Below are 226,437 nucleotides of genomic sequence, written 5' to 3'. Positions count from 1 at the left end.
CAGGGGATGATTAGATTGAGTGGACAGCGTATACAGGAGCTGGCGGTGGGAAGCGCAGTGGAGCCAGCATGTGACCGCAGGTTTGGACAGTTAATTAATACGGATCGCAGTGGCTCTCTGGAGAATGACCTGCTGCGATCGGCCCCTGGACTCTAACTCCCATTATGGGCAGTTTGTCCATGATGGGAGTAGTAGTCCTAACTGTCCAAAAAGTGGTCCCGCACATGTGCAAGTGCCATCCCTCCGCGGTGCGGTACTACTCCCATCTGTCCCATGATGGGAATAGTAGTCCAAGGGCAGAGGGACAGATCGCAAAGGGTGTCTCACGCCTGAGACCCCCTGCAACCTTTACGGCCCCGCCCCCTATTGATGACGTCATTAGAGGGCGGAGCTACACAGTCCAGGCCTGACTCTGTTCACATTATGAGTTTTGCATAATGGGAACAGAGCATTTCTGGCAGTTTGTTCCCAAACAGGGAGACTCCAGCTGTTGCTTAACTACAGCCCCCCATGATTTGAATTGTAGCTTAGCAACTATTGGAGGCTCCCTGTTTAGGAACACGCTGCATTATGTGCGCCCTCTCCAGCGGAGAGCGCATAAAATGTACTAACCTCTATTTCTTGCTTTCCATTTCAGATACGTGAATGCGGAGGACTGCGACCCGCGTTTTTTTTTTTATTTATTTTTTTATTTCAATAAAATGGTTAACGAGGGCTGTGGGGTAGTGTTTTAAAAAAAAATAATAATAATAATTTCTTACAATGTGTCGTGTTTTTAATAACTGAATTTTTAGGCTTAGTAGTGGAAGCAGTCTTGTAGATAGAATCCATTACTCAGTGTTAGCCCCAAAATTAGCTAGCGCTAACATCCAATTATTACCCTGCTACCCACCGCCACAGGGATACTGGGAAGAACCGGTAACAGGCCCAGAGTGTCAAAAAAAATATGGCGCTCCAGGGCCAGTAACAATAGTCCTCGCCCACCCTGGTAACATCTGTAGTTGCTTGGTAGGTATCCGGCTGATACTGAAAGTATGGGGAACCGTATGCGGATTATTATTTTTTTTTATGAAAAAAGTTTGTGATTTTCCCCTTAATTTCAGTATCAGGCAGATACCAACCAAGCAGCAACAGATGTTACCGGGGTGGGCGAGGACCATTGTTACTGGTCCTCCCCAGCCTAAATAACGCCAACCTGTTACCACCTAGGTCCAGGAGCACCATTTTTTTTTTTTGATGCTCTGGGCCTGTTGGTATCTGTTCTTCCCAGCACCCCCTGTGGCGGTGGGTACTGTGGTAATAATTGGGGGTTAGCACTAAGCCCCGGCTTAGTAATGGATTCTGTTTACCTGACGGCTGCCACTAATAAGCCTGAAAACTCAATTATAAAAAGCACGCACATTGAAAAAAAAATACTCCCCCACAGCCCTTGTTAGCCCCCTTTTATTGACATTTAAAAAAAAAAAAGCGCTGTTCATGGTCGCAATCCACTGAATCTGAAATGATAGCAAAAGTTTTCTGCCACAGCTCAAACTTCAAGCAGGAAACTCGCTGAGAACCTGACCGTGTGACCGTACTATAAAAACACTTCCCCCCCCCCCTTTCCCCCAAATAAAAATGTCTTGTATGGCACCGTTTCCAAAACATATTAACATAGTTCATAAGGTTGAAAAAAAGACCAGAGTCCATCAAGTTCAACCTATAACCCTAATGAGTCCCTACTGAGCTTCTCTTTGCCCGTAATCAAGACTAGAACCTTGAGATGGAGACTATGGATACAAGAAGTCTAAACAATGGGCTTTGTGGAAGGATGGAGAAATCTTAAGCTAGAGGGCTTGCAACATAAATGACCTATGCTACGTCATGCTCAAATGACCAATCGGCATACAGAACGATGCATAGTTTTACCCTTCCCATTTTTGTCAGATTGTAAAAACGAATGTGATTTCCGGATAATAAACAGAGCTCCCTGGAGTCAAGACTGAGGAGGGAATTTATACCAACTTGGTCCTGTGTGAATTTGCTTATGTCAACACTCGGCAAAATAATACAGCGCTAGTCACTCACAGTTTAAGGCCGCACATTAACCCATCCTAAACAGAGGCAAGCGCATCCGGGTCCACCCTTATGAAAATTAATGTATGCCTTAAATGCGCATGACGCTCTCTCACTCTGGAGCCCTGACGTATTTCGAGGCAACAGTTTAGGGCCACATATGGGGTATTTCCGTACTCGGGAGAAAATGTGTTACAAATTTTGGGGGGCTTTTTCTCCTTTTACCCCTTATGGAAAGGTAAAGTTGGGGGTCTACTCCAGCATGTTTGTAACACAATTTCTTCTGAGTACAGAACTACCCCATATGTGGACGTATAGTGCTCTGTGGGTGCACAACAAAGCGTACTATGTACATTTGAGGCCTAAACTGGTGATTTGCACAGGGGTGGCTGATCGTTATAGCAGTTCTGTCATAATGGGAAAAAAAACACCCACATGTGACCCCATTTTAAAAACCACACCCCACAGGTGTTTGACAAATATTTGTTAAAGTTGGACATGAAAATGAAAAATTAGATTTATTTCAGTAAAATGCTGGTGTTACCCCAAAGTTTTAATTTTTTACAAGGGGTAATAGGAAAAAGCCCTCCAAAATGTGTAGAAATATCCCATATGTGGATTTAAAGTGCTCTGCTTGGGAGCTACAATGCTCAGAAGAGAAGGAGCGCCATTGGGCTTTTGGAGAGAGAATGTGTCTGGAATTGAAGGCCACGTGTGTTTACAAAGCCCCCATGGTGCCAGATCAGTGGACCCCCCCCACACACATACACAAGTAACCCCATTTTGGAAACTACACCCCTCACGGAATGTTACAAGGGGTAAAGTGTGTATTTACACCCCACAGGTGTCTGACAGGTTTTTGGAACAGTGGACCATGAAAATGAAAAATGTCCTTTTGGGGTTTACAGGTACTGTACTACAACACCAGAGATTAAAAGTTAAAGGGGTTCTCCACCATAAGGTGATTTTAGCACTACCTGGCAGACAGTAATGGACATGCTTAGGAAGGATCTGCGCTTGTCTTGGGGCTAAATGGCTATGTTGTGAGATTACCATAACACTGTGGCTAGCTTTCTGTGAATTGGTATTTCCTGTTTTCAGTTTTCTTGTTTGCTTACAAATCCCATGATTCCATTTTCCTCCCTCCCACACATCAGCCACTCCACCCAATGAAACATAAATGAGCTGCATCCATTCAAAAGACCTGTGGTTTTCAATCAGGATGCCTACAGCTGTTGCATTAGTTGAAGATTGATCCCTCCACCCATTGAAGCAGACAGGCTCCCTGTCATCAAGTGACTATTGAGTCAGGTCTCGGTCGCATTGCAAGCTGGGAAAAATCCGAGACAACAGTCATTTTGTATGCTGTTAAAAATAAATATTGGGGTGAAAATCACAGAAGAATTGTGAGAAAACCGTCACACACAGGTACAGACACTATATTATGTACTACACTAACTTTACAGCACCCGTAGCATAGTCAAATAAAAAAAATTCCTTGAATATCCCTTTAACATCTAGGGATCAGTGAATCAACTTTGGATGCTTCATCGGAGGTGGATTTGTATAAAACTTTGTTGTAATACTGTAAAGAGCAGGAGCATAAGCTATTTCCTAGTCATCAGATGGACCAGGTCCTTTATCCTATAGTATCAGCCTTTTTATGTATTATAAGCTATTTCCTAATCATCAGATGGACCAGGTCCTTTATCTTATAGTATCAGCCTTTTTATGTATTATAAGCTATTTCCTAGTCATCAGATGGACCAGGTCCATTATCCTACAGTATCAGCCTTTTTATGTAGCATTATCTATTTCCTAATCATCAGATGGACCAGGTCCTTTATCCTATAGTATCCAGCCTTTTTATATAGCATAAGCTATTTCCTATGCAGCAGAGGGACCAGGTCCTTTGTCCTATAGTATCAGCCTTTTTATGTAGCATAAGCTATTTCATATTCATCAGATGGACCAGGTCCTTTATCCTATAGTATCAGCCTTTTTATGTAGCATAAGCTATTTCATATTCATCAGATGGACCGGGTCCTTTATTCTATAGTATCCAGCCTTTTTATGAAGTATAAGCTATTTCCTAATCATTAGATGGACCAGCTCCTTTATCTTATAGTATCAGCCTTTTTATGTAGCATAAGCTAATTTCCCAGTCATCAGATGGACCAGGTCCCTTTGCTGGCTAGGATTTAGCAATCTCACATAGAACAGGCTATTTCCTAGTCATCAGATGGACCAGGTCCCTTTGCTGGCTAGGATTTAGCAATCTCACATAGAACAGGCTATTTCTTAGTCATCAGGTGGACCGGGTCCTTTACCTGGCTAGGATTTGGCAATCTCGCATAGAAGCGTTAATTTTTAACGTAAATTTGTTTTCCCTTAGTCCTAACAGCAGCACAAGTGGGGTGTTCTGCCCCTGTGAAGCTGGCAGGACGGTGGAATTTTTAATTCCGCCCAAGCAATTTAAATTAATTAGCCCCCCCATAAAAGGCCTCCTCCCCTAGGCCATCTCGCTTAATAACAAGTAACAAAAAAGTTTAGGGCGGGAAATTTGTGTGCTGCTGTTAGGACTAAGGGAAAAGAAATTTACGTTAAAAATTAACGCTTCCCTTACGTCCTAACCAGCAGCACAAGTGGGGACTTAGCGAGTAACAACACAAATAGGGAGGGACTACGGCAGAGTGGCACTTAGGATTGACTGCCCAAAGGCCAACTCTTCCGATCGTTTGGCATTAACCCTGTAATGGCTCAAAAAAGTATTGTGGGTGCTCCAAGAAGCAGCAGCACAAATCTGTTCCAGAGGAACAGACCTTTTCTCAGCAAAGGAAGTAGAGACTGCCCTAGTGGAATGGGCAGTGACAAAGGCAGGAGGAGTTAGCTCCTGGACTATGAAGGTCTCTCGGATTGCCTCCTTAATCCACCTACTTAGGGTAGGTTTAGAGGCTTTCAAGCCCTTGTTCTTTCCAGAAAAAGAGACAAGGAGGTGTTCCGACTTCCTGAATTCTCCAGTTCTTGAGATATAGACTCTGAGAGCTCTAGAGATGTCCAGAGTGTGGTCAACCGCTTCTTCAGGAGAGGATGGATTAGGCAGTAGAACTGGAAGAGAAATGACCTGGTTGGTATTGGAGAAAGTCGGAACCTTAGGAAGGAAGGTAGGTAAAAACCTCAACAGGACTCTGTCCTGTAGAAAAACAGTGTAAGGCTCGAAAGCCGAAAGGGCCTGAAGCTCACCCACTCTCTTGGCTGAGGTTATGGCCAATAAAAAAGTGACTTTAAGGGATAAATACCTAAAGTCTACTTCTTCCAGAGGTTCAAAGGGGGGAGCGCATAACCCCCTGAGAACAGTGGTTAAATCCCAACTGGGAATAGGTCTGAGAACTGTAGGTTTAAGTCTTTCAGCCCCTTTGAGGAATCTTCTAACCAGGGATTCTTGTGATAGAGACCTGCCTAGGAAGGCAGAGAGTGCTGCGACCTGAACCTTTAAGGTGGATGGGCTAAGACCCTTGTCAAGGCCATCCTGGAGAAAACGCAGTATTGCAGAAAGAGGAGGATCTGAGGTAACTACCTCTTTCGTTGCACACCATTGAAGGAAAATCTTCTTTATCCTGGAGTAAACCTTGTTTGTAGACTCTGCTCTCGAGTGTGCAATAGTTCTCAAGACCTCCGCAGGAAGCCCACTCCTTAGTAGGGTCCTGTCAATCTCCAGGCTGTCAGATTGAGTCTCCTCAGATCTAGGCAGGAGCCTGTGTTGTGAGACACAAGGTTCTGCACGTGGGGAAGCCTCCAATAACACCCCTGACTCATCCTCATGAGTTGGGTGAACCAAGACCTCTTCGGCCAGAATGGGATGATGGCAATCACTGAGGTCTGGTCTTGCCTGACTTTCATCAATACCCTGGGTATCATGGAAAGTGGAGGGAATATGTAGGCCAGCCTGAACCTCCATGCGATGGACAGAGCGTCTATCGCCACCGGATTGTCCTCCTTGTAAAGGGAACAAAACTTGCTCACTTTGGCATTCAGCCGGGTTGCCATGAGGTCTATTTCTGGTGTACCCCACTTCAGGGTTATCCTCCTGAAGATCTTCTCGTTGAGAGACCATTCTCCCTGGACTGCAAGCCCGCGACTTAGACGATCTGCCACTACGTTGAGATCCCCCTTGATGTGGACTGCAACAAGGTGGGATAGGTTGAGCTCTGCCCACGATAGAATAAGTCCGGTCTCCCTGAGGAGCACTTGGGACTTTGTGCCACCCTGTCTGTTGATATAAGCCACTACAGTGGTGTTGTCTGACCGGACTCTTATTGCTTTCCCTAAGATATGGGGAGCAAAGTGGAGGAGCGCAAGACGAACTGCTCTCAGTTCTCTCATGTTGGATGAGAGTAACCTTTCCTGAGGGGTCCAGGTACCCTGAACCGGATGGTCGTCCAGATGGGCTCCCCACCCTAGAAGGGAGGCGTCCGTGGTCAGAGTGATCCACAGAGGTTGAATCAAGGACTTCCCATCTGTCAGGTTCGTCCACCACCTGAGAGAGGCACGGACTTCGGACGACAGGGTGCATTTTTTGTCCAACCCACTGGGGTTGCGATTCCAGGCAGTCAAGACCTGATCTTGGAGAGGTCGGAGGTGCCACAGGGCCCAGGGGACTGCTTCTGCAGACGCTGACATGTGGCCCAACATCTTCATTAGAGTTCTGATGGGCACTCTGCGGGGTACCGACAAAAACTCTGCGGCTCTTATGACGCGCTCTCTCCTTTCTGGGGTGAGAGATAGCGTCATCCGAGAGGAGTCTAGGACAAACCCCAGGAACCTTCTTGAGGTAGATGGAATGATCTCGGATTTTTCCCAATTTATGAGCCACCCTAGGTGTTGAAGAAAATCCAGGGTCAGTTGAAGATGAGCTTGAAGAATGTCTAGAGTCGCGGCTTTTAAAAGCCAGTCGTCTAGATAAGGAACAATCTCTAGGCCTTTTAGTCTTAGAGCAGAGACAACTGGAGCCACCACCTTTGTGAAGGTGTGGGGAGCGGAGGTAATGCCGAACGGTAGAACAGCAAATTGGAAATGCCTTACCATACCTTTTATGGTGACGGCGATTCTTAAGAACTTCCTGTGGGCAGGAAATATAGGGACATGAAGGTATGCATCCTTCAAGTCTATAGTGACCATGAGATCTTGTGGGTTCAGGATACTGACCACCGAGCGAATGGTTTCCATTCTGAACCGCCTTTTCCTTATAAATCGGTTTAGGTAGCGCAGGTCTATTATCAGGCGCCAGTCGCCATTTGGTTTGGGAACCAAAAATATCGGGGAGTAGACGCCAGATCCTCTTTGATCTGGGGGAACTTCTTCCAAAGCTTGCTTTTCCAAGTATTGGAGAACTGAGGTTTCTATGACAGCCTGTTTTGACTGAGGAAGTAACTTTGTTAAGACAAACTTCCTTGGGGGAGGGGAGGTAAATTCTATCCTGTACCCCGACTGAATAACCTTCAGAACCCAGGGATCCTGGATTTCTTGCATCCAGGTTGTAAGGAATAAACTTAAACGTCCTCCTACTGGAGGAGGATGGGCAGATAGATTCTCTGCAACAAACACTTGAGGGGAAGGGAGAGGGAAAACGTTGGTGGATGTCAGTGGAGAGTCATAGCTCGGCCTTCCGGTCTTTACCGCGGCCGCGACCTCCACCACGTTTTTGAAAGGACTGACGTCTCTGGGATCTAGGAGGGCCCTGGGACTTCCCCCCTCTTGCTCTACCTTTACCCCGAAAGGCCTGAACAGGAAGGCACCTGCCTTTTTTGTCAGCATAACCTTCCATTATGCGATCCAGCTCAGAACCAAATAGCCAAGTAGGCTCGAAAGGCATCCCACACAAGTTAAACTTGGAGGTGTTGTCCGCTACCCAAGGGCGTAACCACAAGGGACGTCTGCTAGCAGAAGCGAGTGCCATGGACTTGGCAGCTAGCTTAAGGTGTTGCTGGGAGGCCTCGCAGAGGAAGTCTATACCAAGGAGGAGTGTCTTGAAGCTGTCCAAGATGTCTTCCCTGGGGACATTGTTGTCAATCTCAGTCTGTATGCGCTCCACATGCTCCTTCACGAAGTCAGACACTTCTCCCGAGGCAATAGCCACAGAGGCAGACGCTGATGCTGCCGAATATGTGCGTCTGAGAAGGGAATCCACCTTCCTATCAAGCGGGTCCTGGAGGTTGCTTCCATCATCCGCGGGAACCAAGACTCTCTTGGACAGTTTATTTACTGCCATATCAACCTTAGGAGGTGGCATCCAGGGATCAGATTCCGCGTCCGAGAGAGGGTACATCAATTTGAAGGTACGAGTGACAAGCGCAGGTTTATCTGGGTGCTTCCACTCAGCCTTCATCATCTTTTTGCATGCATCATTCACCTTGAAAACCCAAGGTTCTCTAGAGGTGGATGCAGAGGCTTCCCCTTGGTCAACATCCTGGTCCCTTGACCGGATGGACCTAAGTAATCTCTGCGTCTTTTCCGCAGGGAAAAGAGGCGGAAACATCTTCACCTCAACAGGCTGTTCAGACTGTACAGATGACCTCTGGTCCAATACATCGACCGACATAACGGATTCTTCCGCCACAGAAGGAGGAGTGGATTCAGTTCTAGCTCTTTTGGGAACAAGAGCACTCTTAATTTCAGATATGGAATTTCCCATAAACTCCTTCATCCAGATGAACATGTCCTGGACAGTAGGTTCAGCTGGATTAGAGGGTGGACGGCAACCGGGACACCTGTTATATTCGTAAGCGTCCGGAAGCGGAGTGCCGCAATTGGCGCAAGTTAGATGGCGTTTTTTGGCGCTAGCCTTACGACCACCAGAGTGTGGGTCACTAGAGGAAGGAGTAGACATGACTCTGGAAAGAAAGAAAATAAGTTAGGGATAATAAATAAAATTATTATCGCCCTAACGCCAAATAGAGAGGGAGAGATACCTATAATGCAGATAGGAGCTCTAACCACTAATGCTAGGCTTGTAAATAGGACTAGCTATGATGGCAGCAGAGACTGAATGAAGGTCTCAGCTGTCTTCATATGGGAAGGGGCCCGGAAGCCCCGCCCCCTTCAGAGAAAGACCAGCCTGCAATAGGCTGAAACACCCGGAAGGGAATTTTAATAAAAATTATCCACTGAGCCCTTCCCTAACTAGGAAAGGGCTCACGCCTGACTTTTCACCTAAATATAAAACTTAAAAGGCAGCGCAAAGCGCTGAAGAAAGTGAGGCCGGGACCGGAAGTCGTCAGATGACGTACTTCCGGTCCACGGCTCGCACAGTGTAATGGAGACGAGCGTGCGCCGGGACACGTGGGAAGCCAGGCGGGTAAGAAAAAACCCGCAGCGGCATCCCTAATGCTATGAGGGATCACCGGATCCCTATAGCAACATAAAATAGTCAAAACAAATAGTTTTAAGATAAACCAGGCCGGAGGCCCAGATAATATAAAAAGAAAAAAACAGGGGGCAGTTGAAAAAGGTACTGCGCCCCAAAAATATCTCCCCAATACAGGGGAGACATCCAGGCAGGCTCCAAAGGAGCCTGCACCGTCCTGCTGTCCTTACACAGGACAGAAAAAAAGCGAGATGGCCTAGGGGAGGAGGCCTTTTATGGGGGGGCTAATTAATTTAAATTGCTTGGGCGGAATTAAAAATTCCACCGTCCTGCCAGCTTCACAGGGGCAGAACACCCCACTTGTGCTGCTGGTTAGGACGTAAGGGAAGAGGCTATTTCCTAGTCATCAGATGGACCAGGTCCTTTATTTAGTCATCAAATGGACCAGGTCCTTTAGCTGGCTAGGATTTAGCCATAATAAACTATCTAAATGATTCTGCGAGATGCCTAAAAACCTACTAGGAAAATCAAAAACACGGAACAGTTAAAAATCATATTACAGGTGGATACATTTAGAAGAAGGAAGCAAAGCTTAATTGTTCATTTAAACCTCGTGGTGCCAGCGTTCCGAGTGTCACTATCCATCGACACTCTTTCCTAGCTAATAAATTCCCCACATCACCACCTCTGATGCCAGTGTGTACTCTCTCAATCCCTCTAATTTTCAGTCCCTGTGGATCTCCATTGTGCGCAAGCTTAAAATGCTTGGGAATCATTTTAAGGGTATTAATGCCATCTACTTCCATTGCCGCTATAATATCCCTTACATGTTCACGTGTTCTCACTCTTAGTTCTCTGGAAGTGAGACCAACATATATCTTGCCGCACGTCACGTAATAGATCACATTGCAGCTGCTGCAAGATACATATTGTCGAATTTTAAATGTACGTTTTCCATCAGCCGACACAAAATCCACTGCCCTCACGATGTTGGCACATGATTTACAACTCCCGCAAGGAAAACATCCTGTCCTGGGCCCTCTGGAGCTAAACGGGCTTAATTGCTGATGTGTAGTGACTCCTCACTAACATATCTTTGATGTTTTTTCCTTTTTTGGCCATCATCATAACCCTATCTGTTATGTAGGGAGCAATTTGGGGGTCCGTCTTAACCCCTTAAGGACCAGGCCAATTTTCACTGTAGGACCAGAGCGTTTTTTGCACATCTGACCACTTTCACTTTAAGCATTAATAACCCTGGATGCTTTTACCTATCATTCTGATTCCGAGACAGTTTTTTCGTGACATAATCTACTTTATGTTATTGGTAAAATTTTGTCGATACTTGCACCATTTCTTAGTGAAAAATTCCAAAATTTGATGAAAAAATTAAAAATGTTGCACTTTTCTAACTTTGAAGCTCTCTGCTTGTAAGGAAAATAGACATTCTAAATAAATTATATTTTGATTCACAAATACAATATGTCTACTTTATGTTTGCATCATAATGTTGACATGTTTTTACTTTTGGACGACATCAGACGGCTTAAAAGTTCAGCAGCAATTTCTCACCAAATTTTCAAAATCTGAATTTTTCATGGACCAGTTCAGGTTTGAAGTGGATTTGAAGGGCCTTCATATTAGAAATACCCCAGAAATTACCCCATTATAAAAACTGCACCCCTCAAAGTATTCAAAATGACATTCAGTAAGTGTGTTAACCCTTTAGGTGTTTCACAGGAATAGCAGCAAAGTGAAGGAGAAAATTCAAAATCTTCACTTTTTACACTCGCATGTTCTTGTAGACCCAGTTTTTGAATTTTTACAAGAGGTAAAAGGAAAACACAGGGGGCTTTGTAAACACACATGGCCTTCAATTCCAGACAAATTTTCTCTTCAAAATCCTAATGGTGCTCCTTCTCTTCTGAGCATTGTAGTTCGCTCGCAGGGCACTTTACATCCACATATGGGGTATGTTCTTACTCAGAAGAAATGGGGCTACAAATTTTGGGGGGCTTTTTTTCCTATTTTCCCTTGTGAAAATTAAAAATTTAGGGTAACACCAGCATTTTAGTGAAAAAAAATTTTTTTTTTCATTTTCCCATCCAACTTTAATGAAAATTCTTCAAACACCTGTGGGGTGTTAAGGCTCACTATACCCCTTATTACATTCTGTGAGGGGTCTAGTTTCCAAAATGGGGTCACATGTGGGTATTTATGTTTTTGCGTTTATATCAGAACTGCTGTAAAATCAGCCACCCCTGTGCAAGTCACCAATTTAGGTCTCAAATGTACATGGTGGCCTCACACTTCTGAGCCTTGTTGTGCCCCCGCAGATCATTTTACGCCCACATATGGGGTATTTCCGTACTCAGGAGAAATTGCGTTACAAATTTTGGGGGTCTTTTTTTCCTTTTTCCTCTTGTGAAAATAAAAAGTAAAGGACAACACCAGCATGTTAGTGTAAAAATATTTTTTTTTTTACACTAACAGGCTGGTTTAGCCCCCAAATTTTCTTTTTCATAAGGGGTAAAAGGAGAAAAAGCCCCCAAAATTTGTAGTGCAATTTCTCCCGAGTACGGAATACACCATATGTGGCTCCGAAGTGAGAGAGCGCCATGCGCATTTGAGGAATAAATTAGGGATAGCATAGGGGTGGACATAGAGGTATTCTACGCCAGTTATTCCCAAACAGGGTGCCTCCAGCTGTTGCTAAACTCCCAGCATGCCTGGACAGTCAGTGGCTGTCCGGAAATGCTGTGAGTTGTTGTTTTGCAACAGCTGGAGGCTCCGTTTTGGAAACACTCCCGTACAATATGTTTTTCATTTTTATTTGGGGGGACAGTGTAAGGGGGTGTAAATGTAGTGTTTTACCCTTTATTATGTGTTAATGTAGTGTACTGTAGTGTTTTTAGGGTACATTCACACTAGCGGCGGTTTACAGTGAGCTTACCGCTAGGAGTATGCGCTGCCGTGAAAAATTTGCCGCAGCTCATACTTTAAGCAGGAAGCTTACTGTAAACCTGCCCGTGTGAATGTACCCTGTACATTCACATGGGGGGGGGGGGGGGGGACAAACCTCCAGCTGTTTCAAGGCTACAACTCCCAGCATGCACTGACAGACAGTGCATGCTGGGAGTTGTACTTTTGCAACAGCTGGAGGCACACTGGCTGGAAAACCTTCAGTTAGGTTCTGTTACCTAACTCAGTATTTACCAACCTGTGTGCCTCCAGCTGTTGCAAAACTACAACTCCCAGCATGTACTGATCGCCGAAGGGCATGCTGGGAGATGTAGTTATGCAACAGCTGGAGGTACACAACTACAACTCCCAGCATGCCGAGACAGCTGTTTGCTGTTTTGGCATGCTGGGATTTTCAGTTTTGCAACATCTGGAGGGGTACAATTTAGAGATCTCCAAACTGTGGACCTCCAGCTGTTACAAAACTACAAATCCCTGCATGCCCCAACAGCTGTCTGGGCATGCTGGGAGTTGAAGTTTTGCAACATCTGGAGGGTTACAGTTTAGAGACCACTGTATAGTGGTCTCAAACTGTACCCTCCAGATGTTGCTAGGCAACTTACCGGCTTCCGTCGGATCCAGGGAGCCAGCCGCACGACATCGCCGGACTCCGATCTCCTCCACCGATCGTCGTCCGCAGCCTCGCCCGTGGGGTAAGTGGACGTCGGCGCCGGTCCTCTGTCATTTCCCCGTTCTGCCCCACCTATTGTGGGTGGGCAGAACGGGGAAACCGAAAGTAAAGCCCCCCTGCCCCCGATCTGCTATTGGTGGTCGCGTCTAGACCACCAATAGCAGGGATAGGAGGGGTGGCACTCCTGCCACCTCACTCCTATCCCTTTAGGGGGATCGTGGGTGTCTTTGACAACCGCGATCCCCCTTATATTCCGGGTCACCATAGACCCGTATGACCCGGAATAGCCGCAAATCGCAAGTGTCAATTCATTTGTGAATTCACTTGCTATTTGCGGCAACATGGGGGGGGGGGGGGGGTCTGATGACCCCCCTGGGCTTTTGCACGGGGTGCCTGCTGATAGATATCCTTAAGTACCAGGGAGCAAAGGCATACCTGTACGCCCTTGGTCCTTAAGGGGTTAAGGATCCCCCAATGTTTTTGCATAATGTCTCTCATTCTTGACCATTGACAGTTACAGGCTGATATAAGTCGTGTTCTATTGTCAGGTTTTCTTTTTCTGGGTTGGTTTTTTAGGAGATCTGTTCTTGAGGTGTCTTTTCCTCTCCTGTATACCTGTTTGATATTCCTTCTGCTATATCCCTTCCTCAAAAAACGATCCTCCAAGTCATGACACTGGGCCTCGAACTTTGAGTCCGAGGAACAAATCCTTCGGACCCTCAAAAATTGCCCTGTGGGGACCGCTTTAATCGTCGTTCCCGGATGGGCTGAGGTGGCATACAGGAAAGCATTGGTGGAAGTCTCCTTTCTGAAAACATCGGTCGACAGGTATCCATCCGGTCCTATGTCAATCTTTATGTCCAGAAAATCAATAGTTTGTGGACTCCACTTATATGTGAGTCTTATATTAATCTTGTTCTTATTAAGATCTCCCATAAATGAGTCTAGCTTGGACAGGGACCCCTGCCAGATGAACAGCACATCATCAATATAACGATGATGAACCTGGGAGACCCCCCACTGAATGAAGAACCTGCCACAAAAAGCTGTGTGTGAAACCTTCCTGTCTCTCCTAACCAAAGGTTATGATCCTTAAGGGGTTAAATCTAACATTCTTGTAAAATGAAAACAGAAAACCTATAGATGGCGCTGTTCACCAGAATGTTACAAAGTCCAGCCAGCAAGTTAACTCTTTCCACTTTAGAGTACAAAACAAATGTGTCCCATACAGTCAAGAAAATACTTCTACTACTACAATACTACTAATAAAAAGAATCCAAAGGTCTCAATAAAAGGTGCACAGATTTAAGGTTAAGGTTCACTTGTTTTGGGACAATACATGCTTTAATTGTGCTAAAGTAGTAAAAAAAAAAAATATTATACGTAGACATGCACACACGTAGTATTGTAAACTGTAGAAGTTATTTACAAAAAAAACACCATAAGAGGACTACAAACAATGAATTACAGTCTTTTGTTTGGGGTTTGTTTTTTAAATCCCACAAACAAAATATCGAAGTAAATACTTCCACAGAAAATGATCTCTAACTGCTTTATCCTGAAAGGGTTAATGAATAGGCCACAGCACAACCTATGTGAGTCCTCCCCTCCCCCTGCTGCTCTCTCTGTGGTGGGGGAGGGTATGCATACAGGACAGTACAAGCAGCAATGAGCAATCTAAAGGTTAACTATATCCTCACCTCTAACACGCTAACAAGTCCTCTGTAGTCAGAAGCTTGTTTTGCGTTCTCATAGTCTAAGGTCAGGGCCCCACTACAATAGCTCATACATGGCTGTTGCACTAACCGGATCACGTCAGACATAAAATGACACATATGACATTGTGGTTGTAGACCCCCCACTACTGATCTGGGTTCATAATGTGTTTAAGTTATGGTGTTAATGCTAGGTCAACTTGCTATGTCATACCCAATGTATTCCTATAGGGTACGAATAACAATCTCCACTCTATAACTGCAGGTCCAATTTCTTACCCATTATAGTCTATGGAAGCTGCCCCTCTAAAAGTAGACCACCCTCTTTTCCCACCAAACAGAAGTAAGAAAGAGACTAAAGAGAAAAAGGAAATGTGCAGCGATATGCGTGCGGTGAAAACAGAAACTTCTTTATTGGATCACATGGAATACATCAAACAGGAATGAACGCCGACACATTTCAGATCAGAATAGATCCTAAGTCATGGCATGTCATGCATCAATTAACCCCTTTTCCGTTTTTGCACTTTTTGTAACTTTTGGGGGCTTGTTTCTACGCTGTAAATTTTTTTGTAAAAATGACACATTCTCTTTATTCTGTAGATCCATATGAATAAAATGATACCCTAATTATATAGGTTGGATGCAGAAAAATGTATATGTTTAAAATTGTCATCTTCTGACCCCTATAACTTTTTTATTTTTCCGCATATGGGGCGGTATGAGGGCTCATTTTTTGCGCCGTGATCCTCAGTAGGCAAATTTTGTATGAGAAATGGTACAAAATGGTTCTCATACAAAATTTGCCTACTGAGGAAGGGGTCTAGTTGCAGTACCCTGAAACGCGTCAAGGCTTAAGACTTTGTCTGAACAGAGCACTACAAAGACGCACTGCCCATTCAGAAGCCGACTTGACCTAAACCAGCCGCTTACAGACCCGCTGCTCCAGCCAGAATTTCTATCCATCTGACGCATTCACCTGCTTCTGATTCTACCTTACATGCCTGACATGCTGCCACCACCGCGAGCATTTCCACCGGAGTAAGCCAGCGAGGGTCCGATATTACAACAGCCACACGCCGCAGCTACGGACCTCCGGCGTGGGAGCCATCTGCTATATCACCGCTCCCAAACCAAGCCGAAATCAACACTCTGCTTGTGAAGTAGAACTGCTACTCCCATCATTTTCGGCCCGTCGCAGTACGGGACCAGCGGACACGGTGAGCATTATTCATCTCCATAGAGACTACAGGCCTTTTTAGTCCAATCCACACAAAGGACTTTACAACCAGATATACAAATTGCCGGTTTTAGGGTACATTCCCACACGGCGTATTTGCTGCATATTTTATTTTCTCTGTTGAAGTCAATGGGTAGGAAAATACGCAGCACCAAATACGCAGCAAATACGCAGCAAAATACGCCGTGTGGGAACGTACCCTAACAGTACAATCCGGACAGTCGGCCATTATTTACAACTGCTGTGCCTCATATATTACTATGAATATATACTATTAGGGCCCTATGGTAATCCAATATATTCAATATGGCTCTGTTCAAATGTTTTTTAATTGAAAAATTTTAATTGTATTTTAATAAATATTTTCTGCATTGTTCAAACAAACTGTCTTCAAACCATTTTTTCACTGTGTGCCCAGTAGGGTGGTATCCTTGAGGGGTGGTTGAAATTTTGTTTTAAAATTTGTTTTGCTCAGTTGGTGGGGACCGATTTGTCAACCACAATTTAACCTCGGATACAAGGGTGTGAGCTGCACACATATTTCCATTTATCTCAGATTTGTAAATTACTTCTATTAAAAAATCTTAATCCTTCCAGTTGTTACGCCGAGCGCTCCGGGTCCCCGCTCCTCCCCGGAGCGCTCGCAGCGTTCTCTCATTCGCAGCGCCCCGGTCAGACCTGCTGACCGGGTGCGCTGCGATATTACTCCCAGCCGGGATGCGATTCGCGATGCGGGACGCGCCCGCTCTCGATGCGCATCTCGGCTCCCGTACCTGACCCGTTCCCCGTCTGTGTTGTCCCGGCGCGCGCCGGGTCTCTGCCATTTAAAGGGCCGCTGCGCCACTGATTGGCGCAGCAGGCCTAATCAGTATTCTCACCTGTGCACTCCCTATTTATACCTCACTTCCCCTGCACTTTCTCGCCGGATCTTGTTGCCATTGTGCCAGTGAAAGCGTTTCCTTGTGTGTTCCTAGCCTGTGTTCCAGACCTCCTGCCGTTGCCCCTGACTACGATCCTTGCTGCCTGCCCTGACCTTCTGCTACGTCCGACCTTGCTCTTGTCTACTCCCTTGTTCCGCGCCTATCTTCAGCAGTCAGAGAGGTTGAGCCGTTGCTGGTGGATACGACCTGGTTGCTACCGCCGCTGCAAGACCATCCCGCTTTGCGGCGGGCTCTGGTGAATACCAGTAGCAACTTAGAACCGGTCCACCAGCACGGTCCACGCCAATCCCTCTCAGGCACAGAGGATCCACCTCCAGCCAGCCGAATCGTGACACCAGTACTTATTAGCTACTGAATTCTACAGAGGAAATGCTTTTAATTTTGGAACACAGAGCTCTCTGCTGACATCATGACCACAGGGCTCTCTGCTGACATCTCTGTCCATTTTAGGAACTGTCCAGATTAGGAGAAAATCACCATAGAAAACATATGCTGCTCTGGACAGTTCCTAAAATGGACAGAGATGTCAGCAGAGAGCACTGTGGTCATGATGTCAGCAGAGAGCTCTGTGTTCCAAAAAGAAAATAATTTCCTCTGTAGTATTCAGCAGCTAGTAAGTACTGGAAGGATTAAGTTGTTTTTTTTAATAGAAGTAATTTACAAATCTGTTTAACTTTCTGGCACCAGTTGATTTAAAAAAATTTTTTTCCACCAGAGTACCCCTTTGAAAACAGAATTTATACACAGGTAAAAGAGACTTGTAAGGGACATTCAGGCCCCATTCCCACTGCTCAGAAATTCTGTTGCAGCATCATTGGAAATACCTGCTGCAGAAATTCAAACAACAGACTGTACAGAAAGAATGAACACGTCAATTCTCTCTGTGGAATCCACTCATAAATGCATTGCCATCTATGGAGACGGTGCATATCCGAATGCTCTAGCGACTCTAGTTTCCAGAAAATCCACTATGTGAATAGGGCCTTAAAGGGGTACTCCCGTGGAAAACTTTTTTTTTTTTTTTATCAACTGGTTCCAGAAAGTTAAACAGATTTGTAAATTAGAAAAAGAACTCCGTCCGGCACCAAGGTATTTATTAAAAGGCTTGTCTTTATTAGTGTTGCTCGCGAATATTCGCAATTCGAATATTATTCGCGAATATCGCATATTCGCGAATTCGCGAATTTCGCGAATATAGCGCTATATATTCGTAATTACGAATATTCGTTTTTTTTTTTTTTTTTTCTTCACAGTACACATCACAGTGATCATCCCTCTCTGCTTCCAGCTTGTGTGGTGTAAAGAAGGCTCTTATACTACTGTGTGAGACTGGCGTGCGAAAATTCGCATATGCGAATTTTCGTATATGCGAATTTTACCTTATGCTAATTTTGTATATGCTAATTTTCACATCTGTAAATGTTCGCATACGCGAATTTTCGCATATGCGAAAATAAAACGAGGATATAACGAATATGCGAATATTCGCGAATATATGACGAATATTCGTCCATATATTCGCGAATATTCGCGAATTCGAATATGGCCTATGCCGCTCAACACTAGTCTTTATTAAATCCACAGCAGGTCACATACAGAAAAGATGGTCTGACGCGTTTCGCCCTTTACAGGGCTTAATCGTAGACTAACACATCTTACAACAAACATGGTTAAAATACTATGTGGTCCGGTCACATGACCATTCGCATCATCACATTTAAAATACATGGAAAAGCTGGATAGCACATGGATCGGATTCCACTCACATATTTGTTTCAGTGACGATCCTCTAAGTGATCGTTCACACATTCATTTGCGGTTTTCTGCAACAAAGATTTCTACTAAGACGCAATTCACACTGCAGACTTCCTTTGTTGGTCAAATACCTGAAACCATCTTTTTATTCCTATACTGTGGTGGGTATTCCTTCCATATGTACTATTATATAACTTTAGAGAAAAGCGGTATATTAAAGTTAAACATTTTATATTACACAGTATGGACGGTAATGGAAAATATAATGGGAGAGATAAATGAACTGATGTTATTGTATAGATGAAATTCCTGTATTATTACATTGTTAGTACTATTATATAAATTATTATTTTTGTTTTTATTTATATTTTATATTTTATTTTTTTTATTTTTTATTTTTATAATAATTATAATGAATTTACATTTTTATATATATTATATTTGTATTATTATTATTATTGCTTATAATATTGATGATTCTCTTTATTTTATATTATATTGTCAACAATATTATATTTGCTAAGGTTACATGGAATATAATCATTCATATTAATTACAATTAATAATAATTATTATAAAACAAAAAAATTAAAAAACAAAAATATAAAATATAAAAAAAAACAAAAATAATAATTTATATAATAGTACTAATAATGTAATAATAATACAGGAATTTCATCTATACAATAACATCAGTTCATTTATCCCTCCCATTATATTTTCCATTACCGTCCATACTGTGTAATATAAAATGTTTAACTTTGATATACCGCTTTTCTCTAAAGTTATATAATAGTACATATGGAAGGAATACCCACCACAGTATAGGAATAAATAGATGGTTTCAGGCATTTGACCAACAAAGGAAGTCTGCAGTGTGAATTGCGTCTTAGTAGAAATCTTTGTTGCAGAAAACTGCAAATGAATGTGTGAACGATCACTTAGAGGATCGTCACTGAGACAAATATGTGAGTGGAATCCGATCCATGTGCTATCCAGCTTTTCCATGTATTTTAAATGTGATGATGCGAATGGTCATGTGACCGGACCACACAGTATTTTAACCATGTTTGATGTAAGATGTGTTAGTCTACGATTAAGCACTGTAAAGGGCGAAACGCGTCAGACCATCTTTTCTGTATGTGACCTGCTGTGGATTTAATAAAGACAAGCCTTTTAACCCATACCTTGGTGCCGGACGGAATTCTTTTTCCAGTACAAGGATTTGCCGCGAGCGGTGTCGGCAGTCCGCTGCACAGGTGTGAGTGATTTCCAGTGCTGGTGTGAGCGGTATCCAGATTCTCTTTGCCTTGAGATTTGTAAATTACTTCTATTAAAAAATCTTAATCCTTCCAGTACTTTTTAGGGGCTATATACTACAGAGGAAATGCTTAGCTTTTTAGATTTCTCTGATGTCATGACCACAGGGCTCTCTGCTGACCTCTGCTGTCCATTTTAGGAACTGTCCAGAGCAGCATATGTTTGCTATGGGGTTTTTCTCCTGCTCTGGACAGTTCCTAAAATGGACAGCAGAGGTCAGTAGAGAGCACTGTGGTCATGACATTGGAGAAATCTAAAAAGTAAAGCATTTCCTCTGTAGTATATAGCCCCTAAAAAGTACTGGAAGGATTAAGATTTTTTAATAAAAGTCATTTACAAATCTGTTTTATTTTTTGGCACCAGTTTATTTAAAAAAAAGTTTTCCATGGGAGTACCCCTTTAAAGGGGTACTCCGCTACTAGACATCTTATCCCCTATCCAAAGGGGATAAGATGTCTGATCGCGGGGATCCTGCTGCTGGGAACCCCCGAGATTTCTCTTTCAAACCCCACGAGTCATCAGCTATATGGAACTAAGTTTGCTCCGTGGCTAATGACTCACGATACAGGGGCCGGAGTATCATGACATCTCAAACCCTTTGTTTATTGCGTCTGAAGTATGGTTGGGTACAGTTTTTCTTTCTGTATCTAGGTTTAAAGTTGTAGCATGGTTGCACTAGTTATATGCTGATTTAACATGTTTATAATCCTTTGAGGTACTATATCAGGATCCAGTGTGCCACCTTATGGTCTTTTTCTCTCCCCCACTCCATTTCTCCTTTAACCTGTTCAGGACTGCATCCCGAGTCCTTAAGGGCTGAGGGCGTATGGATATGCCCGTGGGAATTCCGGTCCCCGCCGCTAGCCGGTTGGGGACCGGATCGGGATGCCTGCTGAAATCATTCAGCAGGCATCCCGGCACATCGCCCAGGGGGGTCCTGAGACCCCCCATGTAGGCAATCGGAGAAAATCGCATTTCAATTCAGACATGCGATTTTCTCCAATTCCGGGCTGATCGGGTCTCTGGTGACCCGATCACCCGGAAAATAGGGCTGATCGGAGTTGTCAGCGACAGCCCCGATCAGCCTAAGGGATAGGAGTGAGGTCGCAGAGCTGCAAACTCCTCCTATCCCCTGCCATTAGCAGAACGGAGTTCTGACCAATGGCAGCGCAGGACAGACTGCCGCTCCTGGATGTCGAGGGGAATCGTGGGAAGAAGATGGAGGCCGTACCTGCAGGAAAAGATGCCTGGGGACCCAGGATCTTCGCTGGAGACTGCTGGATCCTGGCTCAGGTAGGGAATCATCGGTGGGGGAGGGGGGGGATTGAAAGTGAAAGTAAAACGATCTTTACTGTGGCAACCACTAGGAAGGCCAAACTGCAACTCTCAGCATGCCCAGACAGCCAAAGGCTGTCTGGGCATGCTGGGAGTTGTAGTTTTGCAACATCTGGAGGGTCACAGTTTGGAGACCACTGTTACAGTGGTGCCCAAACGGTAGCCCTCCAGATGTTGCCAAACTACAACTCTCAGCATGCCTGGATTGCCCAGGCATGCTGGGAGTTGTAGTTCTGTAACATCTGTCCCTTCAGATTTAGCAATTTTCATGACATTTTGAAAATTGCTGCTCCACTTTGAAGCCCACTAATTTTTTCAAAAAGCAAAAATATGTCCATTTTATGATGCCAACATAAAGTGGACATATTGTATTTGTGAAGAAAAATTAAATTTTTAAGTAGAGCGCTTCAAAGTTAGAAAAATGCAACATTTTCAAAATTTCATGAAATTTGGGGATTTTTCACCAAAAAAGGATGCATATAACGCTGGAAATTTGCCACCAAAATAAAGTAGAATATGTCACGAAAAAGCTATCTCAGAATCAGAATATTTGGTAAAAGCGTTTTCGCGTTATTAACCCCTTCCCGCAGAATGTCATATATAAACGCCGGGTTGTGCAGTGCGTTCGCGCATCCCGGCGTTTATAAATGACATTCAGTTAACCCGGCGATGCGCAGCATCGCACGGGTTAACTGGCAGAAGTCCCGCTGTTTCCAGCAGGGGACAACTTCTGCTTCACCCCCAGGACCATCAATTGATGGTCCTGGTCAGCGATCACTGTGATTGGTCCCTGTGGACCAATCACAGTGATCTGGGGTGAAAGTTCAGATCCCCCGCACTGCCCGCCCCTGGAAGTCGGGCAGAACGGGGGACGAAGGCTGCGGGGGCTCGCGGGGACCTGCGGCACACGGGGGGGGAACAGGAGGGGACCGGCAGACTTACCTGATCCAGCGGCGGGACCGAGGAGCAGCGCGGGACCGGCCACGTGGACGAGCAGCGACGGGTAAGTATGTAGTCCTCAGAGGCAGCAGTGAAGATCTTCACTGCTGCTTCTAGGAGTCTGAAAACTACAACTCCCAGCATGCCTAGACAGCCTTTGGCTGTCTGGGCATGCTGGGAGTTGTAGTTTTGCAACATCTGGAGGGCCTCAGTTTGGAGACCATTGTATAATGGTCTCCAATCTGTGCTCTTCCAGCTGTTGCAAAACTACAACTCCCAGCATGCACTGACTGTCCAGGCATGCTGGGAGTTTTAGTTCAGCAACATCTGGCCCTTCAGATGTTGCCGAACTACAACTCCCAGCATGCCCTTCAGCTGTCTGGGCATGCTGGGAGTTGTAGTTTTGCAACAGCTGGAGACACACTGGTTGGGAAACATTGTTTCTAACTCAGTGTTTCCTAACCTGTGTGCCTCCAGCTGTTGCAAAACTATAACTCCCAGCATGCACTAAAAGACCATGCATGCTGGGAGTTGTAGTTTTGCAACATCTGGAGGGCCCCAGTTTGGAGACCATTGTATAATGGTCTCCAATCTGTGCTCTTCCAGCTGTTGCAAAACTACAACTCCCAGTATGCACTGACTGTCCAGGCATGCTGGGAGTTTTAGTTCAGCAACATCTGGCCCTTCAGATGTTGCCGAACTACAACTCCCAGCATGCCCTTCAGCTGTCTGGGCATGCTGGGAGTTGTAGTTTTGCAACAACTGGAGACACACTGGTTGGGAAACATTGTCTGTTTCTAACTCAGTGTTCCCTAACCTGTGTGCCTCCAGCTGTTGCAAAACTATGACTCCCAGCATGCACTAACAGACCATGCATGCTGGGAGTTGTGGTTTTGCAACAGCTGATGCACCCCCCCCTGTGAATGTACAGGGTACATTCACATGGGCGAGGCTTTTACAGTGGGTTTCTCGCATCTTGAGATGCAGCAAATTTTGCGCTGGGAAACTCGCTGTAATCCCCCGCCCATGTGACTGTACCCTAAAAACACTACACTACACTAACACAAAATAAAATAAAAAGTTAAAAACACTACATATACAAATACCCTTACACAGCCCCCCTCCCCCAATAAGAACGTCCGGTACACCACTGTTTCCAAAGCAGAGCCTCCAGCTGTTGAAAAACAACAACTCCCAGTATTGTCGGGACAGCCGTTGACTGTCCAGGCATGCTGGGAGTTTTGCAACAGCTGGAGGCACCCTGTTTGGGAATCACTGGCGTAGAATACCCCTATGTCCACCCCTATGCAAATCCCTAATTTAGGCCTCAAATGCACATGGCGCTCTCACTTTGGAGCCCTGTCGTATTTCAAGGCAACAGTTTAGGGCGACATATGGGGTATCGCCGTACTCGGGAGAAATTGCGTTACAAGGTTTGGGGGGCTTTTTCTTCTTTAACCCTTCATGAAAAGGAAATGTTGGGGTCTACACCAGAATGTTAGTGTAAACATTTTTTATTTTTTACACTAACATGCTGATGTTGCCCTATACTTTACATTTTCACAAGAGGTAAAAGGGAAAAAAGCCCCCCAAAATTTGTAACGTAATTTCTCCCGACTACAGAGATACCCCATATGTGAGCGCAAAGTGCTCTGGGGGCGCACAACAAGGCCCAGAAGGGAGAGCGCACCATGTACATTTGAGGTGATTTGCACAGGGGTGGCTGATTGTTACAGCGGTTTTGACAAACGCAAAAAAAACAAAACCCCACATGTGACCCCATTTCGGAAACGACACCCCTCACGGAATGTAATGAGGGGTGCAGTGTGAATTTACCCCCCACAGGTGTCTGACGGATCTTTGGAACAGTGGTCCATGAAAATGAAAACTTGTACAGCCCACTGTTCCAAAGATCTGTCAGACACCAGTGGGGGGCAAATGCTCACTGTACCCCTTGTTACGTTCCTCAAGGGGTCTCGTTTCCAAAATGGTATGCCATGTGGTTTTTTTTTTTGCTGTTCTGGCACCTTAGGGTCTTCCTAAATGCGACATGCCCCCCGAGCAAAATTTGCTCTCAAAAAGCCAAATATGACTCCTTCTCTTCTGAGCATTGTAGTTCGCCCGTAGTGCACTTCAGGTCAACTTATGGGGTACCTCTATACTCAGAAGAGATGGGGTTACAAATTTTGGGGGGTATTTTCTGCTATTAACCCTTGCAAAAAGGTGAAATTAGGGGAGAAACACACATTTTAGTGGAAATTTTTTTTTTTTTTTTACATATGCAAAAGTCATGAAACACCTGTGGGGTAATAAGGCTCACTTTATTCCTTATTACATTCCTCAAGGGGTCTAGTTTCCAAAATGGTATGCCATGTGGGTATTTTTTGCTGTTCTGGCACCATAGGGGCTTCCTAAATGCGACATGCCCCCCGAGCAAAATTTGCTCTCAAAAAGCCAAATATGACTCCTTCTCTTCTGAGCATTGTAGTTCACCCATAGTGCACTTCAGGTCAACTTATGGGGTACCTCCATACTCAGAAGAGAAGGGGTTACAAATATTGGGGGGTATTTCCTGCTATTGACCCTTGGAAAAATGTGAAATTTGGGGGGAAACACACATTTTAGTGAAAAAAAAAAATTTTTTTTTTACATATGCAAAAGTCGTGAAACACCTGTGGGGTATTAAGGCTCACTTTATTCCTTGTTACGTACCTCAAGGGGTCTAGTTTCCAAAATGGTATGCCATGTGAGGGTTTTTTGCTGTTCTGGCACCATAAGGGCTTCCTAAATGCAACATGCCCCCAAAAACCATTTCAGAAAAACGTACTCTCCAAAATCCCCTTATCGCTCTTTCCCTTCTGAGCCCTCTACTGCGCCCGCCGAACACTTTACATAGACATATGAGGTATGTGCTTACTCGAGAGAAATTGGGCTACAAATATAAGTATACATTTTCTCCTTTTACCCCTTGTAAAAATTTAAAAATTGGGTCTACAAGAACATGCGAGTGTAAAAAATGAAGTTTGTGAATTTTCTCCTTCACTTTGCTTCTATTCCTGTGAAACACCTAAAGGGTTAAAATGATGACTGAATGTCATTTTGAATACTTTGGGGGGTGCAGTTTTTATAATGGGGTCTTTTGTGGGGTATTTCTAATAAGAAGACCCTTCAAATCCACTTCAAACCTGAACTGGTCCCTGAAAAATAGTGAGTTTGAAAATTTTGTGAAAAATTGGAAAATTGCTGCTGAACTTTGAAGCCCTCTGGTGTCTTCCAAAAGTAAAAACTCGTCAATTTTATGATGCAGACATAAAGTAGACATATTGTATATGTGAATAAAAATTTTTTTTATTTGTTATATACATTTTCCTTACAAACAGAGAGCTTCAAAGTTAGAAAAATGCAAAATTTTCAAATTTTTCATCAAATTTTAGGATTTTTCACAAGGAAAGGATGCAAGTTACCACAAAAATTTACCACCATGTTAAAGTAGAATATGTCACGAAAAAACAATCTCAGAATCAGAATGATAACTAAAAGCATTCCAGAGTTATTAATGTTTAAAGTGACAGTGGTCAGATGTGCAAAAAACGCTCTGGTCCTTAAGGCCAAAATGGGCTTGGTCCTGAAGGGGTTAATTCATAAAGCGACAGTGGTCAGAATTGCGAAAAAGGGCTCAGTCCATAAGGTGAAAAAGGGCTGCGTCCTTAAGGGGTTAATAGTAATTTATGAAGCGAGTGCAGAAGTTGGGCTTGCTCCATAGACCTGGCTGTTCTCAGCGATCCTGCTGATGCTGAAAAGTAATAAATGTTTTTAGCATATGAATAAAAATGTAATCACCCTCTTTTCCCGTTTAACAAATAGAAAAATGTAAAACAAATTGAAATTAAAAACAAACATATATATATATATATATATATATATATATATATATATTTTTTTTTTTTTTTAAATTAATTTTCTTTATTGAAAAAGTTTATCACTTACATTTTAATAAATAACATGTTATACATTAAATTGAAAGATTTTGTCACCCCCCCCCCTACCCTCACCTTTCCCCTCTTTTACATAACTTCCCATACTGGGTAGGAGGCAGAGGGACACTGGCCTCTCCGTTCTTTTACTCTTTCTGTTGTACTATATTAATTTATTTTCTTATTTTCATTTCTCAAATCCTTAATTAGGATATACTCCCATTTAAATCTTCCCGCCTTTGGTCTTGTGTCCCCCTGGTTCCCATCCCCATCACATAAAACAGTAAATATTTTTCGTGCTGAAAACGCCCCCTCGGCTTATACTCGAGTGAATTCTCTGCCTGTCAATCCCTTCTCAGTGGTCTTCAACCTGCGGACCTCCAGATGTTGCAAAACTACAACTCCCAGCATGCCCAGACAGCCATCGGCTATCCGGGCATGCTGGGAGTTGTAGTTTTGAAACCTCTGGAGGTCCGCAGGTTGAAGACCACTATGGCCTTCGTCATCATCCAGCCCCCCCCCCTTTAGTTTTCTACTCACCTCCCCTCGGTGGGAAGGAAAGGTGAGCTGGTCCGGGCCATCTATGCTGCAGGGACCGTCCGGTGGGGAGGGTTAGTTGTCTCGGGCTGTCCATTTTCACCTGGAGGCCCTCTTCTCCGCGCTTCGGGCCTGGCCCCAGACTAGTGACGTTGACTTGACGACGATGCACAGGGACGTTCCTTCGCAGCCTGTCTAAGTGCTCCCTGATGATACGTGTCTCGGGAAACGCCCAGTTTAGAAGAGGTTTGCTATGGGGATTTGCTTCTAAGCTGGGCGGTTCCCGACACAGGTGTCATCAGAGAGCACTTAGACAGAAAAGAACAACCTTAACTTCAGAAGCTCATAAGTACTGAAAGGATTAAGATTTTTTAATAGAAGTAATTTACAAATCTGTTTAACTTTCTGGAGCCAGTTGATATATATAAAAAGTTTTATATATAAAAAGTTTTTTTCCTGGAATACCCCTTTAACTCTCCTTTTCTCCACACATCTCTCAAGATTTTGCATCCATTACTTTGCAGGTTGTTAGTTTCCAGTTTGAGTATTTACACATTTTCCCAAGTTTTACAAATCCCTGCTATTAGAACTTTTTTCTTCTAACTCCCTTCTTTTAGTTGTCCTGACTCAAGAACCTGGTAGATATTTTCATATTTCCCTTTTGTTGCTTCCAGGATGTTTTTAAAAATTCCAAATCTCCTCCACTCCACCACATTGTACATCTGACTTGCTAAGAAATATCCCTGTATATCAGGGAGTTTCAGTCCTCCCTTCTCTCTTTCTTTACTTAGGCACTCTATTTTTATTCCTCGTTCTTTTCCTTCCCTATATTAGGGCATTTAACATAGCAATTATCCTTCCAAAAATTCCTTTCTCGTACCAGATAGGGGCTGCTCCAAAGATATATATTAATATTGGTAAAATTACCGTTTTAACTAAAACTATCCTCTCTGCTCTCGTAAGATTCAATTTGTTCCACGTTCTTACCTTGTTTTCTAGTTTTTTTTTATTAATGGGTATGTATTTATTTTATGGTAATCTCCTATTCTCCCAGATATTTGTACGCCTCAATAAGATAAACTATCTCCTTTCAACCAGGATTTTAAACTCCTTAACTGTTCCCATTTCTCCGTTACCTAATGGGTGTAACATTGATTTTTCCCAATTTATGACTAAACCTGCATAGTTTCCATATTCCCCAATCACATCCATAACTTTCTCTATGTAGTTTGCGTATAGGGATATTTTGTCCCCTCCCCTCCCCCCTCTATTTCTATTTTATTTGTTAAACAAACTAACAATATGCATAGTAATATATATATACATTATAATTCAGCCCATTGAGTCTGTAGAATTAACTCATACTTTAAGTCCTTACTACTCAGTATATATGAGTCTTCACTAATTTTTCTATGTTTTCGCGCATCTCCCCCGGCGCATATGAAGGATTTCTAAGTTTTCGCGCAGGTTGAGATGCGCAACCGGAAGTTTACCATAGCCGTCGGAGAACGGAGCATGCGCAGATGAGTCGGATTCCGGCTCCTCCGTTCTATCACCTCGCGCATGTGAACTTAGCGCAGCACGCCATCGGCAACTGACCCTACAGGGATTCGCCGATGGACTTGCCAGTCAAGGTTCCCGAACTGCGATTGGGCATAGGGAACCAAAACAGGAGATTGGCTGATCAAACGCAGAGACGTGGATTGGTCGATTTAAGTGTCACTCCTCAATGCAGGAGAGGCATAGGTGGAGATTTGATGATGTGTGAATCCTGTTATCCTGTGACATCATGAAGGGAGGTATTAAAACCCCCTGCACGGCGTTTTTTAACTCAGTGCCCATCTACCTCTTGATAACGCTGCTGAGGCAGTGAAACATGTCGAGGGGGGCCATGTTAAGTTTTTAGCTTTAAGCTCCATTGTCCTACAATAGCGCTGAATGTAGGTGGTCTGCAGGCACCTCGTCTCCGCTTCAGTGTGCATTCAATTCATAGACCGGTTGGTCTATTTATATATATATATACAACCAAACAAGTAGGACGATATGGTGCTTTATATTTTAAAACACCATTAAGTGCGAACCGAATACAATAAAGATTGCACTTTTAATCTCACTCTTTTGATATATGGGAAATAAAGGGGTTTTTTTGGGGCTACCTTTTCTTGGTAGTCTATGAGTTAGTGCTCCCCTCCCCCCTCCACTCCAAATCCTTTTATTTCCTGATCTTCTCTAATTTTCACCGCAAGTGGTTCAACCACTAACGCAAAAAGTAGGGGGGAGAGGGGGCATCCCTGCCTTGTACCACGGGTCAGTATAAAACTCTCTGATCTTTTTCCTTCTATATTTATTCTAGCTTCTGCTCCATTGTATAGCATCTTGATCATATCTATATAATCTCTTTGGAACCCATATTTTTCCAGTACTCCCCACAGGAACTCCCACTCCACCCTGTCAAACGCTTTACTTGCGTCAAGTGACCGGATGGAGGTGGGTTCCCTCACTTCTCTCCACAGATTGTACTTCGGCAAGGGCCCTGTAGATGCTATGCTTGGTCATCCTGCCTGGGATAAATCCACATTGATCTTTATGCACCAGCTCCCCTATTTTTTTTCCAAGCACAGCGCCAGAGACCTCGCCAGAATCTTTACGTCCGTATTTAATAATGATATTGGACGGTATGATTCCATTTCTTTCTTATCTTTATTAGGCTTCAACAGTAACATTGTTTCTGCTTCTTTCATTGATTTGGGTAGGATTCCTATTTATGGTTCTAAGCAGAGCTGTGATTAGGATTCTCCTAAATTTCCTCTATATTTCGAATGGGAACCCATCTCCGCCAGGACTCATGTTCCCTTTGAAGCTTCTTCTAGCTCCCTAAGGGCCAATGGGCCCCCCGTTTCTCTCTTTTGTTGGATTGATAATCTGGGCATCTTTATATCCTCCAAATATTTAGCGATTATCTCTCTAGGGTGTTTTATCTCAGAGGTATATATTTTTTTGTAGTATTTTACAAATTCTTCTCAAATTTCCTCTAAAAACAAACATATTTGGTATTGCTGCATGAAATGTCAGAAATGTCTGAACTATTAAATTGTCCAGAAATGTCTGAACTATTAAAATATAATGTTAATTATTCTGTATCGTGAATGTCGTAAATGTAAAAAACTCCAAAGTCCAAAAATTCAGATTTTTGGTCACATCATCCTCCCAGATAAAATGGAATAAAAAGTGATCAAAAAGATACATATGCACAATAGTTGTACCATTCAAAATGGCCGCCATCTTGAAAAGTTTCCCCCCTCACATATACTAATGTGCCACAAACAGGAAGTTAATATCACCAACCATTCCCATTTTATTAAGGTGTATCCATATAAATGGCCCACCCTGTACATTAACTTTACCGCCCCTGAAGCATAGTCAAACACAAAAATCCTGTAATACACCTAAAACTTGATTAAAACTTGTCTTCTTACCTACTGTGAACTGTCTATTGGTTTAGTGTTTGTCAGAAGGGTTATTTTGGCCTATATAAAACATGGTCTAGGTTCCTTTTAATTTGATGTTTTACCCTTACAAAACTAGCACCAGTAAATTTACTGAAAAATAGTGACGACAGAAGTGTAGTGTGTGACTCCGAGGAGGAAAGGGTTACTTGTTGAATTCACTTAGTAAAATTTAATGCACAAGTGTCATCTATTGGTTTTCCGAATGTGTTCTGACATTCTCAGAGTGTGCATTTTTAACCTAATGACCAACAGGAGTGTCCTTAGAGGGCTACTCCAGTGGAAAACTTAAAAAAAAATTGAAATTAATTGGTGCCAGAAAGTCAAACAGATTTGTAAATTACTTCTTTTAACCACATAGGGACCCAGGGAGCATAGGTACACCTTTGCTCCCTGGTACTTAAGGACCAGCAGGCACCCCGCACAAATGCCCGGGGGGGGGGGGGGGTCATCAGACCCCTCCCTGTCAAAGATCGTCGCAGATCGCCAGTGAATTCACACTGGCGATTTTCACCGATTCCGGGTCATTACGGGTCTATGGTGACCCAGTGACCTGGAATACAAGGGGGATCATGGTTGTCCAAGACACCCAGGATCCCCCTGAAGGGACGGGAGTGAGGTGGCAGGGGTGCCACCCCTCCTATCCCTGCTATTGGTCGTCAAGGAGCGGCGACCAATAGCAGATCGGGGGCAGGGGGTTAACTTTTCGGTTTCCCCGTTCTGCCCACCCACAATAGGCAAGGCAGAACAGGGAAAATGACAGGGACCTGCGCCGAAGTCCAATTACCCATCAGCGGCAGCAGCAGGCAGTGATCGGTGGCGGGGATCGATGGAAGAAGAGGACGGCGATGCAGCTCCCTGGATCCTACGGAAGCCGGTGAGTTGCCTAAGAGGTCTACAGTTTGAGACCACTATACAGTGGTCTCTAAACTGTAGCCCTCCAGATGTTGCAAAGCTACAACTCCCAGCATGCCCAGACAGCTGTTTGCTGTTTGGGCATGCTGGGATTTGTAGTTTTGCAACAGCTGGAGGGCTGAAGTTTGGAGATCACTTTGCAGTGATCTCTACACTGTGGCCCTCTAGATCTTGCAAAACTACAACTCCCAGCATGCCCACACAGCAGTTTGCTGTCTGGGCATGCTGGGATTTGTAGTTTAGCAACATCTGGAGGGCCACAGTTTGGAGATCACTGTGCAGTGGTCTCTAAACTGTAGCCCTCCAGATGTTGGAAAACTGCAAATCCCAGCATGCCCACACAGAAAACAGCTGTCACGACATGCTGGGAGTTGTAGTTGCGTACTTCCAGCTGTTGCATAACTACATCTCCCAGCATGCCCTTCGGCGATCAGTACATACTGGGAGTTGTAGTTTTGCAACAGCTGGAGGCAAAAGTGTGCCTCCAGCTGTTGCAAAAGTACAACTCCCAGCATGCACAGTCTGTCAGTACATGCTGGTAGTTGTAGTTTTGAAACATCTGGAGGTTTGACCCCCATGTTAATGTACAGGATACATTCACACAGGCAAGTTTACAGTGAGTTTTATACTTCAAGTTTGGGCTGCGGCAAATTTTTCGCTGCAGCGCAAACTCCTAGCGGGAAACTCACCGTAACCCACCAGTGCGAATGTACCCTAAAAACACTACACTACACTACACTAACACATAATAAAGGGTAAAACACTACATATACACCCCCTTACACTGTCCCCGGCAGTGTTTCCAAACAGCAGTGTTTCCAAAACGGAGCCTCCAGCTGTTGCAAAGCAACAACTCCCAGCATTTATGGACAGCCACTGACTGTACAGGCATGCTGGGAGTTTAGCAACAGCTGGAGGCCCCCTGTTTGGGAATCACTGGCATAGAATACCCCTATGTCCACCCCTATGCAATCCCTAATGTAGTCCTCAAATGCGCATGGCGCTCTCTCACTTCGGAGCCCTGTCGTATTTCAAGGAAACAGTTTAGGACCACATATGGGGTATTTCCGTACTCGGGAGAAATTGCACTACAGATATTGTGGGGCTTTTTCTCTTTTTACCCCTTATGAAAAGGAAAAGTATGGGGCTACACCAGCCTGTTAGTGTAATTTTTTTTTACATTTTTACACTAACATGCTGGTTTGCCCCATATTTTTTTATTTTCACAAGAGGTAAAAGCAAAAACAAAAAGCTAAATTGGTAACGCAATTTCTCCTGAGTACGGAAATACCCCACATGTGGGCGTAAAATGCTCTGCGGACGCACAACAAGGCTCAGGAGTGAGAGCGCACCATGTACATTTGAGGACTAAATTGATGATTTGCACAGGGATGGCTGATTTTGCAGAGGTTCTGAATTAAACGCCAAAAAATGAATACCCACATGTGACACCATTTTGAAAACTACACCTCTCACAGAACATAACAAGGGGTATAGTGAGCCACAGGTGTTTGAAGAATTTTCATTAAAGTTAGATGAGAAAATGAAAAAAAAAAATTTCACTAAAATGCTGGTGTTACCCTAAAGTTTTCATTTTCACAAGGGAAAGTAGGAAAGAAGCCCCCCAAAATTTGTAACCCTATTTCTTCTAAGAAAATACCCCATATGTGGATGTAAAATGCTCTGAAGAGAGGGAGCGCCAATGGGATTTTGAAGAGAAAATTTGTCCGGAATTCAAGGCCACGTGTACAAAGCCCCCCATAGTGCCAAAACAATGGACACATGTGACCCAAGTGAGCATTTACACCCCACAGGTGTCTGACAGATTTTTGGAATAGTGGTCCGTGAAAATGAAAAAGTACATTTTTAAATTGCACAGCCCACTGTTTCAAAGATCTGTCAAAAGCCAGTGGGGTGTAAATACTCACTGCACCCCTTATTAAATTCTGTGAGGGATGTAGTTTCCAAAGTGGGGTCACATGTGGGGGGGGGGGTCCACTGTTCTGGCACCACGGGGGGCTTTGTAAACGCACATGGCCCCTGACTTCGATTCTAAGCATTCTCTTTCCAAAAGCTCAATGGCGCTCCTCCTCTTTTGAGCATTGTAGTTCGCCAGCAGAGCACTTGTCGTCCACACATGGGGTATTTCCATACTCAGAAGAAATAGGATTACAAATTTTGGGGGTCAGTTACTCCTATTACCCCTTGTAAAAATGTAAAATTTGGGGAAAAAAATGCATTTTAGTGAAAAACATTTTTTTTTTCATTTATACATCCGAATTTAACAAAAAGTCGTCAAACACCTGTGGGGTATTAAGGCTCACTGTACCCCCTGTTACATTCCTTAAGGGGTGTCGTTTCCAAAATAGTATGCCATGTGTTTTTTTTTGCTGTTCTGGCACCACAAGGGCTTCCTAAATGTGACATGCCCCCCAAAAACATTTCAGCAAAATTTACTTTCCAAAAGCCAAATTTAACTCCTTCTCTTCTGAGCATTGTAGTTCGCCCCCAGAGCATTTTACGTCCTTACATGGGGTATTCACATACTCAGAAGAGATGGGGTTACAAATTTGGGGGGCACTTTCTCTCATAACCCCTTGTAAAAATGGAAAATTTGGGAAATAAACTGTGGTCGTGACAGAAAAGAAATCCAAAAAAGAAAAAAATTTCCTCTGTAGTATACAGCCGCTAATAAGTAGTGGAAGGATTAAGATTTATTAATAGAAGTAATATACAAATCTGTTTAACTTTCCGGCATCATTTGATTTTCTTTTTTTCTTTTTTAATTTTTCCACCGGAGATGGCACTTGTGCACTGAACTTCACAAAAGGGTAGAAAGAAAAAATGAAAAGGAACCTACACTATGTCTTATATTGGCCAAAATAACTCTTCTGACAAACACTAAACTAATAGACAGTTCACAATAGGTAAGAAGACAAGTTTTAGTCAATCCAATAGATGTTGCTGCAACCAACAAGTAGCAGTTTGCAGGTTAACAGTCTCTTCATTGCTCACCAGCGTGTTTGACTGTAATCATGTCTTTTGTAGACTTTTTTCATTGAAAAAAAACAATCAATTGTCAATCACATATACAAAAAATAATACATTCACTTTACATAGCACGACAGCACAATATACAGCACAGGTTCCCTACGATACATCATACTACATGCTACACATTGCACTTAGATGACTAAGCAGGGGTGATCTTCCAATAGAGGGCGTTGTACACTGCAGCGTAACAATGAAAACAAGAGGAGAGGACCCCATGAATTTCAATGGCAGAATGGAGTCACCTAGTGATTCCCTTTGAGTCGTATGCACTGTTTTAATGGGACTTTAAAAGCCCAGCAGTCTGCACTTTTGAGTCCGCATAAAATAGTGCATACGTCCTTGTCACTCCAATCAGCCATTTAAATCAATTGAGTCTGCTGTTCCTATTAAAAATATACATTGGCACTCTTTTTCCGGTGGGATATTAACAAATGCAACTCATGGGAGCACCAACAAAGAGTGAACTTAACCATACTTGACACATGTCTGTGTACAGTTCAATAGAGGGTACTCTGCACCATTTTAGCTCTTCAGTGCACAACCTTCAAAGTGGTATTCACATCTCTACTAACATAGTTAAAGGGGTACTCCGGTGAAAACCTTTTTTCTTTTAAATCAACTGGTGCCAGAAAGTTAAACAGATTTGTAAATTACTTCTATTAAAAAATCTTAATCCTTCCTGTACTTATTAGCTGCTGAATACTACAGAGGAAATTATTTTCTTTTTGGAATTCTCTCTGATGACATCACGAGCACAGTACTCTTTGCTGACGTCATTATAATAATAATAACTCTTTATTTATTGTTGTCCTTAGTGGGATTTGAACCCAAGGCCCCAGCACTGCACGGCAGCAGTGATAACCACTGAGCCACCATGCTGCCCTTAGCATACATCTGCTATGCACGGTTGCTAAAATGGACAGAGATGTCAGCAGAGAGCACTGTGCTCGTGATGTCATCAGTGTTCCAAAAAGAAAGGAATTTCCTCTGTAGCATTCAGCAGCTAATAAGTACTGGAGGAATTAAGATTTTTTAATAGAAGTAATTTACTAATATGTTTAACTTTCTGGCACCAGTTGATTTAAAAGAAAAAAGGTTTTCGCCGGAGTACCCCTTTAACCCCTTAAGGACGCAGGACGTAAATGTACGTCCTGGTGCGGTGGTACTTAACGCACCAGGACGTACATTTACGTCCTAAGCATAACCGCGGGCATCGGAGCGATGCCCGTGTCATGCGCGGCTGATCCCGGCTGCTGATCGCAGCCAGGGAACCGCCGGCAATGACCGACGCCCGCGATCTCGCGGGCGTCCGCCATTAACCCCTCAGGTGCCGGGATCAATACAGATCCCGGCATCTGCGGCAGTGCGCGATTTGAATGAATGATCGGATCGCCCGCAGCGCTGCTGCGGGGATCCGATCATTCATAACGCCGCACAGAGGTCCCCTCTCCTTCCTCCGTGCGGCTCCCGGCGTCTCCTGCTCTGGTCTGTGATCGAACAGACCAGAGCAGGAGATGACCGATAACACTGATCTGTTCTATGTCCTATACATAGAACAGATCAGTATTAGCAATCATGGTATTGCTATGAATAGTCCCCTATGGGGACTATTCAAGTGTAAAAAAAAAGTAAAAAAATGTAAAAGTAAAAGTAAAAAAAAAGTGAAAAATCCCCTCCCCCCAATAAAAAAGTAAAACGTCAGTTTTTTCCTATTTTACCCCCAAAAAGCGTAAAAATTTTTTTTTATAGACATATTTGGTATCAACGCGTGCGTAAATGTCCGAACTATTAAAATAAAATGTTAATGATCCCGTACGGTTAACGGCGTGAACGGAAAAAAAAAAGTCCAAAATTCCTACTTTTTTAATACATTTTATTAAAAAAAAAATTATAAAAAATGTATTAAAAGTTTCTTATATGCAAATGTGGTATCAAAAAAAAGTACAGATCATGGCTCAAAAAATGAGCCCCCATACCGCCGCTTATACGGAAAAATAAAAAAGTTATAGGTCATCAAAATAAAGGGATTATAAACGTACTAATTTGGTTAAAAAGTTTGTGATTTTTTTTAAGCGCAACAGTAATAGAAAAGTATGTAATAATGGGTATCATTTTAATCGTATTGACCCTCAGAATAAAGAACATATGTCATTTTTACCATAAATTGTACGTCGTGAAAACGAAACCTTCCAAAATTAGCAAAATTGCGTTTTTCGTTTTAATTTCCCCACAAAAATAGTGTTTTTTGGTTGCGCAATACATTTTATGATATAATGAGTGATGTCATTACAAAGGACAACTGGTCGCGCAAAAAACAAGCCCTCATACTAGTCTGTGGATGAAAATATAAAAGAGTTATGATTTTTAGAAGGCGAGGAGGAAAAAATGAAAACGTAAAAATTACATTGTCTGAGTCCTTAAGGCCAAAATGGGCTGAGTCCTTGCAGGGAATGTGTGTGTATATATATATATAGCAAATGAGGAGATGAACAGCACACTGGATGCTGAAAATGATGTTGCTTGTGCACACAGAGTTTGGAGCTGTGGTCAAGGGATCACCATAGATACAATCAAAAAAAGGATAATTCCACAGCACACATAGTAAAGTGCAAAAAAAGGGGTGATTTATTCCATATTAAAAGGTGTTTTCACAGCAAGCGACGTTTCGACCAGGCTCACCCAGACTGCTTGAAAAAGACTGGGTGAGCCTGGTCGAAACGTTGCTTGCTGTGAAAACACCTTTTAATATGGAATAAATCACCCCTTTTTTTGCACTTTACTATGTGTGCTGCAGAATTATCCTTTTTTTGATTATATATATATATATATATATATATATATATATATATATATATAATAATCCAAAGAGAAACAGCACTCCCAAAGCTCAATATAAATGGGTGCACGCAGAACCGGACCCTGGTCAGGGATCCAAAACTTCACAGCAAATCCAAAAAATCTGCAGCACACTAGTCCATTAGGTGAAAAAAAGGAAAATGTATTCCATCATGTGAATGTCATACAGCGACATTTCTGCTGGCTCTCCCAGCCTTTCTCAAGCTTGAGAAAGGCTGGGAGAGCCAGCAGAAACGTTGCTGTATGACATTCACATGATGGAATACATTTTCCTTTTTTTCACCTAATGGACTAGTGTGCTGCAAAATTGGATTTGCTGTATATATATATATATATATATATATATATATATATATATTGCCTAACCTAGCATTGTCTAAATGGAAATGAGAATAAACTTGATATATTGATGTTTAAATATCTGCCGTCACTTTACAGCAAATAAGAGCAAATGTGTGTAAATAAGATGTAATACAAGGAATACAAAGTCGCCTCTGCCGCCCTGTAAATAGTCCCCTTGGCGGGGAGCTATACTTACCAGGTCCCATCCTTCTGGCCATAGTAACGCCCTCTCGGCGTGATTGACGGTCCACATCATCGCTCTGCTGCCTAAGCAGATGGAGCAGAGCGATGACACAGGCTATAAATAAAGTTGAGTTGGTGTCACTATGGCCTGAGCGACTCAGCCTGATAAGTATAGCTACCCACCAAGGGACTAACTACGGGGTGGCGGGGTGACTTTATAGCTTCATATCCTCATGATCCCTGTGGGCAAAAGTGTCCCCCAGGGATGGTGAGGATAAAGATTTTACCATATATAACACGTTGCCAAGTGTTTTGAATGGTAAAATTAACTGCTTGGTTTCCTTTAAGGGGTTTAATCAGGCCCAGTCTAAAAATTCCTATAACGGAACATAGCAAACCTATAGATGCCGCTGTTCATCAGAACTATACAAAATACAGCCAGCAAGTTAACACTTTCTTTCTTGAAGCACAAAGCAAATATGTCCTATCCAGCAAAAAAAAAATAAAAAATAAAAAATAAAAAAAATTAGACAAACAATAAAGAAGAATTTTAATGAAGCCATCATACCTGCCATGGATTCTATAAAAATGTAAGCTGTGATGGCAGTGTGAGCAGATTAAGGCCAGGTTCACACTTGAGAAGCTCCGGAAGGAAAACTTACGTCTGGAGCTACAGAGCGCGGACAGCACTGATAGAATTAGTCAGCGTTAGGACCATGTAGACCTGTCTGTGTAGAGTTCAATGTCTTGGCAGAATTTTTCAGGTGGATTTTCCGAGCAGAAAGGCCGCATCCAAAACTCTGCAATCTGCATTGTGCAGCAGAATCCCATTGCCAGCAATGGGATTCTGCTGTACTGGGATTTACGAGTGGATTTTTAAAACGTAATTCCACTCAGAAATTCCATAGTGTGAACCAGAGTGGAAAACTATAATATTTTCTAATCAACTGGTGTCAGAAAGGTAAACAGATTTGATTTTCCGAAAAGTTAAACAGAATTGTAAATCACTTCTATTTAAAAATATTACTCTTTCCAGTACTTATCAGCTGCTGTATGCTCTAAAGGAAGTTGTATAGTTTTCCAGTCCGTGTCAGGAACAGCCCAGAGTAGAAGCAGATCTCCATGGCAAACCTCTCCTACTCTGGACAGTTTCTGACACGGACAGAGGTGTCAGCAGAGAGCACTGTGGTCAGACTAAAAAGAGCAATTCAACTTTCTCTGTATCATACAGCAGCTGATAAGTACTGGAAAGAGTAAGATTTTTAAATAGTAGTAATTTACAAATCTGTTAAACTTTTTGGAGCCAGTTGATATGAAAAAAAAAAAAATAGTTTCAGGCCTGAGATATCCCCTTCCCATTTCCTATTGCCACAATAGCATCCCGTTTTCCCAAGCCCCTTCCCCTATTGCGGCCCACTTTGTTTTGTTGTTTAATATTGTACATACTTTTGTTTTTTTAAATGTACGCAGTAGTGTTAGTGTAGCATGTAGTATAATGAATAGTGAAGGGAACATGTGCGTGGTGAATGTACAGTGATCCCTCAACTTACAATGGCCTCAACATACAATAGTTGCAACATACAATGGTCTTTTCTGGACCATTGTAAGTTGAAACCAGACTCAACATACAATGCTATGGACAGTCCAGATCTGTGAAACGTGTCAATGAACTGACCAATCAGAATGGGCATTTACTGGTAAAACTCCTGTATTACTGAAGCGTATGCACTGACTGGTGTCTGGTAGCGCCCCCTACAGTACATGTTCTGTACTCTTACCTGTACCAGGATTAACTGCTCTTTTGGACACCAGGTGAGGGCAGCTCCATGTAACTTTTTTAGGACACTGTGTGTACTGTATAGGACCCCGAAGAAGCTCCTGTCCTCTACATAGACCAGTGCTTCCCAAGCAGGGTTCCCCCAGCTGTTGCAAAACTACAACTTCCAGCATGCCCGGACAGCCTTTGGCTGTCCTGGCATGCTGGGAGTTGTAGTTTTGCAACAGCTGGAGGCTCCCTGCTTGGGAAACACTGACATAGACCATGATTTACAGCTCCCAGCAGATCTTTATTACTTTTATATGTGAGGACTTGCTTTATCTATATTAGTTATCTACTTATTTTTATTTAATTCTCACTTTTTCCTATTTTTGGATGACATTTTGGTGCCTTTAGAACCAATTACCAGGTTTCCATAGAGTTCTGGTCTCAACATACAATGGTCGTCCTAGAACCAATTAATATTGTAACTTGAGGGACCACTGTATTATTTATTGCATAAGTGATTAACAATCGATTGCTAATAAAATTATTTTCAATTCAATTTTTTTAAATTTGTGCACATTATCCTGGTCTGTCCATGGCTCTATGACTCCACCAATCTCTGCTGACCAAACGTAATGGTCATTAAGGGGTTAAACCTGGCCCAGCTTAAAATTTCCTCTGAAAGGAAAACAGAAAACCTATAGATGGCGCTGTTTACCAGAACTATGCAAAGTACAGCAAGCAATTTAACTCTTTCCTCATTAGAACAGTAGTTTGAAGTAGCTGAATTAGTCCAGTGGTGCAGATGCAAAATCATAAAATGTTGCAGAATCATATAAACCCTCTTTTATTGGACTAACAGGATTTTGTAAAGACAAGCTTTCCGGAGTCCTCCCTTTATCAAGTCATAAGCATTTCTGAGCACATAAGTAGAAAAGACACATGTTACATCTAAAAAATATGCAGGGGTTAAAGGGGTACTCCCCTGGAAATTTTTTTTTTTAAATTAACCCCTTAAGGACCCGGGGTTTTCCGTTTTTTCATTTTCAATTTTTCCTCCTTAACTTAAAAAAATCATAACTCTTTAAAATTTTCACCTAAAATTCTATATGATGGCTTATTTTTTGCGTCACTAATTCTAATTTGTAATGACATTAGTCATTTTAACAAAAAATCTACGGTGAAACGGGGAAAAAAAATCATTGTGCTACAAAATTGATGAAAAAACACTATTTTGCAAGTTTTGGGGACTTCCGTTTTTACGCAGTACATTTTTCGGCAAAAATGATACCTTATCTTTATTCTCTACATCCATACGGTTAAAATGATACCCTACTTGTATAGGTTTGATTTTGTGTCACTTCAGAAAAAAATCATAACTACATGCAGGAAAATGTATGCGTTTAAAATGGTCATCTTCTGACCCCTATAACTTTTTTATTTTTCTGTGTTCAGGGCACTATGAGGGCTCATTTTTTGCACCGTGATCTGAAGTTTTTAGCGGTGCCATTTTTGTTCTGATCAGACTTTTTGATCACTTTTTATTCACTTTTTAGTGGTATAAAAATTGATCAAAAATGTGCTATTTTGGACTTTAGAATTTTTTTGCGCGTACGCCATTGAATATGCGGTTTAAAAAGTGCTATATTTTTATAATTCGGACATTTCCGCATGCGGCGATACCACATATGTTTATTTTTATTTACACTGTGTTTTTTTTATTCTTGGAAATGCCGGGTGATTCAAACTTTTATTAGGGGAAGGGATAATTGAAAGGGTTAAAGGGTACCTCTTATCAAATAAATTTTAGCATGTTAATGAAAAATATGCTTCTTTCTATTGTATTTTTCCCGATCAGTCCTGTCAGCAAGCATTTCTGACTCATGCTGGAGTCCTAAACACTCAGAGCTGCCAGCCTGCTTTGTTCACAGCCAAACAGGCTGTGAACAAAGCAGGCTGGCAGCTCTGAGTGTTCTCCTTTGTCAACAAAGCAGACTGGCAGCTCGTAGTGTTTAGGACTCCAGCATGAGTCTGAAATGCTTGCTGCCAGGACTGGTAGGGAGACCCCTAGTGGTCATTTCTTCAAAGTGGAACATTAAATAGAAAGAAGCATATTTTTTAATAACATGCAATTGTAAAGTTATTCTGCATACATTAATCTATAATATATCAAAAGTTTTTTTGATGAGCGGTACCCTTTAATGATTTTTTTTACACTTTTCTTATGCAATATTATAGCTCTTATAGGGGGCTATAACATTGCATGTACTGATCTTTTACACTGATTGATCCATCTCTATAGGAATGGATCAATCAGTGTTTTCGGTGATTGAATGCTCAAGCCTGGATCTCAGGCTTGAAGCATTCATTCGGCGATCGGACAGCGCAGGAGAAGGTAAGAAGACCTCCTCCTGTGCTACAGTTGTTCGGGATGCCGCGATTATACCGCGGCGATCCCGAACAGCTCCCTGAGCTAGCTGGGCACTTTTACATTCATTTTTAGCCACGCGCTATTAGAGGCGGGTCCCGGCTTCACTTTGACGCTGGGCCCGCCGAGATATGATGCAGGGTCACCGTGTGACCCCGCGTTACATCGCATGACCGGGACCCAGGACGTACCCATACGTCCTGGGTCCTTAAGAGGTTATCTGGTGCCTGAAAGTTAAACAGATTTGTAAATTACTTCTATTTAAAAATCTTAACCCTTACAGTACTTATCAGCTGCTGTACTTTTCAGAGGAAGTTCTTTTCTTTTTGAATTTCCTTTCCACAGTGCTCTCTGCTGACCACAGTGCTCTCTGCTGACACCTGTGTCCATTTTAGGAACTGTCTGGAGCAGGATAGATTTCCTATGGGGACAGTTCCTAAAATGGACAGAGGTGTCAGCTGAGAGCTCTGTGGTCAGACAGAAGAGAAATTCAAAAAGAAAAGAACTTCCTCTGGAAATTACAGCAGCTGATAAGTACTGGAAGGATTAAGATTTTTGAATACAAGTAATTTATAAATCTGTATAAATTTCTGGTGCCAGTTGATTGAAAAACTAATTAAATATATATTCCAGTGGAGTAGCCCTTTAAAACAACAGATGTGGAGAATTCATACTAAGTTGGGCTATTGATATGGTAATTTTTATATATTTGAAATATCGTATAAATTATTCAGGGTTAAACATTATTTCACTTTATGTTCTAAATATACCATGGTCTTTTTGTAATACCACTTTCCCCCTAGAAAGAGATAAAGAGCTGACACATTGTTTTTCCACTCTAAATCCAGGACAAGTCCTTATGTCCATTGGTTAGCCGCACAGAAGCCATGTTGGCCCAAACAGTTTCTGCCGTGGCCGCAGGGAGCACCGGAACGAGCTCCAACAAGTCTTTAGTTCGGATAAGCTCATAGATGGTCTTTGGCTATCACAGGCCGGGCTTCAGTCCCTCCAGCTGGTGCTCCCTCACAAAACTGACAACATCCCCATAGGACCAGGGAGTGTTCCAATTGTAAGGGATGGAGCTGTCCGACTTGTCCCAGCCGAGCCCCCGCCAGAGGGACAAAAGAAACAAGGGTTACATGGACCTGCCTGCTGAGCCAGTCTTTTCCACCAGAGTTGTGGATGGTCATCAAGGGAGGACTGTTTCTTAGGCTGTTCATGTATGCCTGCAACCTGTGCAAAACCTGGTACTGCCCCTATGTGGAGGAAACATCTTTGCATGTCTTTTGGCAGTGTTCCTTTGCACAGGGTCTGTTGGATGCCCTGGAACATAAACTCAGAGACTCTGTACCCAAGAACTACCTATTGTACCATTCAGTGCTTTACGGTCTCTTCCCTGGGGTACACAACATGGAGGGAATGCAGGAAACCTGGCGCTGTATGAACTGTTCTGGTCGCTGTGTGGCTGGCAAGGAACCCCCTCATCATCATCAGGGAGAACATGTCCGTCCGGGGCTGCGGCACATCTGTCATACACACCTAAATTATGTACACACATCTATCATGCATACACACGTATCCATCATTCATACATATACACACCACCTAAACCCACAAATATATACACACCACCCAAACCCATAACTGCACCCCCCCCCCACCTTGCACCACATCGACGGATATATGTATGGTATATGTATGATGGATATGTATATGTATGATAAATGGGTTTATGATATATGTCTATATGTATGATAGATGTGTGATAAAGCATACACCCATCTATCATCCATCCATCATACATATACACATATATCCCACATATGCACATCTGTCATCATACACACAACTATCATACATAGATCTATCATAAATAGATCTATCATGCATACATCTATCATACATACACACCTCCAACATACATACACATATATATATACACACACACACATCCCTCATACACACATATATCATATATACATATGTGGTGAGCAACGGGGTGTGATATGAGGTGTAAGGGGCAGATGTTATTGCCCAAGGGGTAGATGATATTAACCCCTTCTTGTCGTGACGTCAGGGCATGTTTTTCCTATACAACCACCCAACGGTAGTCCCGCTAATTCTAGGTTAGGCAGGGGCAATAAAGAGTCCAAGGCCAGGTTAAGGGTAACAGTAACTTTTACTGAGGTTAGACAGATGGTACAGTCTATGCAGTTCAGCCAGTATCCCAGAGAGGTGGCCAGTGACACAGGGGGACCTCGCAGACTTTGTGGGACTTGCAGTGACTTGACAGACTATATTGCAGACCACGCTGGACCATATCCTCTACTGGGACACTACACATACACATATCTACCATAAATACACACACCTATCATACATACACGCATCTATCATACATACACGCATCTATCAGACACACATCTATGATACATATGTCTATCATATATATTTCTATCATACATACGTCTATCATTCACACATCTATCATACATACACCAGTCACATCTGTCATACATACGTACAGATAGTTTGCATCAGTGCGAATTGGTGGGGGGACAGGGGGCGATTGGGTATGGCCAAGGGCAGGACAAAACTAAAAATCACCACTAATGGGTTGGGAATATTGGTTTAGTTTGGTGTTCTCCAAACTGCTGCTGTCCAGCTGTTGCACAACTACAACTCCTATCATGTTCTGACAGCCTTCTGGAACAGAACTTTGGGTCTGGAAGACAGGGATGGAGAAGCCTGGATGGGATTTGGGGGTAGAGGAGCCTGTTGGAGGACTTAGTGGTCTGAGGGAGTCTGAAGAGGACTTAGGGGTCTGGGGAGGGGGGGGGGGGGTAGAGGAGCCTGGAGATGACTTAGGAGTCGGGGGGGGGGGGGGCAATATTATATTCAGAGGGTACAATGTGTGGCAGTATTATATTCAGGTGGCACAGTGTCTGGCAGGGTTATATTGATTTTTGTCTTCATACTGATGAGGATCTACTGACAAATTAGGAAACCCATGATGTTCGGGCATCAGACTCTGCAGAAGAAGATGTAGCTGGAAGAAGACATGTCATCTGGACCAGATGAGGAATAAAGGAAAGACAACAGAGAAGACGTCTCTCAGGTCACTGATATCATTGTGTATTCTGCTGACTGCTCCATTCCTGCTGTAGTCACATGTAAGTTCTGCAGCGGTGATGGGTTAAAGTGTACCCGTGCTTGGCTCTCTAGCTGTTACAAAACTACAATTCCCATAATGCCTAAGACTCCAGCCATAAAGGAGTTGTACCTATAAACAGCTGGAAAGCTACTTAAACCAAAGTGATCAGTGGAATTCTTTTTTTTTTTATAAACTGATGCCAAAACGTTAAACAGATTTTTAAATTACTTCTACTTAAAAATATTAATCCTTCCAGTACTTATCAGCTACTGTATACTACACAGGAAGTTATATAGTTCTTTTCTGTCTGACCACAGTGCTCTCTGCTGACACCTGTCCATGTCGGGAACTGTCCAGAGTAGGAACAAATCTCCAAAGCAAACCTATCCTGCTCTGGACAGTTCCCGACATGGACCGAGGTGTCATCAGAGAGAACTATGGTCAGACAGAAATGAACTATACAACTTCCTGTGTAGTATACAGCAGCTGATAAGTACTGAAAGGGTTAAAGGGTACCTCTCATCAAATAAACTTTTGATATATTTTAGATTAATGAATGTTGAATAACTTTCCAATAGCATGTTAATGAAAAATATGCTTCTTTCTATTGTATTTTTCCCGATCAGTCCTGTCAGCAAGCATTTCTGACTCATGCTGGAGTCCTAAACACTCAGAGCTGCCAGCCTGCTTTGTTCACAGCCAAACAGGCTGTGAACAAAGCAGGCTGGCAGCTCTGAGTGTTCTCCTTTGTAAACAAAGCAGACTGGCAGCTCGTAGTGTTTAGGACTCCAGCATGAGTCTGAAATGCTTGCTGCCAGGACTGGTAGGGAGACCCCTAGTGGTCATTTCTTCAAAGTGGAAAATTAAATAGAAAGATGCATATTTTTTAATAACATGCAATTGTAAAGTTATTCTGCATACATTAATCTATAATATATCAAAAGTTTTTTTGATGAGAGGTACCCTTTAAGATTTTTACATAGAAGTCATTTACAAATCTGTTTAACTTTTTGCCACCAGTTGATTAGAAAAAAAAAACTTGTTTTCCACCAGAGGAATAAAGGGAGGACTTAATAAAGGGAGGACTCCCGAAAGCTTGTCTTTACAAAATACTGGATGGGGAACCACACAGTGGGGCAGGTGTACAAGGGATGGCTGTAGAGAGCAGCAGCTGTTCCTGAAGCGACCTGTTCCTGCTGGATCTGGCCCTAAGGTCCGGGTAGAGTAAGAGCTGAGATGCCGAAGTGCCCTTGGAGTGGTGACCGCAGGATGCTGGAATTAACGTGGGAGTTCACCCCACACTTGAAAGATGGCACGTAGCACACACTTTTCCCCTCACTCTTCTGAGCACTTGCCTCTAGTGTTCCGGCCTTCAGGCTGCTGATCTGCAGAGGAATTTTTTTTATAGATTCTTCCGGATGTCTGGGAAGTTCTACACTGCTTACATTCACTTATTTGTTATTTATGTTTTTGTCACTGTTTCCATGTTTGTGTTCTTTTTTATGTCCACTAGGATTGCTCAAGGTGTGGTAGCCCTTCTGGGTGTCCCTCCTGCCGGTCTAGGACCGGTGTGGCCATTAGGTTCCACTCCTCTCTGCCATACCTCAAGTATCCCTGATCAGGATGGCAGACCCCATAATTAGACATCTCTTATCCCCTATCCTTTCAATACGGGAAAAGATGGAACCGGAGTACCCTTTTAAGGTCCACTTATTTTGGGTCATTAGGACAATACCTGCAATCCAGTGCAGACTGTGTGTAAGAAAAGGAATGTCACATGTAGAGTTCCCAGTTCTGCTTCTGCTCATCTCAGAGGAAACAATTTACAATTAGCTTTAAGCTGAACTATATTCATTTCACAAGGTGAATAGAGTTAGAAAATGTAATTTACCTCCTGTAAAAAAAATAAATAAAAATAAAAACCAAACAAATAGCCCAAAGGTGGAAACGTTGAAATATAGAACTAGCTGCAAACAACAAGCTCTCATAAAACTATCAATATAAAACATTAAAGATTGCAAATGGGAATCAAAAGAGGAATTACTGATTTTTTTTTTAAATACCACAAACATAATATAGAAGTTAATATTTCCTCAAAAAATTATAACTCTAACTGCTGCAACCTGAAGGGGTTAAAGAACAATGGCTATAATGAAACCTGTGTGAATACTCCAGTCCCCCTGCTGGAAGGGTCATGTCTTCTTGGTGCTATGCATGCAGTACATGCAGCAAATAGCAAACTGAAAGTTAACTGTTTCCTCGCCTCTAAGGCTAGGTTCACACTACGAAATTTCCAGCCAGAAATTCCAAGAGCTAGGACTACATGGATATTGCTGTCCCCATAGACGGCAATGTTTTCAGTGCAGATTACGCTAAAGGACATGTTAAGATGGCGTAATTTTTACAACTCTGCAAAGCTTGCTGAACAACCTTTTCTGTTGCCTCGGAATTGCGCCAGAATTCCCATTGATTTTGCCACAGAATTCCACAAAATTAAAGACTGGTCTTTAGATTTGGCAGAATGTGGAATTCCCGTTGCAGAATGTCCGCCCGGGACTGCCGCATGTTCATCCGCAACCAGCTGAGAGTCTATACCATCTTGGACAGCCCAGGCGTCGATGAAGAAGAGGGGTAAAGACCCCTCTGCTTTCACATGTGCCCCTGAAGATATTGCCCAGTAGTTTGGCCTTGTGATCCATCCCCTCCCTACCCCCATAGCCTTTACCCCATAGCCCCATGCCTCTCCCCCGATGACAGATTGTATTGTTTGGTTATTAAAATTTTGGTGTTTTTCCTCTTTCGGGATTGAGTGGAGTGTTAGAGTAGCATGTGGTACGGTGTATAGCTTAGGGAACCTGTGCTGTATATTGTACTGTCATGCTTTGTGTGATTGTAATTTATTGTATGACTTGTAAGGACTGAATGATCAATTTAGTCTTTTCAATAAAAATTAGCTGTTCTGGTTGATCTGGAAGCATATGTGCACTGCACTGCTTTTTTTTTTTTTTTTTTTACAGGACATTGGGGGAAAGATGCTGCCAGCAACATGCTGCATCACTGGAGCTGAAAAAGCAGGTGGAGTAGCATTTCAATCTCCAGTGAGGCAGGAGGAGGGAAGATATCAGAGATATGGAGGGTGCAAACTGCTATGGGAAGAGAAGCCAGTTCTGGGAATTAAGAATGAGGAAGAGAGTCAGGCTGGGGATGAGAAAAAGGAGAAATGGAAAAGGAAATATGCTGTGGGCCGAGGATGAGAGGAGTTCCATGCCTGCCATGCCATGCTTGATATGGGGATTCGCCCCTACTGTGGACAGTTCCTGAGACAGGTGTCACCAGAGAGCAGTTAGACAGAAAAGAACTACTCAACTTTAGCAGCTGATAAGTACTGGAAGGATTAAGATTTTTTTTATAGAAGTAGTTTAGAAATCTGTTTAACTTTCTGGAGCCAGTTATATATAGATGCAAATCATAAAATGTTGCAATATCTTTTAATACCTTTTTTATTGGACTAACAGCATTTTGTAGAGACAAACTTTCGGGATTCCTCCCTTTATCAAGTCCAAAGCAAATCTAAGCTCACAAGTAGAAGACACAGGTTACATCTCACAAATATGCAGGGGTTAAGACAATAGATGCGGAGAATTCACACTAAGATGGGCCATAAATTGTCCTGCTATAGGAACATAGACTAAATAGATAAGGATGAGAAAAAGGGGGAGGGAGGGGGGAGCAGGGGAGAGACTGGGAATTAAGCAGGACAATTCCCTGTTCTGCTTAATTCCCAGTCTCTCCCCTGCTCCCCCCTCCCTCCCCCTTTTTCTCATCCTTATCTATTTAGTCTATGTTCCTATAGCAGGATAATTTATGGCTCATCTTAGTGTGAATTCTTCACATCTATTGTCTTAACCCCTGCATATTTGTGAGATGTAACCTGTGTCTTCTACTTGTGAGCTTAGATTTGCTTTGGACTTGATAAAGGGAGGAATCCGGAAAGCTTCTCTACAAAATGCTGTTAGTCCAATAAAAAAGGTATTACAAGATACTGCGGCATTTTATGATTTGCATCTGCATCACTGGACTAATACGGCTACTCAAATTTACTATATATATATTTATAAAAGTTTTTTCCTGGAATACCCCTTTAAAGGGGTACTCCGCCCCTAGACAGCTTATGCCCTATAGGATAGGGCATAAGATCTCTGATCCCGTTGGGGTCCGGCCGCTGGGACCCCCCACGATCATTGCCCCGCCACCCCAGCGTTCTGATATGCTGTGGGATAAGATATGCTGTTGGCCAAGGATGAGAGGAGTTCCATGCTGGGGGCTAGGAATGAAACAGGGAGCTATGCTGGTGACCAATAATAATAATATTTATTTATACAGCGCCAGCACATTCTACAGTACTTCACAATTCTTAGGGGAGAGCTTACAGTCTGGGGGAGAAGGGGTTGAGTCAAAGGACAGAAAGTGCTTAAAGGGGGACCCCCCCTTGGACATCTTATGCCCTATAGGATAGGGGATAAGATGTCTGATCCCTAGGGGTCTGGCTGCTGGGACCCCCCCCCCCCCCATGATCTCTGCCCCCAGCACCCCAGCGTTCTGAACATTTATAACAACACACCCCCTCTATTCATGTCTATGGGAAGGGGGCATGACGCCTGTGGTCGAGCCACAATTTTACTCCCCATTGTCTTGTGACTCATTAGTGTTACAAGGCCATAGGTGTAAATGGAGTGCAGGTGTCCCAAATTTGGTGTTATCGCTCTCACATTCTCTAATATTAGTCATGGTCTGAGGCTTATAATTTAAAGTACATGTTGGCATTCATGGTTCCCTCAATGAACTATAGCTCCCCAGAGCCGGCAGCTCTCATTAAAGGGGTACTCTGCCCCTAGACATCTTATCCCCTATCCAAAGGATAGGGGATAAGATATCAGATCGCCACGGTCCCACTGCTGGGGACCCCCGGGATCGCCGCTGCGGCACCACGCTATCATTACTGCACAGAGAAAGTTTGCTCTGTGCATAATGCCGGGCGATACAGGGGACGGAGCAGAGTGACGTCATGGCTCTGCCCCTCGTGTCATCACGGCCCGCCCCTTAATGTAAGTCTATGGCAGGGGGCGTGGCGGTCGTCACGCCCCCTGCCATAGACTTGCCTTAAGGGCGGGCCGTGATGTCAAGAGGGGCGAAGCCATGACGTAACGATGCTCCGGCCCCTGTATTTCCTGTCATTACGCACAGAGCAAACTTGCTCTGTGCAGTAATGATAGCGCGGTGCCGCAGTGGCGATCCCGGGGGTCCCCAGCAGCGGCGATCTGACATCTTATGCCCTATCCTTTGGATAGGGGATAAGATGTCTATGGGCAGAGTACCCCTTTAATGAGAGCTGCCGGCTCTGGGGAGCTATAGTTCATTGAGGGAACCATGAATGCCAACATGTACTGTGACACTGAACCAGAGCATGATCCCCTTCCTTTGGAGACTGAGTGTCAGGGCAGTATTCCAACATGATTATGGCCCCAAACACCTCCAAGACCACCACTGCCTTAAGCTAGGTTTCCACACAGATTTTTTTTATAGCTTTTTTTTTTCTTCTTTTTTTAAAAGCCACTGCAGTTTTTGAGCCAAAGCCAGAAGTGCATTCAAAAGTAATGGGAAATATAAAGGAAGAACTTATAATGAATCCACTTCTGCCTTTAGTCAAAAACTGCAGTGGCAGTTTTTTGAAGTAGCCAAAATATACCACGTTCACGCATGCATATTTTCCAAAACCAATAGATGGCGCTGTGCATTGAACTTTACTAAGTGCATTCAACAAGTAACCCTTTCCTGTTCTTAGTCACACACTACACTCCTGTGATCACTTTTTTTTTTAGTAAATTTACTGGTGCTATTTTTGTAATGGTAAAAAGATGAGGTTAAAATGAACCCAGGCCATGTCTTATGTAGGCCAAAATAACTCTTCTAACAAACACTAACCCAATAGACAAGTCACAAGCATGAAGACAGGTTTTAGTTTATCCAATAGATGTCGCTGCAAACAACAAGCAGCTGCAGGTTAAAGGACAACTGCAGCGGTATTACACTTATCTCCTATCCACAGGATAGGGGATAAGTGTTTGATCGCGGGGGGTCCAACCGCTGGGACCCCCCCTCGATCTCCCTAACAGGGCGCCGGCATCAGCGCCCATGGTGACGTAGCGTCGACCTGGAGGTTGACGGTGATGCCCCGTCTCCTCCCCGTCCCCTCCCCGTCCCCATACAGTTCTATGGGGGATGCGGGGAGGCACGAATGCTGCCTCCCCGCCTCTCCCATAGAGATATATAGAGGAGGAGTGCCGGACGCAACGTCATGCTGTGGCTGGCACACCCCCTCCACGGGACAACCGCGGGCCCGTACAGGAGATCGCCGGGGGCCCCAGCGTTCGGACCCCCCTGCGATCAAACACCTATCCCCAATCTTGAGGATAGGGGATAAGTGTTTGTACCGCTGCAGATGTCCTTTAATCATCAAATGTATTTTTCTGCAGTCATATCTGTGTATGTAAGACGTTCCAATAGAGGGCGCTGTACCCTGCAGCTGCACAAAGTACATTAGCTGAACACTGGGGACATATATCAAAAGAGAAAAGTGGGGCAGTTGCCCATAGAAACCAATCAGATTGCTTTTCCATTTTTTAAAGAGGCCTGTGTAAAAAGCAATCTGATTGGTTGCTATGGGCAACTGCACTGCTCTTCCTCTACACGGGTTTAATAAATCTCCCCCTATAAGTGTAGAAATACAGTGACCCCCTGACCTACGATGGCCCTGACATACGATCATTTCAACATACGATGGTCGCATGTTGAAGACAGCATCAACATACGATGCTTTTGTATGTTGGGGCCATTGCATAAATGGCTATCCGGCAGCGCTGACTGCTTTAGCTGCCCGTGTGGTCCGCTGACGATCACTTACCTGTCCTCGGGGCTCTGGTACGTCCTCTCCGGGATCCCCTGCATTGTCGTCGCTCTCCATCGTCGTCATCACGTCGCTGTGCACGCCGTCCCATCATCCAATAGGAGCGGCGTGCGTAGCGCCGTGATGGCGGCGACGGAGAGCGAAGATGCCGGGGAAGCAGTTTACTGGCAGTTTCTGGAATACTGCCACTGCAGTTTTTAAGCCAAAGTCAGAAGAGGATCCATAAGGGAGGAGAAGTGTAAGTCCTTCTTTATATGTCCTATTCCTTTTGAATACACTTCTGGCTTTGGCTCAAAAACTGCAGCAGCAGATATCCCAAAACTGCCAGAAAAAAACCAAATGGAAACTTAGCCTAAGACCTATATGAGGCTTGTTTTTTTTTTTGCGCCACCATTTTTTCTTTGGAATGACATCAATCATTTCACCACAAAATCCATAGAGGAAAAAAAATATTTGTGGGGAAAAATTGGAAAAAAACTAACATTTTGTAACTTTTGGGGGCTTACGCTTCTAGGCAGTGCACTTTTCGGGAAAAATGACACAATTTCTTTTTTCTGTAGGTCCATAAAATTTGTGTTACCCAAACTATATAGATTTTATTTTATGTGACTTCTTTAAAAAAAAAAAAAAAAAAAAAAAAAAAAAATATATATATATATATATATATATAATTAAAAAGAATTAGCAAGTTTAGCATTCATCAGTGTTATCTCCCCTTCATTGCTCAAGCCTGCAATGGCTAACTGGAGCACAGGAGCACCAATTAGATGGTGAGGAGGCAGGTAAAGGCCCTCCCGCCATCCTCTCATGTGATTGGGACTCTGTGTTTTCCCGAGTTCCGATAAGCTCTGCTAAGCAGGCAGGATTGTTCTCTTTTTTTTTTTTTTACATTTTGGATGCCGCAATCAACTTTGAGCACGGCATCTAAGGGGTTAATGCCAGGCATCACAGCATGTCAAGTGGTCTGATGAGACCACAGCCGTGGGAACAATCCGGCTATGACACACGCTCAGCTCCTGAGTATAATAGGTATGGTCCTACGTAGCGCTTACGCAGCTGTTTTCAAGGACTCCATTTTGTTGACCAAGTGTGCTGCTGCCATTTTCTTTTTTACATGTCTGGTACTTGCCACAGCAGCTTGCGCCCGTGCATTGGGTTAAGGTGCTGGCTACATTTTTGTTTTATTTTGCAGTTTGCTGAAGTAGCCAAAATATACCACGTTCACGCATGCATATTTTCCAAAACCAATAGATGGCGCTGTGCATTGAACTTTACCAAGTAACCCTTTCCTGTTCTTAGTCACACACTACACTCCTGTGATCACTTTTTTTTTTATTTAATTTTTTTATTTATTTACTGGTGCTATTTTTATAATGGTAAAAAGATAAGGTTAAAATGAACACAGACCATGTCTTATGTAGGCCAAAATAACTCTTCTAACAAACACTAACCCAATAGACAAATCACAAGCATGAAGACAAGTTTTAGTTTATCCAATAGATGTCGCTGCAAACAACAAGCAGCTGCAGGTTAATCATTTAATGTATTTTTCTGCAGTCATATCTGTGTATGTGAGACGTTCCAATAGAGGGCGCTCTACCCTGCAGCTGCACAAAGTACATTAGCTGAACACTGGGGACATATATCAAAAGAGAAAAGTGGTGCAGTTTCCCATAGAAACCAATCAGATTGCTTTTCCATTTTTAAAGAGGCCTGTGTAAAAAGCAATCTGATTGGTTGCTATGGGCAACTGCACTGCTCTTCCTCTACACAGGTTTAATAAATCTCCCCCTATAAGTGTAGAAATACCTAAGTGCTCGTTAAATTGCACATTATGTCTGTTCAGTTCTAAACTGATCAAAAGAGGGCACTCTACACCATGTAAGCTTTTACAGCATTGAACTATCTACAACAGGGGTCCTCAAACTTTTTAAACTGGGGGCCAGTTCACGGTCCCTCAGACCGTTGGAGGGCTGGACTATAGATAACAAAACATGAACAAATTCCTATGCACACTTATATATCTTATTAGTTTTCTATTTTAAAGCCGAGGAACATGCTCTCGATTCACCCAAAGTGAATCTTATATAAACTTATATATCTTATTAGTGGACTGCCACTTTAAGTACGCAGCACAGTTCCCCCCACATTAGGTTATCAGTATAGATCCCCCACATTAGGTTGTAGTTCCCACACATTAGGGTTGGCAGTACAGTTCCCCCACATTAGGTGCAGTACAATTCCCCCCACATTAGGTGCAGTACAATTCCCCCCACATTAGGTGCAGTACAGTTTCCCCACATTAGGTGCAGTATAATGTTCCCCCACATTAGGTGCAGTATAATGTTCCCCCACATTAGGTGCAGTATAATGTTCCCCCACATTAGGTGCAGTATAATGTTCCCCCACATTAGGTGCAGTATAATGTTCCCCCACATTAGGTGCAGTATAATGTTCCCCCACATTAGGTGCAGTATAGTGTTCCCCCACATTAGGTGCAGTATAGCTCCCCACATTAGGTGCAGCATGTTTCCCCACATTAGGTGCAGTATAGATCCCCCAAATTAGGTGCAGTATAGCTCCCCACATTAGGTGCAGCATGTTCCCCCACATTAGGTGCAGTATAGATCCCCCAAATGAGGTGCAGTATAGATCCCCCAAATGAGGTGCAGTAAAGCTCCCCACATTAGGTGCAGCATGTTCCCCCACATTAGGTGCAGTATAGATCCCCCAAATTAGGTGCAGTATAGCTCCCCACATTGGGTGCAGCATGTTCCCCCACATTAAGTGCAGTATAGATCCCCCAAGTTAGGTGCAGCATAGCTCCCCACATTAGGTGCAGTATAATGTTCCCCCACATTAGGTGCAGCACAGTTCCCCCACATTAGGTGCAGTATGTTCCCCCACAGACATACAGCCTCCAGCCATATAGTGTATGGCTGGAGGCTGTATGCCTGTGTTCTGCCCCACTTCAGTGCTCCGACGACTGCTCCTCCGGTCCGGACATAGCAGTAAGTCCCAGGACCGAAGGAGCGGTGGTCGGAGCACCGAAGCTGACGTGCCGCTTGTAACACTTACCTAGCTGGCCAGCGCACGTCCTCATCGTTGCCCCGCTCCTCTGCGCTCCATTGCTATTGGCGCACGCACGGCGTCAGTGACGTCCCTGCTTGCACCACCTTCCCGGCGGCCCCTGCAATTTTAAAGTAAACGCGGGGCCTCAGAGAGCTCATCTATGTGTCCCGAAAACATCTTTCGGGAAACAGGGATGTCCCATGCAGCGGCGGGCCCGATAAATGTCCTCGGCGGGCCGCATGTGGCCCGCGGGCCATAGTTTGAGGACCCCTGATCTACAACCTTAACCCCTTAAGGACTCAAGGTTTTTTCATATTCGCACTTTCCTTTTTCCTCCTCACCTTCATAAGGCTTTCAGTTTTCCACCTATAAGAGGCTTGTTTTTTTGCGCCACCATTTTTTCTTTGGAATGACATCAATCATTTCACCACAAAATCCATAGAGAAAAAATCCAAATATTTGTGGGGAAAAAGTTTTGCAACTTTTGGGGGCTTACGCTTCTAGGCAGTGCACTTTTCGGGAAAAATGACACAATTTCTTTTTTCTGTAGGTCCATAAAATTTAAGTGTTACCCAAACTATATAGATTTTATTTTATTTGACTTCTTTTTTAAAAAAATAATTAAAAATAATTAGCAAGTATAGCATTCATCAGTGTTATCTCCCCTTCATTGCTCAAGCCTGCAATGGATAACTGGAGCACAGGAGCACCAATTAGATGGTGAGGAGGCAGGTAAAGGCCCTCCCACCATCCCCTTATGTGATTGGGACTCTGTGTTTTCCAGAGTTCCGATAAGCTCTGCTAAGCAGGCAGGATTGTTCTTTTTTTTTTACATTTTGGATGCCACAATCAACTTTGAGCACGGCATCTAAGGGGTTAATGCCAGGTATCACAGCATGTCATGTGGTCTGATGAGACCACAGCCATGGGAACAATCCGGCTATGACACACGCTCAGCTCCTGAGTGTAATAGGCATGGTCCTACGTAGTGCTTACGCAGCTGTTTTCAAGGCCTACCCAGTGGAAGCCCTGTGTGTTTAGTAAGGTTTGGCAACCGTATGCGCACCTGATTATATCCCATGCAGCCATCTACTCCAAAGCGCAGCCAGACGGCGTCTTGGATCCCCAGTAGCAGCAGCGGGCGTCAGTCTCTTTACCTGGTGCATGAATAAGATGCAAAACAAGGAATGTGTAATTTGTACACATAGGGGGAGATTTATCAAAACCTGTCCAGAGGAATAGTTGCTGAGTTGCCCATAGCAACCAATCATATCACTTCTTTCATTTTTCAGAGGCCTTTAAAAAAAAAAAAAAAAAAAATATGAAAGATGCAATGTGATTGGTTGCTATGGGCAACTGGGCAACTTTTCCTCTGCACAAGTTTTGATAATCTTCCCCATTATCCTGGCCTTTCAATGGCTCTTTGACCCCACCATTAGCATCATATGGCTTAAAGCTGCACTGTCATTGTGAAAAACTTATATATTGTAGTACTACTGACAGATTACTTTTTTACATATACATTTATTTAAAAAATTTAAATTTTACTAAAAAATCTAAAATGAAAATAGCCACCACTAGGGGTCACATGTCTTTATGCAGACAGACTACTCTGTGTTTTGTAGCATACTGGATACCAACTGTAAAGCATGTTGATATCCAGTATAGGAGATCACCATTGAACCACTACAGCCTTCAGCTGTTCCTAAACTACAACTCCCATGATGGAAGTTATAGTTTTACAACAGCTGGGGGCACTTATTATTATTATTATTATTGTTTTTTTCACTATGACAGGTACACTTTAAGGGTCTATTCACACGTACAGTATTCTGCACAGATTTGATGCGCAGGATTTCAAGCTGTGTTCAGTCATTCAGTTTACATTGAAATCTGCAGCAGAAAATCCTGTGCATCAAATCTGCGCAGAATACTGTATTTGTGAATAGACCATAAAAATGAATAACGAACCAACCACAAATGGCTCTCTGTAAAACTTTCCAATCTCTCCTGAACAGCGTGGCCCTGCAGAAAAAAAAGTTAATAAAGATCATTTAACCCCTTCCCTAATAAAAGTTTGAATCACCCCCCCCCCCTTTTCCCATAAAAAAAACAACAAAAAACTGTGGAAATAAAAATAAACATATGTGGTATTGCCGTGTACAGAAATGTCAGAATTATAAAAATATATTGTTAATTAAACCGCATGGTCAATGGCGCAAACATTTTTTTTTTCTTTTGGGATTTCTTTTCAGTCTTGACCACAGTGCTCTCTGCTGACACCTTTTCCATCTCAGGAACTGTCCAGAGCAGGAGAAAATCCCCATAGCAAACATATGGTGCTCTGGACAGTTCCTAAAATGAACAGAAGTGTCAGCAGAGAGCACTGTGGTCGTGACAGAAATTAAATCCCAAAAGAAAATAATTTCCTCTGTAGTATACAGACGCTAATAAGTACTGGAAGGATTACATTTTTTTTAACAAAAGTAATTTACAAATCTGTTTAACTTTCTGGCACCAGTTAATAAAAAAAAATAAAAAAAAGTTTTCCACTGAAGTATACCTTTAACCCCTACAGGACCCATGACGTAACGGTACGTCCCGACACCCAGGGTCTTAAGGACCAGGGATGTACATTTACGTGATGGGCAGTTCTGGTCCCTGCCGTGCGCCGGACGGGGATCGGAGCGGGATGACTGCTGAAATCATTCAGCAGGCATCCCGTGCAAATGTCGGCGATCGCGGCAAATCGAAGTGAATTCACACTTGCGATTTGCGCGATTCCGGGTCATTACGGGTCTATAGTGACCCGGAATGTAAGGGGGATCGCGGGTGTCTAAGACTCCAAGGATCCCCCTGAAGCGATAGGAGGGAGGTGGCAGGGTTGCCACTCCTCCTATCCCTGCTATTGGTGGTCTAGACGCGACCACCAATAGCAGATCGGGGGCGGGGGGGTTTACTTTCGTTTTTCCCGTCCTGCCCTCCCACAATAGGTGGGGCAGGACGGGGAAACGACGGGGACCGGCACCGAAGATCCACTTACCGATCCGGGCGGGCGACGGAGGCTGCGGGCGACGGAGATCGGCGGGCGGCGATGACGTGGTACCCACATCAAAAGTAAAAACACATCAATTTTATGAGGCAAACATAAAGTAGACATATTGTATATGTGAATCAAAATTTTTTGGGGGGGGAATATCCATTTTCCTTACAAGCAGAGAGCTTCAAAGTTAGAAAAATGCAAGATTTTCAAATTTTTCATCAAATTTTGGGATTTTTGTGGGGTCTTTTCTGCTATTAACGTGAAATTTGGGGGAAACACACATTTTAGTGAAAATTATTTATTTATTTTTTTACATATGCAAAAGTCGTGAAACCCCTGTGGGATATTAACCCCTTAACGACGCAGGACGTATATTTACGTCCTGCGCCGGCTCCCGCGATATGAAGCGGGATCGCGCCGCGATCCCGCATCATATCGCGTCAGTCCCGGCACTAATCAACGACCGGGACCCGCGGCTAATAACACACATCGCCGATCGCGGCGATGTGCGGTATTAACCCTTTAGAAGCGGCGGTCAAAGCTGACCGCCGCTTCTAAAGTGAAACTGAAAGTATCCCGGCTGCTCAGTCGGGCTGCTCGGGACCGCCGCGGTGAAATCGCGGCGTCCCGAACAGCTGATCGGACACCGGGAGGGCTCTTACCTGCCTCCTCGGTGTCCGATCGACGAATGACTGCTCCAAGCCTGAGATCCAGGCAGGAGCAGTCAAGCGCCGATAATGCTGATCACAGGCGTGTTAATACACGCCTGTGATCAGGATGAGCGATCAGTGTGTGCAGTGTTATAGGTCCCTATGGGACCTATAATACTGCAAAAAAAAAGTAAAAAAAAAGTGTTAATAAAGGTCATTTAACCCCTTCCCTAATAAAAGTTTGAATCACCCCCCTTTTCCCATAAAAAAATAAAACAGTGTAAAAAAATAAATAAATAAACATATGTGGTATCGCCGCGTGCGTAAATGTCCGAACTATAAAAATATATCATTAATTAAGCCGTACGGTCAATGGCGTACACGCCAAAAAATTCCAAAGTCCAAAAAAGCGTATTTTGGTCACTTTTTATAACATTAAAAAATGAATAAAAAGTGATCAAAAAGTCCGATCAAAACAAAAATCATACCGATAAAAACTTCAGATCACGGCGCAAAAAATGAGTCCTCATACCGCCCCGTATGTGGAAAAATAAAAAAGTTATAGGGGTCAGAAGATGACATTTTTAAACGTATAAATTTTCCTGCATGTAGTTATGATTTTTTCCAGAAGTGCGACAAAATCAAACCTATATAAGTAGGGTATCATTTTAACCATATGGACCTACAGAATAATGATAAGGTGTAATTTTTACCGAAATATGCTCTGCGTAGAAACGGAAGCCCCCAAAAGTTACAAAATGGCGTTTTTTTTCCGATTTTGTCGCACAATGATTTTTTTTTCCGTTTCGCCGTGCATTTTTGGGTAAAATGACTAATGTCACTGCAAAGTAGAATTGGCGACGCAAAAAATAAGCCATAATATGGATTTTTAGGTGGAAAATTGAAAGGGTTATGATTTTTAAAAGTAAGGAGGAAAAAACGAAAGTGCAAAAACGGAAAAACCCTGAGTCCTTAAGGGGTTAAGGCTCGCTTTATTCCTTGTTACGTTCCTCAAGGGGTCTAGTTTCCAAAATGGTATGCCATGTGTTTTTTTTTGCTGTTCTGGCACCATAGGGGCTTCCTAAATGCGACATGCCCCCCGAGCAAAATTTGCTCTCAAAAAGCCAAATATGACTCCTTCTCTTCTGAGCATTGTAGTTCGCGCGTAGTGCACTTCAGGTCAACTTATGGGGTACCTCCATACTCAGAAGAGATGGGGTTACAAATTTTGGGGGGTCTTTTCTGCTATTAACCCTTGAAAAAATTAGAAATTTGGGGGGAAACACACATTTTAGTGGAATTTTTTTTTCTTTTTTTACATATGCAAAAGTCGTGAAACCCGTGTGGGGTATTAAGGCTTGCTTTATTCCTTGTTATGTTCCTCAAGGGATCTAGTTTCCAAAATGGTATGCAATGTGTTTTTTTTGCTGTTCTGGCACCATAGGGGCTTCCTAAATGCGTCATGCCCCCCGAGCAAAATTTGCTCTCAAAAAGCCAAATATGACTCCTTCTCTTCTGAGCATTGTAGTTCGCCCGTAGTGCACTTCAGGTCAACTTATGGGGTACCTCCATACTCAGAAGAGATGGGGTTACAAATTTTGGGGGTATTTTCTTTTGGGGGAAACACACATTTTTGTGAAAATAAATGTTTTGTTTACATATGCAAAAGTCGTGAAACACCTGTGGGGTATTAAGGGTCACTTTATTCCTTGTTATGTTTCTCAAGGGGTCTAGTTTCCAAAATGGTAAGGCATGTGTTTTTTTTTGCTGTTCTGGCACCATAGGGGTTTCCTAAATGCAACATGCCCCCCAAAAACCATTTCAGAAAAACGTACTCTACAAAATCCCCTTGTCGCTCCTTCGCTTCTGAGCCCTCTACTGCGCCTGCCGAACAATTTACATAGACATATGAGGTATGTGCTTACTCGAGAGAAATTGGGCTACAAACATAAGTATACATTTTCTTCTTTTACCCCTTGTAAAAATTCAAAAATTCGGTCTACAAGAACATGCGAGTGTAAAAAATGAAGATTGTGAATTTTCTCCTTCACTTTGCTGCTATTCCTGTGAAACACCTAAAGGGTTAAAATGCTAACTGAATGTCATTTTGAATACTTTGGGGGGGTGCAGTTTTTATAATGGGGTCATTTGTGGGGTATTTCTAATATGAAGACCCTTCAAATCCACTTCAAACCTGAACTGGTCCCTGAAAAATAGTGAGTTTGAAAATTTTGTGAAAAATTGGAAAACTGCTGCTGAACTTTGAAGCTCTCTGGTGTCTTCCAAAAGTAAAAACACATCAATTTTATGAGGCAAACATAAAGTAGACATATTGTATATGTGAATCAAAAAATTTTTTTGGGGGAATATCCATTTTCCTTACAAGCAGAGAGCTTCAAAGTTAGAAAAATGCAAGATTTTAAAATTTTTCATCAAATTTGGGGATTTTTCACCAAGAAAGGATGCAAGTTACCATAAAATTTTACCACAATGTTAAAGTAGAATATGTCACGAAAAAACAATCTCAGACCCAGAATGATAACTAAAAGCATTCCAGAGTTATTAATGTTTAAAGTGACAGTGGTCAGATGTTCAGAAAATGGCCGGGTCCTAAGGTGTAAAATGGCTGGGTCCTTAAGGGGTTAATATTAGAGCCGAGGGCAATCAGAAGACCTTGCATAAACGCTTTGTGCATTTTCCAGACATCCGGGAGTGGAACATTAGGGGTCAGGTTAATAGCAAAAAAGGAAATCAAATAAGAGGAAAGCTTAATCACTTCCAAGGTGTCTGTCAACAGTGACTCATTGAGGTGCCATGTCCAATCACTGGTGGGTAAGTGACACAGTGAAAGCACCGAAAGAACAGGGGAATGGTCACAAAGTGTGCGCAGACCTATATATCGGATTCAAGCATTGTGGAGAGGATACTATTATGGCACAGAATATAATCCAAGCGGTGGCTGGATTTGTGAGTAAAATGTATGTGTGACATCTCGTGGGTGAAGAGATCTCCAAGTGTAAACAAGGCCCAACTTGTGGAGCTTGTTTTTCAAAGTGAGCAAAGCCAGTGGTGAAACCAAGGACCTCTTAGTGGAAAAGTTAGTAGCAAGGTCCAAAACCAAATTATGATTGGCACCCAGAATAATGGGACCTTCTGCAAAGATCTTAAGTTTCTCCAATGTCTTCAAAAGCCAGGGGACCTGGCAGGGCCCGATGCAAAAATTTGCCCAGGGCCCCCCTACCACCTGATGACACGCTTTCCCAATCCCGGGCGACCCCTTACTCGGCCGCTCAAAGATATCAGTGACTACAGCACTGATGAGACACAGTCAGGAGAATACACAACAATAGTGACTAACAGGCAGGGCCGGACAGACAAAACATATGCCCAGGCATTTAAGAATAAGCAGCCCCTTTTTCCACAGGGGGTCCAACTGCTGGGACCCCCACCTATCACCTTGGTTCCAGTTGCTCTCCAGCTGTTATAAAGCTATAACTCCCATCATGTCTGGAGAGCCTCAGGCATTATGGGAGTTGTAGTTTTTCAACAGATGGAGGGCCACAGATTAGGGAACATCGTCACCTCTCATCACTGCAGAACTAACAAGTGATTACAGCTCTGATGGGACAGTCAGGAGAATACACAATGATATCTGTGACCTGAGTGACGTCTTCTCTGTTGTCTTTTCTTTTCTTCTTTATCTGGTCCAGACGTCAGGACGTCTTCCAGCTCCATCTTCTCTGCAGAGTCTGACACCTGGACATCATAGGTTCTCACTTTGTCAGTGGGGCTACAGGAGATCGCTGGGGGTCCCATCGGTCAAACCCCCAGCGATCGGACACTTATCCCCTATCCTTAGGATAGGGGATAAGTTGCTAAATGCTGGAGATTTCCTTTAATACAGTGAGTTCGGTCTCCTCCCGAACTGGCAGGAGACCAAACTCAGGAAGTGCTTCACTGCACTGAGCTTGATTGACAGCTGCACAGAAAGTGAATGCTGCGCAGACTGAAAGCTGCAGGAGAGCTTCACTGATAGCAACACAGACTGAAACATGCACAGAGCTTGAGGTCTTCTATTCATCACAGCACTACAACCATGTGAGGGCAGAAGTGGTCCCCCAGAAGGCTTAAGTGATCTCATGCCTGCTTGGAAACGCCCATTTTCTCCTGCTGGGAGATTGCGCTTTGTGAGCAAAAATAAAGGTAAGATACACAGTTTTTTAAAGGGAATTATAGCCTGAGTTAGTTTAGAAAAGTTTATTGGGTGACAGGTACTCTTTAAGTGACAGTCTCTTAGGCACAGTTACAGATGATTATCACCATGGAAGGCCTCAGCCATCCGGTTAATGTTAAACAGGCAGAATTCACATTAACATAAACTTGAGAAAACTTCCATTCAAATAGAAGTACTAAGGAGCTTCTCCAACTCAGCAGGAACAATGACTTAGGTAAAACTTCTCATCTTCAAGTATTAGCATAGTCACACTTGCATTTTCTGCGTTGCCTTGCGACTCTTGGGAGATTTGGCCTTCTCCACCTTGGACCACGGAATCAGTTTTGGGAGGTCCGGGAGGGTATGACAGCTAGACAGAAAGCCAGGACAGTATGTCCATAAGTTAAATATCTAAGAGCCTCCAAGCTTTTTCAGGATCCTCTGGTGATTGCATAGCCAATTGTTACCCATTCTTATCAGCTGCTGTATACTACAGAGGAAGTTATTTTCTTTTTGAATTTATTTTCCGTCTGACCACAGTGCTCTCTGCTCAGGGACTGTCAGGGACTGTCCAGAGCAGGATCAAATCCCCATAGCAAACCTATCCTGCTCTGGACAGTTCCTGACACGGACAGAGGTGTCAGCAGAGAGCACTGTGGTCAGACACAAAAGAAATTAAAAAAGAAAAGAACTTCCTCTGGAGCATACAGCAGCCGATAAGTACTGGAAGGATTAAGATGTTTAAATAGAAGTAATTTACAAATCTGTAAAATTTTCTGGCACCAGTTGATTTAAAAATTCCCCCCCCCCAACGGAGTACCCCTTTAACCCCTTAACGACCACGAGTGTATATTTACTCTTGTGGCCGACTCCCATTATGTGAAGCGCACTCAGGAGCTAAGCGTGCTTCATACCCGGCAGGTCCCGGTTGCTATCGGCAGCCAGGACCCGTGGCTAATAACGGACATCGCCGATCGGGCTGATGTCTGGTACTAACCCTTTAGATGCCGCAAAAAGGTGACTGCGGCGTCTTAAACGGGAGAACAGCATTGCCGGTTAGCTCAGTGGACGTTCAGGACCGCTGCGGTGAAATCGCGGCATCCTGAACAACTGAGAAGACAGTGGGAGGCTTCTTACCTTGTCTCCCACCGTCCGATCGTCGCTCTGCTGCTCCATGCCTGAGATCTAGGCTGGAGCAGCAGAGCACCGATAACACTGATCAATGCAATGTTATGGCATAGCATTGATCAATGTCTGCAATCAGGGTATTGCATGTTATAGTCCCCTATGTGGTCTATAACAATGCAAAAAAAAGTGTAAAAAAATTGTTAATAAATGTGACTCCACCCCTTCCCTAATAAAAGTTTGAATCAACCCCTTTTCCCATAAAAAAAAAAAATGTAAATAAGAATAAATATATGTGGTATCGTCGCATGCGTAAATGTCCGAACCATAAAAATATTATGTTAATTAAACCACACTATCAATGGCATACACGTAAAAAAAATTCCAATGTACAAAATTGTCTATTTTTGGGCACTTTGTATACCCTAAAAAAAAAATTATAAAAATTATAGGGGTCAGAAGATGACAATTTTATACATACAAATTTTGGTGCATGGAGTTTTTATAATTTGGTGCATGTGGTTTTTATAATTTTTTAAAGTAGTAAAATAAAATATAGCCTATATAAATTAGGTATCCTTGTAACCGTATGGACCTACAAAATAAAGATAAGGTGTCATTTTTACCGAAAAGTGTACTGCATAGAATCGGAAGCCCCCAAAATTTACAAAATGGCATTATTTTTTTAAATTTTGCCCCACAAATATTTTTTTCTGGTTTCGCTGTAAATTTTGTGGTGAAAAAGTTGATGTCATTAAAAAGTACAATTGGTGGTGCAAAAAATATGCCCTTATATGGGTCTGTAGGTACAAAATTGAAAGAGTTATGATTTTTAGATGGTGATGAGGAAAAAACGAAAATGCAAAAATGGAAAAACACTGCGTCCTTAAGGGGTTAATACTCCTGATAACTTTGCTAATGTCATTCAATGAAAGAAAAACTCTGGAAAAAATATTTAAACTTTATTGCGTTTATTTATTATAGAATTCATAATTTTTATTATTAAATTAATTATTACAATTACAAGTTTAATTTAACTTTAATATGAAGCAAATTTACTAGGTCCTATACCTCTTCATCATTCTGGGTCACTACCAGTCAAACTCTATAAGGATTCATTTCTATGGTCAGGTTCAGATCTGAAATTGTTGAATACAAAGACTGTTATGGTTTTGATAAGAGAAGTCTCAGTTTCTTCTTTATATTTGCCCTCCATATATAAACTGTTTTAGGCTTTGTATTCACTCAATGCAATTGAAAAGCTGAATATCTGAACGCAGCCTATTAAAAGCACCATGAGACTCTTTTTCTAAGAATGTTGCACTAAATAAAGTAGTAATCTCACAAAAAGGAAACCCTATTTAGTGATAAACTGATTTCTACTATGGTGAACTATGGTGTAAAATAATTTAAAAGGGGCTGCATGCATTTTTGGAGAGTAATAACATCGCTGGTTATGGATTCTAGATCTATAGGGACAGAACGTCGATTCAGGGATTTATTCAGATGCCATATTTGGAGTTGGGAAGGAATTTTTACCTCTAGTATGAGGGCTTTTGGCCTTCCTCGGGATCAACTCAGTAGGGACTCATTAGGGATATAGGTTGAGCTTGATGAACTCTGGTCTTTTTTCAACCTTATGAACTATGTTACTGATCCATCTTTTTTTTTTTTTTGACATTATCAACTGACTTCACAAGTTATGGCCGGCCATACATTTTCCCTGTTGTCTTACATGGCACTGCTTTCAATGACTATGCAACAAAATATCGCTAATAATTAGATCTTTGTTATAGGAAAGAGAATGGCATGAAGTGGGGACCTCATCTATGACATTCACATACCCTAATAGGAGCCCAAGCCTTTTGTTTCCCAGATAAGGGCCAGTTTGTGAGCCCCTACAGTGCATCCAATTGACTGAGAGGGCAATACCATTATAGAATTTTTACAGCATTAGAAAAACATGACTTCTTTCTTCATTGGTTCATTGGTTGCATGGCTAAGGGGTCATCCATTAAGACTTATCCCTAGCCACAGGGTAGTGTAAAATCACAAGGGTTCAACCACTAGGACAGCCTGTGATCTTAAAGGAGTACTGCAGTCTTAGACACGTATTCCCTATCTGCAGGATAGAGGATAGGTGTCTGATCGCTGGGGGCCCGACCACTGGGACCCCAACAATCTCCTGTACGTGGACCCAGCACTGCTGTGGCTCTATGTGGCTAATGCATGTGTCGTCAACATCACTGAGGTCGACAACACGCCCCATCCATACAGCTCTATGGGTGAGGAGAGGATGCACGAACACTGCAGCTCCCCCTCTCCCATGGAGATACATAGAGGGAGTGTGTCGGGGGATAAGTGTCTAGGGCTGCAGATCTCCTTTAAGAACAGGGCTCCTAAAATTCCAGTTTTCCAATTCTACTGCCAATTCATTCATTGCCTATGGGATTGTCAAAAATAGTTGAGTGCAGCAGTCACTTTCCACTTTATTTTGTCAAATAGTGCATCATTCTTGTCCATGCCTAACTTAACTGCCATACAAGATACAGCCCATGAACATAAATATTGTTTCTGGGAAAAAGGAAAAAACTGACTGTTAAAGAACATGGCATCACTACTGACATGCCAGCTTTAGAAAAACGTAATTACCCAGATATCTGCATTATGCAGGCACTCTGTTTTTCGTCTTTAAAATGTGTGAATACATTGACAACTAGTTATGACTTACAAAGGCTCCCACAAAGGCTGGTAACTTTTTATTTATTGGACAAGTTTTATTACTTGATTGATATACAGATCAGTACATCAGTTGAGGAGAGGCCGGGAGGTGAGGTCACCTGAGCAACTCTGAACCACCTCCTTGACACTTGGCTAAATGGATTAAGTACATGTTTCATTGCCAAGCAAAGATAAACAGAGACCGGCAACTCACCAAGTTCACGTCGTTCAACTTCTTTATTGCATGTAATACTCACATAAAATCGTAGGGAGGGGACATACACAGGGGGGATACCACAGGCAACAAGCTCCGTTTCGTACTGATCAGTGCTTCCTCCGGCCATTAAGTACATGATAACATAAAGATGCAAAAGATTTTTCAACAACACGTGCCACAGTTATATATCTACTTCATGGTTAAAGGGGTACTCCGGTGAAAACCTTTTTTCTTTTAAATCAACTGGTTGCAGAAAGTTAAACATATTTGTAAATTACTTCTATTAAAAAATCTTAATCCTTCCAGTACTTATTAGCTGCTGAATGCTACAGAGGAATTTCCTTTCTTTTTGGAACACTGATGACATCACAAACACAGTGCTCTCTGCTGACATCTCTGTCCATTTTAGCAACCATACATAGCAGATGTATGCTAAGGGCAGCATGGTGGCTCAGTGGTTAGCACTGCTGCCTTGCAGCGCTGGGGACTTGGGTTCAAATCCCACTAAGGACAACAATAAATAAAGTGTTATTATTATAATAACGTCAGCAGAGAGAACTGTGCTCATGATGTCATCAGAGAGCATTCCAAAAAGAAAAGAATTTCCTCTGTAGTATTCAGCAGCTAATAAGTACAGGAAAGATTAAGATTTTTTAATAGAAGTAATTTACAAATGTGTTTAACTTTCTGCCACCAGTTGATTTAAAAGAAAAAAAAGGTTTTCACCGGAGTACCCCTTTAAGGCCCTTTTCCACAGCCTGCTTATCGGGCAAAAAAACATTCCCAGGAATGCTCATTCCCGATAATCTACGCGTGTAAATAGGTAAATAGGATAGCGATCAGCTGTTTTACAGCAAAGGGCCACTATGCGTTACATTTATTTTCCAAGTTTTGCTGCTTTTGTTTTTTCAGGAATAAAACTGTAAATAATCATTAGAATTTGTCCTTCACTTATGTTGTTCAGATTCATTTGGTGTACTACAATTAAATGATTACAAAAAAAAAATATTTGAACAGAATGTGAAAATAAAAAAAATAAACCACTGCCTGCTTAGTGAATCTTGATACCACAATTTCTGTAGATTATTTTTTGTGAGCAAAACATGAATCATTCTCTGTTACGTGCGTGGATATGCTCTCAATTGATATGACAGTCCTTTTCTCCGGAAAGCTCTTCTGAGGGAACGCAGGTCGAATGTGTCAGATGGATTTGCAAGTTTAAAGGTAAATTTCTGAAGAAGAGCAGTGAGGAAAAGAAAGATTTCCATACGAGCTAGTCCTTCTCCAGGGCAGATCCTTTTTCCTGTAAAAATGTAACAATTTTCTTGACAAAGAAGTGTGCTCTTACAGCCCCAAATGCTCTTACAGCCCCAAATGCTATCCAGCAGCCACAAAACATCCATGACAGCCACTATGCCACAATGCTCACAATGTCAGTGAAAAATTCTCCCAAATGCCACCATGTCAGCCTAATGCCAACAATAGCATTTCAAATGCCCACCACAAAGCATTTAAATGCTCCTTATTCCAGTCACAATGTTCCAGTGACTGCCACAACCCTCCTATGAAGGCTACTACAGTGATTCCACAACTTACAATGACCTCAAAATGCAATGAATTTAACTTACGATGGCCTGTCATTATGGACCATGGTCAAATGAATTCAACTTCAGCTTTTGATGCCTTCAGGCAATGGTGATGTCAGCCATCTCTGCCAGGACTTTGGCACTGCCCAGTGTCCGGTGGCTGTAATTATCAAGTTTGGAGCACAGGTAGCAGAATAGTAAGAATGTCTATTGTACATACAAGTTGTATTCCTACAGCAGTACAGGTCATTGTCCCCAGATGTCTGTAGGATGTCTGACTCCCCTTCCCATTTATATGTTATGCTGAGCAGAATTAAACAGTACCCCTCACCAAATAAAACTTTTAATATAGTGTTCCTTGTGTAATTCGCAGACACTTTCCCTTTCACTTGCTTTTAAAATTATCAACATAAATATGTTTCAAATGTAATAGAAATTCTGTTCTAATAGAAATTCTGTTCTATTAAAATGTAATAGAAATTCTGTTCTATTAGTATTCTATTCCCTGCCACAATGAATACAATGAGTTTGGTCTCCTCCCGGCCTGACAGGAGTCCGAACTCAGCAAGTGTTTCTCTGCAAGGAGCTTGATTGACAGCTGAGCCTCATTAAAAGCTGCACAGAGCTTCACTGAAAGCTGCACAGAGCTTCACTGAAAGCTGCACAGAGCCTCACTGAAAGCTGCACAGAGCCTCACTGAAAGCTGCACAGAGCCTCACTGAAAGCTGCACAGAGCCTCACTGAAATCTGCACCCTCACTGAAATCTACATAGAGCCTCACTTAAAGCTGCAAAGATCCTCACTGAAATTGGCACCCTCACTGAAAGCTGCAAAGATCCTCACTGAAATTGGCACCCTCACTGAAAGCTGCAAAGAGCCTCACTGAAAACCGCACAGAGCCTCACTGGCGGCAGTGTCTCTGGCTTCTCTAGGAGTATGGTTAAAAAAAAAAAAAAAAAAAAAAAAATTGTTTTGGTTTGGAGTTTGTGCTACTGATAGATTGTATTGCAGCTGATAAGCTCTATCATATTTTTCATACCACTACCCTATTCTGTTATATTACAATGGAGACATGCACCCGGAGTATTCATACTGCACGTACACCCGTGTTACGCGCATAGCATTTACGCTGCTTGTACAGTCATTACATTTAGACTGCTTCTATGCTCATAACAATCATACTATGGTCATAGGGTTTATACTGCATTCATGCTCATAGCATTTATGCTGTACGTACTGTCATAACATGCATACTGCTCGCATGCTCTTAGCATCTACACTGAACACTGCACATATGTTTTTAGAGTTTATTATGTACATGCTCATAGCATTTATGTTGCACCCCCACTCATAGCATTTACTCTGCATGCATGCTTTTGTTTTATTGCATTTATGCGCAAAGCTTATACCGCACGTACACCCATAGCAATAACACAGCACACACGCTCATGGCATTTATACGGCGCGCACACTCATAGCTTTTTCTGTATGAACGCTCACAGTATTTTTACTACATGCACGCTCATAGCATTTATACTGCACACACGCTCATAGCATTTATTTTGCACGCACGTGCATAGCATTGATACTGCACGCGTGCTCATAGTAGGTATACTGCACACAAGCTCATAACATTATACTGCACACACGCTCATAGCATTGATACTGCATGCACAATCATAGCATTTTTCTGTACGCATACTCACAACATTGTTACTACATGCACACTCATAGCATTTATACTGCACGCACACGCATAGCATTTATTCTGAACACTCATAGTAGATATACTGCACGCATACTCATAGCGTTGATATGGCACGCACGCTCATTGCATTATACTGCAATAGCATGCCCAGACAGCTGAAGGCTGCGCGGTGATGCTGGGAGTTGTAGTGCAGTGAAGGCAACACAACTCCCAGCATGCCAAGACAGCTGAAGGCTGCCCGGACATGCTGGGAGTTGTAGTGTAGGGAAGGGCCCACAACTCCCAGTATGCCCAGACAGCGGAAGGCTGCGCGGTGATGCTGGGAGTTGTAGTGCAGTGAAAGGACCACAACTCCCAGCATGCCTAGACAGCTGAAGGCTGCCCAGGCATGCTGGGAGTTGTAGTTCTACACAGGTATAAAGTAGTGTTAGCGCGATTTAAGCGTAGTTAGCGTAGCGTAGTATTAGCTCAATTTTAGCGTAGCTTTAGTTTAGTGTTAGCGCAGTTTAAAATTTTTAGCGTACATTTAGCGTAGTGTAGTGTTAGTGCACTTTTAGTGTAATGTAGTGTTAGCGTAATTTTAGTGTATTTAGCGTAGTGTACTGTTAGCGTAGTTTTAGTGTAGCTTAGTGTTAGCGCAGTTTTAGCGTATTTAGTGTAGTGTAGTGTCAGCGCAGTTTTAGTGTATTTAGCGTACCTTAGTTTTAGCGCAGTTTTAGCGTATTTAGCGTACCTTAGTTTTAGCGCAGTTTTAGCATATTTAGCGTACCTTAGTTTTACCGCAGTTTTAGTGTATTTAGCGTAGTGTAGTGTTAGCGCAGTTTTTGTGTATTTAGCGTAGTGTAGTGTTAGCACAGTTTTTGCGTATTTAGCGTAGCTTAGTTTAAGCGCAGTTTTAGTGTATTTAGCATAGTGTAGTGTTAGCGCAGTTTTAGCGTAGCTTAGTGTTAGCGCAGTTTTAGTCTATTTAGCGTAGCTTAGTTTTAGCAGAGTTTAGTGTATTTAGTGTAGTGTTAGCGCAGTTTTAATGTATTTAGTGTAGTGTAGCGTTAGCACAGTTTTGGCGTATTTAGCGTAGCGTATTGTTAGCGTAGTCTTAGAGTAGTGAGCGCAGCGTAATCTTAGAGTAGTTAGCGTAGTGTTAGTCCAGTTCTAGCATAGTTGGCGTAGTTGTACACGGGTGTAGTGTAGCTAACTTAGTTTTACAGGCAGATAAAGCGTAGTTTAGATAGTTTAGCGTGGGGTGTAGCTTAGCTTAGTAATAAAGTAAAGTGGCTACAACTCCCAGCATGCCCAGACAGCCAAAGGCCGTCCGGGCAGGATGGAAGTTGTAGTTTTGCAAAAGTAGCAGAGGCAGTTGCGCTCTGCTACGTTAATGCAGTATACAGCCATCTGTATAGATGGCTGTATACGGCGATCACAAGGCCACTTACCCACCTCCGTTCCTGCTCCGTCACTGGACCTGTAGCAACACAGGAAGATGACGGAGCTGGAACGGGGGTGGTAAGTTAGGCTCTCCAGGTACTAATCCATTTTTTTTGTGTTTTTCTTCTCATTTCAGATACGTGAATGCGGAGGACTACATCGGAATCGGTGGACTACAACGCTGACCTGCATTTTTTCTTTTCTTTTAATAAAATGGTTAACGAGGGCTGTGGGGGAGTGTTTTTCCTAATAAAAATGTTTTAACTTGTGTGTGCCTTTTTTTAATTACCTTACAGGCTTAGTAGTGGAAGCCGTCTTGTAGAGGGAGTCCATTACTAAGTCGGGGCTTAGCATTAGCCCCAAAAACAGCTAGCGCTAACCCCCAATTATTACTCCGGTACCCACCGCCACAGGGGTACCGGGAAGAGCCGATACCAACAGGCCCAGAGCGCCAAATATGGCGCTCTTGGGCCTAGGCGGTAACAGGCTGGCGTTATTTAGGCTGGGGAGGGCCAGTAACGATGGTCCTCGCCCACCCTGGTAACGTCAGGCTCTTGCTGTTTGGTTGGTATTTGCCTGAAAATGAAAAGACGGGGACCCCCCCCTTTTTTTTTTTAAACGTGTGTGGTTCCCCGTCTTTTCATTTTCAGCCAAATACCAACCAAACAGCAACAGCCTGACGTTACCAGGGTGGGCGAGGACCATCGTTACTGGCCCTCCCCAGACTAAATAACGCCAGTAAAACTACGCTAAAGTTGAGCTAACACTACGCTACGCTAACTACGCTTAAATCGCGCTAACACTACTTTATACCTGTGTAAAACTACAACTCCCAGCATGCCTGGGCAGCCTTTAGCTGTCTAGGCATGCTGGGAGTTGTGGTCCTTTCACTGCACTAAAACTCCCAGCATCACCGCGCAGCCTTCAGCTGTCTGGGCATGCTGGGAGTTGTGGGCCCTTCCCTGCACTACAACTCCCAGCATGCCCGGGCAGCCTTCAGCTGTCTGGGCATGCTGGGAGTTGTGGGCCCTTCACTGCACTACAACTCCCAGAATGCTCAGGCACCCTTCAGCTGTCTGGGCATGCTGGGAGTTGTGGTGCCTTCACTGCACTACAACTTCCAGCATCATCGTGCAGCCTTCAGCTGTCTGGGCATGCTGGGAGTTGTGGTGCCTTCACTGCACTTCAACTCCCAGCATGCTCGGGCAGTCTTCAGCTGTCTGGGCATGCTGGGAGTTGTGGTCCCATCAACTAAACTACAACTCCCAGCATGACCAGGCAGCCTTTAGCTGTCTGGGCATGCTGGGAGTTGTGGGCCCTTCCCTGCACTACAAGTCACAGCATGCCCGGGCATGCTGGGAGTTGTAGTCTCTTTCAAACTAATCCTAAACTACGCTACACTAAAAGTAAATCTATGCTACCTACCTAGGCATGCGCAGTACTCGCTGCGCCCGAAGCCCTTTAAATCTGTTTCCCGTTCCCTGAGCTAACAGGGAGCGGGGAACAGCGCCGGCGGGGTGGATGGCTCGTGCAGGCGGGAACACATAACACTGCTAGCAGGCACAGGGGTCCCGTTAGCAGTGAACATTGCGCAGGTGGGGACACATAACACTGCTAGCGGGCACAGGGGTCCCTTTAGCAGTGAACATTGCTCAGGCGGGGACACATTACACTGCTAGTGGGCACAGGGGTCCCATTAGCAGTGAACATTGCTCTCGCAGGCGGGGACACATAACACTGCTAGCGGGCACAGGGGTCCCGTTAGCAGTGAACATTGTGCAGGCGGGGACACATAACACTGCTAAGGTAACCTGAGGGCTTACCTCTATCATTCTCAGCGCAGGAGCCAGCATTGAAGGAAAGCGTGGCAGGACTTGGGAGAGGATTGCTTGCATGGGTGTCTTTAGAAGCCAATCATCCAGGTGAGGAACTATGTTCAGATCTTGAAGCCTCAGGGCCACTTCAACTGAAACCATCACCTTGGTAAAAGTGTGTGGGGCCAGAAAAATTACAAATGTTGGGTCAAGGATATTGACCACAGATTGGATTGTTTCCATAAGGAAATGCTTTCTTCTTATGAATTGATTGAGAAATGTCAAAGTGATAATCATCCTCCAACCCCCAGAACTTTTGGATACCAGGAAGACTGGAGAATAAATCCCTGTTCCATGCCCCAAAAAAGGACTTCCATGGATTTTCTCCTGCTCTGGACAGTTCCTGAAATGGAGGTGTCAGCAGAGAGCACCGTGGTCGTGGCAGAAAAGAAATAATTTCCTCTGTAGTATACAGCCGCTAATAAGTACTGGAAGGATTAAGGATTATTTTTTAATAGAAGTAATTTACAAATCTAGAAAGAAAAAACTATGTGGATGTGTGCAGCTCACAACTATTACGCACCGAGGTCAAACAGGGCAAGCAACTATACCTTAATTGCTAAAAAAGGGAAACCAGAAAAATGCAGTGTAGCCCGGACCTTCTAGGTGAGTATAAAATGGATATACGAGGATCGTGCTTCAATAATAATTATCATTTATTTATAAAAATAAGATTTCATCACTTCTCACAGGGCCCTTGTGAGAAGAACATACATAATAAAAGGCAACCTAACAATGTATTAGGCAATAGTATTAAAATTCTACACTTGGCATAGAGTAATAGAATAAAATAGCAGGGTAAGATCTGTACCATACAAATATATTAGAAAGTTGCTCTTCTAGATGTTTAGGGTAAATATGTCCCTTTTTTGGATACAGTAGCAAACAGTCTGTATTGATAGCAATTGTTACCGGTCTGTAGATTGTAGCTCAGGCGGTGAATATTGCTCCCGCAATAGCTGAGTGTCCGTAGTGTATACAGTCCACTGTGTGGTGCCTCCAATTATGAGCCTGGTCCAGTAGGGTCTGAGCGTGGTGGCAGTCGCTGTCGGATAAGGCGCTGGCAGGCGCCGAAGATCGTGATGGTGTCCGGGGACTGCTGGCGCTGGCGTGCGCTAGAGTTGATATTCCTCACCGCTTCATTGGTTGGAAAACAGGACCATATACTGGAAGGCTGGAAGTTCACCTCGTGGTGCCGGCGTCTGACGTCAGAGCCGGGATGGTTACAGCAGGATAGTTGCACCGGGATGATTGCGCCGGGATGGATCTGAACTGCTGGACCGGGTGGATAGCAAAGCGAGAGCGCAAATGATGGTACAGTTCATAGAGTGTAACTGAGTTACACTCTATGAACTGTACCATCATTTGCGCTCTCGCTTTGCTATCCACCCGGTCCAGCAGTTCAGATCCATCCCGGCGCAATCATCCCGGTGCAACTATCCTGCTGAACCATCCCGGCTCTGACGTCAGACGCCGGCACCACGAGGTGAACTTCCAGCCTTCCAGTATATGGTCCTGTTTTCCAACCAATGAAGCGGTGAGGAATATCAACTCTAGCGCACGCCAGCGCCAGCAGTCCCCGGACACCATCATGATCTTCGGCGCCTGCCAGCGCCTTATCCGACAGCGACTGCCACCACGCTCAGACCCTACTGGACCAGGCTCATAATTGGAGGCACCACACAGTGGACTGTATACACTACGGACACTCAGCTATTGCGGGAGCAATATTCACCGCCTGAGCTACAATCTACAGACCGGTAACAATTGCTATCAATACAGACTGTTTGCTACTGTATCCAAAAAAGGGACATATTTACCCTAAACATCTAGAAGAGCAACTTTCTAATATATTTGTATGGTACAGATCTTACCCTGCTATTTTATTCTATTACTCTATGCCAAGTGTAGAATTTTAATACTATTGCCTAATACATTGTTAGGTTGCCTTTTATTATGTATGTTCTTCTCACAAGGGCCCTGTGAGAAGTGATGAAATCTTATTTTTATAAATAAATGATAATTATTATTGAAGCACGATCCTCGTATATCCATTTTATACTCACCTAGAAGGTCCGGGCTACACTGCATTTTTCTAATTTACAAATCTGTTTAACTTTCTGGTACCAGTTGATTTAAAAAAAAAAAAAAGTTTACCACCGGAGTACCCCTTTAACCCCTTAAGGACCATAGGCGTATGGGTACGCCCTTGCTCCTTGGTACTTAAGGAGCCAAGGCGTACCTGTACAACCCTGGGATTTCTGGTCCCTGCCGCGCACCGGGCGGGGACCGGACCGGGATGCCTGCCGAAATCGTTCAGCAGGCATCCCGCGCAATTGACCCCCCCATGTCAAATCAGACCAGCGATCTGTGGCGATTTCGGGTAATATGGGTCCCCGGTGACCCGGAAAAAAAGGTGGATTGGGGCTGTCGAAGACACCCACGATCCCCCTGAAGGGATCGGTGTGAGGTGGCAGGGGTGCCACCCCTCCTATCCCTGCTATTGGTCAGTCAGAAGCGACCGACCAATAGCAGATCGGGGGCAGGGGGTTAAAGTTCGGTTCTGCCCACCCACAGTAGTCCGGGCAGAACGGGGGAACTGTCTTGTGACCGGCGGTCACTTACCAGCGGCGATCGGCGGCGGCGGGCGGCAATGACAGACTACGGAAGCAGACTGGTGCAGACTACGGAAGCCAGTGAGTTGTTGCCGAGCAACATCTGAAGGGCTACAGTTTGGAGACAGTGGTCTCTAAACTGTAGCCCTCCAGACCAGGCCTGGATCATCATTGGTGCTCATGGAGTGCCTGCTCCGGGCCCTGTGCCCGCAGGGGGCCCCCGTCACATTTGGGAAATCCCTGTGTCCTGAAAAATCTTTTCAGGACACAAGGATGTCCCTGTTACCTCTCTGTGGCCCCGTGTTAACTTTAAAAATGCAGGGGCCGCCGGGAGGTAGCGCACGCAGGGACGTCACTGACCTCCCGTGCGTGTGCCCATAGAGAAGAGCAGAGCGGAGCAGTGAGGAGGACGCGTGCATGGTAAGTTGAATGTCATCTTCAGTGCCCCGACCACCGCTCCTCCGATCCTGGGACCTACTGCTTTGGCTCATTGGCCATAGCAGTAGATCGGGACCCCGGACTGGAGGAGTGGTGGTCGGAACACTGAAGTGGAGCAGTGCACATACATACACTACACAGACATACAGCCTCCAGGCTGAAGGCTGTATGTCTGTGGGGGAACTATACTGCACCTAATGTGGGGGAACTATACTGCAACTAATGTGGGGGAACTGTACTGCCAACCTAATGTGGGGGAACTGTACAGCCAACCTAATGTGGGGGAACTGTACTGCCAACCTAATGTGGGGGATCTGTACTGCCAACCTAATGTGGGGGGAACTGTACTGCCAACCTAATGTGGGGGGAACTGTACTGCCAACCTAATGTGGGGGGAACTGTACTGCCAACCTAATGTGGGGGGAACTGTGCTGCCAACCTAATGTGGGGGGAACTGTGCTGTCAACCTAATGTGGGGGGAACTGTACTGCCAATCTAATGTGGGGGGGGGGGGGAACTGTGCTGCCAACCTAATGTGGGAGGAACTGTACTGCCAACCTAATGTGGGGGGAACTGTACAGCCAACCTAATGTGGGGGGAACTGTGCTGCCAACCTAATGTGGGGGGAACTGTACTGCCAACCTAATGTGGGGGGAACTGAACTGCCAACCTAATGTGGGGGGGGGGGGGGGGGACTGCACTGCCAACCTAATGTAGGGGGAACTATACAGCACCTAATGTGGGGAACTACAACCTAATGTGGGGGAACTGGGGGTGGGGTTGGTGAAGAAAAGTGTAGTGGAGAAGGACATGGGGGGCTGAAGTGAGGTTGTCTGGGGGGTGGGGTGGGGGGTGAGGTAAGGTAAGTGTGAGTTTGGTAAAGGGGGCAGAGAAGTTTTAAGGGGACTGGGAGGGGGGGTAGGGGGTGCAGAAAAGTGGAATAGTGGAGAAGGACCAGGAGTGTTGAAGGGGGGGGGGGGGGGGCTTAAGGACCAGGAGAGGACTAAAGCTAAGTTTCCAGAGAAGGCAAAAGCACAAGAAAAAAAATGCCCGAAAATTACCATAACGCAGGAAAAAGTAGTAGCAGTTTTTCTGTGTTTTTGCAGGTAAAAGAAGGGGGAAACCTAGCCTTAGAGGTCTCTGGGAGCAGGAGTTTGGAGGAGGACTTAGGGGTCTGGGGGGGGGGGGGCAGAGGGGTCTGGGGGAATTAGGGCTCGTCCACACTACAAACTTCCGCCAGCAGAATTTTGCTTGTTTTCAATGGGATGCTGCTGCTATGTGCACACTATGGAAGACACAGTGTGTGGTAGTATTATTTTTAGAGGGCACCGATGGTCACAGAACGCCGGGAGGACGCTGGCGCTGGCAGGCGCTGGAGATGGTAAGTCCTCACCGTTGACTGGATGGAGACGGGGACCGTGCGCTGGATACGAGGAGCTCACCTCGTGTGACGTCAGCTACTGCCAGAGCCGGGTTCGTTGCACCAGAACTATTTTGCAATGTTTGGACCGGACAAATACCGGACTGGATGCCCTGATGGTTTTAGCAGTTCATAAGAGGTAAACCAGCCGTGGTTGATAGGCACAATTCATAAATACATTGCATATATGCCAGTGGTCATGCACAAAAGACTAGACGCGTTTCAGGGTTATTTAATGTAACCCTTTCCTCAGTAGTCATGACTACTGAGGAAAGGGTTACATTAAATAACCCTGAAACGCGTCTAGTCTTTTGTGCATGACCACTGGCATATATGCAATTTATTTATGAATTGTGCCTATCAACCACGGCTGGTTTACCTCTTATGAACTGCTAAAACCATCAGGGCATCCAGTCCGGTATTTGTCCGGTATTTGTACCTCCAGCTATTGCATAACTACATCTCCCAGCATGCTCTTCGATCAGTACATGCTGGGAGTTGTAGTTTTGCAACAGCTGGAGACACACTGGTTGGAAAATACTGATTTAGGTAACAGAACCTAACTGCAGGTTTTCCAACCAGTGTGCCTCCAGCTGTTGCAAAAGTCTAACTCCCAGCATGCATGGTCTGTCAGTGCATGCTGGGAGTTGTAGTTGTTTTGCAACAGCTGGAGGTTTGCCCCCCCATGTGAATGTACGGACAGGCAGGCGGGTTTACAGTGGGTTTCCTGCTTCAGGTTTGGGCTGCAGCAAATTTTCTGCCACAGCGCAAACTCCTAGCGGGAAACTCACAGTAAACCTCCGCCAGTGCGAATGTACCCTAAAAACACTACACTACACCACACTTACACAAAATAAAGGGTAAAACACTACATATACACTCCCTTACACTGTCCCCCCCCCCCCCCAATAAAAATGAAAAACATACCGTACGGCAGTGTTTCCAAAACGGAGCCTCCAGCTGTTGCAAAACAACAACAACTCCCAGCATTTCCGGACAGCCACTGACTGTCTAGGCATGCTGGAAGTTTAGCAACAGCTGGAGGCACCCTGTTTGGGAATCACTGGCGTAGAATACCCCTATGTTCACCACTATGCAATCCCTAATTTAGGCCTCAAATGCGCATGGCGCTCTCTCACTTGGAGATGAATTCTGAGAGAGCAATAGCCAAGGCTGAAGAGGTGATGTGTCCTCTTCTAAGCACACAATTCACACATCTATCCACTGGACCTTGCAGACTAGACTCATCATCTGCAGGAAGCACAATGTGTGGTGTCCCAGCGCCAATAGCTGTCCAGTGGCTTTGGACTGTCTCGGGCAGCTTGGTAGTGTACTGAGTTGGGTCCACCAAAGGACTTACTGTAAAATTAAATATGATTACATTCTATTGCAAAGTAATATATTTTTCTAATCATTTATATTCTTGTTATATGTATATATGTTTTATTATGTTACTGTATCTTTAAATGAGAGCAGTGAACTCCATGTGACCCTGCCTGCCAATGGGAACCTCTAAAGTCTCCCCTGTATAATGTAGTGGGGGGAGGAGTGAGCTACAGGTGTGTTATGCCATGTGCTCTGAGGAGAGGCCTAGATCAAATCTGATCTCTCAACTGGTCATCCTGCAAGGATTACTCGCTCGGTGGAAGTTCATTCCACTGCGGAGAAGGCTTCAGTACCTTGACAGGAACCTAGCTACCAGGATTCATTCTTCCATCTCACAAGTCAGTATTCATTAATCTGTTTGGTGAAGTATCACAAGTCCCAGCAAGGCAACAGGGCTCCCAAGGGGTTACGCTGTATTCTCTCACCTAAAGCCAGCTGTATGTGTATTACCATCTGCATCCAGCTCAGTAAAGACAGTTATCCGTAACCTGACGTCGGTGTGTTCATTTACTCCCCGTTTCTGGCCCAGGAGAAGCTGTCTCCAACCTCAAACCATGTATAGGATAACGGTGCCCTGGAGTCACGAAGAGATCAGGTATTTACACTAACACCACCCCTTGGCACCTCAAATTTATAATTTATATAAAGCCCTATCGACCTTTGGCACTGAACTCCAGGAATTAAGATTTCGGAAACATGGACCAAAACTTTTTGGTTAACACTGGCTCCTTCTAGGGTTTCTTCCACTCTCCATAACAGAGAGTAGGGCTTGGAAGGCTCCCCTGTGTCAACATCATGGTCCCTCGACTGGATGGACTTCAAGAGCTTATAAGTTTTCTCCAGAGGAAAAAATAACAATTCTGCAAGATTCAGGGGACTTGCAAAGTCCCTGTTACAATGGGCACAATGGCACCAAACACAGGATAAACATTGCCTGTAAATGACCCCAAATTAATGATAAAAATATAGACCGAGAAGAAGAGGGAACAAAATCCCACTCCTCTGGAAGAATAATCGGTTATGGAGCAAGGCTGCAAAACACTGCTGGAAACCAGAGATGAAACCGGAAGTAATGCAAACAGCGTAACTTCTGGAAAAATGGCAGTACTACACCGCAAAAACCATAGCCAGAAGAGGAGAAAGTAGCTCTCCCTATGTCCTGGTTCCAGGTAGCTGGGGCAGAAAACAAACAGAGAGAGAGATCACCACCAGTCTTAGGGTGCCTTCACATCACGATTTTGCCATATTATTTTCAATCAGTTTTTTTTAGGAAAACGTATGCTTCAAAACAGTATGCAAACTCATTAACACTTTCTTGCAATAAAGTTCAGATTGTTTTATTGAAATTCAAAGGATAGTAGGTGTGGTTTTCATGTGCAAGAATAAATCATATCCATAACCGTATGTCACTATCCTGTTTTTCAGTGACTTCAATGTAAAAAAAAAAAAAAGGTAAATACAGTTTCTAAACAGGACACAAAACCGTAGTAGACTGCAGTTTTGTGTACGGTAAACAAAAACACACAAAACCATACACGACCATATACGTATACAACCGGATGCTTCTTGTTGCATACATTTTTGTATGGGATGTCTATGTATACGGTTTTCTATACGGTTTTCCTAGAAAAAAATGTATAGCAAAATCGTGATGTTAATGCACCCTTTCGGATCGGTGGGGACATAAAAACAAAAAAAAAAACAGTTGACAGGGAGTAATCTCTCACTTTATAGGAGGTTTATGGAGCTAACTACTGCTTTCCTTACATGTTGGTGGGTAATTCTGAAAAACATTTTCACCAGTCCTATCAGTTTGCGTGGGGTAGAATAACACCATCTGTGCTGCTGGTAGGCTGTAAGGTAAACTATGTTTTACTGTAAAGCATAGCAGCACTTCATTGTGATTTCTCTAATATAAAAGGTGCATTGTGACTGGATAGGGGGCATTTTATGGCATTGTGGAGGACAAAGTCATGAGCCAGCCATTTTAAAGTACAAAATCCAACATACCTGCTGAAAATGGCATCCAAGCATCCTGTATACAGAACAATCCATTCTGGTCCAAGAAGTTTTCTGGATCAAAATCATAAGGAGTCTTCCAGCAGTCTGGATCTGCTAACACTGAGCCAATAAGAGGAAATATAGTGGTTCCCTGTTAAAACAATATCAAAATGTTACCTTCCATATCCTTGTCAGGTAAGGGGTCATGGTTACTGTTCCTAAACTTAAAGGGGTACTTCGGTGAAAAACTATTTATTTATTTTTTTGGGTGCCAGAAAGTTAAACAGATTTGTAAATTACTAATTATCAGCTGCTGTATGCTCCACAGGAAGTTCTTTTTTTTAATTTTATTTTCTGTCTGACCACAGTGCTCTCTGCTGATACCTCTGTCCATGTCAGGAACTGTCCAGAGCAGGAGCAAATCCCCATAGCAAACCTCTCCTGCTCTGGACAGTTCCTTACATTGACATGCTAACATGAAAAATTGTGCAAAACGCATCGTGGAAGGCCTATCACCCAGAAGGCAAACTTCCGGGCATAATGGGCAACAGATGCCTAGAACCCTAGAAACTAGATTTGTAACCTTACAGGTAGCCGCGACATGGCTAGTGGCCTTGCACTTCATGATATTCAATTACACTAACAACCTGTTAGTTTAATAAATGTTGCTGAGAAGCCTAGGATCACTGTGCATGTTGTAGATGTGTGACCCTGTCTGCGTTTTTCTATATTTCAATTCACACAAGATTTTTAACCTTTTCCAAAAGGCAGCCACCACTGGACATTGCCACCAGACATGTCCCATAGAATCAACGACTTGACATCACATAAAGCATAGAGGCGAGATAGAGGGGTAGATAGAATGAAGCTGAAAAGGAACATAATATGTCCTATGTGGGACCTTGAGGGCCGTCTCCGCCAGGAAGACCTGCCAACTGCCCTTTGCCACCTGTTGACAGCATAACAGCCATTTTGGCAGAGATAGAGTAAAACCCAATTCAGCTTGCCATTGGGTCATAAAAGGAAGTTTACCCTCTGAGCTGGGGCGGTTAAGTGTAAAATACACCAGGGACAGAGAACCAGGGAAAAAGGGGGTATATAAGGCCAGCGCTTTAAATAAGAAGGTGGTGATAGAGGTGGAAGGCTTAGCCAAAGAATGCAAAAAGGAAAAGGCCTGGGAGACTCGAAGAGTCTTTGCAGGGTCAGGAGGGTGGGGGCTGTGGAGCCAGTGTGGGCATTGCAGAGTAAAAGTTGAGCGACTCTAGCTGCCTGATAGTATTTCACTAAATTGGGAACTGACAAGCCATCCAAGGACTTGTGATCATTGTCCAGAGGATCCGGGGTCTACAATCGTGCCAGAATAAAAAAAGATATCGGACTAAAGAGAGCGAAGATCCTGGAGATTTAATGGTATGAAATGGATAAAGAAGGTGGGGCGGAATTACCATTTTGACCGAGTGATTACGACTAAGTCACGAAATATGGAAAAAATCCCATCTCGTCATAAACTCTCAAATTTCTTTATCAAGTGGATATGTCCAGATTAGGAATGAAAGAGGAAGAAAGGTCAAACTTAAGTGAGAGGAGAGGAGTCAGTGGAGGGGTATGACAGTAAAGAACATCCGATTTGGACCTATTCACTTTCAGCCTCCGTGCTGAAGTGAACCAGTCCAAAAGTGCAAACAAATTGGGAAGAGAAATCAGAGGGGAGGTACAGGTATGCAGCAAGCCATCAGCAAAGAGATTAGTTTTATAGGAGTATGGGGCTATCTGAACTCCCTTACTGTTAGGGTGATCCCTAATGAGTGTCGCCAGGGGCTCCATAACCAGAGCGAATAAAGCAGGAGACAAGGGGCACCCCTGGTGAGTTCCTCTCTCAAAATGGATAGGTTTCGTCTCCAGGGAAGAAAGCTTAAGGAAAGCCTTAGAGAAGGAAGAGAGAGAGAGAGTAAGGAATTCAAAAACGGACTGGTGAACCCCATATGGTGAAGTACACCGAATAGAAACAGATATGACACCAAATCAAAAGCTTTTTCAATATCTAGCCCCAGATAAGTAAGGAGAGTAGAGGAGACATAATTTTTTTTTATTAAGAGCCGAGACATGTGCTCTCTATCACCCAAGTGCAAGAAAAATGTGCACGATGATGTGGTCCATCACAAGCCCTTCTCCGAAAGGTGAGAGGCCCCCCAACAAACCTACCCTTTCCTTCCGGGCCAGAAGGCACCTGCAAGGGTCCAGGTTCGATTTTCATTTTCGCCGAAGCTACTAAGGGACCGCAAGGGCTCCTGACATCAACATAGGCTTTAATCAAGATGTCAGCCAAGGAGCCATATACTGATGGCTTCTCTGCTGAAGCCGAGATGCCCAGAGTTGCAGGGAGGTGAGGAACCAGACAGCCAGACCATCCTATTGAACATGGACACAACAAACGTGGCACAGGGATAAAAGGGGACATACAAATAAAAAATGAATGATGCAGTGAGTTACTGCCTGGTTATCTGGCTGATCCTGATCCTAGCCAGAAGGCTGAGATGCCAAGGGTGAGTGCCAAGGTGAAGAGTGATGGTGTAGTGCTTTAACTCAGTGGGGACATCAGCCAAATGGACAATGTTAAACACCTTCCTGATGTTATCGGGGGCTTGTGTTCCTTGGATAAAACTCACCTGGTCATTGAGAATCAAGCTAGGGAGAAGGAAGTTCATACACTGAGCAGGTATGGAGGTAAAGAGTTTACCATCAAGATTGAAGAGAGAGAGAGAGGTGGATAATTAGAAGGTAGAAGAGGACCTTCTTTAGGTTAACGGATGACTGCTAAAGATGCTTGAACAAAGTCAGAAGACATGGGAGTAACGCTGCTGGATGTGGATCCTCTAACCTGTGTGGCAGATGACACGGGCCGTATTGGGGAGCGGAGTCTAAGGGGCCGCTGTTCTTCGCCAGTGGCCGCCGCAAGGCAGGATGGGCTTGCTGCGGTAGGCGACACACAGGTCACTACCCCAGATATGACTCGACCACACAGGTAACTGGGCAAGACGTGGTACAGAAGGATGAGAAAGAGGCGTAGTCGGACTTAGCAGAAGGTCAAGGCAGGTGGCAAGGGTGCATAGTCAAATAACGTTGTGGAAGGGTCAAAATACACGGGCAAGGCAAACAGACAATTGGGAACTCTTAATCTCAGGCTAAGGGACTGACAATCCGGCAGGGAAGTGTGGAAGGTCGAGGAATTTATAACTGAGCCACAGGTGTTTACTTAATTATTGGGCGTACTGGCCCTTTAAATCTCCGAGCTCCAGTGCGTGCTTGGCCTTGGGGACGGGAACACGTGTGCCAGAGCAGCGAGGCAGAGGATGGGGTGAGTGACAGGCTGGGATTCGCATGCGGGTGTTTCTCCTTATACGAATCCCAGCCCCGCCAGCAGCAGGAGACAGGGCCATAGCGGGGGCAAGTGAGAATTGGGGAGGTAAGCACTCGTGGTCAGAGCAATGGACAGGAGCGCTCACCGTCACAGCCAGAGACAAGTTTATTACAGAAAGAGGTGGTATGAGGGGGAAGAATAGTAGAATTTTTTTTGTAGTACAGTGCGGAGAGTCCATCAGGCCCCAGCGCCTTACTTAGTTTTATGGTAGCGGGGTGTGATGAAAGCAGATGTTGTTACCCCAAGGACAGATGACATTAACCCCTTGTATTCATGACGCCAGGGTGTGGTTTAGCCTAAAACCACCCGAAGGTATACCGCTGCATCCTGGGCTAGGCACGGGGGCAATAAAGACTCCGACGCCAAGTTACGGACAATGGTAGCTTTACTGAGGATAGACAGTTGGTAAAGTCTTTAGCTTTCTTGAATTGATTGTGGCTGCAGGACTTGACTTTGAGGCCTCCAACGCTCTGGACACACACACACTAAGCATGACTGTACTGCACCTCAGCAAAGACTTGTAAGGAAAGAGAGAGAGAGCTAACTCCACCCAGGGCTTATATGGGGGAGACTAGCAGGGAGCTCATAGGTCACTCTTAAAGATACAACACATTTTATAACACAATACACTGCAGAACATATATACAGGGGGGAAACAGGTGCAAGGGGCCCTGGGGACACTGAAGGAGGCTGCCTGACAGGGTAACATGTCCCATACTGGGCCACCACAGTTTCATAGCCAAGATAAGAGCTACCATCTCCTCCAATGTCACTGGAGCATTTAGGAGTCCCTCTGTGACTGTGTTAGAGATGGGAAGTTAACAGAAGATAAGAAGGCATCAACCGCTTCCTTGGTAGGGGAAGCTCATTCCCTATAGAGCAGTGGTTCTCAACCTTTTTGGTGACTGTACCCCAAAGTCTGAAAGTATGTCCGTGGTTACCCCCTCATACGGAACATGCGCAAGGGGTACTAGCGGACAAAAGGCTTGTTCTTACCTTTATACTAACGCATTCCCTCTCCATCTTAATCCCCTTGTGCTATTATCCCCCCTCCATCTTAATCCGCTTGTGCCACTTCCCCCCTTCTCCATTTTACTCCCCTTGTGCCATTATTCTCCCCTCCATCTTAATCCCCTTGTGCCACTATTCCCCCCCTCCATCATAATCCCCTTGTGCTATTATCCCCCCTCCATCTTAATCCCCTTGTGCCACTACCCCCCTCTTAATCCCCCTGTGCTATTATTCCCCCTCCATCTTAATCCCCTTGTGCCATTATTATCCAATATGGCACAAGGGGATTAAGATGGAGGACGATTAATAGCACAAGGGGAATAAAATGGAGGACGATTAATAGCACAAGGGGATAAAGATGGAGGAGGAATAATAGCACAGGGGGATTAAGATGGGGGGGAATAATGGCACAAGGGGATTAAGATGGAGGAGGAATAATAACACAAAGGGATAAAGATGGAGGGGTAATAATAGCACAAGGGGATTAAGATGGAGGAGGAATAATAACACAAGGGGATTAAGATGGAGGGGGATTATCAACCCCCCCTCCATCTTAATCTCTTGTGCCATTATTCCTCCCTCCCTCTGATCCTCTTGCGCTATTTCCCCCCCTCCATCTTAATCCCCTTGCGTCATTCCCCCTTCCTCTGATCCCCTTTTGCCATATCGGATAATAATGGTACAAGGGGATTAATATGGAGGGGGGAAAAAGGGCAAAAGGGGATTAAGATGGAGGGGGAATAATAGCACAAGGGGATAATCAACCCCCCCCCCCTCCATATTAATGCCCTTGTGTCATTATTTCCCCCTCCCTCTGATCCCCTTTTGCCATTTCCCCCCCCTCCAACTTAATCTTGTGCCATTATTATCCGATATGGCAAAAAGGGATCAGACAAAGCGGGAATGGCGCAAGGGGGTATATGAGGGGGGGGGGATGGGGAGTAATAAAGCACAAGGCATTACATTTTAATGCCTTGTGCTTTATTACTTCACATCCCCCCTCCGCCATTATCCCTTTCCCCCTCCATCTTAATGCCTTGTGCTTTATTTCCCCCTCATCCCCCCCTCATCATGAAATGGAGGGGGAGAGGGATAATGGTGGAGGGGGGATGAGGAGTAATAAAGTACAGGGCATTAAGATGGAGGGGGAGAGGGATAATGGCGGAGGGGTGATGAGGTGGGATGAGGAGTGATAAAGCACAAGGCATTAAGATGGACGGGGAGAGGGATAATGACGGAGGGGGGGACGAGGGGGATGGGGAGTTATAAAGCACAAGGCATTACATTTTAATGCATTGTGCTTTATTACTCCCCATCCCCCTCTGCCATTATCCCTCTCCCCCACCATTATCTTTCTCCCCCTCCATCTTATTGCCTTGTGCTCCGTCCAATACACCCCCCCTCCGTTCAATACACCACCCCTCCATCTAATACACCACCCCTCCATCCAATACACCCCCCCTTCGTCCAATACACCCCCCTCCATCCAATACACCCCCCCTCTGTCCAATACATCCCCCCTCCGTCCAATACACCCCCCTCCATCCAACACCCCCCCTCCATCAAATACATTCCCCCTCCATCCAATACACCCCCCCTCCATCCAATACATCCCCCCCCTCTGTCCAATACATCCCCCCTCTGGCCCACACAGTTGTTATTAACTTTTTTTTCTTTTTACCTGGCCTCTGGCGGGACCCTGTTTGCTGCTACTTGATGCAGCGCATCCCGTTCGGCTGGGCCGCACTGACGTGTGACGTCCTCCTGCACTGAGCGGCAACTCCGCGCAACTTCAGGGGAGGTTACCCATCTCCCCGGCAGCTCACCCACAGTAGCTGCGGCCGCAGCTTGGGCCGCGCGACTGTACAGTGAGCTGCCGCAGCTATACGCTGTCAAATACTAGCCAATGCATGGCCGGTATTTGACAGGGCTTTTGCGTACCCCAGCTCAACCCGTGGCGTACCCCTAGGAGTACACATACCACGGGTTGAGAACCCGGGCTATAGAGAGTGAAGTGAAAAGAATCATAAATACGAAAAGGATTGGAAGAAGAAACACCCGGGTTCATTTGAATCCTGTGGACCATGTTAATCCGTTTCCTCTGCCTTAACATAGATGTCAGTAATTTGTCAGGTTTGTTAGCCCACTTATAATAAGTGGCCTGAGTCCACCGCAATAGTAGCTCAGGACTGCATCAAGCTGTAGCATGGTGGCACGAATGGTATGCATCAGGTAAGGGCTGGATCAGTGATATGGGCCGTGACCAACCTGGCAAGTTTATTCTCCAAAAGGGCTTGTGCCTGTGCAAGGCTGTTTAGGGCCAGAGGCAATCTCAATGAATTTTTCTCTAATGACAGCCTTATGGGCCATAGAGACCCAACCAGGGTTAAAGTCCGGTTGGACATCGCTAGAAAAATAAGAAATTGCAGAAGCATTCTCCGCTTTAGTCTGAGGTCTACACAGCAATGACTGATTGAGCCCCCAGGAGTACGGTGCGTGGTCCCACGTATGAAAACAAAAAAACGCCAGCACAACATTGTGGTACGACCATGCACAATGGACATATTGGTGTATTGAAGAGCTGTGATTGTAGATGTGTTAGTGAGGACCCAATTAGTGCGGGTATAGAACTGGTGGGCCGGTGAATAATAGGCATAACCCATCTGTGCCAGATTGTGTTTGCACGAGGTGTCTGCCAGGTCTATTGTTAGGGACCGACTGGGGGACAGGGAGAGTGAGCCTACCCTGCCTACTTGCCCATCCATTGTGAATCGACAACTGTGTGCAGGTCCCTTCCTGAAGTAAAGTGCTGGGGCCTAATAAAAACACACACACTAATAAATAGTCGGTCACCAACCAGAAAACTAACAGGAACATATAACTCTAGAGTATATAAGTTCAGAGGACACAGATCAGAGAGCACCACAGAGGACACCATCAACGGACATGAACAGAGGACACTAAAAATCATTGGTAGAAATGAGCGAACTTTTCAAAAATTCGATTCGGCCAATTTGCCGAATTTTTCAAAAAAATTTGTTTCGATACAAATTTATTTGTGGGGAATCTATATTAAAAACGTCTATTTCTGGACTACAGAAAGCCTCAATAGGGGTGTAGAACACTTTGCTGTGCTCTAACAAGCATATGGAGTGTGCTGGGTTAGTGAAATAATACTGTTATTCAGAATAAAATGCAGATTACCGGCATCGCTTTTAGTATCACTGCCGCAGAGTTGCAAAATGACAGAGCCTGGAGGTGGCATCAGTATGAGGAGACCATATAGTTGCTGAATGACACAGCGTGGAGGTGTTGTCAGCATGAGGAAACCATAAAGTGGCTGAATGACACAGCGTGGAGGTGGCAGAAGCATGTGGATGCCAATATAGTGGCTGTATGACACAGCGTGGAGGTGTTGGCAGCATGAGGAGACCATATAGTGGCTGAATGACACAGCGTGGAGGTGTTGGCAGCATGAGGAGACCATATAGTGGCTGAATGGCACAGTGTGGACATGTTGGCAGCATGAGGAGACCATACAGTGGCTGAATGACACAGTGGGGACGTGTTGGCAGCATGAAGAGACCAAAAAGTGGCTGAATGACACAACGTGGAGGTGTTGGCAGCATGAGGAGACCATATAGTGTCTGAATAGCACAGCCAGGAGTTGGCAGCAGCATGAGTAGACACTAGGCCTTCCCAATCCCTAAGATTACAAGATGAATTCTGAAATTTAAACAGAAGATTTTGGGTAGCTAGTGCTACCATAACAACATTTTTATTTCGAGACCCAGTCCCAGCAGCATCAGTAAACCATATATTGCCTGAATGGCACAGCCTGGAGTTGGCTGAAGCATGAGGAGACCATATAGTGTCTGATTGGCACAGCCTGGAGTTGGCGGCACATGAGGAGACAATGGGGCCTCACAATCTCTAATAATAAAAGATGAAATTTTAAATTTCAATTGAAGATGTATGGCACCTAGTGCTACCATAGACATATATAGGTAATGTCCTAGGCTCAACAGCATCACTAAACCATGTAGTTGCTATATGACACATACAGGAGCAGGCAGCAGCATGAGTACACAAGGGATTCACTACCCCTAACATTAAAAGGTGAATGATGAAATATCTATTGAAGATGCATGTTAGCTAGTGCTACCATCCAAAAATTTAAGGCCCAAGCCCAGCAGCATCAGTAAGCCAAGTAGTTCCTTAAACACACAGTCAGGCATCAGCAGTACACCTGAGGATTTCATAACCCCTTACATTGAAAGATCAATGTTGACATTTCTATTAAGCATGTATTTAGCTCGTGCTAAACATCCAAAAATGTAAGGCCAGAAAGATCAAGCTTGAAATCTCAATTAAGCATTTATGTTAGCTAGCGCTACCAGAACATATTTGGAGTTAATATCCCAGTCCCAGAAGCATCAGAAAACAATATATTGGCTGAATGACACAGCCTGGAGGTGGAGAAAGCATAAGGAGCCCATGTAGTGTCTGAATGGTATAGCCTGAAGGTGGCTGAAGCATGAGGAGACCATTGAAATACAAGAATTTAAAATTTGAAATTGAGGATTTTGAAATGGAACTTTTAACTCCTACGTTTTAGTGGCCCAGGCCCCTGTGTGTGGATACAAAGGGCCTAATCAAACAAGGAGTCCCATGTCACATGTCAGCACAACGACAGAGCCTGGAGGTGGCATCAGTAGAAGGAGACCATGTAGTGTCTGAATGGCAGAGCCTGGAGTTGGCTGAAGCATGAGGAGACCCCAGGGCTTCACAAAAATTGTCAGAATACCACCTGACATTCAAAATAATAAAAGGATAGATACGTTTTCTGAAGAAAAGGATCCTTCGTTAGATGAAAATATGAGTATTGTGTGTTCCAGTAACGTTAGCTCATCGAAGGAACAGGAAAACATGATACAACTTAATTCTGCAACTGAAGAATCACAACAAAGTATAAACGACTTAAAGCCTACTGGAACTGAGGAACTTAAAAATGGTAAATCTACCACCTGGATTGTCAGTCAATTCCAACAGCCAGTGGTCAGTATCCACAGTTCCTTGTTTCTGCTAGTCCTTTGCAATATTCCTTTTATTACTGGTTTGGTATCAACATAGCAATAATGCTGGGAGAGTAACTCAAGAATAGCCACATTTCCCTACAGTTTCCTACAATACACAGTCAATATATGGAGACCATATAGAGGCTGAATGACACAGCCTGGAGGTGGCTGAAGCATGAGGAGACCATATAGTGTCTGAATGGCACAGCCTGGAGTTGGCGGCAGATAAGGAGACAATAGGGCCCCACAATCTCCCAGAATAAAAGATGAATTTTGAAATTTCCATTGAAGATGTATGGTACCTAGTGCTATCATAAACATATATAGGCCCAACAGCATCACTAAACCATGTAGTTGCTGAATGACACAGACAGGAGCAGTCCGCAGCAGGAGTGCACAAGAAGGTTTCATAACCCCTAAGATTGAAAGATCAATGTTGAAATCTTAATTAAGCATGTATGTAAACTAGTGCTAACATCCAAAAATGTAAGGCCCAAGCCCAGCAGCAACACTAAGCCAAGTAGTTCCTGAAACACACAGCCTGGAGCAGGCATCAGCATGAGTTTACAAGACGGCTTCACAACCCATTATGTTAATGTTGAAATCTGTATAGCTAGTGCTAAAATCTAAACATTTTAGGCACAGGCCCAGAAGCATCACTAAACCATATTGTTGCTGAAACACACAGCCTGGATCAGGCAGCAGCAGAAGTGCACAAGAGGGCTTAATAACTACTAACATTAAAAGGTGAATATTGAAATATGTATAGAACATGCATGTTAGCTAGTGCTAACATCCAAAACATTTAGGCACAGGCCCAGCAGCATCAGTATGCCAAGTAGTTCCTGAAACACACAGCCTGGATCAGTCAGCAGGATGTGTACATAAGAGGACTTCACAACCATTAACATTAAAAGATCAATATTGAAATCTTTATTGAGCATGTATGTTTGCTAGTGCTACCATAAAAAATTGTAGGTAATATCCAAGACAGTCCCAGCAGCCTCAGAAAACAATATATTGGCTGAATGACACAGCCTGGAGGTGGGGAAAGCATAAGAAGCCCATATAGTATCTGAATGGCACAGCCTGGAGGTGGCTGAAGCATGAGGATACCATATAGTGGCTGAATGGCACAGCCTGGAGGTGGCATTAGGAGTCCTGAAAGTGACCTTAATGCAAGGAATTTCTGAAACTGGGGACCAGCACCTTAATTAGATTTTGCAGTATCCATGGCAGCACAATGAGAGAGCCTGGAGGTGGTAGCATCAGCATGAGGAGACCATAGAGCAGCACAATTATAGAGCCTGGAGGTGGCAGCATCAGCATGAGGAGACCATAGAGCAGCACAATTATAGAGCCTGGAGGTGGCAGTATCAGCATGAGGAGACCATATGGCGGCACAATGACAGTGCCTGGAGGTAGTAGCATCACCATGAGGAGACTATATGGCGGCACAATGACAGATCCTGGAGGTGGTAGCATCAGCATGAGGAGACCATATGGTGGCACAATGACAGAGCATGGAAGTGGTAGCATTAGCATGAGGAGATCATAGAGCAGCAGAATGAGAGAGCCTGCAGGTTGCAGCATCAGCATGAGGAGACCATATTGCGGCACAATGACAGAGCCAGGAGGTGGTAGCAATAGCATGAGGAGACCATAGAGCAGCTCAATGACAGAGCCTGGAGGTGGCAGCAGCAGTATGAGGGCCATGCCAACTGAGGGTTGAGTGTGAGGAACCCACCGACTGTTGACTGGGGGTGTCGGATGTCACTTGAGATGAAATGGATGACCGAGTGAACCAATCAATCACCGCTGCTGGGTTGCTGGTCGCGACACGACTGCTTGCTGACACCAGGAGCTCAGACCTCTCGCTGCAACACTGGTTGCCACACACCCCTACTCTGCTGCGACCTCTGCCTGCGCCTGATGAATTTAGGCCTCTGCCACTCCTCTGTGCACGTCCTCGCAATACTCTTCCTGACATACTTATTGCGTATATGAGGGGAATACAATACGCTTCACTATACTTAAAACAGTATTTGTCTAGAACAGCAGCAGGTGTGTTCTATTGGCTGTCATTTCACAGTATCTAGGCCCTTGACAGATTAACAAGTACAAAATAGTACACTACTTAGATGTAGGTATGCGTTATGCACTCATTAGGGCAGAAAAATGCGCTACAATACGCCTAAAAAACTCTGTATTTTTGTAAAACACCAGCCGGTGAGTACTATTGCTTGGGCTTTCACAGTATGTGGGCCCTTGACTGATTAACAGGTAGAAAATAGTACAATAATTAGATGTACGTATGCGGTATGCATTTGGGAGGGCAGAAAAATGCGCTACAATGAGCCTAAAAACTCTGTAAGTTTTGTAAGACACCAGCCGGTGAGTACTATTGCTTGGACTTTCACAGTATGTAGGCCCTTGACAGATTAACAGGTACAAAAGGGTACACTGCTTAGATGTACGTGTGCGGTATGCACTGATGAGGGCAGAAAAATGCGCTACAATTTGCATTATAAACTCTGTATTTTTGTAAAAACACCAGCCGGTGAGTACTATTGCTTGGACTTTCACCGTATGTAGGCCCTTGACAGATTAACAGGTACAATGTGGTACACTACTTAGATGTAGGTATGTGGTATGCACGTACGAGGGCAACAAAAAAAATGCGCTACAGAACACTTGTACAACGTATTTTCATAAAACAACAGCCAGTGATTAGTTTTCCCTGGCCTTTCACTGTATGTAGGCTTGTTACAGATTAACAGGTACAAAAAAGTGCACTACTTAGATGTAGGCATGTGGTATGCACGTATGAGGGCAAAAAAATGCGCTACAGTACCCTTGGAAAATGTATTTTCGTAAAACACCTGCCGGTGATTACTTTTGCATAGACTTTCCCAGTATCTAGACTTGTTACAGATTTACAGATAGAAAATAGTAGATTGCTTTGATGTAGGTATGTGGTATGCAGGTATGAGGGCAGAAAAATGCACTACAGTCCGCTGAAAAAACTTATTTTTGCACAGCAGCAGGACACAACAGTGCAGTACCACAAAAAAAAAATAATAATAATAATTGAACTCTGTCACAGAGTATTAAGAATGGTGTGAACTGCTGGTTATTATACTGTCTACAGACTAGTATAAGCAGCAGATGATTTCTTGTAGGAAAAATACACAGAATTGCGCTGAAAAATCATTCCTGCCTCCTGTGATGCGGTTCATGAAGTTCAGGCAGCTTGTTGATATGTATGAGGCAATGAAAAGCTATCTGCCCCTCTTTGATAAAATGCTGAATCAAGTGACTGTGAGGTTCATGACTGACGTAAAAATCCTTATCCGTGATAACAAGGAAAGCACTGCACTGCTTTCTGTCTACAACGCTGATGTAACTAGCAGTTGGCAGTGGAACGCTGCGGAATGATCAATTCAGCGTGTCTGTGTAACACACACAGACCAGACACGCAGCCATCCTCTCTCTCTGCAGTGAATGGCATGGAATGAGCAGCCACAAAAGGGCTGCCGATTATATAGGGCTGTGACATCACAGGGGTCAATGAATGCTGATAGGCTGCATCCTGCATGTGATTCAATGTCACCCCGCCTACTTGCCTTCCCGCCTTCCCAGCATCCCATGCCCCATGTACTGACATGTGGATATGCCATTTTAGGTGTCCTGGAGCATGGAACGCTGTAAAATGGAGTTTAGTGAAGCTATTCACGCGATAGAAGCGCGGCGATATTCGCATTTGTTGCAAATTGAATAAATCCTGAAATTCATAATGAATTCGGGTTTGTCTGCTTCGATTCGCTCATCTCTAATCATCGGACATGAACAGAGGAGTCAGTGGTCATGAACAGAGGATTTTATAGATCTGTGGTCATGAACAGAGGTCACTATAGATAAGTAGACATGTACAAAACTGAAGACATCAGAATACAAGAACTAATAACAAATAGAGTTCAAAACACCAGACAGGAAAACGGATAAGTCAACAGAGTATAGGAACAGACAGGAATATAGCATAATCCCCCAGAATGTCCAATTGACTCCAAGTCCATGGACCACAAACAGGAATCTATAGCTAAACAGGAATTATCACAATCCCCCAGATACCTCCAGTAGAAACAGGAATGTCTTGATACTAGAAAGCAATCTCCCAGAGTCCACCTTGGAGCAGGGAGATATCTTGTACTAATTCTCAATTCCCTGGATTCCCCATGGACAGGGATCAGGGATATATAGATACACAGGATATAGACAGGAAACCGCAATCCCTCAGGAACGTCCAGTAGACTCCAAGTCCCCATGGACCAGAAACAGGGATGCCAGATAGGACACTGTTCACACTGAACACAAACCAGGATACCAAACAGGTATAACATACAGAGCATACTCAGACATAGTGTGAACAGACACATAACAGAAAGGATAATAAATCCTAAAACCGACTATAAAAACACAACTTAAAATCTACTAAGAGCATGCCCAATAACATGGCTAAAACCAGAAAATACAAAGGTGCATGCTAAAACAGATATAGTAGATAAAAGCACAAACAAAGAGTGTTTCACCCAGTCTCCATTAGCCGCATGTCCAACATGTTAGCAAGACAGGGTATAATGAGGATATCTCTAATCACCAGCAATCAGAGGCTAGCCTGGGCTGACATTTAATAGACACACCCGAAAGGCTATTGGCTAACAGAGGCCTGGGCTGAAAAGGCCAGAAACATTAAACCGTTCCCTGGCCAGGAAACACAAAACTGTTCACACACAAGCAAGCAATAGCTGTGTGTGTGTGAACACAGACCAATACAGACATGACATCTGTAACCTGGAAAGAACCACACCAGATCAGGATCTCATATTGAAGGGACTGAAATTTGGTACTCATAGTGATGAATAATGAAATGGGGTCATCTGTAGGGGGCGTATGAATTAACTAAATATATAGAAGTATCATGGTAAAGACTCTCCAGGAGTAGGTATCTACCTGAAGGATCCACATGATTTTTTTTGAGAGAGAAAGGGAAGGAGTTATGCAGTAGTGTCACAATTCCTCTAGATTTGGACACATAAGATGCCTGAAACACCCTATGATACTGCAGGGAGTGCAGGAAGGCAAGGAAGAAAGATTTGGTGAAATGGGACTCCTGCAAACAGATAAAGTCCAGAATGTAAGAAGCATAATCCAGGAAGGCCATTTTCCTCTTAAAGAGGATGTTAAACCCCCTGATATTATGTGACAAGACGCTACACATAATCCAGGTAAAAGTAAAGAGGCTGAGGACCTACCGAGGACCCAGAAAGAGGAAAGAACAAAAACAGAAGAGAAGAAATATGCATGACCGTGGGCAGGGAGAGAAGAAGAAAATAATGAGCGCCAAAAGGGAAAGTGTATTCTGATCTCTTGAGTTTTGTACATGTCTACTTATCTATAGTGACCTCTGTTCATGACCACAGATCTATAGAGTCCTCTGTTCATGACCACTAAGTCCTCTGTTCATGTCCGATGATTAGAGATGAGCGAATCGAAGCAGACGAACCCGAATTCGTTATGAATTGCAATTTGCAATGAATGCGAATATCGCTGCGATTCTATTGCGTGAATAGCTTCACTAAACTCCATTTTACAGCGTTCCATGCTCCAGGACACTTAAAATGGCATATCCACATGTCAGTACATGGGGCAGGGGATGCTGGGAAGGCAAGTAGGCGGGATGACCCTGAATCACATGCAGGATGCAGCCTATCAGCATTCATTGACCCCTGTGATGTCACAGCCCTATATAATCGGCAGCCATTTTGTGGCTGCTCATTCCATGCCATTCCCTGCAGAGAGAGAGGATGGTTGCGTGTCTGTGTGTGTTACATAGACACGCTGAATTGATCATACCGCAGCGTTCCACTGCCAACCTTAACAAAACCAGAAACACATCACAATACAGGCTGGACGGGTCGCCACAATGAACTTCCAGGCACCCCTCGACCAGCTACGTCCAAGACACAAGGGCAACATGTTAATCCTGACTACACTACAGCCATTGAGTAGGGAAGCAACACTCACTTCAACATCAGAACCATATGACATCAGAACCATATCACAGCCCCATATAATTGGCAGCCATTTTGTCGCTGCTCATTCCATGCCATTCACTGCAGAGAGAGAGGATGGCTGCGTGTCTGTGTGTGTTACACAGACACGCTGAATTGATCATACCGCAGCGTTCCACTGCCAACCTTAACAAAACCAGAAACACATCACAATACCGGCTGGACGGGTCGCCACAATGAACTTCCAGGCACAAGGGCAACACGTTAATCCTGACTACACTACAGCCATTGAGTAGGGAAGCAACACTCACTTCAACATCAGAACCATATGGAGGATAACAAAAACAAATAGGAGGGGGTGGTGAGGGGAGGAGGGTACAGGGTAAGAGAGGAAGGGAGCCAAGGAAAGACAGGGGAGGGGGGATATGAGCAAGGGAGGTAAGGGGAGAGGCAAGAAAAGGGGAATTAGTGGAGAAGTGGATGGGAAGGGTCAAATGGAATTAAATGGTGGAAAACCACCATGAAACAAAAACATGTCATATGCTGGAGGCAATCATGTAAGGGGGCCATAGTATACGGTCCTCAAGTCAATGGAGCAGTTCAGTGGGAGCAGACGAAGAGAGCCCGAGATATACAATGATAGCAAGGCTTTGCTCCTAAATATAAAATAAAAAAACAGATAAAAAAAAAGGCTCAAAACAAAGGTCGATGATAAAGGCACAAGGGGATTAAGATGGCGGGCGAGGGATAATGGCAAAAGGGAATCAGGGGGGGGGGTTATGATTATCCTCTCCCCCCTCCATCTTAATCACCTTGTGCGATTATTTCCCCCTCCCTCTGATCCTCTTTTGCCATTATTGATAATAATGGCACAAGGGGATTGAGATGGAGGGGGGAATAATGGCACAAGGTGATCAGAGGAATGATGGAATAATGGTGATGTTATACTAGCCGTCAGCAGCATCCAACCTCACATCAAATCTTTGATGGCACAAAGATAAGCCCATGTATTGCATTAGAAAGGTAAACACACACAATTATGGAAGGGTGGACATACTTCCACCCTTTGGGTGTACAGTCGCGAAAAAGGTTGAGAACCAGTGCCTTAGAGGACTTTTAGAATGAATCATTAGATTTCTCATACAGATTAATTCAGTTCTAATGAAATGTGAAATGTTACTCCCGGACGTAGCGGAGCAAAACGTGTGAGGTGGGGGAACACTGAGTAAGTTTGTAGACTTTACACATTTGTTTATTGTATTGTATTGTTACCATAGTGCAGTGTTTCTACCTATATATCTGCATTATGCGGTCTTAGTGTCCTTGCTTATGCTGGCCTGACATATTATTGTCGGCACACTACTATGCACCTTCTGTATTTATACTGATTAACTGTTTACATGAATTGAAGGTGCGATATTTACATACATCTACTTTCGGGCACCTAGTTGGACCAGCTGCTGCTATTGTTTACATTATGTACATACTCAGTGTTCCCCCAGTGTTGTGTTTTAATCATGTCTGAGTGGTATGTGTTTTTTATGGGGGGTTTTCTTGCTGTCCATATGAATGTAATTGTATAATAAAGATTATATATATTTTGGCAACACTTGTGCAGTTACATTCATTTCTATATTCATCAATATTTTTGGGTACAGATTTTTTGTAGGTTATATAGTTAATTTATCTTTGCCCTAGGTCTTGTATTTTCTAGGTTTCTCATAAGTGATGATTTAGTGGCCTTATTTATGTAGGTTTTTGTGAAGCTGGGAAAAGCTGTGTTCTTACAACAGCTGAGGAGCAACAATCTTGAGATCACTGGTTTGAGACATAATGGGACTAGCTCCTTGTTTCAGACTTATCTCTTCTAAGCTGCCATGCTTGTTTAAGTTTCCTGGCATCAAATGAGAATGAAGGCTATACATTAGAAAGTCTTACATACTTTCATTCATTAACAATGCCTAAAAGGAGTAGGGTATCTCACCTTTGGGATCATAAAACCTCTGAAAAATGTGTCTTCAGATACCTGGTGAGGTAGAGCCATGGGAACAACATCTATATATCTCATGATCTCATGTAGCACAGCATTGGTGTAAGGCATCTGGGACCTGTCAGAAATTCCAGGTAGTCTGGTTGGGCCAATGACGGTATCTATTTCCTTTTGTATCATTTCTGCAAAAGGAGTAAAAATTCAATAAATTGAAATGTTTTGGTAACCTCCTCACATGTCATAGCAAATATCATAGCTGAGTGTTCTTTTATATAACTGTTTATTTTTATATTTTATAAACAATTTTTCATTTAACAGTAAGGGAATCAAAAAAGAAAAAACAGACATTGAAAACAAATAAAAAGAAAATATATCGGTATTATCTGAATCCGAACCAATAAATTGTTAGTCCTCTAATTGTATAATTCACTTAGACATGTCTTGTAATCATAACTTTCAGTTTCATGAAAGTACACATCTAATTACAATAAGGAATAAGATTTGGCATACCACTATATGATACAGCTGAGTGTTCTTATGGACAGTGTCTACCAATGGGGGCCACAGCTCTAATCTCCATCTACGAGTGCTTGCTCAGTCTCTGCCTTATCATACACGCACACTGACCTGGGAGGCATTGAGAAGATTTTGGCGGTGTCTGCTGCAAGGCAGAATGTCAACAGTGTGGGCAAACCCTTACACACCAATAGATAGAGGAGCCTACTCCTCCCTGTGGAATGACCTTTGTCAGAGTTCACAGAGCATGTTTACATGCCTATCCGATACAAAGTATGGGGTATGGAGAAGTTCATCGTGCAGGGGCGGACAAACTGGCAAAGCTACCCATCTGACTACCTGACAACAAAGTTACCCCCCTGACTACCTGGCTTTATAGCTAACCCCCTGACTGTATTATTTGGCCCTTGTATACTGTTGGTCTATGTGGGGGGCTGGTGGACTACAGTACCAAATGCTGCAGATAGTTCCAAAAAAGTTTAACAGAATCGAGCTACCATTACATTTTAGCAAGAACAGTTTCTGTACAGTGTAAGGTGTGGAAACCAGACTGTAAGGAGCTCAGAGAGATGGAGTGTGGTGACCTGGAGGAGGTGGTCGACCTCAGTCTACTGACACTTGTAGTCCCAATCGTCTCAGACTAAAAGAAGTCATTGATGAGTTACAGATGTAACCGTAACATGATGTAACAAATGCGGCTTGAGTGGTCATGTAGACCCAAAGTGTCCCTTTAACAGTCGCTACACATGTAAAATGGCAGGTGGTATGTGGACAGCTGGTGATGTTATGTGCAGTAGAAACCAAAGCACCAGGACTGAAAGGGTGTTGCAACATAACAGGTCACTTTTACTGAACCTCTTGCATATAGCACAGATCCTGACCAGTTCCAAAAACAACAGTACTTGAGGTAGATGATGGCAGATGTTAGTTGGTAAATACCTAAAGACTTTGGAAAAACTTTGTAGTTTGGCTCCAAACAGGACACACTCATCTGGCCCACCCGGAGGTCCACAAAGGCACAGATCGTTATCCTCCTCCAACTCTTAACTCCCTAGGGACATTTTCACCTTAAGGACTCAGCCCTTTTTTTTCAATTCTGACCACTGTCACTTTATGTATTAATCCCTTAAGGACTCAGCGTTTTTCCGTTTTTGCATTTTCCTTTTTTCCTCATCACCTTCTAAAAATCATAAAGCTTTCAATTTTGCACATAAAATTCCATATGATGACTTATTTTTTGCACCACCAATTCTACTTTGTAGTGACATTAGTCATTTTACCAAAATATCCACGGCGAAACGGAAAAAAAATTAATTGTGCGACAAAATTGAAGAAAAAATTTCATTTTGTACATTTTGGGGGCTTCCGTTTCTACGCAGTGCATTTGTTGGTAAAAATGACACCTCATCATTATTCTGTAGGTCCAAAAGGTTAAAACGATACCCCACTTATATAGGTTTGATTTTGTCGTACTTCTGAAAAAAATCATAACTACATGCAGGAAAATGTATACGTTTAAAATTGTCATCTTCTGACCCCTATAACTTTTTTATTTTTCTGCGTACGGGCCGGTATGAGGACTAATTTTTTGCGCCGTGCTCTGAAATTTGTATTGGTACTATTTTTGCATTGATGGTACTTTTTGCTCACTTTTTATTCATTTTGTTATAATATAAAAAGTGACCAAAAATAAGCTATTTTGGAATTTGGAATTTTTTTGCCATTGACCGTGCAGTTTAATTAATGATATATTTTTATAGTTCAGACATTTATGCACGCGGCGATACCACATATGTTAATTTTTAATTACACAGTTTTTTTTATGGGAAAAGGTGGGTGATGCAAACTTTTATTAGGGAAGGGGTTTAATGACCTTTGTTAACTTTTTTTTCACTTTATTTTTGCAGTGCTATAGCTCCTACACTGCACACTGCACACACTGATCTCTTATACTGATCCCTGCAAAGCCATAGCTTTGCAAGGATCAGCGAGATAGGGGCTCCATTGCTCAAGCCTATAGCCCAGGCTTGGAGCAATCAAACCCAGATCGGACTCGACGGAGCAAGGTAAGGGGGTCTCCGCTCGACTGAGCTGCCGGGAAGCGTTTACTTTCATTTTCAATGTGGCGATCAACTTTAATCGCCGTGTCTAAAGGGTTAATAGCGCGCGGCACAACGATCGGTGCTGCGCGCTGTTAGCCCAGGGTCCCGGCTATGACTAGCAGCTGGGACCGACCCGGTGTGATGCAGGGTCACGGCGTGACCCAGTTTCAAACACCGGGACCGGGCGCAGGGCGTACAGGTACGCCTTGCGTCCTTAAGAGGTTACTAACTCTGGGATGCTTTTACCTTTTATTCTGATTCCGAGATTGTTTCTTCATGACTTGTGTTGCTCACGAATATTCACATTACGAATATTCGCAGCGAATATCGTATATTCGCGAATTCGTAAATATTACGAATTTTGCGCTAAAAATTAGCTGTTACGAATATTCGTCTTTTTTTTCAAACTGTTTTAAAAACTGAACACATTGTAGGGATCTCCTTCGACTGATAAATGCAATGCTTGTATCATTAAAGACCCAGGGATGAGACTGTGTGGCGAAAGGTTTATGCATGCGAATATTCTTTGAAATTACACCCTACTTATGCCTGTGAGCCAATGAGAGTTCTGCAAGCACAGTTGTCAGAGCTTAGCAACGTCCCTAGCAACCAATAGAAACTTGCTGGCACGACCAGTATATAACATCACTCCCCACCAGCATTCCTTTGCAGATTCACATGATGGTTTAGAGAGGAGAGTGTTTCTGTGCTTTTGCTTGCGTCCTTTGTGCCTTGTATCCTGTGACAACCAATTGCTTTTTTAAAAGCAGAAGAGAACCCAATCGTTTTTTTAAAAACAGAAGAAGCACAACTGATAACACAGTGATAACTCTCTGAGTACAGATAATGTAGTAGATGTGACCTGCAGTCCTATGTAACACCACAGATAACGCAGTGATAACTCTCAGAGTACAGATAATGTAGTAGATGTGACCTGCAGTCCTATGTAACACTACAGATAATACCGTGATAACTCTGAGTACAGATAATGTAGTAGATGTGACCTGCAGTCCTATGTAACACCACAGATAACACAGTGATAACTCTCTGAGTACAAATAATGTAGTAGATGTGACCTGCAGTCCTATGTAATACCACAGATAACACAGTGCTCCAAAGTGAGAGCGCCATGCGCATTTGAGGACTAAATTAGGGAATTGCATAGGAGTGGACATAGGGGTATTGTACGCTACTGATTCCCAAACAAGGTGCCTCCAGCTGTTGCTAAACTCCCAGCATGCCTGGACAGTCAATGGCTGTCCGGTAATACTGGGGAGTTGTTTTGCAACAGCTGGAGGCTCCTTTTAGGAAACAGTGCCGTACCAGACGTTTTTCATTTTTATTGGGGAGGGGAGGGGGGCTGTGTAGGGGTATGTGTATATGTAGTGTTTTTTACTTTTTATTTTGTGTTAGTGTAGTGTAGTGTTTTTAGGGTACAGTCACACGGGTGGGGGTTCACAGTAGTTTCCCGCTGAGAGTTTGAGCTGCAGCGCAAAATTTGCTTCAGCTACAAACACACTGTAAGCCCCGGCCCATGTGAATGTACCCTGTTCATTGGGGGAGAGGGGGGGATGCAGCAAGTTGCATGCAGGGAGTTGTAGTTTTGCAACAGTTGGAGGCACAATGGTTGCGAAACACTGAGAGTTTGTTACCTAACTCAGTGTTTCTCAACCAGCGTGCCTCCAGCTGTTGCAAAACTACAACTCCCAGCAGGAATGGTCTGTCAGTTTTGAAACAGCTGGAGACACACTGTTTGGGAAACACTGCTATCTGATCTTATATCATAACTTTTTAACTAGTCTAAAATGCAGTTAAATATAATGAAATAACAGTGGTGAAATTACTTACACAAATCAGTAGTTTTTTCTCACTTGGTGAAAAGTTACTCCCCACCATCGTCGCTTCGCAGGGCAGCAGAAAATCGAGACGCGAAAAGCAACTGGCAAAGATCCAGGAAATGATCTCCGTTCTTGCATGATGTCCTAGCGCGCATGCGCAGTCAAGCGAAATTTCGCAATAGCAAAAATTCGCAATAGCGAAATTTCGCAATAGGAAAAATTCGCAATAGCGAAATTTCGCAATGGCAAAATTTCGCAATGAAAAAAAACCCTCACGAATATCACGAATATTCGAATTTCACGAATATGGGACAAATATTCGTCCTCATATTTGCAAAATATCGCAAATTCGAATATGGCATATGCCGCTCTATTCATGACATATTCTACTTTAACATAGTGGTAAATTTTCGTTGTTACTTGCATCCTTTCTTGGTGAAAAATCCCAACATTTCATGAAAATTTTGAAAATGTTGCATTTCTCTAACTTTGAAACTCTCTGTTTGTAAGGAAAATGGATGTTCCAAATAAATTATATATTGATTCACAAATACAATATGTCTACTTTATGCTGGCATCATAAAGTTGACATGATTTTAGTTTTTGAAGACATCAGAGGGCTTCAAAGTAAAGCAGCAATTTTCAAAAATTTCACGAAAATTTCAAAATCTGAATTAATCAGGGACCAGTTAATTAATCAGGGACCAGTTAAGCTTGAAGTGGATTTGAGGGACCTTTCTGTTAGAAATACCCCATAAATTACCCCATTATAGAAACTACACCCCTCAAGGTATTGAAAATGACATTCTGAAAGTTTGTTAACCCTTTAGGTGTTTCACAAGAAAAGCAGCAAATGGAGGAGAAAAATCTAAATCTGCATTTTTTCTACACTAACATGTTCTTGTAGCCCCATTTTTTTTTATTTGTAAAAGTGTTACAAAGAGAAAGCCCACAAAATTTGTATCCCAATTTTTCTCGAGTATGGAAATACCTCATATGTTGACATAAAGTGCTCTGCAGGCTCACAACATGGCTCAAGAGGGAAAGAGCAACTGTGGGATTTTTGAAAATAATTTTGCTGTCATGGTTTTTGGGGGCCATGTTGCAATTTAGGAAACCGCAAAAAAAATAAACACATGGCATATTATTTTGGAATCTACACCCCTCAAGGAATGAAACAAGGGGTATACTGAGCCTTAAAACCTCACAGGTGTTTGACAACTTTGTGTTGAAGTTGGATGTGAAAAGGGAAAATTTAATTTTTAACACTAAAATGATGGTGTTACCTCACATTTTTCTTCTTCACAAGGGGTAATAGGAGAAAGTGCCCCCCAAAATTTAAAACCCCATTTTTTCTGAGTATGGAAATACCCGATATGTGGACGTTAAGTGCTCTGATTGCGCACTACAATGCTCAGGATAGAAGGAGCAAAATTTGGCTTTTTGAAAGAGAATTTTGCTGAAATGTTTTTTGGGGGGCTTGTTGCATTTAACAAGTCCCCAGGGTGCCAGAATCGCCAAAAAAAAATAAACCCACATGGCACATTATTTGGGAAACTACCCCCCTCAAGGAACATAACAACGGGTATAGTGAGCCTTCAGCCCTCACAGGTGTTTTTGGGGGCCATGTTGCATTTAGGAAACAACAAAAAAAACACATGGCATACTATTTTGGAATCTACACCCCTCAAGGAATGAAACAAGGGGTATAGTGAGCCTTAAAACCTCACAGGTGTTTGACAACTTTGCGTTGAAATCTGACGGGAAAATGGAAAATTGGATTTTAACATTAAAATAATGGTGTTACCCCAAGTTTTTTCTTTTTCACAAGCGGAAATAGGAGAAAATGGACCTCAAAATTTGAAGCCCAATTTCTCCTGATTAAGAAATTGCCCCATATGTCGATGTTAAGTGCTCTGCTGGCGCACTACAGGTCTCAGAACAGAAGGAGCGCCATTGGACTTTTGGAGAGATAATTTTGATGAAATTGAAGTCAGGGCCAAACCTCCCATGGTACAAGAACAGCAGAAACACCACCACATGTGACACCAGTTTGGAAACTACACCCCTCCAGAAACGTAACAGTGAAAGGGTTACAGTGAGTACTTACACCTGACAGTTTTTTTGAACAGTGGGCCGTAAAAGTTAAAATTTTGATTTTTCACACTATATTGATATTGTTACCTCAAATGTTTCATTTTCACATCGGGTAATAGGGCAAAAGGTCCCCAAAATTTGAAGTGCAATTTCGCCTGAGAAAGAAAATACCCCATATGTGGATGTAAAGTGCTCTGCGGGCGCACTGCAATGCTCAGAATAGAAGTGCCATTGGGCTTTTGGAGTGAAAAGTTTGTTGGAATTGAAGTCAGGGGCCATGTGCGTATACAAAGCCCCCATTGTGCAAGAACAGCAGAAACCCCACACATGTGACACCATTTTAGAAACTACACCCCTCAGGGAACGTAACAAGGGTTATAGTGAGTACTTACACCTCAAATGCTTCTTGAACAGTGGGCTGTAAAAGTTAAAGAATTGATTTTTAACACTGAATTGCTGGTATTAACCAACATTTTTTAGTTTCACAAGTTGTTGAGAGAAAAAAAGTTCCACAAAATTTGTAGCACAATTTCTATAGAATAAGAAAATACCCCATATAAGACGGTAAAGCACTATGCGGGTGCAAAACAGGGCTTAGGAGTGAGACAGCATAGATGAGATTTGAGGCCTAAAGTGGTGCATTGCACTGCAATGGTTGAGGTTCTGACAATTTTGAAACTACACCCCTCAAGGAAGGTACTTACCCCTCACAGGTTTTTTGAACAGTGGGCCGTAAATTGAAAAATTCGATTTTTTTACACTAAAATGCTGGGGTTACCCAATTTTTTACATTTTTACAAGGGGTAATGGGAGAAATTGGGTTACAAAATTTTGGACGGCTTTTTCTCCTGACTAGGAAATATGGGGTAATGTGCTGGGCGGGCGCACAACAAGGCTCAGAAGTCATAGAGGTCTGTTTGCATTTGAGTCCTATGGCATATCAGTAGCTCAAGGTTACATACATTCAGAGAAAAATACAAAAATGAAACACCCACTCAATTATTAGGGGGACAGACTGGACGATCTGTCACAAAGACCGGGATCGCCAAACAGTGTGTTTTTTCCCCTGATGCTCGAGTATGGTACATCGCGGGTTGACAGGTTACTGGGTGGGGCTGGAGAGGACCCAGCAGTCATGGTACATATTGGCACCACTGACAAAGTAAGAGGTAGGTGGAGTGTCCTTAAAAATGAGTTCAGGGACTTAGGCCGCAAGCTTAAGGCAAGGACCTCCAAGGTAATATTTTTTGAAATATTACCTGTACCACGAGCCACACCAGAGAGGCAGTGGGAGATTAGGGAGGCAAACAAGTGGCTCAGAAGCTGGTGTAGGAAGGAGGGGTTTTGGTTCATGGAGAGCTGGTCCGGCTTCGCTGTGGGAAACCGGCACTACCGTAGGGACGGGCTGCACCTCAATGGGGATGGTGCAGCTGTGCTTGGGGAGAAGATGGCTAGAAGGGTGGAGGAGTGTTTAAACTAGGGACTGGGGGGGAGGGAATCTACAACAACATAGAGGGGGAAGGTAGTGTAGATAGAGAATGTGGACTTATTAATGTACCTGGGGGTGGAGCGGAGGGAGAGGTTAGAATAGTTTATAGGGATAGGCTTCATAGGGAAAAAAAACATACACCATTGAATTGCATGTTGTCTAATGCCAGAAGTCTGACCAATAAAACTGACGAACTGGAGTTGAAAATGTCTGAGGAGGATTATGACATAGTGGGTATAACAGAGACTTGGTTGGACGATAGCTGTGAGTGGGCGGTCAACGTACAAGGTTATAGTCTATTCAGGAGGGATCGGACAAAATGGAAAGGGGGGGGGGGAGTTTGTCTTTATGTAAAGTGCAGTCTGAAGGCCGCACTGCGGCACTGCGTAGCCTCCGAGCACCATACACCTGCTCCGGTGCTGAGACCCCGCAACCCGTGAACCGGACCTCGAGACGCAGCAATCTCCGCTGAGCGATGAGTGCACGTACGTGCTCTTTCTTTTACTACTAATTGATACTTCACACACTTGTATATGCACCCCGCAGGAGTTACTGAACCAGGTTGCCGAGACTGTGCTGCAGATCATTAAAGGTGAAGTTGCCTCTTGTGTGCTCTCTCCTTTCCTGCCTTACTACTATTTGACTATTTTGGAGTATCTTGATAAAAATAAATGTATGACTCCATATCAGCATGGCTTTATGAGGGATCGGTCCTGTCAAACTAACCTGATCAGCTTTTACGAGGAGGTGAGCTCCAGACTGGACCAGGTGCAATCGCTGGATGTTGTATATCAGGATTTTTCCAAAGCATTTGATACGGTTCCACATAAAAGGTTGGTGCATAAAATGAGAGGGATTGGGCTGGGGAGAATGTGTGTAAGTGGGTAAGTAACATTATCAGGGATAGGAAACAGAGGATGGTTATTAATGGTACTTATTCTGATTGGATGACTGTTACTAGTGGGGTACCAGAGAGGTCCGTCTTGGGTCCTGTCCTATTTAATATATTCATTAATGACCTTGTAGAGGGGTTGAATAGTAAACTAACAATCTTTGCAGATGATACTAAACTCTGTAAAGCTGTAAACACTATAGAAGACAGTGCACTGTTACAAATGGATCTGGATAGGTTGGAGGTTTGGGCTGGGAAGTGGCAGATGAGGTTCAACACTGATAAATGTAAGGTATTGCGCATGGGGAAGAAAAATCCGGGCTGGGATTATGTGTTAAATGGGAGAACACTTGGGACAGCTGACGTGTAAAAGAACTTGGAAATCACAGTTAACAGTAAATTTAGCTGTGGTGATCAGTGTCTGGCAGCTGCTGCCAAGGCAAATAAAATCATGGGGTGCATCAATAGGGGCATAGATGCCCACGACAAGGAAACAATTCTACCACTGTACAAATGACTAGTCAGACCACACATAGAATACTGTGTACAGTACTGGGCACCAGTGTACAAGAAAGATACAGTCGAGCTGGAGAGGGTTCAAAGACGGGCAACAAGAGTAATTCAGGGAATGGGAGGACTACAGTACCCAGAAACATTGTCAGACTTGGGGTTATTTAGTTTAGAAAAAAAGAAGGCTTGGGGGAGACCTAATAACCATGTATAAATATATCAGGTCACCGTACAGAGATCTTTCCCATGATCTATTTATACCCAGGACTGTATCTGTAACAATGGGGAATCCTCTACGTCTTCAGGAAAGAAGGTTTCTACACCAGCACAGACGGGTGTTCTTTACTGTAAGAGCAGTGAGACTGTGGAATTCTCTGCCAGAAGAGGTGGTCATGGGGAACTTTGTAAAAGAGTTCAAAAAGGAGCTGGATGGATTTATGGAGAATAATAACATCGTTGGTTATGTATACTACATTTATAGGGACTGCCATATTTGTAGTCGGAAGGAATTTTGTTCACACATGAGTTCCTGCCATGCGGCATTAAGCAAGACTGTTCCAAGACTCCAGCTAGGCTGTTCAGCAGCTTCCACTCTAGGAGCAACCAGAGGGAAGGACTCCACACACAGCTTTCTCTTGCTCTGTGAGCTGCAAATAGCAAATCCCCCTCAACTGGTGAAACAGCCAAGCTTTAAGGTCAACAAAAGCCAGCCTGGATTGTGGGGAATGACCCCTACCCTGCACTTGGTCATTCCCAGTAAGAGCCGTCCCAAATTGGTCTTCCAGCCATACCACAGTCTTAGTGTCAGACTGCATCGCAGTACAGTACAGACACTGAATAATACCAGTTCTTACTTCACCAAAGCCAGGAACCTTGGTGACACATAGCGTCCATTGACCACCATACCCTTCACCTTCTCACAAGCCCGAGAGGTTGAACACCTGTGAAAGAATGGAGCCATGACAGGGCATCGGCATTGCCTAGCAACTGACCAGCCCTGTGTTCAACCGTGAACTTAAAGTTTTGTAAGGACAAAAACCACCGGGTGACCCTGGCATTTTTGTCCTTAGCCTGGCACATCCACTAGAGAGGGGAATGATCCGTCATGAGATGAAACTTTCTCCCCAACAGATAATAGCGGAGAGTCAAGTGCGCATTTAATAGCCAGGCACTCTCTCTCCACTATACTATACCTGGTCTCGGTCGGGGTAAGTTTTCAAGCTGAGAAAGACAACGGGATGCTCCTCCCTGTTGACTTCCTGTGAGAGTACAGCACTGAGGCCTACCTCAGACTGTACTACGAAATCCTTTTTGAAGTCTGTTGTCACCAAAAGCGGAGACCCGCAAAACGCTGACTTCAAAGCAGAGAAAGCCTGCTCTGCCTGTTCATTCCAGCGCACCATTACCGACTTGTGTGCCTTCAAGAGGTCTGTTAAAGGTACAGCTACTGTAGCAAAGTTGGGGATGAACCTCATATAATAACTCACCATCCCCAGAAATGACTTAACTTGTCAGGTATTGACAGGTCGTGGCCAATTCCAAAATGGCCTCTATTTTGTTTATCTGGGGTTTGACAACTCCATGCCCAATGACATACCTGTTACACCGAGCGCTCCGGGTCCCCGCTCCTCCCCGGAGCGCTCGCAGCGTTCTCTCATTCGCAGCGCCCCGGTCAGACCTGCTGACCGGGTGCGCTGCGATATTACTCCCAGCCGGGATGCGATTCGCGATGCGGGACGCGCCCGCTCGCGATGCGCATCTCGGCTCCCGTACCTGACCCGTTCCCCGTCTGTGTTGTCCCGGCGCGCGCGGCCCCGCTCCTTAGGGCGCGCGCGCGCCGCGTCTCTGCCATTTAAAGGGCCGCTGCGCCACTGATTGGCGCAGCAGGCCTAATCAGTATTCTCACCTGTGCACTCCCTACTTATACCTCACTTCCCCTGCACTCCCTCGCCGGATCTTGTTGCCATTGTGCCAGTGAAAGCGTTCCCTTGTGTGTTCCTAGCCTGTGTTCCAGACCTCCTGCCGTTGCCCCTGACTACGATCCTTGCTGCCTGCCCTGACCTTCTGCTACGTCCGACTTTGCTCTTGTCTACTCCCTTGTACCGCGCCTATCTTCAGCAGTCAGAGAGGTTGAGCCGTTGCTGGTGGATACGACCTGGTTGCTACTGCCGCTGCAAGACCATCCCGCTTTGCGGCGGGCTCTGGTGAATACCAGTAGCAACTTAGAACCGGTCCACCAGCACGGTCCACGCCAATCCCTCTCTGGCACAGAGGATCCACCTCCTGCCAGCCGAATCGTGACAGTAGATCCGGCCATGGATCCCGCTGAAGTCCCACTGCCAGTTGTCGCCGACCTCACCACGGTGGTCGCCCAGCAGTCGCAACAGATAGCGCAACAAGGTCACCAGCTGTCTCAACTGACTGTGATGCTACAGCAGCTATTACCACAGCTCCAGCAACAATCTCCTCCGCCAGCTCCTGCACCTCCTCCGCAGCGAGTGGCCGCTTACGGCTTACGATTATCCTTGCCGGATAAATTTGATGGGGACTCTAAGTTTTGCCATGGCTTTCTTTCGCAATGTTCCCTGCACTTGGAGATGATGTCGGACCAGTTTCCAACTGAAAGGTCTAAGGTGGCTTTCGTAGTCAGCCTTCTGTCTGGGAATGGTCTGTCATGGGCCACACCGCTCTGGGAACGCAATGACCCTGTCACTGCCTCTGTACACTCCTTCTTCACGGAGATCCGAAGTGTCTTTGAGGAACCTGCCCGAGCCTCTTCTGCTGAGACTGCCCTGCTGAACCTGGTCCAGGGTAATTCTTCTGTTGGCGAGTACGCCATCCAATTCCGTACTCTTGCCTCTGAATTATCCTGGAATAATGAGGCCCTCTGCGCGACCTTTAAAAAAGGCCTATCCAGCAACATTAAAGATGTGCTGGCCGCATGAGAAATTCCTGCTTACCTGCATGAACTTATTCATCTTGCCACCCGCATTGACATGCGTTTTTCCGAAAGGCGTCAGGAGCTCCGCCAGGATATGGACTTTGTTCGCACGAGGCGGTTTCTCTCCCCGGCTCCTCTCTCCTCTGGTCCTCTGCAATCCGTTCCTGTGCCTCCCGCCGTGGAGGCTATGCAAGTTGACCGGTCTCGCTTGACACCTCAAGAGAGGACACAACGCCGCATGGAGAACCTATGCGTGTACTGTGCCGGTACCGAACACTTCTTGAAAGATTGTCCTATCCGTCCTCCCCGCCTGGAAAGACGTATGCTGACTCCGCACAAAGATGAGACAGTTCTTGATGTCTACTCTGCTTCTCCACGCCTTACTGTGCCTGTGCGGATATCTTCCTCTACCTTCTCCTTCTCTGCTACGGCCTTCTTGGATTCCGGATCTGCAGGAAATTTTATTTTGGCCTCTCTCATCAACAGGTTCAACATCCTGGTGACCAGTCTCGCCAGACCCCTCTACATCAATTCTGTTAACAATGAAAGATTGGACTGTACCGTGCGTTATCGCACGGAACCTATCCTAATGTGCATCGGACCTCATCACGAAAAAATTGAATTTTTGGTCCTCTCCAACTGCACTTCTGAAATTCTTCTTGGATTACCGTGGCTTCAACGCCATTCCCCAACCCTTGATTGGTCCACAGGAGAAATCAAGAACTGGGGTACTTCTTGTCACAAGGACTGTCTTAAATCGGTTCCCAGTACTCCTTGCCGTGACCCTGTGGTTCCCCCTGTATCCGGTCTTCCTAAGGCTTATATGGACTATTCTGACGTTTTTTGCAAAAAGCAAGCTGAGACTTTGCCTCCTCACAGGCCTTATGACTGTCCTATTGACCTCCTCCCGGGTACTACCCCACCCCGGGGCAGAATCTATCCTCTGTCTGCTCCAGAGACTCTTGCCATGTCGGAGTACATCCAGGAGAATTTAAAAAAGGGGTTTATCCGCAAGTCCTCCTCTCCTGCCGGAGCTGGATTTTTTTTTTGTGTCCAAAAAAGATGGCTCCCTACGTCCTTGTATTGATTACCGCGGACTTAATAAAATCACGGTAAAAAACCGCTACCCCTTACCTCTTATCTCGGAACTCTTTGATCGCTTACAAGGTGCCCACATCTTTACCAAACTGGACTTAAGAGGTGCTTATAATCTCATCCGCATCAGGGAGGGGGACGAATGGAAGACTTTATGCCAAAATGGACAAATGTCTCTTTGAATGTCAATCTCTTCCTTTCCTAGGATACTTGGTCTCTGGCCAGGGACTACAAATGGACCCAGATAAACTCTCTGCCGTCTTAGATTGGCCACGCCCCTCCGGACTCCGTGCTATCCAACGTTTTTTGGGGTTCGCCAATTATTACAGACAGTTTATTCCACACTTTTCCACTATTGTGGCTCCTATCGTGGCTTTAACCAAGAAAAATGCCAATCCCAAGTCCTGGTCCCCCCAAGCGGAAGACGCATTTAAACATCTCAAGTCTGCCTTTTCTTCCGCTCCCGTGCTCTCCAGACCTGACCCATCTACGTTTCAAAAGGTTTTTATTAAATTTTGTACAAAACAATAGGGAGCATTGTATGACATAATGCAATACATTAAAAACATGAAATATAAAATACACAGCTTAATTCTGATTAAAGAAAAGCCAATGGCCTAAAAGTCAGGAAGGCTACATTCCACCACTACCTCCCGCTTCGGTGTCAGCAGAAATTCGGTTTGACACCTCTGCCCACTCACGGAGGGAGTGGCTGCTCCTCAAAACATCTGATCATGTAAGCCAATAAAAGAAACACAACAAACTAGTAACAATAAAGGTGGTGCTCAAATATATCAGACAAGTAGTGGAAAAGCTTGTCTTTAAACCCTTTGTAATATAGATGTGGCTTGATTCTGTGGCTACAGTCGAATACCAATCTGGTCTTCCCATACTCCAAGCACTATTTAGCACTGTATCATCATTGAGTGTCCCCGATCAACCCCCTACTCCATCTATTGAAATCTCCCGGACACTCAGCACCCCTCCAACTACCGGTCAGTATCCTCCACCACCCCGATAAGGGGAGGAGGAGGAGGGGCAGAGATGAAGGAACCAATTATCCTACTGGTAGAGTCGTGATGGTTTACTCTGGTCCTCCCCTAGATGTAAAGGTAGTCCACGCATCCCATGTCACCCTATGGGCAGGAAAATTACCCTGTCCTGTCGCCCAGACCTCCTCCAATGTGCAGACATGCTTAATCATAGTCACAAGTTCTTCCACCCTGGGGGGGGCTGTGTTTCTCCAGTTACGAGTAATTAGGATCTTTGCCAGAACCAGAATTTTACAGAAAAGGATTCTCACGAAGGGAGGGAAGTCTTGCACGTCAATTAGTAATAAGGCTGTCTGAGGGGTAAGTTGAACAGGTTCCCCTAGTACATCGCTCAACAAACTCCCTACCTCTTCCCAGTATTGGGCAAGTTTCGGGCACGCCCATAACACATGCAGTAGAGTGCCTCTCTGAGAACAATCCCTCCAACACCTATCTGAGCTCAAGGGGTACATAATATGGAGTCTAGCAGGGGTGTAGTACCACCTAAGGTGTGTTTTGACTACAGCTTCTAGATGGGAGACAGCTTTTAAAGACTTTTGAACCAGTTTAAACGCCCCAATCCACTTCTCAACAGGCAGATCCAGATTCAACTCCAAATCCCACGCCCTCATATACTGTGTCTTCTCCAGTGGGCCATGAGAGGACAGATCCTCATACAAGGGTTTGAGCCCTTTAAGTTGTTTGGAGAAATATTCCACTAAACTATTGCTCATTGGTGGGACAATGCGGCCTGCTTCAACTAAAAAGCTTTTAATACGTAGATAAGGGAATATTAGTTGAGTAGGGAGGCCAAATTTAGCCTGTAGATCAGAATACTGCAGCAACTGGTCATTCTCATATAGGTCTGACACTCGAAGAATACCCCTGTCCACCCATTTCCCCACATCAAGGTCCTCCACCACCAAAGAAAGTATTGAGAATGGGGCCAATGTATTCCCAGTAAATGACGTGTCGAACATATTCTGTTGTGCGTAAGCGTAACATTGTTGGGCTGCAGATGTAAACAAAGATGTCCTGGGCGAGGTGGGAACTCGCCAGGCGTGTAAAAATATCATACTGCGAGGGTCATGTATAGACGCCAAGAAGCACTCAATTTGTACCCAATGAACATCAGTTCTCCTTTCCCAACTAGGTCTCAGCAGGGAGATTATCGTAGCTGTATGGTATCTGCGTATGTCAGGTATCCCCAAACCTCCCATCTTCCTGTGTGTAGTCGCCACGCAATACGGAGTCCGTGGCTTTTTATTGGCCCATACGAAAGACGATATTAGAGTGCGCACCGTGGTGAAAAAGGATAGAGGAGGCTTGATGGGTAAAGTGCGGAATAGATACAGCAGCTTAGGGAGAACTGACATTTTAAATGCAGCTATTCTACCTAGCCATGAGATTTCTGCTTTGCCAATGGATTGTAAGTCACTCTCCAGGACTTTGAAATACGGGACATAGTTGGTTAAGTATAGGGAGCGTGCATGGGAGGTTAGGGAGATCCCTAAATATTTGATGTGATGTTGTTGCCAGTCCAGTGGATAACGGAGCCTTAAATCATTTAATAACTGAGGGGGTAAATTTAAAGGGAGGACTTGGGATTTTAGTTCATTCAGCTTATAATAAGAAGTAAGACCAAATTTATGTAATAGTGACAGCGCGGCCGGAAGGGACACCTCAGGATTGGACAGGGACAAGATGATATCGTCTGCATATAATGAGACTATATGATCTACATGTCCCACCTTGATGCCAGTTATGGTATCTGCCTCCCTCATCGCCTGTGCCAACGGTTCTAAGGAGATTATAAAAAGTAAGGGGGACAATGGGCACCCCTGTCGGGTCCCGTTGGATAGGCGAAAGGGGTCAGATAGGGTCCCATTAGTAAAGACCTGGGCAGAAGGGTGTGAATAACGTGCTCTAATGGCCTTGACTATATCGCCCTGAAACCCTAGTTTACCCAGGATTGCGAACGCGTATTCCCAGTGAAGGCGATCGAACGCCTTCTCGGCGTCTAATGCTACCATGACAGCTGGCAAGTTATAGTGATTAGCATATTGTATTAGATCAAGTACCCTCCGGGAATTATCAGACGACTGGCGTCCTACAACAAACCCTGTTTGGTCCTGGTTGATTAGACTAGGTAATATAACAGCCAAACGTTTTGCTATTAATTTGGCATATATTTTGGCATCACAGTTTAGCAAAGATATGGGCCTGAAGTTTTGGGGGATGTCCGGCTCCTTCCCAGCTTTTGGAAGAGTCACAATAAGAGCCCTCTGGTTTTCTTCTGGAAAGGACCCGGACATAATCGCTAATCTAAAAAAGGATAGCATAGGAGCACGCAAAATAGGGGCAAATGTCTTAAAGTATTCGTTGGTAAGCCCATCTGGTCCAGGTGACTTACCAGATGAGAGGGAACGTATCACATTATCAAGTTCCGTCAAACTGATGGGCTCATTTAGACTATTAATTTGGGTGGGCGTAAGCTTTGGCAGGTTAACAGATGTTAAAAACGCATTAATGGTCTCGTTAGAAGGCTGAGGAGTGGATCCGTCCGAGGCCAAATTATACAAAGACGCATAGAATTTCTGAAACCTATTCGCTATTGCTTTAGGGTCTACCAACTTCCCTTTTTTGTCGCTATCCCACAGGAATGGAATAGTGGATTTGAGCTGTTTCGTTTTAATGCGGGACGCTAATAGTTTCCCAGCCCTGTCAGAACAGGCATAAAAGGTCGCTTCCATTTTCCTGGCTTTCCTTTCATAGTCTACAAATAATCGCTCTCTAAGAGTGCGCCTCAGATCCTTAAGGCTGCTTGCCAGCAAATCTGAAGGGGACGTTTTATTAAGGACCTCACATCTATGTATGTCATCCAACAAGTTATTAATTTCTACCCTTCGGGTCTTCTTAAGTTGGGCACCTAGTTTGATGAAAGTCCCTCGTATAAATGCCTTGTGGGCATTCCACACTGAGAACATGTTAGTCTGCGAGTTTTCATGAACCCGGAAGTACTCCTCCAGGTCCCTGCCTATTATTTTAGAGAAAGCCGGATGGTTTATTATATATTGATTGGCCCTCCACAAGTATGTTAGCGGGAGCCTATCACTCTCTTTCAGGGTCAGAGCAATAGCAGCGTGGTCAGACCACTTAATTAAATCTATGGACGATGACATAGCGTCAAGCAACACATTTCTGTCCACCAGAAACATGTCGAGTCTAGCATAACTATTATGGGCCGCTGAGTGGAAGGTAAAATCTTTTTCCGAGGAATGGTGCGCCCTCCACACATCATGCAGGTCTGAGGACAATAATATGTCTTTTATATTAGAGGGCCTAAGGTGTGACCCCCCAGTACAGTCCCATTCCCTGTCCACCACTGCATTAATGTCTCCGCAGAGAATAACTCTACCTTGGCGAAGTCTGTCAATTCTAGATATTACTTTACGAAGAAACCTCTCCTGACCCCTGTTAGGGGCATACACTGAGGCCAAAGTGTAGAGAACATTATTGAAATACCCTATTACTATAACATATCTACCTTGTGAATCTGTTACTACCTCTTTAAGCTGAAATGCAATAGTATGTTTAACAGCAATCATCACCCCTCTAGTTTTACTGTTAGCATGTGCCTGAAATATGTGGGGGTAAAACCTATTGCACAATCTATGCGCATCTTTCCTGATTAAATGCGTCTCCTGCACACACAATACATCACTCTTTAACTGCTTGGCTTCATTCCACAAATAATTCCTCTTTTGTGGGCTATTAAGCCCATTAACATTAATGGATGAAAAACAAATCACCATAATAAATACCCATTAACGCTAGAGACGAAGAGCATAAGGAATACCATACAGAAAGCCACATTTCAGGGTCCATGCTGGAGTGAAGCAGTCCACCTAGAACAGAACAAAAAATAACAAAAAACCACGGCAGGTAAGTGCCATCAAAAAAAGAAAAAAAAGAAGAAAAAACTGGGAAAACCTGTTGAGAAAAACAGATAATACCGTCTTGGACAGGGAGCATAGTTCACTTGAGCCAGAACAGCCCTATGACCAAAGGCCAGCACTGCGACTAAACAAAAGGCCCTCAGGTTGCAGCTCCAACTCTTTTCCATTCCTCAGCAATTCTAGAAGGAGGTTTCTTGGTGGTGAGCGGATCTCTCGGCTGCGGTAAATTCCACCGCTGTAGAAGGTTGGCGCCTTCCTCCACATTGCGCACCACGTGCATGTTGTTATCTCTCTGTATCAGGAGGCGAACTGGAAACCCCCAACGATACAAAATCTTATGATCCCGGAGCACTGCAGTAATGGGCGCTAAGGTGCGCCGTTGCTGAAGGGTTGCTGCAGACAAATCAGTGAACAATAAAATCTTGTTAAAGTCTCCAGATAACTCCAAAGGCTTCCTCGTAGCCGCCATAAGCTCTTCTTTAATATGGAAGTAGTGGATCCGGGCCAATACATCTCTTGGTACATCCTCAGCGAGGTGTTTGGGTCTCGGGACCCTATGTGCTCTGTCAATCACCATATCAATCTCAGTGCTATGAGGAAGGACCAGTTTGATAAAGTCCTGCAAGAACTTCTTCAATGCTGAAGGTGGTATACTTTCAGGTACACCCCGGAATTTAATATTGTTCCGGCGGGACCTGTCTTCCAGGTCCGCCATCTTCGCTCTCATTAGCTGTATCTCGTCCTCCACCTCATAGTGTGCATCCAGCAGCTCATTATGCGAGGACACCAACTCTCCCATTTTATTCTCGATATGATTAACCCTGGATTGCACCTCCACCAGGTCTTTTTTCACTGGAGACAGCATGGTTGCAACGTCCATATGTATAGACTGGTGGAGGGCCATAAGCATATTCTTTAGAGTCACTTCAGTAACTGGGGCATTGGAGGAGGGATGACTCGCCAGACAGTCAGCAATGAAAGTATCAGTCCCACTCACCTCCACCCCTAGCTGATCGTCCTCTGAATGCAGTCGCTGTCTCTGCTTTGCAGGGTTGCCCGAGAGTGGTGAAGCGGGCGCAGAGGCCGGCAGCCCCGTACCGTTTAGTCCACGGCCGCGTCCTCCGGAGCTGAGAGGTGAGCCTCCACCTTCCCGAACATCAGGTAGTGGGCTCGGGGGTGCAGACGCGCTCCTCCGGTTGTCGTCTCGGGAGGAGGATAGCGCTTCTTTGTGTCTCCGGGAGCCCGTTGAGTCCACACTAGCAGGAGAGCGCGGGGCCGCGCCATCTTGGAAATCCCCCGGGTCGGCCGCGAGGTAAAAATCCGTTAGTTTGCGGAGTCTGGGGTTCGCTTTTCCTCTCCTTCTCGTTCTAGATGCCATTGTGCAATGGAGTAGGTGGGTTTAGCGCAGTTATCTTCCTTAAAACGGGCAGTGAGTCGCTTTAGTTGCTTGCAGTGCTCGGAGCTCTCTGATCAAGCGGCCATCTCCGGCAAGCGCCAAGCCACGCCCCCCAGACCTGACCCATCTAAACCCTTCCTTTTGGAGGTAGATGCCTCCTCAGTGGGAGCTGGAGCTGTCCTTCTACAAAAAAATTCTTCCGGGCATGCTGTGACTTGTGGTTTTTTTTCTAGGACCTTCTCCCCGGCGGAGAGAAACTATTCCATCGGGGATCGAGAACTACTGGCCATTAAATTGGCGCTTGAGGAATGGAGGCACCTGCTGGAGGGATCAAAATTTCCAGTTATCATATACACTGATCACAAGAATCTCTCCTACCTCCAGTCTGCCCAACGACTGAACCCTCGCCAGGCTAGGTGGTCGTTGTTCTTTGCCCGTTTTAACTTTGAAATCCATTTTCGCCCTGCTGACAAGAACATTAGGGCCGTTGCCCTCTCTCGTTCTTCTGATGCCTCTGAAGTAGAGGTCTCTCCGCAACACATCATTCCTCCGGACTGTCTGATCTCCACTTCTCCAGCTTCCATCAGGCAAACTCCTCCAGGGAAGACCTTCGTTTCTCCACGCCAGCGTCTCGGGATTCTCAAATGGGGACACTCCTCCCACCTCGCAGGCCATGTGGGCATCAAAAAATCCTTGCAACTCATCTCCCGATTTTATTGGTGGCCGACTCTGGAGACTGATGTTATTGATTTCGTGCGGGCCTGTACTGTCTGTGCCCGGGATAAGACTCCTCGCCAGAAGCCTGCTGGTCTCCTTCATCCTCTGCCTGTTCCTGAACAGCCTTGGTCACAGATTGGTATGGACTTTATTACGGACTTGCCCTCATCCCGTGGCAACACAGTTGTTTGGGTGGTCGTTGATCGATTTTCCAAGATGGCACATTTTATTCCTCTTCCTGGTCTTCCTTCAGCGCCTCAGTTGGCGTAGAGGCGTCCAATTCGTGTCTAAATTCTGGAGGGCCTTCTGTAAACAGCTCAAGATCAAATTAAACTTCTCTTCTTCTTATCATCCCCAATCCAATGGGCAAGTAGAAAGAGTTAATCAGGTCCTGGGTGACTATTTACGGCATTTTGTTTCCTCCCGCCAGGATGACTGGGCAGATCTTCTACCATGGGCCGAATTCTCATACAACTTCAGAGTCTCCGAATCTTCTGCTAAATCCCCATTTTTCGTGTTGTACGGCCGTCACCCTCTTCCTCCCCTCCCTACTCCCTTGCCCTCTGGTTTGCCCGCTGTGGATGAAGTGACTCGTGATCTTTCCACCATATGGAAAGAGACCCAAAATTCTCTTTTACAGGCTTCATCCCGGATGAAAAGATTTGCTGATAAAAAAAGAAGAACTCCCCCCATTTTTGCTCCCGGAGACAAGGTATGGCTCTCCGCTAAATATGTCCGCTTTCGTGTCCCCAGTTACAAACTGGGACCACGCTATCTTGGTCCTTTCAAAATCAAGTGCCAGATCAACCCTGTCTCTTACAAACTCCTTATTCCTCCTTCTCTCCGTATTCCCAATGCCTTATATGTCTCTCTCCTTAAACCACTCATCCTTAACCGCTTCTCTCCCAAAGTTGTTTCTCCCACTCCAGTTTCCGGATCTTCTGACGTCTTTTCTGTGAAGGAGATTCTAGCATCCAAGACGGTCAGAGGTAAAAGATTCTTCTTGGTCGACTGGGAGAATTGCGGCCCTGAGGAGAGATCCTGGGAACCTGAGGACAACATCCTGGACAAAAGTCTTATCCTCAGGTTCTCAGGCTCCAAAAAGAGGGGGAGACCCAAGGGGGGGGTACTGTTACGTCGAGCGCTCCGGGTCCCCGCTCCTCCCCGGAGCGCTCGCAGCGTTCTCTCATTCGCAGCGCCCCGGTCAGACCTGCTGACCGGGTGCGCTGCGATATTACTCCCAGCCGGGATGCGATTCGCGATGCGGGACGCGCCCGCTCGCGATGCGCATCTCGGCTCCCGTACCTGACCCGTTCCCCGTCTGTGTTGTCCCGGCGCGCGCGGCCCCGCTCCTTAGGGCGCGCACGCGCCGGGTCTCTGCCATTTAAAGGGCCACTGCGCCACTGATTGGCGCAGCAGGCCTAATCAGTATTCTCACCTGTGCACTCCCTACTTATACCTCACTTCCCCTGCACTCCCTCGCCGGATCTTGTTGCCATTGTGCCAGTGAAAGCGTTCCCTTGTGTGTTCCTAGCCTGTGTTCCAGACCTCCTGCCGTTGCCCCTGACTACGATCCTTGCTGCCTGCCCTGACCTTCTGCTACGTCCGACTTTGCTCTTGTCTACTCCCTTGTACCGCGCCTATCTTCAGCAGTCAGAGAGGTTGAGCCGTTGCTGATGGATACGACCTGGTTGCTACCGCCGCTGCAAGACCATCCCACTTTGCGGCGGGCTCTGGTGAATACCAGTAGCAACTTAGAACCGGTCCACCAGCACGGTCCACGCCAATCCCTCTCTGGCACAGAGGATCCACCTCCTGCCAGCCGAATCGTGACAATACCCCAGGTATTTGGTCTCTTCCAACCCAATCTCACATTTTTTGGGGTTAGCAGTTAACCCAGCTTTCCTGAGGGAGTCTACAACAGCCTGCACCTTTGGTAGACAACTTTCCCAGTCTGTGCTGTGAATGGCGATATTGTCTGGGTAGGCTGAAGCATACCGACTATGTGGCCAGAGCATAATGTCCATTAACCTTTGGAACATAGCGGGAGCGCCATGTAGACCAAAGGGTAACACCTTGTATTGAAACAGGCCTTCTGGTGTGACAAATGCTGTTTTCTCTTTGGCAGCCTCCATCAAGGGTACCTGCCAGTACCCTTTTGTGAAGTCCAAAACAGAAAAGTACCGGGCTTGTCCCAGCTTCTCAATAAGATCATCAACTCGGAGCATGGGATAAGCATCAATCTTTGAAACTTCATTCAGTTTCCGGAAATTGTTACAGAACCGTAACGTACCATCTGGCTTGGGTATTAAGACTATCGGACTAGCCCACTCACTATTCGATTCCTCGATGACAACTAATTTTAACATTTGTTGCACTTCTTCCAAAATGGCTTGTCGCTGCGACTCAGGTACCCGGTATGGTTTCCAACTGATTTTCACCTGGGGTTCAGTGACAATGTCATGGCGGATGACAGAAGTATGTCTGGGAAGGTCTGAGAACACATCGGTGTTCCTACTGACAAACTCCCTGGTCTCCTGAGTCTGTGCAGCAGAAAATCTGTCAGCAATCTTTACTGTGGCAACCGCTTCCCTCGCACCAGACTGAGGGATGGGAAACTCCACCCCTAACAAACCTGGCCGAAGGCTTGCCTTCCACACTAGTCTCCCTATCTTTCCAAGTTTTCAGCAGATTTACATAGTACACTTGCTCTGGCTTCCTTCGTCCGGGATGGTTGCCCTGTACGTCACTTCCCCTATCTTTCCGATCACTTCATAGGGACCATGCCACCGAGCCAGGAACTTACTATCAACTATTGGTACCAGAAACAGAACCCGGTCTCCCGGGTTTAAATTCCGAACCCGAGCCTGGCAATTATAAACTCTGCTCTGAGCTCGCTGAGCTGTCTCCATATGTTCCCTGACCGAAGGCAACACCATTTCAATTTGTTCCTGTAACTGAGTGACATACTCAATTACACTTTTGTGCGGTTGGGCTGTTGTTCCAATGCTTCTTTAGTTATGTCTAACAGACCATGTGGATGTCTGCCATATAGCAGTTCAAAGGGCGAGAAGCCAGTAGAGGCCTGGAGCACTTCTCGCACTGCGAACATAAGATAAGGCAGCAAGAGATCCCAATTCTTCCCATCTCTAGCCACCTGCTTTGAAATATTTTTTAACATTTGGTTAAACCTTTTTACCAGGCCATCTGTCTGAGGGTGGTACATGAAGGTCCGTAGCTGTTTTACCTGCAACAGCTTACTGAGCTCTTTCATTACTTTAGATATAAACGGGGTACCCTGGTCAGTCAACACCTCTTTAGGTAAACCCACTCGGGAGAACATGTCCATTAGCTCCTTAGCTATGAGTTTGACTGAGGTATGTCGCAGAGGAAGCACCTCAGGATACCTAGTTGCATAGTCCAGGACCACCAGGATGTGTTGGTGCCCCCTAGCGGACTTTCTCAACGGACCTACCAGATCCATAGCAATCTGTTCAAATGGAACTTCAATAATTGGGAGGGTTAAACCTTTTTACCAGGCCATCTGTCTGAGGGTGGTATACGGAGGTCTGTGGCTGTTTTACCTGCAACAGCTTACTGAGCTCTTTCATTACTTTAGATATAATCGGGGTACCCTGGCCAGTCAACACCTTTTTAGGTAAACCCACTTGGGAGAACATCTCCATTAGCTCCTTAGCTATGAGTTTGACTGAGATATGTCGCAGAGGAAGCGCCTCAGGATACCTAGTTGCATTGTCCAGGACCACCAGGATGTGTTGGTGCCTCCTAGCGTACTCTGGCAACGGACCTACCAGATCCATAGCAATCTGTTCAAATGGAACTTCAATAATTGGGAGGGGCCTTGTACCTCCCCACAAGGTGCACCATTCCCAGGGCATTGCAAGGGGATACCTGGCCAATCCAGCTCTGGAGGGGGGTAGGCAGAGCCCTCCAGAATATATCGGCCAGGAGTCAGTCTAGCATAGCAGTGGGAGACAGGACCTCCGGCTGTAGCCACTTCTGCAGACGCTTCAACAAGTCATAATATTGCGGCCGGGCAGGCTCAGCCAGCTTATACCCCCACTGCCTCACGCGTTGGGCCCGGACCCACACATTTACCCCCAGTCTTGCCAAGATCTCACCCTTCACCGTATCGTAGTCAGCCGCCTTGTCCAGATTCTCCACTATCCCAGTTGCTAGTAGTGAAATGAGAGTCCACAACCAGTTATGGTCAAACAGAGGCTTTACTGAGTATAAGACAGATGGGATTATCTTCACAGCTAAGGCCAGATTTCCCAGAGAGGTGGCCAGGACCCAGAAGGGCCTCACAGCTTGTTGGAACAATATACTTGTAAGTAACTTGATTTGAGATTAGACTTGACTTGACTATATGCAGGACTTAACTGGTTTCTGTGACAGTAGACATAGACTTGATACTTACTGGAATGACTGTAGCTTTTGGGGTCTTCCAGATCCTGATCACTTGCACTGAGATCTCTGGTGGTTGCTGTCTCAGTAAAGACTTGAGATGGAAGAGCTGCTTGCAGAAGAAGAGCTGGTAGCAAAAAGAGCGAATTGTAATGGCGCCCCTTTATATAGTGGGGGCTGGACTAAAGCCCATTGGTCAAGCTGAGGGCCATGGGTTAAGCTGGTGCTCTCTGGGAGAACATGTGACAACAAATCATGTGACTGCATAACATACCATGTGACAGACTTACACAGGTCCTTGAGACCTTCCACAGGTCCTTTGTACTACCTGTACATAAGGATACTGTCTAGGCATTAAAGTGACATAGCTCCCAGGTGACTGAGGGTCTCAACCTGACAGTGCTTAAGGGTAGTACAGGACCATGATCCTTGGATGTCTGTTTACGTGTAAATACCTCAATAGTAACATAATATTTCTGCTTAAATTGCACTTATCAGGTGAATGCACCTGAACCCTGTTGTAGTGTTTAACAAATATATTTGCTAAGGTAACTAAATGTAAATGGTTATTGTACACGGAAAAAAAAATAGCCTTGTGCACGTGTACACAAAATTTTTTAAATAATAGGTGTTTTAGTAGTTGCTAGTAGGTGCCTCTCTCAGCTCTGCTGGGAGTAACATTTCCGTCACCCATCACTAACACCATCTCAAAGGTCTACACAGGGAAAACTACCCCTAAGGTATCAAGACTAACCTTTCCCGTATTACTATACACATAGTACCTCAAAATAATCACTGAAAGGACAACTGTAGTGGAACACTTTTACATATGCCCGTGCCCGGGCCTCAAAAACTAACAAAATAAACTCAAACATATTGTCACATCGTCTGTGGGGCGGAGTGGCCCAGATCCAGGGGCTTGGTCGGGCAGTAGTGGGGCTGCCTGGCCACTGGGTCGCTCCCCCCATTGGGCATGGGGTCTCGGAGGCAGCGGTTGCCGCCGGGGGCTATGCCAGTATCAGGTTAGGGACCCACTCTAACAAGGTGGCCTTGACGTGGCGAGTGGGCTTGTACTTTTTGATCAAAATGTATACTAACAACCTGTTAGTTTTTGAAATTATGCTGAGAAGCAAGTAGATCATATTACAAATGGTGGATGTGCGGCTGTGTTTCTCTTTTTGTGTTGCACATTTGTAGTCTCTCCCTTCTTCCAGGGCCAGCACTTCACTCCACCCATTTGGCCCAGGCGTTTTTAATTAGCAGGAAACTGCATAAAGGGTTTCCTCCTACCATTCTCCCAGCCCTCTGGCAGTGAGCACATGGTAGGTTTCATACTGGTGTGGTTCTCTGTGGCGGCCGCTGTTTATGTGATGCTTTGTCTGTGGAGTGGATTGGCCCAGAGCCAGGGGCTTGGTCGGGCAGTAGTGGGGCTGTCTGGCCACTGGGTCGCTCCCCCCATTGGGCATGGGGTCTCGGAGGCAGTGGTCGCCGCCGGGGCTATGCCAGTGTCAGGTTAGGGACCCACTCTAACGAGGTGGCCTTGACGTGGCGAGTGGGCTTGTACTTTTTTTTCAAAATGTATACTAACAACCTGTTAGTTTTTGAAATTATGCTGAGAAGCAAGTAGATCATATTACCAATGGGGGATGTGCGGCTGTGTTTCTCTTTTTGTGTTGCACATTTGTAGTCTCTCCCTTCTTCCAGAGCCAGCACTCCACTCCACCCATTTGGCCCAGGCATTTTTAATTAGCAGGAAACTGCATAAAGGGTTTCCTCCTACCATTCTCCCAGCCCTCTGGCAGTGAGCACATGGTAGGTTTCATGCTGGTGTGGCTCTCTGTGGCGACCATTGTTTCTGTGATGCTTTGTCTGTGGGGTGGAGTGGCCCAGAGCCAGGGGCTTGGTCGGGCAGTAGTGGGGCTGCCTGGCCACTGGGTCGCTCCCCCATTGGGCATGGGGTCTCGGAGGCAGTGGTCGCCGCCGGGGCTATGCCAGTGTCAGGTTAGGGACCCACTCTAACGAGGTGGCCTTGATGTAGCGAGTGGGCTTGTACTTTTTGATCAAAATGTATACTAACAACCTGTTAGTTTTTGAAATTATGCTGAGAAGCAAGTAGATCATATTACAAATGGTGGATGTGCGGCTGTGTTTCTCTTTTTGTGTTGCAATCTCATACATACATTCCTACGAGCCCCCGTTGGTCTGGCACAGGCCTCCCGGTCTGGCAGTGCTGACATCATTCCACTTCCCGGGGACGCCGCAGAGCCGTCGGCGTATCACTGGCCGTAGCGATGTCTTGCCCCGGCTGGTGATAGGCTGAGCCCACTGTCATGTAAGGAGCTCTGGCCGGCTTCTTACATGACAGTGGGCTCAGCCTATCACCAGCCGGGGCAAGACATCGCTACGGCCGGTGTTACGCCGACGGCTCTGCGGCGTCCCCGTCCCCAGGAAGTGGAATGATGTCAGCACTGCCAGACCGTGAGGCCTGTGCCGGACCAACGGGGGCTCATAGGAAGGTATGTATGAGTTTATTTTGTTTATTTTTGAGGCCCGGGCATGGGCATATGTAAAAGTGTTCCACTACAGTTGTCCTTTAAGTGTACTTACCTCACTTAAACTTAGTACACCAAACAGCAAAAATATCTCATACTCAAGTAAACGCTTTAGGAATTGTAGCCTATGTCATTTTCCAATTCCTGCCACTGTTATGTACACTAACTGTTCTTCTCTTTCTCCTACGTGTGCGAGATGCCCTGCCTGGCCAGTAGGTGCTCTTGCGAGCTAAAAATAATACACGTAATCAAATGGTAACCTAGGTTAGGTTTATCTGTTGTGTTCTAGGGATAAGAGCATGTAGCCAATGGAACCTAGTAGCCAGTTTATTAGTAGAAAGCCTCAGGCAAGCCAGTAAAACCCTCAGTGTACTAAACAGTTAACTAATATGGCAAAAATGTCTAGTGAGATTCAGAAATATCTATTAAGCTTTAAAAAAGTTAAGTATGGTGTATCTCGTGTATAATAATGTCATCCTGTTACTAAATTCATGAACCAAGTAATCCTGTTCATGAGTTTACCCATGTATATGCTTGTACCTCAGAAAAAGTTAAATAACCTTGTAGTGTTATACAGCCTGATTAATGGACATTTAAAAAGTTATGCCCAGGACTGTTATAAAGTAACCTTCACTTCGTCCCTCTGTCTTAGGGGACAGACGTCGAGGCGGACTTCTTTTAAGTAAGGGGGTTTGTGGTGTCCCGGTACCGTATTGCATACCGTACCTTGTATGGTGGTCCCCACCTGGGACAGCCCCTGGTCGCCTCCTCCTTTTCTAATTTTATGATGTTTATGTATACATATTTAATAATGTGTATATTTAATATAATGCATATTAGTGTGCTTACATTGTTAGCGTCGCAGGACCTTCGGTCATGTGACTATGTTAATTCCTCTATGGTATGTTGGAGGACCTTTGGAGGTCCTTGGGTCACATGTTACTCATAACCCTTTGTAAAGGTGATTGAGAGAAGTATTGGACCAATTAGCTCTAGCCCAGCCCCTGCCCATATAAGGGAGCTGTAGCCAATTATCGCTCTCTTGGGTTGCTGCTCTCGTGGATGCCGGACTAGCAGGACGGATCTGCGCAACTTTCAAAGACAAGCTAGGCCAGAAAACCTGCCGGCCTCAGCTAAACTAAACCGTGAGTCCTAAACTAAATCCCCGCTAAATCTAGCGTGACTACTGGACCGCAACTAAATCCCCTAAATCTAGTGGAACAGCGCATATCAGTCTATGGACTCTAAAACGCTCAAGGTCCCAACCACTGTCAATCTCTAAGAGACTTTGCCTGTATAGAGACTGTTCCGGTTATGAAGCTTGCATAAAATCTTCAGTAAGGTACCGACTGTTTTCAGCAAACTCTCCGGTTGTGGACACACCAAATAAGTGATTACAGTTACATTTTGGGACTCACATTTACCTATTTTCTGATCAGCAGCGTCCTCTTTCCTTTTCTTCTCCGTCCGGATAAGACCGCCATGTGGATCTCTTAACATCCGCAGGACAAATATGTCAGACTCTGCATTTTTTCAGTGCCCTCCTCTACACAATCTTTTTATCTATAGGCCCACAAACTGTAATAATGCCCTCCTTGGTGTCCTGCACAGTAAAAGGGCAGGTAGGTAAGGTAGGTAGCCAGGTAAATAGGTAACTAGGTAGGTAGATCAGGAAGCCAGATATGTAGGTAGGTGACAAGCCAGGTAGGTGGGGGGCTAGCTAGGTAGTTAGGCAGCCATGTATGAAGGCCAGGTATGTACATAGTTAGGTAGCTGGGTATGTAGGTAGTAAGATAGCCTAGAATGTAGGTAAGTAGTTAGGCATCCAGGTATAAAGTTAGATAGCCCCCCTTCCCTGTAGGTATAGGCAGCAGAGTTAACCCCCCTCCCTGTAAGTATAGACAGCAGACTTAACCCCCCTTCACCCTAGGTATAGGCAGCAGAGTCCCACCCCCCACCCACTTTCCCCATAGGTATAGGCAGAGTTACCCCCCCCCTTTCCCCATAGATATAGGCAGAGTTACCCCCTCCCCCCTCTTCACCATAGGTATAGGCAGAGTTACCCCCCCTTTCCCCATAGGTCTAGGCAGGGCCCCCCCCTTCCCCATAGTTATAGGCAGAGTTTACCACCCCACTTTCCATATAGGTATAGGTAGAGTTACCCCCCTTTCCCCATAGGTATAGGAAGAGTTACCCCTCCCGCCCACATTCCCATAGGTATAGGCAGAGTTACACCCCTCTCCCCTCTTTCCCATAGGTATATGTAGAGTTACACCCCACTCTTTCCCATAGGTATATGCAGAGTTACACCCCCCTCTTTCCCATAGGTATATGCAGATATACACCCCCCTCTTTCCCACAGGCATATGAAGAGTTACACCCCCCTCTGTCCCATAGGTATACGCAGAGTTACGCCCCCTTCCCCATAGGTATATGCAGAGTTACACCCCCCTCTTTCTCATAGGTATATGCAGAGTTACACCCAGGGGTCAAGTCCTGGAAAACAAAAGTGTGGGAACTCACCCAATATTTCTACTCAAGGGCTGGTCCTGCTAGTTGGAACAGTGTTACTGCAGTGGAAAAAGTGCAGGAACTCAGTTCCCTTGCGTTCCTGTGGGACTTGAGCCCTGGTTACACCCCCTTTCCCATAGGTATATGCAGAGTTACACCCCCCCCCTTTTCCCATAGGTATATGCAGAGTTACTCCCCTCCCCCCCTCTTCCCCATAGGTATATGGAGAGTTAAAAAATAAAAAAATAAAAAGATGCTCACCTGATGTCCCACGCAGTGATCTCCTCAGCAGCAGGGGTCCGCGTCTTCTCCCCTCCACAGTACAGGTGCCAAGGAGTGATGTCATCGGCGCCTTTACTGCGTGCTGCATGGGGGGCAGAGGTCACGTCTCCTCTGTGTAAGCTGCAGATGCGGCTCAGACAGAGGGGAAACCTTCTCCTGTATGTTCACAAGGCTTCATAACAAAAAGTGAAGTGCTGGCACTGCTCTCCCTCTATATATTCTCCCTTAAGTAGTCTATATGCGCACTCTAGCTAGCAGCGTATCTTCATGTGGTGGTGCTCATGTACTGCGATAGTGATAAGATAAATGCAAATCCATATAGTTAAGAAGAAAGTACAGACAACTCACCACGTTGTAGTAACTTCGTGTTTATTACTGGGACATGCAGGTAAAGCGGCTCCACGCCACACCGGGATGCCGAACACTAGTGCGTTAACCGATGACAGCTGTTTCTTTCCTTTCAGGAACTTCAACAGATCGACGATCTGTTGAAGTTCCTGAAAGGAAAGAAACAGCTGTCATCGGTTAACGCACTAGTGTTCGGCATCCCGGTGTGGCGTGGAGCCGCTTTACCTGCATGTCCCAGTAATAAACACGAAGTTACTACAACGTGGTGAGTTGCCTGTACTTTCTTCTTAACTATATGGATTTGCATTTATCTTCTCCTGTATGTGCATGTATGGTACATACCGGAGAAGGCAGCGATGTTCGCTGGGGATCTGGGACGAGTGTCCCAGATTCTCAGTAGTGGCGGCAGGCCCTTATCACGGCCAGGCCCTCGGATGACGTCCGATCAGCCTGGCTGGTCAGTCCGCCCCTGTAAGCCTTTGACAGGTTGTTTTCTGCAAAAGTCAGAATGATACAATATTAGGTGGATTTAATGTTATGGTTGATATGTATTTCTTACCTTGGATGTGTGGATATTGTATCATCAATAGAAGACTGAACTGGAGTGTATTTGATGTGGTCTCTGTTCCAGCTGTGAAAAGCTCAAAGGCTACAATAGTCAGATTATGGTCGTTGAATTCTTTACAGTTCATTTCATTCTCCTGGAATTAAAAGATAGAATATACTGTTCTATTAAGTTCCCTTAGGTATTGGTGTTTCCAATACTCCTGGAGCCCCAATCAGCAGTATTACCATTTGATGGCAAGTAATACACAGCTAACAACACTTTTCTTTGACCAAAATAATGACATCTTGATGTAACACTTTATAAAGCAATGGGATACATCGGACACTGAACTGGGACTGTCATATAAAAGAGTTGGCATAGGGTGGTGGCTTCCATGACACAGATGTGAACAAAGCCTTGGTCTGCTAAAACACATTGGATATACATTAAGTCGGCTGAACCTGTTGACTTGTTGAAAAATGGGAGTTCTAATTTGTGTTCTAATGGGTGTTCTACTCTGGCCCTAATACATCTTATCCCCTATCCAAAGGATAGGGGATAAGATGTATGATTGTGGGGTCCCACCGCTGGGGACCCCCGCAATCTGTCATTTCGCATCCACCTTTGTGAGCTCTCTGCATCCCTGGAGGCTCTGAGTGTGAAGCGTGACAACCACGGGGCCTGAGTATCGTGACGTCACAACTCTGCCCCCATGTGACATCATACCCCCTCAATGCAAGTCTATGGGAGGGGGCGTGACGGCATAGACTTGCATTGAGGGGGCGGGGCATGACGTCACACGGGGTTTAGTCGTGATGTCACGAGACTCCAGCCCTGTGGCAGTCACGCTTCACACTCGGAGCCTCCAGCGCTGCAGAGAGCTCACAAAGGTTGGTGCGGAATTACATATTGCTGGGGTCCCCGCGATCATAAATCTTATCCCCTTTCCTTTGGACAGGGAATAAAATGTATTAGGGCCAGAGTAAGCCACGTCACAATAGTAAGTAATCCACAAATGTTCTTAATGCAAGAATTGCAAACTTTATTAGGGTCACAAATGATAAAAATTCTTACTTAGAGGCTTATATTTTTAATATTCCATCCAGCTATAAGAAAAACATTTTGACCCTCATCAAATGGTTATAAATTTTATACTGTATAGGAAAATAGAATAAAGCGTAATAGGTACATGATAATATTTAGTAATTAATAAAATATATATTCATAACAAAAAAAAACTATTATGTACTATGATATAGGAAGAAGCAGGAGGGAAAAGCAAGTGATTTTAGATAGCAGCAAATAATATACATAGATAGGTACAATATATGCCTGTGAATATACATTTTGACCCTAGTAAAGTTAAACTTACTGATATCGGCAGGATACAACTCTCCTTAGAGAGCAGATATCAGTGGAAATAGAGATTGAGAATTTTTTTTTATGAGTTGATTACACATTTACCCACAACTATTTAACTGTACCCATAAGAAGTAGATTAAAGGGGTACTCCTCTCCTAGACATCTTATCCCCTATCCAATGGATAGGGAATAAGATGTCTGATTGCGGGGATCCCGCCTCTGGGAACCCCCGTGATCTCTCCAGCAGCACCCCTGTCATCTACTGCATGGAGCGAACTTCGCTCCATGCCTGATGATGGGTGATACAGGAGCCGGAGTATCGTAATGTTACGGGCCTGCCCCCTCATGACGTCACAGCCCTCCCCCTGAATGCAGGTCTATGGGAGGGGGCGTGGCAACCGTCACGCCCACTCTTGTAGAGAAGATGTCTAGGGGAGGAGTACCCCTTTAAAGTTAATAAAAATTAATGATAACAAGTAAAATTATAGAATGTTCTTACAATGTTTCCAGAAAGATTACTGGGCATGCACTGGGTGGTGGTCAACCATTAAAGGGAAACGCCGGTGGAAACAAGTGAAAAACAAATGTTTTCAAATCAACTGGTGCCAGAAAGTTATATGTAAATTACTTCTATTTCAAAAATCTTAATCCTTCCACTACTTATCAGCTGCTGTATACTACAGAGAACATTGTGTAGATCTTTTCAGTCTGACAATAGTGCTCTCTGCTGACACCTTTGTCCGTCTCAGGAACTGTCCAGATGAGAAGCATATCCCCATAGAAAACCCCTCCTGCTCTGGAGAGTTCATGACAAGGACAGAGGTGTCAGCAGAGAGCACTGTAGTCAGACTGAAAAGAACTTCACTAATTTCACTGTAGTATAGCTGTAGTATACAGCAGCTGATAAGTACTGGAAAGGTTAAGATTTTTAAATGGAAGTATTTTACAAATCTGTTTAACTTTCTGGCACCAGAAAGTTCCCCTTGAACCTACTTTATCTTATAGGCAGCTTTACTTCTTAAATTGTGCTGGGGGCTAGAAAGCTATTTTGAAAGCTAGAAAGCTATTTTGGAGATAAGTAGCACTTTCAATGGGAACAAAAACTAGTTACTTTACATAGTTCATTACCTTGCTTGCCCTTATGAGGAAGCAGTCTATGAAATCTCTTGGTGAGTTGACATTTATTGTCTTCTTATGAGATTCTATTTGCTCCTTGATGAAAGATTTCATGTATTCACATTCTTGAAAGATCTTTTGATGACGACCAGGCAGATGCTTCATTATACTTTCAAATGCAACATATGCCTGTTGAATAGAGATTTGTAAGTATTTTTTATACACATTGGGGGATATTTATCAAACACTGTGTAAAGAAAAATAAGTGCAGGGTCCCTCAAACAAAAGGAAAGAAGAAATCGGTTTGCTATGGGCAACTACACCACTCTCCCTCTATGCAGGTTTTGATAAATCTCCCATTGGGTTTTATTTAGCTTTTTTTTAATTATATCTGACTTTTATGTAATGAGTTTTCACCCCCTGTCTATTTTCCCTGTTAGGGAATATGGAAATCATAGAGGGAGGTTCATCACTCAGGACCCCTCTCTATAGGCCAAAACAGCTGTACCTTAACCTTAAGCACAAACGACATACAGGTATGCCCTTGCATCCTGGTACTTAACCCCTTGGGGACGGAGCCCTAAGGACGGGAGCATTTTTTGCAAATCTGACCACTGTCACTTTAAGCATTAATAACTCTGGGATGCTTTTACTTATAAATTTGATTCCGAGATTGTTTTTTCGTGACATATTCTACTTTATGTTAGTGGTAAATTTTCGTCGATACTTTCTTGGTGAACAATTGAAAAATTTCATGAAAAATTTGAATTTCGAACTTTGAAGCTCTCTGCTTATAAGGAATATAGATATTCCAAATAAATTATATATTGATTCACATATACCATATGTCTAATTTGACATGTTTTTACTTATGGAAAACATCAGAGGGCTTCAAAGTTCAGCAGCATTTTTCCAATTTTTCGCAAAATTTTCAAAATCTGAATTTTTCAGGGACCAGTTCAGGTTTGAAGTGGATTTGAAGGGTCTTCTGGTTAGAAATACCCCATAAATGGCCCCATTATAAAAACTGCACCCCTCAAAGTATTCAAAATGACATTCAGTAAGTGTGTTAACCCTTTAGGTGTTTCACAGGAATAGCAGCAAAGTGACGGAGAAAATTAAAAATCTTCATTTTTTACACTCGCATGTTCTTGTAGACCCAGTTTTTGAGTTTTTACAAGGGGTTAAAGGAAAAAAATCCTCTCAAAATTTGTAACCCAATTTCTCTCGAGTAACAAAATACCTCATATGTGTATGTCAAGTGTTCAGCGGGTGCACTAGAGGTCTCAGAAGCGAAGGAGCAACAATGGGATTTAGGAGAGTGAGTTTTTCTGAAATGGTTTTTGGGGGGCATGTCCCATTTAGGAAGCCCCTATGGTGCCAGGACAGCAACCCCCCCCCCCCACATCGCACACTATTATGGAAACTACACCCCTCAAGGAACGTAACAAGGGGTACGGTGAGCCTTAACACACCACAGGTGTTTGACAACTTTTTGTTAAAGTCGGATGTGTAAATGAAAAAAAAAATGTTCACTAAAATGCTGTTTTTTCCCCAAATTTTACTTTTTTACAAGGGGTAATAGGAGAAAATGCCCCCCAAAATTTGTAACCCCATTTCTTCTGAGTATGGAAATACCCCATGTTTGGACGTCAAGTGCACTGCGAGCGAACTACAATGCTCAGAAGAGAAGGAGCGCCATTGAGCTTTTAGAGAGATAATTTGTTTGGAATGGAAGTCGGGGGCCATGTGCATTTACAAAGCCCCCTGTGGTGCCAGAACAGTGGACCCCCCACATGTGACCCCATTTTGGAAAATACACCCCTCACAGAATGTAATAAGGGGTACAGTGAGCATTTACACCCTACTGGCGTTTGACAGATTTTTGGAACAGTGGGCTGTGCAAGCAAAAAAATTTCATTTTTCATTTTCACTGACCACTGTTCCAAAAATCTGTCAGACACCTGTGGGGTGTTAAGGCTCACTGTACCCCTTGTTACATTACGTGAGGGGTGCAGTTTGCAAAATGGGGTCACATGTGTGTATTTATTTTTTGGGGTTTATGTCAGAACCGCTGTAAAATCAGCCACCCCTGTGCAAATCACCAATTTAGGCCTCAAATGTACATAGTGTGCTCTCACTCCTGAGCCTTGTTGTACGCCCGCAGAGTATTTTACGCCCACATATGGGGTATTTCCGTACTCAGGAGGATTGCGTTACAAATTTTGGGGGTCTTTTTTTCCTTTTACCTCTTATGAAAATAAAAAGTAAAGGGCAACACCAGCATGTTAGTGTAAAAACATTTTACAGGCTGGTGTAGACCCCAACTTTTCCTTTTCATAAGGGGTAAAAGGAGAAAAAGCCCCCCAAAATTTGTAGTGCAATTTCTCTCGAGTACGGAAATACCCCATATGTGGTCCTAAACTGTTTCCTTGAAATACGACAGGGCTTTCAAGTGAAAGAGCGCCATGTGCATTTGAGGACTAAATTAGGGATTGCATAGCGGTGGAAATAGGGGTATTCTACGCCAGTGGCTGTCCAGAAATGCGTGGATTTGTTGTTTTGCAAGAGCTGGAGGCTCCGTTTTGGAAATACTGCCGTACAATACGTTTTTCATTTTTATTGGGGGGGACAGTGTAAGGGGGTATATATGTAGTGTTTTACTCTTTATTAGGTGTTAGTGTAGTGTAGTGTTATTAGGGTACATTCGCACTGGCGGGTTACGGTTAGTTTCCCGCAGCTCATTCTTGAAGCAGGGAACTTACTGTACGCTGTACGTTCACATGGGGGGGGGGGGGGGGGCAAACCTCCAGCTGTTTCAAAACTACAACTCCCAGCATGTACTGACAGACCGTGCATGCTGGGAGTTGTAGTTTTGCAACAGCTGGAGGCGCACTGGTTGGAAAACCTTCAGTTAGGTTCTGTTGCCTAACTCAGTATTTTCCAACCAGTGTGCCTCCAGCTGTTGCAAAACTACAACTCCCAGCATGCACGGTCTGTCAGTACATGCTGGGAGTTGTAGTTTTGCAACAGCTGGAGGCACACTGGTTGGAAAATGTTCAGTTAGGTTCTGTTACCTAACTCAGTATTTTGCAACCAGTGTGCTTCCAGCTATTGCAAAACTATAACTCCCAGCAAGAACGGTCTGTCAGTACATGCTGGGAGTTGTAGTTTTGCAACAGCTGGAGGCACACTGGTTGGAAAATGTTCAGTTAGGTTCTGTTACCTAACTCAGTATTTTCCAACCAGTGTGCCTCCAGCTGTTGCAAAACTACAATTCCCAGCATTTACTGATCACAGAAGGGCAACTACAACTCCCAGCATGCCGCAACAGCTGTTTGCTGTTTGGACATGCTGCGATTTGCAGTTTTGCAACATCTGGAGTGCTACAATTTAGAGACCACTGAACAGTGATATCCAAACTGTGGACCTCCAGATGTTGCAAAACTACAACTCCCAGCATGCCCAGACAGCAAACAGCTGTGTGGGCATGCTAGGAGTTGTAGTTTTGCAAGATCTAGAGGGCAGTATAGAGATCACTGTGCAGTGGTCTCTAAACTGTAGACCTCCAGCTGTTGCAAAACTACAAATTCCAGCATGCCCACACAGCAAACAGCTGTCTGGGCATGCTGGGAGTTGTAGTTTTGCAACATCTGGAGGGCTACAGTCTAGAGACCACTACAGTGGTCTCAGACTGTAGCCCTTTAGATGTTGCTAGGCAACTCACTGGCTTCCGTCGCATCCAGGGTGCCGTCCTCTTCCGCCACACGCCGCCCGCAGATCTCCGTCACCGCCCGCCGATCCCCGTCGCTCCGCTGCCTCCGGACGGGTAAGTGATCTTCGGTGCCGCTCCTCTTCGTTTTCCCCGTTCTGGCCCGCCTATTGTGGGTGGGCAGGACGGGGAAAACGAAAGTAAACCCCCCCGACCCCGATCTGCTATTGGTGGTCGTGTCTAGACCACCAATTGCAGGGATAGGAGGGGTGGCACCCCTGCCACCTCACTCCTATGCCTTCAGGGGGATTGTGGGTGTCTTAGACACCCGCGATCCCCCTTATATTCCGGGTCACCGGGTCACCATAGACCCGTAATGACCCGGAATCGGCGCAAATCGCAAGTGTGAATGCACTTGCAATTTGCGCCGATCGACGACATGGGGGGGTCTAATGACCCCCCTGGGCATTTGCACGGGGTGCCTGCTGATAGATATCAGCAGTCACCCCGGTCCCCGCCCGGCGCGCGGCGGGGACCGAAATTCCCATGGGCGTATGGATACGCCCTTCGTCCTTAAGTACCAGGACGCAAGGGCGTATGCATACGCCCTTCGTCCCCAACAGGTTAAAGGGGTAATCCGCTGATAGACCCCCGCGATCAGACATCTTATCCCCTATCCTTTGGATAGGGGATAAGATGTCCAACAGCGGAGTACCCCAGTCTTGTCCAGAGCATTGGAGGCCTCAAGCCTAAATTATTGCAGCCACCAATCTGTCCTGAGTAAGTCAAGTCATCTCAATTGTCTGTCATCGTCTCAAGTCAAGTCTCTGGGATATTGGCTGAACTGCATAGACTCTACCATCTGTCTTACCTCAGTAAAGCTACCGTTACCCTTAACCTGGCCTTGGACTCTTTATTGCCCCTGCCTAACCTAGGATTAGCGGTACTACCTTCGGGTGGTTATAAGGCCAAACCACGACAAGAAGGGTTTAATACCATCTACCTCTTGGGCTATAACATCTGCCCCGCATCTGCCTCCCACTACACCCCTGGCTCACCACATACCTGTACGACCTATATCCTTAAGTGGCTTTAAAGAGAGTGCAGGAGCTGTGCTCACTCCAGAACAGTGAGTGTCGGCTACTATCAGTAGTCAAACCCTCATTGCTAATGACAGGCTGCCGTCATTATATAACCCTTTAGAAGCTGTGATCAATGCCAATCACAGCTTCTAAAGTAAAACTGAAATATGCAGTAACGCAGAGGGGCTTACGAAACCATGAGCTAAAATGTCGGAGGACATTACCTGCCTCCAGCCAGCAATTGCCGAATCACTGATGTAGTCTGGCTTAGCCAGGCTATATAAGTGGATTGTCGATCACACTGTACAACGCTGTTGCATAGACATAAAGTCCCCTATGTTAAAAATTTTTAATAAAACCCCCTCCCCTAATAAAAAGTTAAATTACCCTTATTTTCCCATTCCATTTTACAAAAAAAAAAAAGAAAAAAAGTTTTGTATTGTCGCATGCTTACATGCCCAAACTATGAAAATATAATGTTTATTATCCTGCACGGTAAACGGTGTAAACGTAAAAAAAATATCAAACACCAAAAGTACTGATTTGTAATCACATCATATATCAGAAAAAAGTTATTAAAAGACATCAAAAAGTCCCATGAACGCAAAAATGATACAGATAGAAACTACAGATCACAGCTCAAAAAACGAGCCCTCACACATCCCTGTTAGAGATGAGCAAACTTTTGAAAAATTCGATTTGGGTAATTTGCAGAATTTTCCGAAAAAATTTGGTTCGGGTCGAATTTATTTGCGGCGAATATGGAAAAACGTCTATCTCTGGCCTAAAGAGAGCCTCAATAGGGGTGTAGAACACTTTGCTTTGTTCTAACACGCATAGGGTGTGTGCTGTGTAGTGAAATAATACTGTTATTCAGTATGACATGAAGAATTCAGGCATCGCTATTACATTCACTGCGGCAGATCATCTGGATGTGGCAGCAGGGAGACCATTTGGAGTCAAAATTTAAGAGAATAAATAGATTTTTTTATACAATTTTTATTTCATTTAATTTGAATTTATTAAAATGTTTTGAGTACCCATTCTGGTGAGCATTGAGCTGGCGGTTTGCCACGAGGTGAACTACCACCTGTTTGTGCCCGTGCCTCTCACCGCCCCCGCCCCCCTCCCACAGTCTTACTATCTGCGGAACTGCAAATGTTTCATTGAATCAGTTATGGTTCATTGTGATTGCTCCAACCTGTTTCATTGGATTCCACAGCTACTACATGACATCGACGACCATAGGGCCTCAGTCTTGAAAAGATTACATCGATTTTTGAAATTGAAATGTAATATTTTGAAATTGAAGTTTAAGATTTTGAAATTGAAATTTAATATTACACTCCCAAGTTTTAATGTCCCGGGCCTGGAGGTGGCATCAATATGAGGAGACCATATAGTGACTGAATGACAACCTGGAGGTGGCATCAATATGAGGAGACCATATAGTGGCTGAATGACAACCTGGAGTTGGCGGCAGCATGAGGAGAACATATAGTGGCTGAATGGCATAGCCTGGAATTTACGGCAGCATGAGGAGATCATGTAGAAAGAGATTTATCAAGCTCCGTAGTAGATTTTTTTGAGAAAAAAGTCGCATGTACTTGTGCACCTGCGACTTTACCATACATGCTGCGACTTTTTGATTTTTGCTTATTCCAAAGCACATTTCTGAAATCTGCTCACGTAGTAATTTTTTAAACTTTTCAGTGGTCATATGTTTATCAAATGCGATAGTCGCTATTTGTGAAGAAAAAAAGTTGCATCTCCATTTAAAAGTCACATATGTATTCCACTGTCACGATGCCGGCTGGCAGAAGGTGGATCCTCTGTGCCAGAGAGGGATTGGCGTGGACCGTGCTAGTGGACCGGTTCTAAGTCACTACTGGTGTTCACCAGAGCCCGCCGCAAAGCGGGATGGTCTTGCTGCGGCGGTAGTGACCAAGTCGTATCCACTAGCAACGGCTCAACCTCTCTGACTGCTGAAGATAGGCGCGGTACAAGGGAGTAGACAGAAGCAAGGTCGGACGTAGCAGAAGGTCGGGGCAGGCAGCAAGGATCGTAGTCAGGGGCAACGGCAGGAGGTCTGGAACACAGGCTAGGAACACTCAAGGAAACGCTTTCACTGGCACAATGGCAACAAGATCCGGCGAGGGAGTGCAGGGGAAGTGAGGTATACATAGGGAGTGCACAGGTGAACACACTGATTAGAACCACTGCGCCAATCAGCGGCGCAGTGGCCCTTTAAATGGCAGAGACCCGGCGCGCGCGCGCCCTAGGGAGCGGGGCCGCGCGCGCCGGGACAGGACCGACGGAGAGCGAGTCAGGTACGGGAGCCGGGGTGCGCATCGCGAGCGGGCGCCACCCGCATCGCGAATCGCATCCCGGCTGGAGGCAGGATCGCAGCGCACCGGGTCAGTGGATCTGACCGGAGCGCTGCAATAGCGAGAGTGTAGCGAGCGCTCCGGGGAGGAGCGGGGACCCGGAGCGCTCGGCGTAACATCCACATCCAACCTTACTTACAGAAATTGCATACGTCTGCAGAAAAGGAAATTAACACCCAATTTAACAACTGTTCTTGTTCAGCATCATGAAACAAAACTACTACATTAATGTTGAAGGGGTACTACCGTGCTGACAACTTATCCCCTATCTAAAGAATAGGGGATAAGTTGCCTGATTGTGCGGGGTCCTGCTGCTGGGGACCCCCGCAATCTCGCACGTAGCACCCCGCTCTCATCAGGCCCCAGAGCGAACATCCACTCTGAGTCTGATGACGGGGCCGGTGATTGTGATGTCACAGCTCCGCCCCCATGTGACATCACGCTCCGCCCCTCAATGCAAGTCTATGGCAGGGGGCGAGACAGCTGACTCGCCCCCTGCCATAGACTTACATTGAGGGGCGTGACATCACATGGGGGCGGAGCCGTGACGTCACGATACTCTGGCCCCGTGAGCGGGGTGCTGCGTGCGAGATTGCGGGGGTCCCCAGCAGCATGACCCTGCGCAATCAGGCAACTTATCCCCTATCCTTTAGATAGGGGATAAGTTGTCAGCACGGTAGTACCCCTTTAATGTTAATTATAGAAAACATTTATTATATAACTAATAACTCTATTAATTTTAAGGTTGAAAATACATACTGCACACCTTGTTAATTTTAGGATACGGTATGCTGGCGTACCCACTAAATTTTAAAATTAATGTTGTGATAAAATAGAATAAGGCCCAAAATAATTGTGTAAGAATTTTTACAGACTACGTAAATAACCCGTATGTGGCACAAAGATTTTTCCTAAAGAAAAAAAAAAAAAAAGAAACATACATGGTAATACAGCTTCATGCACATTTTGGGGGGGTAACGTGCCGCGCCGTTTTTTTTTTTTTTTTTTTTGTGGCTTCACTATTGTTTATGTGCCTCCACTGTCTTCCTTCCTGACATATACTCTGGCCTCAGCACAGCGACTCAAACTCCGCCCACCAACATCACAAAATGTGGGCTCAAAATTAAACAAAAAAGCCTCCAGAGTACTGATATTCACGGTGCAGCATAGTATGTTTTAATATTTTTAAATTTCAGAGGAGGGTGGATGGATTGTTGCGGGATAGTTGGAGTGCAGCTATTTAGTTCCAGGCAGGCAAGTCAGGGTGTCACCCGATGCGGTACGCCCCCCTCCCTGTCACGCTCTAGCAACGCTACTGGAAATAAAGAGTAGATAAAGAACTTCGGCTATTAACATAAGGGAAAACTTTTCTGCTTTAAAAAATGCTTTTGTAAGCGGCTTTTTCGGATTTTGCTTACGTGTGATTTATTTATCAAGGTCATGTGACTATTTGACAAATAGGTCGCACGTAAACAAAAGTTAGTAAAAAAAATTGTCATATAAAAGTCATACGTTTGAAAAGAATGATAAATCTACTACATAGTGGCTGAATGGCAAAGCCTGGAGTTTGTGGCAGCATGATGATACCAAATAGTGGCTGAATGGCACAGCCTGGAGTAGGCGGCAGATGAGGAGACTATATAGTGGCTGAATGGCACAGCCTGGAGTTGTCTGAAGCATGAGGAGACCATATAGTGGCTGAATGAGACAGCCTGGAGGTGGCAGAGGCAGCAGCATCAGGAGTACTGAAAGTGACCCGGTGACAGAGTGGGGCGGTGGGTGGCAATACCAGTAACCGGTGATGAAGGTGGGTGAAAGAAGGAGAACTTGGCATCAGATGTGTGGCATCAGGCAGGTGGCAGGATCGGATTGGTAGCTGAGGGAGGTAGGCAGAAGAAAACGGTCATTTCTGTCAAAGTGTTGGTGTGCACAAGTAAGTATTGAGGATATGCATTACGTAAAACTTAACTTTTAACATTATTCTTAGGATAAAATATATGGACCCCAAATTTTTTTTAAATCTAACAAAAGGAAAGGTGTGCTAAAAACATCATGTGCCACCAACACCACCAAGTATTTATGCGATGCAAAGACCTCTAAAAGGTGGAAGGGAACAATGTATTGTCCATTGTAACAGGTGGGGGTAAAAACTTCCCCTGTAAGGCCCTACTCCTGCACTATTAATTCCCTTCTTGGCAAGTGTTACTCGTCCTAAAAAGGGCGGCCCCAAACAGGAACCTCTTCCTATTTCCACATTAAAACACTGCCATTTCCCATGGTTTTTAGTTGGAAATAGTGTTGGGCGCGAATATTCGCATTTCAAATTTTTATCGTGAATATCGCAAATTCGCAAATATATTCGCTATATATTTGAAATTGCGAATATTTGTTTTTCCGCATATTCGCATATGTGAATATTCGCATATGCGCATATCACATATGTGAATATTCGCATATCGCATATTCGCATACGTGAATATTCGTATACGCGTATCTTCGCTTATGTGAATATTTGCATATTCCTTCTTTTCACTTGTGGGCCAATTAGAATGATGCATATACACTTGCCAGAGGTTATCAAAAACATCCCTAGCTACCAATAGTATAGTTGCCCACCCCCTCACTGTTTTCTTCCTTGAATACACGAATATTCATATATGCGAATATTCACATATGCAAATATTAGCATATGCGAATATAACGAATACGCGAAATTCATGAAAAGAGGACAAATATTTATCTATATATTTGCGAAATATCGCAAATTCGAATATGGCCAATGCCGTTCATCATTAGTTGGAAATAGGGAGAGGTTCCTGTGTGGGGCTGCCCTTTTTAGGAGGAGTAACAGAAGGGAATTAATAGTGTGAGAGTAGGGCCTTACAGGGAAATTTTTACCCCCATCTCTTACAATGTACCATATGTTGTTCCCTTCCACCTTTTAGAGGTCTTTGCATTGCATAAATACTTGGTGGTGTTTTTTGCACACCTTTCCTTTTGTTAGAATTCAAAAAAAATTGGGGTCCATATATTTTATCCTAAGAAAAGTTAACTTTTAGCTAATGCATATCCTCAATACTTACTTGTGGTCTAATGCAGAGGAATTTCTGTAACTGGGGACAAGCACCTTAATTATGTTTTGCAGTATCCATGGCAGCTCAATGAGAGAGCCTTGAGGGGGCAGCATCAGCATGAGGAGACCATATGGTGGCACAATGACAGAGCCAGGAGGTGGTAGCATCAGCATGAGGAGACCATATAGTGGCACAATGACAGAGCGTGGAGGTGGTAGCATCAGCATGAGGAGACCATATGGCGGCACAATGAGAGCGTGGAGGTGGCAGCATAAGCAAGAGGAGACAATAGAGCAGCTCAATGGCGCTCCTCCTCTTCTGAGCATTGTAGTTCGCCAGCAGAGCACTTGACGTCCACACATGGGGTATTTCCATACTCAGAAGACATGGGGTTACAAATTCTGGGGGTCATTTTCTCCTATTACCCCTTGTAAAAATTTAAAATTTAGGGAAAAAAACAGCATTTTAGTAAAAAAAAAATTTTTTTTCATTTACACATCCAACTTTAACAAAAAGTTGTCAAACACCTGTGGGTAGTTAAGGCTCACTGTACCTCTTGTTACGTTCCTTAAGGGGTGTAGTTTCCAAAATAGTATGCCATGTGGGTATTTTTTGCTGCTCTGGCACCACAGGGGCTTCCTAAATGCGACATGCCCCCCAAAAACCCTTGACTTGCGGGATCCAGGCGTAGAGACTTTCTACACATACGGAGGCTAGATGGAAACCTTCCTGCCAGGTAACCTCCCTCAATACTCTGAGGAAGTCTCCTGTATCTTTCAGGTAAGTCGGTAAAGTGGACAAAAGAGGTCTGATCAGCCAATCAATATACTGTGACAAACCCTAGCCTCTGTGGATGTAGAAGGTCTCTACACCCGGATCCTGCAAGCCGAGAGAATTTCTCACATAGGTAAATCGCCTAAGTATGTGGACTTTGTCGGTGACTCATTATCGTTCATCTGTATTGCGTAGCACTGCTGTTTGGGACGTTTGAGAGGAGGATACCTTGTGCCTGTGTCTAGCCCTGTGGCTATTTGGGATTGTCTTTGGGGCTATTTGGGACTTTGGTAGTGCTCATCTTTCCTTCTACACCTTATTACATACCACATTATGTTTTAATGATGATTGTGAACGTGTCTTTGTTAAAAAAGTTCCGGTATCACTGTGAACAGTGACCCGTAACCTTTAACCCTTTGTGTGCATAAAGACACGAGTTTTACTGTTTTCCCTATGCCTGAAGAAGAGCTCATTTCGGGCTGGAAACGCTTGTGTATTTTAGCATTGCATTTAACCTATAAGAACCTCTTTTTTCTCTCCATGAACATACCTTGCTATGGTGAAGGTGAACCTGCACCAGAGGGGCTTAAAGCTGCTGACCATATCATCAATGCCAGCACAGAGTTGTGCCCTGAGCGCAACCTGATCCGGTAAGGGGCCATCTTATTGGTTGGGATTTTATCATTTTTTACCCTAGCGATTTTCACGAGGTGTGCACCCATTTTTCCTTCTTTATTTATACAATTACAAATGGAACATACAGCTGATTTGGGACCGCCTTGTGCTTGAGATGGTTAGCTGGTCCCACTGAAATCAGTGGGTTCAGTTCAGAAGTGTCTAATGTGTGTGGCTAGCATTAGCCCAAAATAAGAAGTGCTAAGTTTGACTTATAAGTTACTTCAATAGGAATGAAATAATTGGCACTAACCACTCCTAGAGGAGCTCTGATGAAGTTAAAAAGATTATTTGTAATGTTCAGAAGCTTCAGGAATTTTTTGTCCTTATAGTCCCATCTTTTTCCAAATACAACTAAGTTGATAACATTGTTCACTGCACATCCAATAGTTTCCTGAGGGTTAACTGCTTTACCTGGAAAGAAAAGACAAAAATGTTTTATATATATATATATATATATATATATATATATATACATACATATCTTATTTGGTAAAATATCCATACACATATTTGCACATACCAGGTGGATACTGGACACTGGAAAAGACATAGACCTACAAAAGGATGTTTACATGATCTTAAAGGGGTTATCCAGGAAAAAAACTTTTTTTAAATATATATATCAACTGGCTCCAGAAAGTTAAACAGATTTGCAAATTACTTCTATTAAAAAATCTTAATCCTTTCAGTACTTATGAGCTTCTGAAGTTAAGGTTGTTCTTATCAGTCTAAGTGCTCTCTGATGATACGTGTCTTAGGAACCACCCAGTTTAGAAGCAAATCCCCATAGCAAACCTCTTCTAAACTGGGTGGTTCCCGAGACATGTGTCATCAGAGAACACTTAGACAAAAAAGATTATCAGAGAAGTCAGACTGTATGAAGAGCAAAGAGGGGTAAAGTTTAAAGGAAGACATTTTTATAGCCTTTTTCTATGCTGTTGACACCATGCTTTTGACAGAAAGTAAGGGTAATCTAGACTATCTGCTTACCAAGGTTAAATGTGACATGCCACATGTTGGCTTAAAGGAAAATGGTCATCCTGTTCACCCACAGTAAACCTAATATACTGGGTTATAGTGTGGGTGAAGAGGAGACCGATGCAGGGTCAGTGAGTTAAATGCATACCTTCAGTCCGATGCCCGCTCCCTCCAAAGGTCCAATTCTGTCTTTGGTAAATTGCGCACTGGAGGCGGGCCCGTCGGGTGAATTTTAATATTCATGGTCACAGGTTACATGAGTGCTTGCACCTACTGAGCGCTCACATGACCAGCGATCATGAATATTCAAATTCACAAAGACAAAAGCAGACCTTTGGGCATTGGGATTGGGCATCGTACTGAAGGTACATATTTAACCCCGAATCAGTCTCCTGTCACCCACACTATAACCCAGTATATTGGGTTTACTGTGGGTCAACAGGATGAACGTTTTCCTTTAACACCATAATCACTGCTTCAGATATGAAGCTTCAATATAAGGCAGTCATTTAGCCTAAGAGAAACCACAGTGAGCTATCCAACAGTGACCATAAGTTGACAGTGCCTTCTTGGCACTTAAAGCCGACCTGTCAACAGGAAGACAGGAGTGTAAATAAGCACATGGCTAGACAGTGCTAGTCATTAGGATTCAACTTTTTTTTCTCATTATAATCTTTTCCTGCATCAAGATATAAGTCTTTTTGGTTTTTTATACAATTAAGTCTCAAAAGCCCAGGGGGCATTCTCCAACAATGTTAAGAGTCCAGACATGTCTTCTTCATCTAGGTACTATTAAACAGGGCAAGAAGATATTCAGATCACAACTGCAGCTCTCCGACCTTCTATGGTTCAACTGACCTCAATGTAGATTAATTTATGACTGTAGTTCAGTTTTGAAAAACTACATGCGGTCCAGATTGCAATGCTGGCAGGGATTTTGAAGCTCATTTTGGTTAATCAAACATGGGTCTAAAATACATAGGACTTTTCCTCAGCAGCTAAAGTGAATTTTATCAATCATCACTTTAGCTGCTGAGGAAAAGTCCTAAGTCCTATGGAGGACTTGAAACGCGTCCAGCTTATACCTTAGAGTGCCGCACCCAGCCCTATTTTGGATACAAAGCCATCCTATCTATGGCATGCGTTACTTGAGTATGGAACCGCAGCCACGAGGACACGCCACATTGATTCAACTGCCAGGACCGCAAAAGACATTTCCACTTACCGGACCCACCGTTATCCATCTCCATGCTGTATTACATGAGACGGCCATGTCTCTAACAGTAAGTCACCTTCTACCACTGTCGGGATTGTCAGCCGCATACCAGGTACTATATACATGGATATGCTATACAATTGAAGCGCTGCAGTCCCCCAGAAATTAGCCCACCTATTCCACTGCATACTTTTCAGTCTGCACGGTCTCTAGCAGTTGACCCTTTGCCTAAAGGGATTGTGTTACCATCCACCATTAACTATATGCACGTATTGTAACAAATTTGAAGAACAGTTACGTATTTGTAACATCGCTGTATACCGCTGAGACGGCAGAGTCTCCAGCAGCGAACCTCTTGCATAGATAACTAAGCAGAGACACATCATCACAAGTGCATACAAAGTATCTCTTTCTACAAAGGATACTTAGTACCATTGTACTATCACCCTTTGGATTACAAAGTGCGGTCCTCTCATTCATTTATGACATTTGGCTGAATTACAGATGCGAAGTCACTAAATAAATGCACTTTATTTGAATGCAAAGTATATACCTCATTTATATATTAACTATACTTATTGTATTTTATTTTATTTTATCTTTTATTTTTTTGCCTTCTGCAATATATATTACCTTGATTTTATTGTATAATTGCTAACTCACAAGGGCCCTGTGAGATTGGCATACACTATACATATTTAATAAATTAATACAATATTTTAACCAAATATTCAAGACCCTGAGCCTCAATGTCTATTTCCATTATTTATTTTCAATTGACACGGTGGGTATCAGGTGCCATTTGGGCTGCTCGGGTCATTGGGAACTAGGTGATCTAGAACCTCTCCTATACTTTGTATTATCTCATTTACAAATCTGTTTAACTTTCTGGCACTGGCTGATTTAAAAAAAAATATGTAAACGTTTTCCAGCGGAGTACCCCTTTAACTATAGTATTTCTTAATATAAATAAAGGATTTTTCAGCATAGAGTAAAATGACAATGGATGACTGAAGGCAAAAAGAAGTATTTATTCAGTCAAATAAAGAAGATACTTATGGATGGTAACATTTACGGTATTAATCTTACCACATGTAGCTTCTATAGCCTTCATAAGGTGCTTGGCTTCTTCTTGCACTCTTTGTTCCATTGATTTCTTGCCCATTCCAAAATTCCTAAGTGTGGTCACTGCAAATCGTCTTGTGTGCCTCCAGAGCTCCCCATTGGTACCTATGATACCTACGTCACATAAAAGTAGTCGAGTGATTGAGACAGCAGAAAATCATGACCCTTCTGCAGCCCATAAACAGGGCATTTACTGCCATGCAGAATGTCTAGTTATTTACATTACGTTAAAAAATTTTTATTCTTCTATTTATTAAATAAAAACTCGTGAAATCTTGCAGTTTTTAGTCTGGCAACTAAGCAATAAGCTAATACCTCCCGTTCTGTACACCAACTTGTCTCCTCATTATGATCACAGATAGGATTTCAATAAAAGTTAACACCTATATATAGATAACATACGATCGTTACAATTCACAATAGTAAGTTGTAACAGCTTTTTGCAGAATGAACTCTGCACAGGTCACAGACCATGTCCACAAAAGTCTTTCCGGACTATTGCTTTTTACAGACTATGTGGCTCACAGGAAGCTGTATCCTCTTGTTTTAGTTAACTATACTACATTAGCCCGCCACCTAAATGGCTATAGGTCTCCAGACTGTGGATCCGCATATTCCTCCTGGGATTTAGTAAAAGGAATAGTATGTATCAGCCATAAAGGTTTATTTAATCTTTTGAATGGCCTCCATTAGAACAGAATAAACTGTTATCACCTGCCAGCTCCACCTGGTTTTTGAACCTCCAAGTTTAAAATTCAGTTCCTTCGTGTGCACAGGGGTGGCATCTCAGCTGGAAGCCAGGAGTAAGATGGCTTCTCTTAATTTGGGGAAGGAGGCCATGGATGTTATCTTTCCACAAAAGTTAAAGTTTAATGAAAGTTAAATGTTAAATTTCCAGTTTCATAGTTCTCACCTTTCCCATTGCTCAATCTCTGTGTTATTGGCAAAGGTCCACGGTCGCTAAATTGATGTGAATAATTTACCAAGGCATCTTTTACCACTGAATATCCACAGAGTACAACCACTGGTGAACTGCCAAGCCAAACAGTGAAGACTGGACCATACTGCTTGTAGAGCTGTAAGAGGAAACCCAAAATGTGCCCTAAGTTTCTGTAGACAAAAGGCAAAAGAGAGAAAGCCCAGAACAATTCATAGGATGAATACATTAAAAAATATATATGACAGTTTCTAGGGGTTGTGGTTAGAATTAACTCGTTGTCAGTAAAGAAGAACTCTGGCACTTTCTAACCGCTGGGACCACAAAATCCTGCCTGGCGCCCCAGTGCTCTTACAGTGTGTGACGTCCCAGTACGAGATATGCATCTCACAGTCCTATCAGCTTGAGTCAATGCACGTCCCCAGGGCTCACCTGCACTGTACCCCTATAATCTGTATAATTGTGTATTGTGTCTAAAGGACCTTTGATATGGTCACATGACTATTGATCACTTCTCGGCCTTTTGGCTAAGATCAAGTGTAGTATCTGTTCTTATCAGGTTTTCAAGCCGGTGTACGGTGACACCGGTATGGGGCTGGTGGGGATTGGTGCTGCATGGAGGATGCAGGTGTACCGGGGCATTCCGGGGCTGGTTCTGAGGAATCAACTCGACGGCTGCCCCGATGTGACCTGTTCCCTCCGGGTCTCGCCATAAGGCTGAGAGGGTCTAGAGCCGAGGTACTTTTGTGCCTCGGGGAGTGGTGACCCCGAGGTGCCAAAACTCACTGGGAGAATTGGCTCACTGAGTGGAAGCACGGGCACCATAATCTCTTCACCTTGTGGCACTCACCTCTTGATTCCCGGCCTTCTGGCTAGGATCAGAGAAATTTTTATAGATCCGGCCGGATGTCCGGGCAGTATATCTGCACACATTCACTTATTTATTTCTTTTTTTGTCTCACTGTGTCACTTTTTGCGTGTTGTGTGTTCACAGGATTTGTCAGGATGCGGTAGCCCTTCTGGGTGTCCCTCCTGGCGGTCTAGGGGAGGTGTGTTTGGCCATTAGGTTCCGCACCTCCCTGCAAACACCCCGGGTACTCCTGCTTAGGCAGGGTACCTACCGTTATCGGCTCTGCGGGCAGATACCTTGGCTAACGCCAAGGGGGATGCCGGGAGCATTTGTGGTCCCCTAGTAGCTTCGGCGAAAAGGGACATCGAACCTGGAATCTCGCAGGTACCTTTTGGTCCGGAGGCGAAGGGTAAGGTTTGTTGGGGGGCCTCTCTCCTATCGGAGAAGGGCTTGCGATAGACCGCATCCTTTGTGCACGTTTTTTTTAGTGTAACATGTTTGCACTTTTTCTTGCACTTTGGGTGAATCGAGAGCACGTTCCTCGGCTTTAAAAAAAAAAAAAAAACATGACTATTGATCACATGATAATGGTTGTCACATGTTAAAGTCACATGCTTTGTTACCCAGAGAGCACCAGGTGACCAGATGACCCGCAGCTAGCCTATGAGTTCCTTGCACAGCCCGACTTTATAAGTAAGGGAGGAGCTGCAATCTCTCGCTCTTTGATCATTCATTGCTCTTAGAGCCTGAGGTCAAGTCCAGTCCAGTCGTCTCAGAGCCAGTGTCCAGCACATCTGGAGGCCTCAAGCATAAATTACAGCAAAAAATCAGTAAGTCAAGTCATCTCTGTCTGCTGTCACTATCTTCAGTCAAGTCATGTCTACTATAGTCAGCGTGGCTGTGCTATAGTGAGCAAGCTGCATGGTCCCCTGTGTTACTGGTCATCTCTCTGATCCTGACCTAGCTGTAAAGACTGTACCATCTGTCTACCTCAGTAAAGCTACTGTTAACCCTGACCTGGTCTTGGACTCTTATTTGCCCTGCCTAACTAGGGCAGATGTGATGCTGTGCTGCCTTGATCTGTCAGTTAGCTTCACACGGCCGTTGTCCCCCATACCCGACAGAGATGAGAAAGTGACATTTCCCCGCTGTGCACTGTGATTGTGCTACAACATGAGGAGGAGAGGAGCGGGTCAAATGAATTGTTAATATGCAGGTACAAGTTTCAAAACCCTTTCGGGAGCCCTGAAAGGACACTCGGTGGCGGCCATTCGGGGCTCCCAGCGGGTTGTTTGAAAATGAAAGTACAAGACACTATATTCATCGCAGGGGAGCGGAGCATCCCTGGTTAACAGCTTCTGGTCGCATCAGGTCTCAGAAGTGAGACCCGGTGCAATCAATCCCTCAGCCCCTGTAATACTACCCCCAACATGGAACAGATTATAGTAGTACAAGCACTAATGTAGCCTCCCCAGCTGCCTGCAGATTTTTGCAGCCGGGGGAACTACTACTCCCATCATGGAAATAAGTATGTTCCATGATTGGGGTAGTAGTAGTATCGCAGCACTGCTGGAGTCCGCTGATTTCACCTCTTCTGAGCATGCTCAGAAGTAATAACTTTTCAAAAACAGATATTAAAAACTGGGTGCAAACGGACGACGTTACAGGCTCATCTGTTTGCCATAGACTTCATTGTTAAATTAATAATATCCAATTCTATTCCATTATTTTTTATGGTAAAAAAATACTGCATGCAATGTCTTTTTGCCATAAAAAATAAAGGATTAGGAACCAAATGTGTGCAAACGGCTAGAAAGGATTGTAAAAAGATCCCATTGACATCAATGAGATTCATTTACAGCTGTTTGCAAAAAAGATTGAACAGATTTGAGAATGGGCATGAATTAACGGGGACTGATGTTATATTGCTCATCAATTTGCTGTTGATCTGTTCCTATCAGGTGTGGGATTAGGTCAGATTGTGGATACCATTTGGTGAAGCTTGATGTCAAAATATTGTCTGTCTACTTTAATAAATCGACAGGTTCTACATTTGCCACATCTAAATGTGCCTGGTCTACGTTGAGACAGCCAGTTTGAGGTGGTGTATAGTGGCTTGACACCAGTCGATGTATGTTGGGGTATCCGCGTTCCCGGAACCGGCAGTATAGTTTAGAGGCTTCATGGTGGAACACTTCGTCCGAAGATCAATTCCTATGAATCCTTAGGAATTGTCCCTTAGGGATAGCGGGTGGAAGCTTTGCCATTTGAGTAGGTTGTTACCCGCTGTTGGTTTCCGGTAAAGTGTTGTATCCAGTTGTCCTTGGTCATTTTTATAAATCAGGACGTCTAAGAAGGGAAGTTTTGTGTGATGTATCTCAGATATAAAATGTAGTCCAATTTCGTTATCATTTAGGAATGTGATAAAGTCATTGAATGTTCTGGAGCCAGACCATATGATGAATACATCATCGATGTATCTTGTCCACATTGTGATGTGTTTCGTCCAGTTATTGCAAGAATCTGTGAAGATCATGCTGTCCTCCCACCAGCCAAGGGAAAGGTTAGCATAGCTGGGGGCACAGGGGCTCCCCATAGCCGTGCCCCTGAGCTGGTGGTAAAAGGTGGAGTTAAAAAGAAAATAGTTATGGGTGAGTATGAACCGCATTAGGTCAAGGATGAATTTATTGTGGGGATATAGATGGTTACTTCTTGTTTACAAGTAGAAAAAAATAGCTCCTTGACCAATATTATGTATGATTGAGCTATAGAGGGCCTCCACATCGATCAAGGCCAGGTACCAGGGTCCTTCATCGATAAACCTTCTAATTTGCCCAATAAATCCGTTGTGTCCCTGGTGTACAAGTAGAATGCTGTGACAAATGGTCACAGCATCCTGTCGACATAGATGCCTAAGTTTTGGGACAGGCTGTCGACACCTGATACAATTGGTCTGCATTGAGTCCCTTGTGGACTTTGGGGGGTCTGTAGAATGTTGCTATCTTAGGGCGGTTAGGATATAGGAACTCAAATTCCTTCCTATCTATAATGTGGTCCTGTAGCGCTTAGTTGAGTAATGTGAGAAGTTCCCTCTGAAATGCTGTGGTGGGGTCCCGTCTGAGTCTGGCATAGTTGGTCTCGTCCTGAATAATGGAGAGGCACATTGATTTGTATTGGTGAGTCGGCATTATCACTATGTTGGTTCTTCTCAAGCCGGAGGAGAGCCTCCATCTCTGCATGGGTATAGTTGAGATGCCTTGTCTGGTGTGTTTTTTCTAGACCCTGCAGATCTTGAGTATCAGATGGTAAAAAATGTCTATATTAGTGTCATCGTTGAGTGGTGGGAAACGGGTATTCGAGAGTTTAAGGTCACTAAATGGGCCGATCATCCTGTCTCTGTCATTGTCACTCAACAGGGTGTTCAGTGTACGAACACCCTCGAGGTCAGAGGGTTCAATGCCCAGAGTACGGCAAGTGTTAAGGTTAACCTGATTAAAGAATTTACACCATTTTAACTTGCGACAGAATAGATTGAGGTCCTTGACCCAAAGGAATCTGTCAAACCGTATGGAGGGAACAAAATTCAGACCTTTGTTGATAATAGATAACTCATTCTGATTAAGTATATAGTCAGACAGGTTTAAATGGTGGGTGACTGACCTGTGAGTTGTGTCTGTGTCATGTCTTCCGGGGTGCCTGCAGTCTGTCCCTCAGTCTGTAAGACTGGAGTTGAGATGGTGGTCCTAAAAAAGGATGTTGGGGGGGCAGCAGCAGAAGCAGAGGTTGATGATGAGGAATTGGTAGGGAGCGGTGCGGTAGTTACCAAGGCAGTGGACGTAGAAGGTATCACTATTGGATGTAACTTTCTTGTTTGTTGTGGTGGTAGTTCCTCTCAATTCCGTACATAGTCAGAACATCACTGAGACCAACACAATACCAACACAATTTGTCAACAAACGTATGTTAAATGGGAACTGTCACCAACTTTATTTTTTGATATGTTGTAGTACTTTTTTTGCATTATCAGGGTGAAATTTACGTTTAAAAACCGGCCACTAGGGGTCACCCTCCTAGTGGCCGGCTGCAGCCTGGTGTGACGTCACGCCTGAAAAAGGACTGATTTTGGCCTGGCAATCAGTCCTTTTTCATTTAGGCTGCTCTCGCTCCCTGCCTGTCAATCAGACAGGCGGGAGCGAGCGCATTGGCTCCCAGGCCACTGGCTGGGAGGCCACTCCTCCCGCATATGTCGTCACCGCCGCTGTCCCTGCACGCCCGCTGCCGGACTCTGCAGTATCTGTAAGTATAACGGAGGGAACGGTATATGCGGGCGGGGGGGTTTGTGATGGAGGCAACGGGATATGCGGGGGGGGGGAGGGGTTGTGATGGAGGGAACGGGGTATGGCGGGGGGGGGGTTTGACAGACGGAACGGGCTAGCGCCGTAGCGCCGCATGGCACTAACTTATAGTTTATCTACACAGGGTGCCTCCAGCTGTTTCACTACTACAACTCCCAGCATGCCCTGACAGCCAATAGATGTCAGGGCAAGCTGGGAGTTGTAGTGGTGAAACAGCTGGAGGCACCCTGTGTAGATAAACTAAGGGCGGAAGTGTTGTCCCCAGCAGGCATCAGTGACGTCTGCCTGCTGGGGAAGTCTGCCTGGTAGTGAGCACACTACCAGGCAGACAGAAAGTTATTTTTAATATAGTAAAAAAGAAAATTTAAAGCAGGGAGGGGGTTAGGGATAGATTGGCAATAGGCAGGCACAGAAAAAAAAAATATAGGATGGTGGGAGCTACCCTTTAAGTTTTTACTCAAATGCCATAAAGGGCGAGTGTGTCATGTCACCTAGTTGAAGCGCAGCTGCGTTGTTTATTCCCTTATCAGCTAATACTTTTCCCAATCTAAGATTATGAGCTTATTAGAAATTGCTAATCTTCCTGCTGCAGACAGGGCAGCAACTCCTCCGCTGAGTGTTTTTCTTACATGAGCATATGGAGGGAGGATGATCACCGATGAGATGAAAGGAGGGAGGATGAGCACCGGGGAGATGAAAGGAGGGAGGACGAGGAGGGTGAGCTACAATTTTACTTGTGGAGGACTTCAAGATGTCTGTGGACAAGGACCTGGATGTAAAGGAAGAGAAGAATAGGTGGCAGATGTCAGAAATAATTGCAGTGGAGTCATTCTGCAAGATAATGACCCAGTGGAACAAAACTACTACTCCAAGTATCTGCCATGGCATGCACTGTACTGCACACTAACAACTGCATGACTAGGCCCAGCTTGTAAACAACATGATTCTGCAGCGTAGATGTTCTTTTATTGGTACCCAAATAGTGAGGACTAGGTATGTGGCATCTGGGCTGGGCTTACCCCATTAGCTGCCTAAACGCTGTGGCGTTTACAAGAGGGTATGGTAGCACTGCCACCAGTAACAACATGGCCAGGTATGAATTAACCTATACTACAAAATTGTGACTAGGCCAATACTGTTGTCTCGATGACATTGATTTTGTAATAGAGAGCTGACATGATAGAGGAGGGAGACACGACAGTGATTATGGCCAAGACAGAGAATAGGCTGCCTGTGGAGTGGACAAGGCTTTCGCTGCCGGATAGATGAGAGGGATTTGGAGAAGTAGTACCAGCGGCAAGGTCTTGTTCCCATTGTGGGGCATCCTAATTGTCCAAGATGTAGAGTTACAGGGAAGATTTATCAAAACCTGTATAGAGGATAAGTTGGCCAGTTGTTCATAGCAACCAATCATATTCCTTCTTTTATATTTCAGAAGCCAGATTCCTTCTTTTATATTTCAGGGGCCCCTTTAAAAATGAAAGCAGCAATCTGATTGGTTGCTATAGGCAACTGGTCAATTTTTCCTGTACCCAGGTTTTGATAAATCTCCCCCATAGTTTTTATTCTTACACCCTGGCCACACCGTGCTTTATGTTTGCAGAGACAGCACAGGGCCACGTTTTGTGCGTAAGGTAAGTTATAAAAGAATTTCCACATAGTAGAATACTGCACAGTTACGCCACCACCACCACCACCACCACATAGGTACACTACCACCTGACAATATAATTCCTCTGGAAGATTTTTTTTGGAAGCCTACAATTGCAGTAGCCCAGCCGTCACCTGCTCCTGAGCTGATCATACCAGCAGGCCTACATCTGATATGTTTAACAGGTGTTCTGGCCCTATGTCAGCTACACTTTCTTTTGCTCACAGTAACACTGCTCTCCTGTATAGAAAATGTCATCTCATCCTATGTTGGTTCCTAAGACATGTTCAACACTACATAGTAACATAGCATCATAGTATGTAAGGTTAAAAAAATACAAGAGTGCATCGAGTTCAACCCAAAACTCTACTGTGTTGATCCAGAGGAAGGCAAAAAACCTCCATGAGGCTGATGCCAATTGCCTCATTACAGCGGAAAAATTCCTTCCCAACTCCAATATGGTGATCAGAATAAATCTCTTGATCAACGTTGTATCCCCATAATTCTAGTATCCATAACCTGTAATGTTATTACTCTCTTGAAAAATATTCAGGCCCCCCTTAAACTTGTTTAGTGAGTCAGATATCACAACATCATGTGGCAGTATCACAACATCATGTGGCAGTATCACAACATCATGTGGCAGAGAGTTGCATAGTCTCGCTGCTCTTACAGTAAAGAACCTCTGTCTGTCATGAAGCATTCTTTCCTCTAGAGCAGTGTTTCTTAAGCACGGTCCTCAAGACCCCCCAGCAGGACATGTTTTCACAGGTTATATGATTATGGTCAGTGAATCAGGCATCACCACAGTTATATCACCTGTGAAAGACTAAGAAAATCCTGAAAACATGACCTGTTGAGGGGTCTTGAGGACTACGCTTGAGAAACACTGCTCTAGACAAAGAGGATGCCCCCTTGTCATGGTTACCGGTAGAGATGAGCGAACTTTTCAAAAATTCGATTCGGCCGATTCGCCGAATTTTCCCGAAAAGTTTGTTTCGATCCAAATTTGTTTGCGGCGAATCGAAATTAAAAAAGGCTATTTCTAGCCTACACACAGCCTCTATAGGGATATAGGACACTTTGCTGTGTCCTAAAACGCATATGGAGTGTGCTGGGGTAGTGAAATTATACTGTTATTCAGAATAGCATGCAGATTACCGGCATCGCTCTTAGAATCACTGCCACACAGCAGCACAATGACAGAGCCTGGTGGTGGCATCAGTGTCAGGAGACCATATAGTGACTGAATGACATAGCGTGGACATGTTGGGAGAAAGAGGAGACCATTTAGTGGCTGAATGGCACAGCGTGCAGTTGGCTGATGCACTAGTACACTACACACCAGGGCTTCACAACCCCCCCCCCCCAAAAAACAACACAATATATGACATTTTTGACAATGATTTCTCATTGGCAGCACCCGCTATCCAAAAATTAGAAATTAACAGAACCAGGCCCCACCTCTGCGGCATCAGTAACCCATATATTGCCTGAAGGACACAGCCTGGAGTTGACTGATGCAAGAGTACACACCAGGGCTTCACAATCCTCCCCCCCCCCCCAAAAAAAAACCAACACAATATATGACATTTTTGTCAATGATTTCTCATTGGCAGCACCCGCTATCCAAAAATTAGAAATTAACAGAACCAGGCCCCACCTCTGCGGCATCAGGAACCCATATATTGCCTGAAGGACACAGCCTGGAGTTGGCTGATGCACCAGTACACACCCGGGCTTCACAATCCCCTCCAAAAAACAACAACATTTTAGAAATTTTTTAAAGAAATACCTTTGTGTAAGAACAAGCGCATATACAACAGTTCACAAGACTATAATGCAGGAGGGTGGACCACCCAAAGACCACCCAATGTTTTTACAGAAACTAATTCAATATGTATGTAAGCGCATCTGTCTCCGAAAGATCAGATCACCAAAGGACTTTTTTCGCCCAAAATGATGAAGCAGAGTTAATCCCTGTCCGTTTTTTTTTTTCATTAAAAAATCCCACGCAACAAGCGTTCCGTTGTGTAACGATTAGCATTCTGGAAAATTCAATTTTATTACCGATAAAATTATCAGTAAATAAAAAAAAAACTCTACCCAAGAGTATTTAATTACCCCATACCTTACACCAGGAGCAGTCAGGAGTAGGCCTCAGCAGTACCCAAGAGGCTTTAATAACCCCCTATCTTTGCACGATCAATTGCGAGATCGAGCAATACCAGGTGTGTTATGCCCTCAGATTTCCGGGGCCGCAGGCGCGCTCCACTGAACGGATTAGCGTGTCTCTATCTTTCATCGACAAGGGCAACCTGCAACTCTCTTCTCCCGATGATGAACTCCCCCTTCTCCTGAGATTGAGCAATAACAGGTGTGTTATGCCCTCAGATGTCTGGGGCCGCAGGCGCGCTCCACTGAACGGATTAGGGTGTGTCCATCTTTTTTGGTAGCACCCACAATCCAAAAATGTTTTATTCCCAGACCCAGGCCTCTCCTCTGCGGCATCAGGAACCCATAGATTGCCTGAAAGACAGAGCCTGGAGTTGGCTGATGCACGAGTACACACCGGGGCTTCACAATCCACCCCAAAAAAATGCAAAATTTTATTGAAATTGTCTGACAAGATACCTGTTTTTTAAAAACAAGCGCATATACAGCAGTTCAGAAGACTCTATAATGCAGGATGGTGGACCACCAAAAGACATTCTTCTCAAAAATAATAAACCACACAATGTTTGAAATTTGGTTCAAAAAATTATTACATGTGTGTAAGCGCATCTGTCTCCAAAAAATCAGATGACAAAAGGATTTTAATCGCCAAAAATGATTAAGCAGAGTTAATCTCTCTCAAACTATTTTTTTTTTCCATAAATAAATCACACGCAACAAGCGTTCCGTTGTGTAACGGTTAGCATTCTGCAAAATTCTATTTTATTACTGATAAAATTATCAGTAAATTTAAAGGAGTACTCCAGCGCGCACTTTTATCATGTTATCCCGTCCGGGCTGCAAAATAAAAGAAAACACACTTTATCTTACCTGCCAACGAGCCCCCGGAGCTCCGGTACAGGTGTTCGGTCCCCGGGCTGTATTTTTCTTACTTCCTGCTAGCCCGGCACGTCACACGGAGCTTCAGCCTATCACTGGCCGCAGCGATGTCCCGCCTCGGCCAGTGATAGGCTGAAGCTCCGTGTGACGTGCAGGGCTAACCGGAAGTAAGAAGAATACAGCCCGGGGACCGAACACCTGTACCGGAGCTCTGGGGGATTGTTGGCAGGTAAGATAAAGTGCACTTTCTTTTATTTTGCAGTCCGGACGGGATAACATGAAAAAAGTGTGCACCGGAGTACTCCTTTAACAATAACACTACCCAAGAGTGTTTAATTACCCCATACATTGCACCAGGAGCAGTCAGGAGTAGGCCTCAGCAGTACCCAAGAGGCTTTAGTAACCCCTTACCTTGCCCGATCAATTGCGAGATCGAGTAATAACAGGTGTGTTATGGCCTCAGATGTCCTGGGCCGCACTAGCGCTCCACTGAACGGATTAGCGTGTCTCTATCTTTCAAGGACGGGTGCGTGTTGCATGCTGAAACCAGTTCGTGATAGGGATCTGGGATTGCAATTATTTAACCTTAAAACGAGGTATTACTAGTAAGTGAGGGTCATAAGCTGGCGTTTATTAAGTCCCTGCCCTTTGTACACACCGCCCGTCGCTATAAGCGATTGGATTAGTTAGTGAGTTGGTTAGTGAGGTCCTCAGATCGGCCCAGGCGGGGTAGGAGAAGGCCCTGGCAGAGCGCCGAGAATTTAACGATCATTGTTAATATTTGCATTAAGCATGTATTTAGCTACTGCTAAACATACAAAAATGTAAGGCCCAAGGCCAGAGGCACCAGGGAGGCACGTAGTTCCTGAAATACACAGAATGAGTCTGGAGCATGCATTTGCAGTACCCAAGAGGTTTTCATAACCCCTTACATTTAAAGATCAATGTTTACATTTGCATCAAGCATGTATTTAGCTACTGCTAAACTTCAAATAATTATAGGCCCAAGGCCTGAGGCACCAGGGAGGCAAGTAGTTTGTGAAAGACACTGAAAGAGTCTGGAGCAGTCATTCGCAGTACCCAAGAGGGTTTCATAACCCCTTACATTTAAAGATCAATGTTGACATTTGCATTAAGCATGTATTTAGCTACTGCTAAACTTCAAAAAATTATAGGCCCAAGGCCAGAAGCATCAGTTTTCCCCATATAAGGAGCATAGTTGTCCCCCAGATTAGGCAGCATAGATGTCCCCCAGATTAGGAGCATACTTGTCCCCCAGATTAGGCATCATAGATGTCCCCCAGATTAGGCAGCATAGATATCACCCAGATTAGGCAGCATAGATGTCCCCCAGATTAGGCAGCTTAGATGTCCACCAGATTAGGAGATTAGTTGTCCCCCAGATTAGGAGCATAGTTGTCCCCCAGATTAGGCAGCATAGATGTCCCCCAGATTAGGAGCATACTTGTCCCCCAGAGTAGGCAGCATAGATGTCCCCCAGATTAGGAGCATACTTGTCCCCCAGATTAGGCAGCATAGATGTCCTCCAGATTAGGAGCATAGTTGTCCCCCAGATTAGGCAGCATAGATGTCACCCAGATTAGGAGCATACTTGTCCCCCAAATTAGGAAGCATAGATGTCCCCCAGATTAGGAGCATACTTGTCCCCCAGATTAGGCAACATAGATGTCCCCCAGATTAGGCAGCACAGATATCACCCAGATTAGGCAGCATAGATGTCCCCCAGATTAGGCAGCATAGATGTCCACCAGATTAGGATCTTAGTTGTCCCCCAAATTAGGAGCATAGTTGTCCCCCAGATTAGGCAGCATAGATGTCCCCCAGATTAGGAGCATACTTGTCCCCCAGATTAGGCAGCATAGATGTCACCCAGATTAGGCAGCATAGATGTCCCCCAGATTAGGAGCATAGTTGTCCCCCAGATTAGGCAGCATAGATGTCACCCAGATTAGGCAGCATAGATGTCCCCCAGATTAGGAGCATACTTGTCCCACAGAGTAGGCAGCATAGATGTCCTCCAGATTAGGAGCATACTTGTCCCCCAGATTAGGCAGCATAGATGTCCCCCAGATTAGGAGCATAGTTGTCCCCCAGATTAGGCAGCATAGATGTCACCCAGATTAGGCATCATAGATGTCCCCCAGATTAGGCAGCACAGATGTCCACCAGATTAGGAGTTTAGCTGTCCCCCATATTAGGAGCATAATTGTCCCCCAGATTAGGCAGCATAGGTGTCCCCCAGATTAGGAGCATACTTGTCCCCCAGATTAGGCAGCATAGATGTCACCCAGATTAGGCAGCATAGATGTCCCCCAGATTAGGAGCATAGTTGTCCCCCAGATTAGGCAGCATAGATGTCACCCAGATTAGGCAGCATAGATGTCCCCCAGATTAGGAGCATACTTGTCCCCCAGAGTAGGCAGCATAGATGTCCCCCAGATTAGGAGCATACTTGTCCCCCAGATTAGGCAGCATAGATGTCCCCCAGATTAGGCAGCATAGATATCACCCAGATTAGGAGCATACTTGTCCCCCAGATTAGGAAGCATAGATGTCCCCCAGATTAGGAGCATACTTGTCCCCCAGATTAGGCAACATAGATGTCCCCCAGATTAGGCAGCATAGATATCACCAAGATTAGGCAGCATAGATGTCCCCCAGATTGGGCAGCATAGATGTCCACCAGATTAGGATTTTAGTTGTCCCCCAGATTAGGAGCATAGTTGTCCCCCAGAGTAGGCAGCATAGATGTCCCCCAGATTAGGAGCATACTTGTCCCCCAGAGTAGGCAGCATAGATGGCCCCCAGATTTGGAGCATAATTGTCCCCCAGATTAGGCAGCATAGATGTTTTCCAGATTAGGAGCATAGTTGTCCCCCAGATTAGGCAGCATAGATGTCACCCAGAGTAGGCAGCGTAGATGTCCCCCAGATTAGGAGCATACTTGTCCCCCAGATTAGGCAGCATAGATGTCCCCCAGATTAGGAGCATACTTGTCCCCCAGATTAGGCAGCATAGATGTCCCCCAGATTAGGCAGCACAGATATCACCCAGATTAGGCAGCATAGATGTCCCCCAGATTAGGCAGCATAGATGTCCACCAGATTAGGATCTTAGTTGTCCCCCAGATTAGGAGCATCGTTGTCCCCCAGATTAGGCAGCATAGATGTCCCCCAGATTAGGAGCATACTTGTCCCCCAGATTAGGCAGCATAGATGTCACCCAGATTAGGCAGCATAGATGTCCCCCAGATTAGGAGCATAGTTGTCCCCCAGATTAGGCAGCATAGATGTCACCCAGATTAGGCAGCATAGATGTCCCCCAGATTAGGAGCATAGTTGTCCCCCAGATTAGGCAGCATAGATATCACCCAGATTAGGCAGCATAGATGTCCCCCAGATTAGGCAGCATAGATGTCCACCAGATTAGGAGCTTAGTTGTCCCCCAGATTAGGAGCATCGTTGTCCCCCAGATTAGGCAGCATAGATGTCCCCTAGATTAGGAGCATACTTGTCCCCCAGATTAGGCAGCATAGATGTCACCCAGATTAGGCAGCATAGATGTCCCCCAGATTAGGAGCATAGTTGTCCCCCAGATTAGGCAGCATAGATGTCACCCAGATTAGGCAGCATAGATGTCCCCCAGATTAGGAGCATAGTTGTCCCCCAGATTAGGCAGCATAGATGTCACTCAGATTAGGCAGCATAGATGTCACCCAGATAAGGAGCATACTTGTCCACCAGAATAGGCAGCATAGATGTCCCCCAGATTAGGAGCATACTTGTCCCCCAGATTAGGCAGCATAGAGGTCTCCCAGATTAGGAGCATAGTTGTCCCCCAGATTAGGCAGCATAGATGTCCCCCAGATTAGGCATCATAAATGTCACCCACATTAGGCAGCATAGATGTCCCCCAGATTAGGCAGCATAAATGTCCACCAGATTAGGATCTTAGTTGTCCCCCAGATTAAGAGCATAGTTGTCCCCCAGATTAGGCATCATAGATGTCCACCAGATTAGGAGCATACTTGTCCCCCAGAGTAGGCAGCATAGATGTCCCCCAGATTAGGAGCATAGTTTTCCCCCAGATTAGGGAGCATAGATGTCCGCCAGATTAGGAGCATAGTTGTCCCCCAGATTAGGCAGCATAGATGTCAACCAGATTACGCAGCATAGATGTCCCCCAGATTAGGAGCATAGTTGTCCCCCAGATTTGACAGCATAGATGTCACCCAGATTAGGCAGCATAGATGTCCCCCAGATTAGGAGCATACTTTTCCCCCAGAATAAGCAGCATAGATGTCCCCCAGATTAGGAGCATACTTGTCCCCCAGATTAGGCAGCATAGATGTCCCCCAGATTAGGAGCATAGTTGTCCCCCAGATTAGGCAGCATAGATGTCCCCCAGATTAGGCAGCATAGATGTCACCCACATTAGGCAGCATAGATGTCCCCCAGATTAGGCAGCATAAATGTCCACAAGATTAGGAGCTTAGTTGTCCCCCAGATTTGGAGCATAGTTGGCCCCCAGATTAGGCAGCATAGATGTCCCCCAGATTAGGAGCATACTTGTCCCCCAGAGTAGGCAGCATAGATGTACCCCAGATTAGGAGCATACTTGTCCCCCAGATTAGGCAGCATAGATGTCCCCCAGATTAGGAGCATAGTTGTCCCCCAGATTAGGCAGCATAGATGTCACCCAGATTAGGCAGCATAGATGTCCCCCAGATTAGGAGCATACTTGTCCCCCAGAATAGGCAGCATAGATGTCCCCCAGATTAGGAGGATACTTGTCCCCCAGATTAGGCAGCATAGATGTCCCCCAGATTAGGAGCATAGTTGTCCCCCAGATTAGGCAGCATAGATATTCCCCAGATTAGGCAGCATAGATGTCACCCACATTAGGCAGCATAGATGTCCCCCAGATTAGGCAGCATAGATGTCCACCAGATTAGGATCTTAGTTGTCCCCCAGATTAAGAGCATAGTTGTCCCCCAGATTAGGCAGCATAGATTTCCCCCAGATTAGGAGCATACTTGTCCCCCAGAATAGGCAGCATAGATGTCCCCCAGATTAGGAGCATACTTGTCCCCCAGATTAGGCAGCATAGATGTCCCCCAGATTAGGAGCATAGTTGTCCCCCAGATTAGGCAGCATAGATATTCCCCAGATTAGGCAGCATAGATGTCACCCACATTAGGCAGCATAGATGTCCCCCAGATTAGGCAGCATAGATGTCCACCAGATTAGGATCTTAGTTGTCCCCCAGATTAAGAGCATAGTTGTCCCCCAGATTAGGCAGCATAGATTTCCCCCAGATTAGGAGCATACTTGTCCCCCAGAATAGGCAGCATAGATGTCCCCCAGATTAGGAGCATACTTGTCCCCCAGATTAGGCAGCATAGATGTCCCCCAGATTAGGGGCATAGTTGTCCCCCAGATTAGGCAGCATAGATGTCCCCCAGATTAGGCAGCATAGATGTCACCCACATTAGGCAGCATAGATGTCCCCCAGATTAGGCAGCATAGATGTCCACCAGATTAGGATCTTAGTTGTCCCCCAGATTAAGAGCATAGTTGTCCCCCAGATTAGGCAGCATAGATGTCCCCCAGATTAGGAGCATACTTGTCCCCCAGAATAGGCAGCATAGATGTCCCCCAGATTAGGAGCATACTTGTCCCCCAGATTAGGCAGCATAGATGTCCCCCAGATTAGGAGCATAGTTGTCCCCCAGATTAGGCAGCATAGATGTCCCCCAGATTAGGCAGCATAGATGTCACCCACATTAGGGAGCGTAGTTGTCCCCCAGATTAGGCAGCATAAATGTCCACCAGATTAGGATCTTAGTTGTCCCCCAGATTTGGAGCATAGTTGGCCCCCAGATTAGGCAGCATAGATGTCCCCCAGATTCGGAGCATACTTGTCCCCCAGAGTAGGCAGCATAGATGTCCCCCAGATTAGGAGCATACTTGTCCCCCAGATTAGGCAGCATTGATGTCCCCCAGATTAGGAGCATAGTTGTCCCCCAGATTAGGCAGCGTAGATATCACCCAGATTAGGCAGCATAGATGTCCCCCAGATTAGGAGCATAGTTGTCCCCCAGATTAGGCAGCATAGATGTCACCCAGATTAGGCAGCATAGATGTCCCCCAGATTAGGAGCATACTTGTCCCCCAGAATAGGCAGCATAGATGTCCCCCAGATTAGGAGCATAGTTGTCCCCCAGATTAGGCAGCATAGATGTCCCCCAGATTAGGAGCATAGTTGTCCCCCAGATTAGGCAGCATAGATGTCCCTCAGATTAGGCAGCATAGATGTCACCCACATTAGGCAGCATATATGTCCCCCAGATTAGGCAGCATAAATGTCCACCAGATTAGGAGCTTAGTTGTCCCCCAGACTTGGAGCATAGTTGGCCCCCAGATTAGGCAGCATAGATGGCCCCCAGATTAGGAGCATACTTGTCCCCCAGAGTAGGCAGCATAGATGTCCCCCAGATTAGGAGCATACTTGTCCCCCAGATTAGGCAGCATAGATGTCCCCTAGATTAGGAGCATAGTTGTCCCCCAGATTAGGTAGCATAGATATCATCCAGATTAGGCAGCATAGATGTCCCCCAGATTAGGAGCATACTTGTCCCCCAGATTAGGCAGCATAGATGTCCCCCAGATTAGGAGCATAGTTGTCCCCCAGATTAGGCAGCATAGATGTCCCCCAGATTAGGCAGCATAGATGTCACCCACATTAGGCAGCATAGATGTCCCCCAGATTAGGCAGCATAGATGTCCACCAGATTAGGATTTTAGTTGTCCCCCAGATTAAAAGCATAGTTGTCCCCCAGATTAGGCAGCATAGATGTCCCCCAGATTAGGAGCATACTTGTCCCCCAGAGTAGGCAGCATAGATGTCCCCCAGATTAGGAGCATACTTGTCCCCCAGATTAGGCAGCATAGATGTCCCCCAGATTAGGAGCATAGTTGTCCCCCAGATTAGGCAGCATAGATGTCCCCCAGATTAGGCAGCATAGATGTCCCCCAGATTAGGAGCATAGTTGTCCCCCAGATTAGGCAACATAGATGTCACCCAGATTAGGCAGCATAGATGTCCCCCAGATTAGGAGCATACTTGTCCCTCAGAGTAGGCAGCATAGATGTCCCCCAGATTAGGATCATCGTTGTCCCCCAGATAAAGCAGCATAGATGTCACCCAGATTAGGCAGCATAGATGTCCCCCAGATTAGGAGCATACTTGTCCCCCAGAGTAGGCAGCATAGATGTCCCCCAGATTAGGAGGATACTTGTCCCCCAGATTAGGAACATAGTTGTCCCCCAGATTAGGCAGCATAGATGTCACCCAGATTAGGCAGCATAGATGTCCCCCAGATTAGGAGCATAGTTGTCCCCCAGATTAGGCAGCATAGATTTCCCCCAGATTAGGAGCATACTTGTCCCCCAGATTAGGAATCATAGATGTCCACCAGATTAGGAGCATAGTTGTCCCCCAGATTAGGAGCATAGTTGTCCCCCAGATAAGGAACATAGTTGTCCCCCAGATTAGGCAGCATAGATGTCACCCAGATTAGGCAGCATAGATATCCCCCAGATTAGGCAGCATAGATGTCCCCCAGATTAGGAGCATAGTTGTCCCTCAGATTAGGCAGCATAGTTGTCCCCCAATCAGCATGAGCCGGTCAGAGCCAATCAAAGGGCCGTATGTGGCAAGCGGGCCGTACAATGCCCAGGTCTGCCCCAGAGGGTTTCATAACCAACCACAATAGAGAAAATTTTGTTGTAGAAGCATGGTCAATCTACTCAGACCCATCTGTCATTGGTGGCTGGAAATCCTGGCTGATCCATCCCTGATTCATCTTGACAAACGTCAGTCTCTCCACATTTTAGTGGACAGACGAGTTCGCCTTGGGGTGACTATGGCCCCGGCCGCACTAAACACCCGCTCTGAAGGCACACTACTGGCCGGGCAGGACAGCTTTTCCAGGGCAAACTCCATTAGTTGCGGCCATAAATCGAGTTTGGCTGCCCAGAAGTCCAGCGGATCTTCAACGGTTGTTGGCAGGGTCATGTCGAGGTAAGCCACCACCTGCTGGTTCAGGTCCTGCTCCATGTCCACCTGCTGCTGATGAGTAGCTTCACTATGGAAGCTACTCATCAGCGACTGTAGACTCAGGATGCTGCTGATTGAGCTGGTACTGCTCCTGCCACCCCTCCCCAGCAGCCGTGGCAGTGGAAGGTGAGCACAGAGGGCCCCCCGAGTCAGACCTGCGAGTGGATGGACCATGTGGCCGATAGGCATCGGCCAACCGACTACGTAGAAGCTCCCTGAAGTAGGTCAGTTTGTCCTCCCTCTCAGTGGGTGTAAAAAAGGCCCCCATTCTGGGCCGGTAGCGAGTGTCTAATAAGGTGGAGATCCAGAAGTCATCGCGCTGACGAATTTTGACAATTCGGGGGTCACTAAGCAAGCAACTCAGCATGCATCGTGCCATTTGTGACTCGCTGGGACTACCTGCCTCCATCTCCACTGCATACTGCCACGATGTGTCTGGGTCCTCTGTCTCGCCTCCCTCGTAATAACCCTCCAGCTTCTCTGGCTGCTCCTGCTCCTCCTCTCCTGTCCAATGACCAGAAACACCAGCCATCTCATCCACCGTAAACTGTGCTCCGCTCTGCCCCTCATCATCCTCCTCCAGTTCATCCCCCACAGGACTCATGTAGTCTTCTGATGTAGGCGCAACATCTCCATTGCCGTGACCAGCCATGTTTTCAATAATTTTTTGGAGTAAATGTAAGAGTGGAATTACATCGTTCATGGCGTAATTCGAGCGACTAACAAAAAATGTGGCTTCCTCAAAGGGCCTCAGCAAACGGCAGGTGTCACGTATGAGCTTCCACTCGTTCACATTGAAGTTACATAGGGGAGTACTCCTATCTGCTTGTATCATCAAAAAATCTGTGATGACTTTTCTTTGTTCGTATAGTCTGTCCAACATATGGAGGGTGGAATTCCAACGTGTGGCAACGTCACAAATGAGACTATGTTGTGGGATACCGTTCTGACGCTGCAGCTCAAGCAAAGTGTGCTTGGTGGTGTACGAGTGGCTGAAGTGCATGCACAGTTTCCTTGCCATTGTCAGGACGTCTTGCAAATGGGGTGAAGACTTGATGAACTTCTTGACAACCAGATTCAACACGTGTGCCATGCAGGGCGAATGGTTCACACTTCCTTGTTGCAGCGAGGCCACAATGTTCTTCCCATTGTTGGTCACCATGGTTCCCATTTCCAGATTTCGTGGAGTAAGCCTTACTCAGATTTCTTCCCTAATGAACTTTAGCAGTTCCTCCCCTGTGTGACTCCGTTCGCCAAGGCAAACCATGTGAAGGACGGCTTGACACAGCTGTGCCCTACACACGTGGTACGATGAAGGGCCACCGAGGACGTGCAGTGGAGGCCGAGGACACGGGGGAGGAGGAGGAGGCGCACACTGTAAAAGGACCAACTGCCTGGGAGCCAGAGCGTGGAGGAGGAAGCGGTGTGACCTGTCCAAGTTGCTGTTGTGGCTGTGCCATAACAACATTTACCCAGTGGGCCGTAAAAGACATGTATTTTCCCTGCCCGTAGTTACAGCTCCACATGTCGGCGCTGCCGTGCACTTTTGAACACACCGACAGGCTCAAGGACTGGCCCACCTTCTCTTGTACAAACTTATGCAGGGCTGGTACTGCCTTCTTCGCAAAGAAATGACGGTTTGGGACTCTCCACCTTGGCTCGGCACAAGCCATCAATTCCCTGACAGCTGCAGAGTCCACCAGTTGGAAAGGGAGGGACTGCAACACCAGCAACTTGGACAGGAGCACATTCAACTTCTGCGCCATTGGATGAGTGGGCGCATACTGTTGTCTCTTGGACATGGCTTCGCCGATCGATTGTTGGCGGAATGGCTGACTATGAGCGGAAGAAGCAGGAGCGCAAGAAGAAGGGTTTGACACAATGCTCCCTTCGGCTGAGGTGGTGGAGCCTTGGCTGGATGACAGAGGGAGCGGATGGCCACTGGGTGATGCGGCAGGCTGGACCACTACCTTGGAGCCATGGTTATCCCAGGCCGCTTTATGGTGGCGAATCATGTGTTGATGCAGGGCCGTGGTGCCGAGATTGGGACCCTGGCTACGCTTCACTTTCTGCCCACAGATTTTGCATGTGACTACGCTAAGGTCCTCCGGATTCTTTATGAAGAACAACCACACCGCAGAGTAGCTGATTTTCCCACCCGCAGTTCGCACTATTTCACTGCTATTGGCGCCGTCTCCAGGAACCCCTGTTCCACTACCTCCCTGAATGGTAGCTTGCCGCGAAGCAGGTGGTCTCCCCCTGGCCTGTTTGGCTCCTGAATTTCCACTACTGCCACCACCACGCTGATTGCTACCGCCTTGCTGCCTCATAGACAAAGAGCAAATCTCTGATGATGATGCACCCGGCTCCCAATTGCGATCGGCTTCATCATCATCAAAAGATGTGTGCACGTCACTGATGTCCACCTTGTGTTCCACAACAGTGTCTGCCTCAGGACCCTGAACAATTGAAACACTCTCCGCATCACTACTTGGCCGCCTTGCGGAGCAAGGGACTCATGTCTCCTCGCATTCTTGGCTGCCCATTAGATGCTGACTGTCCTCTATTACATCATCCTCGCTAAATAGTGGAGCTGAACCCAAAGCATGAGATACTTCTTTTGGAGAGGGAATAGCATAGGACAAAGGCAATGGGATTACGGGGACTGCTCCCGGGCCATGCCAACTGAGGGTTGTGTCTGAGGAACCCACCGACTCTTGACTGGGGTTGTCAGATGTCGCTTGTGATGATGGGGATGAGTGTGCAAACCAATTGACGAGGAGAAATGGGTCGACGACACGACCGCTGGGTTTTAACGGGAGCTCAGGCCTATTGCTGCGACTCCTGCTGCCACTCGTCCCAAGTCTGCTGCCAACTCTGCCTGACGTATGTAGGCCTCTGCCCCTTCTCTGTGCACGTCCTGGCACTTCCCTGCCTGACATACTTAGTGCGTTCATGAGGGTATAGAACAGCAGCAGGCGATTACTTATGGCTGTCCTTTCAAAGTATATAGGCCCTAGACAGAATAACAGTTACTAAATAGTACACTCCTTTGTTGTATGTATGCCCTTTGCAATGATGAGCGCACTGTTAAGCGTATTTGTACGCAGGAAATTTTTTTATTTTTCTTTAATACACCGGCAGGTGTATAACGTGTGGTATAACACTTAATTTAGCACAGAGACAGAAAATAAGGTGGTATATGGTACGCTATTTGCTTGTATTTATGCCCTTTGCAATGATAAGGCCACTGTTAAGCATATTTGTACTCAGGAAAAAAAAAATTCTTTAATACACCGGCAGGTGTATAACGTGTGGTTTAACACTGAATTTAGCACAGAGACAGAAAAAAAGGTGGTATATGGTACGCTATTTGCTCTTATGTAGGCCCTTTGCAATGATAAGGCCACTGAAAAAGCGTATTTGTACTCAGGAAAAAAAAATTTTTCTTTAATACACCTGCAGGTGTATAACGTGTTGTATAACACTTAATTTAGCACAGAGACAGAAAAAAAGGTGGTATATGGTACGCTATTTGCTTGTATTTAGGCCCTTTGCAATGATAAGGCCACTGAAAAAGCGTATTTGTACTCAGGAAAAACTTATTTTTCTTTAATACACCGGCAGGTGTATAACGTGTGGTATTACACTTAACTTAGCACAGAGACAGAAAAAAAGGTAGTATATGGTACGCTATTTGCTTGTATTTAGGCCCTTTGCAATGATAAGGCCACTGTTAAGCGTATTTGTACTCAGGAAAAAAAAAAATCTTTAATACACCGGCAGGTGTATAACGTGTGGTATAACACTGAATTTAGCACAGAGACAGAAAAAAGGTGGTATATGGTATGCTATTTGCTTGTATTTAGGCCCTTTGCAATGATAAGGCCACTGTTAAGCGTATTTTTCCGCAGGAAAACCTTTTTTTTCTTTAATACACTGGCAGGTGTATAACGTGTGGTATAACACTAAATTTAGCACAGAGACAGAAAAAAAGGTGGTATATGGTATGCTATTTGCTTGTATTTAGGCCCTTTGCAATGATAAGGCCACTGAAAAAGCTTATTTGTACTCAGGAAAAAAAAAATTCTTTAATACACCGGCAGGTGTATAACGTGTGGTAGAACACTGAATTTAGAGACAGAGTAACAGGTGAAAAATGGTAAAAAGGCACTAAAGTCCACACTAATATGACTTATTTATGAACAGCAGCAGGACTCATCAGTACAGCACCACACAAAAAAAAAAATTCAGGTATTAAACCCTAAATTGCACTCTGTCACACAATTCTGAGCAGCAGAAGATTTGTGGAGCAAAAAAAAAAACTCAATTGGGCTGAAAAATGAGGAGATAAGATGCTTCAGAAAGTTCAGGCAGCTTGGAGATCTGTATGAGGCAGCTGACAGCTATCTGCCCCTCTCTGCTGCAATGCTCAATAACGTGAATAGGAGGTTTAGCAATCAATGATCCTTCTCAGAGTAACAGCAAAGCACTCTGCACTCCTGCCTTTCCCTAATGCTGATGTGACTAGCAGTTGCAGTGTAACGCTGTGGTATGAGCTATTCACACGCACACAGTCCCGTCCTCTCCATCTGAGTGCATAGATGAAATGAAGTGAGGCAAGATGGCCGCCGATTATATAGGGGCTGTGACATCACAGGGGTCAGTGAACACTGATAGGCTGCATCTCAAATGTGGTTCTGGGTCAGCCCGCCTACCTTCATTCCCACTGCTGTTTCCCGCCCTCCCATAATCCCCAGCCCCATGTGGATCCGGCATCTTAGCTCTCCAATAGCCTGGAACGCTGTAAAATGGAGTTTAATTAAGCGATTCGTGCTATAGAATCGCGGCGATATTCGTATTCATTGCAAATCGAATTTTTCATGAAATTCGTAATGAATTCGGGTTCGTCAACTTCGATTCGCTCATCTCTACTGACAACAGCGAGGCCATTTGCAATCTATGCCAGAAGAAACTGAGTCATGGGAAGTCCAACACCCACCTAGTCACAACAGCTTTGCGAAGGCACATGATTTCACATCACAAACGCCTATGGGATCAACACGTCAGTAGAAGCAGCACACAAAGTCAAAGCCGCCATCCTCCTCCTGGTCCAGCATCTTCAGCAGGTCAACCACTGCTGCCCTCCTTGCCCCCTCTCAACCATCTGCCTCTCCGTCTCTCGCCTTGAGCAGTTCCTGCTCATCTGCCCACGGTCAGGTGTCTGTCAAGGAGATGGTTGAGCGCAAGAAGACAATCTCTCAAAGTCAACCCCTAGCCTGGCGTCTGACAGCTGGCTTGTCGGACCTGCTAGCCCACCAGCTTTTACAATACAAGTTGGTGGAGTCTGAGGCCTTTAAAAAAATTTTAGCCATTGGGACACCGCAGTGGAAGGTACCCGGACGAAATTTTTTTGCACAAAAGGCAATCCCCACCCTTTACTCCATTGTGCAAAAGGAAATTATGGCATGTCTGGCACACAGTGTAGGGGAAAGGGTCCATCTGACCACTGATACCTGGTCTGCAAAGCATGGTCAGGGCAGGTATATCACCTACACTGCGCATTGGGTAAACCTGGTGACGGCTGCCAAGCCTCTTCCACTGCTGCGTCTTGCTCCACATCACCGGCAAACCCCCCAGCTCCCCAGGTGCTATTTCACATCCCAGATACGGCAGTGTCACGCCATCTTGGGGTTGACTTGCCTCAAAGCGGAGAGTCACACCGCACCAGTGCTCCTGTCGGCCCTGAACGCACAGGTGGACCAGTAGCTGACTCCGCACCAACTGGAGATCGGCAAGGTGGTTTGTGACAATGAAACAAATTTGTTGGTGGCATTGAGGTTGGGCAAGTTGACACATGTGCCGTGCATGGAACATGTGTGTAATCTGATTGTAAAACGCTTTGTGCTCAAGTACCCAGGCTTACAGGATGTCCTGAAGCAGTCCAGGAAGGTGTGCGGCCATTTCAGGCATTCCTACACAGCCATGGCGCACTTGTCAGATATCCAGCGGCGAAACAACATGCCAGTGAGGCGCTTTATTTGCGACAGCCCGACACGTTGGAATTCATCTCTCCTAATGTTCGACCGCCTGCTCCAACAAGAAAAAGCCGTCAATGAATATTTTATGACCGGGGTGCTAGGACATCATCTGCGGAGCTGGGAATTTTTGTAGGCTCATGCGTCCTTTTGAGGAGGTGAAAAACCTGGTCAGTTGCACCGAAGGCACCATCAGCGACATCATACCGTTTGTTTTCTTCCTAGAGCGTACCCTGCGAAGAGTGCTGGATCAGGCAGTAGATGAGCGTGAAGAGGAAGAGTTGTGGACACCATCACCACCAGAAACAGCCTTATCAGCATCGCTTACTGGACCTGCGGCAATGCTGGAAGAGGATTGTGAGGAAGAGGAGTCAGAGAAGGAATGTGGCTTTGAAGAGGAGGAGGAAGACCAACCACAGCAGGCATCCCAGGGTGCTCCTTGTCACCTATCTGGTTCCCGTGGTGTTGTATGTGGCTGGGGGGAACAAGATTATACCTTCCCTGACATCACTGAGGACGTTGAACGGGACATGAGTAGCTCGGCATCCGTCCTTGTGCAAATGGGGTCTTTCATGCTGTCGTGCCTGTTGAGGGACCCTCGTATAAAAAGGATGACCTGTACTGGGTGTCCACGCTACTAGACCCCCGGTATAAACATAAAGTGCCTGAGATGTTACCGCATTACAGCAAGGCGGAAAGGATTCAGCAGGTCCAAAATAAATTAAGAAGTATGCTGTACACAGTGTATAAGGGTCATGCCACAGCACAACAGGGATCTAACAGGGGAAGAGGTGAAAGTAATCCTCCTCCTCCTCCCACGAACACGCCGGCAAGGACAGGATGCTGTACAGACATGCTGTTGATGGAGGACATGCCGAGCTTTTTAAGTCCTACGCATCGTCACAGCCCTTCGGGGTCCACCATCAGAGAACGACTTGACCGACAGGTAGCAGACTACCTGGCCTTAACCGCAGATATCGACACTCTGAGGAGCGATGAACCCCTTGACTACTGGGTGTGCCAGCTTGACCTGTGGCCTGAGCCATCCCAATTTACGCTCGAACTTCTGGCCTGTCCCGCTTCAAATGCCCTGTCAGAAAGGACCTTCAGTGAAGCAGGAGGTATTGTCACTGAGAAGAGTAGTTGCCTTGGTCAAAAAAGTCTGGATTACCTCACCTTTCTTAAGATGAATGAGGGATGGATCCCGAAGGGACTGACACTGGGCGATACATTTGACTGAACAAGGCCTGATCAGATGAGCTGCCTTGGGCTAAAAATGGTCCACACGCTGCTGTATTTGAACTCTGAATGCCGGATGACTTGCGTGACTTATCCGCCACCAACTAGGGTTCAAGCTGCAATGTTTTAGGGCACTTACTGCCTGGCAAAACAAACAGAAATCTTTCTGGCCGCTGCTACAATACCAAATTTTCCAGCCAGGTGTACATGCCTAATTTTTCTGGCCTCTGCTGCTGCACTTGTTATGTTGCTGCAATTTTTCTGGCCGCTACTACAACTGTGGCTGCGACAATGCCCAAGTTTTTTATCCATGTGTACATGCCAAATATTTCTGCCCTCTGCTGCTGCACTTGTTATGGGGCTGCAATTTTTATGGCCGCTGCTACAGCTGCAACAATACCAAATTTTCCAGCCAGGTGTGCATGCCTAATTTTTCTGGCCTCTGCTGCTGCACTTTTTCTGGTGCTGCAATTTTTCTGGCTTCTGCTACAGATGTGGCTGCGACAATACCAAATTTTTCATCCATGTGTACATGCCTAATTTTCTGGCCTCTGCTGCTGCACTTATTATGTTGCTGCAATTTTTATGGCCACTGCTACAGCTGCGACAATACCAAATTTTCCAGCCAGGTGTATATGCCTAATTTTTATGGCCTCTGCTGCTGCACTTTTTCTGGTGCTGCAATTTTTCTGGCTGCTGCTACAGATGCAGCTGCGACAATACCAAATTTTTCATCCATGTGTACATGCCTAATTTTTCTGGCCTCTGCTGCTGCACTTGTTATGGTGCTGCAATTTTTCTGGCCGCTGCTACAGAAGCGGCTTCAACAATACCAAATTTTTCAGGCATGTGTACATGCCTAATTTTTCTGGTACTCTCTGCTGACATCTCTGTCCATTTTAGCAACCGAGGATATTAGATATATCCTAAGGGTAGCATGGTGGCATTGCCTTGCAGTGCTGGGGCCTTGGGTTCAAATCCCACTATTGCTGCCCCAAGGGGGGCTCTAACTATGTGCTGCCTAATATGGGGGAATCTTATGTGCTGCCTAAAGGGGAGCTCTAACTATGTGCTGACTAACATGGGGGAATCTAACTATGTGATGCCTAAAGGGGTATCTAACTATGTGCTGCCTAATATGGGGAAATCTAACTATGTGATGCCTAAAGGGGGGCTCTATGTGCTGCCCAAAGCACATTTTTCCAAACCATTTAGGAATAATCGGTGATTTATGCCCTTTATGGATTAAAACCAGACTCTGCATCAACTATGTAATTTTCCATGGGAGTTTTGCCATGGATCCCCCTCCGGCACGCCACAGTCCAGGTGTTAGTCCCCTTGAAACAACTTTTAAATCACTATTGTGGCCAGAAAGAGTCTCTGTGGGTTTTAAAATTCGCCTGCCCATTGAAGTCAATGGCGGTTCGCCGGTTCACGAACATTTGCGGAAGTTCGCGTTCGCGGTTCGTGAACCTAAAATTTTATGTTCGTGACATCACTAGTGCCAGAACAGTGGACCCCCACACATGTGACCCCATTTTGGAAACTACACCCCTCACAGAATTTAATAAGGGATGCAGTGAGTATTTACACCCCACTGGCTTTGACAGATCTTTGAAACAGTGGACTGTGCAAATGAAAAATTTTATTTTTCATTTTCACGGACCACTGTTCCAAAAATCTGTCAGACACATGTGGGGCGTAAATGCTCACTGTACCCCTTAATACACTACATGAGGGGTGTAGTTTCCAAAATGGGGTCACATGTGGGGGGGGTCCATTGTTATGGTGCTAAGGGGGCTTCAATTCCGGACACATTTTCTCTTCAAAATCCCAATGGTGCTCCTTCTCTTGTGAGCATTGTAGTGCGCCAGCAGAGCACTTTACATCCACATATGGGGTATGCTCTTACTCAGAAGAAATGGGGTTACAAATTTTGGGGGGCTTTTTTCCTATTTTCCCTTGTGAAAATGAAAAATTTAGGGTAACACCAGCATTTTAGTGAAAACATTTTTTTCTTCATTTTCCCATCCAAATTTTATGAAAATTCGTCAAACACCTGTGGGGTGTTCAGGCTCACTATACCCCTTGTTACGTTCCATGGGGGGGTATAGTTTCCAAAATGGGGTCACATGTGGGTATTTATATTTTTGTGTTTATGTCAGAACCATTGTAAAATCAGCCACCCCTGTGCAAATCACCAATTAAATTACATTGCACAAGAAGGTGCATTTTTTTATGGAGATTCTTAAAGAAAAGTGAATAAAAGGGAAAGATATTTGGACAGTGTTAGAGACAGGGAGATTGGGGGAAAAATAGTTTAAAAAAGAGCACTGGATGTTTGGTGGAAAAAAAATTCAAAGAATTCTGGGGGTAAAAGGGAGTTTTGAGTTTATACCCATATGGGGTAACACACATATGAAAGAATTTTTGAAAATCACAAAATTCCTAAATTGGAGAGAGAAGGGTATTGATAAAGTAATCCACTTATTTGAAGAGGGGAAGTTTAAAGAGTGGACCCAAATATGTAATGAATTTGGGTTGGAGGAAGAGAATAAATTTGACTATTTTCGGGGAGCATGGCGAGGCGCCGTGGAAGATGGCTGCTGCTTTATTTAGCTCCGCACCACGAGGCCCTCTGCCACCCTGCTACAGCCCTAACCGCCACCTTCCCTATGGGAAAATCCTCCAGAAAAGCCTCCAAAAGACCCCTTGCACCTCTGGCCCGGTCTCCAGCGACATGCGTCATAAGACAGTACCGGTGGCCTCCTTCTTCTCCTGGGCCCTCCATCTCCCAGACATCTCTGGTCCCACCTCAGGATTGCGCTCCCGGTCGGGGACGCCTGCATCTTTTCAGGAGCTCCATGCTGTGAGGGTGCCGCTGGCGTACCCTCCGCTGCCCTCTGTGGACGGCTGCCTCCTCGATCCCAGAGCCCCAGCGGTGACTTGCGGTCGGGCGTGCAGGTCGGAAGTGAGGCCACCCCCACAGTTGGACCCCGGGAGGATGTGGTGCGGGCCCTGAAGACAGCTGAACTTGTCTTCTGCCAGGTACAGGTCCCTCCTGCAGTGCAGCCTCTCCTCCCTACCTTGGCTGCTCTCCCTGAAGTGGCTCCCTTCTCATCTCACCTGCCTCAGGTCCCCCTAGGCCCTCAAGATAAAGGGTCCCTGGTTACCTCACCACCATCCTGGGCTGCTGTGGTTGAGGGTGCACCCTTGTCTCCCACTTTGCTGCCAACTGCTCCAGGACTGCCTGCTGCTTCTACTGCCCGGGGGTCCTGTACCCTGCCCCTGAACTGCCATCTGTGGTCACAGGACTGGGCCTCCTCTCCCTCCTCCCTTTCCTCTCCTGCCCTGGAGGGCACACTGGAACCCCACAGGTTCACCCCTCCTGGGCTTCTGTGTCTACCTCCCCTGGGATTATGTCCTCTGCACCTAAGCCTGGGGGTTCGTCAGGCCTGGCACCCCTAGGGGCTCCTGTGGGGCCTGTGTTCTCCTCTGGGACTGCTGGGGGGTCGACCTCTTGGGACAGCCGCCCTGATATTGAGCTGGAGTGCTCGGGACACTGTGCCCCCACACCAACGCCTTTGACCTCTGCCAGCTGTTATGTCAAATTCCAACCAAAGAGGACTTTCAGTCTTTAATTTTTGAAGTCAAAGACGCCTGCCGCGCCGAAATTTCCTCTCTCCGCCAAGACTTACAGCATGTTTTGACAGAGTTGAGAATTTAGAGGAGGCCCATGATTCCACCAGGGCGTATATTCCTCAGCTCCAATCCACGGTTGCATCACAATCGGAGTTCCTCTCTGACATGCATAACCACTTGGAAGATCTAGATAATCAAGGGCGCCGGAATAATATTGTGTCCGGGGGCTCACTGAAGCCACCTTGGAGGAAGACCTGCATGTTACCCTGGAAGATATCTTTAATCTCCTGGGTAAACCCCCGTCCCACAAGATTAAGCTGGACAGATCACATCTTGCCTTGCGCCTTTGGTCCTCTAACGGCCCTCCTAGGGACGTTATCTGCTGTGTAAATGACTTTCAACTCAAGGAGGCTATCATGGCTAAGGCCCGGTCTAGGTGGAATTTTGACTTTGATGGTGCTCCTATTCAGCTGTATCAGGACCTTTCCTGGATCACTCTCCGGAAGAGGCGATTGTTCCAACCACTTCTGGCAGTTCTTCGAGATCATCATGTCCCATACTGCTTGAACTTCCCCTTTGCCTTGCAAGCCCACAAAGAAGGACGCACTGCTATTTTATGCTCCCCTTTTAAGTCCTGAATTTCTGTTCCATTCTGGACCTTCCTGCCCCTCAAGTGCCCAATTGGGGCCTCTTCCCTTCGCCCCCACCTCTCCCTCCTTTGTGGCAGCCGGTCTGCAACTGCCGGACTGGAGGAGGGAAGTAAGTAGTCCCTCCTAATCAACGGGGATCTCCTACTGCACCACCTTGAGATGGGGCCTCATGGCCGACTGATGCCTGTGCCTTTAGTTACTGTTTTGCACTTATTATACTATTGTTTTCTTTTTTGACCTGTACTTTGTTCTAGCTGGCGGTCACCTATACCTGCTGCCTTTGGCATGGCCTCGTGGGCTGAGTCTCTCGGGTCGCGTTTCCCCTCTTCTCGATGATGTCCTCTCATCTCCCCACTGAGGCCTTCCCAAATCTATTGTTTGTTAGGAGGTGCTTTTGTACCTCGGTTTTACTACTATTTTGTGCCTCATCTTTGACCCAGTGGTCAATGGTTTCTTCGTTGATTTATTGTCTTCCTGTCTTTGTTTTTGTGTCTCTGTCACTGTGTCTTAGGTGGTGTGTCCTGTCTCCCCTCTTCCTGGTGTGTCCTGATCCCCCCTGTCACGATCACACCCTATCGGTCCAGCTAAGACGCTAGAGAGAGGGTGATGGTGCAAGGGTTAAAGCCGCCAGACCTCTGGGTATCCACTACTAGTCCCAGCAAGTCACCAAATTAACCCTTTGATAAACGTGTTTCACCAGAGCTTCCTTCAGAAAGGTGAGCTCCTATATTTAGAGATCAAAGACCAGAGCTGATTAATTAAACATTTAATCTGATAAAATGTATCACAGAGCTATATATATATAAAAATACAGAAACAAATGACATACAGGTACAAAAATATATAAAAGAGTTTGGCAAGACAAGTTCAGAAAGCAAAAATTAAGTCCTTACAGCATAATGGTATAGCCGTCCTTGTGATTGAGAGTCCAGCTCTTGTCAGCTTTTGGCACAGCCTTGAACAACAGTTGAGTCTGGCATTTTAAGTCTTATATCTGCTTCTTTGGAGGGAAACTCCATTCCCCCCCCCCTCCCCTCTGATCCCACCAGGTGGGGCATCTCTCTTCCTGACCCCATATCTGTTTGATTATATGATGGGACCAGAGTGCATGACTTCAAAGGAGATACCAAACAGCCAGACCCCCAATAAAATGCAATACACAAAAACAAAGGATACACTGTCTGAATGACCCCTCACTCATGTCTTGGATAATACATTACACACAGATAAAATTATAATACACATGTAGGATTCAATAATCAGGCCTTGGGCCTGACACCCCCTTCCCTCCCCATCTTCTTTTCTAGGCTTCTGGAAGTGTCTATGTTTCCCCCTGATTCCGGCTTTCCTCGTGGGTGCCTGTGTCCGTGGGACTTATGTTTGGGTGAGTGCATTTTCTATTTTAGCTTCTTCTTCCCCCCTCCTCTCTGCCAAAGGCTAAGTGTGTTTCCTTGAATGTAAAGGGCCTCAACTACCCCCTTAAGCGGCGCCTCTTGCAACGGGAGTTGGTCTCGCAGAGGGCTGATATAGTCTTTCTTCAGGAGACACACTTTGACCACTCTGGTACTTTCCACTTTTTGCATCATTTGTATCTGCTTGCCTTTTTGGCTTCTTCTGGTAGGAAGTCAGCCAGAGTGACAATCTTGGTAGCCCGGTCCTGTCCCATTCAGGTCTCCTCCACTCATACTGACCCCCATGGCCGCTGCCTGATAGTAGAAGTTTCCTTCGGGGGTAAATTCTTGCTCTTATGCAACGTTTATGTGCCTAACGTGTCTCAGATCCCCTTTTTGCACCGGGTTCTTACTTACACATAAGTACCCCCCGTCAGCCTAGCTTTTTGGCAGTGATTTTAATCTTAATTTCTCTCCTTCTATGGATCGCCACTCGGCCCTTGGCAGTCTTGCCCCTTCCACTCCTCCTCCCTCTATGATCTCTGGTGGATTAATCACTTTTTACTCCCAACCACATAAACTGCATACCCGCCTAGACTACTTTTTTGGCAATTTTCCTATGGTTCGTATGCTCTCTTCCTCTTCTCTTGATTCTATTTCCTGGTCCGATCATGGGCCGGTCCTCCTGTCTTTCTCTCCTTTTACCTCCTCACCTCGATGCTGCCACTGGCGTCTTAACGACTCTCTCCTCAAATCTATGGTGTCAACTGAAAAATTACAAAAACTATGTGTAAAAATTATGTGTAAAAAATTTAACTACATGCCTAGTGACATGGTGATTATCCAAACCAAAACTATATGTAAAAATTATGTGTAAAAAATTAGACTACATGCCTAGTAACATGGTGATTTTCCAAACCAGAACATCCCCCCCTTATTTTTATTGTTATTACTCCCGCCCCCACACACACACACAGTGCATCAAACACGTGGAGACCTCTCAAACTCACACTTACACCTAGCCCAGCCACCCCTCCCCTATCCTCCCCCCTGTCACACATACACACACTCACACCCCATCCCCATACCCCCTAGGTAAAAGTGCCATAATAGTGTTAAACCATAGTAGGATGATCGCCAATATGGGCAATCATGTTAGTGTAAATGACCTATATATGGTCACCCTATGCCAATATGTGAACCCAAAACACCTACCCCCCCTAAAGTGCCCCGTCTTGCACACCTGAACCCCCTACATGCACAAACGTACTGGTGGGACAACATCTTATTAATCCATGTTCACACAAATGATAAAAAAAATTATTTTTTTTTAATCCAAAAATCCAGGCTTCAATCTTCATTACATATTTAGATGGTTCATGTCCTTGTCTTTTTACTTCTCTGCAGATCACATCAAATATCTCAATCAGTTCGATACAATAGAGGACATCTCTGAGGAAAAACTTGTAAACAAGCTGTAGATGGTGCCATGCAGCCTCCAGGGTGGGCTCCTCCTCCTCCGGGTCAAACTCGGGTCCGCTGGGATTGGAAGAGTGTGGGAGCGGCCGGAATAAATTCACTGAGAACATCATGGACAAGTGGCGGTCCCAATATATCATGGACAAGTGGCGGTCCCAATATATCTCCTTTTTCGGGTGCATACCGGCAGTTAAAATGACCATACTTCCTAAACTGCTATACTTTTTTGAAACGCTGCCAGTGCGAGTCCCGTTGTCTGCTTTGCTAGCGTTCCAATCAGCCATTTTTTGTTTTATCTGGGATGGTAAGAGGCATCGCCTCCCGATGTCGGTTATGTTGGCAAGTAGGCTTATGTGGGGTTTGTCGGTTCCGGATGTTGCTAAGTACTACTGGGCTTCCCATTTGTGCCAACCTAGCTTCTTGCTTCTCTTACCACACCTATAGCCTTTGGATGGAGCTCGAGAAACTGTGGTTGGCCCCGGTCCATCCGAATACGTTCCTCTGGAGTGCCGCCCCTCCTACAGTCCCCCCTGGCCCCCTGCTGGGACCTATCTACTTTTCTAAGTATGTTTGGGGGTATTTCTCCAGGAAATTCCAGATTTTCTCCTGTGTCTCCCCTTTTAAGTCTTTCCTTTATCATCCAGCTTTCCCCCCGATCCTCACTTCCAGCATGGTCAGGGAGTGGGGAGGTAGGGGGCTCTTCAGTTGGGCCGACTTAGTTGAACCCCTATCCCGAACACTGATGTCCTTTGAGGACTTCGTTTCCTGACATGGTATTCCCTCATTTGAATGGCTTCATTATCTCCAACTCAAGCACTTCATGTTGTCTGTGCTTGGCACTCATGTGGTCTCCCTGCCTATGGCCTTTGAGCAGTTATGTCAATCGGGGCCACAGATGAATGGGTTCCTCTCTGACATCTACTCTATTATTACTGCCCCCCCTTAAATGAGTTGTTGGGAGGAGGGCTTGAACGCCACTCTTACCCAACCCAATGGTGGATAATTTGGCAATGGGCTTCTAAGGCTTCCATTTGTACAGCATAGAAGGAAACCTAATTTAAGATGTTAATGGGCTGGTATCACACCCCTGCGCTGCTTAACGAACTGAACCCAAATATTCCCCCCCCCAATGCTGGCGTTGTGGGGTAAGGATGGGCACGGTCTTTCACATATTCTGGTCCTGTCCTATCATTGTTCCGTATTCGGACATGGTGAAGCAACTGATACTGGAAGTACTGGGTGCTTGGGTCCCCTTGGATCCCCGGATCTATTTATTATACCTCTGCACTCCAATATTACCCAAATGGCCATTTAAATTGTTCATGCACATGGTCTTAGCAGCTAAAACCCTAATTGCGAAATGCTGGAAACTAACCCTTCCCCCATCAGAGACTGGTGGCGAGAATCAGGGAAATAGGTTCTCTTGACTATCTGACTGCCTCTCTCAATAACTCTTTACCTCTCTTCTTATCTGTATGGGAGCCCTGGGATAGATTTCTGGATAGGCAACCTCCTTAGCTCTCCCACTTACTCTGAAGCTACTTTTTCTTTCCATCTTTCTTAAGCCTTACCCCTTCTCCCCCTACCCTCCTTCTCTACCCCCCGTGTTCTCTCTCTGTCGTCGGGTTGTTGTCCATGTATGTTATGTCTGGTGGAGATTTGTACTACTCTGTTTTGTAGGAGCCAGATAAAGGGCCTTTTGGGATTTACCCAGGAGATATTTCAAGTATACGCCATGACTGACAGTCGAGTATAGTATAAGCGATATTTGTGCACTTGATTACTCAGACATCCTTACTACCTGTTTAAAAAAAAAATTGGGCTATATTCAAGTTAAAGAAACATGGTGGAGGATTAAGGAGAACCAAAGGTGCAAAATTGAAACACAGGAAATAATAAAGTTTTTGATTTGGGTAAAGGGACAAAAGGTGAAGAATTTGTTGGGGATAGCATATAGAAAGATTGTGAATAGTATTGGGAACACCCAGAAATTAAAATGTAAAAAGAAATGGGAGGAGGACGTAGGGGTAATAAATGAGGAGGAATGGGAGGAAATTTATAAGAACTTGAAGAGGTCCTCAGTTAATATGAATCACTGTGTTTCCTTTTGGAAACTGAATCACAGGATTTATTACACACCAAAGCTTCTTGGGAAAATGGGTATAAGAAAAGATTCCCTTTGCCCCAAATGCATTAAGGAAGAAGCAGATCTACTGCACTTAATGTGGGATTGTTGGAGAGTTAACCCCTTCCCGCTATAGGACGTATGCATACGTCCAATCATCCGACACGTTCGCGCAATTGGACGAATGTATACGTCATAGCGATCTTCGGCACTTACGCGGGCAGCGCAGGAGATCGGCGACAAGACCCAGCTGTCAATCACAGCCGGAGTCCCGCCGCAGCTGCCGGAGCAGCGATCGCGCCGGTCCCGGCAGCATTAACCCCATAGATGCTGTGATCAATCCTGATCATGGCATCTATGGTGTTGACAGGGGGAACGCTCTCCCCCTGTTCTCCAGCGGCGGCGCCGCGATACAATCGCGGGACGCTGTTGGTTGCTATGGCAGCAGGAGGTCAGATCATGACCTCCTGTATGCCTGCTACGGAAGCCTGTGAAATCCAGCCAGAGGCAGAATCGCACAGGCTGTAGTGTCTGCAGCTCATCAGGTTATACTGTGCTGCAGTACAAATGTATTGCAGCATAGTATAACCTGTAAAAAGTTTAAAAAATAAAATTAAAAGTTTTTCAATAAAAGTATGAAGTTTAAAAAAAAATGCCCCTTTCCCAATAAAAGCCCTGTATTATCACCAAAAAAGATCAAAAACACAAATCGTATACATAAAAACACAAATCATATACATAATATACATCCGTAATGACGTGTACTACAAAACTATAATGTAAATTATCTCGCACGGTGAACACCGAAAAAAAAACATTAAAAAATTCGCCAATTTTGGTACAAATAGCGGAATAAAAAGATCAAAAGGTAGCACGTAGCACAAAAATGATACCAACAAAAAGTACAGCTCATCCTGCAAAAAATAAGCCCTTACTCAATGCAATTGGACGAAAAATAAAAAAGTTACGGCTGTTGGAAAATGAATGGCAGAAAAAGAATTTTGCTCAGAAAAGGAAAAAGAACATAGAAAGCTATATAAAATGGATATCGCCATAATCGTACTGACCAACAGAATAAATATAACATCACTTTTACCGCACAGTGTGCACCATAAAAAAAATTTAAAAACGGCAGAAATTTTCCAGTTTTTCACAATATTTTGAAGTTTTTGACAAGAAATGCTTCATGTGTCAACAAAAATGCACCAGTTATATAAAGTACAATATGTCAAGAAAAAACAATCTCAGAATCACTCCACTCAGAAAAAGCATTCTAAAGTTATTACCATTTAAAGAGATACATGTCAAATAAAAAAAAAGAGCCTGGTCATAGAAGTAAAAAATGGGTCGGTCCTTAAGGGGTTAAAGAATTTTGGGAAAGGGTGTATAGAAAAATTGTGAAGGATTTTAAGGTTGATGTGCCGTTTGAGGCTAGAAGTGCAGTTTTGGGGATAGGCTTGAATGTAAAAGGTTTTGGAAACGTGATTCAGAGAATTATTGGACTAGCAAAGACGGTGATACTTAGAAAGTGGATGGGCCCGGATGTACCAACGGAAAAAGAATGGTTAGTGAATAAGGTTGAAAAATACGAAGAAATCCTATATAAGGATAGAAAAATAGGAATAAAGGAAAAGTAGTCATTCATTATGGAAAAATTAGGCCGTCTTTGTTAGAGGGTTTGTTAGGTTGTTGTCCTTGTTTCTCTTCTCCTAGACAGATTAGGGTTAGATAGTAATGCCAGGCTGAGGGGTGGGACGGTAGGGGTCAGGGGGTATTATATTTTGTTATTGTGGATCTTGATGTATAGAAATTTATATGACATTAAAGATATATTTAAAAAAAAACTGTCATACAGGCTTGTGGTGCGGGTGATACTGATGAAAATGATATTTACAATGTTCTGAATGACTCAGCCGTTGCGCCGTTATCAACTTTTTTTATTTTTTGTAAATGAGGTCCTTGGGGCATGGGTGGAGCTAGGACCGGAGCTCCGGAAGCTCCGGATACCCCATGTGATCTTATCCCGGGCGGGTGCTCCACCCAGCTCATCAATATGCATGGCCTCCCTCCCTGCTCTCACGGCGCATGTACCGCCTCCAGAGTACACCCGAAAGCTGCGTCAGTTTCAGTCTCATTTACCCTCCGAGGAATCTGAGGAAGGTCCCTTAAAGCAGATTCTAGGCTCAATGGATCACATATGTTTGTACATTTTAGTTTGACTTATTGGTTGATTTAGTGTTCATACACAATCCCTATCTGTATTCCACAAGGGAGCATATAAATGTCCCTTTTAATACTGCTGTCAGTTTACACAGCAGTGATCGCTGCATTCTGTGTATTAGCATGATAGGGAGTCAGGATCCCACATCACATCTCTTTAATAGCAGTATGATGTGTTTACATGTTATAGGTCATTAAAGGGTACTCCGCCCCTGGACATCTTACCCCCTATCCAAGGATAGGGGATAAAATGTCTGATCGCAGGGGTCCCGCTGCTGGGGATCTCCACGATCTCTCCTGCAGCCCACCAAGTCATCAGCTCTCCTGGGCTAGGATTGCTCTGTGGCTGAAGACTCACGATACAGGGACCAGAGATTTGTTACATCATGCCTCCGCCTCCTCATGACGTTCTGCCCTGCCCCCTTAATGCAAGTCTATGGGAGGTGGCATAACTGTTACCAAGTCCACTCCCATAGACTTGCATTAAGGAGATAGGGCGTGATGAGGGGACGTCACGAACCACCGACCCCTGTTATCAGCCACGGAGTAAACTTAGTTCCGGAGAGCTGATGACTCGGGGGGCTGCAGAGGAAATCGCATTGAGACCCCCATGATCAGACATCTTATCCCCTATTATTAGGTAGGCGATAAGATGTCTAGGGGCGGAGTACCCCTTTAACCCCTTAATGACGAGTGCCATAAATGTACGACTGCAAAGTGTCACTTCGTAAGCGGTGATCGGAATGGGATGACTCAATTCCGGCCAGCAAATCACAGATTTTCCGGGCTGATCGGGTCTCTGGTGACCCAGTAGCCCGGAAAATAGGAATGATCAGAGCTGAGACAGCCCTGATCATCCTAAAGGATAGGAGCGAGGTAGCAGGGGTGACACTTCCTCCTATCCCCTGAGACTGGCCGGTTAGGACTGACTGGCGAATCACAGGGCAGGGACGGGGGGGGGGGGGGGGGGGAGTGTCACAGTTGAAATCCCTGTTCTGGAAGACCGGGCAGCGAGGTAAAGATGGTGGCGGTGCTTACCAGTGGCAGACAGCGGGAGGACAAGCGGCAGAATATAGCGGCAGTGGCGGAGACAGAGGCAGCAGTGAAGATCTGGTAAGTTATCTTCACTGCTGCCTTGTAGTTTCCCAACTACAACTCCCAGCATGCTCAGATATCCAAAGGCTGTCTGGGCATGCTGGGAGTTGTAGTTTTGCAACATCTGGAGGGCTACAGTTTGAAGACCACTGTATAGTGGTCTCCAAACTGTGCACTTCCAGATGTTGCAAAACTACAACTCCCAGCATGCCAAGACTGTCCAGGCATACTAACACTTGTAGTTCGGCCATATCTGAAGGGCCAGCAGGCTCTCCGGATATGCTGGGAGTTGTAGTTTTGCATCAACTGGAGGTACACTGGTTGGGAAACACTGTCTGCTTCCTAACTCAGTGTTTCCCAATCCGTGGGCCTTCAGCTGTTGGAAAACTACATCTCCCAGCATGCATTGACAGACCATGCATGCTGGGAGTTGTAGTTTTGCAACAGCTGGAGGTACAGTGGTGCGGAAAAACTGCGGTAGTCTGTTACCTAACTTAGTGTTTCCCAACCAGTGTGCCTTCAGCTGTTGCATAACTACAACTCCCAGCATGCACGGTCTGTCAGTGCATACTGGGAGATGAAGTTTTGCAAAAATTTAAGGTTAGCCCCTGCCCATGTGAACGTACATGGTACATTCACATGGGCGGGGTTTTACAGTGAGTTTGAGCTGCAGCTAATTTTCCGCCGCAGCTCAAACTCCCAGCGGGAAACTCGCTGTGAACCCCTGCCATGTGAATGTACCCTAAAACACTACACTACACTATTCTTACACTTACACAAAATAAGGTGTAAAACACTACATATACATACCTTTACACTTCCACCCCCCCCCCCCCCCCCAATAAAAATTAAAAATGTCTCATACGGCAGTGTTTCCAAAACGGAGCCCCCAGCTGTTGCAAAATAACTCCCAGTATTGCCGGACAGCCATTGACTGTCCAGGCATGCTAGGAGTTTTGCAACAGCTGGAGGCATCCTGCTTGGGGAACACTGCCTTGTCCGTCCCTATGTAAATCCCTAATTTAGGCCTCAAATGTGCATGGCGCTCTCTCACTTCAGAGCCCTGTCGCATTTCAAGGCAACAGTTTAGGGCCACATATGGGGTATTTCCGTACCCAGGAGAAATTGCCTAACAAAGTTTGGGGGGCTTTTTCTCCTTTTACCCCATATGAAAAGGTAAAGTTGGGGTCTACATTAGCAATTTTTACACTAACATGCTGGTGTTGCCCCCTTTTCATTTTTACAAGAGGCAAAAGGAAAAAAGAGCCCAAAATTTGTAACCCAATTTCTCCTGAATACGGAAAGACCCCATATGTGGGTGTAAAGTGCTCTGTGGGCACACAACAAGGCTCCGAAGAGAGAGCGCACTATGTACACTTGAGGTCTAAATTTGTGATTTGCACGGGGGTGGCTGATAGTTACAGCAGTTTTGACAGAAATGCAAAAAAAAAAAATCACTCACATGTGACCCCATTTTGGAAACTTCACCCCTCACGGAACGTAACAAGGGGTATAGTGAGTCTTAACACCCTAGAGGTGTTTAACAAATTTTCGTTAAAGTTGGACGTGAAAATTTAAAATCTGATTTTTTTCACTAAAATGCTGGTGTTACCCCAAAGTTTTTATTTTCACAAGGGGTAATAGGAGAAAAAGCCACACAAAATTTGTAACACAATTTCTTCTGAGTATGGAAATACCCCATATGTGGATGTAAAGTGCTCTGCGGCTGAACTACAATGCTGAGAAGAGAAGGAGTGCCATTGGGCTTTTAGAGAGAGAATTTTGCTGGAATTGAAGGCCATGTGCATTTACAAAGCCCCCATGCTGCCAGAACAGTGGACCCCCCCCCATATGTGACCCCATATTAGAAACTACACCCCTCACATGATGTAATAAGGGGTGCAGTGAGCATTTAGACCCCACAGGTGTCTGACAGATTTTTGTTAACAGTGGTCCGTTAAAATGAAAAAATAAGTTTTCATTTGCACAGCCCACTGTTCAAAAAATCTGTCAAACACCAGTGGGGTGTAAATGCTCACTGCCCCCCTTATTAAATTCTGTGAGGGGTGTAGTTTTCAAAATGGGGTCACATGAGGGTGGGGGTCCACTGTGATGGTAGCACGGGGGCTTTGTAAATGCACATGGCCCCCGACTTCTATTCCTACCAAATTCTCTCTCCAAAAGCCCAATATCGCTCTTTTTCTTCTGAGCATTGTAGTTCACCCACAAAGCACTTTACATCCACATATGGGGTATTTTCATACTCAGAAGAAATTGTGTTACAAATTTTGGGGGCTTTTTCTCCTATTACCCCTTGTGAAAATGAAAAAAAATAAACATTTTCATTCTTACGTCCAACTTTAGCGAAAATTCGTCAATCACCTGTGGGGTATTAAGGCTCACTACACCCCTTGTGACATTCCTTGAGGGGTGTAGTTTCCAAAATAGTGTGCCATGTGTTTATTTTTTTTTTTTGCTGTTATGGCACCATGGGGTCTTCCTAAATGAGACATGCCCCCCAAAAACCATTTCAGAAAAATATGCAGCGGGACCCCTGCAATCGGACATCTTATCCTCTATCCTTGGATTCCTTCAGAACAGGAAAGGGTTCTCCAAGGCTCATTTCTCATATAAGGGATGAGCATAATAGCGATCCAACTGTGCTACAATTTTTGGGAACTTAACGAATAGGCACAGCGAATGGTGAAGATTCAAAGAAAATTATTTTACAAATAGAAGGGAGATGGATTTTAAAAACAAATGCACAAGGAGGTCTTGGATTAAATGATAGACTTGACATGCGCATCTTCTTATGAAATATGTATTGTACGTTGCAAGTTGTCAAAGTCGTACGTGTATTGGTTTTAATGGAAGCCCCTTTCTTCCGTAATGTGTGAAGAGAGGTGTATTTATCTGCTTCCAGGTGATGGAAGAGGTGTAGTCTGAAGAAGCGCCAGTCTTCGGCGCGAAAGCGGCGGCTGTTCACTGCACCACGCTTCGGACCCTGGCTTTCTGCGATATGGATATGTAACTGCACCTTGAGAAAGACAAAGTCTGCACTTTTCAAGAGACTCTGATTTGTAAGTGCCCCCCTTTCTCACCAATATTTATATATTTACATTTTAACATATTTGTTTGTCTTTTATCGTTTTCTTTTAAATCATGTGTAATGAATTAACACCTTAAGGACCATGGACGTGTATACACGTCCAGGCTGAATGCACATTCGTCCATGGCTCTTGTGGGTGCTGCCCAGTGCACCCACGAGATCGCGGCAGGGACTCGGCTGTAACACACAGCCGGGACCCTGCCGCACTGCCGGGACCGAACTAAACTTCGGTCCCGGCAGTTTAACCCTTACAGCCGTGGTCGGAAGTGACCGCGGGCTGTAAGTGTAATGACAGAGGGAGCTCCCTCTGTCACCCGTGTAGCACCCCGCAGCGCGGGCGGGGACACTGCCGCACTGCCGGGACCGAAGACAACTTTGGTCCCAGCAAATTGACCCTTACAGCCGCGGTCGGAAGCAACCGCGAGCTGTAAGGAGTTTTGACAGAGGGAGGGGGCTCCCTCTGTCTCTCCTGTAGCACCCTGCAACGACCGCAGGGTGCTGCTGCTTACCTGGGCAGCCGGGGGTCTTTACTAGGACCCCCAGGTCTGCCCTGGTTATTGCCTGTGAGGACGTGCCAGTGTAAAACTAGCAGGCAGCATATAGTTGCAATGCTTTGGAATACTAAGTATTCCAAAGCATAAAAAAATTCAAAAATATATAAAATAAATAAAAGTGTAAAAAAGAAAGTGTAAAGACAATAAGTGTAAAAAAGTGTAAAAAAAATAATGAAAATGTATTTATTAAATAAATATAATCAAATATAAAAATGCATAATGTGTGGGATCACACGGCGCACATCCGCAGCATATTATGTGCTGCGGATGCCCGCCAACAGTCACAATAATGAGCTCCCTGCTGCGGCTAGGTAGCTTTATGTGTCCACTCATAGCGGCGGATTTCCCGCCGGCAGTCATGAGCGGACACACTGAGCTACCCAGCCACAGCAGTGATCTCGCCCTTGTGACTGCTGGGGGGCATCCGCGGTGTGTAATATGCCGCGGATGTGCTCTATGTGCCCCTACACTGCGGTCCCATTCATACTGCGTTTCCGCAGTGTTAGAGGTATCCGTCAGCATCACATCAAAAAGAGTGATGCTGACGTATACTGTAGCAGCTCCATCCATTTCTGAATGAGACGGGTACAGTATACATTGGGAACAGAATTTCCTCCATTTCAAAAGCGACTTACCAAAATGATGTTCCACAAATAAAGAATTTGTGGGGAAAAAAAGCTAATTTCTATTTTTTCCATTGACTTTGAAATAATTCTAGCCACACAATAAGGGCTCAACGTGCTCACTTTTGCCCTAGGTGAATACTTTAGGGGGTGTAGTTTTTGAAAATGGGGTCACATCTGGGAGTGTGGTATTGTTCTGACAGCTGGGATGCTTTGCAAGATGAAGTGCGGACTATAATTTGTATAATGATATCCTGAAAGCCAAATGGTGCTCCTCTCCTTTTGGGTCCCACCGTGTGGCCATGCAACCAAATATGGTATAAGCAGAGGTATTACCGAGCACGGGACGAACAGCGTAATAAAATATGGGGCGCATTTTCTACTTTTCAGATGCAATGTACAAAAAATATGTCCCACAAATAATGCAATAAAAAAAAAAATTTAATTTTTCCACTGACTTTGTATCCATTCCAGCCACACTCACTTTTGGTCTTGATGAACACTTTAGGGGGTGTAGTTTCCAAAATGGGGTCACTTGTGGGGGTGCGGTATGGTTCTGGCAGCTAAAACCCTTTGCAGGCATGAAGTGCGGCCTACAATCCATTCGGCCTAAAATGATGCCCTGAAAGCCAAATGGCGCTCCTCTGCTTCTGGGTCCTACCACGCCGCCAAGGAACGAAATATGGCCTAAGCGGGGATATTTCCAAACACGGGCCGAGTAGCTTAATAAAATATAGGGTACATTTCTTGCAATATCAGAAGTGATGTACAAAAAATATGTCCCACAAATGATGCATTTGTGAAAAAATGCAAATTTCGAATTTTTAACACCGACATTGTAATAATTCCTGCCAAAAAACTATAGTGTTAAAATACTCACTGTACCCCCTAGCGAATACATTGAGGGGTCTAGTTTTTAAAATGGGGTCATTTGGGGGGTGTTCCTATGTTCTACCACCTTCAAACTTCTGCAAACCTTGCATAGCACATAAAAAAAGATGTACTTTTCAAATTTTCAAAATTTCAAGTTAAATTGTTAGGCTTCTAATTAATTTAAAATGTTAATTAAAAACAAAAAAATGCTGTCAAAATAAAGTTGACATCTGAAAGTATAAGTTTCGTAAAGTATTTGGTCAGTAAGTATAAATATATGCAACCTATTAGTGTTAAAATAGCAAAAAATCTTTTTTTTTTTTTTTAAATATCATGATTTTTGCATTGTAAAAAAAAACTACAAATGATATCGGCTTAATTTTACTATGTACATGAAGGACAACTTGTGACAAAAAAACAATGTCAGAATTATCGAGATTGGCAAAACGTTACCAGAGTTATTCTCTAATAAAGACAGACATCCCCGATTTGAAAAAACAGGCCTGGTCTTTCAGGGGCGTACAGGTTTATTTGTATTGGTCCTTAAGGGGTTCAATTTAAATAATTTCACTCCACATGCCAAGAAATTAAAAAGAAAGAAGATACATTATGTGTGAGGAACTAGTAGGCTGTGTTTTCTTTCATTTCCAAATGACAACATTTTTCTTCCAATAACCCAAAATTATAATGAAGAACAGAAAACTGTGGTATTCTGTTCCATCCCACCAAAGTACACATAAAGACTATTATCTAAAGACTAAATATTGCAAAACGGTAATAATATGCCCTTTTGTAATAATATACCCTTTTGTGCTGTGTCTTTTCAAAGTAAGTCTATGGGAACTGCTGTTTTTTTTTTAGTATGTTTTACTTGTAGCATAATAAACATAGTTATGTAAAGTGTAGCTTATAATACCTTGTGGTAAGACTCATAAAGCTTAAAGCTTCCTTGAAATAGGTTCCCCACAAATGGCAGAGGAGTCGGTCCAGGAGGTAAGGAAAGTCGTCTCCTGTGTATCTTCAAAGTAGAAATTAGAAGGAAAAGGATAATAAAAATAGTCAAATACAATGGGGCTGCCTCCATGATTTCTTTAGAATGTTTCAAAAATAATGTTACTGTACTCAGTTTTAGAAAACTACTAATGATTAATAAACATCAGTTAATAGTTGCTCAACGTGTTACATTGTAACTATTTGCTGAAAAATTGTACATTTACATAACCTTTGGAAGGATTAGTTTTTTTTTAACTGACCTGACAATGGGACATTTTGTATTAGACTTCAATTGTAAAGTTGAGAAATGTGTCCACAATTAAATGTGTTTTAGACAGAGTAGTATATATGCCTGTTTATATCATATATCTACTGGTTGCATGAGTACATACTTGATAAGACTATGAAGTCCAATCTATAACACTCTCATCTAGATTCATAGGATAATCCATTTATATTTAAAGGGAGACCAAACTCAAAATGCTTTGACAGGAATGTCATCCATTGTCCCATTAGAAATAAGCAAACCAAACCTTTTTCCTGTTACAATGTTTTCTAAAATATATTGGAAGTATTTGAAATTTGCTTGTTGAGTCAATGCTGCACTCCCCCTGTAAGCGCTACTCTGCAAGAAGCAGGAGCAGTAGCATTGCCTTAATGTTGGAGTTTTTTTTTTTTTTTTTATATCTGACATCTGGTATTCTCCATTTAAATACCTTAAGCCCTGAATGTGGCCCATGTTATGCTCTGCTATTTTTGACCAAGCAGCCCATTGTTTCTTTGTAGTGTGATTATATTTTACCATGGTTGAAATGGGATTCCAGCTGTGAAAACTTAGTAATGTGACATACAATTGACTGTAAGCATAAAAACATTGACAGACCAAAATAAACAAGTCAAAATACTTACACGTGTGTATATATATATATATATATATATATATAGATTCAAGCAAACTTGGTAACAGCACAAAGGCAGCAGACTCCAATGTATGAAGAAAGCTGTGGTCTTTTCTTGGTTACCAGCAGTGCAACGTTTTGGCTATAGGTTAGCCTTTGTCAAGCATGAATAACAAGTGAACATAATATATATGTTTAATGCTATGGATACTGACACCAAGGATTCATTAGATCTTAAAATCTTGATGGGAGACTTGGAAACTTCTCTTGTGAAAGAGACTAAGATCTGGTGGGACATGGCAACGCTTAAGAAATATGTGGCTCAAAATATGATCCCTCGAGGACTACGCCTTAGAAAATTTCCCACCACGGTCTTTTCACCTGAGTTCAAAGCTGACTGGGATTTTCTCCTAGCTGACTCTTCACTAAGATTTGTGAACTTGATTATCCAATACGAAGAAAAAGCACTTGTGGAGGTAAATAACAAAATTTCTTTGCTACGTGCATCATTGCAAGGTCATGAAAATACTCCTAATTATAAAGTTTTGGATGAAAAAATTATGGTAAATATCTCTAAGCTTGAAACAACCATCACTGAGGTCAAACAGCGAAAATTCATGCGGGACTTGGAGGACTATAAGACTGATTCAGTCTTTCTATGGCCTAACAGTGACAACCTTCCTCAAACACCGAGATCCATCCTTAAAAAGAACAAACATACAAAAGGTAAAGGCAATCCAAGATCTCAAGATAGATACAAAAGAAATCGCAAAGTAAGCTTTTCATCTATAGAAGCTACGGAACTGGAATCAGGGGAGTTTGAAGATAATCCACAGAATGCGACTCCAAATGCCGTATCTTCTCCTTTGCCCGTGATACACAATGTGTCTTCTCAGCAACAAAAGAAACATGCAAAAAACGACGTGCGGGAAGGAAACACCGTTCCAGAAAAGAGACCAACTCGACACAATACAAAGAGGTAATTGGTCTTCCCATCTTTAACCTATCCGCAACTTTGATTTCTGAAGCTGAACTGTCACTGTTATCTCGGGGACTTTCCTTTTCACCTTCAAACAAATTTGACTTTTTTCATACCATGCTGGATGTCAATCGGTTTGTTAGGAATTTAACTGTACGGAAACACTTTTTGTGCATTGATAAAATGAATGATAATACTTTGTCTGATACTAATCATATAAATAATTCACAGCATAATAATGTTTCTGACAATGTTTCTAACTATCAGGGGGGAGAATTCGGATTACAGGAGGGATTTCATTTTGGTGATTTGATTGCTCTATCATGTTTATATGAATTAAACGAGGGAGATGGTTCTGATGACATCCCCACGTTTAATACTCCCAATCCTGGGTTCTACCCCATCTCTTCACGCTCTCCAGCTCTTGATAAATTTCAGGAGGCTGTAGAGCATGATCTGTTGGCTCTGAGGTCTCGCAATATTAAAGCTCATTACAATCTTTCGTCCACTGAGAGAAAAGCTCTTGCAGAGCTCCAATTGCGAGACAACATAGTCATCAAACAGGCCGATAAGGGGGGTGCTGTGGTGATCCTGGACAGTGGCCTGTACAACAAACTGAACACGATCATGCTTAATGATGTGTCCACGTACAGGCCACTGTCCCAGGATCCCACAGCCCTTTTTAAATCCCAACTCACCTCAATTGTGCACCTTGGAGTGGAAAGAGGACATATATCTTCTAAAATTGCTGAATATTTGGTTATTGATAACCCTATTATACCGATTTTTCATTCATTACCCAAGGTGCATAAGGGGGTTTTCCCTCCCCCCCTAAGGCCCATTGTAGCAGGCATATCTTCCCTTAATGAACGGCTCTGTGCCTGGGTAGATTCCCTGCTTCAACCTCTCATTCCAAAAATGCCCGGTCATATTAAAGACACTAAACATCTTCTTGCCATGCTCAAGAATGTGGCTTGGGGTCCGGAGTGCAGGTGGATTACGGCAGATGTGGCCTCCCTGTATTCCGTTATCCCCCATAATCTAGCAATACAGGCGTTATCTTGGTTTCTTGGTACCTTTTCCCGTTATCCCTCCCCACTTTGTGAATATATTTCACTAGTGGTGGAATTTTTGCTGAGCCACAACTTCTTCATGTTCAATAGGAGGTTTTATATTCAGGTCACTGGAGCTTCGATGGGGGCGAAGTTCTCCCCCTCTCTCGCCAACATATATATGTGTTGGTGGGAGAGGGGGACACTCTTCACCCCCACCAACCCCTACAGTCACTGTCTCCTATGGTATGGCCGCTATATCGATGACCTCCTGTTTATCTGGGGGTCCGATGTGGCGGCCATACAGGGGTTTACTGAATTTCTTAACTCCAATGACCTGAATTTACATTTTACGGTGACATCCAAAATTGAATCAGTCAATTTCCTTGATCTTACATTGCGGGGTGACTTGACTACGGGCAAAATTCATACTACAACATTTCGCAAAGAAACTGCAGTTAATTCTATACTTCATGCCAGGTCTTGCCACCCCGCACATGTGATAGAGAATCTTCCTGTAGGTGAAATGATCCGCACACGCCGTAACTGCTCCCAGGACAGCGACTTCGAATCCGAGGCCGTTGCCCTTGGTAACAGACTTAGACAAAGACAGTATCCAGAATGGACCATATCTAGAGCCAAAACCATTGCCGAAAACCGTGATCGTGACGAACTTGTGGTCTCACACAAATTGACTAGTAAAAAATCCCCCTCTTTAGTTTTTTCAACACAGTATAGCACTGACTTTACAGCCATCAAAAAAATCATTGAGAAAAATATACCGATTGTCCACACTGATCCAGAATTTAGGGAGGCTCTCGGTGATGGCTTTAGTTGTGTTTCACGAAAGGCCCCCACTCTCGGTCAAAAATTGTCACCGAGCTTATACTTGGAGTCTCCTTGTATAAAACCAACATGGCTTAATCACCCTGGATCCTACAAATGTGGGTCCCAGAGGTGCATATGTTGCAAATACATGCACAACTCCACATCGTTTGTATCATCCAGTAATAATCAGACATATGATATTAAACAATATATAAATTGTAAAACTGTTGGAGTTATTTACCTGTTCACATGCCGCGTCTGTAATGTGCAATACGTTGGATGTACTATCAATCCACTCAAGGTGCGCATACGCAAACATCTGTCTGACGTTGCCCACTTCCAGAGGCGGCATGTCTCCATGGTAACGAAACATTGTGTAGACATGCATGAAGGGAACACCTCCAGCTTCATGTTACAAGGAATAGAAAGAGTGAATAAACCACTACGGGGAGGAGATTTGAGACAAAAGGTCCTCGATAGATTTTTTGGATCCTAACGCTTCAAACACGCATGCCGCAAGGTCTGAATAGACGACTAGACACCATATTGCATTATTAGTGGAAAGTCGATCAACCTCAATGTATGTTTCTTTACATATATATTGCTTTTATAAATTACTTTATGCAAACTGATTTACTTCCACTCTACATGCAATTATATGGTCTCTAAGTCTAGAAATAATAAACTTTTTCCTTCATTTTCTATCGTGTACTTTTGCTTTATACCACATTGACTATTCATGTTTATTAACAATAATCTTTAATACCTCAAGTGTGTTGTTCGAGATTACCCAAGTCAATATATTAAATCTACATGTTCTCCCATCTAGTTTTATGGATATTAACATGTCTGCTTTTATTTTTCTGATTTTTTCTCTTTTTGTGACTGCTCACGATTGTATAATGAAAGGTTTTGTTATCTATTTTATAAATTCTCTATATGATAAATCATGAGTGTCCAAGTAGAGTTAAAGGTATTGCCAATGTATTATGCTCCATTTTGTAGTGCACATATTTAACACTGTATGGTGATGCTAATTATGTATGCAGGTGCAGCAGAGGCGTCACCTGCTGTGTCGTCACTTCCACCTAGCATATATAAGCAGACTCACATAAAAATGTTTTAAGTGTATGACTAAGGCCCTGCGGGCTGAAACGCGTCACACTGCATGAATCCTTGCTGTATCCCTTAGCAACATGCATTTTAACCAATAAAGAAGTTCCTTTGCATGAGAGTCTGCGCTGGATATTCCTTTCTCTGCCTACTACTTACCTGGATTAGTCCAAATCCAATCCGGGCGCTTACAGGAGTTAGCTGGCATCTTCGCTTCTTGCTTCATAATATATATATATATGGTATACCCTGGCCCAGTGAGTAAGGCAGTGGGAGTATAAACCGGCTGAGCCTGCTTGTCCGCAATACTATGACCTGTACCAGCGGCTGCAGAAGTGGTTGCAGCCAGAGAACCTTAGTCCCACTGCCATACTGGACTGACTCCTGGCCGATATGTTCTGGAGGCTCTGCATTACAACCTCCAGAGCTGGATTGACCAGGTGTCCCCAAGTAATGCATTGAATATGGTAGACCTCGTGGAGAGATACGAGGTCACCATCAAGCTGCGGGAGGGGGTGGTTAAACCCAGGAGGTCCCCACCCTTGCCCAGGCGACTAGAATACCCCAAAAGTCCCTGGAGGTGTTTCCCAAAGGCCCCTCCCCATTGCTATGTTGGGGGTGTCAGCAACCGGGACATGTTAGGGCCAGCTGTCCCCTGCAGGAAGAGCCCATGGATACAAACTATGCACTGCGGCCATGCCTGTATGCCCAGAGACTGTGTGCAGTGGGTAATCCCAGGGCAGGAAACTCGGGTCACCTCCGCCAGGTGGAGCTGGGGGGGGCGTGTCGTGGAGCCATTGTTGGACTTGGGAAGTATGGTGACCCTGGTGAGGTCCAATCTGGTGCTGCACATGGACTACACAGGATGACAGGTGGGGGTTTTGTGTATCCACGGGGACCTAAGAGACTACCCCCACTGCCCTGGTGACCATGACAACCCCAAATGGCTACAAAGCTTCCCCATGAACTGATTTTTGGGAGGGACTTTCCAGGATTTGTGTCTTTGTGGCCCAAGATAAGAGTTTCCCAGACCTGTGAGGCAGGGGTGTCCCCAATAGACTGGCCCTACTCTGGGTTGACCCCAGAACTCTGGGAACCTGAGTCAGAAGTAACCACAGTTGGTGTCACCACTCCTACAGTGGAAGAGACGGAATCGTCTACACTGCAAGTAATGGTGGGAGATGTGGAGGAGCTGCCGTCAGGTCCCGAGTTGGCAGACCTCAATGTCTCCAGTGAAAATTTCGGTACCGCACAGCACCAAGAAAATGTCTTAGTTGTTGAAGGTGCACCACAACAACCGGGGGCAGAGACTGTGTACCCCGCTTTATGGTTCACCAGGGGATTCTGTACTGGGTAAATCTGGTGCAGGGTGAGAACGTGGAACAGTTGGTGGTGCCTAAAGCATATCGTAGATTGTGTAAGGAGATCTGATCTTATCTAGGTACCCCTGGTACCGAACTTCGGTGGTTAGCTTGATTTAAGTCTTTATCTGGATCCAGGAGAATGAATCTACCAGAAATAACACGTAACAACAGTTTGTCTGGTCAAATTCACTCTAGTTTATTCAGCAGTCCGTAAGCACATAATATAGGGGGGGGGGGTTGCACCCCTCCTTCCGTAACTCAAATATTTGGTATACTCTCTACCCTATAATATTAGGTATACGGAGGTTTCTGAGAGAATTCATGGGAGAGACAGATGATCGAGAAAGCCATAACACATGTAAGAATAGGAAGTCCTAATATGGTTAATTAACCTTCGCGGCTACATTCCTAGCAAGAAATAACATTAAATGCTGACAGGATAAAGACACTGTGTGATGGATGCATACAATACAGTAACCCCTTCAGATTGGTGTTAGACTAAGCCCATCAACATGGTCTAGGGGGGCACCTGGGCCAGCAGAAGACGCAGGACCGAATTTTGCAGCATTTTTACTGGCCCAGTGTGTATAAAGAGGTTAAGAGGTACTGTGAATCATTCCCAACCTGTGAAATAACTAGCCCCCAGACACATTACCGTAGTCCGCTGGTCCCGCTCCCAATTATCGAGGTTCCATTTGAACGGATTGCAATGGATCTGATAGGCCCGCTGCCGAAATCCGCTAGGGGGCACAACAAATCCTGGTAGTCCTGGACTACGCCACTCGGTATCCGAAGGCGCTACCCTGCGACATAGTTCATAAGGTTGAAAAAAGACCAGAGTTCATCAAGTTCAACCTATTACCCTAATAAGTCCCTATTGAGTTGAGTTGAGGAAGGCAAAAAACCCTCATATTAGAGGTAAAAATTCCTTTCCGACTCCAAATATGGCAGGCAGAATAAATCCCTGGATCAACCTTAACCAGCCATGTTATTACACTCCAAAAATGCATCCAGCCCCTTTTTTAACTCTATTACAGAGTTCACCATGACCACCTCCTACGGGAGAGAATTCCACAGTCTCACTGCTCTTACAGTAAAGAACCCCCGTCTGTGCTGGTGTAGGAACCTTCTTTCCTCTAGACGTAGAGGATGCCCCCTTGTTATTGATACAGTCCTGGGTATAAATAGATTATGGGAGAGATCTCTGGACTGTCCCCTGATATATTTATACATAGTTATTGGGTCTCCCCTAAGCCTTATTTTTTCTAAACTAAATAACCCTAATTCTGATACTCTTTCTGGGTACTGTAGTCCTCCCATTCCCCGTATTACTCTGGTTGCCCGTCTTTGAACCCTCTCCAGCTCCACTATATCTTTCTTGTACACTGGTGCCCAGTACTGTAATAGTATTCTATGTGTGGTCTGACTAGTGATTTGTACAGCGGTAGAATTATTTCCTTGTTGTGGGCATCTATGCCCCTATTGATGCACCCCATGATTTTATTAGCCTTGGCAGCAGCTGACCGACACTGATCACTACAGCTAAACTTAAAGTTAACTAAGACTCCTAAGTCCTTTTCCATGTCAGTCATCCCAAGTGTTCTCCTATTTAATACATAATCCCAGCCCAGATTTTTCTTCCCCATGTGCATTACCTTACATTTATAGGTGTTGAACCTCATCTGCCACTTCCCAGCCCAAATCTCCAACCTATCCAGATACATTTGTAACAGTGCACTGTCCTCTAAAGTGTTTACCTATAGAGGATTGTTACTTTACTATTCAACCCCCCTGCAAGGTCATTAATGAATATATTAAATAGGACAGGACCCAAGACGGACCCCTGTGGTACCCCACTAGTAACAGTCACCCAATCAAAATAAATACCATTAATAACCACCCTCTGTTTCCTATCATTGAGCCAGTTACTTACCCACTTGCACACATTCTCCCCCAGCCCAAACCTTCTCATTTTATGCACCAACCTTTTATGTGGAACCGTATCAAATGCTTTTGAAAAATCCAGCGATTCTCCTTGGTCCAGTCTGGAGCTCACCTCCTCATAAAAGCTGATCAGGTTAGTTTGACACAATCGATCCCTCATAAATCCATGCTGATACGGGGTCATACATTTATTTTTATCAAGATATTCCAAAATAGCATCTCTTAGGAAACCCTCGAACAATTTACACACAACCTAGGTTAAACTAACAGGTCTATAATTCCCAGGGTCACCTTTTGACCCCTTTTTAAATATTGGCACCACATTTGCCATGCGCCAGTCCTGGGGAACAGACCCTGTCACTATAGAGTCCCTGAATATTAAAAATAGGGGTCTGTCTATTACATTACTTAATTCCTTTAGAACACGGGGGTGAATTCCATCTGGACCTGGTGATTTGTCTATTTAGATTTTTTGTAGGCGGCACTGTACTTCTTCCTGGGTTAGACAGGTGACCTGTACTGGGGAGTTTACCTCAGTGAATACAGTGGAGAAGAATTTGTTTAATATATTTGCTTTTTCCTGATCCCCGTTTATAATTTCTTCCTCATCATTTTTTAACCCCTTAAGGACTGAGCCCTTTTTCACCTTAAGGACTTTTTTGCAATTCTGACCACTGTCACTTTAAACATTAATAACTCTGGAATACTTTTAGTTATCATTGTGATTCCGAGATTGTTTTTTCGTGACATATTCTACTTTAACTTAGTGGTAAAATTTTTTGGTAACTTGCATCCTTTCTTGGTGAAATATCCCAAAATTTGATGAAAAATTTGAAAATTTTGCATTTTTCTAACTTTGAAGCTCTCTGCTTGTAAGGAAAATGGATATTCCAAATAATTTTTTTTTGGATTCACATATACAATATGTCTACTTTATATTTGCATCATAAAATTGATGAGTTTTTACTTTTGGAAGACACCAGAGGGCTTCAAAGTTCCGCAGCAATTTTCCAATTTTTCACAAAATTTAGAAACTCGCTTTTTTTCAGGGACCAGTTCAGGTTTGAAGTGGATTTGAAGGGTCTTCATATTAGAAATACCCCATAAATGACCCCATTATAAAAACTGCACCCCCCAAAGTATTCAAAATGACATTCAGTAAGCGTTTTAACCCTTTACGGGTTTCACAGGAATAGCAGCAAAGTGAAGGAGAAAATTCACAATCTTCATTTTTTACACTCGCATGTTCTTGTAAACCCAAGTTTTGAATTTTTGCAAGGGGTAAAAAGGAGAAAATTTTTACTTGTATTTGAAACCCAATTTCTCTCGAGTAAGCACATACCTCATATGTCTATGTAAAGTGTTCGGCGGGCGCAGTAGAGGGCTCAGAAGGGAAGGAGCGTCAAATGGTTTTTGGGGGGCATGTCACCTTTAGGAAGCCCCTATGGTGCCAGAACAGCAAAAAAAACCACATGGCATACCATTTTGGAAACTAGACCCCTCGGGGAACGTAACAAGGGGTAATGTGAACCTTAATACCCCACAGGTGATTCACGACTTTTGCATATGTAAAAAAAAATAATAATTTTTTACCTAAAATGCTTGGTTTCCCTAAAGTTTTACATTTTTAAAAAGGGTAATAGCAGAAAATACCCCCCAAAATTTGAAGCCCAATTTCTCCCGATTCAGAAAACACCCCATATGGGGGTGAAAAATGCTCTGCTGGCGCACTACAGGTCTCAGAAGAGAAGGAGTCACATTTGGCTTTTTTGAAGGAAATTTTGCTCTGGGGGCATGCCGCATTTAGGAAGCCCCTATGGTGCCAGGACAGCAAAACCATTTTGGAAACTAGACCCCTCGGGGAACGTAACAATAAAACAGTAAAAATTTTTACCTGAAATGCTTCTTTTCCCAAAAACTTTACATTTTTAAAAAGGGTAAAAGCAGAAAATACCCCCCAAAATTTGAAGCCCAATTTCTCCCGAGTACGGCGATACCCCATATGTGACCCTTAACTGTTGCCTTGAAATACGACAGGGCTCCAAAGTGAGAGCGCCATGCGCATTTGAGGCCTAAATTAGGGATTGCAAAGTGGTGGACATAGGAGTATTCTATGCCAGTGATTCCCAAACAGGGTGCCTCCAGCTGTTGCAAAACTCCCAGCATGCCTGGACAGTCAACGGCTGTCCGACAATACTGGGAGTTGTTGTTTTGCAACAGCTGGAGGCTCCGTTTTGGAAACCGAGGTGTACCAAACGTTTTTCATTTTTATTGGGGAGGGGAGGGGGGCTGTGTAGGGGTATGTGTATATGTAGTGTTTTTTACTTTTTATTTTATTTTTTGTGTTAGTGTAGTGTAGTGTTTTTAGGGTACAGTCGCACGGGCGGGGGTTCACAGTAGTTTCTCGCTGGCAGTTTGAGCTGTTGCAGAAAGTTTGCTGCAGCTCAAACTTGTAGCCAGATACTTACTGTAATCCTCCGCCCATGTGAGTGTATCCTGTACATTCACATTGGGGGGGACATCCAGCTGTTGCAAAACTACAACTCCCAGCATGCGCTGACAGACTGTACATGCTGAGAGTTTTAGTTTTGCAACAGCTGTAGGCACACTGGTTATGTATCACGGAGTTTGTGACCTTACTCAGTGTTTCAAAACCAGTGTGCCTCCAGCTGTTGCAAAACTACAACTCCCAGCATGTACGGTGCATGGTGTAAGGTGACTGCTGGGAGTTGTAGTTTGCAACAACTGGAGGCACACCGGTCGTGAAACACTGAGATAGGTAAAAAAAAAAAAAACTCTAAGTTTCACAACCAGTGTGCCTTCAGCTGTTGCAAAACTACAACTCTCAGCAGTCACCGACAGCCAACGGGCATGCTGGGAGTTGTAGTTATGCAACCAGCAGATGCACCACTACAACTTCCAGCATGCACTTTAGCTGTTTGTGCAAGCTGGGAGTTGTAGTTATACAACATCTGAAGGTACACTTTCCATAGAAAAAATGTGCCTCCAGCTGTTGCAAAACCATAAGTCCCAGCATGCCCATAAGGGAATGCTGGGAGTTGTGGTGGTCTGTCTCCTGCTGTTGCATAACTACAGCTCCCAGCATGCCCTTTTTGCATGCTGGGAGCTGTTGCTAAGCAACAGCAGGAGGCTGTAACTCACCTCCTGCTGCTGCTTCATCACAGGACTGTCCCTCGCCGCCGCCGTCGCTCCTGGGGCCCCGATCCCAACATGGACGCCGGGGATCGGGGTCCCCAGCACCCGGGGTCGTCTTCCAGTACCCGCTCACGCCCTCCGGAAGAGGGGCGGAGCGGGTGCGGGAGTGACACCCGCAGCAGGCGCCCTGATTGGTCGGCCGGTAATTCGGCCGACGAATCAGGGCGATCGTGAGGTGGCACCAGTGCCACCTCACCCCTGCAGGCTCTGGCTGTTCGGGGCCGTCAGAGATGGCCCCGAACAGCCAGTAATTCTGGGTCACCGGGTCACTGGAGACCCGATTGACCCGGAATCGCCGCAGATCTGCGGCGATCGCCGACATGGGGGGGCATAATGACCCCCCTGGGCGATATGCCGGGATGCCTGCTGAACGATTTCAGCAGGCATCCGGCTCCGGTCCCCAACCGGCTAGCGGTGGGGACCGGAATTCCCACGGGCGTATGGATACGCCCTGCGTCCTTAAGGACTCTGGATGCAGGGCGTATCCATACGCCCTGCGTCCTTAAGAGGTTAAAGGGCCAACACTTTCATTTTTGACATTTTTGTTATTTATATAGTTAAAGAACATTTTGGGGTTAGTTTTACTCTCTTTGGCAATGAGTCTTTCTGTCTGGCTTTTATCTGTTTTTTACATATTTTAAATTTTTCTCTATAGCTTTTTAATGCTTCTTCACTGCTGTCCTGTTTTAGTATTTTAAATGCTTTATTTATGTCATTTATTGCCCCCTTAACATTTTTATTCATCCATATTGGTTTTCTTTTATTTCTGACCCTTTTATTCCCCTAAGGTATATACATCTTGCAGTGAAAATGTAAGATATTTACATGGGTCTCAGTCTCCCAGTTTATATCAGGATAGTTAAAGTCCCCCATTATCATCACATCATTTTGATATGCTGCCTTGTTTATTTACCTCAGTAATTGATCTTCTGCCTCTTCCATTATGTTTGGTGGCTTATAGCAAACCCCTATCAGAATTTTTTTGTTTTTATCTCCATATATTTCTACCCATAATGACTCCACATTATCGTTTCCCTCCCAAATATCCTCCAGCAGTGCGGCCTTCAAATTGGACTTTACATAAAGACAGACTCCTCCCCCTTTCCGTTTTGTCCGATCCTTCCTGAATAGACTATAACCCTGTATGTTTACCGCCCAGTCACAGCTATCGTCCAACCAAGTCTCTGTTATACCAACTGTGTCATAATCCTCCTCAGAAATTTTCAACTCCAGTTCATCAGTTTTATTGGACAGACTTCTGCCATTAGTCAACATGCACTTCAATGGTGTATGTTTTTTTTCCTATGATGCCTATCCCTATTAACTTGTTGGGGTGTGCCAGTTCAGGACTAGCCTCCCTGACATTTTTCCCTTTACCCCGTTTTCTAACTGTAACCCAGCTAACTGCCTGACTGTCCTGCACCTCCATCCCACTATCCTCCCACACCTCTACCCAAGAGAGTACCTGCTCAGTGAGCAGGAGACTCCTCTCCAGGTTTTTCAATGTGTCTCAGTGTTGCCAGTTGCTCCTCTAGATCCAGGATCTGGTCTTCCAAATGAACAACTCGCACACATCTCGCACAACAATATGCACCCTCAAACTGCTGTTCAAGGATTGCATATATTGTGCAAGATGCACACTGGACTGGACATACCTCAGCATAGCTCATAGCTAAGGAGTGAATGGAAATGTTTTCCCGAGTGGGCTTACCAAAAGAGGTGTTGACTGACCAGGGCACCCCGTTTATGTCAAAAGTAATGAAAGAACTCAGTAAGTTACTGTAGGTAAAACAGTTACGGATTTCCGTGTACCACCAGCAGATGGATGGCCTGGTAGAAAGGTTTAACCATACGTTGAAAACTATGTTGAAGCAGGTGGTGGCTAGAGATGGGAACAATTGGGACCTTTTACTGCCCTATCTCATGTTCCCAGTGTGAGAAGTGCCCCAGGCGATTCTCGCCCTTTGAACTGCTATACGGCAGACATCCACGTGGTCTGTTAGACATACCTAAAGAGGCATGGGAACAGCAGCCCACTCCGCACAAAAGTGTAATTGAGTATGTCACTCAGCTGTAGGATCGCATGGAAACAGTGTTGACCTTGGTTAGGGAACATATGGAGGCAGCTCAGCGAGCCCGGAGCAGAGTCTATAATTGCTAGGCTTGGGTCTGGAATTTTAACCCGGGAGATCGGGTATTGGTTCTGGTACCAACGGTTGACATTACATTTCTGGCTAGGTGGCAAGGTCCCTACGAAGTGATCGAAAAAGTAGGGGAGGTGACGTACAGGGTACACCAGCCCGGGTGAAGGAAGCCAGAGCAAGTGTACCATGTAAACTTTTTGAAACCCTGGAGGGATAGGGGAACTAGCATGGATGACAGCCCACGGCCAGGTTTACTAGGGGTAGAGTTTTCCGTCCCTCTGTCTGGTGCAAGGGAAGCAGTTTCCACAGTAAGGATTGCTGACAGCCTTTCCTCTGCACAGACTCAGGAGGCCAGGGAGTTCATCAGTAGGAACACTGATGTGTTCTCAGACCTTCCTGGACGTACTTCTGTAATCCGCCATGACATTGTCACTGAACCCCAGGTAAAAAATACGGCTAAAACCGTATTGGGCACCATAGTCACAGCGACAAGCCATTTTGGAACTAGTGCAAGTTTGATGCGTATCCCATGCCCCGAGTTGATGAGCTTATTGAGAAGCAGGGACAAGCCCAGTACTTTTCTGTTGTGGACCTCACAAAAGGGTACTGGCAGGTACCCTTGACAGAGGCTGCCAAAGAGAAAACTGTTTTCGGCACACCAGAAGGCTTGTTTTAATACAAGGTTTTACCCTTTGGCCCCGCTGCATTCCAAAAGTTAATTTAATGAATATTGTGCTCCGGCCACATCGCCGGTATGCTTCAGCATACCTAGACGATATCATCGTTCATAGTACAGACTGGGAAAGTCACCTACCAAAAGTGCAGACTGTTGTAGACTCCCTCAGGAAAGCTGGGTTAACTGCTAACCCCCAAAAATGTACAATTGGGTTAGATGAGACCAAATACAGGGCTGGTCGGTTGCTAGACAATGCTGATACCCTGTCACGGGTCCACTGTTGTACAAGTGTTCACCCCCTTGGGCTTGAACAAGGGGGGGGGGGGTATGTGAGAAGGTTTGGTTGTTGATAAGCGAAATGTGTCACCAAGGCTCCTGGCCTTGGTGAGGTAAGAGTAGGTAATTATTCAGTGTCAGTGCTGTACTGCAGTCTGACACTATGGCTGTAGTATGGCTGGAAGGCCAATCCGGGACGGCTCTTGCTGGGAATGACCAAGTGAAGGGTAGGGGTCATTCCCCACAATCCAGACCGGCTTTTGTTGGCCTTAAAGCTAGGCTGCCTCACCAGCTGAGGGGGATTTGCTATTTGCAGCTCACAGTGCCAGAGAAAGCTGTGTGTGGAGTTTTTACTGTTGTTGCTGCAAGAGTGGAAGCTGCTGAACAGCCTATCTGAGGCCTGGAAAAGTCTTGCTTAATGCCGCATGGTGTGAACAAACACCTAAGGACATTTAAAACACTGCTGTGTGACAAGTCTGAATAAAACACTGAACTTTGATTTGAAAATACTGCTTCCTTGCCTATATACTGCAAACTGCACCTATTTGCAAGAGTGAGTCATCACAATATATATGTATATAAGTGGTATTGCATACCGTACCTTGGTTAGGGGTCCCCAAAGTCAGAGTTTCTAGTAACTGTGGGGGTCCGCTTCTTTAGTCATCCCCTAGTCACCCCTCAAATAGTTAATATATGTAAAATTAAATTATAAAATTATAATTATTATATTATAATTATATTATAATTATATAGTTAAATTATATGTAAATGCTGTATATAATATGTATGCTTACCTTCATAGCGTCGCAGGACCTTAGGTCATGTGATTCGGGTTAGTACTCTATGGTAGGTAAAAGGCCTTGACCTGAAATGAAACAGTGAGTTCTTACAACTTCCCCGCTTATGCTAGCGAGACCTCTGGACCTAAACATACCCCTAAATCCAGCGGATCTATGCTTACAAAATCCTACTAATCTAAAGAACTTACAAAAATCCCAACCATACGTCAATCTCAGCCGCGCTGTACATAGACTTTGTTATTAAGACTGTTCCTGTTATCCCATGTTACAGAAAATCTTCAGTAAAGTTTCTGAAAGTCTTAAGCAAAGCTCTGATTGTGGACATTGCATTTATTCTACTTCTCCCTATCACTTTTGGGAAGGGTGGCGATAGGCCAAGCATCACAGTATTAACCCTCACCCTGGTGTCACGACTGCCAAGAGTTAATTATACCCGTTAATACCTCACAGCAACACCCCAACATGCTATACTGCTATACGGTGCATGTGGTGTACAATACAAGGGGGCCACGTGAAAAGTAAGGGGGGAGGCGAAGATTTATTCGCTGCGCAAATGTGTAAAGAGAGAGGCAAATTTATGCTACGATCCTCCAGGCTGGGCAGCATGCCAAGAGTTAACTTGCAGCCAGAGAAGCGTGTGAAAAAGTCCCGCGCTGCGCCACGGCCTGCCCCTGGGCGTGGCTTCCAAGTTAATGTATCACAGCCGAAAGGGAACTTAAATGCAAGACGTTGTTCCAGGGAGGACCGGAGGTCGGGGCTGCACCGATGACGTTCTTCCTGCCGGCATTTTGGGGAAGCCCAGTACAAAAGAAACCCTGCAAAGCGACCTCTTCAGTCTGCACAGAGAGCCGGAGAGTACAGACATGGAGAAGAGCAGCGTTACTCAGGGTGAAAGCATCAAGATGGCACCGGAACAGCGGAAAGTTGTGGCAGTCACAGCCCAACTGTTCCAAGACCTCGTCGACCGTCTGCAGCGGTTGTCGTTGGATGAAGAGGGGGCCTTCAATCTTCCCCCACTGCCCGACGACGACGATGACTTGCCGGACACACCTCCAGGAGAAGGTGCTGGGACACCTAGAGGTGCATCACCGGTGAGATTGTCCCCTCACCATAGGACCTGGGGCTCATGGGCCGAGATCCCGTCGGAGGAGTCATCAGTGAGTACCCCGCCAGAGGCGGCCTTTTCTTCCTCCTCCAGCCCTGAACCTGAGGTACCTTTATCCAGTTTGCAGACTGCACGACCACGCTCACCGAAACTACCTATGTGGGTTTTTGGACATGAGCTGGAGTTAATCGAGTACATGCATGCTGTACTCCAACCTACACCTGGGAAGCCACTCCCTCCGGTTCCCACAGCTCAAAGAGAAGGGGCCCGTCAGGAGGCTGATATAGCTGAGTTGATGGCACAACTAAAGGCCCGACACAGGGAACTGTATGCACCTAAACATGTTCATCTGCCATATGAAGAGCAAGTGCGCTATCAACAAAACACTAAAGAAATGGAAGCGCATTATATCAGATTGTGGGACTACCCCCGAGAAGGGGAGAAACATTTGGAAAGACTTAGAGCCACTGTAACAAAGTTTGACAAGGTCAGAGGGTACGGGACACTTATGGATTGCCACACAGGGCAAACCCTCCTCGTAAGCTGGCGAGCTGTACATAGGCCATACATTGAAAAGAGGTTTCACTCACTGGGGGTGGGTGAGATTGTGGAATGTACCCCTGTCCGGGGTCTTCGTGGAGAATGGGCTGCGGCGGTAACCAGACCAGCAGCTCCTACTCAAATACCCTTCAAGTACTTCCCTTCAACTGATTGGGAGTCCGATCCCTTCAAGCTGAGATCCTGCCTATGCTGGAGAGTCTGCAGAGAGAGATCTACAAAAGCAGCAGCCACTTCTTTCTGAGTACAGTGAAGTCCCAGGCCTGCTAACGACAAAGAGATGAAGCCTAAACTTCGGGCACCAACGACAGTACCTAGGCCCTCTCCCGACGAGGAGATTTGGCTTTCTTCACAGGTACCAACTAAAGTGCTGTGGACCGCACCTGACATGGAGAGGGGGCTGAATCAACCAGCACCAACCATGATACTAGCTACCACAGCGGCCAGTAGTCCCCTGGTCAATTTGAATCCCTCAGTGTCTCTCTACTCTCACCAATGTGATGTGGGAGAGTTATATCAACTCCCTGCCAGCTCCAGATGTTGGAAGGGCTAGGGGGTCCAAAAGAGGAGTAGGAAGAATTCGGAGGAATGTCTTCTAGGGGACTGACATCTGCTTATTTGTGTTTCTTTTGCTAATTTCTTTGTTTTTTCAGCAAGTACAAAGTTCAAGAAAATGTGCCTAGCAGGACTATGCTAAGGCTGTTCCAAGTTTTGCAACGTAACGATCAAGAATTGTGCCTGACCCTTAGGTCAAGAGACTCCTAGCCTGCAGGAGATTCGTAAGATTTGTGCCCGGCCGATTATGGTAAGGCCATGTTTAAAAAGACTCCTAGCGTAGGTGGACTGCTAATCCTTACATGCCAGTTTTGTATATATGCCTCAAAAAGACTCCTAGTGTAGGTGGACTGCTGATCCTTACACGCCAGTTTCGTGTATATGCCTTATACCTCCATAGTAACGTAAGACTTTATTGCTAAAAAATTGCACTTATCACGTGTATACGCCTGAACCCTGTTGGAGTGTTTAATAAATATTTCTGCTAGTATAAGAAAATGTAAGTAGTACACAGAAAAAAAAAATTTTTGCCTTGTGTCTGTGAACATAAAATTGTAAATGGGTGTTGTACACAGAAAATGTCTGCTTAAATGCACGTGTACACAAAAGGTAAAATGTAAATAATTCTTGTACACATGTACATACACTAGGAAAATTTAAAAGGTGTTTTAGTAGTTACTAAAAGGTGACTCTCCCGGCTCCTCCGAGAGAAGCATTACCGTCACCAATCGCTAGCAGCTGTTTCAGGATAAACTGCCCTTAAGATGCCAAGACTGATCTTCCAAATAGTGTTTCTCCGAAAATAAGACTGGGTCTTATATTAATTTTAGTCACAAAAAACACACTAGGGCTTATTTTCATGGTAGGGCTTATTTATTTACGGAACCATATGTACATTGAACAAAACAACATGGCGGTTCCACAGTATTTACACCCCCCTACCATTATCATCATGTGATGGGCGCAGCTCTGCCCCCCAATGTCCCTGACCCCCCCAACCTGCCCCCTCCCCGCCGATTTATCAGCCCAGCGCTGCATCCAATCGGGGTACTAATCGTTTGTCACGCGCGAGCGCAGCTTCTCTCCCCCCTGCCAAATAATTATCAGCCACTGCGCTTTGTATTCCTGTGCCCGGGCTGCAAATATTCAAAAACAAACTTTAACTTAACTTCGTCCTCTGTTCTCCCATTGCTAAGGCACCAGCCTCATGGTCCCTCCGCTGTTCTTGCTGCTTCCTGGTGTTGGGACGTCACAGAGCCTTCAGCCTATCACCGGCCGCAGCGATGTCCCGCCTCGGCCGATGATAGGCTGAACCCACTGTCATGTAAGAAGCCGGCCGGCTTCTTACATCACAGTGGGCTCAGCCTCTCATCAGCCAAGGTGGGACATCGCTGCGGCCGGTGATAGGCTGAAGGCTATGTGACGTCCCAACACCAGGAGTGCAGCGATAACAGCAGAGGACAGTGAGGCCGGTTCCTTAGCAACGAGGGAACGTAGGACGAAGGTAAGTTAAAGTTTGTTTTTTAATACTTGCAGCTTGGGCATTGACTAGGTCAGTGGTCTTCAACCTGCGGACCTCCAGATGTTGCAAACATGTTGCAACATCTGGAGGTCCACAGGTTGGAGACCACTGGTCTAGGTCTTGTTTTCGGGGTAGGGCTTACATTGCAGCCTACCCCGATAATCCAGCTAGGGCCTATTTTTGGGGTAGGGTGTATTTTCGGGGAAGCACGGTAGTACATCACATAAATCACTTAAAGAGTACTTATCTCATTCTAACTTAGTACACCAAAATAAAATATATCTCAAGAAAAACACTTTAGGAATTGTAGCCTAAGTCATTATCCAATTCCTGCCACTATTATGTACACTAATTTCTCTTTTCTCTCTACGTGTGTAAGATGCCCTGCCAGGCCAACAGGTGCTCTTGTGAGCTAAAAATGAATGCACGTATTTACTAAAGGTAACCTAGGTAAGGTTATACTGCTGTGTTCAAGGGGTAAGAGCGTGTAGCCAATAGACCCTAGTAGCTAGCTTATTGGTAAAAAGCTTCAGGCAAGCCAATATACCTTCTGTGTACTAACAGGTAACTTAAACGGCAAAAAGAAAATGTTTAGTGAGACATAAAAATGTTTAGTGAGATAAAAAAAAATGTCTAGTGAGATGTAACAATGTCTTGGAAGCTTGAGAAATGCTTTAGAGAGCTCATAAATGTATAGAAAGCTTTAAATTGTCTAGTTAGATAATGCTAGTCAGAGAAAATAGGAAAAATGTTGTCAGGATGTATATAATGTGTCAGGATCCGGACATTTTAGGAACTGTCCAGAGTAGCATATGTTTTCTATGGGTATTTTCTCCTACTCTGGACAGTTCCTAAAATGGACAGAGATGTCTGCAGAGAGCACTGTGGTCATGATGTTAGCAGAGAGCTCTGTGTTCCACAAAGAAAAGCATTTCCCCTGTAGTATTCAGCAGCTAATAAGTACTGGAAGGATTAAGATTTTTTTAATAGAAGTAATTTACAAATCTGTTTAACTTTCTGGCACCAGTTGATAAAAAAAAAAGTTTTCCACCAGAGTACCCCTTTGAGGATGCCTTGCAGTGAGGCCTTAAACTGTGAGTGACTAACGCAGAGCTATTTTGCGTGTCGACATAAGCAAATTTACACCAGACAATGTTGGTATATATTCCCTTCTCAGCACTCCCGAATAGCTCTGTCGGGTCTTTATTAGAAAATCACATTAGTTTTTTCAGTTGACAAAAAGGGGAGGGTAAAACTATTACATTAATCATCGTTTTATATGCTGATTGGTCATTTGAGCATGGCGTAGCATACCGTATATACTCGAGTATAAGCCGAGTTTTTCAGCACGATTTTTCATGCTGAAAAAACCCCCCTCGGCTTATACTCGAGTGAACTCTCCACCCGCAGTGGTCTTCAACCTGCGGACCTCCAGAGGTTTCAAAACTACAACTCCCAGCAAGCCCGGGCAGCCATCGGCTGTCCGGGCTTGCTGGGAGTTGTAGTTTTGAAACCTCCGGAGGTCCGCAGGTTGAGGACCACTGCGGCCTTCGACATCATCCAGCCCCCTCTCACCCCCCTTTAGTTCTGTACAGTACTAACCTCCGCTCGGCGCTTGTCCGGTGCTGCAGGGCTGTCCGGAGAGGAGGTGGTCCGGTGGGATAATGGTTCCGGGCTGCTATCTTCATCGGGGAGGCCTCTTCTAAGCGCTTCGGGCCCGGCCCCAGAATAGTCACGTTGCCTTGACAACGACGCAGAGGTACGTTCATTTCCAACGTACTTCTGCGTCATTGTCAAGGCAACACCTCTATTCCGGGCCGGAAGCGCGGAGAAGAGGCGCCCCCGGTGAAGATAGCAGCCCGGAACCACTATCCCACCAGACCACCTCCTCTCCGGACAGCCCTGCAGGACCGGACCAGCGCCGAGCGGAGGTGAGTACTGTACAGAACTAAAGGGGGGTGAGAGGGGGCTGAACGATGTCGAAGGCCGCAGTGGTCTTCAACCTGCGGACCTCCGGAGGTTTCAAAACTACAACTCCCAGCAAGCCCGGACAGCCGATGGCTGCCCGGGCTTGCTGGGAGTTGTAGTTTTGAAACCTCTGGAGGTCCGCAGGTTGAAGACCACTGAGGGCGGATGAGGAGAAGAGGATGATGAAGGGGGGGTGTGGGATGATGACAAGAGGATGATGAAGGAGGGTGGGGATGATGAAGGGGGGTGTGTGGGATGATTACAAGGGGATGATGAAGGGGGGTGGGCATGATGACAAGGGGATGATGAAGGGGGGATGTGTGGGATGATGACAAGGGGATGATGAAGGGGGGATGTGTGGGATGATGACAGGTGATGATGATAAGGGTCTGGATGATGACAGGCGGTGATGATGATGAGGATGTTAATGACGGGTCTGGATGATGACAGGGGGGGATGATGTATTTCCCACCCTAGGCTTATACTCGAGTCAATAACTTTTCCTGGGATTTTGGGTTGAAATTAGGGGTCTTGGCTTATACACGGGTCGGCTTATACTCGAGTATATACGGTAAGTCAACTCCTCTATCTTGAGATTTTTCCGTCCTTCAACAAAGCCCAATGTTTAGACTTCAACTGCTAACTTCTTATATCTTGGCTCCATCTAAGGTTCTCATCTCTATTACAGGCAAAGTGCAAGCTGAAACGTTTTCAATTAAGGAGAAACAAAGTTCTTCTGCGATATTTTAGCAAGAGTATATAGCATTAAGTAAAGGCATATGAGTATAGATATAGCGATCAATATATCAGAATATTATAGATCCAACAATAGTACATAGTAACATAGTTTATAAGGTTGAAAAAAGACCAAAGGCCATCACGTTCTACCTATTTCTCTAATAAGTCCCTACTGAGTTGATCCAGAGGAAGGTAAAAAAAAAAAAAGAATGGCAATCAAAATAAACCCCTGGATCAACTGTCCCTATAGATCTAGAATCCATAACCTGTAATGTTATTATTATGCTTGAAAAATGTATCCAGACCCGTTGTAAATTATTTTATTGAGTTAACTATGACCACCTCCTCAGGCAGAGAATTCCACACTGAGTCTCACCGCTCTTACAGTAAAGAACCCCCGTCTGTGCTGGTGTAGAAACCTTCTTTCCTCTAGACATAGAGGATGCCGCCTTGTTATAGATATAGTCCTGGGTATAAATAGATCATGGGAGAGATCTCTGTACTGCCCCCTGATATATTTATACATAGTTATTATGTCTCCCCTAAGCCTTCTTTTTTCTAAACTAAATAACTCCAATTCTGATGATCTTTCTGGGTAATGTAGTCCTCCCATTTATTACCCTGGTTGCCCGTCTTTGAACCCTCTTGAGCTCCACTATATCTTTCTTGTACACTGGTGCCCAGTACTGTACACAGTATTCTATGTGTGGTCTGACATGTGATGCACATTGCCTGATGACGTGCCCTTTTTGCACAAGAAACGTGTTGTTTGTTGTGCTTAAATAAACCTTGTGATGGGAATTCACAAATACAGTCACCTTCATTCAACACTGTAATTGCGCCTGGTGAAGATCCACTTTTATCTCTGCTGTTTTGCTGCTACTGTGTGAACCGGTGAGCGAGGACCAGACCGAAGGATCTAGGCTGCTTACAGAGCACTATCTCTCAATACACTACATGGTGTTGTGCCCTCAGTGCAACATCTCTTGGTAAGTGTAATTCTTTTACAACTGCCCAATACTTTACAGTACTGCACTAGGGACAAGTGTGCATTTTTCCTCTTTGACTAGTGATTTGTACAGCGGTAGAACTATTTCCTCGTTGTGGGAATCTATGCCCCCGTTGATCCACCCCATGATTTTATTTGCCTTGGCAGCAGCTGTCCGACACTGGTCACTACAGCTAAATTTACTATTAACATCTAACACTCCCAAGTCCTTTTCCACTTCAGTCGTCCCAAGTGTTCTCCCATTTAATAAAAAATCCCAGCCAGCCCTGATTTTTCTTCCCTATGTGCATATCCCCATGGGCATAACTTTACATTTATCAATGTTGAAACTCATCTGCCACTTCCCAGCCCAAGCCTTGAAACTATCCAGATCCATTTGTAATAGTGCACTGTCTTCTACAGGGTGGGCCATTTATATGGATATACCTTAATAAAATGAGAATGGTTGGTATATCAACTTCCTGTTTGTGGCACATCCGTATATGTGAGGGTGGAAACTTTCCAAGATGGGTGGTAACCATGGCGGCCATTTTGAAGTCGGACATTTTGAATCCAACTTTAGTTTTTTCAATAGGAAGAGGGTCATGTGACACATCAAACTTATTGGGAATTTCAGAAGAAAAACAATGATGTTCTTGGTTTTAACTTTATTTAAATGTATTATTTCATGAGTTATTTACAAATTCCTGACCACTTATAAAATGTGTTCAATGTGCTGCCTGCCCATTGTGTTGGATTGTCAATGCAACCCTCTTTTTCCACTCTTCACACACTGATAGCAACACTGCAGGAGAAATGCTAGCACAGGCTTCCTGTATCCGCAGTTTCAGGTGCTGCACATCTCGTATCTTCACAGCATAGACAATTGCCTTCAGATTACCCCAAAGATAAAAGTCTAAGGGGGTCAGATCGGGAGACCTTGGGGGCCATTCAACTGGCCCACAATGACCAATCCACTTTCCAGGAAACTGTTCATCTAGGAATGCTCGGACCTGACACCCATAATGTGGTGGTGCACCATCTTGCAGGAAAAACTGAGGGAACGTGCCAGCCTGTGTGGCCGGAGCGCATAATGTAACAGTACTTAGAGACAAACTGCACACCTCGATCCAAAACGATATGCTGAGGAAGACCATGTAAACGAAAGACATGTAACAAGAAGTACTTCGCCAGCTGTGGAGCAGGAGGGAGACCTGGTAGAGGGATAAAATTAGCCATCTTGTAAAACCGATCTACAACGACACAGATGACAGTGTTATTATGAGATGGTGGCAAATCGGTGATGAAATCCATGGCGATATGGGACCAAGGAGTCTGTAAGAGTCCCTTAGGTCTCTGTCAAGGAGTTTTGTCACGGGCACATATTTCAAAGGACCGAACAAAATCAGAAACATCACGTTCAAGATGGGGCCACCATTAGTGCTGGGAAATAAGAAGTAGAGTCTTGCGTATTCCATGATGTTTTGCTGTCAAGGAAGAATGACCCTATTTCAGGACCTTGCGTCTCAATCTGGCGGGCATAAAGAATTTTCCTGGAGGAACTTTGATTCCTGCCACTCCTGCCGAGATTCCCTAATGGTCAGGAGGAATAATATGCCTAGGTGTGGAGTCCAAACCAATGACGTCAGAGGACCTGGAGAAAGCATCTGCCCTGGTTTTCTTGTCTGCTGGACAGAAGGGAATGAGGAAGTTGAACCTAGCAAAGAACAGTGACCATCTTCCCTGGCGGGGGTTTAAACTCTGAGCAGACTGAAGGTATAAAAAATTCTTATGGTTGGAGTAGTAGATGCTGATGAGAAGAACTTTCCAATAAATGTCACCATTCCTCCAAAGCGAGCTTGAGTGAGGAGTTCACGATCTCCAATGGAGTAATTCCTCTCAGCAGGAAAGAATGTCTTGGAGAAGAACCCACAAATTACACTCCTGCCTTTGGCGTTTTTCTGAGTGAGAACGGCACCTGTTCCAATAGATGAAGCATCAACCTCCAAAGTAAAGGGCCTCTCCGGATCAGGTTTTGTAAGCACGGGAGTAGAGTCAAATGCAGACTTTAAATGGGAGAAGGCCTCTTCAGCCTCTTGAGGCAAAGATTTAGGATTAGATGCCTTCTTAGTGAGAGTCACAATAGGAGCAACCAAGGATGAAAAATGTGGGACAAAATGACGATAATAGTTAGCGAATCCCAGAAAGCGTTGAATAGCACGTAGTCCCAAAGGATGAAGCCAATCCGATACTGCAGACCACTTATATGGATCCATCTGCAGGTCTCGATGAGAGACAATGTAGCCAAGAAACGGAAGACTAGATTTCTCGAACAGGCATTTCTCCAGTTTGGTGTAGAGATGATTCTTCCGTAGTCGCTGAAGAACCAGACAGACATGAGAACGATGCTCCTCTTGGTTGGAAGAGAAGAAATATCAGGATGTCATCTAGGTATATGACAACACAGGTGTAGAGAAGATCACGGAAGATATCATTGACAAACTCGACAAACTCTTGAAAAATTGCTGGAGCATTGTAGAGACCAAAAGGCATTCCAAGATACTTAAAATGTCCGTCACGAGTATTGAAGGCCGTTTTCCATTCATCTCCCTTACGGATACGAAAGAGGTTATACGCACCAGAAATAGACCTTATCCAGAAATTCTTGTCCTCCAAAAAGGACGCACCGCATGTGAATCGCAGCCCATCCCTTACCTACTCATGCTCTGGTCTCTGGTTCCCCAGGAGCGCATTCTGGCTGCCTGAGATTTAGAGGGCCAGTGTACTGCTATTTGGTGCTTGGTCCTTCTGCTATTTTATTTAAGGCATCATTGCCCCTCTTCCCTGCCGGATCTTCAGTGCTCTATAGCCTGAGATTTAGTGCTCCCTTTGTCTGTTGTTTTCCTGTGTATTTGACCCTTACGCTATGTTATTTGACTATGCCACTTTGCTGCCTGCCTTGACTTTCTGCTAAGTCCTACTACGCCTCTGCCTCATCCTTCTGTACCTTGCTTTGCCCAGCTATCCGTGTGGTTGAGTCATATTGGGGGTAGCCACATGGCATTCGGCCTTGCGGCGGGCTCTGGTGAAGACCAGCAGCACCTTAGACTCCGATCCCTGATACGGTCCTAGTCATCTGTCACACAGGTCAGTGGATCCCACATCCAGCATTGTTAAAATTATCTTTAGCTATAGTCAGAAACCTTTTTCCTTTCTGAGATTCACAGGTCTCAGTCTCCCAGTTTATATTTGGATAGTTAAAGTTGCCCATTATTATCACCTCATTCTGATTTGTTGCCTTGTTTCTGTGCCTCAGTAACAGATCTTCTGCCTCTTCTATTATGTTTGGTGGCTAATATTGCAAACCCCTATCATATATTTCTACACAAAATGACTCCATATTATCATTTCCCTCCCATATATCCTCCCGCAGTGTGACCTTCAGTCTCAATTTCACATAAAGACAAACTCCTCCCCCTTTCTGTTTCCCCTTTTTGTTTTGTCTCATCCTTCCTGAATAGACTATAACCCTGTATGTCAAACCAAGTCTCTGTTATACCCACTATGTCATAATTTTCCTCATTTATCAACCACTCCAGTTCCTCTGTTTAATTGGACAGACTTCTGGCATTAGTCAACAAGCAATTCAAAGGTGCATGTATGTTTTTTCTTCCCTATGAAGCCTATCCCTATGAACTATTCTAACCCCTCCCTCTGCTTCACCCCAAGTATATTAATAAGTCCCCCCTCTCTATCTACACTATCTTCTCTCTCTACGTTGTAGGTCCCCTCCCCCTTCTAGCCATCTTCTCCCCAAGCACAGCTGCACACTCCTCATTGAGGTGCAGCACGTCCCTATGGTAAAGATGGTATCTGACAGCAAAGTCAGCACAGTTCTCTAAGAACCCAAACCTCTCCTTCCTACACCCATCAGGTTCTGAGCCACTTGTTTATTTCCCTAATATCCCGCTGCCTGTCTTAAGATTGCAGCACAGCCTAAGTCCCTGAAATCATTTTTAAGGACACTCCAAAAGGACACTGGCTTGTCTCCAGCCCCAACCAGCAATCTGTCAACCCACCCAAGTCGTGATTATGTGCTGAACTCGAGGCGGGGATCGGAGCGCCCGCTGCATACCTCCGTTGCCCCCGGTCCCTGGCGTCTCCCGGTCAGAGACACCGATCGGGAGTGCGGGTCCTACTGTCCAGGGGACGCGGCTCGCGTGGCAGCTGGCAACCGCTCACGCGCCGCGTCCCCCTCCTTCTCACCTGCGCTCCGGCCCCGTCCTCGGCATTCCGGCTCGCGCGGCCCCGCTCCCCAGGGCGCGCGCGCGCGCGCCGTCTATGGTGAATTTAAAGGGCCAGCGCACCAATAATTGATGCGCTGGTTCCTGATTCCCCCACTGTGTCCCTGCCTATTGAAGAGCTCTTCCCCTTCCTGCCCTTGCCGGATCTTTGTGCCTAGTGCCATTTTGAAAGCGTTCCCCACAGTTGTGTTTTGCCTTGCCCGTTGCCGTACCCGTTGCTATTGTCCTCTCGCCTGTGAATGAACCTTTGCCGCCTGCCCTGACCTTTGCTACGTCCGACCACACTTCTGCCTTCTTCTTTGTACTATGCCTGTCTCAGCAGTCAGTGAGGTTGAGCCGCTACCGGAGGACACGACCTGGTTGCTACTGCCGCAGCAAGACCATCCCGCTTTGCGGCGGGCTCTGGTGAAAACCAGTAGCAACTTAGAACCGATCCTCCAGCACGGTCCACGCCAATCCCTCACACTGACACAGAGGATCCACCACCAGCCGAATCCTGACATATATATATATATATATACATATATATATATATATATGTATATATATATATTCCCCATGCTAGGAATAATTTTATTTATTTATTTTAAATAAATATATAAATAAAGAAAGAAAGAAAGAAAGAGCTGAGGCAACTGCTTCCTATCACCCAATGTGAGAGAAAAAAAAGTACAAATGAAAGTGCAAAAAAACGTGCACAAAGGATGCGGTCTATTGCTAAGCCCTTCTCCAACAACAGAGAGGCCCTCCAACAAACATACCCTTCACCTCCGGGCCAAAAGGCACCTGCAAAGATCCAGGTTTGATGCCCCTTTTCGCTGAAACTACTAAGGGGGGGTCGGTCCCACCCACAAATGCATCTGGCTTCAACCCAGGCATTAACCAGGGTTTCAGTCAAGGAGCTGTATACTGATGGCATAAGTATAAGCCAAGATGTCCAGGGGTTGCAGGGAGGGAGCTGAGGAATCTGAAGGCCAGACAACCCCCTCCCCCCCCCCCCCCTGGACCGCCAGCTACCGCGTTTTGACAAATCCTGTGTACAAATATGTAAGTGGCACAGTGACATACAAAATAAATAAATGTTCATCCAGGTGGATCTCTAAAAATTTCCCATATCCTTCCTAGCCAGAAGGTCGGGATACCAAGGGATATCATGGATGGATGGTTGGTTGGTTAATATATCTGGTCCCTCCAGCGTTTCTATATAGATTTCCCCCTGCTGCGCTATGTCAAACTTAGTGGCCGCTGCGCTTGAATAAATGTACTGCCCCCCCCCAGCGATATGATATATCTCTACTGACCCCCGCTGCGCATAGTTATATACTGCCCCCCCAGCGATATGATATATCTCTACTGCCCCCCCCCCCAATCTGTGCATATTAATCTTCATCTTCTCCCTCCCCTCCCCTGGCTGCCAATGAATGAAAACTCTATTAGCGGGGTAGCGGAGGGCTGCTGCCCGCTCTCGCTGCTAAGAGTTTGTCAATCATAGTGGGCAGCAGCTGCATATCATGCTGTGGGGGTCAGACATATGGATATATGTCTGACCCTCACAGCATACATATACAAATGCCGGCTCACCGCTATGAATGACAAAGTAAGCTATTGGCAGCAGCAGCGGAGCCTCCACTCCCTGCACTGCTTTACTTGTCATTCATAGCGGTGAGCTGGCACCTGTGTATATACATGCTGTGGGGGAGGGAGGGAGGGTCAGACATATATCCATATCTCTGACCCCCACAGCATGATATGCAGCTGCTGCCCGCTATGAATGACAAACTCTTAGCAGCGAGAGTGGGCAGCAGCCCTCCGCTACCCCGCTAATACAGTTTTCATTCATTGGCAGCCAGGGGAGGGAGAAGATGAAGATTAATATGCGCAGCTTGGGGGGGTTACAGTATATTAATATGCGCAGCGGGGGTCAGTATAGATATATAATATCGCTTGGGGGGGGGCAGGACATTTATTCAAGTGCAGTGGGCACTAAGTTCGATATAGCGCAGCAGGGGGCCGGCCGCTCCCCTGCTTAATAACTTTTGATCGGATCGGGTCTCACAAGTGAGACACTGTGCGATCAATCCCTCAGCCCCTGTACTACTACCCCCAACATGGAACAGACCCTTTTCCATGATGGGAGTAGTAGTACAAGCAGTAATGTAGTCAGCATTTGCAGAGACTTTTTTCTGTCGCACAGAATACATTTTGTGCGACAGAAAAAACAAAAACTGCGACAGAAAGAAAGGGAAATTGGGCGACAGATTAGTAAATCACAAGGGAAAAAAAAGACGAGTACACTACACAGAAAAAAAAAAACTAACCGGCACTCCGGTCTTTGTAAATGAGTGCCAGCCAGTGAGTTTCAGGACCTCTGAGTCAACACTCGCCAAGGCACTAAAGTACTTTGTTGCTAGACACTCACGGCAAGATCTGGAGTTAACAGGGCACAGTGAGGCAGTCTCGGAGCTGATACCTCAGACCCAGCCCTGTTATGGCCTGGTACACCCATTCCCACCAGCATGAAACTGAGAAGAACAGATACTTTCCTTGATCTTCTTTTTTTTTTTAAAGCCGAGGAACGTGCTCTCGAATAATTTTTTTTTTTTTTAAGCCGAGGAACGTGCTCTCTCTCGATTAACCCAAAGTGCAAGAAAAAGTGCAAACGTGTTACACAAAAAAAACGTGCACAAAGGATGCGGTCTATCGCAAGCCCTTCTCCGATAGGAGAGAGGCCCCCCAACAAACCTTACCCTTCGCCTCCGGACCAAAAGGTACCTGCGAGGTTCCAGGTTCGATGTCCCTTTTTGCCGAAGCTACTAGGGGACCACAAATGCTCCTGGCATCCCCCTTGGCGTTAGCCAAGGTATCTGCCCGCAGAGCCGATTACGGTAGGTACCCTGCCAAAGCAGGAGTACCCGGGGTGTTTGCAGGGAGGTGCGGAACCTAATGGCCACACACACCTCCCCTAGACCGCCAGGAGGGACACCCAGAAGGGCTACCGCATCCTGACAAATCCTGTGAACACACAACACGCAAAAAGTGACACAGTGAGACAAAAAAGAAATAAATAAGTGAATGTGTGCAGATATACTGCCCGGACATCCGGCCGGATCTATAAAAATTTCTCTGATCCTAGCCAGAAAGCCGGGAATCAAGAGGTGAGTGCCACAAGGTGAAGAGATTATGGTGCCCGTGCTTCAACTCAGTGAGCCTATCCTCCCAGTGAGTTTCGGCACCTCGGGGTCACCACTCCCCGAGGCACAAAAGTACCTCGGCACCCTCTCAGCCTCATGGCGAGACCCGGAGGGAACAGGTCACATCGGGGCAGCCGTCGAGCTGATTCCTCAGAACCAGCCCTGGAAAGCCCTGGTACACCTCCATCCTCCAAGCAGCACCCATCCCCACCAGCATGAAGACTGATAAGAACAGATTCTACACTTGATATTTTTATCTGAAGCCGAGGATCGTGCTTTCGATTCACCCAAAGTGCAATAAAAAGTGCAAACGTGTTACACTAAAAAACATGTTCAAAGGATGCGGTCTATCGCAAGCCTTCCCCCCAACAAACCTTACCCTTCGCCTCCGGACCAAGAGATACCTGCGAGGTTCCAGGTTTGATGTCCCTTTTCGCCGAAGCTACTAGGGGACCACAAATGCTCCCGGCATCCCCCTTGGTGTTGGCCAAGGTATCTGCCCGCAGAGCCGATTACGGTAGGTACCTTGCCAAAGCAGCAGTACCCAGGGTGATTGCAGGGAGGTGCGGAACCTGATAGCCGCACACACCTCCCCTAGACCGCCAGGAGGGACACCTAGAAGGGCTACCGCATCCTGACAAATCCTGTGAACACACAACACACAAAAAGTGACACAGTGAGACAAAACAAGAATTAAATAAGTGATGTGTGCAGATATACTGCCCGGACATCCAGCCAGATTCTACACTTGATATTAGCCAAAAAGCAACAAGAAGTGTCATACAATCTGGTTAATCCTTAAAGTTCAAGCCTTCAATGCATTATTTGTGTATGTTTCATTTTCATAGTGGAGAGGTCATAATTAGTGTCAAGTTAATATTTTTTGAGGAATGTGAGGCCTGCCCCTTTCACACTACAAAATGTCTCCATTTTAAAGATCTGTACGAAGTACTGACTAAAAATCAGGTGTAAAACGAACCGAAGATAAAAAAAAATACTATACAGTAGTTAGAAAATCCCATTATAGTGTGTTATTTTTGTAAAAGCCGTTTTAACCTGTTATAGCCTGTTATTTATAATAGCCGTTATTTTGTGACAGAAGATAGCAATGGGAGAAATATTGCATGCACTATTTCTCCCGTTACTATCTTTCATCACAAAATTATAGACTATAACAGGTGCAAACAGTTAATAGAAAAATCCCATAGACTATAATGGGATGTTCTAATGGCTGTATAGGATTTAGTAACTGCCTATTTATTTATAGCTGATTTTCAGACATAACTTCGTACGGATTTTTTAAATGGAGTAAGTTTCTATTGTGAAACAAGGCTCTGAAACCACAATATAGCTTATTTGAATATTAATGTCACACATTAACATATGGTAATGAAAATGTTGTCTGGAACAGAACATATTATTTATTGCTATAAGTCAGAAGAAGAAGAATGAAACGAGGAAGGAACCATAAATTTTAAACAGATGAAGAGATTAATGGAACATCAATTCATTTTTCTGTGAAACTGTACACATGTGTTACTATTACATTAGACTCTTGCATTTGCATCCGTCGTCGTCGTCGCCGCCGCCGCTAATATCAGTTTAATATCTGATACGTCCCCTATCTGGGGACCATATATTAAATGGATTTTTGAGAACGGGGGCCGATTTCGAAGCTTGCTTCCGTCGCCCTATGCATTGACCCGATATGGCAGTATCTTCGGGTACAGTGCACCACCCCCTTACAGGGTTAAAAAGAAAGATTCCTACTTTCATTGCTACCTGCTTGCTGGCTAGCCAGCTAGCCAGCCCTGTGGGCCTTGCTGCTGCTGCAGCCAAAAAACAAAAGGTGGTGCTGCTGCTGCTTCTGCTGCTTCTGCTTCTGCTTGTGTCTGGCCCCTGTTGGAGCGTCCAGGCACAGGACTTCTGCTGCTGCTGACTAAATGGCCTCCTTAATTGGATCATTTGAGTAGCCAGCACACCTGTGCAGGTAGGGCATGACATGATAGGCAGCTGCCTTGATAGCGGGTGGGTGCTGAATGTTCCTAATTGACAAAATAAGATTAATGCTTATGAAGAAATATAAAATCTCATCCCTTCCCCAATATCGCGCCACACCCCTACCCCTTAATTCCCTGGTTGAACGTGATGGACATATGTCTTTTTTCGACCGTACTAACTATGTAACTATGTAACATAACATGGGGGGGGGGGGGGGTCTCCTGGCTGTTCACACAGGTGTGTCATTGCTGTACATTGACCATGCATTGCTTCTGTGGTATTGCAAAGGCAAAGACAAATGCTTCCAGCCATCCATTGCACTAATGGATTGGTCATCAGCTGGCTGTCTATGTCCCGCATCAATATAGACCAAAGTACAGAGGGTTAGGCTATGCTATTGTGCACCTACCTGATGCATCAGAAGGTGCGAGGCCCTTGCTAAATTCTGTGCACAGACTTTGAGATCTATGCTTTAGACTGTATCTAAACCTGCTCCAACATGGACTGACATTCTGGCCTACTTTCAGCCGATGCGACTTGTCTGTCGCTGAACAGTCGCTTTTTATGTATTCAGCACCTATGTATAATGTTGTAAAAATGCTCTAGAAGCTAAAGTCGCAGAAATGTCACACATATTTGGCCTGCAACTTTCTGTGCGACAAATTCAGACAGGAAAAATCAGTATAAATCCTTAGAAAATTATCCCCCAGTGTCTCCATCTGCTGGCGGTATTGAATAAGCATTGCTGCACTGATGGGGTATGCATTAGACGAAAAAAAAGAAGAAAAAGAAGAATAATACGCCCAGAAAAGAGGCGAAAAGGAGAAAAACGTAAAAAAACGTGAAAAAAAAGTAAGAGGAAGAGAAGGGAAAAAAAGGTGGAAATGGGTTTAAAAGTGATTTCGGCGGAGAAATATATATATATATATATATATATATATATATATATATATATATATATATATATATATATATGCGCACACACACATATAGATATAAACGTATTCTCCGTTGAGATATTGCAGCCGCTGCTGTGTCCAGGCCCAGGAGCCTTAGCACTGTGCTGTGATGTCACTCAATACCACTGACATCACTAGGTGTAAACAACATCTCTCCTTTGCTGTGTATGTGACTATGGAGCTGTTTGGTGATGTCGTCTATTACGGCCTTCATAGAAGCAACAGGAGATTGTTGCATCCATCTTGAACCCTCAGAACTACAGTGCTATGATGTCACTCACTTCCACAGGCCTTGCAGAGTGTAAACAACAACAACCCAGCTTTGTTGTGTATGTAACCAAAGGGATTTGTGATGTCACCTAGAACCTTCACAGCAGCGACAGCTTTATGAGGAGCATCAGCACTGCTCTGCCTGAGCAGAACCATCACC

At 44.8% G+C, this 226,437-nt stretch overlaps 1 protein-coding gene and 2 pseudogenes across 2 annotated transcripts; 2 read left to right on the top strand and 1 right to left on the bottom strand.

Annotated features, from left to right (window-relative positions):
* Positions 1 to 67,849: 67,849 nt before the first annotated feature.
* LOC130339914 (cytochrome P450 2C20-like) lies at positions 67,850 to 192,918 on the bottom strand. 2 transcript variants are annotated; one of them, XM_056554099.1, is made up of 9 exons: positions 192,751 to 192,918; positions 148,721 to 148,883; positions 147,772 to 147,921; positions 144,739 to 144,899; positions 132,794 to 132,970; positions 130,316 to 130,457; positions 99,047 to 99,234; positions 81,494 to 81,635; positions 67,850 to 68,334 (listed from the first exon to the last, which is right to left on the bottom strand). In XM_056554099.1, exons 1-9 carry the CDS (start codon positions 192,916 to 192,918, stop codon positions 68,150 to 68,152), a joined length of 1,476 nt encoding a protein of 491 aa, XP_056410074.1. In that variant the 3' UTR covers positions 67,850 to 68,149. The 2 variants fall into 2 exon arrangements, with proteins under 2 accessions (XP_056410074.1, XP_056410075.1); XM_056554100.1 differs by having other exon boundaries at positions 148,721 to 148,917; positions 192,751 to 192,906.
* On the top strand, positions 149,252 to 149,417 carry LOC130339917 (U2 spliceosomal RNA; annotated as a pseudogene).
* Positions 192,919 to 224,612: 31,694 nt separating the features above from the next.
* LOC130339915 (U2 spliceosomal RNA) lies at positions 224,613 to 224,787 on the top strand (annotated as a pseudogene).
* The last annotated feature ends 1,650 nt before the right edge of the window (positions 224,788 to 226,437 follow it).

Source organism: Hyla sarda, unplaced genomic scaffold (genome assembly GCF_029499605.1).
Source record: "Hyla sarda isolate aHylSar1 unplaced genomic scaffold, aHylSar1.hap1 scaffold_556, whole genome shotgun sequence".
Lineage (NCBI taxonomy): Eukaryota > Metazoa > Chordata > Amphibia > Anura > Hylidae > Hyla > Hyla sarda.
The sequence above is the reverse complement of the archived record's forward strand: the minus strand, read 5'-3'. Positions and strand labels throughout refer to the sequence as shown.

Excerpts from the sequence above, each read along its gene's own strand:
- LOC130339914 (XM_056554099.1), bottom strand. The coding sequence starts at position 192,918 with ATGGAGGCAGCCCCATTGTATTTGACTATTTTTATTATCCTTTTCCTT. Across the intron at positions 148,884-192,750 it reads TTTATGAGTCTTACCACAAG|CTCTACAAGCAGTATGGTCC; the intron begins GTATTATAAGCT and ends TTCCTCTTACAG. Across the intron at positions 147,922-148,720 it reads GAGATTGAGCAATGGGAAAG|GTATCATAGGTACCAATGGG; the intron begins GTGAGAACTATG and ends TATGTGACGTAG.